The 228388-nt window shown below is 45.2% G+C and overlaps 2 protein-coding genes across 6 annotated transcripts; one reads left to right on the forward strand and one right to left on the reverse strand.

Annotated features, from left to right (window-relative positions):
- Nucleotides 1-3946: 3946 nt before the first annotated feature.
- Nucleotides 3947-6343, reverse strand: LBX1 (ladybird homeobox 1). The gene is made up of 2 exons (XM_065639350.1): nt 5800-6343; nt 3947-5501 (listed from the first exon to the last, which is right to left on the reverse strand). Exons 1-2 carry the CDS (start codon nt 6122-6124, stop codon nt 4999-5001), a joined length of 828 nt encoding a protein of 275 aa, XP_065495422.1. The 5' UTR covers nt 6125-6343; the 3' UTR covers nt 3947-4998.
- Nucleotides 6344-104242: 97899 nt separating this feature from the next.
- On the forward strand, nt 104243-228002 carry BTRC (beta-transducin repeat containing E3 ubiquitin protein ligase). 5 transcript variants are annotated; one of them, XM_065638610.1, is made up of 16 exons: nt 104243-104389; nt 120849-120917; nt 131979-132086; nt 153098-153175; nt 165720-165809; nt 197259-197490; nt 202564-202750; nt 207137-207233; nt 208106-208243; nt 208717-208835; nt 211205-211454; nt 212141-212259; nt 216491-216601; nt 217203-217281; nt 220908-221101; nt 222069-228002. In XM_065638610.1, the coding sequence occupies exons 1-15, from the start codon at nt 104342-104344 to the stop codon at nt 221067-221069; spliced, it is 1887 nt and encodes a 628-aa protein (XP_065494682.1). In that variant the 5' UTR covers nt 104243-104341; the 3' UTR covers nt 221070-221101; nt 222069-228002. The 5 variants fall into 5 exon arrangements, with proteins under 5 accessions (XP_065494682.1, XP_065494684.1, XP_065494683.1 ...); XM_065638612.1 differs by lacking the exon at nt 153098-153175; XM_065638611.1 differs by lacking the exon at nt 120849-120917.
- The last annotated feature ends 386 nt before the right edge of the window (nt 228003-228388 follow it).

Consider the following 228388-nt stretch of genomic DNA (forward strand, 5'->3'; position numbering starts at 1 on the left):
GCCCAAGTCCCCCGCCCCGTCCCCACCGCCAGAGGTGTGGGGGGCAGTGGGAAGCCAGGAGCGGAGTCCCCGCGGCTCGTACCGGGGGGCGCGGCTCTGCTCGACAGCCTTGGCGCATGTCGCGACGTGAGGTGATGGTTACGATGTGGCCGCGAATGTGTCGTGCTCGCTGCGACGGGCGAGCGAGGAGGGCTATGGGGGGTGCGGAGAGACGAGGGGAGCTCCCTGTGTCTCCCCTGGGTCCCTCAGCGTGCCGGTCCCCGGTGTGCCGGTTCCCGGTGTGCCCGGGCCGGGGGCGAGCAGGCAGCGGCCCTGTACCGGGGCCTTCCCGGGGACTGGAGGAGAGAGGCTGTGATTCTGTCCCAACCCCAGAATCGGGAAGAAAAAGCCTTTCCTTTCAGCAGAGACTCATGCATCAAACTTCAATTTTCCGGACGATTGAATTAGTGATTTTTTTTCTCCTGAACTAAAATACACTTAAGTCTTTGGGATTAATTACCACGTTCTGGTCCCTCAGACTGTAGTATTAGTTATCGTTGCCATATTCGACATCAGCCCTGACACCTCATAAAATAAGGAACTGAATTTCACTGACTCAACCTGCTTTAGCCCTGTTGGATAATTCAGGAGGGGGCTTTATTCTCTGTCTGGGACCTCTGTGTGAAGTGAACAAGATCAAATACGGATCTCTTCCACCATTCCTCAGGAAAAAAAAAAAAGGACAAAATTTTTTTAAAAATAAAACAAAACCGCAAAACCCACCGCAAAGCGTAGCATTTCCAAGAAAACTACACCCCCCATGGCCCCCTCCCCTCCCACCTCCACACGAAATCCAAGGTAGTGTCGGGTTTGGGAATGAAAGATGGGGTGGGGTGGGGGGTGCGCCGGGTCCTGCACTTGAGAAATAGCGTTTCTGCCGGGAGGCAATGGCGTGGGCCGGGGTGCGGGCTGGGCTGAGATCCCCCGGGGGTCGCCATGCCCGCGGCAGGAGCGCAGCCACCGCGCTGCGCCTGCCCGCACCTGCCCGCTCCCAGCGCACACGCCCGCCTCCGACGGGGGTACCCGCGGCACCGCAGCCCCCGACGAGGCGAGCAGCGGGGAATCTCCGGGTGTCTGGCCCGCTTCCTCAAAGCCCCCCCAAGCTCCCGCACACCCTTTTGCCAAACTGCGGGTTTTCACCTCCGGGGGCCAGTAAGCTGGGGTGATTTCGCAGCCCTCCTCGCCCGGGTTTACGCCTTTATTTTTCCCGTCGGGAATTCCTCCTTCCCCACTTGAATCCGGAGCCTTTTCCATCCGATCCATTTGGGAAAGGCCGGTCTCTCTCCTTGCCCCGCGTCCGTCCCCGAGGCACTGAGCACCGGGCCGGGGGCGTGGAGCTCCGAAACGTTCTAGGTTTGCCCGGGGGTGGGAAAACGGAACCGGCTCTGCCCCCGCTGTGAATCCGCTCAGGAAGCACCGGGGGCATGGAGAAGGCCAGGCAAGGGGTCCGCTACCCCGGGTGCCCCAGACAAGCCACTCCCGGGGGGCCCTCGGCCCAGTTTCCCCCTTCTCCGGGGCAGCGCTGCCCCCGGAGCCGAGCAGTCGGCAGCGGCGGGGGCGGCGGGCCAGATCCCCCGCCCGCAGGGCCAGCTGGTTTAGGGAGACAGGATAGGTAATTTGAGGGTCTAGGACGGGCAGGAGTTGTTCCGTACGGGCCTTGCCCGTCGCCAGGAGCGCGGCGCCGGCAGCAGAGCTCCGAGCCGGCTGGGAAGGGGTCAGCCCCAAAGGGCACGATTCACCGCTGTCACAGTGTCCCTACTTCTGCTGCGGGGGAAAAAAAAAAAAAAAAAAAAAAAAAGCGGAGAGAGGAAAGAGATTAAAAATAAGGGTGCAAAGAAAAGGACAATTGCCGATCGTTTCGAAAATTCAAAGGAGAGCAAACCCCGAGCAATAAATCTATCCAGGTAAGTAATCCCAGGAAACGACGCGTTTCAAAATGCCTGAGAAACGAGGGGCAGAAGCCGGCGTTTCATTTCTAAGCTAAAAAATTTAAAAGCTTTTGTTTTTCAGTATGCAAATTTAATAACCAAAATCCCAGCTATTTGGAAACAGGGGGCGAGCCAAAACAACATGCTACAAATCTTCGAGAGGAGGCTTTATTTACTAACCCGCCCCAGCCACGTGTGGTAAACTTCTGCGGGTGCAAGGCAACCCGGCATCTCTTCTCTTCGCACACAGAAGTCAATAGATCAGAAATCCAAATTAACTCCCAGCTTATTTTCCATACACTCAGTCACCTTTTTTTTTTTTATTATTTCTTGGTTATATTGAATTGTAGTGTTTGCAGCCTCATTAAATCCATTCCAAGACAAAAGAATAAAAGACTAGGGGGAGGGAGGGGACAGAAGAGGAGGGGGAAGTGGATAGGGAATGGGGGAAAAAAAAGAAAAAGAACAGATAAAGAAAACAAATAAAGCCCTTTAACTAGATCTTCACATAAATGTCACAGTTTTTCAGCATTTACGATTTGCCTGTTTAGCATAAAAACACTTAAGGACAAGATTGAAGGCTTTCCGAGAGATCTGGACAGAAGTCAAAGCTATCACTCGGAGGTAGAAAAAAAAACAACAAAAAACCAACAAAACCCAAAAACCGCCCCCCCCCCCAAAAAAAACCCCTACCAAACAAACAAAAAAAGAGGGAATGGCGGCCTGGGGGCAGGAGGTGGCGGAAAACAAGCGCTCTTCCAAATAATACTAAAGAAAAGTGGATTTCATTGTAATTCATAGGCTTGTTCCAAATACCAAGAGAGAAAGAGAGAAGAATAGAAACGCACAGATGCCCCGACGAAGGGAGAACAGCTCTGCTCCTATTGTTGTGGAGTTAAACAGTGGAAGGGAGGGTTAACCTAATCCATCAAATTGTCTGGAAATTGTGAAGAAAATTCAAAAACCATATGGTCTCCAAGCGCTCGCCTTCTCTCTGCTGCGGAGGGGCACGCTTGTTTCAGCATGGCGAACCGCAGGAGGCTGTATATGCTCCATTGTCGCTTGTCACTTCAGAGAAGAGGGCTCATTTGTCCCCAGTTTTCATGCTTTACGCTAAAAATTACAACCCCATCCATTCTCAAAGAGGAGAAAGATTTATTTAGCCTCGGAGAAACTGGACCAAAAAAAAAAATCCAACCCACAAACCAACCCTGTCTTATTTGGACACTTCTCTGCCGAGCTCTGCCACTGTACACCAGATTTGTCTTTCTCACATAAATTTTACGAAGAATAGGGAGGAACACACGTTGCCCGACTGCAAAGGCAGGTCATGCTGCCAAGAGAAAACACATTCACCAGAGCTTTAATTTTGGCGAACAAAAAAAAAAAAAAAGACGAAAAAGAAAGGAAAAAAAAAAAAGGAAGGGGAGAAAAGAAACCTTTTCCCTTCTCGTGTCCCTCTAGGTGCCGGCGAGGCAAGACTTTTGCCCAGAAGCGGGAGTTTTGACGGAGGGCAGCTCCTCCCGCTCACACGCACCACTCCTTTAGTCCAAATCGGTGATAACTCCTTTCCCTCCGCTCGGACTACATTTTTATTTCCTTTATTTGCCCCTCGTCTCCCTTGCTCTCTGATTTCGTGCTGGAAATGCCCCGCTGGAAGCGGGAGCGGTGTGAGGGGTGGCGGTGGTCCCGCTCGCCCCGCCGCGCATCCCCCCGCTCCCCGCACCTCCTGCCTCCTTGAGCCGCCGGTTCTCCCTCTGCTAAACCCCTACCTGGCATTAACCTTTAAAAAAGAATTTTTTTAAAAAAATAATAAAGTTCTTGCTCGTGTGCTCCTTCCGCATCGTTTTCTCACAGGTATTGCAGCTAAAGTAACTTTAAATGCAACTGGGATGAGAGATTCCTGTGGGGAAAAAAGTGTCGTAACCTCGAACCAGCGGAGCGGTTTCTCGTTCACAAAGAAGGACGTTAAAAGTCTATTAAAATGGTAAAGATTTTATTGTATCGGAAAAAAGAGCTATCTGTACAATTCTAAGAGACAGTAAATAAAGCGACATTGTCCCTATCGGAACTTAAATACCAGGCCTTTTAAAATTTGTACAATTCAAACAAAACCAGGTTTTAAATCTGTACATTTTTTAAATTTATAGTGTAATATTTAAATGTATTGTTCTTGGGATTTGTCCTTTTTTATTTTCGTAGCATGCAAAAATTCTAAAAAGAGTAAAAAATAATTCTAAGATTTTTTTCATTTTCATTTTTTTGTTACCACCTTCATATAAAAAATACGAAAGGCAGCTTTTTAATAAAAGCACAACAATAGCAGAAAATGGTAAAAATAGCTTTTAATCGGTAAAATGAGGCAGAAATTGCATTGGAGACAAATCTCTATGCTCTAGGAAAAAAAGAAAGTATATATTTTTCAACTTGCATTATAACCCATCCCCAAGTTCCCAAGATTGCGAAAAAAAATATTTTTAAAAGGAAAAATTACTTCGTGCACATCTGAAACATGCAAGGAAAGAAAAGTGGCTGATTTTTGCTGTTGCCGCTTAAGTCTAACTTAAATCTTCTCTAAAGTGTTTCGTTTCGGGAGTCTTTGAAAACAACTGCCTACCCAAACATCTGTTGGAAACCGAGTTTATTCCAAGATTATGCGTCTCCCTTATAGACAAAATAATCGCCATTGATACCTATTAAAAAAATCAAAACCTCAAAAAGAAGGGGGAAGGAAAATAATCCAATATATACGTTTAAATATTTATACAGAACCCGTCCGTAATTGCACCATTCCAAGATGTGACAGGCGGAGGGACACCGACTCTACGCTAAATTAATTTGAGTGTGTGTGTGGTGGGTTTCTATTGCTTATTGCTCCGACCGAGGGGAGCAGCCGCCTTGCCGCGCTGCCGGGGCCGGGGTGGGGGGCCGGGGGTGCCAATTTGGAGCTGTCGGGGTAGTGGGGGGGGCGAACGGGACAGGGAGAGGGGGGGTGGGGTGGTGGTGGTGTGGGAGGCCCGTCGGCCGCCCCTCAGTCATCCACGTCGATCTCCACGTCCTCCTCCTCCTCCTCCTCCTCCTCCTCGCTGTCCCGGCGGCTGCGGGGCCGCTCCGTGGGGGGCGAGGCGGGGCGGGGCGGCGGCGGGGCGCCGGGCTCCCGGGCGGCGGAGGGGGGCCGCGGCGGGGAACCGGAGCGCGCTTTGCCCCTTCCCTCGGCGCTGGGCTCCAGCTCGGCCAAGGCCACGATGTCCACGGCGGGGTTGGGGCCCAGCTTTTTGGCCGATTCCACGTCGGCCTTCATCTCCTCCAGGTCTCGCTTGAGCTTGGCGCGGCGGTTCTGGAACCAGGTAATGACCTGGGCGTTGGTGAGACCCAGCTGCTGTGCGATCTGGTCCCGGTCTGCCGGTGACAGGTATTTTTGGTAGAGGAACCGCTTCTCCAGCTCGTAGATCTGGTGGTTGGTGAAGGCCGTCCGCGACTTTCGACGCTTCTTCGGCGTTTGCCGCTGCCCGAAGATCGTCATCCCGTCCCTGCCTGCCGACGAGCCGCCAGATTGTCGCCGCTTTCCCCATGTCCCCCCCACCCGAGGCCCCAGACCCCACGCCCCTGCCCCGTCGGTGTCGGGGTGGAAAGGAGCAGAGCCGTCGGTCCCACACTCCAAGGGCCGCGGAGGGAGGATGCCGCCGGGTACCGGCCGCCCCGGGACCCCTTATCCCACCCCGTGAGACACCCCGGGAGGTGGAGGGGGAGGCAGGAGAAAGGAAAAACAGTCCGTGGGAAGGAGCGGGGCACCCACCCGCGGGAGGATCCCCCAGCTCTGCGAGGGGCTTACCTTCGGCCGCCTGCAGCACGCTGACTTCCAGCCCCTTGAAGGTCTTGCTGGCCAGCTCTTCCAGGGCACAGAGGGGCGAGGTTTGGGAGAGCAGCGCCCGGCCGGAGAGGGGCAACCCGGCCGGGGGGTGCTTCTCGGCGGCGGAGAGAAGGTGGGCCGTTCCGCAGAGGGTGTAACTCCTTCGCACCGAGGGCTTGTTGAGGATGTCCTCGATGCTGAAGGGAGTGAGGGGCTTGTTGGAGTTTGCCGGCGGTGGGAGGTGATCCAAGGGGCTCCGCCGCCGTTCTTCCCCCGAAGAGGGCTTGGGTTCTTCTTTGGAAGTCATGGTGGGGCCGGGCCGCTCGGGGCTGCCTTCCCCACCCGCGACGGGGATGCGCTGCCGCGGGGAGAAGCCCCCGGCGGGACCGCGGGGTGACGGCGGCGGAGACAGCGAGCAAAAGTTGAAGCCCACCTCCAACTCCGGCGAAGGAGCCCCGGGTCCTCCCGGGGAGAGCCACGTCGGGCGGCGGGCAGGGCGGCGGGCTGCGGCCGGAGCGGTGCTGCCGTCGGTCCCTCGCCGAGAGGTGGTCCTGCTGCACCTCTTGTCCCAGGGTTTTGGGTCGGGGATTTTTCACCCCCCCCCTCTCTCTTTTCTCACTCTCTGCTCGCTCGCTCTCTCCTCTCTCTTCCTCTTCCCAGCTGCTATTTTAAGAAACACCCCAAATCGCAGCACTTTCCCTGCCCTCCCCCCCCCCCAAAAAGCGAATACTTCCCCCCCCCAATAATTTTAAAAAATAAGAGAAAAAGGAAAAAAAATTAAAAAGACGACTTCGGAGAGGGGGAGAGCAGCCCTTGCACCGAGACCTCGGACCAGGGGGAAGAGGCGAGAAGAGACGGGGTAATTGACTATTGCTAACAAGTTATTGTTGATTGGGAGGTAATCAATTATCTTCAATGACACTTTTCGCCCTCTCTCTCTCTCTCTCTCGCTCTCTCTCTCTCTCTCTCTCTCTGTCCAATGCAGGCTTTTGCAAGTTCGGAGACCCATTAATTAGGAGGCGGTATGGAGGTGGAGCCCAGTTGAATTATAATGCTGAATGCACTTGTCATATTCTGGCCCTGCTATTTGTTTGGACATATATATTTTTAAATTACATTACAAACCAGCCTTTATTGCATCAGGATAATACAGTATAGTGAAAAATAATAATAAGAGAAAACAAAACAAAACGAAAAATATCCGGCGGTATATATTTTTTTTCTTTCCCCCACCCCCGAGATTTTTTTTCCTTCTATTTCTCCCTCCTGTTAATTTCGACTACTAGTTTATTTAAAATGTCTTTCTTCGGCTCTACCCAGAGCCGTTTGATTTTTTAATGAGGGGAAGAAGGGGAGAGCCTGGTTCCAGGTAAGGCAAACCTTTCTTTTCCAATAAAATTCGAAGGTTTCCGTCGAATTTGTCGTGCTCCTTTTTCCCAGTGCCCTGTGTCGGAGCGGGCTGCGGGGGCCGGGGCGGGGGTAGCTCGGTGGCGGGGCATGGCCCTCCCCGGAAGAGTGTCGGTGCCGAGGGTACTCGCGGACGGGCTGCGCGGCGGGGCGCGGGCCGGGATCACTGCCGGGATGTCGGCGGCTTCTTCGTCTTGGTTGGGGCCGGGGGTGGCGGGTGATCACGACCGAGAGCAGCGCGGGGAGAAGGAGCAGGCAGCGGCCGGGTTCCACCGCCCAGCAAAGCTCTGTGTCGGGGACGGAATGGGCCGGTTTCCAGCCCGAGGCCTTTTGCTGCGAGCCCACGGGTGGCTTTGGAGAGGGGCAGCGGCGGCGGAGCTTGCTGCGCCCTCCACGCTCGGGGCAAACGGAGCCCGGCCCAGCGCTGCCGTCCGCGGGGGCCAGAACCTCTCATTATTATTTTTACCCGGGCCACCAGCCCGCTTCGGTCTCGCCGCTCCGCAGGGCCGAAGACAAAGCCCGGAGCAGGGGGGTGAACTGCCTGGCCCCCACTCTGCGAGGGGGCACTCCCGAGCTCCCCGCGGGGTGGCCGGGACGCAGCCCCTGGGCCGGGCCGGGGCTGGACGGGGCGGCCGCCGGGCGCATGGCAGGGCGGCGGGGCAAGAGGAAAGCCCGGGGCCGGCCCTAACTTTCTGTTCTCACCTTGACGGGCAGAAGGAGGGCGGCTGGCAGCTCCCAGGCCGCTAGGTACCAAACAAGCACAAAAGAAGCAAATGGCTCCTCTCCTTAAAGCGCCCTCTTCCCATTTTTTATAGCTCTCTGGGAGTCTCTTTATGCAGTGACCTATTTTTAAAGGCCTATATTGGGTTATTCATCATATCAAATACTGCGAGGACCTGGGGGGGAGCCGGTCGGGGGGAGCGAATTACACTGATTCTAAATCGCCCGGCTTCTTTGCTTTGCTAGGTGGATTATTTGCTTCGCTTTGCTTGGGTTTTATGAAGTGATTTAAACATATTTTAACCAATTAGAGACTTTCCTCCTCTCCCTTGTGTCCCCTCGCATTATTTTCCAGCGTGGCGTTTTATGTCAGGATCCGGGTTTTATTGAGAACTCAGCTGGGGATGCTGGTGGCTGGTGTTATAATTACAGAAATAAGATAAAAAACAACAACAACAACAAGAAAACAACCAAAAACCACAAACCAAACCACCACCCACCCCCCCCAAAAAAAACCAAAACCAAAAAAACCACAACAAACCCGACAAACACATACACAAAAACCCCACCCCACAACACACAAAAAACCCAAAGTAATCTCGTTCCTCGTTCGGGCGGGCTGGCGGGCATTTGGGATGCGCCGAGACTCCGCCGGCTCCAGGCTGCATCCTGACCGTTGTACCCGCGGCACAGGGCAAGGAACCGGGGCACAACTTGTGCCCCCACCCCGAGCTCAGCCCGCTCCGCTCAGGGCAGGGGCAAAACTGTGCTAGCCACAGCCAAGTCCTGCAAACCATTCAGGATCCCTTGCTGTCCCCCAGCCCGCACTTCCCTTCCTTGCCTGTGCGGGAAACAGGGCTTTAGATGCATCCCACTTCTTTTTTGCCTCCCTAGTAGGGGTAGAGCCCGGGGGGGCGGGCAGCAGCCTCAGGACAGGTTCTTCGGCACAGGGAGACTCTTTTGCGTTTGCCTGGAGCGCTGCTGTCAGAGGATAGCCGGGTTCATGGTTTGCAGGACAAGCTCACTGCCCTGGCTTCAGGCCTGCCGCCTGCCTTTGTCCCTAGGATCTCCCCAAATAGTACCTCATTGAGAAAGGTGATGGCTGAGAGGGAAGGGGGCAAGTCCCATCCCCCCCCGAGCAGCCCCGGCGCTCTGTGGCTGTCCCGGCGGGGTCCAATCGACCCCTCTCCGCTGTGCTCTCGTCTGCTCGGTGGCGCCTTTGGTGGATTTGGTTTTGCTTTCCCTGCATTCACTTCATCTTTGCAAACGCTGCAACTCTCTCCCTGCAAACGACTCCCTCTCTACCTTCCGGGGGTGGCCAAAATTCAGAGGAAGGGCAGGCTGGGTTGCCCTCGCCTTGGCTTAGGGGCTTAGCTCAGCATTCCCTCTCCGCACCCTTCGAAATTTATTTACTTATTCAGCATCCAGCCAGGCATCCAGTCCCGAATTAGGGACCCTCAGGGTCCCGCGGCAAGGTTCCATCGCATCTCCCCGTCCTCAGAGGGCTCTGGGGAGCAAGAAGGCACCAGAGGCAGCCGGGACCTGCTCCAGCCGCCACTACGGAACCTTTCATCCCGCCGGGCTCTTCTGCTGTCCGTCCCGCCGGGAGGCAGTTGCGGGTCGTGTCTCCCAGCTTTGGGATCGTTTAGGGAAAAACACCCCCATCCGAAGCGCTTCAAAACCACTCCTCGCCCCCGCTTCTGCCAGATCTAGCCCCTCTGAAGGGAACGCGGCACTGATCCTCTGCTGGTGCAGGAAGGAAAAGTTTGGGTCGGGACCCCGGCCGAGAGGGAGGGAGGAGAGCAGGGCTTGAGGGAAGGGCGGCCCCTCGCTGTACCCGGGGATGGATGAGGGGATCCCCCGGAGCCGTCGAGCTGTCGCTCCGGGTCCCTGCCTTTCACCTGCGAGGAAAAACAAATAAAACAGCGGCCTTTCCTTCTCCGCGGAGCAGAAAAACACTGCTGAACCTGAAAATACTCATGGGGCAACGAAAATTCCCCCTGGCTACGACTGGCATCTTTGGATGCGTCTTCCCTCGCCGCCCCGAGAGCCTTATTTTGGGGCGTCGGTGTGGCTGACCTCCCTCGGGAGCCGTCCCGCGCACGGCAGGTGCTGCCGGGGCTGCCCGCCTTTGGCTGTGCTCGGCCCACGTTTGTCCAGGAAAATGTCACAGGAATATAATTAAAGCAGGTGGCATAAATCATTCAAGTGTTGATCACCAAAGTAACTGCGTACAAATGACACCTCCTTTCCCGGCATAGCTGAGCCGTGCATGGCTCCCAGTTATGTCTGCCTAGTTTAAGTGGTGTAAACACGTTGCAGCTCCCTGTTAGCAGCGCGGAGAGGAGCAATCTCCGTGCCCTCTAGCTGACAGCGAGAGCAGGGTCCTGGCACAGCATCCCGCACGGGGTCGGGGTGGCGAGCCGGGAACCTAGGAAATAACTGTTATTTTTGTCTTTAAGCACTCCTCAAGTTCGAGGCTGCGAGTGCCGAGAGGCGGAGAGAGCCCCGTGGGACACGCCGTGGAGCCCAGAGAAGCGAGAGCCGTGGCGGACTCCGAGGTCCCTGTCCCAGCCCTCTCTTGCAAAGCTGCTGGTAAAACGTACCCACAGGTGTCCCCTGTCCCTGATGCAGCCGGGCACTGTTCGTCGTTGCTCCCCTTGGAAAACAACCGCCCAGACCTGGGCGCTCGCCGGCTCCTGGCTCTGCTGGGGAGGGGGTGTTGAGGGGTCGGGGGACACTGCAGGACTGGGGAGAAATTCCCCGGCTGAGCACGTCTCTGGAGGTCGTTTCACAGCTAGCGCCCGCTCCTTCCTCCCCTCGCAACCAGCTCCCTGCGGGGGAAAAAACTTAGCTGCACCAAAAATAAATCTGACCCAAGTGCCCGCATCCGCCCGGGGAGCCGGGGCCAGGGGCAGCACTCCCGGTCCGACTGGAGCGCAGAGTCCCCGCGAAGTCCCGTCCTTTCCCCGGCAGGGAAAAGCGGAGAAGCCGCCGTACCCTCGGGGGGCTTCGGCAGCGGGGATGGGACTTGTGCGGCGCCGGGCAGGGACAAAACCCACCTCCTTAGAGCCCCGGCCAAAAGCGGTGAGCGAGGACCAGCCTTACCCGGGCGGGCAGGCAGCGCAGCGCCCGTCTTCGCGCCTTTCCGTGGGACTTTTTCGTTTGCAAACGAACTCCCGGAGTGACCCAGGGGCTCCGGGACCGGCAAAGCTGCAGGGTCCAGGCAGCCCCTGCCCACCCCCGGGGCCGACGTGTTTTCTCCCAAAAGCCCCCTCGGAGTGGAGCCAGACACGGCGGTGCCTGGACCCTGTCCCACCACCCTGCCGCAGGGCCAGGAGAGAGAGATGAACTTAAATTTGAGCGAGCCCCTCGGCCGGTATAAGCGGGTATACTCCCAGGCGGGGTGCAAGGAAAATCGGGGAGCCTGGCCCCCTGCAAGCTAGTGCAAAGCACACATTAAAAGTAACTCTCGAGGACAAGGACTCCACTTCTCTGGCCCTCTTATAGCCTTGCATCGGGCTGTGGGGAGCGTTTCCCACGGCGGAGGAGAACAGCGGGGATGTCCTCATCGCAAATGTCGGGGGCCACGACGTCCCCTCTCAAGCCACCACATCTGGCGGTTTTTCGGGTGCTCCCGGGGAGGCTGGAGAGCTGGTCTGTGCTGCTGGCTCCCCCCCGGGGACAGGGTCCTCCTGCAACCGCCGCAGGGGTTCCTGCGAGGGAAAAGCAAATATGAGCATCTGAATATATTTTTATTCTTTTAAACTGCAGTATTTTAATTTCTAGTCCAAGAAACCAAACTAGACGCTGTCTAATCGGGAACAACAGCCGGAACGTGCCTGTCCCAGATTCAGGCAAGGCGAAAACTTGTTTTTTATTACTTTAATTTAAAACGAAAAAACAAACAACAACAACAACTAAACAAACAAAGAAACCCGACTTCGATAAATGCAATCTGCAGGACCCCCCCGGAGGGCAGGGATGTGGGACGGAGACGGCGGGGGGCATTTGAGGCCTCCCGGCCGTGCCAGGCTCTGTGGGCGGCAGGAATTTAGCAACCCTCGGGCCCTCCCTGCCCTGTCCCAATCCCGTGGGTCACTCTCGTTTTGGGACGGAGGGCAGCCACAGCCTCCTCTCCAGCCCTCCCCGGCTACAGGGAAGAGCCTAGAGGGGGAGGACCGGGGCTCTGCGGATCTTTCCCAGAGACCGCGGGGATGGGCGCGGGGGAGGCGGGGGTCAGGCAGCACCCAGCCCGCGCAGCTGCGCCCGGAGGCGACTGGAAATAACGCGCAGTAGTGAGGTTTACTGTCACTTCTGTACCCCCTGGGGCTGGACTAGGGGTGTCGAGCCCCGGGGTGATTCTCACCTCGGCCTGGGCCCGGCCTCCCTCGCTTCAGTTGAGACAGGAGCGGCGGAGGGGCTGAATGCAGGATGCCTCCCCGCCTCAAAACTTTGCTCTGGACTTGGGGCCCGACAAAACTTTATTGGGGAGGGGTGATGACACAGCCACCCGGGACTGTGACAGCCGAGCCGTGCTGCCTCCTCCGAGACCTGTAATATCTCTACTGCTCCCGGCACGCGTGAATAATTCACCAGGCTGCCAAATGCAAGTAACGTTTGTGGCAGCTATGAAGGAGCGGAGAGGCGAAGGCTCATTTTTGGGGGGCAGGAGGAGGTGTGGGGAATCAATTGAAACTTAATAAAAGGAGTGTGGGGGGGAGAATGGCGGAAATAAGCCAGGCAACTTCTAATAACAACTTGGTGTTAATAATTCAGGAGCAGTCATTGGATTATAGCGCAATATCCCAAGTACGCGTTCCCGGCACAATGCGGGTGGATAATGTAATCGGAGCTCATTTTGCCTTTCAATAAATTACAGCAGCAAAAGTTTCCTGTTAAAGCAGTTATTTGTATTTCTTTTTTGAAGGTGATCCCCCTTCCCCCTTCCCTTCCAACAACTGCAGTACGAAAACAATTAAAAACTAATATTTCCACCTTTTGCAAAAGCAGCACCGAGATGCGAAGCCAGAGTTTGGCTGTGATCTTTTCAAACTTTGAGTGCTCTGAGGCTGCTCCTCCCTACCTCTCCTTCCTTTCTTTCTTTCTTTCTTTCTTTCTTCCTTTCTTCCTTTCTTTCCTTCTTTCCTTCTTTCTTTCTCTCTCTCTCTCTTTCTGTTTCTCTCTCTCTTTCCCTCTCTCTTTCCCTCTTTCTTTCCCTCTTTCTCTCTCCCTCTCTCTTTCTCTCTCCCTCTCGCTCTTTCTCTCTCTCTTTCTCTTTCCCCCTCTCTTTCTCTTTCCCTCTCTCTTTCCCTCTCTCTCTTTCCCTCTCTCTTTCTCTTTCCCTCTCTCTCTTTCTCTTTCCCTCTCTCTTTCTCTTTCCCTCTCTCTCTTTCCCTCTCTCGCTTTCCCTCTCTCTCTTTCCCTCTCTCTTTCTCTTTCCCTCCCTCTCTCTTTCTCTTTCCCTCTCTCTCTCTTTCTCTTTCCCTCTCTCTCTCTTTCTCTCTCTCTCTTTCTCTCTCTCTCTTTCTCTCTCTCTCTTTCTCTCTCTCTCTCTCTCTTTCTCTTTCTCTCTCTCTCTCTTTCTCTCTCTTTCTCTTTCTCTCTCTCTCTCTCTCTTTCTCTTTCTCTCTCTCTCTTTCTCTTTCTCTCTCTCTCTCTCTTTCTCTTTCTCTCTCTCTCTTTCTCTCTCTCTCTCTTTCTCTCTCTCTCTCTTTCTCTCTCTCTCACTTTCTCTCTCTCTCACTTTCTCTCTCTCTCTTTCCCTCTCTTTCTCTCTCTCTTTCTTTCCTCCTGTTTTCCCATCCCTCGTTTTCTGCATCCTACCCTATCTGACCTTGTGGGACCTCTCCAAGCTCAGACAAGTAATGCTTGAAAGGAAAATGTCCCTAAAATCCATCCCTTCATGTTAGGCTTGCTGTGTTTGTTCCCCTTGTCCCTCTCAGGTCTTGTTATGAAGGGGTAGCAGCTGGAAGCAGGGTCAAACAACAGTTCACTTGTCTTTGAACTCACACGTGAGGTGAATTTGCAAGGCCTCAGATGCGTCTTGTTCTTTCCCTTCCAAAAAGCAGCACCATTTAGTAGCAGACACATCCCCTCAGACACAGCCAGGGTATTCCAGCTTTCCTCATCTCTATTCTCCCGTGTCTGTCACCAAAGGCCAGGCTACACTCTTTCACTCTTGTGGCCTCCATCCATGGCAGGGGTTCAAAGCTGATTGTCAAACCTTTCCCAAGCTGCTCTCCTTGTCCTGCTTGAGGCTTGTCTCAGACCTGCCTTGAAAAGTGGCCTTTCACCAACAGCTTGGCCACAGCCAGCAGACATGTCTGATGGGACTCTTTATGCCTCTGTTTATTTTATTCTGCTTTCTGCCCCAGGAATCTGAGGCATATTCCTCAGACAGGCTTGAATCAGGCATGGTTCTTCCTATGGGTACTTTTAGCATCCTGTAATGGTGGCTGGCATTTCCCATCCTGCATAATAGCTGCTGTCAGCTTACAGCATTTCTTACCGATTACTGTTGGACCAGGCTGTCTCCCTGTCTCCAGTGCTGCAAGCGAGTATGATGAAGAGAGAGAGAAGAGCTTCTTGCAGAAGGCTGAGGTTAAAAAAAAAAAAAATAATTAAAAAAAAATATATACACACATATATATCCTGTTAGGCATTTCCCTAATTCCTGCTCTTCAGAAAATGATTCAAACTCTGAACTCTGAGGTTTAATATTGCTACAAAAATGCCGCATCTTTAGTGATTCCATCTCTAAGCATCCTGTGGTCCAGTTCATCTCCTTTCTCTGTTTTATTCAGTTCATGACATCTTGCGGCACTGAATTCCCATGTCCTCCTGATTGGCACCCAGGGCTCTTTTCCAGCTGATACATGATCACTTGCAACGGTGGAACTGCATAGGCTTTTTTCTGGGCACTGAGTAAAGCATGTGCAGTGAACAGCCTCAAGATTTCTCCCATTTTTCTGCTTGAAATCTCCTTGGGGTCTATTTAGTTCTGCTGCTTTTTACAGGTGTAGAAAGCAGATCTTCACTAATGCCAAATATGCAGCAACATGTGGGTCTGGATTCTGCTTGCATATGGCAAAACCAGTCAGGTTCCCTGCATCTGCCATCGTTAGTGTTACAACTTAAAGAGGACCCACCAGTGTTCCTCAGTAAGAGCTAGCAGGGGGTGAGCAAGCCCTGGAAAGGGAGGTATTAAACGCACAGACAGCAGAAATAGCACACGGGCTGGAGGTGTGGACATCAGGAAAGGCTGTGGCTGGTTCGAAAGGCCTGTGGTGAACGTGGATGTAAATTTTGCAAGGCGAGGTATGTCAAAAATCAGCCTCGATGCGCAGGACCCGGAGGGGCCCCTGCCGGGGAGCGGAGCAGCCGCCGCTAGAGGGAGGGCGCGGGGTGTGCGGCCCCCAGCGAGGGAGCCGCGGCGGGGGTCCCTGGGGCTCTCTGCTGCTTCGGAGATGGGAAAGCAGCCACGGAAGGGGTAGTTTGGTCTATCCCGAACCACAGGGTGACTTTCCAGGAGCAGCCTCTCTCCTGCACTTTAAATCTTGTGATCTTCTGCTTAGAAAGCTGTGTACCTGCTCCTGCTGCTTCTTTCAGTCTCGGCAAAGAAAACAGTGCTAAAAGTCCCCTGTGCCTTGCAAACCGATTGCCAAACTCCAGATGGTCCCTTATTATAGCTAGAAGAGTGTCTGTGAGCCTTGGAGTACATGGTCTCCAGGACAGGATAGAAAAGCAATTTTAATTTCCCAAGGTTAAACACTTGTTGACTGGCAATGCAAGGTACAAATTATGGAAGATATTATTTTTTTGAGAAGTATACAGATCCTTAAATGGTGACCTCACTGCGTACAGGGGATGTAGGCAGAGGGTAAGGAGGAGCAAAGTCCAGCAGCAGGAGAAGGAGCGCCCATGCATCCCACAGCTATGGATCAGTTGAACGCTGTGGGTGCACTGGGGCCACCCCTCTTGGTTTTTGCCCTTTTGCCCCATGCATGTGTGTCATCTGCAGACTCACTGGCTCAGTGTTGTGGAGCTGGGCACACAGTGCTGCAAGAACATGACCTTTTGCTCTGAAGATGGTAAGAGCTTTGTGCTGGCAGCAGAACAACATACCCAGTACGAATAGAATCATTCTGATAATAAATCACCATCCATAATAAGAAGACATCGTTAATAATAAGTCATCCAGGGGCCTCTAGAGATCAGCCTACAACTTACTGTAAATATAGATAGGAAACATGGTGTGATCATTACAAGCAAGATAACAAATAAAAGAAAAAATGACTTTTATAGGCATTTAGCTCTTCTTTCCTTTCCCCAGCTTCCAGACAGTTCTGTTATCAGTGTGGTACCAGGATGACTATGATTTAAGTTTGCTCACAAACCCAGACTGGGTTTTGCAGATGTGAAGCCCTGGGTTAATAGCACCTGTGAGCTGGCCAGGTTGCTACCTGCAAAGGAGCTGTCTGCAAAAAATTCTCCCTCCTTTTTTTCCCTTCTGCTCACAGTGTGATCCCTTAGTTATCTTGATTTCTCCAGAGGTTCTGGATGTGGGCAAATGCTCCCCATCCCATTTATGATATACAGGAGCCAGATGAGGCCTTGCCCATAGATGTCGGCTCTTTCTGTACCTCTTCAGTTGGCAGAATTTGTTGCCCAGGTCCCATGGTTTTGTTTCAGCTCAGTTAATGGTGTGACTGGACTTCAGAAACTGGAGAATAGCAAGAGGCAAACACATGGCAAAATCTGAGCTTTTAAATGAATGAATGTTTGCATCGAGAACTCTCCAGACCCAGGAATATTTTCACACATAAACTGGCTGGCATCAAAAGACTTGTGAAAATTGCTCCATGCACAGAATCCAAGGGAATTTGACACATTTATTTAAGGACAAATTTGCCAGTCATGACTTGCATTGTTCGTCAGCTCTGAAACAGATCTGCTTGGGATATCAGTGCTGCTTTCTTTCAGCAGAGGGCAAAGAGGTTAGGGCTGTTCAAATCTTTCTTGGTTTCTCTCCTTGTTTGCGTTTGCCAGGCAAACAATAGCAGATGTTATATAGTCAGTTCAGTTCGCTACTAGTCCCATTATGTTCTATTTATGTTTCACTTTATTGGCTTTTTTTTTTTTTTATTTTCCTATTATTGTTTCACTCTGGGGGAGGCAGAGGATATAATATATTCATCTTTATTATACAAAATCTGTGTGAAGCATTTAATAAAATGCTGTTTCCACACAGCTAGGAATATTACTGTTAGCTATTCTTAAGTTAATGCTCCTATTAAAAAATGTTTGATGGCTGCAGTGACTGGAACTTGTGTGGACAAAAAGCACACACACCACTAAATAAGGCACTCATGGCAATTTAGAGATTTCCTGATGCCTTGTGGAAAACTTCTGTTTTGCCAGATTTCTGCTTACTTAGCGTATTTCCAGCATAGTTCTTCCCTGGTTTTATTATTACTGATATTTGGAGGGAAAATAAATTTTGCTTTTGCTCTCCAAAACCTTATCCTGGAGGGGCCAAATCTGCCCCCCCATCCCCAGGTCTCTTTTCCTGGCAGGAGTTTTGTCTCCTGCCCCAAAGCTGCTGGTTCAGTCCCAAAAACGCCTGCATGAGGTAAGCCAAGCTCATTCTGCTTTACAAGCCTGTGGAGAGGGGCAGAGGGACTGTACTTGCTCATGGAGATGGAGCAGGGTACCCTCTGACACCTACATGTCGTGGCACCTGGCTGTGCCAGGAATTGAAGTCATTCCCCATGGAGCAGGAGCACAGGAGATGGTGCTGCATCTGAGGGTGCTGGGGGAGATCATGCGAAACAGCAGTGAAAAGTCAACGTTATTGCATCAGGTGAGAGGAGATGAGTGATGGAAAAGGACCTGTTCCTGAGAAACAAAAAACTATTTTCAGATGAAAGTCTTTCCCTAATTGATACCTTTCCAGCAAAGATGCAGACATCCATACCCGAAACAACACCGACTCAGAGATTGACAGGTTTGGTTTTAGACCCAGAACTCAGTCAAATATGCAGCTTAACACCACACTTCCCTGACACAGGCAGGGGTTTGACAGGCAGGTTTAGGTTCATGAACCCTCTCAGAATCAGAGGCTTTATCCCCATCTGTCTCCTTTGAAGACCAACGAGGCAGTTCAGTAATGTGAGCAGTAGGCGTTTGCAGGCAAGCTAGTGGCGGTCAGCCTGGCACAGATCTATACTGTCACCATATATGAGAGGCTGAGGAAGGCCTATAGGATCTAATGAAGGTCTGTCTAACCCTGTATCCTGGCTCCACTGCTGGCTGGTGATGGATGTCCCAAGAGAGCAAAAGACCCAACTACAGATTATATTATTATCGCTATGACTTTACATGATATTATTATAATACAAACATTAGCAAGTATATGGCCTGCTTCCCCTGGATACTTTCCCAGCCTCCAACAGTTTGTGCTTCAGAGAGTCCTGAGCCAGAAGTGGTACCTTTGTGTTTTATAGCCTCAGATAGATTGTTTGTCCATGAACATATCTAACCACTTGTTCAACCCATATAATCTTTTGGCATCCACAATATGCTAGGGCAATGAGTTTCACGGCTGATCTACAAGTTATGCAGATGAGATCTTCCTTTCATCTGTTATGAATCTGCCACCTGATAACTCCATGTCCGCTCACACTTGTTCAGGAAGAGGCGACACCCAGTTAATCCCCGTTCACCCACTCTGTGGCCTGTCTGACAGCATAGACGTCCGTAGTCCTTGGTAAAGCCTGTCAGCCTGGAAACATGAAGCTGACGGTGGGAGAGGTGAATCTCCTGTTGTTCAGGATTGAGTACCTGATGAAGAAGACCCAGGAAAACCAAGACACACCTCATAGAGAGAATGACATTCACGGTTTGGTGGGTAGTGGAGAGGTCTGTGGTGTCCCCCGCTTGGGCAAACACTGGGGAAGATGTCGGGCCACCAGGATGAATGGGAGGAAGATGCCTGGCTAATGCATGGAGTTGGCTTATATATAAGAGAAAGCAACTGTGAACATGAAGGGTTGACTACTGGGCCTGCGGGACTGACACAAAACCAGCAGGGCCAGGATGAGAGATGGTTCTCAGCCTGGCTCCATCATGTGCTGCAACACTCCGGGTTTGTTGCTTTGCTCACCCAGGTTTTGGTACCCTTGTGTACCCCACATTCTCAGGGATGGGAGAGCTTTGCATGTGTAAAATGAAACATCCAAGGAATTTGGATGCAAATGAAACATTCAAGGGACCTTTGGACCCTACTATGAAAATTATCAAGCCTTGGGAATGATGATGGTCATGGCAGAAGCATAAGGACAAGTGTCCTCAGCCTCCTCAAGGTTTTTCTTGGTCTCCCTGGATGTGGCACCCTGTCTGCCAGACAGGGAGGGGAGCCGGGGGAGGAGGTGTCTGCTCTCAGAACAGTCATTTCGTGACACTGCATTCCTCAGACAAGAGCACCTGTAGGATGAAGTAAGCTCCAGAAAGTGGAAATATTTTACAAAAACATTGTAAACATCTGGTGGACATGTGGCTACAAGAGAGAATGAGGAGGTGCAGGGAGGAGGGAGAATGGGTCTTTGAAACAGGTTAAATGCCCCAGCGCTGCGGGGCTGATGTGAAAGGCTCAGTGGCACCATGGGAGGCACTAACCCTGCCAAGCTGGTGAGGAAGCCTCTGGAGAGACTTCCTGAGGATTTTACTATGTGATAGGAGTGAGGAAAGGGCCAGATTTGCTTGAAATACTTCATTGTAATTGCAGCAGGCTGCCTGCCGTCTCCCTGCCAGCTCGCTGGGATGCGTTTATGTCTCAGTCATACGCATGCAACTTTGGGGCTGGTAAATGGTGCCAGTGGTGGGCAGGGACCAAAATGTCCTTGATGCAGATGTCTGTCTCTAAACAGTCCTTTAGGACTTAAGCTCTAGGGCTGTCCATTGATCTGCTGGGGAGACTCCTCTGGTCACCCAGTCTCATTACTTCACTGGATTTTTGCAAGTTTTTCATGTTTCACTCAAATCTTGGAGGCAGTTTGGCTTGCACGTGTGGGTTTTCTAACCTGACTTTTGTGGTGACAGAGGTATCCTTGAAGATGAGCAGATGTTACAGACAAACAACCCACAATGAGGGACAAGGATATACCACACTTTTTTTTTTTTTTAATTGGTTTAAGCATTCTCTCATTATTTTTAACCTGCTTCCCAGGTTGATTTTTTTTTTTTGGCTGCTTGGTGTTGACAGCACTGAAATGAATCATGGGTTTCCTGCCAGGATCCACAATTCTAGTGATTTTCCAAAATCCCTCAGTCTCCAGAAGCCATTAAACAAAATCACTTTTTCCCCTGCAACCTCCTGCTGCAGTTCCCGATCTGATGTTCTGCACCGCTGTAGCACATGTCCCTCCCAAGGCTGCACCCCAAGTGGCACCTCCCAAACCCTGGCTGCCTGCTGAGTGAAACGAACCACGGGCTTGGCTGCCGGCTGCATCTGTCTGTACCTTCTCCCATGGTGCCTCAGCCTTGCAGGATCACTGGCAGGAGATGAGTGGCACACGGAAATTTTACCTCTGTTGGTCTGTCTGTGCCCTCTCAATATAAACAAAGATGTATTTCAAGTGTTCCTTGTTGCTGAAGGGTGAACTATGTAGGGAGAAAATCTGGGTGCCCCGAAGACAGAAATGCCCATGTGGTTTGTGGAGATGCTCAAGGAAGCTGTGATGAAGACATTTCACCCTACAATGTAGGCCTGGAAGGGCTAGCAGAACCTGTGTGCTTATCCAGCACTTCGCACCATAGGGATAAATTTGTCCTCTTGGGATCTGTAGGAAATACAGCACCTTACCCAGCAAATGTGCAACAAGCCGCCATAGCTTTAGGTGGCGAGGAGCCTGAGAAACAGAGAGGTGATGAAGATTGTTTCCCTCTGCTCTTCGTTATCTTGAAAGCTGTTATGTTAAAAACTCATCCTGGCTGTAATCTCGCAACTCAGTTTCCCATAACCACCACTGGGTGATCTTTCTCCATCACCCACCTCCTTATACCCCAGAACTTAAACTGCACCCCAGAATTAGCCCAACTCAGACACCTTTACATTTCCTTATTCCCTTCCATTAGCTCAAAAGTTCCCTGGAAACCAATGGCAAATCTCCCTTCTGGGCCCTGGTGTTGCCTCTGGAGCTGTCCCACCCATACTGGTCTCCCAGTGTGGGCTGTGCTGGGGGAGGCCAATCTCATGGAGTGCTCTTCCTTCCCCTGGACCCCCCGTTGTGGTGCTCTGGCCCCCGTCATGGAGCAGAGCTGGCTGGGGTTTGCGGACCCGCATGCCAAATCCCCACTGGTCCCTGAGGTTAGACGAGGAATGTTGCCTGTGGCTGTGGGGCTGGGAAGAGCAGGAGCTGTGGCAGTGTGGGACAGTCCCCATTCCACACAGGAACAGCACTGTGGGGTGTGGAGACAGGCGAGGGGATTGGGCAGAGCATCATGAGCAGGCAGAGCATTGCAGGCAGCCCCTTCCCCGGCACCACTGCGTGTCAGCAGCCCTTTCCCCATCCCCACAAAACTTCTCTCCCCAGTGAAACCCTTTCCTTTCGCCACCCTGTGCCAGTGCGCAGGAGCAGCCGGGTGATGGGAGGCTGAGCCTTGGCTGCTCGTCGTCTCTCCCACCATTTGCTCCGGGGAAGACCCGTGACACCGTGCTCTGATGTCTGCTTCGATGTCTTTTTAATCCTGTTTCCCTGGTTTCTCATGGCAGCGGCCCACGTTTGCCTGTGCAAAGCCTTCCTCTGGATTGCTGGCAGCCGCGCTTCCAAACCCAGCTTGCTGTTCTCCCCAGAGCGGTGGGATTGATTGGCTCCAGCCGGAATGGGCATGGCTCTCTGCTGCTTGGACCGAAATACAACCATCTGTTACACCTCTAGTTAAAAGTACATAAAGTTGAGCATTTGCGTGTAGACAATACCACCCCTGATACGCTTTCCACCACGCATCTCTCTCATGCTTTGGCAGGATCTTGCACCACAATGGGCCCAGTACAGGCAAAACCGGCACTTTAGCTCTGTTGGAACCAAGCAGCATGGAGACAGTGGGGGCATAAATCAGCCCTTCCTTTTTCCCTGCAGCCAGCCGCCATTAATTTTGCTTTGTGCTGTGCCCCAGGCTTACCTCTGGCTGGGGCTGGTCCTTCTGCCCTCTCCCCACCAGGCTGAAGCCTTCCCCATGCTGGTGGCTGGACTGCCTCATGCCTGCTGTGCCACCGATGCCAGTGGAAATGGCAGCGCATTGCTGCGTCTCACTTGAATGTTCCCATCGAACTAAGGCACTGAGAATAAAAAGGCAGCAGAGACTGGGGAAGACGGGACCAGCATACAAGAGAGCCTGAAGGGTGGGAGCGTGGAGGCGAGCGTGGCAGATGCATCACTCACATAGCCCTGCACCTGCAAAGGCTTGGACCACACACCTGCCCCGCTCACCGCCTGGCGCTGCCAGCCTGGCCTTATGCTGCCCATTCGCTATCTAAATGTCTCTGCAAAGCAAAGCTGTAAGGGAAGGGCAGGGGAGCTGGGTGGGCACACGGCTGAGCCACTGCCTCCTCCCTGAAAGCACTGAGCGCTGCATGACCCTGCCATGGTTGTAAGGAGATTTCCATGGGCAGACAAATTCTGGCTTCTCCAGTATTGTTTCCCAGTTCCCTCCCATCTCCCACTTTGTGACTTCACTTCCCTGGAAGCTTCAGACAGACAATGCTGGGGGAGACGGCTGTTTGCCATGCTGCATCCCAGCAGCCGCTGCTTTTAATCTGCCCATCCTTTCTCACTTCCTTGCCATCACTTTTCATGTCCACCACCAAGTCCATGCTCAGAGATCCTCAAAAATGTCTAGCAGCCTCCTGTTGATGCCTTGAATGAACACGGCATCCAGCCTATGTTGGGTGGATGGGGGTGGGCAGGGAGAGCTTCAGTGCCTGCAGGCTGGGGGAAGCCCAAATGTGCAGCAATGGCCACACTTATTGCTCTTCCTGAGGCACCAGATATCCCAGCCCAAATCAGCCTCTGTTATTCTTGCTTCTTTCCAAGGAGGCTGCAGGCTGCATGCACAAGGCAGAGAAGCAGAGGAAAATCAGGGTCACGGCAGTGGGAAGTGACCTTATCAAGGCCAGCGAGCAGATCAGAGGCAAGGAAAGGAACTAATTTCCTCCAGCTAGTTTATACCACTGTATAAATATACCATTTTCTTGGCTGTTTACCTTCACCAAATCACTTGGCTGAAGTGTTTAAATGAGGCAGCTCCTTTTGGAGAGACTTAGGACAGAGATAACCCCAATTTCCCAGCCTGCCAAAGCTCACAAATGGAGGGCAGCCTATGACAAGGACCCTCAAAGTGAAGCAGCATCCCCCCATCACTGTCAGTAACTCTCACTGGAAATGCTGATCTCTCAGTGCTTTCACTGGAGCCACAGCTCAGATGAAGTGAGAAAAAGATCAGGTTTGTGACATTAACATGAGTGATGTCCCCAGGAGCTGATGGATATTGGGTAGCTAAGCCTTATCCCAGATTACAGAGGGACTTGTGGTGACATATCACCCGTCTTTGACCTCGTTTATCTTTCTGGAGCAGTGGAGGTGGTGGGAGAAGGGAAAGCCTAAATGCACATCCTGGGATCCAGGGTGGCTCTGAAAGCTGAGAGGAAAGCTGGGGGCTGGGAGAGAAGGAGAGACATCCGAGCTCGACACAGGGACAGCAGATGGATTGGAAGGAGTATAACCTCATGGCAATGCATGCTCTGGTCCCTGCGGCTGGCATTAAGGGTCAATTATTCTCAGTGAAACAACTAATTTCTAACTGGAAAGAAAGTGACCTGCTGACACTGGACAGGGCCTGCTGATGTCCATCTCCCAGTTGTGGGAGAAGATAACAGCAGAAGCCTCGAGCTTTGTTTGTCCTTGACATGTGACCATAGATCACTGTGCCTGGGTTCCCGTCCAGACTCCCTGGTGTGCTGGATCTGGCACACCCAGACCTGGCCAGGAGCTGCTCGTGCACGATGAGCTTTGAGGGGTCAGCAGTGCGGTGCAGATGGGTGGGCACTTTTTTTGGCGTCCACCCCCATCAAGAACTCTAGGAAGATGCATGTTTCTCTTTCAAACCATACATGCTGGGCAGGCTCAGGTGTTGAGTTTGAGGTGGTGGTCAGAGCCCGGGACAGGTCAGAGCCAACCTGGCTAGAGAGGGCTGAGGCAGGACCCTGCCACGGTGGGGACTGGATCTCCAGCCCTGGGTCTCTCTACTGTGTAAGAGCATATATGCCAAGGCTCTGCCTTTTTTTGGAAAAGAAACTCCTAAAGGCCAGAGGGCTTCCCCACCGTGAGGTGCAGTCTGGCAAGGCAGGAAGGTTTGGGTGCTGTCCTTGCTGCAAGGCACAGGTCATCCACCAGCTGAAGGCCACTGCTGTGTGTAATACCCTGGTGTGAGCCACCCTTGTGTGCCAGCAGCCTTGATTCAAATCCAACAGGCATCTCTGCAGGGACGAAGTCTTGATTTTACAGATGCAAGAAGCATCAAAGTAACTGTCTCAGGAAAGGCATCTCCCTCCTTCAAACTTAACACTTCCCTGGCGGTTGGACCATCCTCTAATGTCTGTGACAGAAGACAACCCTGGCACCCTGGCTCTGCCTGTGCCGCAGCCCAAGGCATCAGGCATCAGGGCACAGCCAGCACTGGGGCCAGTTATTGCCTTGCTGTGTTTCCCCACCCCTGCTCCCAGCAACCAGCTGAGCTCAGGAGCTCTGTGCTCCTCAGGAAGGGTTCCAGCCTGCTGAGATGAGTTAAACCCCTCCAGCTTGTGCCGTCCATGTCTGGGTGTAAGTGACACCCCCCCCACCCCCCATGCCAGGTTCTTGACCTGGGAGGAATTGCTTGTGCTGGCAAAGTACTCTGGGCTGCACTGGCCACCCGACCATGGGGGCAACCTGCTGGGGAGGGAGCCCACGGCACAGCCCAGTGCCAGGCCAGAGGGTCTCCTTTGATCATTTCTGGTGAGGCCACATGATACTTACGAGGTCCACATGATACCTGTGAGGTCCACATGACAGCTGTGAAGTCCACACAATACTGGTGCAGTCCACAGATCTGTTTGCCCCACAGCACAAGGAGACAGGCACTTCTGCTGGAGAAGACTCTCCTGGGCTGGCTGCTTTCAGGGCAAAATATGGTCCCAGATGGATCACCTGCACTGACACCCATGCTCACCAGTATGCCACACCACACCAGAGCCTGCTCCTCCTTGCAAGAGCACAGTGATGGTTTGGATGAGCACCCTAAGTCACAGCAGGGCTATTTTGGGAGTCTACTGGCCACCCACGATGATAGAGAGAGGATCATTGGAGGAGGAAAGGGTACAATAGGGAAGGGAGAAAAAGATCCAAAAAGGACGCAAGAGGGAATAACCAGAGCAGGTGGCAAAGAGACAGAAGGAGAGGGAAAAGGATGAAAGGAAAGATCAAGGTCCTGCTGTCAGTCAGCCCTTCAAAGGCTGGCTGTAAAAAGATCTCAAAAGGAATGGAGGCAACAGGTCATGCCAGCCTGCAGCCTGGACAAAGGAGATGATGACAAGCAGCTATTTTAGCTGATGGCCTGCAGCCATCTTGCCTGGGGCAGTGCACTCATGAGGTCTCCTAAGCTAAGCGAAATTCAGCCTTGGATAGAGAGTTGGGTGGGAAAGCCAAGGCAGCAGGATGAAGGGCTGGTCCCGAGCAGCACTGTGAATTAGTAGCATGCCCAGACATGAGGCTATGGGGCACTGCCCCCTGAGAGGGGCTCACTGTTTGACGCAGCTTTGTTGCAGGATCCTCTTCTGGCTGTTTCTGCAAGGACGGGAGTGTGATCTGCAATGTCCTGTTCCAGCACGGGATCCCAGCAGGCACTTGGGGAGATGCTCCAGGAGCGGGGGTGCCTGGGGACCCTCCACTCGCCCACCAATGAACACCATTACATGGGACTGCTAGTTGCTGAAGGGCTCCCTTTCCCCTTTGATAAAACAGAAAATGAATCAGGTTCATGGTTTTGCTGAGATGCAGAACTCATACCTGCTCCAAGGTGCCTTGGGAACCACTAAGGAGAAAATATGCTTCTCAACATATTATGATTTTCTTTCTTTATGTATTTTTTTTTGTGTAGTAAGGGCTGTGTGGGAGCCAGGCACATCGGGAGCTGCTGGAGTGCCCGGCTATGCTACACAGCAGGGAGCTATTGGGAAAAAACAACCAGCAAATACCCAAGTATCTCTTCTAAAATCTCTCACTGTCTTTGAGGGATCATGCAAAGATGGTGCATCTGTTACAAGGATGCAGGACTCAATCCACAAAGCACCTGCTTTACTTTAAGCATAAGCATAAACTCCTTGAAAGCCAAAGAGATTTAAACACGTGCTTAGAGTGAAGCCTAGCTCTCAGCGTGCTTGTTGAACTGGGATGAAGTCTGTTATGTAAACATCAAAACTGGTTTGTAAACATGGCTGCTTTAAATTCAACACTGAAATTCACATGTAGGCACCTTTCTGGATATCTCAGTAGCCAGTTCAGCACTGCTGGGTCATGGGAAGCTGCCATTTATAGAAACCAGACCCTAAGCTGTGCCAGGTGGGTGTGGAGCAAACCCAAGTATCTCACACATTACTTGAATTGAGACATCATTGACAGGGAGGAAAAAAAAAAAATCCCACCCAAAGCTCCTAAATCCACCAGGCTTTAAAATGCCAGGAGGAAACAGCCAAGGGAATTACACCCAGGATGCACGTGGCCTTGATGCTCCTTCAGCACTGATCCCTGAGGCGATGAGTCTAGCATCTCCTCTGGAGTTTTTATCCTATTTCATTCATCCTATTTATTCCTGATCCTGTTAACTTTATCCTATTGATTCAAATGCATTTTCATACTCCCTCATGGTCCCCTTTTGCATCACTTTCAGCTTTTAGGCAAACAGAATGGGCTCTTTCTGCCCTAGGAAGAGCAACGTTTAGCCCAGGAACATGCCTCTCCCCAGTCCCCCTCCAAGGTCCAGGAGGCTGGGGTTTATGTATTTATCTTAGATGGATAGCTTCATTTTCACACAAAACAGGAAGTGCTTCTGAATGCATACAGAAAAGGTCAAAGGGTTTTTAACCATGCAAAGGGCAAAATCTCAGCTTGTTGAAGTGATGCTGGTAGAGTTCAGAGCATCTCTGGGATTGGAGCCATCCCTAAGGGCTGCAAAAATACCGGTAGGTGGAGATTTATGTACATGCCAGCCAGTGTATGTTCAAACCTTCCACCACAGAGGAGTCATAGCGTTATTGCTGCCTTCTGCTTTGCTTTGGCTGCCGGTACATATCCGGAGGTCAAATCTCTTGGAGATGTTTGATTGTGCTTTGACCTGCTTATAAAGACAACTTTGGTATTTTGATATGGGTCCGCAGCTGAATGCTGAGCACCTCCACAGTTCAGAGAGATGATCTGATACAGGTTTGGGCATATGAAAGCTTTTTTTTTGCTGATGGCCAAAGAGGAAGGGTGATGGAGGGGCATGGGTGTCTGAAACAGAGGTTTTATACATCCAGATTCCTCACTAGTAGTTTCTACCCCGGCACAGTCAAAGACCTATCTCTGGTGGAACTGTAGATGCACGGTACTATGGGACTGGGAGAACTGGGCGAGCAGGGAATTGGGCATCTGCAAGAGTCGTTATTTTCAACAGTGCTTTCTCCAGGCAAGCCACCCCTACTCTGAGTGACCTGTGGGTATTTAACACGGAGATTCCAGTGGATCTAGGCCTGGGAGCAAAGGGTGTCTGTGGCTTGGACTGCTCAGCTCCCATCACTCCCAAATTTTCCTTTTAAGTAAAGTTTGCAGGAGTCCATACTCCCATGCCTTCCAGATTGTTCCTCTGGTAAAGTCATGTCTTGTGGCACGTACATCATGGCTGGAATGAGGAATAAAAGACCTCACTGTAAATAGATATGAAACCCCAAATGGCATGCACAGTGCCTCGTTCAAAGCACTCGGCCTGTTTGAAATCAGCAGCCTCATAAAATCCAAATGGGTTTAGAAACACTTGGAGTCATGGGGTCTCTCTACATGAAGGGCCTGGCTCAGCAGCTGCCCCTCATCGGGGTATCAGGGCTCGTTCCCTGAGCTAGGGAGGCTCCACCATTCCCCACCTCGTAGATTTGGGCCGTATCACGGGACACGTAAATCAGAGACTTTGCCCTTTGCTGTGGCTCTTGGTGGTGGGGTCGGGGGGGTCATGAGCTCACCTCTCAAAATAATTCTGGACAATCAGGAAGTGTTTCTTGTTTGATGAATTAGGTGTATAAAATCCGTGAAGGGCTCACGAACGGACAGACCTTTTCCTTTCTTCATGGGGATAATATTTCATGATTTGGGGAGGAAAGAGTGCAAAGGGAGGGGGGAAATAATTAGTAATTTGTGATTAACTCTTTTCACGGGTATTTTGTTTCTTTGTTCTCTGATGCTGCCTGGAGCCATTTAAAAAATGACTTAACGACAACAACCAAACTAATCGCTCTTTGTAACTAATGGCTGTGTCAGAACTTGGAAATCAAACCGAAGGGTCTTGGAAGAAGTTGCAAGGGAGAAGCTGAGTGCAGGAGAGGGGGTGGAGAGGAATTCTGTCCCTGATATCAGATGCATGCTCAGAAAGGGCCCCAAAATCTGTAGTCATAAAGGGAAAGACAGAAAACCTACCTAGAAAGCTGACAGCCATTCTTGCTGACCCAAGCCTATCAGGCTGCCTGTGATGTACCCCGCTTCCTCTCCCCATAGGCAAAAGGTTTCGTTCAGTCACGCTTGGGACCGAAGTCCTCCAACGTCTCCACTTCAGCTCTTTGCCCAATGCATTGCTTAAGATCATAGAATCGTAGAATTAGTTGGGTTGGAAAAGACCGTTAAGATCATCAAGTCCAACCATAAACCTAGCACTACCAAAGACACCACTAAACCATGTCCCTAAGTGCCACATCTACATGTCTTTTAAACACCTCCAGGGATGGTGACTCAACCACTTCCCTGGCCGGCCTGTTCCAGTGCTTGACATCCCATTTGGTGAAGAAATTTTTCCTAATATCTGATCTGAACCTACCCTGACACTCATGGCGAGGCACTGGAACAGGCTGCCCAGAGAAGCTGTAGATGCCCCATCCGTGGCAGTGTTAAAGGCCAGGTCGGACAGGGCTTTGAGCAACCTGGTCTATGGAAGGTGTCCCTGCTTATGGCAGGGGGGTTGGAACTAGATGGTCTTTAAGGTCCCTTCCAACCCAAACAATTCTATGATTTTATAGCCAGATCCTTTGGGTTTTGGCTTGGCAGAGAGATTCCCAGCAGGACTGGGAGGGTTTCAATGGAGCTCCAGTGCTGTTTCCCAAGATGAGTTAATCTTCATAAATGGCTTGGAGTCTTCTTCCTGTGTAGATCTGGTGCATGAATCAAAGACAGAGCAACACTGCCTGCCTCTGGCTTTCTTGAGTTTGGCTTTCACTGCAAGGTGAGGGATTCTTTGGCTGTCAGACGGTGAGAACCAAGGAGTGCACGTGGTGGGACACGTGGAGGGACTGTGTCTGGAGTGAGGTCTCCTTTCAGTCATGAAGGCCACCAACCAGGAGCATGTGTAAAACAGGCTATCAGCAAGTGACTGAGGCCCAAAGCCTTGTGGTCTCTAATTGAGTCGCACAAAAAACAGAGCTTCAGATTGAAAGCCTTTTGGAGCTATGATTTAGAAAGGCAAATCCATTCTGGTATCTGATTATGACACTGACATTAAAAGCACTGGGAACCTCTAATCGATGGAGGTTAATTTATTTAGACCATAAAACAGGAATTAATTTGAAAGGGGCTGGGGTGGAGCAGCAGCTGAGATTCCAAGCATCCCTTGTGTGGTGCTGGCAGGGTGACAGGGTTGTGTTGGTCAACCTAAAGGTGGAGGCCACAGCTCTCCCAACCAGGAATCTGTCTGTCTGCCTATCCCTTCTCTCAGCCCTGTGCTGACTGCAGGCTGGAGAGATCTTATTACAGAAAGGTGAGAAGTTGAGTCTCAGACGAGGGTTATCTTTGGTTTGCCCTGTGGTGGAGACTGTCCCTACTCAGGCAGATAAGGTCCCTGAAGTGTGGTGAGAACAGAGTCCAGTTTTGTGAAATGTTGCCATCCTTTCTGTGAATCCTCCTTGCTCAGAGCACACAGCCAGCATGGCTCGTCCTCCAGCAGGTACTGGTGTGCATTGTGCTCCCTCCAGAGACCCCTTGGGTGGCCAAAGACTCTCAGGTCTGGAGGGATCTGGACACAAAGGGTCATAGCAGGTAGCTCTGGTCCAAAGCAGTGAATTTCAGCTCCTGGCTCCTGCCTAGGGAAGTGCTGAAGTGGAAGAGATTTTCTTAGCCCGTCACTTCTGTTTTCCTTGGCTATTGTTTAAAATGCAGAGATTATGAGGTCAAACTTTCCCAGCCAATATTTTTCCTAATGAAAAATGTAGAAGGGTACGAGTCAGTGATCGAATCTATACGTTGAGTGTTCCACACTACAGTGATTTCCACAGACAGAACTTCAATAAATCTTGTTTTCAGAGAAATTATATGAGGCTGATGCTCTATTTTTGCCAGTTTAAGATCACTTTTCCCCTCTGCTGTGCTCTGTCCAAGCGGAACTTTTCTCCAGCTGAGCTGAGTCTTTGCTACAGCAATGAGATAGATCCTGATGGCTGCAGCATGAGCCAGGCAGGGGTATCAAGGTGGGCCCCAAAGTCCCTTTGGAGTCACCCCACGTGGTTGTGTGGTTGCGAGGTCCCTTTTCCAAAGATGCCACAGACCCTCCTTAGACTCGACAGCAGCATCGTCCCTCAATTTTCCAACCCAAGGCATTTTGCCTGAGCGCTGGCAACCCTGGGTACATCACCTTTCCCATGGAGAGAGAGAATTGCAGGCATAGGATGCACATGGGCAGCACTACTTCTGCTACAGACTATGTGGGAGGCCCATCACCGAGCTGTACTTGGTGAGGAACACATACCTTTGTCCTTCTACCATGCACAGTCCTTGTCAATATTATTTAATGCTGGAACTGCCATGGCCTCAGTCAGTGTCTCACTGTGCTGCGTGCAATGCAATGGCATCCCTGCCACCCCACATGGGTGTGCCTGCAAGCACACTTGAAATATGAATGATACTGTTAGGTGGACAGGAAAGTCCTTCAACATCATCTGTCCTTTGCAGCTTAGGAGCTTTCTCCTGATTCCCAGCCTGGTTTGGTGATGCTCATTGGGTGGGCAGACGTGCAGGGGGCAGCATGCTCCCCCTATCAACTGCCCCACTGTTGAATGCCTCCACTCGCTTGGTGGGTTCAGCAACAGCCTGAATACAACAGTATTTCACAGCCTGTCCATAGGATCAATATGACATTTCCATTCATCATTAAATATGTCTTCTTTACTTTGTGCTGCATAAATCAAGCTTTCAAACACAGCTCCTGGAGTGAAGAGTTGCTCTCAAAGACCACTGACCGAAACGGGGGCTTTTCATGGAAGCTTCAGCATTCTTATGCTCTGCTGGCATAAATGGTGTAAACTTTGGGAAGAAGCACAGAAATTATGTGCCTCTTGCAGGTGTTGGAAGAGATTTAACCTTTGTGTTGCCCCTGCTTGCTCTGCTGCACTGCTCGATGCAGAAGGTAACATGCTAGAATAGCTCGTGCTTGCCCCAGGGGTTGGGAAGGTACCAAGATCACTGGTCCTGGGCTGTGCTGGATTTTGTAGCCTTAGACTGATGCCAAACCAGTTTGGTGTGAGCAAGGTCAGGGGCAGAAGGCTGAGGTCAGCCCCCAAAGCACTGTCAGTCCAGACAGGGCAGGGGCTCCCGATGTGGCAGGGAGAGGGCAATGGCTGTGCTGGGATGTTAGCCTGTCCCCTGGAGAGGGACCAGGAGCTGTGGAGGTGGTTACCTCCCCAGATAGGCACAATTCTTGTTCCAACCCGCCCTCAGATAGGGCTAGAGCAGGCTAGAAACACAGCCCCTTTCTCACTTCCCCTGCTAGGAGTGAACCTGGAGAAGTTGCTCTTTGCTCATGTGCATCTCCAAAGATCAATGTCCAGTCCCCATGCCTGCCCATGCAGCTATGTCTCCCATAGCAATGGGAGAGTGTGGAACTGGGCTAGCTCTCCTGAGATGGTGGGGTTGGGCAAAAAGCATCACATCCTTCCCACGGTGACACACAGGCCTCTCTCAGCAGATGCAAGGGTGGTGGATGCATCAGATCCATAGGATGCTTGGGCAGAAAGGCACATTCAGATCTTTCTGCAGCCAGTCACAGCCCTTGGTGGCAGAGGAGACAAAGGGAAGGACTCAATGGGTGTGCATGAAGCTGCCTCTGCAACACGCTTCAATCTCCCCTGCGAAGAGCAAGCACTGACCTGCGCCCTCCCCATGCACTGGCTTTTTGTCAGTCGTCTCCCTTGTCCCTGCCATACACACACACACATTTTAGCACTGTCTGCAAAGCAGTTCAGGAATCGATATTGCAATTGTGTTGTAAGTGAATTAGTTATAGATCAGCTTGGGGTAGGATTAGCTTATAGATCAGCAGGCTGGCAGGTTGCAGCGAAGGAGCACAGGCAGACATGCACGCACGCACATTCCCCAGCACGCCGCTCTGCTGATGCACAGCAAGAAGACAAGGCTGAGCTGGGGCTCTGCAAGCACGGGACTGCTGCCCTGCGAAGCACTGCTGTACACAGGCACTGTGGACAGGCAAATGCTTACTCCTAGATTTGGAGGAGTAAGGGGGACAAGGCTTCAGGAAAAGCAGAGGTAACACCATATCCCAGATCTTGAGTCTGCAGGTGTGGAAGGAAATCCCATCGGGTGGCTCTGTACAGCCCTGACGCCGTGGCTTGCATCCCTCCTGTGAACGCTCACACCTCTGCCAGGGAGCTGTTGTGTACTTTTATCATGACAGCTTTACTAAAAACTGTGTAAAAAATCCCCAAACACAAGCCTGTCCTCACAGATTCCCTTTTACCTTTTCTCAGAGACTGAAACAAACTTTTCTAATTGCCAGCTACACACCCTGGGATGTGACCCTTTTAGTGATCTCAGGAGAAAGGAGTATCCACACATAGGGATGGGGAAATTGAGGCACAGAGCAACAAGCTTCCTGCTGCAGCCAAAGCGGCTGATTCAGTGCATCCACCTGGGCTCTCACCACCAGCCCATACACGGCCAGCCCTGGACTCTGTTTTCTTGTGGTGTGCTGCTCACTTCTTAAAGTCCCGTTGAGTCCCTTGTCATGATTGCAGGATACTCTGGCTTCTAAAATTAGACCAGTAGTTGGGTCCATGATAAGGGGGTTTCCAATTAAATAATCCCCCTGCCTCCCCTCCCACTTTTGCTTTGACTAAGCATGCTGCAAAAACAACTTGCTTCTAAAATAAGCATCTCCTCTAACTCCCAGTTTAAACCTGAGTAGCTGTGCATGACATAGCGGGGTCGGGATGGCAGCTGTGCCATCTCTCCGGCCGTCTTTCGCTACAACGGCACCTGGAGCAGCTGGTGCAAGTCCGTGTGTGGGTTAGGGCTGCGTGGGCTTCTAAGGGGATCGGGGCTCTGCTGTGAGAGGAGAAGGGCGGTGGGGCACGGGGGCAGGCGTCCCCCTTGGTGGTACCCACCACTGAACAGCCAGTCTTCTCTGAAGAGCACATTTGACATCAGGACATGGTCATTTGATGAGATGAAATACGGGCAGACCTCTGAGGAATGCCAGCCCTCTGGGCATGGGGTAGCAAAGTGACTTTCCCTGGCACTTTGCACTGACTTTCCTAAGTAACCCTGTCTCCAGCTCGCTTCTCCTTATGTCGAACCATTTTTCAGCCATGGGGCCAGGTTGCTGGAGCTCAGTTTACACCCATTGGATTTGAGCTGGGGCCAAATCCTAAGCTCAGTTTCACAGCCATAAATCTGGAGTAGTTCCACCAAAGTCAGGGGACTTAATTCCAGATTTACACCCAGTGGCACTGAGGTGGGACCCGGAGCCTCTGGCTTTGGAAGCAAAGAGGGTAAAGGCAGGTTGTAGGAGATTTACCCTGGCAGGTTGCAGTACTCGAACTCCAGCAGTGCATCTGTGCCTGAGTATCCCATGGTCGGAATTATTAGAGCAAGCCCTCTCTCTATTATTCAATATAATTTACTGCTGTCCCATTGGGTTGCCCTCACTCTCACTCCGTGAAACCGAGTGGAACTAACCCGAATAGGAGGATTACGGGCTCCAAATGGAAACGGTCGCACCAAGCTGCCAAGCGGAGAGCCTTGTGCTGAGCAAAGAGGGCGACTGACAGCGTCAGTGACATGCCAGCACTTAAAATGCTGATGATGGATGAATGTCATCCTGCTGAGAGAGGAAGAGGGGTAGGGAAGAGGGGGGCAAGGAGGGGAGGGAATCCAGCCCAGAGGAGCCAGGGAAGAAGAGCTGGCACCAGAGTTGACGTCTGCACTGATCCTCATCCATGGGCGGTGATTCATGGGGAGAAGAGGAGGCTGAGCTCCTCTCCACGAGCCCTGCCGCTCTCCGTACACCGGAGTGAAATTTCATTGCCCTTGGCAGTTCTCTTGCCCACAGCATAGGCACATGCACAGATGTATATATTTATACATGCACACATAGAACACATAGGAAGAATGTTTAACAGATGTGTGTGTAAATGTGTGTATATGTATTTTTATATATATAAACACCTCCCCTTGACACACATGCATGTACAAGATTTCCTTCAAGACACTTAATTAAAGGCCATTGTTGTTCCCACCTTTCACTGTATATTATATTTCATCCACAAATCACATCTACTAAATTAAAGGCTTTCCGTTCTTTTTTTTTTTTTTTTGGATTCCCCAGATGTCAGTGGATGTCAGTGAGATGGCTGCATTACTCAGAATATTGCGAGTATGTCTCCAGAGTGCCTGGGCAGGGGATTTCTCTCTCTCTGTCTCCTGTTGTATTCCTGACAGCAAAGTAATTTGCTTGTATAGATTCTGGCAACAAGAACAACGCAAAATCTGGCTGCTTGACAGTGTTGCATTTTTAACTCATGGTGGAACAACTTCAGTCTGGAGACCTCTGAGGTTCATTGTTCCAAGGTTGTTTGCTCCTGGGATTTGCTCCGGCATTGGGTGACTCTATAGATGGGACTGTGCTGTCACTTTCCCCAGCACAAGGGCTTGTGAAAGGGGCCCTACTGGGGGCTGTGCCCCAGGCTTTTGGCAGAGTAGGGCCCTTCCTCCGGGCAGGGTCCCACACTGCCCCATTGCCCCTTCCTGCTCAGGACCCCATACTGCAAATGTACAATCCCACCTGGGGCTCCCCCAGCTGCTCCCAGAGGGACAAGTTGCACAATGGCCAGAAGTCCATAGTTATTCTGTAAAGATGTGAGGGCTAGCCAGGAGGGAGGGAGATCCCATGCCCAACTGTGCCTGTGAGGAGAGCACGTGCTCTCCAGGTGCATGAGCAAATCGATGCTCTGGCAGCTGGTGTCCAGCCAGCCAGCTGATGCACCAGAAAACAAAGCAAAATCCATCTCAGTGTGTACTAGTTGTGGTTCTGCAATGCAAAGGGGGTAAAAGAGGGGGCTAAGCTTGGGAAAAGAAGGGCAGCTCTGGGAGAGGAGCCTGGTTTGGGGCTGAGTGCAGCCCCGGGAAGAGGCCGCTGTGCCAGGGTTTCGGCAGGCGGCGCTCCCTGCCCTTGCTCGGCTTTGACCCCAGCACCCTGAGATTAATCCTGTCACCCACCTCCGACAGCAGCTGCTTAACCGCGCACAGCAACCCTGCACAGCAGTTTCAGCAAGAAAGCGAAGAAGCCTGTATCCAATTGAAACCACAGGGGGGATTTAGGGAGGCAGAAGGTAATTTCCCGAGTTGGAATATGGCCAGGATACAAGGACTAATATCCTGGCTCTTGGGGAAGCAGTCATGGGATCTTTACTCGCTGGGAGTCATCCTGATCTCCATTTTAAGTTAGATCTGGAAAAAAAAGGAAAACGAGACAAAGGGAATAACCCTTCCAAGAAGCCAGGGCTTCGGGGCACTGCTTAAAGCTGCCCTCACTGCGGGGAAGAGCTTCCCTGATGCAAAGGCACTGGGCAGCCCAGACATGAAGGCCTGGCAGCCGCTCTGTCCCCTGCATGGGCGCTCAGTGCCTGGGGGCTCCCCTGTGCACCCAGATGGGGCTGAGGAGTGCCCTGGCTCCTAGGAGGGAGGTGGGGTGCTAATGTCCATCAGTAGCATCACACGAAGTATTGCTGTAACCTGGTCATGTCCTTGTGCCAGTCCTTCCCTCTGCTGGGAGATACCAGGGAGACTCAGACAGGTCCCACGACAAGGGGGGATTTGGGGATGGAGGGCTGTGTGCTGGCACCAAGCACCTACACTGCAGCCATTTTCCCCCTGGAAAGACATGCTGATTGTGCCAAAAAATGATCCCAGCAAGAAGATAACCTACTGCAGAAACACCACAAAGGGTAGGACCGCAGCCGTACCATCCAACCTGCCTTTTCTGGTGTCTTTGCAAACTGAGAGCAGTTGTAAAACTGTAGTTGTGAGGAGATGGGTTGTGTTTGCTCCTTTGCTCCCTCAGGGCTGCTGAGCACAGGGCTGACCCTTGGAGGCACCATGATCCAATGGAAGGAGGTGGCTCAGCTCTCGGGATAATCTGTTCTGAGATGCAAATACCCCAGATTAGTTGTCTAGGAAGGTCTAAGCTGGTGATCCGGGCAAGGAGCTGGAGGAGGCAAGGGGAAGCGGCACTGCCTCACAGAGCTGCCCTGGTCCTCCTGTCAGCACAGACCCCCGGCCTGTGAGGAGAGAGCTGGAGACATTCCCATCTGGTTTGTCACCATGTCCCTGCCAAGGACACAGGGAAAAATGGACATAGGGCCCTTGCCTGTTGGTGCTGCCACCCAGCACTTAGGCAAGCAAAGGCATCATGGGGAGGGTGTAAAGTGGCCATGGGTGCTGTCACCCACCTGCTTCTGATCGTCCCGCTCCTGGGCCCCAGGGAGGTGCGAGGACTGCCACAATCCTGAAGTGCCACCATTTAGGAAGCAGAGAAGTTCGAGGTCTTCCTCCACATGTCCACAGAGCATCACATTTTTCCACTATCGATCCCTCCAAATACCCAGCCATGGTGTGTGACCCCAGGAAAGTCACCTGGGAGTTGCTTTAAAGTCCCTCTTAGAGACCTCTGAGATGTCTTTATGGCCTTAGCTTGGAAACCACTGCAGAGAGGATAGAGTGGGAGGGGGTGCAGCCAGTGGCAGGAGCAGTGGTGGTGTGAGCACTGGAAAATGCGGCTCCCCATGCAGGGAGCTCCCCTGCTGCTGGTGTCTGCCATTGGGAAGGGATCCCCTCCCCTGCTCAGTACCATGGAGCTTGCAGGAAGAAGCAGCATCCCCGAGATGTCGGGGCAGGTGAGGGCAGGCTGCCTTGCGAGCTGGCTCAGCTGGCGTCCCTGGCTGTTATGCCGCTGGTTGGGTTAAGTGCTTTGCTCAGGCACGGCAAGGCAACCCCAGCCTGTGCTCATGCCAAGTCATCTCAGTGAGCGGTGCTGAAGCATTGGGCTAGTGGAAGTGAGGGCTGTGTTAGCACTGCTGGGGCAGTCCGACTGCTTCTCTTGTGTGGGAAGGAGAGAAAAGGTTTGTTTTAAAATTTAAAACACTTGGAAATGGCACTAGAAGCCCCCAGGTTAGGAATTATTGCTATTCTTAGTATAGCAAGAAAACCTTGAATGTAATCTATAGGATAGTGTCTGCAGCAAGTTAATAGCTAGTGCTCTCCTCACCTTTACAAGTGATCCTTTCAGGCCATTTTTTCCCTTATGGTTGGGCTCCCCACGATCTGCCTGCTGGCTGGCAGTGACTCTGTGCATCATCCCCTTGTCCGCCGCTGAGGCAGAGCAGGGGATAACAAGCAGCAGCCCATCTCGCTGCCCCATACATCACAACTGAGATCTGTATTCTGACAGTTGCATTTCATCTCCTACTTTCTGAGTAATGTGCCCTCAGAAAGTCAGGAGACGAAAGTATCCTCGGGTTTGATTGAAGACCCAGGGCAGGCAGATGCATCCTCCAGACCACCTCGGGAGATCCGGCTGCTGGGAGCTCTTGAACTCCTATAAAAAGAGAGCAGGAAAGCTGCCAGAGCTTCTCTATGCTATGCGGTTTAACTCCCTTGCCCGTTCGTCCATCCTGGCTCCTGCCTGCTGGCAGCCAGAAATGAAACCAGCCAAGCCCTAATATTAACAAGCCCTGACCATTGCACTGTGCTTAATTAGGTTTGCATGTATAACAAGAAGTTCAGAGTGGGAAAGAGGGTTTGGAGAAAGCGGGGAAATTGTCAAGATGAGAAGGAAACCAAAGATCCTGCCAGGACCTACGTGTCACTGATATGGTGACGTGTCTCTGTGCAGTGATTCCCCGAGAGTCACAGCCTGCCCTTGGTGCACACAGAAAGACCATTTTGGCCATTATTAATAAAGCTCTTTGTGGCAGCCTCGTGTCCAGCCATGCCTCCCCAATGGACCAGCTCTGTGCTGCCCTGCCTGACAGAAAATCTGGCTCCCAGTATTCCCACCATCCCCGCTGATGAAACTGTGTTTCGGAACAGGGGAAGATGTGGCTCCAGCATGCTCGGTGGGAGACAGTGTGTGTACATGTGCAAGAGTGGGGCTGGATCAGCCGCTTGCAATTCTCCAAGGGTCCTGGGTGTTTGCAAAGGCATCTCTGTCAATCAATAGAAAGCAATCACAATAATGAAGTATCAAGCAGGAAGAAAAGATTTCAAGCTCTACATTGTTGGGGGATTGGGAGTTTTCTTTAAATGAGGCGAGAGAGTCTGGGAACACAGAGCCCACAGCAGGGATGACAAATCTGTTTCTTTTGCATGGGGGAAGTGGCAGGACTGCAGCCCCTCCGATCAGATCCAATGACAAGGGAAAGGCTGAGAGAGGACCCTGTTTCTGCAGACACAAAGGACAAGCCCGTGGCGGCGACTTTCTCTCTGAAAAGTCACGTTTGCCAGGAGAGGCTGTGAAATCCAAGCCTTTCCCAAGAGCTCGTTCCCTTCCCGCCTCCCCAGTCTGGGGAAGGGAGTTGTTCTAATTTTGTTTTTATTATCGTTATTCCCTCCTGGGTGAGTGCTGGGAAAGTGGTGAATTTTGCAGCTGCCCAAGAGTCAATGGGAAGGGGGATGTGAGCGATGCATGCCAGAGTGGGTTCCTTCCCACCTTCTCCCTGGGTTCCCACGGGACCAGGCATGACTGAGGCCAAAGGATCTCCTGTTGCTTCTACCCTCCATCTCAGCCATCCCCACCCACTCAATTTTCCCCTCAGTAGGACCCATGGGGTGGCCTGTGGCATGCAAAGGCAGTGATGCCACCAAGTGTGTGGGGCTGTGCTGGCTGCATTGGTGAAGGTATGGGGAAAGCTGTGTATCACAGTAGGCTTTTAAAAACTGAGTCATGAGCCTTCTTACACTGGAGAAGAAGTTGCTGTGGACTTTGGTTAGCAAGGCTGGTTATAGACAGGGAGCTCCCTCCCAACAGCACTTGCCAAACTGCCTCATCTTCCTGAGGCAAGGCTGGTCCTAATAGGGCTTTTTTAGTGCCAAGGCAGGTCACTCAAATCATCTGCTCTAATTAAGCCTCCCACAAACTGTAGCAGTCTTTACCTGCAGCCATGTGGTCTCTGATAGGGTAAAACTCTTTCCTGCCATAGAAACATCAATTTAAAAAAAAAATCAATGAGATGTCTACCTGGAAACCAAAATCTCCACTGATCCATGGCAGTAAGGGTTGGATGTGATTGTACATTGTCTGGGAAGGCCTGAGACAGGGTCTGGGATTGCTGTGAAAGGCACGTAGGTCAGTCACGTTTGTTCTATGTCTGTGATGCCAGCTTGTGAGGATTTTTAAGCAGTGCTTTACAGGTATGAATTAATTATGGTCACAACCCAGGCAGGTCAACGAGCTAGAGAAAGGGACATATCCATCGCCAGTTTTGCAGAGGGGAGATGCTCAATGTGCCTATGCCTGGCCATTCCTGCAGGGCACCTGTGGTCCCAGCACCAGCTTCACCTCTTGCCTCCCTTACCCTTCTCCACTTTGTTCTCCCTCCCTTTGTTTTGGTTGTACCAGTTGCTGGAGAAATGTCTGGGATGCAAAAAAACTGCGTCTGTGGGTACCTCACTGGTGCCTCCTGCATGGATGACTCTGTCTTGCAGTACAGCTTACACTAGGGCACAGAGAACAATGTGGAGAGAACAAAACGCCCTAATTTATTGGATGCCCTTATAGAGCTGCTCCTTCAACCAGGTGGCAGCACCTTGGGTTTCAGTGTTGCAGGCACTGGGTCCAAGGAAAGCTGTTCCAGCTGGGGACTGGTTGCAGCTCTTCCTCTGGCCAGGGCCTTGCAGCTCAGCCCAAGGAGCCTTCATACCCTTCTGCCTCAAGTCTTGTCTTTCTATCAGCAAAGACCCTGGCCCAGAGACAGGGCCAGCAGCTCTTCCCATCCTTGGTGGGCTTTGTCCTTGCTCGGGAGATGCGGATGTGGTGGGAGAGGTATCTCCTGTAGGCAGGAAGGGCACAGCTGTACAGGTGCTGTCTGGAAAGTATCTGTTTGCCTTTCGAGGGGAGGGAAGAAGATAGCAAACACCATCAATTTCCTGTTTTCTTGGCATGGAAGGAGCATTTGACATTGCTGGTCAGCTTTGTCAAATCAAAGGGACAGTGCTGGTGCCAGAGCCAGCTGAGCTTCCAGAAGGGGAACTGAGCAAAGAACAGCCTTGGGTTTGTGTTGGGTCCTCCCTTCCAGCCCAGCAAAACAGCCTCCAGCTCAGGCCATGGGAGATGGGAGGAAGAAAAGAGGATAGATTTATTCCATGAAATTAATAGAGTGACACTGGGTGTTAATAGCCTATTTACCAACATCTCCTCCTCTGTCTTTCACTTAGCTGGGGAAACTGCTTCCTAACCTCAGCTGTGCCCATTGTGCTTTCCCCCCATTTGTTTCAGACTCCCAAGGAAGGGCCCTACTCTAAGGAGAACCCCAGAGCCAGACCCTCTGACAAACCTGACTCAGCTTACCTGAAGGTCTCAAGCCCATGTGCGCACACTCCCACTTCATCTGTACACATTGGCAGGAAAGATGAAATTGAACAAACCATTTACACGCCAAGTGGATTAGCCAAATTGTGTTAAGCCCCCGCAGGGACGTCCTTGTTCACAGCCTTCATTTGATTTCTCTTTCAAAAGCCCACCAAGTTGAATGTGATTATGGCCTCTTAATCCTGCCCGCACGTGTCCACGTGGGGTTAATGCAGCGTAATAGATGCCCTTTACAATTGCATGCTGGTGACCATTCCTGCGTGGCTACACTCTGAAGCCCAGATGTTCAGCAGATGTAAACCCAAAGCACAGACTGAGTGCTACTGCCTGGTCAAAGAGCTGCTCTCACAGCCAAAGTCTGAAGGGGAAACTCCATCTTCCCAAGGCTGAGCAGCAAATCTGTGTCAGAAGCAAGAACCACTTTTGGTACTCAGCTCCAGATCGGTTCAACCCTTGCAGCGCTGAACATCCTTAGCAAGTCCAGCCTGTGATCAGAAGGATTTTTTCCTGGAGGTTAGGAAGTGGTACCCATGTCCCAGCTGCATCAGGAGTGCTGCCCTCCTGGTCTGATCCCCACCCAGCAGCATCTGCAAGCCCCTGCGCACGCGTGCCTCTGCTGATGGGCAGGTTTGCTTTTAAAAGACTATTGCTTTCCTAAGGAAGAAGCTACAACCAAAGTGTCGCTGCAGCCAGATAGCAACACTGGAAAAACAGTTAGTTACTGCAAAACTGTCTGGTTCTGCCCAGCCAGGCATGAGAGATTGTAAAACACAGGCAAAGAGATTTACATCAGTTGCCTTTTATAAATAAGAAACCAAACTGATGCTGCCTTCAGGAAGGGAGGACTGCAAAACCAGGTCCCCACATCCACCCTTTGCATCAGCCAGGATGCATCAGCCCAGAAACAAACCCTGGGCACAGCAGGCTTTGCACACACTGCCCTGGCCAGGGCACTGCTCCCTGTTTTCACAGAAGAAACCACCCAAAGCCATTCACACCTACACAGAATCAGTTTGCCACAGCAAGATGTGCAAGGTGCTCCACTTAGGAAGAGAAACCAGCCATGGTTCAGTCCTATTATCAGCAAGAAAAAAAATCAAAGACCTTCTTGTCTGGTGACAAGAGGGATGAAACCACAGGGGAGTAACTTCCATAACTCTTTCAGCCAGCACTCAACATACAAACTCTCTTTTCTCAAAGTCAGACCACCTGCCATGGGAGCAAATCCATTCCCCTGGAATCTCAGGACTGTATCACATAATCCCCTTAATAAAACAATCAAGTTCCAGACTAAAAACAGTTAGATTTCTACCCTGCTGGAAGTTTTTTATTTTCCAGAACATCACTACTAGGAAACCTCGTTAAAATGTGCTGCTTTTTGCTGGACTGACCCAAAATAAAAAAAACCCACAACAAGTAAACAGTAAAACTGTTATTTCCCCATGGAAACTGTTTGGTTTGCCAGAATGATATTTCCCATTAAAAATGTTTTGCTGGAGAATTCCCAACAAGTCACGCTGCTGCATCACTGATTTTAATCAAATACAGAAATTCTTGTTTCCCTTTGTTCTTAAACTTATATTCAGGAGAAGGGATGGTTACAGATCTGCCTCTTTCACCAGCAATGTAACGTCACCCACCAGGTGACATGTACAAAGAAAGACAGCAATGAAAACCTGACGTGGCTCTTGCTACAGCCAGTGTTCCCCAGGCAGTGGCATAATCTCTCACAAGGCTGTCTCGGCTCTCAGAGCCCCTTCGATCTCCAGCTGTTTTTTTGGAGATGTTCATTTTCCTAAGCATAGCTCTAACAGTGAGGCTGTGCTGAATTCACAGATAATCAGTATCTAATCGGATTAGAAGCTGATAATATCTTTGACCTTTTCTAATGGCTTGTCTGGCCTGCCTTTCTGCAAGGCTGAGGCTTAATTTTAGGCAAGAGTTTTTTCCACAAGTGAAGCATGATCCTGTTAACCTCTGAATCAGAGAGATGACCTATCTCCCCGCAGCTGCTGTGGAGCTGTTGGAGATGGCAATGCACACGCAGGTTTTACACATCTGTGTACAAACAGACTGAACCTACCTACAGAAGACAGATTCAGGATCTGATTTTCAGCTCGACTGATGCAGAACTAAATCCTCATGCAGAAATGGTGAGTCAAAGGAGTATGAAGCTCTTGCAAAGTCAGTGGCTCTGCTGGTACAAGCTGTGCGAGTCACATCCCCTCTTCACCAGTTCCTCCACATGCAACGTGGGGAAAGTGAGTCACCAGTGTGTCAGAGGTGACAGAAATCAGGATGGTGGGCGTTTGTGAGACAAAGGCATAGGGATGCTCGTATGCTTTCGTGATTATGCCTTGGACAAGCTCACCTAGTCCCATCACTGCAGGTAAACGTGCTCCGGCACATGTGAGAAGGTTCATACACTGACCAAACACAGCTGAGAGCAGACACAGTGTGTTAGTGTTACACCTGGCTCATGCCTGCCCCAAACATACTGTGTGTGAACACAGAAATAAGATGGCCATGCCACAATTGGACAAATATCTACACATAGAGCCACACTCATGAGCACACACCATGGACACAGAGGGATGCCTTGCTCCTGCTTGTCACAAGTGCATGTGTACATCCACCTGTGCCCTCCACCTGCCCTGCCTGACATACCTGCCATCCTTGCTGGGGCTTAACCAGGCACTTGGGATCTCCCGCTGCTCTTCATCACATTGCCCTTCTTCACCCACTGCCTATCTCACACACACACACATTGACACTCTCCCAGCCATAGGCCACCACAAAGTCTCTTGGTTTTTCCTCTCTTGAACACACACTTTCTTTCTCATATCCTCTCTCTGCTTGCACACCCACAACTGTCCCCCTGCTGTCACTCACGGAAACCACTCCATGCACCCTATAAAAAAAATCCCCTGGCCACAGCAAGGCTTTCAGACCAGCATTCACAACTGCTTCTGTAGGAACCTGACAGGCTGAATTTTGGGGCATTGGGATTTAAGGAGATGCAGGGAGCAGGAGGGGAGGGGAGGATGCCTGATGAACAGCAGATGTTGGTGATCATTGGATGGAGCTGTTAATTTAACTGGAGTTTATTGAATGGCAATTAGGTGGGGCTTTATTACTGTAGCCAAGTGGCACAAAGATGTGCTGTAAAAAACTTGGAACAGGAATGTGCACTGGCAGAGTAACAGTACTGATGTGGTATTCAAGATCTGGAGCAGTAAATCCTCTCACTTGCTCCAAGGTCCTTTTCCTGGGTGGTGGGAGCTGCTGCTTGAGGACCTGAACCCAGCTGCTGGATTTGTCTCAAGGTTGGAGGCTACAGATTCAGCAAGGGGTGCTGAAGGTGTGTACTCAGGAGAGCAGAGATTGGGAATGAAATATAGGTCTGAACACAGTGGATGTAATGAGGTGTGGGTAATAGCCTCAGTAAGGCAGGTTGGTCTCCAGCTCAGCCAGGGACAGAGATGGAGGCAGGGCAAAGGGGTGGAGGAAGAGTATGGAGCTCTGTAAGATACATCCAGATGTCTCCACCTGCCAAGGTGTCTTGGCACTTCAGGTATAACATTACCCCAAAACAAGCAGTGCAGGATCCCAGCAGGGCACATTTCCATTTCATGAGATAGCCAGAGACCATGCATTTAACTGCTGCTTCTCCAGCAAGCTGAGGGTTGTGTTTCACACCTCTGCTGTGTGGGGTGGCCCTGACAGGGATGGGGAGGAAAGTCAGTGCTCTTCTTCTGCTGAATGTGGGCATCAGCCTCACCAAGAGTATTTCCCAAGAAAGACCCTAAGGTACCCTCATCAGCACAGCCTGAGCATTTGGGGCGGCTTGACCACTGCAGAGACAGGGCAAGGGAACTTTACCACCCCTGCACAGCCCAACTTTAGCCTTGCAATGTCCGGTACAAAGGAGAATCCAAAAGAAGTTAGAGAGAGCACAGAAAAGTCCTGAGCAGAGCTTACTCCTAATGTAGGAGATAGTGGTACACACACACAGAGAGACACAAAGACACACTCTTCTAATGAAATGATTATATTTCACTTCTGTCTTGGGGGAAAAATCAAATGATCCAAGTTCAAGTACCAACAAAAAACTTAGGCTAATGAACAAATTGCCAAACTAGAGCGCAGCAGGGATTTGGAGGGTTAAAATGTTTGGGATTAATTAACTTATTAATTAAGCCCTCACATCGGCCTCCATCCCCACAGCCCTGCTATTGCAGGAGGGATGTACTGGGAGTGTGTGATCCTGTCCGCACGGTGCAGGAATACTGGGGGGAAGATGCTCAGCAAGGGAATTTTACACACACATTTGGATTGTGGGGTTAAAATCGGCTGTGCCCTGCAGACCTGGTGTGAGACACCTGTGTACCTCTGCTCTGATCGGAGTGGCTGTGCATTGGGGCTGATGGCTGCTTTGAGATCTTCAAGAAAAAACATAGTTATCAAAAGCCAAAGGGATTTATATCCCACGTGGGCATGGGGCTTTCCTTTGCTGTGCCCTGCTGTGAATGTAACAGCAACCTGCTCTGCTCAGCAGTCCATCATTCCCTCCGCCTGCTTATCCTGGAGCAGTGGGTGTTGGACTGTGGTCTCAGAGGACCGTAGCTGTGGGGGAATTTTGCATGGGCCTCTAGCCGCATCTGAGGTTTTAGTGTTTGAAATTGGGTGGAACCCTTCATTTCCATGAATGGCTGATCATGCTGTATGTGGAAAACAATAATAATAAAAAAGCATGGTGCTTTTACCTTCTTCTCCCATCATTCCTGACCAACAAAACCACCAAAGGAAACTTCCCCACGGCATGAGACCACCTGCCCTATTCCCACATCCTGGCTTGGTAGAAGTCTAGCTACTAAATGAGTGGATCTGGTGGATCATCTGCTTGCTGTGTACTAGTAAAGCCTTCAAGACTTGAAACACTGCTGTACTCAGTGCTCCTAATGCTGAAACTGTCAGCATCCCACACTCCTGACACAGTCAACAGATTCAGTGTTTGGAAGAGTGCAAGCAGCCTTCGTTCATTAACAAGAGCTGGCCTGGGCACTTCAAGTGCAATTCTGCAGAGCTCTCTTGGCAGGTCTCTTCTACATCAAGAGCAGTGTTGCAACCCTTTGCATCAGAATACAAGAGAAAATAAATAAAAAAAGCTCATATGGACCTGCACATACAGCAGGTCATTAAGTGCTTGAGACCATGAATCTGCAATGGGCACCTGTATGTAGAGCACAAGTGGAAAGGAAGGCGGGTGGTTACAGCAGCGGATGGAGTACGTCCAGGCAGATTAAAATAGACTGCCCTGGAGGTGTCCTTCTGAAAGTGGATGACACCAGCTTAGGCTGTCTCACATATCTTTATTTCGCTGGGTGCAAGCACAGCAAGGGAAATGGCAACCGGAGCTCAGCCCACTGCTGCTCCACGGCTTCATGCTATAAATAAGGCATCGAGCTATTGCACCCACTCAATTCTTCCTTGTCTTCCGGTCTACAGCAGTGCAGTGTCTGAGCTGTGTGTAACATCGGCCCCTTTGTGGTATTTGCTGTTCTCATTAAAGCCCTGACTCCTGGATTCTGTGATTACATGGGCGACTCCTATTTTTCCTGAGGAAAACAAACCTGTTAATAGCTCAAATGGCAGAATGAAAAAAAATAATATTAGTGTCTGACTGTATCTAGATAGAAGGAGTTGATCTATTTTGCTTAAGAATTTCTTATGGAGAAAAATGTGGGTATTCCAACACCAAGATTCTTCTAAAGAAAATACTTTGCTGCAGGTTTTTTATTTGCTGACCAGGACAATCGAAGCAACAATACAAGTCATTCCACCTTGAAATTCCCAGGCCAAGCAGCAGTCTCCATTTTAAAACGTGTAAAGAACACTTCCCTTCCCAAGTTACACTTCCACTGGCAAAGCAGAGATTTTTCTTGCTGATGTTTTCACTGTCCACATTCACTGTTCAGCTGTAATCTGCAGTTTGGAGACTGTTTTCTTTTGCTTTCTAATGTTTCAACTTCCCCTTCTGATTCCCCACAGACACTGATTTGGAAACACCAAGATTTCTGGCAAGAGGAAATTTCTGTTCCTGTTCCTGCCCAGCCAGGCTGAAGAGTCAGAGGGTAAAGAGAAGGAGCTCCAAGCTCCAGGCCAAATGTCCTGGTTAGGGGACTGTGTATGAATGTTGAATTCTTGGTGTGGGCTTCCAGGAGGGCCCTGAGTTTGTCCCAAGTGAGCTCTGTGAGTGCGTGGAGGTACCACAACATCTGTCGTTTGGAGCTCTGCCTGCAGAATGGCTCATTGAAATGGCACAGTGCTGTCCTGTAGAAGGTAAACAGCTTCCAGATTGCAAACCCCACAAGTGTCACCATTTATACCAATCCACATCTGTGATTGAGATGAAACCATGGATAGAAGAAATCTACTGTTCATCAAGGGGTAAAAGAGGTAGCACAGGCTGTAAAGTCTTCGATGTCCACACTTGAGTTCAGGTGGGCTTACCCAGGAGGATGCGTGATTTCTGCTGTTCTCAGGATGGGATCCTCCAGCAGCTGAGCTCACCCAGGGGCACAAGGAAGCTCCCTCACAGGGCATGGGCTCCCTTTTCAGACCTAAGCTCACTTGGGAAGAAAAGGGATTTCTTTTCACCACACTTCGAGCAGCAGCACCAACTATTTGCTCCTTCCATTCACTCCAGCCGTATCTCTGAAGGTCCTCGTAGTCCACATAGGATCACGCCTAATTCTCATTCTTCCTGAGTTTACTGTGATTGCAGCAGTGCCTGGAGACCCCCAGGGAGATGCTGGCCCTAGTGCTGGAGCCCTTGTGTATCTCCAGGGCACCAGACAGGTCAGGATCTAAGCAGACGAGATGGATGCACAGTGCAGCAAAAAAAAATTACAGTAACTCCCATTTCAGAGGCAGGAGAAATGGAGCAGAAAAAAAAGATGAAGGCCTGGTCTCCTCCAGAAAGTTTTGCTGATGAAATTTTGAGTGTATCCATGAACTGGCAAATTCCCTGGGTGTGAGTGAACCAGGCAGCAAGGTCAGGCCTCCCCTTTTGCAATGTCTGGCTTTATCACCTTGGGGAAACCTCTGGGTTCAGTACACCCTGAGAGGGCACTGAAATGTGCAAACTACTTTTGGTTCCTGCTGCTCAAACTGTAACTCCAACTGCCCCACTGCTCTGGGGACGGCAGAGCTGGGGGTTTGCTGGTGCTGGGTGAAGGGTGCCCAGCCCTTTGCGGGCAGCATTGATGCCAGTCACACTGAGGGTGGGGTGCTGGGGACAGGGCAGCTCTTCTCCTTCAGAGAGTATGGGGACACCAGCCAGGGCAGCCTGGAGTGCTTGTTGGGGTGCCAGCCCCATGATGTCTTGGCACTGGGAGAAGGTGTGAAACGAGGCAGCAGGCTGTAGCCAGTCATGGGCTGGAGATGTGAATTCAGTGAGTGACCTTTCTGATCTGTTTTTGGGTATGGCAGGACTTCACATGAGCTGTGAGATGCACCAGTCTGGCAGGAGATCAGAGCAGCCTCCTCAGGATGCTCCAGAAGAAGGAAGCCGCACAACCACCATCCATCCAAAGTCACCATCTGAGCCTTTAGAAAGCAGGGATGCGTGACAGCAGACAGCCTGGGGTCAGGGCGCACTGTGCCGTGCAATTTGGGGAGAGAAGAAGGTGAGGAGAGCTCAGGAGCTGACACAAGAGGATGCTGCTGTCAGAGGCAGGATGCTCTGAGCACAGGGCTGAAGGCAGGAGGGAGCTGCCAGCGCAGCCCCCTGCACAAAGCACTGACACTCTCTTTTGTTCAGCCTGACAGCGAGCACCTGGTGCCCCCACGCGCGGGGCTGCCGGCCGCCCCCCGCCCGCAGCAAGCGCGCAGGCACACACACGCACTCACACACAGCCCCGCAGGTTGGAATCAATGCAAACATATGCTGCTGTGAATGTGAAAATCACTTCTGCAAACATGAGGGTCTCTCAATTCATGGCCTTCCCTTCTCCCTGCAGGGAGGAGGGGGGTCAAGTGCAGACCTTTTATTTGAAATCCCTGAAAGGGACAAGGGGGAGAAAGGGGGAGATGGATGAGGCTGATTGTGGCAGGGTAAGTGGGACATGAGCCCAGACTAATCTATGGGAGTTGCTCTCCTGCCACGAACCGTGCTCAATCTGCAGTGCTGCCTTCCCTTCTCCCTGTCCAAACACCTCCCTGGTGCTTCCAGTTTTGCCCTTGCCTATTGCTGATAAATGCAGAAGGAGCATGCGGGACTCGGAAGAACAATGTGACCGGATGCTACAATGATGGGGTCTCATATAAGAGCCAAGGGGGCAAATTTCTGAGAGAGTAGCTAGCTCCTCTTTCACAGTCAAAACAGTGCTGATGAAGGGTGCTATCTAGAGCAGTTTTGGCAAGCAGTGTGAGAGAACGTAGTCTCCAAAACCACAGAATAAATTCTGGCCAGCCTCGATGCATGTGGGCTCTGTACACTGAGCTGCACAGGGCTCAGGTCACATGAAGTCCACAGAGGCTGGTTAGCTGGATGCTGCTCTTCTGCTACACTGCAGCACTTCAATGAAGAGCGGGCCTTGCTGCAGACATCTACAGCAGAGCTCCCTCCACTTTGGGCAAAGTGGTTTCTCTGATGTCCTCCTCTATTCCACCAGCAGCAGCATGGACATGGTGGGTGGGCAGGTTTGTTTCACAAAGCATCAGGGGTCTGCAAAACAATTGGAAGGGCCCCATGTGCATCTGAATGTGAAAGGGGACACAGCTGATGTTAGAAGAACCAAATGGAGTTTCTGGAGCTAGCAGTCCTTTGTCCAAGGCTTTAGAGCAACACTGAGATGTCACTAAGGTGCCTTGCCCCACTCTGCCTCCAGGTCCCCCATGAGTTTGTTGTGTCTCTCCCCTGTCCTGTACAGAAACAGCTTTATGTCAGCAAGTCTCTTCTATACACCTGAAAAATCTCACTCTCTTTTGGGCTGTCCCCGGCTGCTGCTCTCATACAAAGAAGAACTTCTACAAAGCCCTAGTTTCACTGTATGGAAGAATGCCTTCTTTCTCTGCATCTTGTTTCTCATCCCTGAGCTTTGCTTTAAGGAGAAAATTTTCCTGGCTCAGCTTAATGCCCATCTCAGACTCATCTCAAAGCACCTGGTACTTTATAGCATCTCCATTGTGTTTCCTTGTGACGTCCTAGCCCAAGCACGTGTGCTGAATTCCCCAGCATCTGGCCTTCACTCATATCTATCTGTTGGAAGCTGAATGCATCTCTGATTTGGGAAATCAATCACACTTAATTGAAGGGTGATTGTTTTCACATACGAGCCTGCCACATCACTTTCATCTTTATCACACTCCCTTTCTCTCTGGGTTTTGTGTGACAAGATACTGCAGTGCAGGAGGGAAGAGGTCACCGACCTTGGACCTGGATATAATTGAAAAAAGGAGGGCAGTGTCTCCTGTCTTTCCTTGTGTGGATCCGTTTGCATTTCCTTCAGCTGTCGGATGAAGCACGTGTGCTTCAGAGCCATATTTAATGCAGTCTCGCACACAGCTGTGCTGCGATGCCATGCAGCAGAGCGACCTGGCGCCCAGCATGGCTGGTGGCTCTTGCAGGGACCACGCAGAAGTTGCATCACATCAGAGAAGGGGGAATGATACAGCTCTGACACGTGGCAGAGCTTTTTGGGTGCCCAAAGCTTCTGGCTGCCTCCACGCATCCTGAAGAACAGCCTCAGGAAGATTGCCCTGGCTTTGCAATGAGATTTTGGGCAAGTCCCTTTTCTGTTCCCTCTTGCTCTTTACCTGGTCACACTGGAGACTGTCTTGCACCAGGATTCAGTATTTTTTTTAATTGGAACATTACGATGCACAGGAAAGCTCTTATTTCCTTCAAGAAGTCCCATAATACAGATAGTGCATGAACAATCCCTCTTGATGGGCCTCTGCAAAGACTTGTGCCCAAGTCCAGTCCCATGTGGCCGCCTGTATTGTCACCTCACTGGGATGTACCAGTCCAAAGTGTTCATAAGCTCTCAGCACACAGAGATATCTTTCCATCTGTACCAGCAAGCTGAATTGTAAGCTGTTCCCCAGACTCCGGTTTGAAGGTCTCTATAGTATTGACTTTCTCGCACTTGAAGTGCCTCATTTATCTTATGCTCTGCATTTATCTTTCTTGCCAGTGCAGTAGTAAGCGACTGAAGCTCGCTGCCAGCTTTTCTCTCTTAATGATATCCCATGTATGCAGACAAGGATCTGAATCAGAGCTCTGGAGTTGGTCCCCACTCCCTCACTTTGGAGAAATGTATCTTAACACAGTATCCTTCCTTTACAATTTGTCTCACAGCTTGGCAATGGAACAGACCCGGTCCCCTTGACTCTAGGAAGGCTGTGATCCAGGGCACATTTCCAAACGCATAGAAAGGCTGATGGTTTTCAACAGGAAGAATCCCTCTGGCTCTGACGGGTCTTGGACAGGGCTGCCCCAACTATGTTTGATTTCAGTTCTTTTCCATTGCGGTCAGATTTGTGCCTTCCAGATGTGAAGAGAGCCTTTCCCAGCAAAGACCCAATACAAATGTTCTCCAAGACAAAATGTCTTTTCTAGATAGCATGGAAGGAATTTAAGGTTCCTCCAGGTGCAAGACTGCGTGGTGCCTGTTTTTTCCTAGGTACCTCTGGTGTGGGCTTCTCTTTCTGACAGGTGCTGATGACTTGCAGCCCAGGCAGACAGACCTGAAAAGGGTAGGAGGGCTGGAGTTTGTATGATGGAGCTGTGGGTTTCATTGATTTCTAAATAAAGCTTTCATCAAGACACAGAGCCTCACTTCCGTCCCAATTTTGTAAAGCTCTTGTCAATCTCTGACACAGCTGCCAGGGCAAAAAAAAACCTGCCAGCCTCATTGTAGAGGCATGTGCAGAAGCAGAGCAGTGGGTGGGGAGTTGGATGTCTTCCCTCTGTAGAGAGGAACCACAGAGCCCAAGCCCAGGATAATACTGCAACTGCCTGGCTTTCCCTCCGTGTTAAATCACCTCACAGTGCTGAGGATGCTCTACATCCTCTGGATCTGCTCTTGCCCAGGAGAGATTTGTGTTTGAAATGAATTTTTCAGTGTTGGCGTGGGTCACAAATGACCTCTTGGAGCTGGGCAAGGAAGTACATGACGTTCACCAAGGCTGGGGGTATGTGGGCAGAGCTCAGGGCCAGGGACTGAAGGAGGTCTCTGGAGTCCTCTTAGTATGATAGCAGGTCACCATCCTCTCCCAGATCTTCTTTCTGAAAGCTGCCAGGACTGATCGTATGGAGCCAGCAGGACAACATTTTACTGCAAACTGTGCATCTTTGGTGTCTCATAGGTGGAGCCTTCCCTTTCACTTTGTGGGAGGCAGTGGACTTGCTCCTCCCGGGGCTAGTGGAGGACACACCAGCTCCCTGTCCAGAAACTGCTATGTTCTGGAGCAGGAGGGTGGAGCAATCAAGCCCAAAGCAATGATCCAAGCATTATTTGCCTCTCGCACAAAATTCTGGTGAAAACCTGAAAACAGATGGAACATTCACATTTTTTTACTAAAAAAAAAAAAAATCAAAAAACCAAAACCAACAAAAAACCAAAACATCAACCAACCAACAAAAAAACCAAACCCCAAAACCCAAAGCCCAGAAATTTGAAGGCAGTTTCATATTTGCTATTAGTCTTTTCAGGCTTTTTTTCCCCCTCTTGGCAAAAAATGGTTGATGACATTTTCCATCACCAAAACATTCCCCCACTGAGGGTTAGATATAAAGTCTCCTATGTTGGGCAGACCTGAGAGGAAGGAGAAACCCTTCCCAATCCCTTGGCTCAGGCCAAAAGGGATTGGAGGTCACTTGCTGAGAGTCTGTCTCTCTCTAGCTGGCACCCAGAGGGAGCAGAGCCTCTCCAGAGCACTCTGAGTTGCCATTGTGTCTCAGTGAGATGGCAAAGCCCTGCCTTTGAGAGCATGAGCAGCATCTGCCATTTTTGGCTGTGCATTGGGAACTCAGGATGGCCTGAGGAGCCCACACTGGCTGGCAGAGGGAGCCACTGGAGCTTTCAGGGAGGCTGAGTCCCCTCCAAGCTGGGGGAAGGCAGAAATCACGGCAGGGGTGTGTGGGGCAGTGGACCACAGGGTGTCCTGGGGACATCCCCAGGGAGAACGAGCATCCCTGTGGCGGCCAGAGCATCTTGTCCTTGGCAAGCTCTTTGCCTGAAGGAGTAAAGAGAGTGGAGCCAAACACATACACCCTTGTCCACCAGCAGGGATGGAGGAGCCCATGGCCTCCCTCCTCCTTCTTTTACTGGCATTCGATTCAGACATACACCAAAAAAGGAGCTGTCGGTTAAAATAAGAACTGCTTTTCCAGCTCCCAGAGGACCCCCGTGATGTGACCTGCAAGGTGTTGCAATCCCTCTCTGCCACTGGCCTGCCTGGTTTTCACCACACATGCACACACCTTCCTCCCCCTTCCACAGTGCTTATCGCAAGCGTTTTGGTAGGACTGCCCTTGTCGTATAAATCTAAACATAATTCTCTCTCTCCTGTTAAGCTAAAGAAAATAAACGTGTAGGGCTGTTACTGGAAGCCAAGCTGTAGGACTGCCCTAAATTCTCTTCTTATTGAGTCTGGGCTGAAAATCACTCAATTCTGCTGAGGACACACATCTATGCTTGCACACACAGGGAGGGAAGGCAGGAGGGGGGAGAGCGAAAGAAAGAGAGAGAAGGAGAGAGAGAGAGAGAGGACGCGGTGTGTATAAATATCTCCAGCTCTCTAGATAGTCGGCAGATTTATTCCGCTGCCAAGCCTGCAGAAAATTGACTTGTTTCATGGAGGCAGGCTATTGACACATTACCGCAAGGAGGGTTAGGAGAGAAAGCGGTGCGGCTGGCGCCCCTCTATTATACGATAATGTAATCAGCATTGTGGGAAATGACTGTGGGTAAAATGGCATCGCTGACATTTATATTAGAGGATATTGATGGCAGGAACTGTGACCACATCTATCGTACCTCCCGTTTGCCAGGATTGACACAGACGGCTCTTGTTGGCTGGATTTCCTCTCTCTCCCCCTCTCTCTCTCTCCTTCCTCTTAGCTCTGTTGCTCGCTGCTGTCACTGCAGATAGATAATTGAAAAATGGATCTCACCTTTCCAGCAAACAGGAGTGGTTCAGGCAATTACTGCAGAGGTTATCTACTCAATCTTGAGGCCTCGTCTCTGAGAGAGATTCAGAGGAAATTGGATTTTACATGGATGTTTTATTCTGCAAGGGCTTTAGTATAAATAGAGGCAAGGAGACACCAGCAGACTGTATAGCTGAGAATCACATGCAGAGGGGTAGAGTGGGGTTTTGACAGGGTGGCTTGGCTGTAGACATGATGGTGATATCATGCCATGGCCCTCTGCAGAATTTCTGATCTCAATTTGTTTTGAGGTTGCTGTTGGTTTTTTGCATGTTTTGAGGTTTTTTTAAGGTGGAGGCCAGTAGAGGTTACCCCCAGTCACATCCACCTGGCTATGTTTTGCCCCTGGAATCTAAAAATAAATGGGAGTTTTTCCCAAAGGAAATAAAGTCAAACAGATGGCAAAATGCTCTGAAGATGAGATGGCAGAGGAGAGCAAGACATATTAAAAGAGCTCCGGAACCTGCCCAGCTCTTAAAGGAGGAGAGTTGCTCCTGGAGAGGGGATATTACCCAAAGGATTATTCCCCATGAGCATCCTTGAAGGGGATTAGGCTTTGAAGTGCCTGGCTATATGAGAGGCAAAAATATACCCACAGTCCTTCAGGACACGCTGTAATGCCAGGCTTTGGGCTGTGCTTGGTGGAAATCCAGCCCTTGAAAGCAATTTGCAGCTGGTATCCTTGCCCTCAGAAACAGCTGAGCTGAGGAGGCCAGAGAAGGACCTTGAAGGTCTTGGTGGACCTTGACAGTTTGGTTTGACAGGAGACATCACCAGTGGCTTGGAGCACATGTGTAGGTATGCATGGAGCATATCACACCTGGCCTCTGCTTGGAAACCTGAATGGAAATTCACTTGCTGGAATCTGGTCTTGCAAAAAACAAGACATTACTGTTGTTGTTGTGGGACTCTTAAAACTCTGTTTCACGAATAAATAAGATACGTCACTGTTTATGCTGTTGGTACAGCACCTTTCACCAATGCAGAATTCACTTTTAAACAAAATTAAAAAAAAAAAAATTTGGAAAGGGTTTCTGTCAGTGGCTTGGCAAACCTGGTGGCTGAGACAGTTTTGTCTGGAGGAGTCTGGGTCATGCTGCCCATTCCCGTTGCTCCTCAGTGAGCACAGAGGGAGGCTGTGGGGTGGCCCACAGAAGGGCTCAGCCAACATACCTGTTCATGGACCACTTTTCAAACAAAGGTGGTCTAAATAAGGTCTGCCAGAAAGGGTTTGGACAAAGCTGATTCCCCACTTGGGGATTTCTCTCATCTTTTCCTAGGTGATATATAATGTGTGGGGTGTTTGCACATATGGCTAAATACTTGTGCATATGGGTAAGAGCAAAATGCCCTTGGGCCATCCAATTGGTTTTACTCCCAGCCAGCGCAGGATGCATAGGGATGAAGATTTGCACTAAAAGCTCTTAAACTGTTATCCCAGATGGAAGCAGTGGGGCTGGTTTTGCCGGAGAAGTAATTCAGCACAGCATCAGTCAGTCTCATCAGCCTCTCCCCTGTCCCCAGCAGAGACCCATGCCCAGTCTGCGGGTGCTCCTCCCTGGCCCTGGCTCTCTGCACCCCACCATGTACTGCAGTCCTGATGTCCATCACTAGCTTTTTCGCACTCTCCTCTGCCTGTCCCCTGATGTCAGTGCTAGAGGTGCTCATCTCTCTTGCTGACTAAATCATTCCTGACATGCACAGCAGCAGCCTCTTCCGTGCTGAAAGTCTGTCTCCAGGGTCCTAGGTGAGGTCCTGCTCTCTCCCCAGGCGAGAAGGCCATGGGGGAGGGTGGTGAGGAGGGCTAGGACAGGCTCCCCCACCCCTCACACCTCTTCCCCCTGTGATACTGAAAGCCAGAGGGTCCCCACAGCCTATTGCCTAGTCTGATGGTGAATGTGGGGCTGGAGACGAAGCTTCGAATGAACAACAAAGCCCACGTTTTCAAGCGAAAGAGGAGATGAGCTGCTGGAGCTCAAACATATGGCAGGGGTGGCTGTTACATTCCTAGGGTCCCTGAATCTGGGAGGGATGTTTTCTGGGAAGCCAAACACAGGTGATGTGGCTGAGCTTTAGCCGAAATCTCACAGAATTAGGCTGGCAGACTAGGCAGAGGAGACTGAGCCAGGACAAGTATGGCTCTGTGCTTGGCCTCCTTCTGCATCAGCACTGGGCTTCCACTGGTGGCCACGAGAAAAGGCCCAGCCTTCTGCATCAGGACCCCAAATCACAGTCATCCAGGTTCAGCAGAAAGAGGTGGCCAAGCTCTCTGAAAATGGCTCAATTTAAAAAAAAAAAAAAAAGCATACACAGGATCAAGCTTGTGGAGTTAAAATTTTCATCTTGCTTTTGCACACCTTTTTCAAGTAAAGGAAATACAGAGTTTCTGTGATGTGACCAAAAACTGCATTCCCTGAAAAATGACAAAAATCTGCTTTTTGACCTGCAAATGATAGACTGAAAGAGGGCGAAGAGTCCAGGCATGAGGAAGAACTGTTTTGAAAAAACAGCAGCAAAAAATTTGAAATCTCAGTGAAATAACACACTGGCTTCATTTCCTTCTGAAATTTTTCATTTAAAGAAAAAGGCAATGAAATGCTGCTGAAATGACATTTTTGACAAAGTGCCATTTTTCAGCATGACCTCTCGGACCCACTCACACCAGTGCTGCTAACTAGTTCTGCGTTCATCAAAGCCTGCAGGAGCACACCGTGTGCTGATGACCAGAAATGCTTTGGCTTTTTCTCAGCACCTCGTGGGTCAAAGTCCCAGAGCAGCTTCCACTGGAGATGTCCAAGCCGGGCTAGTGGTGCCTGTGATTTCCACAAAGTCACAGAAGAGAAGATGGTGGCTTGAAAAGGCTTTTGTGGATGTGATTTACTCCTGGGGACTGCTTGCTCCTGGCAGGCTTGTACCAACACAGCTCTGGAGGGGAACACAGTTTTTAAAAGCCAGGGAGTTTGCCATCTCCAGGCTGCTGGTCTCAGTGGACAACCCCAAGTCAGCACATGAAGAAATGCCTCACACACAATGCCAGGGCAGGAGTTAGGATGTGCTGAGGAACAGAGGAGACGGCAAGGCTCCTGCCTTCCCTGCTTTCCAAATCAGGAGTGGACAGGTGCCCAGGGTGGGGTGAGAGACCATGCTGCTGCCACTGCCAAAGGTCTTTGTGATGGACCACAGTAGATTCTGAACACCACAAAAAGTCCCCTAGTACATCTAAAAAGCCTAGTAGTTGAGCTGAGTGTCCTGGTACATTGTCTTCTCTATAACCCCTGTAATTGCCCTGAATACAGTATTTGCTTTCATTGCTTGGCCTAGATTGCCGTGGACTGTTATTGCATACTCATAAATAGCTGCTGTGTTCCACCTTGGAGGAGACTGCACTCTACAAATGTGGCGAAGAGACTTTGCCACTGTCCAAATAAGCTTTCCTGAAGTGGGATGGATGCCATGAGACTTAATCTCCTTTAAAAGCTTCGAGCTCCTTGGATGGAGGAGTGCAATATTATTTTATTATCATTACCGCAATTGTTAGCGGTATTACTAATATCAATCTTATTATAGTAGTAATATCTAGTCAGGACCAAAAGTGATGAAGCTTGACCAGCTGGCTGAAGTGCTGGGTCTCAGGCCACATGCCAAAGGTTTCCCCAGTAGACAGGTAGCGATAGTCCACTAATGATTCCAGCCCCACTGTAAGAGAGGAGGTAAGCCCTGGAGATCCTTTACAATGCAAGACATAAGTATGTTGTTCCTTTAGTTTTCCCCAGTATTACCCTACTGTGGTGAGACCTACACCCCTGATCAGGGTCCCTCTTGTCTCTCCAGCCCCAGAGCATAAATAACTGCTTCCGAATTGCTCCCAGCTAACCATGCTCACAGACACAGCCCCGGTGAGCGTGGATACATGTGTCCAGCAGACAAGGAATGGCTGAGCACTCCCATCAGCAACCATCCCCAGCACTGATCACTGGGGCTTGTATGAGCCGTGGTGCTGCTGCAGCCCAGGCACCCAAGGGGATGTGAGGGAGAGATCATGGCCTTGGAATGTCCTCTGAGCAAACGGATGGAGAAATTCTAACCGCCCCCATCTCCCTCCTATATTTGCAATGCATTTGCTTAGCCTCAAACTGAAACACCTCCACCTGCAGTCCTGATTTAGAGACATTTAAAAGGTCCTGTGCTCTGCTCAGTTCATGTTTAACCTCTCCTCATGTCCTTGCCCTGGCCATGCCACCCTCCACTACCGACCAGAGCATCTTTTGAGCTTTGCTTTTCTTCCCACCTCTCCTGGTATCCGTTACATCCACCCCGGGGGTGGGAGGAAGGTGGGAAGAATTCGTGGCATTGATCAATAACTCTTTCCTGCCCAGCCAGGAACCCAACCCGCCCAACTTTATTGCTGCAACCAGATCCTGGCTCGAGGGATGTTACGACAACCCGCCTCAGACACGGGGGCTAGAAGAACAAATACCTCCCTAACAGGCGTGACTTCAGCCCGCACATGCTCGGCTCCCCGGATGGCTCCTCTGATGGAGGAAGCCCCCGCGAGGATTTACAAGTCCCAATCACTTCCTGAAATCATTACTTCTGCTCGTTATCTCGCCTTCCCATCACCTGCACCAGCCCGGATACCCATTTGAAAGGAAAGGAGAGCCCTGAGAAGGAAGAGGAGGAGGTGTGCGAATCCTGGCGATCTGGCTGTGGGGCTGGGGGATGGCCACAGACCCTGATGATTAAATATCTGAGCACTCTGGCCGAGTCTTTTTACTACCTGCGATGGAAAATGAGTGCCAGCTGCAAATCAGGGATTTCAACGGCCTCTCTGAAGGCACGTCAAGCATTTTATGGCTGGAAATACATTTAAGGTTTATTATGGGCTGCCCACTGATCTCTCCTGCATGCACGCAGTGAACAGACCCTGTTCCCACCCTGCCTGTGGATGTGGAGGGGTCTCCACAAATTGATCGGTTTTTGGATGGCAAATCGATTGGTTCCATCTGCTGCTTCTCTGTTTTCCTGATCCTGAGCAAGGATTTAGCCTCATGCCAAGACAGGCTGGAAGCTGATTCAGAAGGCAGCCTGGGCCTGCAGTGGGATGCAGCACGTTGCAGACCTGTCAAATGTCACACGCTCACCCCACGGCTCCCTCCACAGCAGGACTGGGCTCCCCGCTTTGCTGCACTATGCCCCGATCTCCCCATCCTCCAGCACATGAAATGTGTGAACCCACACCTTCATTAGAGGAGCACCCCCATCTTCTAGTCCCATGCTAGGGTCTCAGGAAAGCAAGCAGGGTAACGGGAGCTGGACCTCCTGGAGGCGGGAAGCTGCGGCAACCATGGCTTTGCAAAACAGCACACAAGATCTCCAGGAGCCTGGGCACACCAGCTGTCAGAGCAAATGTCTCTCAGCTTCCCTGCTAGGTGTGCTACAGCCATATCTTCATTGCATTGCGTCCTCTCCCACATTAACTGGGGCTTAACTTTGCAGCAAACAGCCAAACCCTCTGCTCCAGAGACAACCAGCTACACTGAGCAGTGCAAAGAAAGAAGGCAAGGGGCTATCGGTCTTTTTTGTGGCTTAAGCTCTTTCTTTCAGTGAAGGTGTTAATTTGGGTCTCTTATCTTCCCAAGCACTTATCTTCCTAAAGCCTGCCATAACTTTCACATCTTTGAGGCCACCTCTTTTCTGTCAAAATTACTTGAAACTGTCCAACAGTTTCGAAAGTTTTTGAGAAGGAGACAGGCAGGCATAGATGCAAACAGGGAGCCTAAATCTTGCTTCTATAGGAAACCCCAAACTAAACCCCAAAACTGCAGCCCCCTGGGCAGCAACCATAAATCACAGACACCACGGCTGCGGGCAAAGGAGCTGAGCTCAGAGGAATGAGATGTATTGCTAGCCAGTGGGATAGACCTGCTACCAAACCTTCTGGCAGATGGCTACACCTCTCAGTATGTACTGTATATAGAAGACCATATACCTGGCTATTCCCAGGAAGGCTTCTTGAAGCAGCCCTCTCTATGTGCTTGTCAAAATGGTAATGTAGCCCTCTGACCATGCAGCAAAATAAAAGATTCCCTTAGAAAAGCAGATGCAGCTGATGTTCTTGATGTTTATTTACCATGCTTGCTGCACCTCATTCCTGCTTGCCCCACCATGATGTGGTGGGGTTGTGGCCATGATGGCATGCTAGACTGGGTGTTAAGAGGCTTGCTGGGTAATCACACCCAATCCAACCCTGCTTATTAACACACCCAGCCAGTCTTCACTCTTTGCTCGGCTGCCAACCATGTCATTAATATTGGTAGCTCCCTGCCCATTCTCCTGTCCACCCCCCTGGTGGATCTCCCCACTTTGCTCTTATCTCAGGTTGCTTAAAGGATCTTTTCTGTTCCCACTTGAGAAACAGATCCATGATCCATGTACCATGGACACATCAACTGTCCAGACCCTGCTGTTCAGCTGCTTGTTTAATGGCTCCTTTCGATTTCCATTGATCAGTCTCCCATCTTCCTGTTGCACTCATATAAGGCTTTCAAGCTTTCTCTGCCAAAAGAAAACAACATGAAAATTTCCATGACATGTCCTGGTGCTAAGAATTTGGAAGGTGGAGGTAGAAGAATCACATTCCAAATGCAACCTGTGGACAACAGCGCAATAAATCTGTTCCTGTCCAGTGCAGTGGCAGCTGTCTTGGCCTGTGCCATGGCTACACTCCTGACCCATGCCATGGCAATGGCCTTGGCGTATGCCATGGCCAACATGTTGACCTGCGCCATGGCAGCCATCTTGACTGACACACCCCAACTGGCTGCTGAGCCTATGAGCGAGCACACCCCTCTTTCTTTTCATATCTGAATTTGCTGTGGGAGTAGTGAGTCCTTCATTAAACTCATGCTGTCCATAGCCTGGGGCCAGGGAAGGGCTGTAGCACCCCAGGGCACCGTGGCTCCAGGCAATGCTTGCTCAGCAGCCGTTCTCCACGGATGTTGGCCTTGCTGTGAGGCAGTGGAGGAGCATCGCGTTGTCCAGCCGGGGGTCTTGGTGTGGATGCCCATCCCCTTGTATACTCCTGCTTCCCTCTGCTGGAAGGAATCAGCCTGCGCGCTTGCCTGCCGCACAAAAACCCTGTTGGGAGCCATAATGGGGACGGCACAGGGACGAGGGCAGCGCTGGGATGAACCCGCCCGCTCTCTGCCTTCCCACCCTGTGCCCAGGGTGACGGGGATGCCCAGGTCTCTCCTAGCGTGCAGCCTCCTGCATGTTAGTAAAGACTGTGATTCCTGAGGGCTTCCTTGGCTCCGGCACCACCTCCTCCATCGTCTTGCATAAGTCATTGATTTTGCCTGTGCCTCAGTTTGCCTGCTGCTACTTAAAACACCAGCCCCTCATGTTGCTCAGTCCCCTCCATTTGATTCACTGTGACTGTAAACATTGTCCCTTCCTAGAGAGGTGCCATTAGCTTTACCATGCTCTCATCCACTTTCCTTCTCACCGGTCTCAAAATGAATCACATCAAGCAGCACTCCCCTACCACAGAAAGACAACCATGCCTTGAGTATGGCATGGGGGCTGCTCATCTCTGACTGTCTGGGGGAAAAAATCAATGGTGAAAGCCAAAATTCCAGCTCAACATGCTCTCCTGTGCAAGCTGGGCCAGAGACCAAAGACAGTCGGTACGATACTGGAAGCTTGTGTATTTTTGTTATGGGTTGTTGAACAAACCACACAGTTTCACCCTACAGGGTATCATAAATAAGCAATGAAAAAGCAGAGAAGTGAAAAGGAAAAGTATTTGCCTGCAAAAATATGCCACAAAGCAAATGACTCAGAAGGACGTGGACTGTGCTGTGCTGGGCCTGCTCTGTCTAAAAGCAATGCTTTTATAAGGTAGGGAGAGTGATTTAAGAGGCTGCAAGCAAATATGCGCTCCCATGTACTGTTCTGGGGAAAAGTGGCAGAATAAATATGCAAATCCTTCTTATGTGACAGCCAGGATGGTGGAAATGATTATGAAATAGACCTGAAGAAGGCTGATTAATAATTTATCCTCTAATGGAAGTTAATTCTTGGCTGAGCAGTGAGGATAATAAGGCTGAGAAATCAATAAGAGCATTTACAACTCTGTAAAATGTGTTTACAAGTGCAAAAAGATGGGTTGCTTTGTGACCATGCCTTGCATGAGCTAGGAGAGACGGAAGGGAGAACACCTGACAGTGACTGTGCAGCATTGGCTACGCAGACAAGCCTGGAGAGGGATCTGGGCAACAGCAGATGCCAGTGGAGCCAAATATCATCTCTGGATTGGTGATGCAACCTGAATGATCCTCTGCTAACACGTGTCCTGCCAGCCCATGGAAGACACACTAATTAAGCCCAGTCACTTATGAAGGTTCCCATGATGAATGCAGTGTTGACAGAGCAGCTCAGCAGTGTCTTCAGCCAGAATGTCTGTCCTCAGGGACAGAGAGTGGAAGTGATCGCCTGGATAATCTCTCTCTTTACCACCCCTGCACTACAGCACACAAGGGCAGGGAACTCACCTTGCTCTCACAGAGAAAGAAGCAACAACCAGCAGCCGCTTTTGGTGTAAACTCTTAAAAATATGTGCCTCAGATTTAAAACAATGTCCTCCATGAGATCCATCAGGCAGCGGGAGGTTCATTGCTTATCCACACCGTCTTCCCTGAGCAGCTCAGGAATGGCTGCTTGAACAGCAGCACTGCTCCGGGAAGTGGCAAAACACCTTCATGTGGCCTGGCTCAGAGCTGGGAGCAGGTACATCTGCCTCGATGAAGCTGAGAAGGATGGGGTCCCTCAGCCTGGTCCCAGATGCTGTGACCCTGGAAGGGACGCGAGCCCATGACATGTAAGACACATGGCTTTGAGCCTGTGGTCCATGTGTTCCCAAAAAGTCCCTGAAAAGTGAGAAAGAAAAGCCAGTGGGGCCACAAATGACTAAAATCCACATTTCCCCTGGCAAGTTTTCCTTCATGATTTCCTCTGTAATTAGAGCAGTGACATTTTGTGGGAGCAGAGAGAGGTGAGAAGGCAGTTCCCACTAGGGACGTACCTGATACTGACAGCCTCCCTGCCTTCAGCAGAGACTACAGATAATAGGTTCGCACAGATTTCCTCTTAGTGCTGCTCATCCCCTCAGGGCCTTTGGCAGAGTGTCTCCAGCCCCCGGATGGCACAGTCTGTCCTAGCCGAATGGTTTGACAGAGGGAACATGGAAGGAGAAATCTAAGGCTGGAGGGACCCTGATAGATAGTCTTGCAAGACAGCTCTCTCCAAACCCTCCCAACAGATGGATGTCCAACCTGCTTGTAAATACTGCCAGTTAAAGAGGCTTCATCCCTTCCCAACAGCTCATTCCAGAGCTTGTGTGTGCTCAGAGTTGAAGGAGTTTCCTAACATCTGACCTAAATCATCTCTGCTGCAAATGAAGCCTCTGTCTCCTTGTCCCCATGCTGAATATGGAGAGCAATCCATTCACATCCTCAATAAAAACCTTATACATGGAACTACGTTTACTTGCTGCCTTCTGTTCCTTTCTTTTTTGGACGAACTAAATCAGTTCCTTCAATTTGCCTTCCAAGGCTGATTTTCCAAAGCCTTTACTTACCTTTGTTGCAGTGTGATGCCAAGAACAGTGTGCAGCCTCCTGGATGTCCCGCCTGCTGCGAGTAAAGAGGAATAGTCAGCTCCAGAGTGTGCTTCTGGTCTCCCTCCTCAGAGGGCATCTAGCAGGACTTCGTGAGAAACAGAGAAGTGCTACAGGGATGGTCAGAGGATTGACACCACCAAAGCAGGAGCTGAGGTCCTTCAGCTGGTGAAATACAGGAGGCAGGCTAGGTGATGGAGGTGAATGTTATTGAACAGGTAAATAAAGAATGACTGTTCACTGTTTCTTTCAATACAAGAATCAGGGCTGCCAAGTGAAAGCAGCAGGAGAACAAATGGAAAGATAAATTATTTGTGCTGTGTACAGCTAACCTGAGAGACTCCTCGCCTCAGGATATGCGGATGCTAGCAGTTTAAAGGGGTTCAAAAAGGAACTCAGAAAGATGCATGAGAAAAAAATCCACAAGAACTGCTGTTAAATACAGAGCCACGATGTTTGGCTGAGGAGGTCATCCATCGAAGACTGCTGAGGACTGGAAACTGTTCTGAAGAAACATCATAGCACATCAACCCTCTTCTTACATATTAAGCACCCTCTCAGACATGGTGCAGGGCTGTGTGAAACTTAGATGTGACCCAATCAGGCCTTGTCCTATTCTAGCCCACACTGTGCCTCTATTGAGCATCCCAGAATGCTGTTTGCTTTAGTGAACAGCAGGCCTGCTAAGCAATGGGCTCAGCATTAGCTTTCGGAAAGGACTTAGACTGACTCAGTCATCTAAGCTCTCTCAATAGCTAATAGAGAGGAGACTTGAGGAACATGAAGAAAGAGAGAGAAAGAAGGCATTGGTGCATCTTGTAGAAACTCACATGAGGACGGACCAAACTTGGTCCCATTTAGCGGTCTGTTCCCTAGTATAATGAACTGTGATCTTAAAAACATTGCTCTGTTGAAAGCATTTGCTGGGCTCATATGGGACACTGGGGCTCAGGGAAGGTGACCTGCCTTGCAGTCTTGTGTGGCCACAGTTTGTTCATGTCCTTGCCCCTGGACTTAAGGTAATTTACAGTAAGATTTCACACATCCCATTTCAGCCAGGCATGAGATCAACTTACTGTCTGGGGCGAAGGTCAAGCGTCCTGGAAGGGTGAGGTCCAAAGCAAAGCAGTGTCTTGGCCCATCTGAATAGGGCTGAAACTGCCAGCAACCATGGCTTTTGTGTCTGTAATTTAAGCCTGAGCAGACAGAAAGAGCCTGACTTTGCAAGGGAACTCTCATCCTTTCTCACTGCTACTAAGTCTGGGGCTGGACTACTCAAGAGCAGGAGAACACTCCTGGTATTACAGTCCTCCTGGCACGTACTGGAAGATGCCTGCTGCAGGTGGAGGACACTCAAAGCTTTAAAGGGCCTTGGCTTGTAAACAGTTTACTTCTGCAGCAGCTCCTTCCAGGGAACAGAGCAGAGTGACTCATCACACAGCTCAGCTGGTGTGAGCAGAGCAGGGCGACTGGGAAGAAGTTATTTGCGCTGCTCTCCAGCACCACATCTGGTGGTATCTCTGGTTCTTTCCCTGATAGAAATCATGGATGACTTTCTTCAGTGCTGAGCCAGGGCACAGGCTGTCTTCAGGTCATCCAGCTACCGAAATCGCCACTTCTGAGGTGCTCCAAAAACACTGAGGGTGATGTTTCCTGTGGGAGAAAGTGTGCAGCTGCTCTTACAGAGGAGGCTGGTGGGATGGGTGGAGTGAAGGTGGCCATTCCTGAGATTGAACAAAGCCCCAACATTTAGACTGAGAGGAAGGGTGGGCACAGACGTGGGTTTTCAACACTTCATTTATCTTTACAATCCTCTCTTTTCCCACCTCCCTCTCCAAGACATCTTGGAAGCCAAGACTGACACCTGCCAGGATGTGAGATGTCCAGACAAAATCAGAATGATCCTCTCCAAAGCTGAAGCGGAGGGGAACTGGCTTCAGCCCCTGCAGAGATCAAAGGGCCAGCTGGGTCTGGGGTTGCGGGGCTGGGCAATCCCCAGGTGCAGGGGTCTGGTGAGGTGTCACTCACATCCCCCTGCACATGCTCCTGCAGACACTCACCATATGACTTTGGGGCAGCTGGTGGCAGCTAAAGCTTGGCCACACACCCCCTCCATTGAGAAGCATGACGGAAGGGATTAAGTGGCTTGTAAGGTGACACGAGGTTGATCGGCTCTCAGTGGCATGGTGGGAGGGAAGATGCTGAAGTGGCTTTCCATCTCTGCCCTTGGTCTCCTGTCCAGTTGCTACTCGAGCTAGAAGCCTCTCCTCACTGAAGCTGGAGGAACAGCAGCTTCTATACAAGACACCCCCCTTTCAGGCCTTACTTCTGTGTCTTTTTCCCTCATGGAGGACAGGATTTGTTCCTCCAGCCTCTTCTCTGTGTCCCAAGCAGTGATGCTCCCAGTGGAGTACCTCTAGGAGCTGAAGGTGCAGAGGATGTACCATGGCAAGTAGATGCCATTCAAGCACAGACGGGTCCATTTCTTGTCCATTTTCTTACCTTGGGTCAGTTCTACCATTGTTACTTTTCCCCCAGGTGGCACACAGAAACATGGTGGGATCCTATGACCATCTGGGGACAGCAAAGAGCTGTGCCACGTGGAGAGCTTTTGCTGCAAGTACAGGTGGTTCCAGCATCTCCCAGCAATCCCTTTTCTGGCTGCACTGCCCCGTCCTTCTTCCTGCTCCCGCTCAGTCCCTCAGCAGGCATTTCTGGATCGCTCCTGTGCTCCACACTGGTCCAACACTTGTACCCATCACTGCTGCTGGCAGATGTGATGGCAGCACATGGGTCTTGCTGGCAGCACCCTAACAGCCATAAGGAGCAGGATTAGCAGCTCCTGTATTTCCACATGCTCTGCCAGCCCTGTTATTCCTCTGCAGCCTTCTCACTCTCCAGTGACACCCAGACTTTCCATAACGCAGACTCCTCTCATAGGGAGATGCCAGAGGCCAGGGAATAAACTCACGGGATTAGTTCATGTGACTGGTCAGGGCTGAGGATGTCCACATTTTTTCCATTTAGTTAGTTCACATCCCTGCAGCATCTGTGGACCACACCAAGGTTAGGTACTCTCCATCTAACAAATGAATCTTCTCTAGACCTGCAAAGTTTTACACGTGGAAGAAACACAGTGTGCAGTCCTTCTGATTGTCCAGTATCCTCTGCTGGCTCAGGGGCAGCTGCTGAGCTTTTCCCTTCCCAGGGTGGAAGATGACTCACATGAAGATGCCGGTGATGTTAGATCAGGTGATGGAGCGAGAAACAAAGCACGAGGCTGCTGCTGGCATGGGCACCATCTCTTGTGGTCCCCATGAGCTTTGTTTGCTGCTGTGTATCCCCTAAGTCTCTGATCCAGGATGCTGTGCACCAGACATGGTTGCATCAGTAGTCAGGGTCAAGAAGCAAAGGAGACACTTGGTGCTGTGAACAAGTGATATACAGACTGGCTGCAGGGCAGGAGACAAGGCTGTATACTTAATCCTTGAGGTGTGACAGGTTGGTGCTGTCCTGGGACAGAGGTTTCCCCTCATTGTGAGAGCCTCTGGTGAAGGCTTAAACTGAAAATTTGAAAAGACTCATGACTGGCATCGGTAGCGGGAAAAAAGCATCTTTAAGTGGCATCTCTAGTGGAAAAAATCGAGGCCAGTTCATCTGGTGGACAAAGCTCAGAGAGTGCTGCTCTGTCTAAATATATATACATATATCTCCATGAAGGTCCCACAGCGGTCCCATTGCTGTCCTGCCAGAGGTGATGTAGGAGCAGTAGGGAATGGGTGCAATTCAGACCTGGCAACATTAGAGGGAGCTTTGGGAAGGGGTCTGGGAATAGTCGGAAACAATAACTAGATGTAAATTACATTTTCTGAAATTGTTTAAATAAGGGATCCAGTTTAATCCCATCGACTGATTGCTTAGTGTACAGCTGAAAATTAGCATCAACAATTTTATGCACACTAATAAATTTAAGTCATTACTCTCTCCATCTGCAGCTTCATTCATACAGTTTAAGAATCAAAGCGATTTCCCTGTATATTTCTAAGGCTCAGTAATTTACTTCAAAGAATGTAAATAGAAAGTGCCTGAAGGCTCAGGGAAACAGCCTTATAAGCCCTCCCTCCCTTTCCTCCTCTTCTCACTCATCTTGGGCAATGCAAGATGCCTGGCCTGGGGAGCAAAGGCGGACACCAGGCAGTGGCCTCTGACTTCCCGTTGGTATTATCCTGTGTCGGGATGTGGCACATATCAGCGAAGGGAAGGGAGCCCTGTGCACCAGGATGCTTGGCAGGGGTACAGCGCCCTGCTCCGGGGCAGCTGCGAAGAAATCAATCATCTTTTATTGTTCTTTGCTCCTCCAGTCAGGGTGGAACATTCCTCCTAAAGAGAAACTTGTTATCCTCCCCAGCAGCGTCCCTGCCGAATTCCTGGCATCAGCAGCTATAAATACCCCTGTACATGAGAACAGCGAGTGGGCAAAGCTCCCGGGGACTGCAGGCAGCAGCGTCCAGCCTGCACACACACCAGGCTCTGACTTTAAACCGCCCGGAGAGCTCTCCAGCCGGCTGGGGAAGTTGTTTCCCCATTCTTATCTTAAAAACCAAAGCAAAAGAGGCAAAATATTGCAAACCAGCTGGCCATGGGTTCTCACTACGGAGGTTTAGGTTTGGCCTGTCCAGCCGGGGCAGGGACAGAGTTTGGGTAAAGATCTATATCTCAACAAGTTTTACAGCCTGAAGCCTTGAAACGTGGTTGGAATTAAAACTAGCAAGTTTTTTTTTCTGGGGGGGGGGAGGGTTGTTTGTTTGGTTTGGTTTGGTTTGGTTTGGTTGGGTTTTTTTGCGGGTTTTTTTGGTTTTTTTGAGAATTACAGAAGTGTCTCATCCCAAGTCAGGATAAAAACCACCAAAAGTCACAGCAGCCCCCTTCCCAGCACCAGAACTGTGTGGTTAGAAACCTGGATTAATCTTTTTGTATGTGGCACTTTGAAGCACTGGGTTACAGTTTTCAACCTTTCATCAAACTGTTTTACAATTTGGAAGAAAAAGCTAATTTTAAGGAGAAAACAACTCCTTTTTCATTGTAGAGCATGTAAACTGTTTCAAAATGTTTATACTTTTTTATAAAATAGGAAATATGTCTAAACCAACCCATTGAATAGTTTAATTTCAGGAAATCAAGAGATAAAATTAATAAAACACTGTTCTGCTTAGGCAAGGGGTCTCTATTTTACAGTCAAGGAACTGGTGGATTATCTAAGTGGTCTGTGGAAGAGCAAGGGGATGTTTAGAGGAAACTAGGGCATGGTGGGCTAAAGTACAATGGATACTGCATAAAAATATAGCAAGAAACAGCTTTCTAGGAGAAAATCAATGTTTACAAATGAAAAATATTTGGCTATGTTAGAACTGAAGCTCTGGGATTTGGACTGGCATTGGGACGACCATTTTTAAATGCTTATATAGAATCAAGCACAATAAAGAGCTGGCCAGAGCTCTGCAAAGTGCAGAAGTTTGCAAAATCCAGAAGGGAGTAGGAAGGCTGAGAGTTCCAGATGTGCAACACTTAATTAGAAATGTCCATCTTGTTCCCACTCTCCTTTCACTGATTTCAAAACTATCTGCTAAGAAAAGTCCTCAAGGAACACTCATTTCAGATCATATTAATTAATTTAATTTTAATTTCAAGGTTTAGAAACATCCATACTTTTAAAACGTTTAAACAACGAGTTGTGTCTAAACACCAAACATAACAACTTTTTTAAAACACAGAAGTGAAGACTTTAAACATTGACTAAACTTTTCCTCTGGATTTTCTTTGGAGCTGAAATCCTGGTAAAATCAGACAAATCTTTTCAATGCTGGAAGAATGGTCCATTCTGAATGAGCTCTTGTCCAGTGGAATATCTTTAGCCATCTTGCTCTAAAGCTGATTTTTTTGGCCCTTCAGAGCTATGGTCACAGGGGAAGATGGAAGCTGATGGTTTGTTTTGCATGAACAGATCTCAGTGGAGACACTCTGGCACACAGATCTCTCATAAGCAAAACCATCAAGTTGTTGCATTGCCACTGAAGTCAAGAGAAGCTGCATTGCTCCCAGAGGTGATGGCCACCACAAGTCAGGTGAATATGGGTGAAAATGAGGTCCTGCAAGTAGGACAGAGTGGAAACGGTTTTTTATAGGGTTCAAAATAGGTAATAAACACTGTGCTCTCTACTGGGTAGAAAAAGAGGACATGGGCAGGGATGAGAGGAAATGAGAAATCCGAATGGGAAATGAGAAGCAAACACTGCATGAAAGCCAGCTGGAGAAAAGCAATATTGGTCAGCGTATGTGAGAATATGGAAGTGTCCATGTGAAAAAGAAAAGGTGACAAATGTCTCTATGGGATGTTGATGCAGAGGGCTGCATGATTTCTAAATCTGACAGACTACCACTGTCTGAAGACAGGAGGCCAGAAGTGAACATAAAGAACAGGAGAGAGAACGGTGATCAAAACAACATCCCGGCCCAAGAGAGCCAATACCCAAGCCCAAAAGCACCTCGCGGGTATAGTGCTGTGACTGGGGGGTCTGGTAAGTGTGGCAAGGGGCTGAGGTCTTTCCATATCATGGTGCAGACTTATGAATCCAAAGCATGCATGGTAGAGAAGGAGAGCCACCATCAGCCAATGGATTTCTTTGGAGCCAGATTAAGCAGCTGTTTTGGGATCTGGATGTGATTTACCAGCTGACCCTGCAGAGCTGGACCTAACCCCCATTCACACTGTCTTTATTATGCACACCAAGTTTGGCTTCAGTGGGCCAGACCCTGACCTCACAGCATCTGAACTCAAGGTTACTCCTCTGAAGACGACAGCCCGGGCCAGTAGTGCAGCCAGCAGGCTTTTGCGTAGGTTACACTAGCTGTGGATTCAACCAGCCAGAGTTGGGGCACCTCTGCAGACCACCAAGGATCGATCCATGCTAGGGATTAGACTTCAGTGGTTGGATCACTGTACCACCTTCCTCACCGCCACCTTCACACGCAGCCCATGGTAATCCTACAAACATACTTTCTCCACATAATAAATTGCAGGAGCTAGGGAACAAAGTGAACCCCTCCATCAAAGTCTAAGTTTGATGCATCCTCTGTTTTTCCAGCACCTCATTTTCCCTTCCTGTGTACCAGTTAATAGAGTTGTTACCCTGTTAGTCTAAAGGGCCACTCAAATCCTATTAGAATACTAAATTATCTGGTATTGTGCTGCTGGCAAGAGCTGCGTAAGAACTGAGGGGTGTATGTTACCTTGACAGATAAGCTGTCATTCTCTTAAGTTAGCTACATTTAAAAGCCAACATCCTTGTTAGATCAGAGGGGAACAGTGGGTGAAGCAACCGGAGAGGGGACGTTCCTCCTCCCCTGCCGATGTTGCTGTGCTCCATCAGGTGTCATGGACCAGCCACTCCAGTCTTCCCGCAGATACATTTGAGAATACATCCTCCTTCAGCCTCATCTTCAGATGGTGCTTTCCTTGATTGCTCTCATGGGGGAGATGGGTGCCCCACCGCTCTGCCCTTTTTCTAGATCAGGATGTTGCCTGGATCTCTTTGAAAAGCCAAGGTGAGGAGCAGGGAAGGTATGAAAGGGAAGCACAGAGCCACTCACAAGAAGCCCCTCCATAAAACCAGAGAAGGGACCCTCCTCACAACAGCATTCAAGTGACACTTGTTGAGTGGACTTACACTAGCTTGTCCAGATATTCCTTAATTCCCTAATAAGCTTCTCCAGGAGCAAACAAGGCTTTAGGTTGTCCCTGGAGAAGACCCTAGAAGTACCCCTCTTGCTTAGGGTGACTCCTGTACATACAGCTGAAGCATGGCATGCTAGCAAAGCTGTGGCAGCAAGTGAGTCGTGGGGGCCAGGGTGGTATGAATCCAACCCAGACGTGCTCCCACCTGGCTGCAGAAGCAAAGCAGCTGCACTGCCTCAGTGCGGGATGTCCTTATTACTTCTGGAGAGAGGAGGCTGAATGAGCTCGGCTTGTTTAACCCAGCACGACACCCGCTGAGAGGGGATCTGATTGCTGTCCATAAATACGTCAACAGGGCTAACAGCAGGGAAGAGCTGCTGAAGCTAAAAGAGGACACTGGCACTGGAGCAAACAGGGCTAAAGCAGAAGGAAAGAAATGTAGGCTGGAAATTAGCAGCAGATTTGTAACCAGCAGAGCAAAGAGAGGCTGGAAAAGGCATCCCACAGGGCCAGAGTGGGCCAAAGTCAATGCTTGTAAAAGACAGCCAGTTCAGTCCATGGAGAGACTGCCGTGCTGGATGCATTCAGAGCAGCAATCCCCTACCCCCGCTATGTTTTCCATGCAAGTCAGGCATTGGTGGTGAGAAGTACCTTTCCTTGGTTAGTGTCTCTCTCAGTGGAGGTGCTGGCACTAGGAGCCCCACTTTCTGAATCATATAGACCAGCTTCTCTGATGGGATGTGCTCCAGCTCCCAGGCCCCAAGGAATAGCTGGATGTTCAGCCTTCCGCACCAACTCCATCCCATCCAAGATATGACTTTAAGCTATGCCCATGCTCTGTGCTAGCAGTAGCATGCTGAGGTATCATTTGATACAGTTAAGCTTGGGTGAATCTAGCTGCAGCAACATTATCCCCACCACCCACCCAGCTTCTTCTGGAGGGACCAGCTCTGGAGCAGTCAGCAGAAGGCACTAACAGCACAACCCACTGCTGAAGATGAATTTGCAGACTTCCAATTGGGTGGCAGCAGTGCAGGCCACATTCTCCTCTGCCCTTTCTGCTCCAAAAGCAGCCATGTCCAGAAAAAGGGCAGGAGAGTCAGCAAGGGAGAGCAGGGGACAACCCAAATGCTGTAGGACAAGGTCAGATGGCAGATGTGCTGTACCCCCAGCCGTCTGACTGTCCCCAGCTCCAAAGCTGGCCCTTTGCACTGCAGCATCTGGATGGCTGCATATTTGCTCCCAAAGTGTCACAGCTTAAAACCCTTCATCAACACTGCCTGCTGATTTCCCTCTGTGCTGATGCAGTGGTGGCTAAAAAAGCTTGTGGTGGATCAAGGTGGCTCTGGGCTGGATGTGAGATGTGTTCAGCTGTTCTGGCTGGGGAGGCCAGCAGCATCTGGGAGAGCATGAAGGAATGGCTGTGAATTGATGCATCACACATGCCTCCCATTTGCGTCGGGAGCTCTGGTGCACCATGCTGACAGAGTCTGACGGGTTCGGGCTGCAGCCAGCCAGCTGGAGCCCAGGGAGAGCACGCTGACAGGTTTCAGCCATCAGCTGGGCACAAGGAACCTGGATCTGGTCCAGTTTCTGTTCAGCCCTGGAGCTGGGCTAACCAACAGCCCTGCCCGAGGCTCTGCGATGTGAGCGGCTTGGGCGGTGTTTGGATCTCCTGGGGATTTGGAGTGGGCAGTGCAAGCTCAGCATGTTTGCGCTGGGTGACCTGCTTTGCCCCATACTAGATGTGAGCTGTGTGACTGGCCACATAGCTCCACCAGTTCCTGCTATTGGCTTGAGCCAGCCATCCCTTTTCTGCTCTATACCCAGTGTGGCTCATGTTTTATGAGGAATTGAATTTAGTTACGTGGTTCATTGACTCTATGCCCTGGAATTCCCTTGCCCCAAGCACCTCCTCCCTTCAACACATGCTGGGAATCTGCTCTGAAGCAAATCCCCTCTGATATCCCCTAATCCTTTCTGTCTCACTCCTCCCCACTGTGCCCTGAGCTGATACCACTCTCCCGTCAGGGGAACAGAACCTTCCCCAGCAACCTGCTTAACAGGAGCTGCTGTGGCCTTCTGCAGTCAAACACGCACTCAGCAATGTGACGTCACCTCCTAACTGGCCACTGATACTGGTTTTGGCTGATGGCAACCTGAACTGAAACTGGCAGCTGTAACACTCCTCTCCAAAAAACAGGTTCCCAGGCAGCAGCAAACCTTGAAAGCTGACAGCTGCGCTTCCCCTGAGCTCGGTGCCTGCCATGAAGTTTAGATCCTTCTGCAAACATCTCTTGAAGTGAAAGCCACCCCTACACCTGCAGCAGCATCATCACCTTCCCGGCCACCTTGTCTGATAACAAATCGCTGTTTCATGCAGGCTCGTGACGAAGAGACTGGTGCCTGGCAGTGGTGCTTTCCCAGCAAACACCGTGACGGTGGCTCTGGGGCAGGCAGGGGAGGGACACAGCCCTGGCCCCTCTCCTGGTCTGCTCTCCCAAAGATGATGTTGTGTAAATGTTGAAATATGGCTCTTTTTTACTTCCAGTTATGAGAGGTGGGTATCCTGCTTCGATCTGTCTCTCTCATACACATTCATAACATTCAAATTTATAATGTAATCTTACTTGCCGTTCCATATTTATGAGAAGTTTTGATGGGTGTTTCTTTATGTGATAATATCAAGCAGAATGCTAACCCATTGCCTCAAACCACTGTAAAGTCGTTTTCTTACATAATTGACACCAGCATATTCTTTCATTATACAAGATTTAGCATGCATCTGCTCCACCATTGCACGGCAATAGATGACTTTTTCCAGAGTCTCCTATTATCAATTCAAATTAGCCCCATTTCCCGAAGCTACTGTATGGATTTTACAGTTGACAGTAAGGGAAAAACACAGGAGCATAATGACTCTATTAAATTATTCAGGCCTAGTTAAACCCGGTTCGGTCTGAACTGGAGAGCAAGGAAACAGCAAAGAGAGGGGACGAAGCGAAAAAAAACCCAAAGCCCTAAATTCCATGCAACTCATTGGTTATAAAATGCAGCCATCTTTACAATGAGTTATAGAGTGCATCACCTGCAAGAGGCCTGGAAGTCCTTAATCAAAGAGAAAAGTCTGTCATATTACAGCACATTCATTTTAGTTAGGGTAATTGGGTTCAGCAAGAGGCTAAAAGGAAAAGTTTGGTGAAGAGACAGGCATTTATCACCTTTTATCTTCCCCAAATTTTGGTCCTGCTTGGTTTTCTTTCCAAACTGCCTCACGGGGCTTCCTGCCTCCTTTTAGTCCTATGTCATTGCTTTTCCTTCTGTGAGCATGGGCAGCTAGACAGGGTGCCCTTGGGTTTTGCGAGCTGATGCCATCCTAACAAAGCACACTGTGCTTCATCCCCTCAGCAGATAGACAGACAGGTAGATAAGGATGGACATGAGGCTATGGAGAGAGAGATACTGTGTGGGGATAGACAGGTAAAGGGGTGACACTTGGCTGCTCATGGATGAATGACTGGAAAGAGAGAGAAATGGAACTGTACAGGACCACATCTGAGAAAAGAGAGATGTATCAGGTTACCTGAGACATGGAAAAATCAGAGTCTACCCAAAAGTTTTCTAGGATCTCACAATGAAATTAATATGTTGGGCATGAAGAGCTGTAAATGTCATACAAACGAGCACTTTAACACACAGTGTGGCCAGTCAGCCACCTTCCCTCCTCTTGGCAGTCTATCACCTGGTCTCCTTGGCCCAGTTGCACCTCCAGGCTTGGCTTTGGGCTGCATAAACTTTACACTCAGTGCAGACAAATAGAAAACACTGGCCTCAGGTATCAGATGTGCTCCTGCCACTTTGCCTGGATTATCAACAAGCCCTGATGCTTGTCTGTGTCCTGTAGAGTCATGCAGAGTGAGATGATAATTTGTAGCTTGCCCAGCTGTGCCCTTTAACAAACAGCACCAAACCTACAGCACTCTGTTCCCAACCAGACTCTGCCATAGCCTCAAGACTTTCATCTCTGTGAGCAAAGTCTTGCACTAACTCATGGTTATGAAAAAACAGGTGAGTGGTGGAGCAAAATCCCCCTGCTGTACTCTTCTTGCAGCTGCTGGAGGAGCAGGAGTTATTCAGAGATTGTGGGGTTGTTTGTGTGTGTGGTTTTTGTTTGTTTGTTTGTTTGTTTTTGGGAGGATGGAGGTAGAAAAGCAGCAGGAAAGAAGACAAAGGTCAGAAGGAGCTTTCTGCACCTCTGGCTTGAGATCACAAGAGGCAGAAATGAGCTTCTCACAGCTGCCCTCTCCTGCTTGGATAGGTTTGCCCAGGTCGAAAACAGAGAGTCCAGTACAGTGTAAACCTGTTGCCTGACAGGTTGATATAATGCAGCATGTTCTCTCACTGCTGGTGGATTTATCTCACACATTGTCTGCTGTGTCTTTTACAGATTGTCCTTCAAACCTGAGGGCCCTGGGTTGAGTGTCCCTGAGGGGCTACGCAGGGAAGAGATACTTCTCATCCTGGAGCAAAACTCCCTTTCCCTGTTACTGCTGCAAACAAGTATTTTGGCAGTGCTGCAGCAGTAGCTGGCTTTGGAAAACCTAGCAGAGATTTTCTGTGAAACTTAGCACGCCAGCACCAACCTCTATGGGACGTGCTTGGTTCAGCAGCTGTGCTCTGTCAGGCCCACCCCAGTGCCTTGGTGACAGCTGAGCCCCAACGTATGGATTCCAGGCTTGCAATGGCTTGAAAAGTCTGGTGTGTGTAGAAGCAAGAGGGGAGCTGGTGTCACCTTGGGGATCCCAGCCAGTGTGAATCACTCTCCATTAGCAGAAATGAGCCTCTGGGATCAGGAGCAATGCTGACAGAGAGCAACATTAGACCTTCTCCCCATGGTGGGCTCCAAGGAGCTTATAGACTTGCCTCATTTGAGGCTTTCTCTCAAATGGGGTTTTTGTGCTCTTCTCCTCCTTGTGTTTGGGCTGTACTCAGAGTTTCCTTGCCCTTCCTTCTTCATCCCTCGCTACCTGCCCCAGCAGCTGTTTCTCACTGTCTCTCCACCAGCCTGTCCCCAGGATCTCACTGGCTGCTGGGGGTTTCTTTCTCTTTTTGTTATAGCAGCAGGTGATAAATCCCAAAGAGAACATAGCCTGAGGAACTGTGCCCAGTAAATTGCTGGTTGAATTGAAGAGGATTAAAACAGAGAAGTGAGTGTCTCGAACCACAGGGATGTTGAGAAGAAGCTGATAGAGCCTGACTGAGGACCCACGCCCCAGGTTCCTGCTGTCTCTCCTTGCTCAGCAAATCGCAAAATGTTTAAGAGCCAAGCCTGGTGATGTTGCTTGGTTTAACAGAGCCGGACAGACCAGAGGAGACCTGATAGCAGTGCCTGGGGGTATAACCTCCCCAGCTACACACATATTTTAGCTGTTGTATGGCTTGGTTCTCTTAGAGCAATGGCTGGACTGGGCTTCTCATGCTGCCAGTGGCATGGTGCTCAGTCCAGCAGGCTGGGTGCAGGGGTCTGCAGGTCCTGTTCACCAGCTGCACCTCAAGTCTGTGCTTCTGCATTTGGGGGTGGGCTGCCTTGACCATTCCTTGTCCAGCATCGGGGTGTGCAGGAGCCCAGCTTCAAATTCCTCCAGCCCAGATCATGGCTGATCTTTTCAGAAAATTTGCGTCGAAGGGCAAAGTCTCTGCATAGTTTAGCAGCAGCTGTTTTGCCTGATTTATTGGCTGTTGCGAAGGCCTGTGCAAATGTAGCAAAGTGGTCTATTATCGCAAGATATATCCAGTGCCCCCTGCCTTGCAGATGACTGATGCCCTGATCCGGCAGCTTATTTAACACCTGTTCAGTTTTAAGCACGTGGGCCTGACTCTTTGAAGTCCTCTGGGAGCAGTGGTAGAGCTCATGTGCTCACGGTTTGAGTGTGTGCTTCAACATGCTCATGAATTGGGGTCCCAGTGGGGCTTAGCTTTGAAAACAGCAAGGGGCAAGACAGAACCCAATCTCTGTGAAGACTTTTACCCACTGACAGGGTGCAGAGAATTCAGTAGGGCTAGAGTAGAGTTGAACAGAGGCTCATCTCTTCATGCCAGTGTGGGGCAGGCTCATTGGCGATGCTCACAGACAGCAAAATCACAGAGAAATGGGGTGTGAAAACCTGAAGAAGGGGGGCTAGCACAGTACAGGGAAAGTACAGCAACCAGGTAAAACCCAAAACATCTTGCACAGCACCCTACCAACAACTTTTGTTCCTAATGAGTGAAAATGAAGCAAAACCAAGAGTAACCATTTGTTATGCTCATCTCCCTTCTGTGCAGGGAGTTTTCTGGATGTAGGGTTGGTGTGAGATGGGGCTTTTGGTACCCAAATAGCCTAGGATGCAAGAAGAAGGCATGCTTTGAGTCCTTTCTCTACAAAACATATGGAGCTTTCTGGCCTGGCTGTGCCTGCCATTGCTGGCTGCCTGCCATCTAATTCTAAGGAAATTTTTTTGTGGATATTGGGAAACTACTTCATCCCTTCCCCAAACCCTCTAACTGGATTATTGCTTTAAAGCCCCAAAATGTCTCACCATGGTAAATTCTCCAGAGGAGATGAGGATGCGACAGAAACAACCTGAAACAATTTGTTTCACCAGTCATGCATTCTTCATTTCAAAGTGGCATTTTCCTTTTAAAAAAAAATGGCCAGAATTTTAAGAAGGGCAAAAAAAGGTTGCAGGAGGGGCAAGCTGCTAAAAAAAAGAGTTGGAGCTGCTGTGAGTCCTAGAGTCAGCGTTAAAGAAAGCATGTTCTTGACAGGGAAATAATAACAGCCTGACCCTGTCACCCAGCTGCAATGTGGTCTACCATTTTCCAGCAATCATGCCTAGCTCTTAATTAAGCTCCCTGATAATGATCTGGGAAGAGGCTGCTTCATTCCTGAAGCCTGTAGGTGGTAGTAAAGGCAGGAACGGATAGTGAAATGACACCAAAATATTTAGCACCCGGTTTCATTCCCAGTGGGAGCTGGACGGAGCCCATGGGAACGCTGACCTGGGGTTTGAAATAGCAGATGAAGGTCAGCTTGGGAAAACACAGCTGATCTGCAAAGGGGAAAGTAACAGATGGGCCCCATCAGCTTCATTCCAGCTTCCAACCCAGTGGCAGCTTGGATTGTCATGGGGGAAAGAATCCTGATCCATTTTCACCTGCTTCACTTTTCATGTGAGTCACCACCTCTTCCCTTGTGAGCTTAAGGGAAAAGAGTCTGGCTTTTTTCAAAAGCAGTAAATAGAATGAAATTGTATCATGTTTTTTTCAGTTCACGTTGGTTCAACCGGTGTTGCAGTTGGGGAATATCACCCTTGGGCACAGCCATGAGTAGCCAGTAGAGAGGAGACTGCCATGGGAAAGATGCTGATATAATTTGGGACTGAAGACAGACGCGCAGAGGGAAGGAGGGGCCTGGAAACACCCTGAGCAGTTCTGCCTATGGTCCAAGTAGATTTACAAGGGTCATTTCCAGGCCTGTGACCCACAAGCCACTGGCATGATTGCAAGACATTCAGGAAAAGCAATGAAAACAAGAAGAGGTGTAAAGGGAAAGATTTACAAGGAAAGATTAAAGGAGCTAACTGCAAGAGCTTAGCCTAATGATGACTCACTGAGGACATGATGATACCTTGCAAATATCTGAGGGGTATTAGCACTACAAGCCAGTCCTGGGGGGATGAAAGTATATAATTTCGAGGGAGAGGCAGCAGGGAAGGGAGGCAAAATAGGGAAGGAGCTTCAAGAAAGCTTTCAGAGAACCATGAGCATTAGGAAACAGGATGCATTCGTCCAGGCAATGGTGGGATGTAGCCCAAGACCCACAAACAAGGAGCTGAGATGGGTGCTGGGGAGCATACCTCGCCTGAGGGGCAAGACTGCAGTGAGCTTGTGGGCTTTTCACATTGCTGGTCCATGTGATTCCTGGTGTGATGGGCTGGCATACTGCTAGGGAGCAGTAAGTTCTGGGGACCTGCGCCAGCCAGGCATAGCTGGAAGCCAGATAAATCTGTGTATTAGCTGCATTTGTATGCCAGTTTGGGTGCATAGTCCAGGTCTTTGATATCCAACCCTATCCCCTTTGCTGGTGCCCTCCATATCTTCTGCATCTCCGCCAGATCTCCCCAGTGCCAGCTCTGCCATTGCTGCTCAGGCACCAGGCTCAAGCAGCCTCTGCTCTCTCTGTACCCCTGGGTTCTCCCTGCACTCCATCGTTCCTCCCTGCCCCTGCTAGAGGAGCTCTGCACATCCTCCATACCATGGTGGGGCTGACCTTTCCTACCTCTGCTATTCCAGCCCTCCGTCTTTCCAAGACAAAGATACCCAAACATCCTAAGTAGTACACACAGACATCTTTCCATTTTTTGTGATACTGAATATCCACTGGCAGCAGGCTCTGGGGAGAGTGAGCACCCTCTGGCCACCTCCCCACATGTCCCCCTATATCCTAGCAGTGCCAGATACAAGGTCACCTCCGGAGACGGGGTGCCACGTGGCACAGAGATGTGCCAGCCATGTCAGCTGATGCAAACACCGCTCCTGCTTCCAGGGAGCCCAGCCAGACAAGGATGCAGCTGACTGCAGAGAAGGGAGGGGATGGGAGAGCAGAGGAATGCTGATTGCAGGGCTTGACCTTACATTTGCCCCCCTAGAAGCTTTGCCAAGGTTGCCCACCATATGGTTTCCCGAGGAGAGAGGCTGGCTCACCCCTCTGCATCCCTCCTGGGCAGGGATGAGGCCCTGGACACAGGAGCCCCTCAACACATCTTGCTCCCATCCACATACAGCTGGGTGGGCAGGTCCTCCTCGCAAAAGGCTCCCAAGTATGTCTCTGTTGGAAGACACCCTTCCAGCCTTGCCAGCTCGGTAACACCTCGGAGGTGGGGATGGGTGGGCACAGCCCAAGGAAGCAGGACTGCGAGGGGTGTCACAGAAGTGGCAGGGGAAGCGTGATGAATCGCCCGGTGTGTCTACTGCTGGACAGTCAAAGAATTCCTCCAACTGGTTGGATTTATCCAAAAGTGACCTGCATCTGGGGTGGGGGTGGGGAGAGGGGGCTGGCAAGGGGCTCTCCTTGTAGTAACAGCTGGGACCAGCCCTAAACATGATTAATTAACATTGAAAAAAAAAAAAAAAGAGAGAGACAGAAACTGAGCAAGAGAGAGAGGAAAAGAAAACCCAAGTCACAGACACAATTAAGATTTATGGGCCCAGAAGGATGAAGAAACTGAGGCTGGAAAGGAGAAGGAGGGAAGGAGAAAGAGTGCCAAGGAGGTGGATTACAATTTAATGTTTCTTCATGCTCAAAAATTACAAGAAGGGGCTGAGTGTTGGTCCCCGGGGTGGGGACTGCTGGAGCTTGGCTGGGCAGGAATGGGGAGGTGGTGAGGGAGTGCAGGCTTGCTATACTTTTTGGGGGGGAATGTGTCCCAAGCAAGATGCCACTGGAGGAATGTGCAGGCATGATTTACAGCCCGCAGGACAGGCTGCCCGGCCACACCATGCCAGTGCTTGTTTGGCTCATGAGGCTTCAGCACCGTGGGACCCTGAGTGGTGCAGGGCGAAGAGGGCAGCTGGCTCCATCCCTCTGGCTCTGCCCACCCCACGAATGGCTCCTGGGAAGGAAGGGCTCAGAAAGGCAAGAGCTGGAGACCAAAACTAGCTTTGAGCAGAACCAAAGCACCGTGGCAAGGTGCCCACCACCGCCCAAAGACTTTTGCTAGAGGAAGCCAAAGTTGAAAGTGAGAAGGAACAGGAGCTGGGACAGGTGATCTACTTTGGATGAAATAGGAACCGGCTGGGACCTCCTCCCAAAACTGCCGACCAGCCCAACTTTGCTCTACTCCCCCCTCAACTCACCCGTAATTTATGGAACAGAGGGTACATGATCCCAAACAGCCCTTTCACATCTCTGTCTAAGAGCTGTCTTGTACCAGCTAGAGCTGTGACATGGCATTGACATTTTCCTTCTGCTTCTCCGAGTTTGTGCGCAACTGCCAATGGTTTCACTTTTTCTCCTTCTTTTTTTCCTATGGATGAGCGGCTGGAAGCAACCGGTCCTCCCTCTCTCACAAAATCAGCTTTCAAAGACAGATTTTGTTAAATGTATTGGGCTTTCCAAAAATCAGAACAAACTGCTGGTTGTCATTTTTTGTTTATTATGCTTTTCTGAGACCCAAATTGTACACGAGGGCTTTGCAGAATTATAAATAAATAACAAGGGGGTTTCTGCTGAAGTGAAAAGTTTCCTCAAAGGGCTTGGTTTCCTTTAAGAAATGTTTTGTCCAAAATGTCACCCAGTTCCTTCAGCATTTGCTGCAGAGGTGCAGGGTTAACCTTTGCCTTTCCCTGCTAAGTCATCAGCATTGCCAGCTCTGTTGTCTCTCATCTCCTGAGGACAACAAGGCTATGACTCCATCCAAATAATACCTTGCTGCTTGCTGCAAAACCACTAGTAGCATGCAAAGCATTGCCCTTCCAGGATCTCTGCGTGTCCTCTGACCAGCTTGGCTCCCACAGCAGGCAGCAGATGCAAGACATGGAGAGCTAAGGAGTTGAAATCTAGTAAAGTGCGGGATTGCTGCTGCCTTGTGCCCATGATCTGTGTCCCTGGGTAACTCCATCCATGCTGCAGACCAGCAAAGGAAAATCAGCTTCACACCCCAGAGCTCTACAGACTTTTTTGACAGTGCACAAATCACACAGTGTTTGAGGGAGACAGGGACTACTGACCTGCTCTGTTTCCTCAAGTCCTTCTATATTCATGCTTGTTTCAGGGTGCAGAAGATCAGCGCAAAGGTCTTAGTGACTGATCAGCCTACACAGTTTCACAGATGGGACAGGGGCAAATACAGACTCAGGAGCATTCTGTATCTGGCCCTGATGGGACAATGCACTTGTGGGAAGGATGTTAATCATGGCTGTTTTGCTACAGCACTTCATGCCATGCAGAAAGGGATCAGCAAGCAAGGCACCAAGAGGATGGCATCAAACTGTTGTCAGAAAGTGGGAAAACTGTGGAATAAGGAAAAGTTTGGGGTGTTTGGTTTCACTACAGCAGATGGGAAAGTAAATTAATATGACGAATTTGGGAACTTACACCGGAACCTTGACTGGACCCACCATCCATCTGGGCTGCCCTTCATCCATCCTTCCATCCATGGATCTTCCATGAACCACTCATTCATCCGTTTATCTTCCTCTTCCTGCCTGCCGTAATTGTTGGCACAAGGCATTGCACAGAGGAAACCAGCTGCAGAGCACAATGTCAATTTGTATGGGTACTAATTCCCGGGGAATGATGCTTCGTGGTCTTACAGGCTTTCTAGTTGCCCTTTACGCATTAACCATTTTCATGTAGCAGAACAGCTACCTCAGCATTTCCACGGCATGGGGCCTGCTCAGAGGGGAGTATCGCACCCAGTCTGCCCCCACTAAATCAGGACACCAGGAATCAAGGATGGTGGTGGTGAGGTCAGCAAGACCTGGAGCAAACAGAGCAGAGAGGGAAGCAGAGAGGCAGGGATTGGATGCAGGCTGATAGGAGATACCTGGTGGGGAGAGGTGAGGACAGGAGAAATAGGGGTGTTTGCAGGGAAATGTGTAAAAGGGAGAGGAGCAAAGAGTTGGCAGCTGCAGTGCTGGGAGCAGATGGGCTCATGCTCTGCATAGGTGTCTTCAAGGGGTTCCTCAGGGAAAGGAGGAGCTGAGGAAGGTAACAAGAGAGGCAGCAGGACCTGGACTCCATGTCCCTTTGAGGTGAGAGGTGCTGCTGGCTCCCCAGCCTGGGAGGCTGCTCTGTCCCATGCTGCTCCTCAGCCCTGTCAGCATTTTTCCAGCTGTCTCCCCTCTCCAGGGCAAACCCTGGGGTTTCAGCAGGAAAATGGCAAGAGAGCATGCTCCAAAGTGGTGTGTTTGCAGTAATCCCCCGTCGTGCCCCTGGAACCGCTGCTGGCATGCTGAACGCAAGTCACGCATCACTCTTATCAGGAATGAGGTGGACAGCATCCTGGTCCAGGTGGCTGTCCTGTCCCTGCAGCACTGGGAGGCTGCTCTGATGTCACGTCTGGTTTGGGAGGGCAGTGGAGAAGCTGAGTAGGGTCTGGTGGCAGGGACTGGCAAGGAGACAGCAGATCAGTTCTGTACTGCAAGAGGAGATTTTTATAGCACTACCCAAGTGTGTCCCTGTGCTTTTGCTCCTTGGACCAGCCTTGCAAGAAAACTGAGAGTTTGAGGAAAACGTGAAACATCTCTGCCCCTTTGCTGGGATCTACCCTCAGAAGCCTCTTGATGCCTCTTAAATCTGACCAAAAATGTTTCACACTGATAGGCTTTGGAAAGGGACTCAGGTGCCCTGCTCTGAGCTCATGATTTGCTCTGTTTGGGCAAGTCACTCACAGATTTTTTTAAAATGTTTTGGATCAAGGCACCTTTCCCTCTTTCCCCTGCAGCATAGGTCACACTATATCCAGCCTGGCTGCCCCTGAGCAATAGGCTGCGTAAGCCAGGGGAGGCCTCTGGATCCCAAAGCCCCCAGGATCCAGGTAACACATGCTGACAGGAGCTAGAGGGTGGTCTACATGCTGGAGACTGCGAGGTTTTCATCCCCTTTGGAAGCGTACAGGCTGGTATGTTCTTATCTGGTATCGGCATCACCACATGGCAGTGAGATGCAGAGTCAAGCTCCTCGTGTCACTCCCATGTGCTCTGCTGTTTGGTTCCCCTGGAAGCTCCTTGAATCCTGTGTTGCAAGGCTGGGAGAAGACATGACAGCTCCCTCTGCTATTTTGTTCAGTTTTCTGCTCTCCCTTCGCATTTGCCACTTCTCTGTCCTCTCCTGTTCTCCTACAAGGAAAATTTTTTCCAGTCTCCCTGTCAGAGGCTCAGCCAGATATACCCAGGCAGGAAAAGCTGTAGTTTCAGGATCCTTGTAGGGAAAAGAAATGGTTTAATGCTTAAATACCCTCCCCACCATGTCAACACCTTCCTCCTCCCGACCTGGCGCATGTTGAGCGAGCAGCAGGGTACCCCAGGGAGCTCTGCTCCAGCTGCACGCTCATCAGCCAGACGGGGAGCACACAGCAGTGCTTCGCCACTAACGCTCACCATGTTTAATCACACATCTGTGGGTTCAAACAGATTTAGCCAGTGAGGGAAGGGACACGCCAGGTAGCAGCAGGTGACAGAAGTTGCTGATTCTGGTTAAAGTGTGAAAAACAGATAAGGCAGGGAGATAGGAAGAGGGGAGCCATGGGTATTCTGGCCCCAGCATCCATGGCAAAAAAGTGTCTGTGTGTGTGCGTGTGCATAGACCCATGTGCATATGGGAATGCCCAGACCTTTACACCTCCTTGATTATTGTAGGGTGCGTAGCCTTGGTTTGCCATGCTCCCACTACCCGTTTCACACCTGGGTTGGCAGCACCTGGGTGCGTGGGCGATGCCTCTACACAGAGCAAACCCTGTGTAGGTTTGGGCTGAGATGTTTGCGTGGTAATCGGTGCAGGCTGCGATGATCTTGCATGGGCGTGTTGGGACAACAGTGTGTTCCTGCGTGTGGCAGAGCCCTGCGTGGGTGTTTGTCAGGAGGAAACCTTGAGTTTCATGTAGGCGTTCGCTGAGGTCTATGTCTGCAGGATGTTGTTTTCTTTATTTGTTTGCATGCACCAGCAACAGAGATGAGCAGGGATGCCTCACCTTAAGCGCTGGGGGAAGCCAGGGCCGGGGAATGAGGTTTTTGGATCTTGGGATCCTTCCTCTTGCATACATATGTGCATGCCTGTTCACCCCACTGACAGGTGCATGTGTTCAGGGAGTGTGTGTGTCCCACATCCATACATGCACTTGGCCAAATGCCTGCATGCAGGTTCCTGGGGAAGAAGGCGTTGGGCTGTGCTCTCTGGCTGTTTGCCATGGCAGAGCCTGCATGGCACAAAGGCAGCTCGGAGCAGCCCCTCTCCCCTTGTGCCTCTGGCCCAGCCTCCCCTGTGTCTGGGGAGGGGAGAGCGGGCTCTCATGGCCAGCAGCACTGTCATGCCCAGGGCTGGAGGGCCAGGGCAGGGGGCCCTGATGCTGCAGCTCATGAGCAGCTATTTAGCAGTTCCACTAGCTGTCAGCGTGGGCACAAGGTCCCCTGGGCTGTGTTTCCCCCTGGGGATGCTCCCCAGCCGGTTGTGACCACAGCCTGACCTTCAGTCAGCCTCTGCTGTTCCTGTCCCCAGCTCCACAGTGCCCCGCTGCCACCTCTTCTGCCTTCAAGCCCAGCCAGCAGCTTTCACTCTCCCATTTCTGAGTGTATCCAGGCAGTCCCTTGCTGCCTCCTGCCCATCCCAGCTCCTTGTCCTTCTGTCCCAGCCTACTCTGTGTCCAATACATGGGGCGTCCTGGCTGGCACCGTGCTGTGCTGGCTGGTGGAGGGGACAGGTGGGATTTGAGGCAGTCTCTGCTCTGCAGCATGGCACAGTTTGCAGCCACATTTGACTCCCTCAGTGGGAGGGAGGCAGGCAAGGTAACAGTTGCTCTTTTGGGAACAGGAGCATCCATCTGGTGTGCTGAGGGCACAGGGGGTTTGGCACCCAGGAGCTGGTTCTGCCACCACGTGTCCTTGGAAGGGCCAAGGCTGAGCTCTGCCTGGAAAGAGAAACTTGTCCTTCCCTCTGACCTTGAGGCTGAGCAGAGTCCCTGTGGAGCACACTGCATCCCTCAGTCCCTCTGCTCTGCTGCAGCTCTCCACACAGGCTGGGCACAGTCCGGCTTCTACCTGTCTCTTCCCAGGCCGTGTCTTGCCTCTGACTGTGGGAGTAGATCTGGGGGATGCTGCTGTGGGTGCTGCAGCTTACGCCATTACTTGCATCAGTGTAAAACATGGGTGTGGCAGCATCACCTCGGAGGAGCACTTCATGCACCCCAGGTGTGTTTGCAAATAACTGTACATCACACCAAAGGGCGAAGAGCCTGGGGATGCACAAGAAATTCCCACCACCGCACTGCAGAGCCTCGTGGGGTGTTGAAAGGGAAATGCAACAGAAAGAAAGAAGGCATGTAGTTGAGCTGACTACAGAGAAGGCTCTCCAGTGGGAGTGGAGCATGTTTAGTGATATAAACCCTCTTGAAACTTAGTGAAGAAAGGACAGGATTTAGCCTATTCCTCTGTTCTTTCCCACTTCTCCAATGACCTGCCTCACTTTCCTTCTGCAACACTGGCTATTTTTATTTCCCTCTTCTGTGATTTAATAAATGGACCTCTGCTTCCCCCCAACTTGGATTTTGTTATTCTCCCAAATAGACACCAGAAACAGGAGATAAACGCACCCCTTAGACACCAACGCATCTCTGAAGACGCAGGAGCCTGCTGGAAGGTATGTCTTTGGGAGGAGGTGGCAGGGATGCTGGTACAACCTCAGCGTTACTGCTGACAGATCCACAGTTAATGGTCTGGGTTTTAAATGTGGGATCACTTTGGGATCTGAAAACCCAAACTGGTGAATGAAAGTCCCCTTGTGCTGCAGTATCAAGACACTTGCTTGAGTCCCAAGCAGAGCAGTGGCTTTAGATCCCTGGATCTCTTCTGTGTGAGGGTCTGGGGGAGCTGGTGGCCACAGCATGTCTTCATCCTGTGTTTCCCAAGTGCTGCTGTGTAAGAAATAGCAGCTCCTGGACTGGAGTGTGCTTTTGAGCTTACAGACTCTCCAGGGTACCTGCGGCAGGGTTGAGAACAAGGCCTGCAGGAGCCAGACATGGGTGCCAGTGCTGGCAGAGGAGGAGTGAGCTTGGAGGTTTAAGAGCTCCTTGAGCATCATCCTTTTCTGTGGGTGAATTTATGCCATAAGAAATAAACGTCCTGCATCCCCACTACCTGCTGCTTCGCAGAAACCCAGCACCACGCCAGGTGCAGTGGCAGAGGCTGGAGTTTGGAGCAGGAAGGTCCAAGGCTGCTCCTCCCCTCAAGAAGTCTTTGGAGGCTGAGAGGGAAAGTTGGTTGATGGACAGAACACGCAGGGTTGCCAGGTTGTCACACTGACTCTCCATCTCACAGAGGATACCAGCAGGCATCATTAACTCAAATCTTCAAAGCCCTGTGCAGCCCACTGCAGCCTGCAAACAGCACTGTGACACTCTCTTTGCTCCCTTCCTCTCACTGCTCCACACCCAGCATCACGCTGTACCCCCAAAACTGGAACTGTGCCTCAGTTTCCCCTGGCTTCACCAACAACCAGGGCCGTGAGACTGAATCACACGCAAATGCACCTGGGTGCTCATACTCACTGCCCCTCGCCCCACGCACACCCACTGCCCCCCACCCCGCTCACAGCACGCAGGCAGCCCTGTGCCTGCAGCACGCACCCTCCCCGCCCGCAGCCCCACGCTCCGGGAGCCCCCCACACCTGCTCAGCCACCACGGGTGCTCTTAGTTTCTCCCTGCTGAAGAATTATGTAGCATGAAGAAGCAGGGAAGAAGCAGGCTCCACCATCTTGAACTGGCAGTGAACTTTGCTTTCTACATATAAATACAGATAGCAATCACACCCCAATCAGCACACAAGCTTCAGGGCATCATCACGGCAACTCTAACTTTCCCATTACGATAATGTGATTTTCACTCAGTCTATAATATCACCAGCCATGAATAAAACAACTGGCTTTTTCTCTCTCTCTCCCTTTCCTCTCTACCCCCTCCTTCCCTCCCTGTTTCTTTCTCTCCCCCCTCCCCTCGAATCACAGTCTTTGCATACTAATGATGGCTGAATATGGCTTCCAGGGTGCGATCTCTGGTGGAGGGGGGGATCAGCCTCTGAGTGGATCCCCAGTGCTCTCCGGTCCTCGCACGCATGCCTTCGTCTCTCTGTTACTCTCCTGGATATGTGGAACCTGGCTGGACAGACAGGCAGTTGCTGGCTTCTTGCCCCATCTGTGTCACGCCCCTGGAGTGAGGGAGGGACACGCTGTGGCTTGTGTGGCTGGGTGAAGAGGGTGTCTTGGTGCCCAAAGCCCACCAGCCCCTGCCCGGCTTCCTGGAGCATCTCCATCTCTGCTGGGAGGTTCTGGTGTGTGGGAAATGTGTCAAGCTGGGATTAATCCTGCCCCGGGGCACCCTCGGCAGCTCACCCCTGCTGCTCAGCCAAGCTGTTTGTCTAACCCCGTTCAGGTCTGCTGTCCCTGAGGACACATGGAGGCCAGATCAGGGAAGCAATCCAGCTAAAAACAACCCTATCATTAAAGAAAAAAAAAAGAAAAAAAAAAAAAGAAGAAAAAAAAGAAAAAAAAGAAAAAAAAAAGAAGAAAAAAGAAAAAAAAAAGAGTAATTCCCAGGGGCTCAGGTCCCTGATCAAACCCACTACATGGCACAGGGCTGTCCCAGGGAATTGCCTGGATTTTCCCTCTGCAAAGCAACTTGCTGTATCAGACCCATCCTCTTCTGGGTCCCAGAGCTGCCAGTGTCATTAAGAGCTACTCCAGAGGAGAAACCCCTTCTGTAGCATTTTAGGGAATAACCCTGACTGGGGCTTCCTGCTCATTTCAGCACCTCCAGACCTGCAGCCTGATTAGCTTAAACCAGCCAGAAAGGGGTCCTGAGTGATTTTGGTGATTTCCATCACTGTGTATGCTCTGGTGTAACCAGGGCAGCGCTGTCCCCAGTACTACATGCCTTGCAGTGCATCCAGCCCCAGCAAATGTCCCGTGCCTGTTCTGCACATCACTGGCTGGAGCTGGCACCCAGCTGGCATGGGGATGGCATGGAGGGGAGCACTCCCATACACAGGAACTCAAACAAGATGTGTCAGTTTGATTTTGTTGCCCATTCTCCCTCCAGAAACCGCCATGCCAAGGCACAGAAAACCAGGAGCAGTTTTGTTCCTTTCCAGGCCATGCTGATCCAATGTGCAAAGCCAAAGCTCAACTCACTTGCATCCTCCCCCCATTTGTTCTCTACCACCAAAGTTTTCAGCAGAAGTCTCTTGTTTGGGGACAGTGGTGGCTTGGAGCACTATGAGGCTCTCTAATCCCAGGCTCCACACCAGAACCAAGCACTGTTCCTTTAATTCCTCCCCACCCAGTGCTTTGGTTAGGGTTATTATCTCGAGGTAGGTAATTAATGCTCTTGAACATCAGCAGCTGGCCCTGGGTGGGAGCTATGCTAGGGAGAGTGGCAGAGCACAGGATTGGATTATAAAATGCAAGAACACCTGTTTGTGCCTCTTGTTTTCTCCCTAAAATCTATAAAGTGGGAGAGGGAAGGAGGCAGTATCACTGTCTGCTCCACTCCAGAAAGGTGCTTGTGGGTGAGTTGTGGCATGGAGGGGATGGTTCTCCTTTTTGCAAGGTAAAGGGATGCATCAAGCACTAATTGCTCAAGTGGCTGTTGAAACAATCATGTTTTGGACTGTGTTCCTGATTAATGTTACTTACTTGTTAGGAGAACTGTGGGGTGAGTGTTGAGTTACTGGGGTCCTTCAAAGGGTGTCTGAAGCAGCAATAAAAGGAACTAGGACCAGAAATAGGGCAGGATGGTGCTTAGACTTTGCAGAGGGTGGATGTGGATGTTGTGGCTAAAATTGTGGAAATCAAGTGAGTTTTGTTGCTCACTTGCAAGTTTTGAGTGCCTAAAGGGGAAAAACACTCAGGAAAACAGAAAGGAGTGGTGACACCCTAATTTGTGCTACAGGTCTCTTGCTGTGCATGAGAGGTGACAGATCGCGTGGGGCAGGCTCTGCTGCTGTTAACCTGTGGTGATGTTTTACTGCTGTGGGCTGGGCAACAGCTCACCTGGCAGGATGGATGCATGCAAAGCCAGCTCTGACCTGAGCACCCTCAGCCTGAAAGCATATAGCCAGTGGTTGCCGTGTTCAAGGAGCTGCTGTGCAGCATCGTCACTGCTCCTGACTGCTTTGCTGAAAAGTCACACAGGGAGATGGGAGACTCTGTCCCTGCAGCCTGTCTCTGGAACAGGATGAGTAGGGAAGCTGCGTATCATGAAGATGCAGCAGAAGCTGGCACTGAACCCTCCTGGTTAGTGTGTACCGTGTGGTGGCAGACAGGGCATCGCTCAAAATGAAAGACTGGGAGGACAGGCTGCCTGCTCACTGCTGCCTGTGAGTGCTTGCGACTTGTAAGTGTCCTCATATAAATCAAGCTTCTTCCCCAGATGGTGGCTGTCTCTGTAGTCTGGGTGGCTTTAGGGGTGGCTCTGTCTTTGCTGTCTCTCAGGTATGAGATGGGCTGATCCAAAGACTGCAATGGACCCTGCTGCAAGCAGCCCGGAAAATGCTCTTATGCAGATGAGAACAGTGTGCTGGCCTGATGTACCCCAGAAACACATGCTGAGGTCCATCACTTATCCTTTCCCCACCCCCTAGCAGTGCTCCAGTCCTGGGATGTGGGATGCTTTTGTGTTTCAGAGCCAGGCAGGGCTGAGTCCTCAGCATCACAGCTGCCTCTGCCTCCTCTTGAGCTGCCTTCCCTGCTGTAAAGAGCAGAGGTGCTCCAAAAACTGTCAGGCACCTCTGCCCCTGATCCTCCCGCCCAGTTCACCCCACACAGCAGGGGACATGTCCCCTGGTGGGTGACAGAGCTGGCTGAAATGGATGGGGCTGTAATGGAGACACCTGCCGTGGGGCTACCTGGGAGACGCTCTTATCTGTCATCTGATTTATCCAGGTTAAAAGGCTGCAATCAGTCACCAAGGTAGATTCATTCCCCAGTAAATAGTGCCCGAGGGCTTCCAGGACCTATTTTACTGCTAAACACTCTCTTTCCAATGCTTGAATACCTTTGTTCCCGATGGAGCCATTGCTGGCTGATATATATATGATATGGGGAGTCCTGGTGACTTTTTTATTTTTGCTCTGCACAGCTCCTGGCCTTGTCTCAGCTGTGCTGGGCTGCACGATGAATGGTCTGTCCAAGGCTTCCTCGCATCTGGGGGCAAATCCAGCTGAGACTGCTCTCAGCTGCCGGGAGACCTGCCTCTGTGAAACAGGCTCTACCAGGGAGGGACTGGGCTGGTCGAAGGAACCAGCACAGTGGAAGAGGTAAGGTTTGGAGAGGAGCAATGCTTGGAATGCTTGTGGGACTGGCCCAGATCTTGGGCTGGGTGTAACCCACCTCTGCTGCCCTCGCTGCTGTCGCTGGGGTACTTTGGGAGAGGGGTGACGGAGCTGGGCTGAGGGAGGGTCATGAGCTGTGGGTGTCCAAACGGTTGCTTTCTCGAGTGGCTCATTCCTGCTGGATCTGCCTAGACCCTGTCTTCTATCACAGGTGAGTCCCTTCCAAGTTTGGGGAAGACTCTCAAGCTGGGAAAAACAGTGACTGACATCACTTTGACAGCGATGCCTGGACCCCAGTGATCCTCAGAAAAAGGCCCACTTCTGCCCTCTGGGTTTCAAGCGTCACCTCTCATGACATGCTATGAAGCCATTCTGGTTTCCTCTGGACATCAGGCTCCCCTGCTCTTTCTGGGCATGTTTATATCTGACTCTGTAGCAGAGGAGAGGAGATGTCTGGCAAGAAGGCTATGGATACAATATCAGTTTCTAGCCTCATTTCAACTTACTTTGCTTTGTTTTCATCACAGTTTAAACCAACAATGCAGACCCCCTGAACTGCTGCCAATGGGCGCCCACCCCCATCCAAGCCTCGGGTGCTGCCTGCCTCCCTGCCCCAAAGGCCAGGGGAAAGGCTGCATCCTGCCCCCTCCTTGAGGGAGAGAGATCAGGAGCCCTTTTCTCCTACACCTTGTTCCTATGTAACTTTCAGGCACTTATCCTGCAAACATTTGAGATTTGACTGCTTTTATTCGTTTTCTTGTCTTTGACACACCTCTCATGTAGTTCATCATCCCAAATTGGCTTGCTAACCTCCTCCCCCTCTTCCTCATCCCCTCCCACTCCTCCTCCCCTTAATTAGATTTAGAGTGAAAGACTAATGGAGTATTACTTTGAGGGACTAGGCAAGCCTCCCAAAGTGCTTACCTAAGGGGAGAACACTTTGACTAATAGAGGCACATTAAGGCTGTGCATCCTCATGGTCCTGAGATGGGGTGGAGGGGACTAAGAGCCCAGAGCAGAGCTCCAGATATTAGTATCACCATCTCTATCTGGGTTTCCAGACTGTGCTGTGTAGTTGGACCATTACTGCTCTCAGATGCACCCTGAGGGGTGGGTTTAAAATCTAATTTGCCTTTTGGTAACACCTCAGCCAGGTGGATTTGTCTCCCAGTAGGTACAATGTGGTCCTTGGCCAGCTATAGATAGGACCTTTCCTGCCTGGGGGAAGGAGAGCTTTTTTCCCATTCTGTATTTGTATAGCACATAATACAGGGGGCTCCTTCAGTCCCCTGAGGGATGTTCTAAAATGAAGACCTTGCATTGCTGCTTTGAGCATTGAATACCCCAAAGCTGCCCTGGGCCAAGGCACTGGGACAGCCAGAAGGAGGGCAGAGGGGTCTATCTGGTGGTACAGAGCACTTCAGGAGCTGTAATATACCTAAATCTTCCACCCAGAAATGTCATGAGAGTTGTTTTTTCCTGCTGGTGCTTTGGTTTTAAAGCCTCCTGTGCATTTTCCAGGGGCTGCACCCAGCACTGGGGAGTTGGAAGCTGGAGCCATGCAGAACCACACAGCCTGAACTTTGGGGACATGCTGGGATGACAGGCAGTGATGATCAATTTGTCTCTCTATTCCTGCACCTTCAATTTTGTTTCTGAACCTGTGCTAGGGTGCAGCGCCGATTGGATCAACCTGGCAGCCATCACCAACGTCATCTGCAACCTTCAAGTGTTTTGCAGTTCAATCCTCTGGACCCCTGGAGGGCACCACACTGACATTTTAAATGCTGTAAATGGCAACAGTGCTGGGAGGCACCAGGAGAAAAGTCAAGTGCTTCAGTAAGACATGGGCAGGCATGGGTTTGCATGTGTGTGTTTGCTGGTTAAGTGGATGGGGACACCTAAACTTAGGAGTGAGGTAGCAAAGGGAGCTCAGTGTTGGCACAAACTGGGGTTGAGCAGGGGGGGATGGGAGAGAAAATAAAAACAGAGAGGAGTGAACTGGAGCTTTCATGGCTGCAGCACACAACCTAAAGGGAAAGGCTTTGTAGAAGCTAGGTTTGGATAAGTGAAGTCATGGAGTCTATGAAACGTGGTGGCCAGGTTCAGGGGGCTCGTGATGGCTGGATCTGGACGTGGCATTAGGGGACAGCTTATGGCATGTTTCTGAGACTTCTGGTTTTACAAGGGATGGAGCAACTTGCTAAGTGGACTCAGCATGTGCATGTAGCCAGCCCCACACTTGCGTTTCACCTGAACTCTCCAGGTGTTCCCAGATTTCCCTCTGCCACTTCTTGCTTAGAAGCCACCCTTTTGGTGTCTGGCCTCTCAGCAACCTCACCTTAGGTAAGTGCTGGCTGTTTGGGAAGTTTGGGTGTGTTCCTGGCTTTGCTCCCTTGTTAGCAGTAGCTCTACAGCAGGAGAGGTGTAGGGATAGGTACAGGATGGGTTCAACTCCTCCAGCTTCACTCACTGAAGTCAACACCTACTCTGAGTCACTTATGAGGAAGCTTCAAGAGACAGCTCAGCTGTACTGACCCTGAGCATCAGTGCATAAGGAGCCTTTAGGCAGTGATGGAAACATGGTTCAGTGCATCTCCTTCATCTCCTCTTACATTGGCCAAGAGCATGAAGTCACGAAGTGCAGAGACTGACATGAAGGGTGAATTTGGCCCAGCTGCAGCATGGATCACAGCCTGCCTGCCTGGCTCCCAGGCTCCAGGTTTTCGAATGCTGGTGCCTGGTGTGGTGTGTGCTGGAAGAAAGGAAGAATCCACTGTAGCAAGAAGAGCACCCCCAGAGTAGCTGTCTAAGTGCATGTAAAGGTGAGAGGGGTGACACAACACCCCTCTGTTATGGGAAGGGGAGTTACCACCATTCTGGCCACCCCCCCACACCATGCAAGGGATTCCTTCAATCTTATTTGTCCCAGCACTGGGGAGAAGTAATATCAGAGCTCCCCACGAGCTAGACACTGCTCCCTCCCCGCCTCAGCAAAGGCGTGATGTGCGGCCGCAGAGCGGGGTCACTCCATGGTGCTCCCATCAGGGATGGAGCCTTCCCGCACACCAGCAAACCCCTAGTGAAAGGCAATCAGGCTCGCTGTCACTGAGCTAATTCCGATGGCATAAAAGCAGTAATGAAATTCACGGCAGGATTAGCCTCTCCATCCAATGGGCCGGCGCCTCAGTGACATATCGTGCTTCTTGCCCGAATGTAACACACCATCTAATTTACGTCGTGTAGTGAGCGGGAATGAAATGTTCATAAAGAATTGCTGAATCTTGTCACCTTAACTGCGGCCCCAGGCTCTGAGGCATCTGTCAGGGAGAGGAAAGCAGAGAAGGAGGCTCCTGCCTTGCAAAGCTGCGACCAGGGCTTTGGGAAAGGAGAGATGGCTGCATTAATCTTCTGGGTCTGTGTGATGGAGATGCAGTGTGTGGGGATGAGGACTCCAGGCTGGAGGAGGGGAGCTGTACAGCTCCCTTGCATGGTGTGCATGCTGTACTGAGTGCTGCCAGTGATGGGGAAGAGGCTGTTAGCTCTTCCCCACCTCTAGAACTGGGTGCCTGGGGTGCATGAGAAGGGACCTGTGGTGATGTGGAGATAAGGGGCAGCATCCTTGGAGAATCATGTGCTTGCAGCAGAACGCAAGTTCCCAATTACCATGTTGGGTCCCATGTGCAGGCACATACTGGTCAGCAACCATGGGTGTTGAGGGTCAGCAACCATGCCTGTCTTGGGAAGTGTGTGCATGTGTGCGCATCCCTTCTGCTGCGGCTCAGCAGCCCCATTTCCACCCTCTCCCCTCCCCAAATGTTTATTTGCAGTTAATTTTCATGGATTCTAATGGCTCAGATCCTGCTAGGGGGGATTGTGCTTGCCTCTTCAGTCAGAAAGTTCGCAGAAAAAAATAGCCCTTTCCTGTTGTGTTTGGAGTAATAGCGTCTTGGTGTCCGGAGGGGAGTTGGCAAGGAAACAGGGAAGTTTATTAAGAGTAAGAGATTTAATTCCACTGGGTTTAATTGGAAGTGCTTGAGCAAGCAGAGGAGGGAGGCGTCCGGTCCAGCCCCCTGGAAGCAGCAGTGCTGTCCCCAGGCTCTGTGGCCATGGGGCTGGCTGGTCCCAAGGCCAGCCCATCCCCTTGTCTGCTGGGGATGCTGCAGGCTGTGTCTGGTTTGCTTCCCTGGGGTCCTCCCTGCACCCCAGCCTTGGCTTCCTGCTCCATGATTAGGTAGCATCCCATGTGAGCTCTGGAAATGCTGCATCAGGAGGGATGCAGCTCCAAAGTGGCTGGGTAAAGGCAGTATTTGGGTCTGCATTTTACTTTGGAAGCTGATTGAGAGCACAGTGTGCAAGCGAGACATAGGTCCTTTCCCTCCTGTGCCGGCCCAGTCCCCTCTCATGAAAACCTTCTGGGTGTCTCCTTGGGCAGGGAAAGCACAACTCTGGGCTGGGGCTCAACAGCGGCTGGATGGGGTGCAGGTATCAGGTATGCAATTTGCAACTGGGATATGTTTCGGGAGAGTAACCTAAACTTGAGAGGCCTGCTCTGCTTTCCCATTTTGAAGTCAACAGGGAGTGAATCCACTTTTGGATCTCAATTCCCACACTGTCCTTCAGGGCACAAAAATTCTCTGTCAGACTCCCATGGATGAAACCATCCACTCACCCTGGGCCGGACGCTGCCCATAGAATGAGCTGCAACACCTTTGTGCCTCCACAGCACTGGTACTTGCAGGAATGCAAAGCAATATGGAAATGTGAATTTGTGGCTGCAAAATGAGCAGAGTGCCAAAAGCCTGATCTCTTCCTAAAAAAGTCTCTCCTGCAAGACCTTCTTGTGTCCCACACTGAGTTGAAAGTGGAATCAAATCTTTGCTGATGAAGGTAAATTGGGTCTCAGACATTTGTTTCACCTTGAATTCAGCTGGTTGCTTTGCTGAAAAATTCCAAATTAAAGAACAATAAATAATTAATTACTTTATTTACTTTAATTCAAAAAATTGCTTGCCCCCAAATTAAGATATATTGCTTCAAATTAAATGTTTCATTAAATCTGAGATTAAACTTTTGGGGGCTGGGGAAAGGAAGACACTTTAATTTGGCTGAAAACCTGAAAACTGCCTTTTCCCATTGCTTTAATTGCAAACTCTGGAACAGAAGTGACAAAAATTTTACAAAGCGCAGTTGTGCCTATTTGGTCTCCGCTCCCACACTTCTGAGAGACCAGTGGGTTTCTCTTTCAGAATGTCTCAGGGTGGCACATAGCTGCAGACTTTCAGCTGCAAATCCAAAGGGAACATGTCTCTAATCCAAACCAAACCTCACAGGAACATGCTTTAATTGATGCACTTTGTGGCCCTTAGGCATTGTAAAGTCTTGTTTCTCTACAACTTCACTTCATGGGTGAAGTTGCCGTAGTGGCTGGCTGTGCTCCAGCTTTCACCTCTGAGATGAAAACTGGGAGTTTCCATGGCACAACTCTTTCCAGCCTTGTTGTACTTCGTGTATAACACACCATGTGCTCTTTGGGGCTTATGTATATTTTTAAACTTTTTGATTGATGCTCCGTGCTAGGACTCTGGAAGGTGGGATTTCAGCCATAGGCTGATGTGACCTTCAAATAAGATGAGTATGAGATGTAACCTCATGTATCTGTTTTCTTGTGGTCTTATCTATGTAGAGCTTTTCTACAGGTTCTCATTAGCTTGATGGCCAAGCCACAGGGTTCAGTGGGACAGCCAGCCTTGCATAGATGGAAATCTGTTGACAGAAATGAATGAGTTTGCCAGTTCTCTGGGCAGTGATCTTCTTTGTTTGTACTATACCTAGCATAACTGAATCTGCTACAGGGTGGGATCTTGGGGCCTGTCTGGCTGCTGCGTGTTATACCAGATTTTGTAATTTATCAGGGACTGCTGGAGTGTCTTCCAGTTCAACATATGCCTCCTTAGGTAAATATGCACCTACATACCAATATAGCCACTGCAGAGCACCTTAGTGCCCTGTGTCCTTCAGAAGTGGAAGCATCTTTTTGCTTTCAGGAGAGGTTTCCCTCTAGGGAACCTTTTAAAGGGCTGAAGAAATTCCCTTTTCTTAATTGTCCTTCAGGCACTGAATGGTAGGGACATGCCCCAGGAGGAAGGCAGCATGCGGGGTACATGGGTTTGCTTTGCAGGCAGGATCCCAACTTCCTACCTGAGCAGGTGGATGGTGCTGGAGAATTGAACTCTGAACTGCACGTGTGTCAGCACCTGAAACTCGGATCACTCCTGGACTCGTTGGGTCCATGGCAGAGGGCAATTGCTTTTGCACCTATGAATTGTGATGTCCCTCCGAGGCACAGGGAAAGCTATAGTTGCTGCAGTAAGTGGGCTTTTGCCAGGCAAACTCTCTTATGTACTTACATAGTAAGTCAAGAGTATTTACAGGAGATCTTGCTGCCTGTAACTTAAAGCTTTAGCGAAACAAATTGGAATTGCCTTCTGGAGGCCATTGTTATAAATTACAGCCCCAACATCTGTCCACATCTGCAACGTCTAGACAACCCGTCTCGGCTAGGAGCATGAATGCGGGGGAGGCTGTGATCGCAGCGGGGAGGGGAAGTGAAGGGCTTATGCTAGGGATGTGCCGAGCACCCCGGCTTGTGCTGCTCCTCACCCTGAGCCCCTCTGCCTCCAAGTATGATGCTCAAAGCACAGCCTGGTCAGGAAGGGCTTCCAGGGGCATCAGAGTCAGGAGGAGCCACATCTGCTTTTCCCCCATTGCAGCCTGCAGATTGACACCAGCAACAAATTTGGCCCTTGGAAGCCTTGACTGCTGTTGCCTTATTTATTGCATGTTGGAGGATGTGAGGGAAGGCAGCGCCTTCAGGCAGGCTTGTTCCTGTCTTTCTCTGGCCCCTGTGCAGTGCTTGCGATAAAGAGGCCGGGCGCGTCAGCTGAACGATTGTATTTTTTTTTACAGTTCCTAGCGCAAACCTTCTCATTTATATGTAAAGTAGCCATTAGTCATAGCTCTGTTCCCTCACACTGCCTGATGTACAATCACATTTTGCAGTGGATGAATCTTTCCACACAGCTGCTCTGCTATGAATAATCCGTTGCTGGGCCCATAAATCAGAAAAAAATCATGCACCTCCTTTGCCTGATCCTTACACAAAGTCATATATTTTACATGAGGACAAGCTAAATATTCATGAGGCTTTAAAAGGCTTTTCTGACTACGAGGTACTTGTTGGGGTGGTTTTTGTTCTGTCGGGTCAGATTTGCTGGTTTGGGTTTGTTTTTCATCCTCATAAGAGATCTTTCTTCCCCCTTCACCACCCTCCAGGCAGCGATGCTGAGCCCCCAGTGATGCTCCTCCGGGGCTCTTGCATTTGCCAAAGGACCGATGAGTTTGTCATTGCAGCTGTCTCAAGGACGGGCTGATGGCAGGTGCTGCGAATACCAGAGGACACATCACATCCCAGAAGTGTGTGGGGTGTGAGGAGGTGGCCAGGCCTCTGTGGGTGAAGGAGCTGTTTTGGGGGGTGAAGAAGTGCTTTCAGATCGGTGCTGGCAGGACCTGGCTGGCTGTGCATTGGGGTGTGTGTGTCTGTCTGTGCACAGTGCTCAAGACTGGGAACACTGGCAAGGTTGTGGGGGAAACTGGGAAGGCTGCTGACCATGGCTGTAGCCATGGTCAAGAACATCACTGTCACCCTGATTTTTAAAAATTTGTATTTTAAACAAAATACCCACAGAGTCTATGGTGAGGACTGGGACCCAGGGCTTCAGCATCTCCTACTTCCCAGTGGCCAGGCAAATGCAGGGGGGCACCAGCTCCAATCCATGTAGCCCCAGTGGTAAGATGAGAAATTGAACGCAGGATTCCCTACTCAAAATCCCTGTGAGGATCCTGCACTCCCAGGATCTGGCCTTCCTGAGACATCCCCCTGCTCTCTAGGCCATCCAGAGCCTCCGATGGCAGCAATGATTCTGTGCAAGCTGGGAGGGCTCTCAACACCCAGTAGGGTCAAGAGCCCTCAACAGTGTAAAGACAAAAGGTTTTTCACCTGGTATCTGCTGAATTAGCAGCTCCACATCACTGAGGGGGACTGGTCTCATCCTACCCTCCCCTGCCCTGGAGTGTAATTCCCGCCCGCCCTCACAGTAGCTCTGTCATTTGCCTGATCACAAGAAAAGCCAGTTTGACTTGCCAACAAAGAAGTGTTTAGTTTGTATTTCCTGATTATAACTTTTCTGCTGCTACAGTGAATTAAAATGGTTCACTGTGCTAGCAAACAAGAGTCAGAGCTGGACAAGGTGAGAGGAGGAAGCATGTGGCTGGCAAAGGCAGGAGAGGGGATGCAGCTCCCCTTTCCAGCAGTACAAGGGATAAATTCAGCTCAATCTATAATGTCAATCCATAGCCTGACTGTTCTGGTTTCTCTGCATACAAGCCTCTCCCTCTGGTCATCCCCTGACATATATCCTTAGTACCAGGTACTGTGTACCATCCTGCTCCAGTGATACAGTGAACATAATGCATACCATGTGGTTTTGGCCTCTCTTCTTTTGCTCTTGCATGAGCCATTGTCCTAAAAAAGCTCTTTTGCCCACAGGCTGCAGGGAGCCATCCGCCCTCAGATGCCCCAGGCCACTGCACACCAAGCCCCTTTATCTGAGATGCCAGTGTCCTGTGTGAAACACGCTGTCATCATGGATGAGCTGGGATGCAGAGGCTAAGCTGAACCACAGGGACACTTCTGGGTGCAGGGGTCCCTGTCTCTCTCTCAGGAGCTCTTATCCTATCAAATGGTGTCTGTGTGCTCAGCACTGGGAAACACACCTGCAATAAAGGCTGCTGCTGCTGCCAAGATCTTGCAGGACAAAGGGAATAACAAAAGGTTCCTCCACTGATGCTCTCCGTTCTTTTCTCTCCCCTTCCTTTTTGCTGCAACTTGGAAAGAATGAAGTCAAGGGACTGCCAAAGCAGAGGAAAACAAGGCCAAACACACACAGATGGTAAGCCCACAAATTTAATTTAAAATCATCCTTTATTATTCAAAATATTAAAATTCAGGCAATAATGCCCAAAGGAACTACACTGATTAAAGCTCCCTAATGTTTCATCGCCAAATCTTGCTGCTTCCTCCAAGGGTCACTGGGACAAGAAGCGAAACCCCTCTGGAGTGCAGAAAGAGGTAGGGCTGTACCTGCTGTAGCTCGTTTAACCAAACAGTTACTTACTGACCCAATCAGCTTCACTTAAAGCAAAGCACCAGCTGTTCCTTACCCAATTAATGATTGCCACAGCAAATTAACATGGCGTTACACCAGGCGTGGATGTGGTCCGCAGAGTCCAGAATGCACAGAGCAATATGCTATTGCAAAAATAATCACAGTAATATCTTTACTGTTAGGTAGCATCCTTCATCTGGAAGGATGGTGAGCTCCCTGAGCGCTATATGGTTTGCTTCATGCAACATGCTCTGCAGTGAGGGCGTAGAGGGCAGGAAGGGAGGGTATATGATTGCTGTTTCAAGGGGGAAGTAAGAGTAGCTGGTCAGGGCAGCTCCACTGTGGCAGAGGCAGGACTGACCACACACGTCCAGCTCTTGGTTCCTGTAATCCAAACAAATGATTATTTAATTGGTTGTAAATCTGCTGAACTCAAAGTGTGCCTTCACTCTGCCTTATACACCACAGACCTCTCCAGCTCCTCCTGCTGTGTGAGGTGACACCCCAGTGGCATAGGGCTGTAGAGGGGATCTGGTGGGTGTCACAGCTCAGTGTGGTGGCCATTGTCCTGCTCTGGGCTGCAGCAGACATGGCAAGCTGGTGGGTGCAGAGCTGGCCATCCAGCTGCAGTGGGAAGAGGCCACGAGGCTGGGCTGCAGACACAGGAATCAAGGCAAGGTTTGTGTTACCTCCATGCTCAGTGCCGCAGGGCCAAGTACCAGCTCTCTAAGTCCTTTCTCAGTCTCTCTGTGCTGTGATGGAGACTCTTGCCCTGTCCTTCTGCAGTCACTCTGCATTGTGGGGTCCCGATGGCAGTATAGCAGAATAACTGAGCCACTTTCTTCTTCCACCAAGGTTAAGTCCAGCACCTAAGCACATATTAGTTTTGGCTCCACTTTGTTCACGCTTTTTATGACCCAGAGATGTTAATCCCCTATAAGTTACAGTCCAGACAGATCAATGAGCCTAGAGGGCTTTGGGACAGTGGTGTCTAGTGCTGAAGCATTGCACTTTTCAATTTTCCTTCAATTAGGCCAGCATCAGATATTATTGACAAATAAAGTGTGCAATCAAAGCTTTGAGCCCGTCACACTATTATGAACAGGATCCATTTACATCCTGGCCAACTGCAGGATGCCTGGAGGGAGGAGACGCAGGAGACCCGTGCCCCAGGCGTTGGCGGCCCCTTGTTGCCTGAAGTACTGTTACAGGAGCCATCCCTTTGTAATTATAGGACTCTTTCATTGTGGTAAGTGTTTTCAGTGCTGTCAGCAGTCTGGAAAATGCCCAGCCCCATTACAGCCAAGCATTGCAGGTGTTTCACAGCTAAGAGCCTAGGCTTAAAGTATGATGACCAAGAGCGTGTCAGGGCCAGTCCAAGAATAGCATCCCATATCCTGGTGACCTGAAAGCTTTCTTTGGAAGATTTCTATGCCATGGGATTGTAGAGGGAGGACATAAGGTTATCCCTGCCTCCTTCTCTCAAGCCACTGCTCTGGGAGAATAGCTCAACCCAGCATGGGCTGACATTCCCCCTCACCTCTGCTGGGTCATTTGCTGGAGGACACGCTCCTGGCATTGGGTGATGAGGCACCACCCAGGTCATACCTCCCTGCAGGGAATCCAGTAATGCACATATTCTCTGCATAGTTTTCTCTCTGATTATCTTATTTAAAAATCCAGAGGAGATGGGCTGTTTAGAGAAAATGTGGGAGGTGCTGCTGCACAGGAGACACTGGTTTCGTACCTGCAAGTTGAAGTTTCACTTTATAGGTCAAACACGAACAAAAAGAATGGGTTCAAGCTGCATGTCAGCAAGCGAGTGCTGATGTTTGTGGCTGGCTCCTTTGCATCTAAATAGGAAGAAATCCAGGGTAACTCAAGATGCAGAGTCAAGTATATAAAGGCAGCAATGAAAAGAATCTGAAGGTTTTACTGGATGACAAACTGTGTAGGAATCAGTGTCATGTTTGCTATGGAGGAAGGAAAAACTTATCAGACTCTTACAATTACTACTAAAGACACAGGAGGTAATTCCTTGCTGCTGCTCTATGCAAAGTAGCTTCGGCTGTTGGGTATACTGTAAAAAACGTAGGAAAATTGGAAAGAGATTAGACAAAATTAACAAAACAGAGAGGATTAGAAGTGGTGGCTGCAAAAAAGTGAACTGGTCTTGTTTGGTGTGCAACAGAGAAGATTGAAGAGTGGAATATGGTAAATACTCTCCAGTGTGTGTGTAGCTGCTACTAAAGGGATGCTGATCAATTCTTTTTTTGTTTGCCGCTTGGTACAGCAAGGAGAATTTGGGCCAGTTTTCAGGGTAAATTCATTTAGCATCATTATTAGAAGAAAATGTTAAGCATAAGGGCACCAAAACGCCACAGGAAGCTGTTTGTGCGGGGAGTTTTCTTTAAGGGACTGCTTTGAACAAACATTCCTTGGGAATGGTGTAAGTCTACTTGACCCATTCCAGTGATGCAAGTTTCCCCATTTCGTATCTCCTGCCAAGGAGCAGCAATGGCCCCTTCAGACTGACTTTCTGGAAGAAAGTCGCCAAGTGTATCTTCATACTTGTTCTGCGCACGCAGGGGTACGCCAGCGCGCGGGATTTTGTTAGACGGTGTTTAGGGCTGCATTTAAACCAGCAACAATTGTATTGAAAATGGACGGTGCACAAGTGTGGAAGTGCAACCGGCGCAAAGCACGGGAGCAGCAGAGCTCTTGCAGGCGCCCTGGGAGAGGAGTCCAGCGCGGGAAACCTGCTGCCCGGCGCCCTGGGGGCCCTGCCATCAGCCGCATGCGAGCTGCTAATGGGAAAAAGCGCTGGCTGTGACTTGGGAGCCAGCCTTGTGTCTCGCCAGGCAAGGCCTGGGGCTGGAAACGGCCCCCTTGGCCCCTGCGGCGCGGGGCTTCCCGCCCGAGCAGGAATAACCCCCCTGCCCTCAGCTTACACCGGCACAGCTCCACGCTACTACAACTCCCATCGGCCCCCTCGCCCACGGATAGCGCATGCGCCCGCCGGCTCCCGGCGTGCCCCGGGCCCCGAGGCCTTTTGGGCTTTGTAGTTCTGACCCGCAGGCCGGGCCCTTGCCGGTGGCGCGGCCGGGGACTCCATTTCCCGTGGGCCTGCGGGCGGCGCATGCGCTGTGCGGGCAGCGGGGCGAGGTGGAGGGGGGCCGCGGGGCAGCGCAGGTTCCTGTGTGCGCTGGCTGCGGCCTGGCACTGAGAGGAGGAGCGGCCTCGGCGCCGGCGCAGCGCTATGGACCCGGCCGAGGCCGTGCTGCAGGAGAAGGCCCTCAAGTTCATGGTGAGGGGCCGCAGCGGTTTGTGGTGGCGGGCGTGGGCACCTGTGTGTGTGGAGGGCAGGCGGGGGGAGGGGCGAGGGATGAGGAGGGGCTGGGGGCGGTGGGGAGGGGGACCCCGGGCGGGAGGCCAGGCCGCTCGGGCGTGGTGGGCTGGTGGGGGGCAGTTCGTCCTGCGGGCGGGGGAGAGGGCGGTGAGCGGGGCCCCAGGGGCGCCGTGGGGTGCGGGGCGGGGGCTGGGAAGGGGGGCCCCCAGATCTATGGAAAAGTCTCGTTCTGATGGTGGGGGTGTAGAGTGCTGCAGATGCCACCTGGGAACGGGAGAAGTTAAACTCGAGTGAGGCAGGAACTGGCAGAGGGGCCTACAGGCACCGGGAGGGCTTGCACATGTAATTCTTGTGTATTTCTCTTGATGTGTACACCTTAGACTATCCTTCTCTAACTGCACACCTTCTCTCTACAATTTTATTTTGTTTTTCCTTCTATTCGTCCATGAGAGCTGTAAATACTGACACTTAAATCTTTCACCTGCTGCTGCAGCAGCATCTCATTGATAGTGCATATGCAGAGCACTTACATTGTTTAGGTTTGTGAGTTGGCCTTTGACATGGAAAGCAGCCTTGTGGGGGTACTTGCATCCAAGATACTCTCCAAATGTGGCTAGTTTACTTAGATTTGGGGCACGGTGCACTTAAACTGTAGTTTACTCTTGCTTCATTTGTTGATATTTCTAAGTGTTTTGGCCAGAAGCATAAGATTTAGAAATGAAAGCAAACTGGTGCCAACTGCATTGAATGTAGATTTTGGGTGTCCAAAACTGTTCTTTCTCTAAGGATATCATTGAAATGACTGGCAACATTGGCTAAAACTTTGTTTTGGATTAGTGCTTCCAGTGGTACAGAATTAAGTCTAAGCTCATCAAGAAGCAATTCTATTAAACCTTCAGAACATAGGCCCAAAATGAAATTGAGGAAATGCTAGTTGCAAATTTTAATTTTTAACTGAGGTTCAAAACACTTGTTTGGCTTCTGTTTTTCAGTCTTGTAGAACTTGTTTCTCTTGAGACTTTTTGACCCTTTTGCTAGTAGTCTCCAAGTTTGTCAGATTTATAGAGTCTCAGCTCAGTGAAGTGGGAAAATGCTATGGATACCTAAATAGCCAAGGTAGCAATTAGTCATAATAAACTACCCTTTTTGCTATGTGATTGTCCAAAGGAGTGTCCCAGATCCTGTTGCACTTGTGTTTGCCCAAACTTGGTAATTACAACCTGGTTCTAGATAGTGGGTTTAATGTCCTGAAAAGTTTCTACTGAAATGTCTTTGTCTTCTGCCAAACAACACTGTGAACATGCTACACTGGCTTCTCATTTGCTGCTTTTTTTCACCCCTTTTACTAAGATTCCCATCCAAGGGCTTAGTCCAGGTGTTTGAGGTCTTGAATAGGATTGGGCCTGGGACTGGAGGGGATCTCTGTCCATCTCACAGCTGGCTGTGTTCCACTCGAACAGTAAAGTTCCCTGGCAGTAGGGAGAGACCTCAGCATGAGAGCGCACTGCTCTTACAGGAGATGCATCTGAGATGCACCAGATAAAGGGAGGAATTATTAAGATCAGGCTGCGCTGAGAACTAAAAGCTAAACCAAGTTCCTCAATGTTTTATTAAAATGCCTCTTGCATGCAAAATGCTTGTAAAAAGTGCAGTGAAAGATGTGGCTTCCCTTTGTCCCATCTGAACTTTTCAGGGTATGTTTGCTTACAGGTTGAGCGGAGAGTGGAGAGAGCTTTTGTTTAACACATCTCAGGCTTTTGCTTTAGTGCACATCTATCTAGAACATAACTCTTGCTCTAATTATGCTGATGAAGTAAAGTTTTCATTGGGCATGGTGGGGTCTTTTGGTGTTCGTGGAGGTGTAGCACAGCTCGGTTGCTTTGGTACATGAGGTAGCAGTTGCAAATAGCAGCTTGGCCCTCCTAGGAAGCATCTTGTTTCTGCCTTTTAGCACTCAGAAAGTGCCTGGGAACTGCAGCAATGGCATTGGTACAATTATCTACACAGAGGTAGCAGATCAGCTCATGTATCCTCTCGACTAATGCTAAATCATTCACAGTGTATTATCTTGTTCATCCAAGTGTGTGATACGCTTCATGTACATCTTCCTTACTAGATGGCTCACAATTTGGGTCGAGGTGGGCTTTGCCATTAGTTATTGATTTTCCCTAAGAGTTTCCCTTAGTTTCCCTAAGAGTAGGTAAATACTGAAATCCGTGAGATGTGTTACCTCTTCGTCTTTTGGTAGTTTGTTTTTTGGTATGGATTTGTGGTAGGTTTCATTTAATGTTGAAAAGCAGCCCTGTAGGTGTTAGAATTTTTGTGCTTCTCTAGAAAATAATACTTTTTCCACTTAAAAATATTGGTACTTAATTTTTGGCATTGACTTTGAGCAGCTCTCTTGAGTCACAAGGTACCAGGCTATTTTGATGCCTAACTTTAATAGAAAAGTGTCATATGGAGACTTCATCCAATGCTAATATTATGAATGAAATGGTCTTGCTTTAAAGTATCTCTATTTGATGCTTCGAAAGACAAACTAGACTGTTTTTCATTTTTTGTTGTTGTTGGTTGTGGTTTTGTGTGGGTGTGGTGTTGTGTTTTTTTTTTCCTTCCCCTGCATGCTCATATCTATGCAACTTTTTGATGGGAGTAGAAGGTGGCTGCCTTTTTACTGGCTGGTGTTGGCTTGATTACTTGCCAATGAAACAATATTACATTTAGCTGATATCTGCTGCAGGTTTCCTAGTTGTCCATGGTCAGTTACAATATGTATAATCTAATACTTTAAGGTTTAAGTAATTTATTTAACTTGATTTGCCTACTCAATTTACCTCTACATTTTAAGAAGGCCTAATTTCTGGTATTAAATTGCTGTGTATTAACATTATGCAATACAAAGCAACTGCTCACCAGGGAAGACTGTTTTTGCTGGTGAATGAGTGTTTTCTACTGTGTATTCTACATGTCATCTTTCAAAGCTTTTTTTTTTTTTTTTTTGATGAAAGCCAGTTCACAGATTTAAAATATGATCTTGTAAATTATATAGTCCAGTGTTCTGCAGCTACACCAAGGATTTACTAGAGTGGAACTTGTCTCGGTTCACCTCAGCCCTTTTCCATGTTTCTACAATACCGCAGATAAAACAACACTCTTCATAAAGTAAGATGTGTAAGTGACTGATGCACAAGCTAAAATGAGAGGCAAATGTGCCCATTAGTTTAAAAAAAAACCTCACACAAAAACCCCTTCCAAAATCCCTTGATTTACACAGCTGTTTTTTTCGCCTTCAAGAATATGTGATTTCTGTTGTCATAACCATTTCGAAAAGTACTAGAAATAAGGTGCTCAATAAGTAACTTTCATATTTGAATAAAGTGTTTAAAACTGTAGATACAGTATTTAAAGTATGAGTGCAATAGGCTCATCTGAGACTTTGATTAAATGTCATATAAAGTAAACTACATATGCCTGCATAGAATAGGAGATATTTTTTCAAAGTAGCTTCAAATGGTTCTGTTAAGTGTACGAATGTTCTGATGATTATCTTTTTAATTAAAATGAGAAATCTTTGTTTAAAGTGGCATTCTTTTTTACGGCCTGTTACAGTCTCTGTAACAATCATTTCTTAAGTCTGAACGTTTTTAATTCCAGGAATCCATTTATATAAGACTATGTTTAGACTTAATTAAGGAACGATTCTTACAAAGCTTGTAAATAGCCAGGAAAAAAGGGACAGAAAATAAAACTGACATTCACACTTAACAGAATGATTGTTACAAGGTATGTAATATGCTATAAAAATACAATAAAGCCCTTTTTATAAGAGTTCATATTTTTTGTTCCTCATTTTGAAAGGTATTTAAGAAAAATATCAAAGCTCTATGAAGCAACATCTGTTTTCTTGAATGGACTAGTGACAACTTCAGTTGTGTTTAATTAGCAGTGCTTGAAGCTGTACCTGACCAGTTTGGGATCCTGTCTAGGATGGTTTGGGAGACAATAGCTTGAAATTTAATGAAGTTTCATTTTTTCAGTTTTTCTGAATGAATCAATTTGCAGTGCTTCATTTAATTTCCTGGCTTGTGAATAGGGAGATGTCGATACTAGCATTCTTCATGAGTGTCTTTTTTCCATTTTACTGTCAAATTACTGTTTTCTGTTTCTTTTTGGATGACGTGATTCTAGGAGATCCTGATAGCCTTCCAGTTTCACAGGAGAACAACAAAAACCTTTCGGTTGTATTTTAAGATGCATCTGTGTGTGATGGGTTTTGTTTGTTTTTTTCCTAATGAGATCAAACCTTGTAGTTCCTTAATTTTTCTGTTCTCCTGTTTGTGGGACCTTTAACATAACTGGAAGGTAATATAGTCAGTATAAATAGAGGCTGAAGAGTAATAGACTTGGAATATTTTTTTTTTTTCTCCTTCGTGTGTGTGTGTATATGGAACAGATGGACAAAAGCTGATACTTTAGAAGAGGTTTGGTTTGCACTGAACCTGTATAATTTATAGTGTCAGTAGGACTGGGATTTTTAAGACCTAGGACTTGTTGGCTATTGTTATAAAACTCTGCACTGAGAACTTTATAAGTCTTCCTGGTAACATATTTGTGTGGTGGTAGCAGAGAATCCTGGGTATCCAAAGCAAGGATGACATGAAAGCAGTGAAAATATATTCGTAAAACAGCTGGGATAGCAGAGAGTTGCCTCCTAAATGCAGAGTTGCAAATCCTGCTTGAATATTAAACATATGCTTAGTAATTTTTTCCAATAGAACTGAATAAGATCCTCTTAGTTTGAGGATTTTTTGTTGGGACTGCTGTATTGTAAATAAAATGCTGATTTATTCTCTTCTACTCTAAACTTTGTGCTGTAGGTTTTTCTGCACTTGGTGCAGGCCTTTGGTACTTCAGAAACTTCACCCTCGCTTCTCTGGTCATGTTTCATTTCAGCCACTTTGCTCCATTAAACGTATGCAATTAGAAAAGCAAATGGCAAATTTGCTATTGTATCAATGAAGTATTTGTTTTCATAGACTTAAAAAGCAGAATTTGTTGCATCTTGCTCTCCACACTGTAATATATACTATAAACATCAGAGAGAATAGGCTGACCTTAATATTTGCTTCCCAGACTAAATCGCCACCTTGCAGCAGTTATTTCCCACTGAATAAAAAGTTTAATTTCACGCCCTGATTAGTGCTAGTATGTGCAGGTGGATATTTATTTTATGCAGCTAAACTAATCTGCCTTGGCAAATTATTTGCCAGTCAGCAGAGCTATAATTCCTCACAGGTATTTGGTACTAAATTATCATTCTCATTAGTAAGATAAAGCAGACTGGTCTAACCACAAAGTTTGGTTAGGCAAAGGGTTTCCTAAATAATCCTTGAAAGACGCAAGGTGTGCAATGGCCTCAACATTCTGTGGTGGTGTGTGATCTAGAAATAGACAATGAAGATTTCAGAGGAATAAGGTAAAATTGTTCTGTAGCTGTGTATTATCTCTAGATGTAAGGTAGGAATGTACTGTGTTCAGAGATCACCTCTTAAGAGGTGCCTAGTGAATAAAAAATGAAATGGGGATCCTTGGAGCATTTCCAGTGGCCAACCAAGCTTTGATATCTGGGCCATAAATGAGATGAAGATGTAAATTTACGTTGTTTTGTTGTTTATTTTCAGTGTTAGGAGCTACTGAGGTAGGAGAAAGAATAGCTTGAGACTAGAAGTCAAACGGCAGAAGAAACTTCATGGTCTGGTCTCATTTAAAATTCACTTCACGCTCTAAAAACATTTAAAGTGAGGATCAGAAAGTATTTCCTGATGTACAAATGTTGACTGGATACGCTTGTGAAGTAAATATGTTCATCCACTGTTTTGTTTTCTTTGAATTTTACTGTACTGGTTGTTTGTGTCATAAAACTTGGTAATGAAAAGTACTTATTTTCTATTACAAGGAGAGTAATTTATACCTGGAAATTATGAACTTTCATTAAGAATTGAGTGAAGGGATTCTGCTGACTCTTTTAATCTGTAGAGATACGTTTTGTGTCATTTTCTCAGTGACTGCTGCAACAGTATTTAGGGTTATAAATGGCCGGATCATGTTAAGAGAAGCAAAACCAGCAAACTGAGGAACTTGATTTTGCTCTATAAAAATTTTCATGCTAAATTCATCAATGCAGTTGGAATAAACTTTCCTTACTTCCTTGTCTGCTTATATTGTGTCATCTCTAACCTCCATGTGTGCTGATGAGATTTGTGTATTATTTAACCATTCTCAGTGGCAAACTTAACTAGTGTTTATAATTCTCAATATTTTTTCAATCTTCCTCATTTCCTCCTTCTTACAATTCAGGAGATGCTGAACAAGATGTAGTATTAATATATTTTAAGTGATTTTGCACAAAGGGCTGAATGCAATCTGTGTGTAGCTGTGGAAGCTGAAAATGAGTTGTAGCAGAGCAGAGTCCAGTGGCTGCAGCTAAATAGTAAGTGCTCAAATTAGTTAATAAGCAATCAAACATTAAGCTATTTTTTTGACAGGATGCTGATTAGTGCTGAGGAAAACTTCTTGATCCACAGAAACTGTTGAAAATAAATATCCTAGGAGTTGCGTGAAGTATGTCCCTGCTTATTAAACAACAATACTTCCTAATGTCTCTTTATCTGAGGTCTTGAGGAACTGGTGTTGGACAAATGCTACCCCTGCTTTGCAGAAGGAGAAAGGTGAAGCTCAGAAATTTGCCTGAGGTTGTGGGCCAGAGGAGTTTGTGAAGGGTCATATGGTATACTGATAATAGAAAACAGAACAAAAAGAAACCAGTTCTTCTAATAGCTAACCTTGTGCTTCTGACTATGTTTTGGTTAATTTTACAATTGGCTAGCCACCTGTTAAGATAGCACATTTTATCATTAAACAAAATTAATTTAAAAAAATGGCTTGAAACTGTCTGTTTTTAATGGGATCTGAACAGTCTTAGTTTTAATCTGCCTCATGAGGCTTGTCTTTCTTCTGGGAAGTACATGGGACATCATTAAAATATCATCCCCTACTGAGAGAGAAATCGGTCCTATTTACTAAATAGCAATGCTGAAACAATGACAAGTATTGCTAAAAACTGCATTAAAATTCTTTTTTTCTCTTTCATCTGCAAGTTCTGTGCTTCCATTAACCAATGGGTGCTCAGCCTGCTTGCAGGTGTATGTGCACAGCCAAATTTGTTAGCAGTGGTGGCACAAGGTTTGGCAAGTGGCAATGAAGACTTCCAGTTTAAAATTATTTCACTCTTCCACAGTGATTTTGCTTGGAAACAAAAGATTGATCATAATTCTGCTTTCTCTAGCTGCTTCTAGTCCCCTTCTGTACAAAGAATTGAGAAACATCTGATTTAATTTTCCTTCCCCCTACTGCTGGAACAGGGTATGTGCATTCATCTTGATGAGAGCAGCAGGAAGGAGAGAATGAGGAACAATGGGAAAGCTCAGCAAGGGGTCTTTCCAGTCTTCTTGAAGGAAGGATAGAAGTGTTTACAGTCTGTGAGCAGGAGCCATGGAACCTCTTGGCAGAATCCACTGGCGTATCCAGTTTGGATTAGCAGAAGCAAAGAGCCTGGGTGCTGGCTTAACTTCCTTCGTCCCATGTTAAGAAGGGAAAAGGTGCAGGGACATAACTATGAAGGAATTAAGAAGTTGTTCTTAAGTGCATTTGTGTGTCATCAGAACAGTAATAAGTGTACTTACACCTCTAGTCTAGATAGCCCACCTTCTTTGGAAGCACCTGGAGCAAAACAGATCGAAAGAAAGGGAGTTGGGGAGATACCAGCTCGGGCAAAACTCCAATGTGGTTTTTCCATCAACTGGCTTTGTGCCTACATGTGAATTCTTTCAGTTTGTAGGAGTCCTCTTACTTGATGTTTCCAGCTAAGGACATAATTATTCTTACAGGTTATGGTTTTTTTTTTTTCAAATAGGGGAGGATGGATTAAATACACGGGAGAAAGGTGATGGTTGTCTTTGCTTAGATATAAAGCAGGGCTAGACTGCATTCTGACTAGAAAAGAAAATGTTTCCAGGCTTGCTCATACAGTAACCAAAACAGTATAATTGTTTCAGAGAAAAATTGTCTAGCATGGAAGTCTGTCATATAATATAGTCACTCTCCTTCTCTATGCACATCATTTGTAGTTTATTGTCAGAGAGATGGAGAATGGGGCAGTTTATGTGGGAGCTGCTTTTAGTTTAGGGATACTTGGCCTTGAATTCTGTCTGTTAGGAAGATGCTGCGGTTCTCCAGGGGTGGGTTCATTGGGTCTGCTCAGTGCCCTTCCTGCTTAAATGCCAAAGCTCTCAACTGGATTGAGAAATGCAGCCAGCTATCATTCATCTCCTGCAAATTAGAGCAATGAGAAGTGGGTGTAGTCTCAAGAAACGATGGATCGATCTTGTTTTAGGAGATGGGTCTTGGAAGCATCTCAAGTTTTCTGAAGAAATCCAGACAATGTTAACACTATCTTCAGATGTGACAGAAGGTGTTTGCTATTGCTAATAGGTTTGAAAATCTTCATTCCCTCTTCACTTTAATTTTGTAACTTTTTCCCTTTTTTTTTTCCCCTCCTTTTGACTGGGATGACTCCAGTGAAGTGTGTGCTCTTGTACTTTGTCACAACTGTTGTTTATAAACAAGCATAAGTGTCCTGAAAGTTTTTTACTGACAAGATATTCCTATAAATCCTTGTCTCACTGATCTTAAACTAATACTTTATGTAGAGTCGAAACAGTACAGAACCCATCAGTGAGAGGAAACATTTCCACATGGGATTGGAACAGGTCCTGTGGAGCGTGGGCTCAAGTCTGATATTGGCAGACAGTGTGCTCTCTAGTCCCTTTTGCGAGCTACTCAAAGCAGTTCTTAAGTGAGTGGAATTTTCTTTACTACACCATTGTAGAGCCATTCCAAATTTAACTACATTGAAAGCTAGAATGCTCATTCTTATTTTCCAGCTTGACTTCATTCATGGCTAATTCATTCTCATTTGTTCTTGTGCCAATGTTGTCCTTAAGCTTAAACAGCTCTTCTTACTCTCCTGTGTTCATCTCCATGTATTCGTGGAGAGCAATTGTATTTTCCTCTGAGCTCAATCTGGTCAGGCTAAAACAAGCTTTTTTTTTTTTTTCCCCCCTCTTCTTTTCTTTCCATCATATGAAGTTTCCTATAACTCGTGATCATCTTAGCAGACCTTTTTAAACAGCTGTGGAGTTTGATTAACCTCACTGGAACATGGGTGACCAGAGCTATACAGAATATTTCAGGAAAAGTTTTATTTGTTCCTTGTACAAAAGCAATAATCCTAATTTCTCTCTTCTGGGAATTTTTCAATTTATACAATATCCTATAGTAGCATTTGCCATCTTCATGGCTGCATCTTATTGGTGAACCATCATTATCTAATGAGTAATATATCCCAGGATGTCTTTCGCTCTTCTCAGTTACTGGGTCCCTAGTTTATATCGAAATATTGTTACTTTTTAATTTATGTACATTCTGTTACCCAGGTCTTCAAGACGCTGTACCCTATGTATTTATGATGTCTCTTAACTTTGTCTTTAGCCAATTTCATTAGTATATTGATAATTCTTGTGGTTCTTTAGCCATTAATGAGAATATTTTATCATTAATTTCAATATTAATGATGGATTTCAATAAAGATCAATCTCTGTATAGCTTGAGGGTTCCCTTTTCAAAATAACCCTTGGTCATCTACTCTTTTTAGTTTCTTATCCTCCTTACAACTCTGGTATTAGTCCTAATCCTCTCCATTTTAACTAGTAACTTCCTACATGTCGTCTATCAAATGCTTAACTACTTCTAATTTGTCTGGACTTCAGTGATCTTCTTAAAGAAGAAGATTGGGTTAGTCTAGCACTAATTCTAATTTGTTCTAAATTGGGAGTAGATTTACTTAGGCCTCCCATGGTGACTGCTTCATTTTGGCGATAGTTATCAGTACTCAGGCCTCAGTAGATTTCCTTTCGTGGCAGACAGGACATACTGTCTGTGTGGTGTGGCTGTGGTTTGTTGTTTTGTAGTTGTTCATTGTGTGTTGGTTTTTTTTGTTTTGTTTTGGTTTTGTTTTTATTTTTTAAATTTAATTTTATTTATTTTTTTAAAGGTTGGCCAGTCAATTCTGCAGTGTTTTAGACTTGTTGTGGCTAGTTGTCTTACAGCTACTTGTTCTGCATGAGGGTGCTGCCAGAGGCTGCCTGTTAGGTATCTTCAGCTGCTTCTGTTGCCCCTGCTTGATTCTTGCATCGTAGTCCTCCAAGACAGCAGACTTCTTTGGTACTTCTTGCTCTAAAGAGGAGTTTCCTCTAGTCAAACCAAGCAAAGGAGCATTTACATCTGTGCCGGTCTCAAGATGTTGAGAACTGTTGTAGAGCTGAACTCAGTACAGGGCATTTCGATCAGGAAAGGAAATTTAATATGTCTTGGTAAGTACTCAGGGCAATTAGTTATGGATTCCAAGTTACTTATGATGAGTGAATAGGTTCCACATTGCAATTGTAGCACAGTGCTTTGTAAGCTAAATGGATGGGGGTAGAATGGCCATTCCTCCAAAAAATAAGTTTTTTGGTTATTTTATTGCACAGGAAAATGTTTGGCTTGAGTGCTCGAGTCTGCTCTTGAAAGCATTTGCATTTCTTTAGAAAAAAAACAGTGTTCCTCTCACAAATTTGTCTACTTAATTTGTGAACCACAGATTTCCTTCTGGGATAGTTGGCACAGACCTCTAATCCATCTCTTCTGCATGCTTTTTTGTCTACTACCTAAAATTCGGCAGATCAGGAAGGTGAAAATTATCACTATAGGTTCTTTTGCTCATTATGGAGGTTGTAGTTTTCCAGACTTATTAATTTTGTTCACCTTGGCAATATTTTTTTCTCAAGTACAGAATTTTTTATTCCTGATGCTCTGAGTCTCAGTGAAAAATTGGAATCCAGATGAGCTTTCTGACTTTTCTATGGACTGAAGAAAAAGAGACAAGATACTTAAAAGGCATCAGCTTTGTTTTATTATCTCTAGACAAAAGCTTCCAGCTTCTGTTTTATATATAATGTGTTCACTGTGAATGCTACTGTTCTTGTTGGATATTTACCTGGCACTAGTTCAGACAGTAACATGAGAAATGTAGCTTCTCTTTTCTTCACCACAGATCTTGCAGTCCCGAAGGAGGCTGAATATAGGATTTGAATTTCAGACTGAAAACGTCAAATGGTTGTGAAATCAAGCATGTTTTTGCTTATGGGCATGAAGAGAATCTCTTTACACTGCTATAGCAAGCACGTTTGCAGAGCTTGCTATTACTTTGTCCAAAGATTAATGGAGTGCTATCACAGATCACCATTTGGTTTCGAGTACTGTAGCTTAGTATTCTTGTGAGCCCTTAAGAAGGTATCCCAGTGTTTCATGTTACCAAAGTAGTTCTCCAGGTAGCTGCTGCTCTTACAGGATATAAAAACTTGTCTTTTTATCTGTCAAGGAATATAAATAGACATTCTCCAGTGGGAATTGTTTTTGAGCAGATCCTGGTCAATGTACTCTAAACAAATTAGCTAAAGAACTAGAGCAGCCGTGTTCACCACTTGTGGTGTATTTGTTCCATTTGCAGAGTCAGAGCCCGCTGTTCGGGAGTGCCCCATCCTTCTGAAGGAGCTGGTATCAAACTGTGAGATCTGATAGTCAACCAGCTCAGTCTTTACTCATTCCTTCTACAAAATCTCACAAAGAGCATGCTTAAATATTGTCAGCTTATGGTTTTCTCTCCTAATAATAATTAAAAATTTAGAAATCCTATCTTTGGTTTTGTTGAATTAGACTCCGCAGATCTAACTGCTTTATTTTTAGTACTGCTTTATGCAGTGGAGTAAGGTATCTGCTTGGGCCATGTAGTAGGAATTCAGTTAATTGCTGTAATGCATACAAACTCATTAACAAGTTCTAGGCCACAAGAGATATTTTCCTTTGCTGTGGAAGTCATTTCAACTGGGCAATCTTCAGTGCAGCTGGCCATGCCCTCCCATGTCAGTGACTGACAGATCTCATTCTGCCAGTCGAGAGCCTGTTAGTTAATGGAGTCATGAATATTGTTACTCAGAGGCAACCTTAAGAGTATTAAAATGCGTTATTCTTGTTCTCGATATTTATCAAACAAGGTGTTAGATCTAATGATGCAATGTTATTGTCAAATACTGTGTGTAAATCACAACTTAAAAGGAATGAAAATCTGAGTAGCTTCACTGTTCCTTTGCAGTGACAGAGAGAGATGGGTTTAGCTTGCCTGTTTAAATCGTATGTGATGGAAACACAGAGTGAAATTTCCTCTCTGAGGAAAAAAGAAGCATAGGTTATATGATCAGATTCATAAGGTCTTTAGTACATATATATTTAATACAGATCTCAACTATATTTTCCCCCCCATTTCATCTTACATGGAAGCAGATGAAATGGAGAAGCAGCAGTACTGCCTTGCAAGTACCATAGTAGGTTTCCTTTTAGAATTATCACTCTTGACATATTTATTCTTTCTTATGGAAGTGAAGATGCAGATATTTAAGAACCCTTCTCGCACAAAAAAAGCTCAGTTTCTGCTCAGTACTTAATTAGCGCTTGTTTATGACATGGCATCTGATTTGATTTTCAAAACAAATTGCACAGTAAAGAGGCTGATATTTAAACTGTATAGTAACCACAGCTCCAGCTGTGACTCAAATATTGTAAGCCTTCAGGGGTTGTATTTAGGCTTAGAAAATAGGAACTCAGGCCTGTAATTAAATGTCCTCTAAAAATCAGCCTTTGTAGGGAAGTGAAGAGGGTACCACTGAATTTTAAATTACTGACTTGTTCTCAAAAATCATTCTGTTGTTTTTGGCCTTGCTAGGAACTGCAGAAATCAAATGGATTAAAAATGGAAAAGTAGATTACTGAAGGAAGAAAGTCGGGCTGCAGGAAAAAAGATGAGCAAAATAAGCTATTCTGGCTCATGGGTTTGTAGACAATTGCAATATTTATAATAATATAATTTAATACATGGGTAATATATAGATGATTAGTCTTTTTGGTGGCCACAGAACTTAAGAGAAGGTAGGCATTTCACACAGGGTAAAATTGCATTTCAGAACTGTGAATAAGTCACTGATGGTTACGGAATAGGCCATTTGTGGTGACGGAAGGCTCATTTTTAAAGCAAGTCCTCAATAATAAATGTGAATGTCTTGGAAGTTGTCAAGGTTGTACTGCAAATTAGTTACTCACCTAGATAAAAATGTGAAATATTCACAAAATAGCATGATAGAAGTTAGTGGTTATAGTGCTTTTACTTTTTGAGGTGGCTATTGAAAGAGGAAAATGACCCTAGCAGTCTGACTCCTAGCCATGGAAAGTGCTGGAACAGATGCTAAGAGAAAATATTATGCTTGTGAATGATATTGAGCCATGAGCATAAATGGTGTGTACTCTTGAAAATACAAAACTGAGTAGATCTTGCTGGGCAATTAATTGTATTGCTGATAGAATTGCCTTGAGTGGATCATAATCATGGAAGATTTTAGTGATGATTGATAACATAGTACAGCTTTCAAACAAGGCGTTTGCCTATGTCCCAGATCTTTTAAAGGCTGAGGGACGAGGGGCAATTTTTTTTTAATTTTTTTTTTTTTTTTTTTTTTTTAAGTTATCAAGCATGTATGAGTTCCTCTTCTGTAATTTTGTAGTTGCATGTCTGCTGTGATTCGGATACTGAAATTTGGGAAGTTTTAACCGGATGTACTTATTTAATTACGTGTTGTTGCTGAAGGAGACATTCCTAGGGTTGTTCACAATGTGCCTAGGAGAACCACCACAATTTAAAATTTAGGAGATTAGTTGTAGATGTTTAGCCAGTGGTGAGTCCGTGTGCATTAATGCTTGTAAGTGAGAGCTCCAGAAATTTTAAGTAAATTACGCTTTTCTGTCAGTGCTTGTATTTGAAATGAATCAGTGCTCACTTGTGCAAATATCCCACTTTAATGGTATAAGCAGCAGTATGAAGGTAATGACATACCTTGTACTGGTGAAGTTAGTTTCTCTTCTGTATAGTTTGTTTTCCTCTTAGATGAGGGTGGGTGTGTCAAATGCAGAGAAGACATATTTCACTGAGGGGATTTTGCAAGTATGGTGCTGAGGGATGGGTCTTAGTTTCTCCTATTTATATATGTAACTTGTCAGCATTGAAAAATAAATGTTTACAGTACCTGCTAATCTGCTGAAAGTCCTGATTACTTTTATCGCTAATACTCAAGGAACTTTATTTTGAAGTCAAAGAGCTTGCATTGGTAAGAGTTGTCTAAATAGAAATACATTGTTATCTTTGATATTGGAGACACTTCTGCATGAGAGTAATCCTGTTGATGGCAAATAGATCTATTAATACACTTGCATATTTGCAGGACCAAGGTCTTAAAATTAAATGGTTAAATCAATGTTTTAAATCAATTACTCTAACTACTCTGGACTGGTGGGCTTTATAAATGTTAAGCAGCCTGCTGGTTCTAAGAGCTTCACTATCCTTTAATGTGTAGGTTAGGTGTCAGAAACAAAAAGAAATGAAGTAATTTTTCACAATTTGTTGAGTGAACCTGGGCAGATCCAAGACTGATATTCAGGTCTCTTCACTCCTGACACTATGATTTCAAAAGGTCGTTATTTCTGCTTGTTTATGAAGGCTTTTTTTTTTCTTTGATAGGTATACTGAGCTGTGCTACTTTGAAAAAGCAACTGAAAGACTTGAGCCAGAAGTAAAATGTGGGTTTCTGTAGTGTTCTTGCTAGATATGTAGCACCTCATGGTTTCTTCCATTTTCAAAGCACGTAGAAATGTCAGCAGTTCCTTTCAGCAAACCTGTGAGGTGGGTTAAATGAGTGTTGTCCTCATTTTACAGTAGTAGAGAGAGTAACCACCCATGAAGTTAGTGCTGAAGTAAGGATTAGGTCTTGGAGCGTGATGCTTCTGGCTGTGTGAGAAGTCCCCTAAAACATAGTTTGTTAATGTGTTAAGCATTGCAAGTCCAAGCTCAGCAGGTGAATGCAGTAACCAGATATACTTGACTTTAATTTAACAGCACAATGGTGGTTATTAAAATTCATGTTTGACTGAGATTACTGAGTAGGACACCAGGGCATAATCTTACTACTGCTTTGGAAGATTTAGGAGGATTTCGATTCAAACAGGAGAGGAGCAAAAATAACTAATGTTCAAAGCATATTGTAAAATCCTGTATGTGTACTTTTCTTTAGAGGCAAGATTTTAGCCTGTTCTGGTTCTTGCTTTAATTTCAAATTCCAGGGCTGGACTACCTCCCCACCATAGCTGTGAAGGTTGGTCGTTCAGCGATGACACATTTTTCCTCTCCAACCAATTGTATTTTTTGGTGTTACAAGTACCAAGGTGGACACAGTTCCTATGAACTAAATATTGTGCTGACACAAGCAAAAATGGGGATAAACCACCTTGAACAGAACTATTCTGAAAATGAGAAAGATGTTTCCAGCCTTCCAGAAGGTCTGGTGGGGGGCACACATCTACTGGTTTGGAGGGGATCTACAATGAACAAAAGAAGGAGTTGCGAAGTAGTTTCCAGGAGTGAGAAAGGTCTCTGGACTTGATATTGTCAGATGTCCTGTCTGGTTCTGTTGCTTAGATGTGATTTTAATTTCTAAGCATCTCCTTTTTTCTTTTTTTTTTTTTCCTTTTTTGGAGCGTGGGGGGCGTGGAAGAATGTTGAATCCACTTGATTGTGAGAATATCTTCAAACTGCAAATGAATGTCATGCCAGGTAGCATTTCTCTGGCAGTTTGAGGCATAATTTATGGCTGTGTATGGATATAGATTCCTATTACCCTAGTATTAAGGTTGCACCTCTTCAGGGATTTTCCTTAATCTTTTTGTGTTGTCCAATGTCTGGTCTGACTGTGTTGAGGATGGTGACTGTAAAAACACTCTCATAGCTTGGCTGCTGCTGTTTTGACACCCTTTAGCTTTATATGGTAGCAAAATCATTCATGACCATTAATCTGTGCTACTACACCCACCACAGAGGCTGTGCTTATCCAAGTGCATTTGTGTGGAAATTTTAAAGAAATAAAGGAAATGTACTGAGTCGACGTGTAAAACGGCGGAAATTGTAAAAATTGTGTTGGCTGTATTAGAAAAGTGTTCTCAAAGCACCTGATATCAGAGGAGTAAACAAGAATTAATCTGGGGACTAAACCTTCATATGTGGCTTAAAAAAATCTGCATTGTTTAAAATACTCCAGAATTTAGATTTAGGTTAGCTAGGTCCCAGTGTAAAAGGAGGTCTCTCTTTATGTCTATTCTCTCCTAGCCCCGAATACACATGCCAAAAGATGGATTCCAACTTATATCTTCTGGATACCAAGCATGGCTAAAGCAGGTTGGACTGTATTATTGTTATTCATCTCATGTGAGGGACCGTGTTGGACACCCGTGCTTGTCTCATTAGTGAAGTACATAACTGAGGGTGTAATGAAGTTATGGTGCCATGTTAGCTGATACCCCTCATAGCCATCACTATTTTGTGTTTTTGCATGCTGTGTTTGTATAACATTTTCTCACCAGTCTTATGAATGTGCACTTCCTGTAAATGAAAGTTCAAAATGCAATCACCAGAAAGTGAAAAGGGTCAGAGTCTGAAAACTAATCTGCAACAACAGCTGGAATTACAGAATTAAAATGGGCCTTCAAACACAAAGCTGCATGGTGGTGGTGCTGGTAATAACGGGAAGGCCACTGGGTTAAAGCTCAAGAGAATTGCATCTAGCGTCTAATTCAGATCTGCCTGGGTGAAACAAGTATGGACACTTACATCACATAACAATTGTGCGGTTTGACACGATCTGACACTGTGGGGACTCCCCACTTGGAAGTGGCCTAGTGCTATATTACTCTGGCTATTATTAAAGGCCAGGCTTTAGATGTCTCAGCAGTCTGCCTCTAGCAATTGCTGTCAGCTTTTCACTTGTGAGTGAAAAATCCCTCTTCAGAAAAAATAGCTTAATTTACAAATTGCCTGTACAAATCTCTTATCTCATGAAGATACATGTATGATGAATCCTGTGTCCTTGAGAATATGTGGCTTAAAGTTGCTTGTTTCGTAGAAAGCAAGAATGATTGTGTTGTTATGGCAACAAAAACTGGAAATATGAAAACAGCAGATAAGCTGCATCCTGTTGTCGTGGCAACTGGAGTTGTGAAATGATGAAACATGGTGGTGAAGGGATCTATAGTACCGTGAGCCCAGCAGAAACAAAGAGCCAAGTCACTTGAGTGGAGTGGGACAGAGTTAAAAACTACAGCAGCAAAACCCTTTAAAAACACAAGTTTCATTGCAAGTGCTCTCCAGTCTTTTCTCCATATCTTACAAGTAGTCAGTAGTAACTTGTTTGTGCAAGTTGCTTACTACTGTCAACTTACATTGTCTTCCGTGAAACTGAGAAAAGCTTAAACACCTGTAAGAGGATGGGCATTGAGTCCTGTATTATATTTGCAAACCATTTCTTTGGGTAAGTGATGTGTTGCAAAGGTGAAGTGTGCTTTGGAGCTTCTCTTCGGGAGACCATCTCTCTCTTTCCCCAAGTCCACACTAATGAAGGTCAGTGGCAACACTCAAGCTGATGTTTTCTTGATTTAAGCTTTGCTGAGGTGGTGGCAAGGTGTCTCAGAGGAATCTCAACTCTGCAATTATCGTCTCATGGAGCTCGTTTGTTGACCTGCAGGGCATGGCATCAGTTTCTGTTTCTTATGTGGTAGGTTGGGAGAACAATAGGAAGAGGATTGTGTGGCTGTTCTGTTTTACTTCTGAGGCAAACAGACCTGCATCTGTTCTTGCTGTGTTGTATTACCAATGCTCTGATGCAGGTGGGATATATGCTTTTTGACTCTGAAAAATACTGAGGGGAAAAAATTAAAAAATGCTCAGTTAGTGAATTTTCCAAGGAGACTTTCACATTAGGCAACCTCAAATAGTAGAACTTAAACTTTTAAAAAAATAATTTTCCATGTGGCTACTTTCCTTTTGATTTTTAGTTTACTGTTATTAGTTCAAAAGTCTTTATCTTAAATCTTCCTACTCCTCCTTGATCTAAGGAAAAGTTGTAAACCTGAGCTTGTGTCATCAGCAGATGCTGTCACAGAAATAGCTTTGCTGTTCCAATTTCAGTGCTGTGATTTCACCACAGGAAGTATATGGGTAAGGGAGTTGATACAAAGGGTGGAAACTTTTGATCAAAAGAAAGAGCTCTTATGAGAAGCAGAGAGGTTAAATTTTTTTGAGGCAAGACTGATATGGTATAGGATATATACCAAAGGTCCTACCTGTAGGATACTTTAAAACCATATATTGGAAAGAAACCCACTTTCAATGTATTTAAAAGCAGTAATCTACATATGCATACAGACAGAATGGTGTCTATGCATCAGGTTTATCCTCCTAGTGTCTGTGTTTTTTAATAGGATCCTAATGTAATGATTTTTTTTCCTTGACATAGTTGAGTATTGATCTGCCTGGCTTATACAGATTGTGAGAAGTATCTCAGTAACACATTGTATTAATGTGGACTAAAAGCAGTTTATATTACAGATGAGGTGGAGGAAGATGGAGTTCTGCAAGGCTGGACACATACTATAAATATCCATAAAACTGACAATTTTATCTAAAAATGGTGCTGGCTGGATTTGTGTATTTTCAGCCTACTTAAACTGGAGATAATAGTTGAACACTACCTGAGCACGGGTCGCCCACACTGATGCCATTACCCTCTGCCCTTTAACGGCAGGTTTTTATATTTAATGTTGCTGTGCTGCAGTGGAGAGCTGTGTTGTGTTCCTAGGTGGGCTAGAAGAAATACAATACCAATGGCCAAAATACATGTTGCTTTAAGAACAGCATTTTAAGTAACCTGCAAAGCTCTCTTTACTGTAGCTGTTTCCTGTGAGTTTATCTTTTACAACAAGGCAAACATCTACAGTTAATTTATTCAGCCTTGATCTTCATTTAAGCCTTACTTTGAAGAGCAGCCTTGTGCTGTGTGCAGGCTGCAATGGCCAATCACCTGGATGCTGACCCTTTGAGGACAAGCTGCAATTGGCTTCTGAGGGGAGGAAGGGAGGGAGAGTGTTTAAATATGATCAATAGAAATGACATTCCAATTCCTGTATTATATTGACACTTTCTACGATTTAAGCCAAACTCTGAAATTGGGCAAATTAAGCTTTTAATTAGCTGAAACACTTATAAAACATTATTTTGATTAGGTAAACAGGGAGGTTAAAAGCAATCATTTTACGTAGCTTGTGAAACATGGTAATTCAGGGTTAAAGCTAATCCCTCCCCTTCGTATACCATTATAAGCAAGTATGCATCACATAGGATATGTAATATAATGCGCTCATCTGAGCCTTTCTGCCTCCCACTGTCTTTTTGGAGTAGAATTTTTAGAGCCAAGTTATAAACCTGTAAATGTGTTTTATGCTGGAAATTCTTGGTGCTACCTTAACTAGATTGGTACCAGCAAAGGCCAGTGTAATCAAAACAAGGTACTTTAGATATTAATGGTCTGCACTTCAGTCAAGTCAGCTGGAAAAGAGAGCGTAAAAACCAGAACTGTGGTGAAAACAGGATTCTTCCACTAGAATTGTACTTTCCTAGGAGAAAAATGCAATGATTATGGAAACATTTTGATTTTTGTCATTTAGCATCTCCTCCTTAACTTCTAAAATGTGTATTCTATTTTCAGTGGGTCCACATGCTTTTTAAAATTCACATACTAATTCCTTGGGTGGAAAGTAGAATTAAGCTTTCTTCTGCAATTCATTATTAATATTTCACACTCATATAGTACTTTGAGAATGCAAAGTGCTATGCAGATATATCAGTTATTCTTGAAACACCTTTGTGTGGTTGGTGTGTAACATAACAATAATCCTGAGAGATTTTATGGAATTAAATACAGATAGAGATGAGGGAAAATCTAATGAAACCTCCATTTCATCTCTCCAGCAGTATAGGTTTGTTCGCTGCAGTTTGTGATGGAAATTTAGACCGAAGTTGTAGAAGTGTCTTAAGCTGAAGGGGTTTCATCCCATTTCTTAGAGTAGGATTTGGTATTTTTTTAGAGCCTCATAGTTGTTCAGGTCCAATTATGGTTAGGCAGTTGGTATATTGCTCTTTCTGCTTTTTATTATAAAGATGATGATTCATTGTTCTCTTCTTCTTGGCTTTCTGTTGTTTCAGTTTTTGGCGTTATCTGTCAGAGCTTCATAACGGAGGATACACTCAGTCTCTGGCACCTCTCTCAGGCAGGGTAGTTCTGTTGTCCCTGCTGTGTGGATGTGGAACTGAGATGCCATGTTACTCTGCCCAAACTCATGGAGAATGTCTGTGTCAAAGAATTAGATTTATCTCTTATGACATAATAAGATTTTTTTTAATTGTTTGGAGTTGCTGCAAAATCAGACTTTGGACATGATGGATCTTAATAGCAACTATGTTGTCTTGCTTACGAAAGAGCCTAATGCTCTTGGTCTTGTAAGATCTCCATTTTAATCCTTCAGGTAGTTTCATGCTTTAGATCTTGTTATGATTGCTTTTATTAAGTTTGGGTAGGGCTTATTGTTAACAACACCGTCTGTGGTGTTGCTTAAAGAAGCACAAGTCTCTGCGTGTTCTACTCCTTAAAGAAGGGTATGGCATCTGAACCTTACAGCTCTGCAGGTGCACTGGTTTAGATTTATCAGCTTCATGGATTAAAGTTCTGTAATTATTAAAACATTAGTATTGTCTAGTTCAGATATGATCTACACAAGTTCCCCCAAGCACTTGGCAACTGATGATCTCGTACACCTTAAAGACAAAAAGTTGGCCCCTTTCTGGGGCGTGTAATTTCTGTTGATCTGGAATCCTGCAGATTGACCTTCAGTAATCACTCTTTGGGGGAAACATTTCTTCACAAACATTTACCTAAAAGCTGTGATTTGGTTCTCCTGGATCCCACTCAGGTAAGAAATTATTTGGATAATGCGAGTATGTAGACTCTTTTGTATGTCCCTTATCTTTGCTATTTAAGAGTAGTTAGTGAACTGGAATCTCTTGTAAAGAGTTACTGTAAGCTAGAGAGGCAGCAAAGTTTAGAGTTTGCATAACATGTATGTTAAGGAAAATTTACCGAGCAATTACATGAAAAGTGGGAGGCTGAAGGAAAAAGAATCGTTTGCAGTGGTTGGAGCTGTGTGTGCACAGGAAAGCTTGCAGAATGTAGGAACCCCTGAGCCACAGGATGAGGGGGAGAACCACTGCACCGAAGTCCATGATCTGTAAAAAGTCCAGTATTTCCTATGTTTGGAATCTAGGAAGAGTGTTATAATTGAACCCTGGTAGTGTGTTTCAGCCTGCTATTTGTGAGACCTAGTTGTTTTGAAGACAGATTCTATGGTTGTCCTAGGAACATATTCTCAGTTTCCCCTAGGTGAGGTATTGAGTTGCTCAATTTGCAGTTTGTGAAAGTGCTTCAAGGGTCTTTAATAATATAGCTCAATTACATTTACTATAGCAAAACAGGAGCATAAACCACTTTTAATTGTCCCCATACATGCCCTGGGAAGTGTCACCAAAATGTCTGAACACAGTGGAAGCTGAGAAATTGTGAAGTGCTCTGGTTTTACCAGCAACTGCCTGTTGCCCATCATGATTCTGGTGCAATACATGCCAGCTAGAAGAACTGACACTTTGTGGGCTGGATGAGCCCTGGGAGATCCTTCTCATGGTCAGACTCCGAGGAGTACTGTAGTTGCCTCTTTATTTTATAAATTCATCTTCTTACTATGGAAAGACTTTCAAGAAAAACTGCCATTGACAAAGAAAGTCAGAATTATCTTAAGTGCAGGGAACAGTGGTCTGGGGTATAAGGAGGTGTAAATTCTAACTGTATGGGTTTTGGCCATTGTTTTTGGCTTAATTAAGACTTGCAGCTTTTAACATTTTTCTTATTTTCAAATGAAAAAAGACAAAAAACTTTCAGAGAAAGTTATAGAAGTATTAATTTGCTCTGAGCCATGCTAGTCTCTTTGGTAAGTTCATAATTAGGCAGGATTTTTTTTTTAAATGGTTATTCTTGTCTCTCAGGTATATAACTGCTCCATAACTGGTAAATCTGTATTCATATGTTAGGGTCTTTAAAGGCATATTATTTACACAATTCACTGGAATGGCTCCTTTGAAAGCTGGGTGGCTCTCTCATGTAATTACGTATTTAGTATGCCTTGTATCCACTGTTGGGATAGGGGGAAAAGAAAAAACAAAGCCCCACAAAAAACTACTAAAATAATAATGAAAAAAGAATTTTCTCCTAATTTTGCAAGTTTTTTAAAAGTTGTGTTGTATACTTTTTTCTCAGATGAGAAGCCTGTATGATCAAGTGCTATCCAAGCTAAAAAATGAAATATGTATGGCAGGTTTTTTAATTGTGAAAGTACACAAGATGCACTGGGAATTGATACTCTTTTTATACCTATATCATATGTATTTAATCAAAGAGAACACCTCTCTGAACAGTAGAGGGAAAAATGAGAAACCTTTTCATTTTTATGTATATATGAGAGATTGAAAAGATGAAATGTTGACCAAAGAAAGGAACCAAAATCACTTTTTAGCCAGAAGTAAATTTCTGGAATTGTTATTAAGTTTTATGAGACCAACATTTGTAATGTAAATAGCAGCTGTCTTGTCCGATAGGTTTCATACAATGTATTTCATTCTGTGGTGACAGGAATAGTGCACATTGGACGCAACGTGGAAGTGAAGTGTGTTATATTTTTAGCATTGGCTTAGTTAAATATGTGGCCAAAAAAGTATAACAGGAACTGAGTGGGACTGAAAAGTAGTGGAATTTGTTCTCCCATTTGTTGTGCTATATTATGAAAATAATTGTGAATATTAGGAGCCCTAATAACATCTGAGCATGTGTTTGATAAAGTATCGTAAAGGATCAAAATTCCTTAGGCACATTGCCTGAGAAATAGATTTTAGAGACCGTGCAGGAAACTACTGCAGAAGAGACTTTCAGGGACAATTGTACTTGCCAACCATCCCATATTTGCTTTCTAAACTGATGCAAACAAGAAGTGGGGGAGGATCTGTCTCCTCATATCAAGATCAGGTGTGGTGTATGTAGTTTTACTACTCCTCAGAGTATCCCTTATGTTTGTCAACATATGTCGTATTCTATTTATGCTCCTTAATGAAAATACTGGGTGAACAGGATCTTAATTCACATCTTCCAAGAGGAGTGGAAATTGTTATTGGTTTATCTTTCGAGTTAAAGGGAAATAATTCTATACTAGGGAAGGATTAGAATCGATGTGGTTAGCAGCTGAAATTAGTATTATGTACAGTTGACCAGAAAGCAGCCCTTGGAAAAAAAAAAATGGGTTTCCTTTTAGATTTTGCCACTAACTTGTGAAGATGTGTAAAAATATGTTAGATTACCTGTAAATCAAAGGCATTTTAGGCATGCAGATTATCATATGATTCAGTGCAGGGTTCAGGCAGGGATAATAGGTTATTACACTTTTATTATGTTAAAATGCACCACAATTAGAGACAGTCATTCTCTACTACTGTCTAATTAATTTCTCCAAAGTGTGAAGAAAATATCCTTAAACTATTGTTTGGGGTTTTTTTGTTGTTCTTGTTTTACAGCAAGTTTGTATTTTCACACCTGTGCACTATAGTTGTAAATTGTAGTAGTCCAAGAACTTTTGTTTTTTTCCCCATGTAGAGCCACTTAGTTTTACAGGACAAGGTGATGTATTTCTGACCTGTAACACAATTTACTAGAACTTTGTTAGTTACCCTGGTATATTGTATTTGCTGAAGGACTGGAAGAGAACAAATTTGATAAAGAAAACAGTCTGAAATGGTAATATATAATCTTGTAATGCAATAGCAAATAGAGTAAATAACCAATTTTTAGCACTCACAAAAATTAGCCATTGAGTGTGTACTGAGATTTGTCTTTAGGACATCAAATAATTGGAAGAGAGAGAGCTGGCTATTAGTGGCAGAACATCTGATGCAGTAAAAAAATGTTCTTGCAGTTTGGTTACAAGAACAGTTGAACAGGTTAAACTACGGCTTCCCTTCAGCTCACGGTTACTGCCCACTCTGTTCAGCCAGTGACTATGAATGCATCCAGCCTATTTTAATTCAAAAAAAGACGAGCCCATTTTAATCACCAGTGCAGCAGGTGGTACCAGCTTCTGTCAGAAGGAGGATGCTGGTCTTATTTGAAACTATTTCCTGTATTTCTTTAGTGAGAAAATGTATTTCATATTTCAGGGAATGGGACTTGAAAATAAGTTGGAAAAAGATATTTGGCATTTTTGTCAAATAATTCCCTATCTTATGCCATTCAATGTGTATTAAAGATGCTTGGCTTTTATAAATTAAAAGTTTTGTGTCCCTGGGTCCGAAACTTGTGCAAACATCGGAAGTATTAATGCAATCAGGAGTCAGGAAGGTAGAGAGGCTGCTGCAGCCTGGCCCAGTACTTAGCAAGCAATATCAGCATTCCCATTTGGCTGCACTCCAGCCGCTGTGCCTCTGTATCTTTGCTTTGAAGAATCAATGTCGGTTGACTTGAGTTCAGGAGAGGATTTTGTCAGTCAGCTTTCAAGTAGTGAATGTTGAGGCCAGTCCCTTGTTTGTGGAGCTGGCAGTACAAAAGTGAGTGTTTGACACGTGGCTTGCTCAGTGCATGGGGATAGAGGCCGTTGAGATTTTTCAGAGATCAGGCTGTAAATGAAGTTGTTCTGTTGGGTCACTCATCTGATTTACACACAAGCTGTTTCTATTGAAGCACCTGGGGCCTTTTGTTCATGCTTGTGAATAAGCCTCTTTCAGTCACCATCAGTAATTTAGCATCGCTGCTTCCTTCAATAGGTAAAAGGCAGGTACAGGAATGACATTTTCTCCCACACTGAGTGCAACTTTACACTTATTTTTTCAAGATAGGTAGCACAACTGTATCAGTAATATCAATTTTGTTAGATACTGGAGCAGATTCAGAAGTCATTGAAGGTGGTGTTAATTTTTTACTGCATACTTCCTAATTCTGGAATAATACTCAACAGCAAGGGTGCATGGGTGAGTAATGATATCCTCTGTAGGTGCAGGGAGTTCTGCAGAATAGACCTCCAATGTTTTACTTTGTTATCGTGGCAATTTTAGAGGAAGGCATTTCATTACCGTGTAAGTGCCCTGGCATGATGGAGTCCTATACGTGCAGCTTCTAATGGCTCTGACTTGAGCCATAATCTCACATAAACTTTAGGTAGTATAAGCTTGCCTTTCCACTGACAGAATGGTTCTCATTTTTCCTGCCTTTCTGTCTTTCTGTGATTTGGTCAGCACAAATATTTAAAGTAACCTCTTTTATCTTGTCAGTCTAATTTTAATGGCAATCAATTCTTCGAGTTCATTATCACAGCATGAAAACCTGAGCCACCACAAGGGATGGGTAAGCCTGAGAAGAGGGAATAAATAGTTGGGGCGAGACTGGTAAGTCTGTATGCAAAAAAACCCCACCAAACCAAAACACCTTATATTTAGTTTATATTACATTATGAATGTTAGGATGGGTAATGGTAAGGAGCTGATGCTTACCTAGTGAATTTGGTCTGCATCATCAGAGGTACCATATTGTAGTTAATCTCCCTTGTTACTGTGATGAGAGTAATAAACAACTTCGATTTAAGTAAATGTATTATTAAATCGGTGAAATGCTTGACCATAGCTGTCCACTTCATATATATGTATACACATATATTTTTAAGGCTGACTGACACAGCAGCTTTTAGTAGCTGAAGTGATACATATTACATTACAAAGAAGAGATCGGTGGCATTTGGAAGGTTTTGGTTTGTGAGAGTGTTTGCTTTCTGGGAGGTTAGGATCGCAGGCAAGGAAGTATGGCTTGGGTTTTTGTTGCTTGTTATAACACTATGGCTGTAATTTTGTTGTCTTCAGGATGAGCATTATCTACAAGTTCGTGTGATGTGTAACATTATGAAGTAGTCAAGTTGTTGAGTTTCAGTATCTTTGTAAAGTGAAGACTTTTTGAGATCAAGGGGAGGAATTTATCTTAGGGTATCATAAACTTCTAATAAGTCCATTTATATAGGTTATATTCCCCAGCAGCCTTTTAATACTATTTCTGGAATAGCAGTGTAAATTGCAACAAAGTACAGCAAAGACTGTGGTGATAGACGGTTAATCTCTCTGTGGCTGTCTGCACAGTACCGGATTATGGATGTTGATGATCACCTTTCTGCTTATTCAAGGATGGGTTATGTTGCTCCTACATACTAATTTAGTGCAAGATTGTGCAAGGTTTTCTAGTCCTCTTAAGAGCAGCAAGAAATGGTGGCTCAAAAGGCAGCTGTCATTTCATACCCATTCCAGCTGCCCTTTCCACTCAGATTTCCTCCCATCCCCCCCTTAAAAAAAAAAAAAAAAAAAAAAAAAAAAGAAGGCCGGGGCGGGGGAGAGGATTGCAAAAAAGAAGAGTATGAGAGTTTGAAACCTCTAGCATCTGATCCATCATGTCCTACAGTTTTCATAGCTATATGCCAATTTAAAATATACTTGTGTTTTCCTGCCTTGCCAGTAATTAGACAAATGCAGCAGTGCTTATGGCGTCAAAAACTCTGTGGCTGGTAAAAGCAATTGCTATCATAATGCATCCCTAAATTTAATAGTAGTGGTGTAAAATGAACAAGCAGCTCTATATTTCAGGGGGTAATGACTTTAACTATCAAAATGACTAGCATTTTCCTTGATTGGCTGCTTTGGCTCCTGTTTTGTATTTGTATTTTGAAGAACAGCATCAATTTATTATAATAATTGTATTTTATTTTAACAAATAACAAGGCAAGCAGAAACATGAAACTCCTGTAAAGTGTCACCAAGTTCCTCTTCACCTTAGATTGCAGGTTTTTCCTTTTGATCCCTTTACGGACAAAAAAATGAACATACAAACCCTTTTCTTTCCCTGCCAGTATTACACTTAAAGTTGTCATTTCCATTTCTGCTTCCCTTGCAAAATTGCTTGCTTTGTGTTGTGCCTGGAGCATGGTTGTGCATGGAGAAGAGGTCTGATTAATTGGAAAGAAACTTTTTATTACTGGAAAAACTCACAATGTTGGCATAGAAAAGTGATCAAAATTTTGCTTTCTTGATCCGTAGTGCCTTTTTCTTCCTACTGTGACATCGGTAAAGCTTCTCCCAGGGAAAAGACTCATCAGCAGTTTGTGTTCTCTTAAAGATTTCTCAGTCTTTAAGGCCAGGTGTTGATGCCATTTGGCTAAGCCTTGAAAGTTCCTGTAATCTGTGCCATCCTGTCTCACACAGTCCCATCTCATAGTTGTCCTTTCTCTGCAGTGCTCTATGCCCAGATCTCTGTGGCTGGGCTGCTCCAGCCTGGCGGACAGCATGCCCTCGCTGCGATGCCTGTATAACCCAGGGACTGGCGCACTCCCAGCTTTCCAGGTACTTTCTGTCTCTCCCCACTCCTTCTTTTCTCTTCACCTGTGTACGTGTGCATCCTTTACTTGCTTGCTTTACCTCCCCTTATTCTGCTTCATACTGTATGCCTCTCCTATGTCATTCAGATCTCTGGTATTTAAACCCATCTTGTGTAGATTCAGGGCAGCTCAGTGCTGGGACATTTCCATTACCTTGATATAATGTAATTATTTTGTCTAAATTGGATTGGTACCATCATCTTTTTTGTTGGCTTTCAACTGTGTCAAAAATATACCCCTTAATTATATTTGGCAAACAGTATCCATCACACAGTCTCCAATCTGGCTATTCATGCAGTGATTCCCCTCCTATCTAAATTTTCTGTATGCCACTTAAAGGACTGAGGGGGTGGGTTCATTGCCATAGTGGTAATTGATGCCAGCATTTGTTTGCTTCAGGTTTGTTAGCAGTAGTCTGGACATTTTGACTACAGAAAATTATTGTACTAGTAAGCTGTCAATCAAAAGGCAAATAAAGGAAATCTGTTCTTTCTTTGGTCTCTGAATTTGTTAGATTCAAGGTTTGGTTGTTTTTTTTTTCCTGTCGTGAGACAGCTTTCTGCCAAACAGGTTTGTTCAGACGCTTTGGGTGACCAGTGAATATTATAAAATGCAGCTAGTCTCCGGTGGGTAGAGAGCGAGGCAGCTGTTGGGCGAGCATCTAGAGACTTAGACAAGGCTCAAGATCATTGTCAGTATTTTACTATGACGTGGTTATGACCAGGAGAACAGCAGAGACTGGAGTGCAGAGATGTTATGTTCATGTTGGATACTCTGTCTCCGAGATGTTCTGTGAACTGCGGTGACTGAGGGACCTTAAGAGTTTCTCTGTAGGCTGCACGTTCATTGGAGCTTGTGGCGTCATGAATGTTTTCTTCAAGGTGTATGCTGCTGGATTATGCTGCTGCTGACCTAACCTGTGGCAGATAGTTTTATTCACCAGAATCTTGCAAAACCAGACATAATGAATAAGCTAGAATTCTTCTGAAATTTTCAGTCATTTGGTGAAGGTTCGTTACCTGCTCTTAAAGGACAGCATGATTATTTGGTATTTGTCTTCATGCTCCCAGGGCTAGGAGAGTACTGTGGAAATAATCCTCACAGTCTCAGGAGAAGCTTAAGTGTCTTGCATCATTTTGCTGCAACTCTTTTTGCTGACCCAGCAGTAGCACTGATGGACTCGGGAAGGTGTCCTGCCAGGCCTCCTTTGCTGAAGCAAGCTTTTAGCAGAGCTTTCCGTGGGGGAAGGGGAAGATGACTTTTTATTAGTCTAAGAGGACTCTGGAGACAACAGGCAGAATTTAGACTCCTACTTTTAATCCTGATTTACATAATTTGATTAAATCAGATAGGCCTCATTTTTGGATTTTCTGCTGTTGAATAAATCTCAGCTCTCTTTAAGATCAAGTTTTAGGGAAACTTAACGGTATATAGAAAGCAATTTATAAACTCAAATTGGGACTTCTTTCTTTCTATTTGAATGATTTTTGATTACTCAGGATAAGCATATATGACAAAGGGGAAGGGAAACTAGCCTCTCTTAGCTCAAGATGTTCTTGCTCATGATGGATATGAACAATAACTTTTCTATTAATACAGCACATACATATGTGGGGTCAAATGAGTCAGCTGCACAACCGTTCACCATGTACAGTTTCTTGGGAGAGTCCTGTGACTTTGACATTTGCATTCCTGCAGAGTTTGAAAGACATTTCCATGTATATTTAGTGACTATGGGAACTTGGGAAGTCTGCCCCACTTGCCATCTAAAATGGTGTACTGGTATTCTTCACAGCACTTTGACTCTTAGGTTGAAGAACGTATTTAGTGCCAATTAAGAGAGAAACTAAATTGCCAGCAGCAGCTTCTGCAGCAATGAGTCAGTTAATTTTTTTTCAATGGGCTTTGATCCCCATTAACTTGCATGGTTTGAAGAAAACTGCCCTCTATGAGGCATGGCTTCTGCATTTTCCAGTGCAGAAGTCTACATGGGAGTCATTTGGAGCCTGCTTGAAGCTGTGACGTTGCAATATTTCCATCATTCTTTAATGCTTTTTTTGGTATCGAATCTTTAGGAAAGCATTAAAGACTTTTGTGTAGCCCAGCGAATTTTTTCATATTAAGTTATTTTCTTTTTTCTGTAGCAAGCTTGAAGTAACTGGAGAAGCATATCAATGTTCTTTGCTTGTGGCAAAAGAGAAGATGCCATCTGGAAGGCTACTTAGTCACTGCTGAATTTGTCTAGTTATTTACATGCTTACCTTCAGATGCTCAGACAGAAATGTGGAAAGAGGGTCTTTTAGAATAGCTCAGTTAAAGCCCAGCTGACTCCTCACGGGAAACATTGGCAGATAGTCGGTTTAGAGATTATTCTGTTAATGTGTCAGATATCTTCATTTTTCTTCTTTATGTGTTTTTATTGTTGGAGACACTTGTGTGAAAACAGGATCTTCTGGTTCCTCAGCTCCATTTGGCAATCTTCCCACAGTGGGAAAGGTTTTAAGGCTAATCCCAGGAATGGCAGAATAAGGAGCTAGAAACAGTTTTTTAACATCTTTTATCTCAAAGGGCTTTGCAACTGGTAGTCTATTGCGTAACTGAATTTCGTAGAGATCATGGTGGAAGATGGTAGCAAATTGGGACATGAACTCCTTATAAGGTTCTGCGGGAAGAGCTCAAAGGATATTTTGACAAGGGAAAAAGACCAGCCATTCCAAGTACGGTACTGTATTGTTCTTCTGTAAAGCAACTGAAAACAAAGTTTAGTGTAGATTCTCTTAATAAAAAAATAAACTTATATAGAGTATATTCTTTTTCATAGAAATCCATGCTTTGGAAGTTTCCAGATGTGCCAACAGGTGTCTCTTTTCATGACATTTTTCATCTGAAGATAATTACTTTTCCCTTTTGAATCTTTTCTGTGCATGCTCACAAGGCTCAGTTTATGTTGCTTTCAATAGTTGCAGTTCTTTGAAAATTGTGACTTAATAGTTACATCTATCAAGTATGCCAAGGAAATGATTGTATTAATCCTTCCAGGTTTGCAGAAGACTGTAATATTTCCTTGAATTCATTTCTGTAAGCTGTTTTATAAATGAGAAGACATAAGGAGCAATTTAGGAGTCTTGCCAAAGGTTACGGATCAGGGTAACCACAGAGAACAGTCCAGCTCTTCCTTTTTACCTAATTGACAACCATCACAAATATCAGCTCCAGTTTAGATTGTAAACTTTTTGAGACAAGAGTGATGCTTTTACTTCTTTGTCTGGAGCCTAGGCACCAATGGAAAAGCGAAGAGTAGTCTGGTCAGCTTTATTTTGCCAGATCTGAAAATCTTATTTCTGTAACAGGCTCTGGTAGTCAAGGAGGAGGATTAACTTCTGTGGCAGAGGTAGCAGCATCTTGTTCAATACAGAAATGTCTCTCTGGAATGCGAGAAATTAACATTTTGCTTACCTGAAGTGAGGGTCTTGACCATAAAGAACTGCACATGAGGGTTTGTCAGTTGAAGGGAAATACTTTCTGCTTGGTTTTGCAGAAGTGAAGTGTGTCTTCCTTGGCACAGGCAGAAAGCTGTGCCCTGGTTGAGGAAAGCATGGATGGACTGTGGTGGGCAAATTGAAGTTGCACACCTGAGGCTGTGCAGCAGGGACGTGATGTACACCTCTCCTTTCTTTGGACTGAGATCGCTTCTGGAGAAAGGCGAGAGTGTGAAAGATGTAAATGATCTGTAGTAATGGAAGCCCGTTGCAGCCATGAGGAAGAGATGAACTAATTTCTCACGTGATTTTTACATGTATTTTTTTCCTAATGTTTACGTTTTCATGTTAGGAAGTGGAATATTTGTTAAAGAAGCATTTTTGGTAAATAGAAACACTCATTTTCTTAAATTTCCTTCAGCATGTTAATGTGTTTTACCCTAAGAGCTGTTATTTTATTGCTGGGAAATACAACGTAAATGTGAGAAGCATTGTTGCATTATTTATGGCCTTACGGGTGCTAAAACTGAAGTCTTGGGGTGGGCAAACTGTGCATGTTCAGAAATGCATTTGTGAAAAATGCATTTGAAGGAAATTGGCTTTGGAGCCAATGTTTGGTGGTGTGCATAGTTCTGTCTCTGACTGGGAGAGAGATGGGGTGTCCAGTCAGACCCGCTCGGTGTGGAGATGTGGCTGCCCCCAGCTCAGCCTGCTCTATATTCCCCCCGCGCTCTCCCAGCGGCTGTGTGGCATCTGCCCGCGGAGGGTTTATGGTGCTCCTCTAAAATGGAATCAGAATTTTGGTAAGTAATAGCCAGAGCTCGTGGTCCCAGCACCTCCTGCTTGGCGCCAGGCTCTCCTGTGGTTATGAATGTAGTTAGGTGGCCCCCAACTGTTTACAAGACAGCAGAGGTGAGATCTTTGATTGACAAGTCAGAAATGCATTAGATCATTCCCTCTGCCAGTCTCTGGTTCATGCTGTTAAAAATGTCAGCCTCTCCAAGTTTGAATGGCAGCCCGAGGGCCTCAGAAGCTTTTTGTTTTCTGAGATGGAAACACAAATTGGATGTGTGCCTGGGCGCTTCATCCTGGGCTGTAATTTCATCTTTTAGCTAAGAACCACAAGGTACATGAGCAAAGCACCCTGTAAACAATAACACTGGGGAAAAAAATAAACAAGGTCGTGTTTCTGGTACGTTGATCCACCAGTGTCCTGACCTCTATCACGTTGAACATCTCCACTCTGATTGCTGTTCCCTTTGGCATTACAATGAGAAGAGAGAGACTGACACGGCAGGCAAAGATTTAAAGTTGCAGTGTTGTTGCACATTCCTTGTATTGGCTATGAAATATTGAACTGCCACAATGTGACACCTGTTTTTTTTAAGCAAAGTTTCTTGTTGGAGGTGTTCAGCAGCAGTTTCTCCTGTTTCGTCTTACCACCTGGCAGGAGCAATTGTACAAGCATGAGGGGGATATGAGAAGAAGCAGAAATTAAGACAAATTAATGGTGTAATTTTTGCACTTGAATCCAGCCCCAGTGGCTCAGACTTTGGGGAGCTTCACTGTGGGAGGACCAAGAGGGTCATCCCAGCCAGGGATTTTTTTTTTTTTTTTTTTTTTATAAATGCCCAACGGCTAGAGAACAGTTTTGGTAAACAAACATATTTAGGGTTTATCCCCCCTTACATCTAGCAGCCTTGTCTGGTGGGTGGCATAAGCCGTGCTGATACGTGGTGATGCTGGGAAGCCCACCAAACTCTGACAGTCCCTGGGTCGTGCTGCAGGATCTCAGCTCTCAGGTAGGAGCAGTGAGAAGAGATGCTTCCTTCCTTTCATGTAGCAAAGAAGTCCTCCTGTGTGGATCAGTGGAGCCGTTTTTTTTGGTAGTGCATTACAATTTAGTAATTAGAAATAGGCATTTATTCTCCATGTGTATTGATTGTCAAAAGTTGCACGTGCTTTTATTCTTCAGTCTGAGTATCAAGCAGTGTGACAGTATCATCATTGAGAAATACCACCCCAGTTTGCCCAGTGTGATGGTTAATTTAAAGTGCGTTGTAGCTAAAAAGCTTCCCCTCCTTCAGCCTCTGCATTAACTATCTTGTCACTATGTAATGCACTCTTTCCTGGTATGGAGAGGGCAAGGTCTTTAGAACACCGGCATTAGTTTGGCTGATTAGTTTAAAAAAATGAAACAAAACTCATCGGAGTTTTCTGTCTTTCCTTGTTAGAAGTCAGGAAAGTGTGTAAAGCCGTAGTGACAAATGGCGTGTGCAGCGCACGCTGAAGGCGTACAGGTATTTTTAAAGCGAGCTCCGGTTCCTCAGGACTGTGAACATCTGCTTGGAGGTATTGTCGAGCTCCACAATGCACTAATTGAATTACTCTTTTCTGGAGTTGCAGGCTGCTCTAATTGAATTAGAATCAGGCGGGGCGGGTGCGCGCGTGCGGCGCCGCGCACGTGTCCGTGCGCGCGGGCATCCCGCGTGCTGTGCTGCGCTCTCACGGCCCCGGCCGGTACTGCAGGGCAGGGGGTCCGGGTCTGTAACGAAACTGCTGCTTCGGGGGCCTTAATCTGTTGGTTTGTGTGTTTATTTGTTTGGGGTTTTTTTTAAATAACATTTTAGTGACTTTTCCATGCTCTTCCAAATAGTCTAACCGTTGTTTAATTTTAATCTTTGTCGCTTTATGTGAAGAAGGCATTAAGCACACCCCCCTGCAGTCCCCTCCCAGCGATTATTGGTGTTTCTGTGTGTTCAGCACCAGCGCAGGCTACTGTAAATCACCTGGTTTGGTTATGGGTTCGAATCTGATGGCTTGAGGGGCAGTGCTGCAGAGGGAGCCAATTGCACGAGATCAAATTTACCTGTTTCTGGAGAACTGGCAAGGAGCTAATAGCACATTAAATAAAAAATTTAATTTAAAAATTAAAATAGAGAAATTTACCACAAATTTGGAGAAGACATGAAGTACTTTATCAGCATTTGAGCCAATGTTGGTCAGAACTCAAGGACTCTTGGGAAATGTAATGTGGAGAGGTATTTCTGTTTAAATGCATGCATGTATAGGGAGAACAAAACGAACTATTTCTTCTTTGAGATCAGGTATTTATGTGACCACAGGCAAATTTCAGGAGGACAAACCCAAACACTCAGAATAGAAATACACTTGCTACATCTTAAAATTCATAGCTTGAAGAGATACTTACATTGCTACACTGTGTCGAGTGGGTTTATTTTTATTTCTTCTGCTTTCTGTTGGCTACTTCCATGGTGCATATAGTCAGATGTTCTCTTTCCTATATTCTTTATTCTATAGACAAACAGCTGACTCAGTTTTCTATAACGTTTCATCCATTTCCACTCAGCTTTCTGTGTGTTTGGTAGATCATTCTCATAAACCATATCAGAGATAAGATGGTATTTATTTTGCTTTAATTGTTGTTCCATAAATTTTGTTCATTTTCAAGTACATTAAAATAATTTACTGGAATGCTCTGCAAACTAAGTAAAATTAAACTATGCTTGTCAAAATACATAACCAATACTCTGTGATGTGCATGATTCTTTCTTTGTTATGTTTGTATACTTGCCCCATGTCTGGTGATGTTAAACAGGGCTTCTAATTACCACTGAGAATTAGCAAACTGCTGCTATACACAGAACTTGGGAATTTTCAGTTTCATTGAAATTTGTTTAACAACCTACTGCCCCCCCAAATGAAAAGCAGATTTAAAAAAATATGTATGAAATAGTTTTGTGTTGCTTTGGAGGAGAATTCCAAAACAAATGTATCCATTGAATTGGTTTTGATTTTATTTACATTTGTAGTTGTTTCTCTTTAGCATTTTTATTTTATATATACATATGAAAATATATACACATACATATATAAGTATAAAAAAATGAAATCAGGTTGTTGACCTTCTCAGCGCCCTTTCCAAGTAGTCAGGCTGACTGCTTCTAGTAGCCATTGCTAATGAAATATCCAAGTAAGTCATTGGTCGTGTCCAAATGTTAATTTGGGGTTCATGTTTAGTTCTTAAATGATTGCTAGTATGATTTGGTACCATTATGAAATTTTCTAAATTGTGTTTGTATATAGTAAGATCAACTGTCCACCTTTTGCCTACCTTCTACAAAAATCCTTGTGATTTATTCTCTCAAAATAGAACCATATATCCAGCAAACAAAGGAAGTAACTCTTCATTCAGCCGATAAAGCTGCATATGTTTTTACTCTTTCAGGAATATGCCTTGCTCTTCTGTCACATCTTCAGAGTAATAAACTGTGCAGCAACCCTTTGATGTAGGTAATAACATTTGACCTTGCGACAGAGTACGTTCCCTTGTTGAAATGAAGACAACTAACGCAATGTTTTGGGTTGTTCTTTATTTAAAAAAAAAAAAATGACATGTAGCATAAGACACGTACATACAGTGCTGCCTTTTGATAGAGTCAGAAGTGAAGGTGGTCATGTTGGGGGGATTGGGGTTGTCACCTTTAAAATAACGTGGGAGTGAGTTTGGTGCTGCCTTAAGAAGCTGTGAGTGGGAAAGAATCCATTCCATCCAGTGTATACAGTGCTTTTAAAAACAATCTATTTCTAGAACCTAAATTGTCCTGGGACCAGCTCTTGAAATAAAAATTCATAGAAACCTGTTTTTCCGAGTGTGGTAACTTCTTGCCATAGTGCTGTAGTGTTAGAATTCGCATTGGCCAGGTTGTTCTGTAAATTAAACAGTGACAGCTTCCCTCAGGGGAACAGCCAATGTATTTATGATGATGTGCTGATTACACAAAATACACTGCAAGCAGAAAACAGCTGCAGAGAACAAACCTCTTAAAAGAATACAATTACAAATAGCACCCTCAGTATTTCTAGTGGTGAGAGTAAAATACAGCATGCTAATACAGGCTTCTAGCTTGCTTCCAAAGAAGAAAAGAGATCTACGAAGAAGAGGCTGAAGTATGGTTAGATGCACATGCAATGCCAATATGGAGTGGCGTATAATCCCCTTCTGAAGGTGAAGGGCAAGAACATACCTCGGCCCTGCTTTTTAGCTGTCCTCCTTTCTTAAAATTTCTGTGACTGCAGCTCCAACAGCACTGGCCAGTGGGGCACTGGAGCGCTCTGGCTTGTTGGTGTTTTGACCACTGGGGTTCAAACCCTCTGTCCTGGTTAAAAATTGGGATGTGATGAGTAATAAATAGTTTGCACTACCAGTCTGACCATTATGAAACAGATTGTAGCAGACATTACGGAAAAAAATGTCCCTGGTTTAAAGTGGATCTTTCTTCTGCTGCTAATTGTTTGCTTTGAGGGAACTTCAAGAAATTTTTTTTTTTCTTAGATTGCAGTGTTTCATTTTTAAAGGGACCCCCGTTTGTATGTATAAGGCAAGGTCTTGTACAGGCCAGTTAAGGATATGACAATAGAACTTGAAACAAAATGTTACTGGGAAGATAGTGGAGGTGGGACAGTGCTCTCTAACTTGAGACACAAACAGACCTTGGAAGAGACAGAGGTCATTTGAACCTTTTTTCACTTGGAAATAAAAAATGAGAAGTAACTGGAATTGCTTTGTGTACTGTGGCTGTATGCAAGAAAAGTTGCATTAAGGACTACTGGATTGTGTGCGAGGGCTTGTTGGAAATTGGGAGAATGTGGCAGTTGCAGCTCCCACAGCTGCTAGTGTCTCATTTTGGAGGGCTGCAAAACAAAACAAAATCTCCAAAACTCCAAAGCACAATCTTGTAATGTCTGAGATGAACTGTCACAGTTTAATCATTAAAATCCAGCATTGTACTTATGGCTGTTTCATGTATGTATGTGGGAGAGTTCAAGCACTGAGAAAGCCCTTTCCATCCACTTTTTGCAAGTCATGGATAGATAAGTATAAGGCCTTGTAAAAGTCTGAAATTTCTTGTGTTTGGTGTCTTTGTTGTGCTCCAAGACCAGTATCAATAAAACATGTTTCAAATCCTGGGCAAGAAATAATCTGCTCAAAATGAAGAAATGTTGCCCTTTCAACATATAGATCTGATTTTAAAGTAGATGAGGTAACAACATTGGCACTCTAATTTGGAAGGACTTTATTTCACTTGCTTAAAAAGAAGAATCAGGCTTTCCATTTATGGATTACTGGCATGTACTAATAGACTGTTATTCATCTGTCTGTGTTTTCTTTAAATCGTTTTTGAGCCTCCCTGTGTTGTCCTGCTCTGCTGACATGTATCCCATGTGGCAAGAGGGAGTTTTGTGTAATCACCCTGCTTTAATCAATAGAATAATTGATAAACCAGATAAGATTTAAACTGATTACCTCCCCGAGCAGAACTCCCTGAGGGCCTTGGACTCTCTTAATTTTGACATGTATGTTGTGTACCCCGTGGATGAAGTGCAGTTTGAATTATCTGTTTTTATTTGCTTAATGACGGGGAGGGTGTTAAAGTCAAATGTTTAATTAACCCAGCAATGGGCTGCGCTGTCACTTACACACACATCCAGCTGATTGAGATATCTCACCGAGAATACTGAATAGGAATGATAATGTGGCACTGAGACGGAAGATTGCTTTTTCAATCCATTTGCTGGGTCACTGCTTTGAATGTCTTATTGGATGAAAGGCATTCAGCCTGGAAAAAAAACTTCAGCATTTAAGTACATTTTGTTTTCCTGGCCCCTCTCCACCAAGAAGTTAACTAAAACAAATATGTTGTAGGTTTAATAAGCCATTCATGTTGTAGTAAAAAGCTGTGAATAGTGGATCTCAATAGACAGTGATCTAGAGCTGTATAATTTCCTATGGGAAAAAAGGTTTGCTAGCCCCAAGGTATCTGAAGGCGAGATACTATATACACCTTTCTTTCCTCCTTTGATTGCTTGACTACCCACCTCAATTGGTGGTCTCCATAGCAGGTCCAACTCTTCTTCCTTACCCAGCAGAGTGAGATTTGCAAGAAAATTTTGTAACTCCTTGCTCTAGTTAAGAAAATGGTGTTTCAGATTTGAGATTATTTTGTAATAGCAGAATTTATTAGTGAGCTTTTAAATTTAAATGTTACAGGAGAGGCTGTTGTGTTACCACATTCAAATTTTGTGTAGCCAAATCAGGATGACCCAGGGGTTTGCTTCTTGGGTGGCAGCTGCTGTTATCAGACCACGATGGTTGCTAGTTGAATGTTATAATGTATGGTGCCTAAACTGTAATTTTCTATTCTTTTATTAGAAGATTATGAATTTTTTTTACTTGATGTGATGGAAGGTCGGGTCATGTTTAGACTCAAACCCTTTCTTTTTGTATGAGCGATCAGGTTTTTCAGCAGCACTGTATAGGAGTAAACATACCATGTATTGGAAGTTAATAAATTTGCTCCATAGTCCAGTGGTGGATGATATTTCCCATAATTAATGTAGCTTTGGAAGCTGGAAAAAGCACCAAGGTCTGACTGCATGGACAAATTACTACTGTGAGACGTGTCGGGAAGGTGGAGTTATGTCACCCGAACTGGTCCATTGTGACTCTGTAGGTACTTTGAGCCTATTCTGAACTGAAAACCAAGTCACTTTGGCTGTGGGGACACCTGGCCCACATTGTCTAGTACAAAGATACGGCTGCCTCTGCATACTGTGGTGTGGACAATAGCTGTGAATTCACGTCAGTCTAACGCTGCAGTGAGATCATTGAGTTAGCCATTTCCTTAAACAAGTGAGCTGCTTTCATTCACTATTCTGGGGAGGAACTAGAGCTAAAAAGTTAACACAGTGTGGGACACAGAATTTGGGGTTTGTTCCCCCATGCTGTCATTTTGACTTTGGGCAGACAGCTTAACATCTGCTTCATACCTTTGTTTTGTATCTCCTTTTCCCCTTTCCTGCAATGAAAAATAGGAAGGAAAAAACAAAAAGAAAAGTATAAAAAAGCCTAAAACAGTACAGCGAGATTAGGGCGATGTGGTCGAATTAGATGTTTGGGAGCAAAAAAGCCATGGAAAGGGGTGTGATGAGAAGTGGAGATCTTTTTGTCTATTTGACAGGAAAGCTCAGAATGAGAGGTTTTGAAAAAAACCCACCAAAATAAGTCTAGGTAATGACCAGGGACAGGAGGGGAAGGGGTTAGTGAAAGCAGTGAGACGGCATGGGTCATTTGATGGAATTAGTTATAAATAGAAAATAATGCTTCAAGAAGGATGTGAAATCTATGGCAAAACTAGCCAATTTTACAACCCAGTTCTCAGAGCACTTGCAGCTCCTATGCAGATGAAGCTGTAATAAATATTGTGCAAAGAAAGTTAATCTGTATCTAGAGAATTTTAATAAATAAAAAGTTTAAAAAAAACTCTCCCTAGATCTGTTGGCTCTTGCTGACTCTTGTTAGTACTAGAAATATGTTTTTGACATATTTTTTGGATGTTGGCTTAGGTTCAGAGTCTGTAAAAGCCAACTTTTGGCTTTTTTCTCACCTTTACATGTAAGGGGAAAAAAATAAAAGAAACCATAATATTCCAGCATACAAAAGCACTGATAAAAGCTATGATTCTGGGTAGGGAAGAATGTTGTCAGCTGAGAATGAGAGTGTATAATTTCTAACTTTAGTACTTTTAACACCCTGGGATGAGCGTTGAAAATGAATTTTTGTGAAAGGAATGTAGCAAAATGAAAGCAACAAAGAAAGGAGAGCCGAGCCCTGATTGATTCTGTTCGTCTTTAAAAAGCTGCTGTTGCATCTGAAATCCCTCTTCCTGAGGTATATGTGGCACAATTCTGCAGTCTGGCAGAGAAATTAACCTCAGCTGAAACTGTCTAAAGAAGAATTTGAGTGAGAATTTAAAAGATTGGAGAAATCTTTAATGTTGTTCTGAAGTATAGAAAGGGAAGAATACTGCTTTGTTCAGTGTGGGGAGCGGATATACAGGATAAGTCGCTAGTAACAGCCAAACCAAAACGCAGTGATAATAAGATTCAGAACAAGTCCTCACACCAGTCTTATATAAGCATCCTGGTTGAATGTTTAGAAATATGTCTATGTTATGTGTATCATAAGGTTAATTGGATGCTTTCATCCACACTTTTTGGGAATATGTGCTTTCTGTTCCTTAAAAAGATGTAGATAGCTTTGAACTACTACAAAATCTTGGAGTACAAGATGTACGCTATAAAATCGGGCATAGAAAGCACTAGTTGTAAAAGCATATGTAGACCTGGGAAGGTGCTGATCGATTTGTGCTATTTAGGAAAAGAAATTCTGAAACAGACCTGCCTGTGAAAAAAATGCAAATAATAAATTTCAACTAGAGGTCCTTGAGGCTTCTTAAGCTCTAACCTTGTTATGAGGAATGGGGAAGTCAAACTGCCTAATGCAGATGTCTGTGAGTTACAAAAATAACCAGATGTCCTGATTAGCAGAAGCAAATGTTCTTCCCTTAATCCACGTGAAATTATATTCAAAGGCTCTCCGGATGTAATGCTTGTGTAAATAACGCGCCAAAAAACATCGGAATAGAAAGGGCCATTGGCCAACTAGCTTGCAAGGCTTGAAAGCTTGAATATTAAAAACAAATTTACCACTGCTGACTCTCTGAAATTCACAGAACAGAAATGTTAAGCAGGGCTGCTTCCTAGGGAACATGGGAAGGCTGTTCTCATTAGCCATATTTTCTCTCTCTATCTTTCTCTGTCTCTCTCACTCTCACTTGAGAAATGTGTATGAAATGAAGCTAGCTTTTTAAAACTGCCCTAAATGGCTTGTTCCCAGCACCTGGATTTCTGTTTAGTTTTTAACTGCAACTGGATTTGTGCTCTTCAAAATGCATCTGCTCATCAGGTCTTTTGTATTTATGCTGGCTTTTAGTATTTTAACATTAAACTGAATTTACTGTTCTGGTAATGCTAAGACTCCCAAACACCCTTAACTTACCCTTTGTAACCAACCAATAATTAATAAGTTAAATAACTTGAAACTCTTCTTGATGTCATGGAGCTCCATTGTCAAGTCTCATTACTTTGAAAATGTGTATTTTTCTAGTGATTGATTTGAATGAAAAATAAGGAGAATATGAAGGGTCCATTCAATACATGTAAAAACTAGAATCTTCTCCTGGTTTTCAACTGCAAAAAGGGTTCTTGAAACTTCTGTTACTGTGAGCGGCATTAACACAGGTGTAGACCAAACTGGGACGTGTGTGAACACACGTGTATGTGTCCTGTTGGAGGGGCAGTGTTGTACTTGTCCATTTTTGCTGCTGTCAGAGCTTCAATTTTAAGAATTTTGTTTATAGTAGCTATTTAGTTTCTAGGAGCTGCTCGGGCATAAATTTGAACTTCATTTCTTTAGGCGTCACACGAATGTTTGGGGTGGGGGTGGAGAAGTCCTTGTCATGGGGAGTTTAAAGATGTATTGGAGGAAAAAAAGCCAGGATTCTGTGCAGCAACCAGGATAATAGATATATAATCGTGGTAACACGTGCATACCAGCCTGCAGAGCAGGCACTGAACTAGAAGGCCAGTTTAGCTTATTTCCTTTCCTTTTCTGATACTGATCACTGCAAGGCAGGCTGCAGTTTCTTTGCCCTCTTCTTCCATCATTCTAGTGCTAAGCCATAAACCCCTTGCAAAAGTACCATTTAACTTCAAACTTGTAAGAGCTGGGAAACTTGTCTGTGCCTTCATTCTGGGCTGAAGTCACCCCCTTGTGCCTACACATTGCAATTTATGGTGTTCTCTGAAAGGAACTAATCTCAGTGAATGTTCGGAGCAGCAAATGCCAAGGAGGAATGGGGTCTGATACTTATCTCTGCATTTTCATTGCTGTGGATCTCCCTGTGTGTTACAGCTGTCATTTTTGTTTTATCTACCAAACAGGCAGAGAATTGCCTTCAAACTTGCAGCTTTCATAGCTGTTTTTTCTCAAAGAACATTACCAATGTTAAGGGTCGCTTTTATGTATTGTAGTGACTAGGCAAATAAGCATGAATTTGAATGTTTCAGGCCTCATGATAGGAGAAAAAAGAGAAGCTATCCTTAAATGTTTTTAGTGGATGTCGAACTCTTTTTTTTTTTTTTTAATGGTAATACTGTTTTCAGGCTGACATTGGCTATGCCAGGATTCATCCTAGCACTGTTTGAAATAGCTGAGATATTTATAAACTGACAGACAGCATTTATAAAATCAGGATGCTGACAGTCCCTTAACGATAACAATGGACTTGGACTCATCTATCACTTACAAAGGTTATTGGAAAGGGAACATAAGGCTTATATGTGCCTCTAGTCTTAGACCGGCACTTATTTCCACACATCTCTCTCATTTTCTCTCCTCCTTCCATCCCTCTCCCTTTTTCAGTCCACTCTGGCTGACACGGACATCAGGCAATCACAGCTAATTTCTCTATACTTTTACCCAATGATTCCTTATCCTGTTTCCTGCAAGCAATTGATGCAGATTAGAAGACAGCTAACTTCGTAGCATCTTGGGGCAACCCCCATCCCCCTGATTTCCCCAACCCCTCCTAAAGAAGAGAAACATCCTGACTGCTGGTTTGAACTGGGAAGGAAGAACAGTGTACATTGACTGACAGACTTAACCTGGGCTGGGCAGGGGTTAGACAGGCCTTCTGCTTCTTTTTCCTTTCATACAGCACCAGTCTGCCAGCAGAATGCTGATGTACATACTTTATTCAGTGGCTCTTCCTTGGCTGACACAGTGCCCCTCTGTCCTTGGTGAGGAGGACGAAGTGCAGCGCGGGGACACTTAAAGAAACATGAAAGAGGATGTTGGTTATTTTCAAGCTCTGATAAAATGCTGCGTTCACTCAGTGTACTTAGGAGCTTGAGGGTCAGGTCATATCAACAGTTTGCACTGGAAAAAGGGAAATGCGTAATTTCCACCGGTGTGTGCTAAAGCATCTCTTTTAGTGTGGCAACAGAAATACTGAGCTACGTGTGGCATCCAGTTTGCCCTTGAAACATCTACTGTAACTGTTTGGACGCTGTGTTCCCACTGTATTATTTGCTTAGAGACCTGAAATACCCAAGTAGATTTCCTACATGTGGTTGGATCTGCTGATACCACTAAAAACACACCCTGCCCCGGCTTCTGTTCAACCTGGTGTATACGCACGCAATGGCTAGAGCGGGATTTGATTGGCTTGAGGGGGTCTATTTATCAGGGAACTCGATTAAAATACAGACTGCACATGACATCAATTTGTAATCATTTTTCCACAGCAAGCAAGCATTTTCTGTATTGGATGCAGGTGTTTAAAGCAATAGTGTGTTTTAAGGGCCAGTGCAGCACAAATTCTGGCCTTTGGGATAATGACAAGTGTTTTGACTACATAAACAACATATATATATATTTTTTTTTCCCCCCCTGAGGTCCGCACTCACCTAGTTTCCCTCAAGCTCATCATCTCTGTCAGGTTAATCAATAGGCACCGTATGGCAGAGGGTCAGTAATCAGTGTCATCGTGCCTTTAAATTGTGTTGAAAATTTGCTTAAAGCCTGGGCCAATTAACATCGAGATGATGAATGGATGGGTAGATGGGAAGAGCCTGGTGCTCAGGGGCTTTGTGAGAAGGAGATGCTCAGCTGTTGAGCAGCAGACACCAGCGAATAAAATCAGCCATTCATGTGAGCTCAGTCCACCCACTCTTAATGATAATGTCAATCTAGCAAAATATATACACATTGGAGTTGTCATGAGTTCATAAATCAAAGGAGTTTGTCAAAGGCATTCAGATTAACGAGGCAGCAGCAATAACAAGTCAAATTTGCATAGAGAATTGCCCGAATCTCAGTAAATTATGATCCTGTTTTTCATTTGATTATTTGCTAATGTCTCAAGAGGGAGAATGATTATATTAGCATGCAAAATCTACTCCAGAAGTAGAAATCTGAGGTATAGCAGACCAGCACACGATGACAATTAATCAGTTTCTGCATACTAGCATAAACGCGCAAGGCCCAGAAATGAACTCCTTTTTTTATTATTATTTCTCCTTGCTACTGATCCAAATGGTTCAGCTTGACAGAGACTTTATATTGCTTTAACAGTGTTCTGAATTGTGCCTGCAGGCAAGACATAGTTATGCAGCTATAACCAACCTATCCATCTGCCAACCAGATTGGAATTCTCCTATCCAAGGCTTCCATTAACCCCCACTGACAGCTCCAAACAGGATTAAGAATTTGAAAGCATAAAAAATAGTTGTGCTCTTCGCATAGACACACACTTCTCCCGCACCCCCACCTCCCCATGCTTGGAAAAAGGCTGCATCTGTACTGTATAATTAGTGCAGGGCAGAACCGCACCGAAGAAATCCTCCCCCAGTTGGCAGGGGCTTGATTTCCAGCACGACGAGCGAGGCGGTACTAAAGGTAGCTCTGCCCAATTGGTAGTCCCTGGGAGTGCATTTCTCCCTGTATTATATCTCGTTCCCAGCAGTGTTTTGCTGGGCTGTGTACACAAAATGCCGCATGTCATCTCCCGTCAAATGCCTCAGTCTAGGGATTTCATATGCATTGTAGCATGTTGTGTTTAGTGGTGGAAGAGGCTTCATGGGGAGAGTTAAATAGTAATAATTTCATAGTAGTCTTTAAGACAACCTGCCATGGAGTTATATTCTGTTAATTACAGGCTGAAGTTTTAAATGCAAATCAGGTTTAAAAGGATCTCATTACAGCCAGTAGCCATTTTAGGAAAAATGAGCTATGGAGGGCAGAGCTCCTTCACGGGAACCTCCTGCTAGAGAGAAATTGTGAAGGTGACAAGAACTGTGAGCTTGGGTTTCCTGGCTTCTCTTCCCAAGGCTCCCACTGTCATTGTGTGACCTTGTGCACGTAGGAAAAAAAAAAAAACAAACCACCACCGCCAAAACATTTTACCTGTCTATGGAAAGGGGAGGTAGTATTTATCTCACCAAGACTGATCAATTTGTGCTTTGGAGACTTCAGCACTTCTCATGTTATCTTGCTTTTAGTTGTTCAAAAGGAGAGACCCCTGTGTGCAAGCACAAGCACTTTTGGCCAGTCTGGCTTTAGTCTATGAAGAAAGACTTGCCTGCGGGATTTAAACATTTTCCCTGATATAAGGGAGTTGTATGGCCATTCAGCTTCCTGTATGCACTGGTTTTCTTCACTTCTTTCATCCTAAGAAATTCTGTCTCTCTTCTACTATGTATCAAGCACAGTCACTGCAGATCTTTAATATTCCCAGTGAGTACACCCAACTTACCCTCTGGATACCAAATGCTTCTTTCCAGGTCTGTGCCCGAGATGTGCGTTTCAGTAACCACGAGAGGGTGCTCAGAGCGGTTTCTCCCTTTGCTCGGCCGCAAGAGAGGCAGACATCGCTGAGGTCCTGCTGAAGCAAACCTTATTCTGACCTCACACGTTTATCCCTCCTCCCACCTTGTTCAGCAAAGAGAAATATATAGATGTACTGTTTCAGTTGATTATGTTGTGCTCTTCCCATGACCATGGCTAAGTGCTGCCCTATCAAGTGAAATTCACTTCCACGCAGCTACAGTTAGTCCTGAAATATGCAGGGTCTTGTACCTGCACCTGGATTGATGGGTTTCCTATTCCTGAGAAATGAGCAGGAGTTATAAACATCTGTGCTTTTTCTTAAGTGTAATGCTTTCCAGTCATTCTGTCTTCACCAAGCGTAACTTACTTGCCGACAAAAGTGCATGAGCAGCGCTCCTCTTTAATAGTCTGCTATCGGAGCTGCTGTGTTGGTGCTGGAGAATGGTGAGACGCCAAGCTGTGAACCACCATATGCACTTGGCAGTCTTTGTCTGGTCTTTGTTCAGCCAACCTCTTAGCCTTGCCACCTATAAAGATAATGAATGCAAAATGGTCCTTGGCTTGCTCTTAAAATTAGATACTCAGCTTAAAGAAAAAGTAGATAACTTGATGCTTTGCGATAACTAGGAATTTCAAAATAAGGGCTGACAGTTCACCAGCACCACTGATTTTCCTGCTTTTTGATGTTTTTTTGAGGGAGGATCCTTAATGACTTCGAAAGGCGAGAAGAATGCAGTATTTCACTGTTGTAGAAAGATTATTTGGAAGGGGAAATAATTTTGGCAATTTTTGTAGGGAAGGGGGTGGATGTTGAAAAAGCATCCAGAAATAGTAAACAGCCCCCTCCTCCGCACCCCCCCAGAGCAAAATGCGTTTCTTGGAAATGTGTCGTGACTGACCTTGGATTCTTATGCTCCTTGCACAGAAGTTAAAATCCTTACTTGAATTAACCACTTACTGAACTGTATTTAATGAGCAGAAAAGAACAACTTTAATGCTTGGCCTTCCCTTTCGGAGATATGCGATCTAGCTTGTATGTTTTTATGATCGCAGTTCTTTCTAAGCTGGATTTAATGAAATAACTTGGTCCAGACTGGTACTTCATATGAAAACTTTTAAAAACTGACCTCTTACAGCAATTAATCAGGCCTGTTTAGGACTGATTTCCATTATAAATCCTGGTTACAGCATCCCAGATGTCATGATGCCTTGCAGGTTCTATATCTTACTTTAAAAAATAAAAACAAAACAAAACCTCAAGAATCAGTAGTTGATCTGCAAGTCTTGATTTATACAGAGTCTTCCTTTCCAATTTTTTACATCTCAGGTAGGGTATATTGTTGTCGTTGTTTGTTGTTTTGGTTAGAGTTTTTTTGTTCGTTTTTGTTGACATTGTTTGTTGGATTTTGTTGGGTTTTTTTTTTGTTTGTTGGTTTGGTTTTGTGTTTTGTTTGGTTTTTGTTTGTTGTTGGGGGGGGGGTGTTGTTTTGTTTTGTTTTGTTTTTCCTTTATTTGCCATTTCTCAGCTAACATCTTCTCCCCTTGCCCTGCCTCCTGGCTGTACCTTTTCTTCCCCGTCACCAGCCCAGCAAACCTGGGCTGCCGGGATGGTGCCCGCTCAGGCAGCGCTGCAGCCGGCACACGAGCACATGGCTCCTCTGACGCTTCCCGCAGCCGCTCTGTCTGCGAACTCGGCTCTGCCACGCTGGCTCTTCCCAGGTCCCAGCTCCCCTTTTGCCAACAGATAACACTTCTGCCTCCTGAGGTGTTGTGCTGGAAGCTGGCTCTGCAAGAAACCCAGCAGAGCTGTGCTCAGCAAAGGACAGGTTATTTGGGGGACGATGGGGGAGAAGTCCAGAATGCAAGCTTCTGCCTTAAAATACACACTCCTGAGCTTGTTTGCAAGTAACTGGAAAACCACCCTTTTCCTGGCAGAGCTCTCCCTAAGCAGTTTTTCTGCATCTCTTTAAAACCTGTTTGGTTGCTCACTACTGAATGCCTGGGAATGTGGCCTAAGGCTATGAATACTGTGGTGATCAAACTGATTTTAGATGTGTGTGGGGGATTCCCCCAGAGCTTGTTGTCATTACTCCGTCAGCACAGTGGCTGAACCTGTGCAAAGCGACACTGGCTCCCAGAGTCGCTGACTTTGGCAGTGAGGACAAGATTCCCCCACACGTGCCCAGCAGTTTTTAACCAAATGTTTGCTACAGACTGTGCATGTCCTGAGATAAACTATAGCTCATCTTTACCCTAAAGTCTCCTTCCCTGGAGACATTCAAGGCCTGCCTGGAGATATTGCTGTGCAATCTACTCTAGGTGAACCTGCTTTAGCAGGTGGGTTGGACTAGATGACCTCCAGAGGTCCCTTCCAACCCTAACTATTCTGTGATTCTGTAAAGCAACTAATAATTGGTTTTAATCATGAGGTTAACAGGATGAAAATCTCCTGGTGGAGACTTCTTACTTATGCTGGAAAAGCCCTCTTATTTCTTCTTGTCCACCTTCTTGTGTCTTACTGATGCTCTTTTTTTTGGAAGCGGCAGCCTAAGGTTTGGAGCATCAGTCTTTCTAGAAATTGTACATATATGTAGAGTCAGAGTGCGGGAGTGAAAAACATACCCGTAATATCATATGGTACCTACACAATTTAAAATTTTTTTTAAGGATCTCCTGACAACCTCTTTTGCCAGAATTTAGCTCTATCATCACTTGTCTATGATTTTTGGCAGCCAAGCAGACTCAGTGCAATTAGTAATTGTTAGGCAGATTAAAAGCATAGGGAGCACAGAGAGCAACATTTGCACCCCTTAACAACCTTTTGTTTTCAACAGGTTCCACTGTTTTAAATAGTTATTCTGGGGCGTTCAGGAGCACTGGTGTTGCCATGCTGATCCAGCCACCATTTCAGCTTTTCAAAGTGGCCGTTATTGCTAGTTTCAGAATAAATCCCCAAATACAGGCTTCTTTAATAGATACCTGCACAGTAGTGCATTGTTGTACTGAGGAGGAGAAATTCTTTCTCTGCCATAACAAGCTGTTTGTCTTAAAAGTACAAGTTAGCCTCCGGTATATGCATGTGTAAAATACTACAGGCTGTGTAGTACAAATATTCTCTGTCTTTTCTCCTCACAGAGTGATATTAGGGATAAGAACTGAATTAAAGCTTACTTTCTTTCACAGAACTCCTCTGAGAGAGAAGACTGTAATAATGATGAGCCCCCTAGGAAGATCATTCCCGAGAAGAATTCACTTAGACAGGTATGTGATCAGTCTCTTTAAAAATGCAATAAAACTTTCTAGCTATTTGAATCCTTAAGTGCTTCTGGAAGCTGAAGTCTTACTTGTGCTCATGGCATTTTCTTTTCTCCTTTGAAGTCTGAACAAGTCACATTGTACCCAGGAAAATCAGACACATAGATTTAACTTTCAGGAGAGTCTGATAACTCTTTCTAAAGAAATCTAGACTTCTGCATAGTGAAGTCAGCTGTGACTCTCTAGTTTTACCTTTCTCCATGTGGATTTCATCAAGACCTCTTCAGCCTTTTTTTCTGTAATCTTTCCTGTCTTGTTTGTGTAGTATATTTTTGCCTTGTGTCAGATCACGTGTTCAAGAACCTCAAAGTGTTCTAGAACAACTAAGCTTTTCATCACGAGTGAAGGTGGTGTTGAGGTTAATAACCTGAATAATGACCTGGTTTTGTTTCTTCTACACTTGTATAAATTACCAATGGGGAGAAAGGAGAAAGGATGGGCTAATAAAACATAATCTCTTTGCCTTTTACATATAGTAGAGCAAACTTCTTACCAATTCAAAAGAATCACTTTTTTAATCTCCATGGTCAACAAAGGGGGCTTAGATTGTGATTTCTGGGGGATTTAAGTTGGAAATAGTCATTCCGGATCCTGCTTTACATAGCACCTTGCTCTTTCTTACCATTGCAACCTTAAAGCAGCAGAAACAAAAATGTGTCTATGCCTCAGCTGCCCAAGTTTACTGCCTGGTGCATCAGAGAAAAAGCACTGATGAAGGTGACTTAACTGAACACCCCAGGCCACACGTTGCAGCTGCTGAGGAATCGGCACATTTCCTGCTGCATCTCAGCTACAGGAGCAGCAGTCTCAGGCAGAGGAATAGGATGGTAATACACTGCCTCACACCTGCTGTTTCCAAGAGGAGTTGTGGGTCAAAACCATGGTAAAGAATGGAATATCTTTTTCATACTGTGTGTTTGTGCTCAAAGTTGTTTTTTTGAGGAGTGGTGGGGTGGGGTTTTTTGCTTGTTTGTTTGGGGTTTGTTTTTTTTGTTTGTTTGATTGGGGTTTTTTAATAATGTATTAAGAGTGCTTGATTTTGTGGGAGTAGATGTCGTATGAAGGACTGCCTGTGGCTAAGGTCCATCTAACAGATGTAGTCCATATAAGTCTTTTAGACAGGAGGCAATACGGTAGGATCATGAATGGGGTCCCAGATATTGCTTATAGAATTCATTAGATATGTTACACCAAACTTTAAATGTTTCCGGCATTCAGCAATAAACAACAAGAGCTAGAAGAAGAGGGCAAAGCTACCCCGCTCCTACTGTGTATCTCAAAGATAGTCAGCAAGGTGCTCAGCACACCAGAAAACTGGGTTTTGTTTTTGTTTTTCTTTTTCATCTTAGAGTTATCTTATTGATGGTAAGCCTTCAGGTTCAACAAGAAAAGGCATATGCCTCTTCTCTGAGAAAAAGTTCATAGTAAGAGATGTTAAGTCAAAAGGAACACGAGTTGCCTGTCTTGCCTGCCTTCTCAGTGCACTGAGTCCTTCCTCATGATTATTGGTTAAGAACACAAATATTGAGAAGCAGTATTATACAGTTCAAGAAGGTACAGTTTCTTGAGTTTCCCTTCTGTTATCTTTCAATCTGCAGAAGTATTCTTAGTGTCCAGGGAAAGCTGTCTTTCCCACAGGCCCACAATTCATTGTAACCGAGGTGCCTAGATATCAAGAATACACCTGAAAAAACACTTGTACTGTCCAGATATTTCATACTAGAAGTAATTCACATGGACATTGTTTATGACAAAGATGGTTATCTCTGTTTCTGGATATTGTTGAGATATTGTATCAGTCTCTCTGTGTTCAGTCTTTACAGTGACAGATGCAGGACAAAATCCTTGGGTCATCTGATTGCTATCTGGAGCCTTTGGTGTTGAAAACAGTGTTTGTAGCCAAGCTCAAGCTGTACTCTTAAAGCAAGTGCCTTCTTGTCTAGATCATAGGAGGTGGCTGACCACGATTTTGTGCCTGTCATAGAAGGAATTTTGGTTCTTTACATAGGCATAAACAGAAGCTGTCAGAGCATTTCAGAAGCTCAGGTTGCTCCTCTTTATATTAGTGATAGATGAGAAGCATTAGGGAGTTTTCCAGCTCCAGGTGCAGAAATGAGACACATGCAGCCATGTGCTCATATACTCAAAATCAATGGGCAGAGTGATACTTACTGGAAAGATCTGCATCTCCACGAGGGAAACATGCAGAGTGGCTAACCCTGTCTTACATCTATCTATACTTTGTGAAACCTAAAAGATCTGACCTGCAAATGCTGGCAAAGCAGTAATACACAAAAAGTGCTGAGTTCAGTAGTAGTACCTTAATAGAAAGATGCTAACTTTGCTAACTTGGTAAATATTGAGTGTACAATTTCGTATTTTCTTTCCCTCCTCTAAGACACTGCTGTTAAAATTTCATTATTGGGGAACATGGACCTACATGCACAGAAGAATTTAATATGTGTATGTGGGGAGAAGGGGAAGTCTATTTGCCTAAATGGTCTTTCCAGTGAAAGTGTCCACATATTTAGTACTTCTTGGTTAGTTTTAGAAAATTAATGAGTTGCATCAGACCACTTCAGGGGAAGTATGATGTCTTGGCATGTTCAGCTGCCGACAAGTTTAAGTAAAGGTGCATTACCTTTTCTTGCCTTGTTTGCTGTGCTGGTATGCAGCCTCAGCCATCTGTGGTTTTCTCAGGTGGGTTTTTGGAACAGACATATCAGAAGGTAGAGGTAATAAGAAGGTGTAATGGATACTTAAGCATCCGAAGTTGTAAGCAGGGGCTGAAGGACCCCCACTGCTCAGTGCTGTGGACCTCTTACTAGGAGAAATAGAATTCTTCTGTTGATCAAAATGGTTCTTGGAAAAGCGTGTCTTCAGAAGTCTCAACAAGTGAAGCTGTGTCCTTGGTGTGCTGGAAGTGGAGCCACAGCCACTCTTAGGTGCTTGAGGGGCAGCAAGGCAGGAGAGACGTGGAGATCAGCACTGGAAAAGGAAACAGAAGAGGCAATGAACTTGACAGTGTTAGCTGGAACAGTGAAAAGATGTAAGCTGTGACAGACTTTGAAGTAAGGATGCAAATGTTCAGTTCTTGACAAGTGCTTGATCTGACAAAATTAAATTTCCAAGGAGTAAACTGAAAATCATAGTATGAAAACAAACTTCAGAAAAAACAATGACAAGTGGCAAAAGTTTTTGGCAACTTTATTTAAGCTAACAAACGAATTTTCACACTGCAAAGTTATAAATTAATTTTAATAGGCTGATCCAGATGGTCCATTTGGAAAATGGATAGCTTGAGCTGTTGAAAATTAAACTAAATTTATCTCTCTCATACTTCAAACTGAAGTAAGCGTGAGAAGAGTGCCCATTAAGTCCAGCTCATACAGATGGACCGGCAGGTCACACATGGGACTAATCTGATTCATTTTAAAAATAAATACATGAGTTATTGAATCAGATTCCTGTTTCAAGCCCTGCGTGTGAGCTTGTGCGTGTGTGTGCTGCCCTTTCAAAGGGACTCACAAATGCTTCAGTGCCTTTTTAACCTGTGTGTTTCCATTTTAATTCAACTTCCTTGCCAAAAAACATAATTAGTTTTCAGTGTCTATCATTTAGCGTTAGACCCAAACACTAGATTGATTAGGTCAGGCATTTGTTATTTTAAGGGCTATGTCTCCATTCTTCATTTATGAAGAACATGAGCTCTATAGTCTTGGGGAGAGAGCTGGCCTTTAGAAACTGGGAAGGGGAAGCTCTCTGGGGGCCCCTCCAGCCTTTTAGCTTCTGGGTGTTTTTAACAGAGCCATGAATGCAGATTTGTAAATTTATTGCAGTGCCATCTGTTTTTTTTGCAGGAACCGTATTATTGTTGGCTCGTATCTGTCTATTGTGGTGGTCACTCCTTGGGAGCTTGCCCTCACAGTCCTAGGGAAAGTGATGAATAGCGGGGGTCAACATGAATAGGTCACAGGGCAGCTGTCCGGAGCTGCCCTGAACTTGATTACCCTGCTGGTTTTTAAAGAAGACAGGCACAATGCAGGTTGTTTAAAACCCTTCCTTCCCTTCTCTTTGGTGGAACAATAATGAAGTGCCTTTTGCCGCTGTGGTTTGTCTGTGGGCGAAGGTGCCTTGTGGGGAAATGCTGGCAGCCGCGAGGCTGCCACACTGCACCTCCTGCAAACCTCGCATTGGACTCTGCTGTCTTTCTGTAAGCTTCCAGATGGAAGTCCGGGGGAAAAAAATCCCTGTCCGCTACCCCATTCAAACAGGCCCCTTAGCATTTTCAAGAATTTTCCCTCTTAACATTTTGGCACAGAATATTACTTCAATTCACTCTTACAGATTTGAGATCATTTTGTAAAATTACATGTAGCACCTAAAACATGCTCTAGGTGCTACTGCAAAGTTAAAATAGGCACAGTCTGATCTTAAGAGTTTACAGCAAATACACAAGCAAACTGTAAGAAACAGAAAGCGGTTAGAGAAGGTAGAGCAAAGGGAAGACAAAAAGTAGCAAGTGTCAACTATTTAATTCCAGCTGGTAGCCTCATCCTGCTGTTTAGGGCTCCTCTCCAGGCATATTTCTTCTCTCCAAAGTATTTCTGCGGTGCAAAGTTGAAACTATCTTTTTGACTGTTGGAGAGGCAGTGAGGGTCCCTCAGCTCCCTCCCTCTCTCCCTCTGTCTGGGGAAGACACCATAGTTCACATTCGCTTTCTGTCGGAGGGCTGGCCAAGGCAGGACATACCTGGTCTGTAAAGTTATCCTGGTTACCTCATCTTTTACGCTCTTAAGGAGCTGCTGGTTGAAAAGTCTCCTGAAATTGCTAGAAGTACATCCTTAGTCATACTTTTGAGATTATTCTTTCTGATTATTTTTTATTCTCAAACAATGAAACAAAAATAATTTCTATGCCTCTGCGACACTTAATGCATGTTAAAAAACTAGTCGAGGTGGGTTGTGCCAGTCTAAATTATAATGGGAATGCTGCCTTGTGGCAGAAAGGCCACTGGGCTCTTACAGCGTTAGTGCTAATAAGAATCTGTCACCCCACCACATTTCTGCATTCCACTGTAATTGAGTAAATTGCAAGTGTTGTCTGCTCCCCCCTGCCCTTTGTGTCCATGTCCACTTACCATCCGAAGAACGTGGGCAGTGATAAATAAAGTGCTGAACAGGGCTCTCAACTCTTTGAAAGCAGCATGTTGCCAGCCCCCTAGTTATATTTCTTTAAGTGTTTATGTTTTTCTGTATTCTTTCTCTTGTGTGGCTGGAACCCTGGGGATCCAAAGCCATGAGAGAGGCCAAGAAGCTAACAAAGTAGCTGTCCCCTTGTTAGCTTGTTCCTTTCTTCTTTAAAAAAAACAAGATGAAAACCATCTGGCTCGGGGCATTACATTTTCCTCCCCCATGCACCTCTATAGATGAAGAGTTTCACCTGCAGTGAGGGTTTACACTGATTAGGGAGGGAGCAGTAATTCAAGCCTCCATCCACTTCAGTGGTACTTTGCAGTCTTTAAAGGTGCTGACCCATTGAGTTAAACTGTCAAGGGAGGATAAAAAAGGAGCTTCATCCCGGGAGGTAACAGCTGCCAGGTTTTCAACACCTTGCACGCTGCTGGAAAAATGTCACAAATTGTCAATGGAAAGAAAAATCACTTGGCTGCCATCTTTCCTTAATGATGGGCCTTAAAAAATGAAAGATTTAAGGGTTTAAAAATCAGCAAGTAGCTGTCAGGAAAAAAAAAAAAAAAGATCCTGAGGGATTTTGAACAATGGACCCAAGAATATGTGTCCCGAAAGACTGCAAATGATGCATCAAAGTTGGAATAACCGGATCTGATTGGAATGACCATGGTTATCTTTGCACAGTGGGACAAGAGGGAAGTGAAAGCAGCAGTAGCACAGAAGTCTAACATTACTGTGCCTGTATTTAAAAAAAAAAAGAAAAAGAAGAAAAAAGTCTGATTCATAAGCCAGTGAACTGAGAGAAGACATACTGTATTTCTGCTCTTTTGAGGACAATTTGTTTTCAGGCAGCTACCAGATGGCTAAATACCACGACATTTCCTTTTTCTTTTTTGTTTTTTTTTTAGCTTCTTTTCCTTAACAAGAGATCTTGCTCTTTGTTTTTGTTTGTTTTAATGCTTTTACTTTTCTGAACAACCCCGCGGTGTTTGGGCATTGTGGCATACTCTTTTTTTGTTCCTTCCCCTGTGCATTGATGGATGAGGAAAAAAGATCCTCAGCTTTAATGTCATTTGAGATAACAGGCAAATTGGAGTAAGGCTTTTTGTTTGCATTGTCTTGAGGTTTTTTTGTTTTAGGAACCTTCCCCTCCCTCCCCTCCGTTTGTTTTAGGTAAGTCATTTTAATCATACGGAGTAATTAGAAGGTACACACAGCCAAGGGAGCTTTGTTATGGTAATTGCTCAAGAAAACCCACTCCCCAACTACCATTGCCATGTGTTGAGACACGTCTTCCCTCTAGTGGCAATATTAAGGACTCTGGATTTCACAGTTGGCAAGGTGTAATTGCAATATGACAAACTGTGCTTTAGGGAAAATCCTGTAAATGATATAGTTTTTTGTTTGGCTAGTCTTTACTTTGTCTTATAACTTTCCGTGGAGACTACCCTTCCCAAGGCTGGTCTAGGAATAACAAAAATTTTGCCTTAAGAATATAATCACAGTGAATCCTGGGTAATGTCTTACAGCTTGACTTAATTCTAGTCTTCTTTTTAATTACCTGTTTATAAAAACATTTTTAAATTTGTTGAGATTACTTAATTCTTTCAGAAGAAGCACCTCATTTGAAATAAATAAATAAATTGCATTTATTTTAAATAGTCCATGTGAAAGACCTTTAAAGGGTAATTAATGCAAGTCTCCTAAGACTCTAAGTGAGATGAAAGCGATCTTTCCAAATCTGCTGGAGTGATTTGTTTATATGACTTCCCACTTCTGCTGAATTCTTCGGAGTCTAATAACTTTATTTCTAACCGCTTGGCAATTTGTGCTTAGCTACAAAAGCCCTTGTTCAAAAAGAACAGTTTAATAATCTTTTCCCTGAAAATGACTTGAAGGGAGTGTATGGTTTTTGTCTTTTTGCTGTGTTTTTATTAGTGTTATCTTTCTCTGATAAATCATCTAATTATTAACTATTGGGGGGGAAATCTTATTGAACTCCTGGGTTGTAGCTTCTATTAAAACGTGGAGTTTTGCTCAGGGACTGGGGATTCTCGGAATAAATGACCAAAAAAGTGGATTTCAGTTGGTGGAAAAGCTGCGCGTACTCACACATGGTTCTGCCTGGGGTTCGAGGCTTCAGGTTGGTATGTGGTATTTGTCCAGAGTTACGCCGACAAGAGTAGAAATGTTTATGTGTTTATGTCAAAGAGCAGGATCATACTTTCTTTAAAAAGAAAAATGTAACCAAAGACACAGAATGATATCAGATACAGCTCTATCTTTAGTGAACCATAGTCTAGTGTCTCTGTGGCATTTTAAGCCTTTGGCTGAGAGTGAATACAGCTTTGTGGTTCCCCTGCTTCTGACATGATTTGGTGCTGCCATATATTTGTAGGGTTTTTTATTTTTTCATTAGAGCTTGTTTTGCTATAGGGCTGCTTAACACTGTTCTCAAACAGCTTTTGCAAGGTTAAAGGAATGCAGCTTGGTAACAAGTTTGTGTCATTTTAAATATATACCTCCTAGTAAATAAGGAGGAGCCTTGCAATCAATCCCTTTTAGTGTGTTATATGTTTCACCTGACAACTAAACCCTCTATTGATTAACCATTACTTTGTTAGATAATCTCGTGTCATTGAAGCCACTGTAAAAATTAAACTCTTTAAAATGTTTTACCCTAGCAGCAGTGTGAAAATTGAAAACTTGCTCAGAATTACAGCCAGCTTCCACAAAGAGGGTAGTTTTCAACAAACTGGTTTATGTTTGCATGCTTTATATGCGATATAAAAACATATTAAAGCACTCCAACGCAAAGCTATCTGCCTGTGGCATTAAACCAGGCTACCATTTAAGAAGGTGGCAAAGAAACCTCTTATCTTGATGAAAGGTGAAGAGAAACTTAAACAGTTTTGGTGCATATTAGATAAGATTCATAAAAAGGTTGAGCTTTAAAGGTGAGCTTGAGAAATTTGCTTCTCTGGGATTTGGTTTTGGTTTTCTCCCAGGTTGGTCCATGTTCCCATAGGCATTGGAATGAACAAAAGGAGGTTCTCTGTTGCAGTGTAGCACAAGACACCATCAAATGTTTCATCTGAAATGTATGGGTCTGCGTTATTTGATGCTATGACATTCATTCTGCTTTCAGTTAGGTCTGTTCACTAGTAACTCAGCCTACAAACACAAATATAACAATACCAGATGAAATAAAATCTCCATGTCCAGCAGTAATCTTGTGTCTCACAATAACCAGTAACTGCTGCCCACAGAGAAACATTAGAAGAGGGCAGCCATATAGTACGGCCTTCATAATACGTTCTCCCAGCTTCTCATGACTTGACTTCATGAGCCAGATGCAGCTTCTCTGCAACATTATCAATACGTTTCCATTGAGAGCTGTTAAGTAGAGTGACATTACCTCTTTTCCCCCTGCCCGCCCCCCCACCCGGGACTTTAAGGGAGAGCTAGGCTTTCTTCTGTGTTTTTGCTTGAAACCTTTTAAAGCATGTTGTAGAACATGCACATGAATCTTCTTTGTCTGATTTATTCCTCCCTCCCACAAGGCTAATTATGCATTCTTCTATGAGAATGTGAAAATAAGAACAGAAGAATGTTGTAACTTTGCAAACATAGTAATGGACACTGAACTGAAGATCACTGTATGTTTTTTTCCTCAAATCTGCATCCTGATGGGTTGAATCCGTTATACCTACTCCTTTTAATTTTCTTTTTTCTCCCACTACTTTTACTGAGAAACAAAGAGCTGCTGAAGGACTAAATGGTCATTTGGTGATTTGGCACTTATGGAGACCTTTACATAATAAAATTACTGTACAAAAATTGATTCTCACAATAAAAGCATGTTCTGGTCTCCTTTCTGTCACTGAAAAGGTTGGGAAGGAAGGATTTAAGTATCCTTGGCATGTTGTCTGAGGGCAGAGAGGTATTGAGAGCGCAGGAATGCTCAGGTCGGTCAGACCCAGAGTCTGCTTCTCCAGTGCCGACATCAGCACTGTCAGTGGAAGATGCTGGTGAATGAGAACAAGCGGGTCTGGCTGCTCTGTGCTCCATCCCCCTTCTGCTGCTGCAGCATCTACCGCTGGTGCACTAGGGATGTCTGGGGGATGTCTCTGCCAAGTACTCTATGGACGTGCTGTCCGTGAGTTTGTTTAATCCCTTTTCCCACTTGCTGATGTCGTTCCTCTCCACGGTGTCCTGGGGCAGCAAGCTCCAGAAGTTCACTGCCTGCTGTGTGAAGAAGTGTTTCATTTTATCTGCTTTAAATTTGTACTATGCTAGTTCCATCAAGTGTCACTAGTCCTGGTATTGTGGGATTTGATGAACAAGTATGCTAGAAGTTTGGTTGGTGCTGTTCACACTGAGATGTAATGTGTGAATGAAAATAATAAAAATTAAGCAGCATATTGGAATAATTATTTGTATCTGCATTCTGCCATGCACACAACTTTTGAACAGTGGTGTGGTGAGCTTGCTTCCTTCTCAGAAAGTTCTAGGGTTTTTAGAGTTATCATTTAGTATTTCAGATTGTGGTTTTGGATTGTCACTCTTTCCCATTTGTAAATGTGAGAAAAAAGCCTGTTGTAAGCCTGGCTTTTAAAAAGCTGGCTTGCTACCAAGGTTTGTTCATACCTGTCTTGGGAGGAAAAAGACTGACAAGATCTGAGTTCAGTTCGTCGTTCAGTTCATGGAGCTACAGGCTACCTTGTTGCTTTCAGTACATGTTTTTGTGGCTGAGCTTTTCATCTGCAAAGTGGAGTTAGCAGTAGCTTTCTTTGAGTCAGGGCTTCTCAAAAAAAATTACAGTATGTAGAGGATAAGGTGTGTAGAAATACTGCTACTGGAATTTCAGGAATTAAACTGCAAAAGAAAGAAAGCACAGATTTATGATAAATGGGTTAAATTACACAAATGTAAATAACGAACAAATAATCTTATCAACTCTTCATGGTTTTTCAGCTTCAGAATCTGGCCGAATTTAACTAACATGGTGCTTTAAAATGAAGTTTGCATGGTATTGTCTGAAAGTCAGTGCAAAGCAGATGGTGTCAATTTTCTGTCCACCAGTTGGGCTCCTGCATCTAAGCCACAATTTATAGTAGTTTATGCCATTCTGCTCTTTCTTCTGAGGAGAAAGTGCTGTGCATACCACAGTGATGGTTTTATGATGTTGGCAAATATTTGCAAGAGGCTAAGTTAAGTCCATCAGACTTCTGTTTGCTTGCGACCTAATCCCAGTTTGAGTCTGAACCTCTCCTGCTGAAAGATGCACTCTGTTCGTCTGCACGGCACTTTGAAAGGATTCGTGTGTTTGAATTTTTCGGTTTGTCCTTCTGGATCCAGAGTCACAAATTGCTAGCTGGCTGCTAGTCGCAGCAGATATCAATGTTCTGATTTGTAAGGAGATCTGCTGGAGCCAGGATATTCTGCATTCCTGACCATCGCTGGTTGTTTTCTGGTTACAGAGCTCACTGACAGATTAAACATGAACTGCTAAAGCAATAGAGAAGATAGAGCTTCTGTGCTGCTTTTTGTTTCTGTTTCAGGATGAAGTTTAAAAAGGGTCTATGAAGAAGTCAGGTGGAAAGGACTGCAATTTCCTGAATTTCCACAAGAGTATCTGTCCTGTACTGGACCGGTACAGATCAGCTGAGCCAGTATACTGATTTCCCGTGGTGGGCAGTAGGGAGTGTTTCATGACGATCATAAGAACATAGGTGAATAATGTTATAAACTGATTGCAAACACTCAGTTCCCATCAGTTGGTGCTTACCGACCTCCAGAGCTGGAAACTGTTAGGAACACTGACTTTGTGGATCTGTCTCCTATCGCTCAGCATAACCCCCTTCTAATCTCTTTGCATTCTTGTGTCTGCCATCCTTTGCGATGTGTTCTCTGCCTGTGGCTTGCTGCTGACTGCATCTTGTGCAGAGGCAGCCCTGTGGCAGAGGGGCAAAAGGGGATGTCATTTGGTGCTTAGCACTGGGGGAACCTGGCCTTGATGAGGTAGCTTTGGAGCAGAGGGAGAGGTTTAGGAGCCGTGGGCATGCCAGCGTTGCCTGCAGGTTTTGTAACCTACGGCAGGTTTGGTTTGAATTCGTTTCAAGTAGAACAAATAGAGTGTGTAGTAAGCCCTAAAAGGAGGATCTTCAGAGATTGCAAGCAAATATTACAGGGAGAGAACTGACAGGCGGTTCACTACAAATCTTTGTGCGTCTTCCCCTTATGGCAATCCTAAAAACATCATGAATGTTAGTATGTTTTACTTAGTGCTCTTGGAAATGTCTTTGTAGCAAGTTTAATTTTGTTCACTTCCAACATGCTTCTTGGGTTTTCCCCACACAACTATTTGAGGTAGCAACATCTTCTCTGTGGTCCACTTACTTCTTTTGAAACAAAGCAAGTTTATGCTTGCTTTTGGGCTGCCACTTTTGCTTGGGAGCAGTTTTCTGTAGCTGGTGACAGACGCTGGGGTTTTAATCCGATACTGGAGCTCGTAGTTGCTACTCCTAATATTCCTCGAAAGTGTGAGCTTAATCAAGCAGTAATTAAAAAGGTATTGAAAGTGAGGGGGCAGAGCCTCCATTAGAAACTTCTGAGTTCTTCAGGCATCTTAGCTTATATAGCTAAACCAACCAAAGTATGATTTTAAGCACACTTCATAAGTACCATTCATATGCTGCCCTTAAAAAAGGGAAAGACTATGAGTAATGTGTTCTGCAAAGACTCCAAAATCTGCAGCCTCAGCCAAGGGTCCTCTGGGCAGGACAGTGTATGAATTAAAGAAAAAACTTTCCAAAATTGGTAAGATTAAATACAAGTAAGATGTGGTCTGCACTTGCTCCCTTCTGGTTATAACCTTTGCACTGTCCCCATGTATTTTTGCCTGACAAAGACAGGGGATGTTTGTTAACATTTGGCATACACTGTGATATCTGGCATGTAGAAATCACTGTGCTTTAGCTGTTCAGTTATGTAGTGTTTTGTGAAAGACCAAACAACTGAGATCAGATAATTTTTTCCTTTTTCAAAGTAAAAGAGGAGAAAAATATTTTTTTTTTCTTTGTATCTCAAAGCTGTAAAATTGTACGTAGCTTCTCAGAGGACATGTGTGCCCTCAACATAGGCTTGTGCTGTAAACTAGTTTATTTTGGTTCTAAACATTTACACCTTAGGAAAAAGAAAATGTAGTAGAGTTGTTGTGGGTTCCTGTGCCAAAAATGCAGTGCCTGAAAGAAAATCGTGCTCTTCTATTCATAACCATTTTAATATTTCTGCAGACCTACAACAGCTGTGCCAGACTGTGCTTAAACCAGGAAACAGTATGTCTAGGAAGCACTGCTATGAAGACTGAAAACTGTGTGGCCAAAGTAAGTAAGAGAACAATTTTGGTTTTGAGGGTTTTTTTAAGAGATTGTTCATTGTTAATTAAGGAAAAGTTCTTGTTAAAAAATACCATTAGAAAAAAAAAATATACAGAAAGCAAGTATTTGGGGTAGGCTTTTCTGTCCTTCAGTGTAGACTTTTCAGATTTGCTGTTTTTCTTTGTTGGAAATGATTTCTTGAGTCCTGAGCTATCCTAGGATTGAAGGGTTCATTTTGCTATACGAGTAATAGGCTTTTCCAGTGGGATGACCTATTCCTGCCATGTAATTAGCTGTGGCAACTTCAAATGATAAATGTCCAGATATATGCTGAAAATACTGCATGAGAGCTCTTTGTATCATGGTTCCTTTTCTTAGCTACCGGAGGGGAGGTGCAAAAAAGAAAGACTTTTCAATTAAGATACAGTGAATGCTGTATTTAAGGGAAAGGGAGTAGGGAGATATGGCAGTAAGAATGGTAAGAAAATGGATATATTAGCCCATCAGAGAAAAGTTATTCCTTGAGAACTGTAGTAGATGTGATTGGAAAAGATGAGGTGCCATTAGCTGCTCTCTTTTCCTAAAATTCAGCATAACTAGCGTATAATAACATACATGTAGGGCTGTTTGTGAATGGAAAACATTTGAACTGTGATGCACGATGTATAGAAAGACTGTGTGAAGGATGCATTTATCCTTGCGTAAGCTTCGTATTTCCACTGAAAGGAAGTTTGGAATGGGCATGCAGGACAGATCAGTGCACGCAGCCATCTGTTCCCGAAACCAGCTGGCATTTTGTTGCTCCTCTGGCACCACAAACCTGACCACTCAAAAGCCTGTTTTCTCTTTCAGTTATTTACTCCTTGATCTTCTTGAAGTCCCTTTTTTTCATACTTTAAATGGTTGTTAAAGGTGCCTTGTCCCTTCAGGGCCCACTTTTTTATTGACCTTTAAGATAATTTCCCAGCTAAATATTTGCTGGGATTTTGCTGGTGAAATTCGGATATCCCATTACTTTTGTCTCCTGTCAGGGAATTGGCCATCATAAAAGTTTGTCATGGTGCTTGCAGGTGGCTTAGTGCTCGTAAACTGTGCTTGATATGTCAGGTTACCTGAAGCGCTTCTGAGAGAAGCTACCAGTCTTGGTACAAAGTGCTAATATTTAATACTGACATCTCCATTCTTAGCTTGAGATGGCTGGTATTGCACACTGCTTCCTAAGGTGCTGTATGATACGAAGTTGGTGAAACTCTTTGAGCAACCAGAGCAGCTCTGCCTGAATTACACTGGTGTACAGCATCATTCTAATGCCACAAAGCAGCTCACAGCAAGCTAGCTAGAGTAAACCCATTCAACCCCATCTGCTCTGTAGCATCTTGTTTGACCTGATCGTCTTACCAAGGAGCAAGGATGTGCAAGAACTACAGCTAATCTACATGATGCCTCTTTTAACTGAAATGACATAACTTTTAACATGCTAATGCCCCAAATCATAAACTTTCCCAAAACTACGTTTCAGTGAGATCATGGTAAGAGGTATGGGGAGGGCGCAAGGCAGAAACAGCCAGACTTGTTTCATGTTATTGAGGATGAATTTGAACCATCGCTCTGGAGATGAAAAAGCATATGTTTTAAAGTATTGTGTCTTTATATGCTGTAGGACAATGTATGTGTATATATGCTATAAGCCAATCACATATATATAGATGAAAAAACATATATATACATCTATACATGCATCTTTATGTACACACATACACATACATGTATTTTATATATATAGATTAAAAAAACCTAAGGACTTTTCTGGGGATATATTTCCCCTAATACTAGATTGCCTGGTTATTGTACTCCTTTCTTTTGCCTTCCCAACTACAAACCAAAATGAAATAGGTTCTAAGAAAGCTTGTCTTTCAAATTCCAGGAGTGTTGAAGCATTTATAAATCCAGTTACCTAAATGCAGATGGCTCAGTGATGGCATAGGCAAATGGCACAACTATTGAACGTTCCCTAGCTGAAGAACTTAAATGGGATTTAGGGAGTTCAGAGGCCTTCTCCTGGCCTTGTGCACATGGTGAGTTTTATCCTCTGTGATTGATGTGTCTTACAGCCTTGGACTTCAAAAAGTTTCATCAAAAGGGTAAACGCTGTAAAGTGTAATTGTGGGTTTCTTTATCTGTAGCACTCTTGGAAAAAGAGGGTTTGTTTGTTTGTTTTAAAGCGGCATTGAAAGACAAAAAGGATTACTTTGGAAATCATTATTTACCTTTTCTGATTCTGTAGAGCAATATCAGCCCTGACTGGGAGCCACAGTCAGCATTATGACATGCTTTTCGAAAGTTTCAGTCTGTCTGCAAGGGACGATGTCTTTTCCAAAAACAGAATTTCTGATTCTGCACCTACTTGTGAAAAAGAAGATCGTGCTCTATTAAGACTATATTAATGCCATGTGCTGATGATGTACTTGATGTTTCTAAAGTTTGTTCAAAGAATGATGTGAAGTTCGCTTAAGGCCATGGACATAGATGTTGGGCTATTTTTTTTCAGACTGAAGCACTGTCCATCTATCAAGGTCTCTTGTGGAGGAATGCGTCTGTACAGGACAGTCAGGGTAACTTACAACTGGTATTCTTTCTAAAATGGAGGGAAAAGGAATTTATAATAAACATGTATGCATTTTTGAGTATGGAGAGTAGTGTAGGGCTACTGCCTTTTTGACCACTCAAAGAAGTCTGTCTGTTAGGAAACCTTGCCTGCCTAGTCTTCTATACAGTGTTATGCTGACTGTGAAGCCAGGTGCTCAGTGGCTTTTGCAAACCTGTGAATTATCTAGTTGTATTCAGGCATTTAAAAATAAAACTAGAATATCACATTCTGATGAAATTTTGTATTTTGTTCTTAGCTGTGCATTTCTGGTATTTATCCTCTGAAACTCCATTGATGGGACTTGGGTGTATTTGGATAAAAGCAAATAAGGATCAGTGGAAATTGTTTCAAGTGTGCTTATGTTTTGACTGAAGAGGTTGGATCTTGAATTAAAAATTATATATTGTGATGCAGAAATGTCACCTTTGTGATATGTAATATCGATTCTCTTCCATCCTCAGGAGTTTTTCCGTTAATCTTTTGGCATCTTTTTGCCCATTGCATTTGAGTGATCAACAGGTCTGATGTATATTTAACTTAATGTCTTTAAAAAGGAAATGCAATCTCCAATTGTGTTTTTATATTTGTGTGCGCACACACACACATAATACTCCTGTTTGTCTCGGTAGATACCAAAAAATGTCTGAGAGGATTTCTTTTTATGATACTACTGGTGTGCAACCACAAGTGGACTGCTTTCTCAGGAATTTGTGTTAGATGCTTAAATAAGGTAGAAATGTAGCATGAACCTGAGCTCCAAGGACAGGGTGTTTGGTTTTAATGAGCCTTATTGAAATCTGGCCAAATGAGCATCTGTTCCTATTGTTTGTTCCATATTTTGTAAGCCAGTATCTTCAGGCCAGATAATGGTGATGGTGTGTGCTTCATCCTCAATTAGAGAGGGGCACCGTTAAAAATCCCCTGGCAGCTGGTATGTCACTAGGATTCTTGTGATGCTCCTGGGTGTGCAAACAAGTTTCTCTTCTGTTCTGCATCCGGGACCACGTACTTTCTGTGGCGACCTTCACACTTTCTATTTGCTGTGCAGTGGGGGATGCTCTGATGTGTCTCCAGCCTTCTTGGCTGAGTTTTTGCTTGGATGGATTATATATATTTCTGTTTTCAAACAGATGTCTTTACCTTTTCAGCCTTTCATAATGTGGGCTGTATTAGGTCTGAGTCTTGCTGTTCGCTTGGAGTCCATTAGATTTTGCACTTCCCTGGATCATGTACGTATCCTTCTGTTTCCAAGTGCTCTTTCCATTCCCAGCAAGAGACTGGTGTCCAGCTGATCTCACAGAGTTCCGCAGTCAATACCCATTTCCTGTATTCATCAGATAGGTCTTTACTGTTTATTAACTCCTGCAGTCAGTTCCAGTTCGTCTGTATCTGCTACATAAAGAAGAGTTCTAAGTTTCATTTTGCACATTGAATTCTTTCACACATGTGCCAGAGATGGGCACCCTATGCTACACCTGCCACAGACAGCACAAAGACACCTTCGAAATGCCGTACAGCATCCCCAGGCTCTGCTTAGTTCTGAACTCAGCAGCAGCTGGGAGAGGTTCTCTGCCTCTAAGTGAAATTGGAGGAAGAAAAATACAGGCAAGCACACCACCCATGAAAAATTAGACTTCTGTTTCAGGCCACTCCTTGCTACCCACTTGTGATAACTGGTCCTGCTTTTTCAGGTCCCGACAAACTTTGTTTTTAGCACTGTGATTTTTATTCTCTGTGGCCAGGATAGTTTTTCTTGTTCCTCTTCAAAAGGGGAACTGAATAGTACTCTCCTTGCAGAAATGTTGTGAAATCTAGCTGTTACGGTTTTTAGACGCGTGGATGAAAATTCTTGCTTAAGCATGTAGTGATGTTTTGCCTGCTCGGCCAGCTGTTTGTGATGTACGGGGGACAGAGCTATGTTCTGCACAATTTTGGAAACACAGAACAGGGCTTGGCACAAGTACGCTATGTGAAATTTTCTTTCAAAGACTTATAGTATTATTTAGCTATAGCCGCACATTTTACGTTCAAGGATGATTCAGCTAAAGCAAGGAGTGGTGGAAGTAGTTGGTAATTGAAATCTGCCTTCCTTTGTCACTTCGTTCTGTATCGCTGCTTCTGAATTTTTAGGATAAAAATAGTCTGCACAATAATAACATTGAGTTCAGGATTTTTATATGAATTCAAAGGAGAAACCATGAGTACTCTTTAATAAGCAAACACTTAGGATTCCAGGCTGAATGTTTCAGTTGGCAGTAGGACAAATGGATCTGAAGAGTGTCCCTCTTGTACTCTCAAGTCCCTTTATGTCACAGATTGATGGCTCCTCTTTCCTGAGTGTCCCTGCATTTGCTTTGCGTGAACAACATAACCAACTCAGATTTCTGCTGCGAGATACCACTACGTCAGTGTATCTTCAGATAATGTGTAGTTTTCCCATGCTTTTGAAGCCCTTCCAGTCCTTGAGATTGAAATTAGAGCAATTTAATCATAAACAAATATTATTTGACTAGTTACATTCAGTTTCCTGATACTCCTTCCACTATTTTAATGAGAAAGTATATTCCTTCCTACCTTAATTTTTAGTATTAAGCTTCTATGTAATGGCGCAGAGGGGCTGTCAGGGGACATGCTTCCAGCTCCAAACCCTTTGCTGGCAGTGTCCCCTTCTGTGGCTTGGATATACCTGTCTCTGGGACAATAGTTTTTAGGGCTGTTGCAAGCTGGATGAATGCTGCCTCAGCCACTCGTTAATAGAGATTTAAGCATGTCGTTTTATCCTTCTGTTGTAGGTATTATTTCTGTAAAAGGAAGGTTGTGTGAAATGGTAGGTATTGCAGGGACATTGCTGGAATTACTTAATGTTCAAAAGATGCTTTGAAACTCTGAATTTTCAGTATTTAGACAGCATAAGCAAAAACATAGCATCAGGCATTTATCTAAAAGGGCTGACCTAATGACGATCTTCATTCCTTAGTAATATCTCTACTTTTATCTTAATTGTGAGTTTCTCATTTTTTATATATATTTTTTTAGGTCAAGACAATCTTTATGCCTTAGCTTCCCTTTGGTCTGATAACCTATTGGCAAATGACTGAGAAAGAAATGTGATATTCCTGCTCCCCCCACCACACCATACACATTCTCCAGATTTTGATAGACTTGTTTTATTTATTTCCAAAATTATATCCGCAGGAAACAAGCTGTTTAAATTCAGATTATGCTGAAGCAAAATGGTCCTGGTATGAGAAGCAACGTGCTGTTTTATGAGCGTAGAGTCCCTTTTCTCATAACTGATTGATAGTAAATATTTTCCTGAAGAATTATTGCCAACCATGAACAGTGCAACTGTTTCACTTTTTTTTTTTTGTGCTACTTGCTGTACCAGCCATTGTCTGTAATTAAGATCTACAATTCACAATGCAGACGTTTGCACTTCCTCTGGGTCTGAGCTATTTATAAGGCATTTCAGCTGTTCAGAGTTTCTTTTGAGTGTTAAACTACATGTAAACAGGCTTCTTTAGTCTTCAGTTATGCAAACACAGTGGAGTAGTTGTCATTTCTGCCTCTCTTACCACCAAAATGACTTTGTGTGTCAATGAAGCCAAGAATTAAAAAAGAATTACGCGGTTTTTTTATACAAAAGAGACTTTGAAGAAATATTAATAGTTAACTCCTGAATTGCCTTATAGCTGAGGATCTCTGAGTGTAATCTGGAGATCAGTTCTCAAAGCTCTGCAGTAAGGATCGTCAGGCAGGTCATATGCAGAGTATACGAAATACAGGCACTGAAGTTGAAAGAGAAATCTTTTAAAATTTAGAACTTGATCTGGCATCCTTAATTAAAATTCCCCTGCACTGTATTGTGTGTAGTGTCACACACTGTAGTTCCACTCTGGGCGTTCGCTGGTTTGGTGATTGATACTCTGCATAAAGAATTACAGTCTTGAGGTCTTCACTTGGGTCCTGTCATGTTAAGCCTGTAAGGAGTGTTCACCAGGATAAGAGTTATCAAACGAACTGAACTTGCACTTAAAAAGGTACTTTGGGATCTTTCGTGCTAGAAATGTGAAACAGTTTGAAATCCAAATCATTGATGGCTTCAGTGGCAAACGGTTGCAGGCACCAAGAGAAGCATTGCTTCTTAACTAGTCATCTGCACTGGCAGCACCCTCCGATGGTGGAGAATACAAACACCATCATTGTGACATTAACTAGGTATGTCTTCAAGATTTTTCAAATGCAAGAACCGAAAAAGTTGTTTGAAAAATATGTCCAATTCTTGTGCTAAAGCTTGTGTGGTGAAATGCTGGGTTAATAGTTTCATAGGTCAGCCCACTGCAGGGAAGCCATCGGCCTGGGCAAGTGTCACATTTGAGAAGGCAGAGCGAGTTCTGAGTTTAGCCTAGCAAGAGAGCTGCTAAAAATGAGCCTGTTTCTGTAGACCGATGGGGGTTAATGCAGGGTGGACCCCAACGCCTTTGCTGTTTGGAGCGGCCAGGGGAGGGGAAATCGCGCGGAGCGGGTTCATCCTGCGGCGTGTGCTGCAGCACTGCCCAGCCATGCGTGCCGGATCACCCGCACGCAGAGATCACATGGCTCCTCCAAAAGTCAAACGATCAATTCGCCTCGTTTTGGCTCTGTACTTAATGCACAAACAGTGCGATCTGCAGGGCTGTAATTGCATTGTTAGGGCCAAGGAACAAGCCTGTGCCTTTTCAGCAGACAGCTGGCAGGGAAAGAGGCATGTTGTTAGGAAAGAGAGAGGCAAGGCAAATAAAATTACTGCTAACGCTCAGAGATCGGCAGGAGTCCTACTTGCCTAATCTTACCGGTGGGAGCAAGCGGCTGTTGTAATCCAATTATAGCAGCATAAGCAATTTGTTAGACACTCCGCATAATGTAACAATTTCCCAATAAACTCTGACTTGTAATAACGTCGGCAAGAGCCCACATAAATCTGCCCGAATGGTGGGGGCTGGAGTGTTCGGCTGGGGGCTTGTAATTTGTGCCATCAGCACGTTTTGTGGAGTGTGGTGTGGTGCAGTCTTTCAGTACAGGAATTTTAAGGAGAAAAGCATGGCACGCCCCTCCGAGAGAAAACCGTTAGCAAGGGTCAAAAGAAATACCAAACAAAGCTGGGAGGTGGCTTTTCTAGGGGGGAGGAAAAATCAACCCCCAAATGCAAGGCTCTAGCTGATGAGGATTTAAAAATTTTAAAAAGCAGTGATGAAAATTGTAGCGTTTTAAATTACAGCGGAGGAGGAGGAGGAGGAACAGGAACTAGAATGACATCTGTTTTGGAGGGGGAGGGAAGAGGGTACCCTTCCTTATATTTAAGCCATTTAAATATTAAAAAAGAAGCTCAAGTACTGAAAGGGATGCTCTGTGCTTCTGAGACAGACAAGCCACAGATCCTGTCCCAAGCAGTTCATAATCTACAGAGGGAAAAATTAAACCTTTTCTGGTATCCTGGTACTCTCCCATTGTCTTTCGTGTAGCTCCTAGCCGGCTTCATGCATATTGGCACAGCATCTTGATGATGTGTCTGAGAGAGAAAATGTAGGTCTAGAACCATTCACTTTGAGTGTTCCCCAGTGAATTTAACTTTTTTGGCACAATGATGAATGTCCCCTCTGGTTCATGCAGATCTACACAAAGAGCTAATCCAATTTAGATATTATTTAAAAGTAAAATCAGTTTGCTGTGCTCTGCCTGTCACTCTTAGAGCACATGGCGAGTTACAGTATCGTAGACACCAGTTTAAAGTTTATGTTTAGCAAGATTTAAGATATCGTATTTCTGTTAATCCCTCTATTTAGCATTTCCCTTTGCTAAGACACGGATAGGCAGCAGGCAAAATAAGGTAGGTCCCTTTACATGCAGCTTAGAGGCTGTCAGAGGTCCAGGATTTTCAATGTAGTTCTTACCGCCACTGCAGTGTAAAAATGCCTGATTTAGTACCGCTAACAATACTTTATTCATTTCTTAACTGTGGGATCCTGTGAGTCTTCAGCACGGAGTGACATTTCTGCTCTGACTCATTCCCAAGTTGTGGCAACACAAAGCTTTTTCATAGGGGAAAAAAATTGTTCCCAGCTGTACAAAACAGTTTCCCTGATCATTTGGAGCTCCTGTTCTCAGTCCCTGTGTTTTGATGCTGGGCTATGCAGGCTCCTTTGCTTAGCAAAAAAACCAAACCAAAACCACCCAAACCCAAAACTAAATTGTTGACCTTGTATGTACAGCTCACACAATTATGCCCGTACTGTGTTTGTCTTTATGGTAGTACTGTATTTCATGCTATTTTGGGGTGTATTTACATATTCACGTGTTGTATTTGTACTGAGATGATTTTTACTTAAACTGTAAAATAGTGGCTGAGATGTGCAGGCAGGCTGCCGTGCGGATAATGCTGCATATTTTGCCCTTCTTCATGTGGAAGTCAAGCTTCCATTGTTCTTAATCTTCGTTGTCTGCCAGTGCATCAAAATAACAGGCTGAGACAGCGAGCATTTCCAAAAATATCCTAATAAATATTTTCTTTCAACATAAATACACCCAAAAAAGTGTGTTTCAAGAGGGCAGATATTATCTTAGTTTACCGAAGCTGCATCAATATACTGCAGTGCTTCTAATAAAGCCACTCAGTGTCTGAGTTTAACTAATGGCTGATTTTCACGGCTTTGACAGTGAGCTGTGTGCGTTATTTTCTCCTGATATTGTAAAAATAATGAGAGCAAATTAGAACAATCAGTTTACCCAGATAGCTGCTGATTGGAGGTGATGGGCAATATGGCAGCGGGTAATCCATCTTCGGGCTCCTGTCACATTAACTTCAGCAGTGTGGAAAAGATCAGGCGGAGCGAGCGGGAATCCTGCCCAATCAGAAAGCCGAAATTAATGAGAAGAGCATTGTTCTGTGATCAACCTTTTAATTAGCAAGAGTGGAGATGGAGGGAGTGATGAAGCTGGCAGCACAGCTGCACAATGCTGGGCATGTTTTCGGTGAGGGGGAGGAAAAACATGGGTTTTAAATTACCCCTTCTGTGCTCCCTGTACACCGGCAGTGTGTCTTCATTCTAAACCCCTTAAAAGATCTTAATAAACAGCGACATCCAGGTTAATATTGCAAACGTGGCTGTTACTAATGAGTAGTTTCGAAGTAGGTCCTTTCGGGGGTCATTTAGGAAAATGTTGATCACTGTTTACAAAAAAAAAAAAGGGAGAGAGAGACAGGGTTTGGTGTTGGATTTAAAGTTTCACTGCATCAAGGAAAGAGGAGGGAGACGGATAAAATTAGAGTAAGGGACTGCCTGTTTTATTACTCCCCTCCTTATTTAGTATATGTTTGAAATAAGATTCCTCGGCATATATTTGAAATGAGACTCCTCAGTTAAAAATACTATGCATGCCATGTGGCTTTCAGCAGCAAAAAAAGAGAGATCAAATACTGTGTTGATTTCCTAATGCTCCTTTTTGTTGTGTTTTGTTGGTTTGGGGGTGTTTTTTGTCTTTTTTGTCAATAGGTTTTTTTCCCCAATATTTGTCAGTTTATTCGCATATCAACAAGAAATTATAATTTGAAATATTTGGCGACTCTAATTGCTAAGAAGATTGACGTGATCTCTTTTTTTTTTCCTAGAGGTTTAATAAAATTGCAATTTTCTCAAGTATATTCTAAAAATAGACGGGAATTAATGACTGTTAGATCTCAATGTCAGTCTTAGGAAAACTGGTATTTTTGTAAAGGAAAAAAATAATGTGCAAAAAAGAGTGATACAAGGGGGTGATTTCTGGGAAGGAAAAGAAATATTGCAAAATATTAATGTTTGCAGTGCAGGGCAATCCAGCTACTTCTGATTAACACAGTTTCTGTTCTCCCTTCCTTGCCCTCGGTACAGTGTTTTTCAGGCATTACTTTTCTCCTTCCCCATAAGTCCCAAAGAAGTTGTAATGATTGAAGAGGAAGGCTCTGTCATTCTGCACACGGTGTCTGTGCTACTTTCCTTTCATTTTTCTAATCAAGACACAGGCTCTCTTCACTTCCCATTTTCTGATACTGTAAGTATCAGAAAGTAAGTAAAATCTTACCAGTTTGCAAGAGGAGCCAAAAACCAGTGCACTGCACCCTCAGATGTCCAGGCTGCTGGTGTGGCCCCGCTGTGAGTTCACACCCCCCTCAGCTTTGCATCGCTTACCTTTAGGTTGGGAGCAGTAAAGAGATGAGCTGGAAAGCAAGGGTTGTGTGGGTGAGGTTTTGTTTGGTTTTAGTTCTAGGCAGATCTCACTATCTTTGCTTACTGTGGTGTTTTGACTTTCCTTACTTTATAACGGTGCATCCTCTTCCCTCCCCCTCCTTTAAAAATGAAGAGTTGTGATATCCACGTAGATTATGGCTTGTAAGACATTACATCTCTGCAAAAAAGTTAACCTGATAAGTCACAGACCTTTTGTACTATCTAAACCAGTTGTATTTCTCCTATAATCATTAGTGGGGCTTGCAGTTCTGCCTGTTAAGGTTGTCTAATATTTTACTCTATGAGAAACAGTTTCAATTTTTTGTAACATTGCTACTATTTAACCCTTTGAAGTCAAATTTTATTTTGGCCTCAGTATGATTCTCCCCACTCCCAGCAGCCTGAGGCAGAAATAAAGTTTAGTGTGTGGGATGAACAGTATTCACTTAACAAACAGCTGTTCAATATTTTATTTTATTCTATTTGTGTTGTTTGCTTTGCACCCAGAGTTGTATTTATTGTGTGCCTTACAAGCTCTGGTCAGAATATGGAAATACAAACTTCCTCCTGGGGGTTTCCCCTGTAGTTTGAGTGTTTCACAAACCGTAATTAATCCTCCCATTGTTTCTTGGGGTGAGTGCTGGAGTCACAGCTTTTTTTTTTTTTTTTTTCTGTTGAAAACTTCAAAAGATACTTTTACAACTGACATCTAGGGAAGAAATAATTTATTTGTAGTAAGCAACGAGGCTTCACAGGAGGAATATTAGATTAGGAATTATGGCTCCGGATTTTTTGACATCTTTTGTCTTCGTCACATTCTGCTTTTCCATCTCAGTTCTTCCATCTGTAAAAGGGGATAATGCTGTTTAACATTTCCTTATTAGACATTTGGGGATCTGGAAACATGGTGTCTGTTGAAGCATGTTTTGTACTTCAGCATCGTTTTTGTTTATATACACCTGATGTTGATTTGGGCTCCATTCCTCTGGCACCTTCTCTCTCCCCAGGTCTGTCTGCTTTTCTAAAAGGCTGTGTTAGACAAGCGTCTTGGGAAAGCTGCACTTGCCAATGGTTGTAGTCAGAATTGCAGTCAAGTATGATCCCTATGGGAGGCAAGGGGAAAGCCTAAGAAAAAGTGGACACTTACAAGCCAAACATTCTTCTTGTTGTTGCATAAACCACCAAAAGCTCTCAAAGCCTTTTGTTCTTTAAAAAAACCCACAAAACCCAGTAAATTATTCCACAGCTGTTTAAATCAGTTTGTCAGTTCCCAAGGAGATTCCCTTGTGGGCTGAAACCAAATGGTAAATTCTTGCCCAAAAGTAATCTTACTGCAAGAGAACAATGGGAAAGAGGTGATGTCTTGCAGAATTCACCTTAAGTATGGAGCCACTACCGTGACTCTGTAATGGGATGGTCCCAGCATGGGGCATAATATCATAAATAGTGTAAATATGCCACATGTGAATTAATAGGCAGCCTAAGGATTGTTAATGTTTACATACATGTTAAAATGAACATACAGCTAATCTTAAGTTTTTTTTAACCTAATGCGATTATTTTCTTCTAGCTTCTGGTTGGTTTTTGCAACTGGATGATATTATCAGTGTTAGAAGTTTTTGGTTGGTTTTTGAATCCTATTTTCTGTCAATTTAATTTAAAACATTTCACATATTTTTCATATTCAGTTGTCCATATTCTGCATTTTCTGTGTGCAGTTTTCCTGCTTCTCTCTTCCCACTCCCACATGCAGGTCTCCCTGTTCTGGCCTCTTGGGAGCTGCTTTGAGACTGGGGACATTCGCTCCCCAGCACGCTGGGGGAAAATTCATTCTCTGGGGTGTTTTGCTTCACCTTTTTTACCTGATCACTCTGAAGTTTTTCTCTACCATTTTTCAGGATCAGAGCTGTATTACTACTTAGTGTCTTCTCCCTGAGGCTCTGTCGGCTTAGGGAGCAATAACATAAATCTGCCAACACCCTGCAAAGTAACAAAGGAGAAAAGGGGCATCCTAGCCAGGCTCAGACCAAAACCTGAGGAGAACCAGAAGTAAAAGTTGTCCTCTAGCTCTACTGACAGTCTAGTCTTCTGCTTTAACTGCAAGTTCATCTTTCTTTTCACAGATGTGTGTGCTCACTTTCTGGACTCCCACCAATTTTCATCACGAGTTCTATAACCATCACCTCTTTATCAAACTCTCTCTAAAATACTCCTCGTATGGATGTAACTTTCTGAACATTAGGACTGACATAAAAGGGAACCCTACAGAGCTACTTCTGTAGCTTTACTTCTGTAAAGCTAGCAGTGGCCTGAGGCCACCACAAAGGCTTCGATGTACAGCCAGGTTCTCAGACAATGTGTGTGCTCTGAGGAGGATACAGCTTGTAGTGGCTTCTGCGACCTAAAGACATCCTCACTCAGCCAGGAGTCCTCTGTAGAGAGGCAGCTTTCATCTTTGAGTAAGATACTTTGAATCCATGTACAAACTGCTGCAAGGCGAGTCGTATGGATAAGCCTGCCTAGTTTGGATCTAATAAAGAAAATCATTAAGTAATTAGAGCCTATACAGAAAGAAATTTCCCCAGAACCCTTCTTTCTCTCTCACCCTGCCCTGTAGCTTTCAAAGAGCTCCTGCAACCAAAATAAACACATTGATAGAACCAAACACTCAGGCAACCAAGCACACACCAGACTGTGTTTAAGTAGCAAAAGTTCCCAAAGCATTTCCCCTGTAATGGCCTCAAGCCGAATGCTGGACTCGGTGGACCCTATACCTGTGCACTTCCTAGAATATATATGCTTTGTCCAGCACGTGAAAAGCCTATTTGTATTATGTGTTAGAATTTTCCTACCTCTAGGTAAACTATATGTTACTCACTCCAATTATCCATTTCTTTCTTTGCCCTGTGAGGGCTATCAAACTGTCTACTAGCTGTTGACAGAACACCGCAACATTTTCTTTAAAATTTCTCTCTCTTCTTAAAAAAACAAACAACTGATCAACAATACAACAAAACAAACCAACTAAACAAAAAACAACCAACAAAACCAAAACAAACAAAAAAGCCCAACCAAACAAAACCAACAGTACAAACAAAAAAGCTCAAATAAACACAAAACCAGGTTAAACTGGGTCACGATTTTCAGACTCAATTTAACTTAGAAGATTTTTGTGTGTTTGAAAAAGTAATAGCAAGTCTCATCTAAAGGTTTTGTATGATTTTCCCAGCTATATAATCAATATTATTATTCCCCAGAAATCCTTCCTCGCTTAAAAATTACAGTAGTATCTTTTTATAGGTGAAACACTTGGAAGTTGGGAAGATTCAAAGTTTTTATTTGATTTTAACTGTCCTCTTTTCTTATACATAGTAAGAGTCAACTTGTGATACATGGTAACTTTGTTTCTCAAGTAATGCAACATGGTATTTGATCTATGAAATGTAAGTACATTAAACTTTTTTGTGAATAATATAAAAACATAAGGAGAACATTTATTTAAAGACATAATTTTGTAAGTTTACCTATTTAGTTTTTAATAGCTAAACAATCATTTATAAACTATTACAGAATATAACTTGTCTTTAGAGAGATTATAAATCCTTAGCTGTACTAATGAAATCAATACATATATTAAAGTTCTAGTCCCTAAAATATATCTTGTAGTTTCCATGAAGGTGGGGTCAGAGAAATGTGAATTTATGGATTGCATAGATAAGTTATCAGCTGAGCAATGGGAGCTGCGCTGTTGGGTCTGCAGTGAGACCGCATCTGGAATATTGTGTCCAGTTCTGGGCCCCTCAGTTCAAGAAGGACAGGGAACTGCTGGAGAGAGTCCAGCGCAGAGCCACGAAGATGATGAAGGGAGTGGAGCATCTCCCTTATGAGGAAAGGCTGAGGGAGCTGGGGCTCTTGAGCTTGGAGAAGAGGAGACTGAGGGGTGACCTCATAAAAGTTTATAAATATGTAAAGGGCGAGTGTCACAAGGATGGAGCCAGGCTCTTCTCGGTGACAACCAATGATAGGACAAGGGGCAGTGGGTACAAACTGGAACACAGGAGGTTCCACTTAAATATGAGAAGAATCTTCTTCTCAGTGAGGGTGACAGACACTGGAACAGGCTGCCCAGGGAGGTTGTGGAGTCTCCTTCTCTGGAGACATTCAAAACCCGCCTGGACGCCTTCCTGTGTAACCTCATCTGGGTGTTCCTGCTCTGGCAGGGGGCATTGGACTCGATGATCTTTCGAGGTCCCTTCCAATCCCTAACGTTCTGTGATTCTGTGAATAGTGTTTAATAGAATAAAACAGTTATCATTGGAGGACTTGATGTCTTGCCCTTGATTTACTTCCAAATACATAACTGTCTTTACCTTCATTTTTGACCATATGTCACCATAGTAACTTCTTTGGATAAAGTGCTGACACTTAGAACCCCTTCTAATGTGAAAGACCAGATCAACAGGCTTTAAATCCTGTCCTCAGGTGGAGGCATGTTTACCTTCAGAGTTTCCTGATACTGAGCTAAAGAACCCTTCATCTTATGTAGGGCTTCAAGTAGCTCAACTTAAATGGTCTGTCTGGAGGACAGACACTTGCCTCCATCATTCTGTCTCTTGAGGTAAATCACCATTGACTGGCAGGACAAGTTTTGATCCTGTTGGTCATAAGAATTGATTTGGAGTCATACTGGGCTCCAGATGGCACCTGTCTGAGCTTTTGTTCTTTATGGTCCCAAGAATGGCAGGTACCCTTTGCAACCTATACCCAGATAACTGGTCAGTTAAAGGCAGAAGCTAGCAGGAGACAGCAACAATGTTGACATCAGCCATGTGTCTTATATTTTAATTATGGACACAATAAGATAATTGCCCCTGGAGACAGCAGAGTTGCTAGTTAAAACAGCTGACTGCCCAGCAGGTCACAGCTTAATCTTCCCAGTCAGTGGTGACTTGAAGGTAACTCCTCCAGCAAAAGTGCCTCCATGTCAGGGACTCTGAGGTCACTTGCATTACTAACATCCAGATCTTCATCTAGCATCCAAACATCATGTGAACGGACAGCTTAAAGGTTTGCCCTAGATCCTGCGAGAGTTTGCCTGGAGGCAGTGAAGGTATGAAAAGATATATTCTCTGTTCCCATGTAATATGTTTGTTTTGAATGCATCGGGGACCATGAAAGGGTATCCTATTGAACCAACTACAGACGCAACGAGCATAGCCTCAGGGCAGCCTGAAGTTACCCATGAATCTCCTGGAGCTGAGACAGCTGGATAAAACCTTATCAGAATAAATAGTGTTCCTGTGTGTCATGTGCAACTCAGCAGTTCAGCACCTAGTGGAAAGGTGTAGGTTGTACTTTTCATAAATCTCAGGTATGCTCAAGCTCATGGCGGTACATGCCAGATTGAGGATTGACAGCTCTTTTTCTGGGAGAAGCAGTCACCCATCATCCATGATCAAGTGGAGCCCACAGTCCCATCAATGTTCTCTACTCATTGAAAGTCAGTTTGCTCAGTTACCAGTCAACAAGTTTACGTCTTTGCCTTCTCAAGTGTGCTCCAAGCTATAAGGTGATGTATGTCCTCTTGCAGAATTGTACATTGCCTTGTTTGTGTCATTCTACCTTCTGGGACCTTGCAGGTCACCTTGAGGTTCCAGCCTCATATCTTGTAGATACTGCTTTGTCCCTTTAGTGAACTTACTGAGTTTCATCTTACAACTAGTTAAATGTTGGTCTGAGGTACTTTTTCCATTTTGTTTCCATCAGAAGATGATTCCAGAGCCCATTTGTTGTAGCGACCAGAAACTCTGTTTCCAAGCTTGCTTATTCATGGAGAGATTGTACCACTGGTCCTTTGGCTTGTTTCTTCCTTTTGTTTTAATAGTTCCTCTTCCTTTTTTGGTGTTTATTCCCATATATTTTTAGAGAGCAGTCATATCCTTTTTCTTTTATTAGGATAAATTGAATAATCCTTGGGGAGTGGCTTACTTTAAGAAGCGAGGGAAGGGAAACAGTGAAGGTGTTGGAGTATTCGTGGTTGAGGAGTTTGTTTTCTAGGAGGAATTTATTTGTGTTTACTTTTCTGATTGCTCTCTCATACACAGAAATTGACAAATTATTGCCCTAAACTGTACTGGAGCTATTAACAGTCTTAGGTACATGTAAAGATCTAATTCTTCTGGCTGATGCAAAGCTTATTGTTTAAGTGTCACATTAAGGCCGTGACACAACCTGCATTTCTTCTGAAAGGAAAAGGAAGCTTGGGCAAAGGACTGCATACTCCTCCTTTTTATTGTCAGGTATCCTGGTCTCTTTGTTCTCTTGGAACTTGTTCTGCCCTTTGCAGTACTCAGCAAATACTCTGCTTGGCTGGATTAGTTCTCACCAGTAATCACTGCCACTAATTAGCAGATTTTAAAATTTAGAATTTTCTTGGAGGCAACCTAGAATGGGAAATAACTCATGTTGTGCATTAAAAGAAACTGTTCCATATTCTCTTTCATGTATATTTAACACAATCTGTGGTTTACAAAAATAGATTTGAGTTAATCTGCCCGTGGAAGCCCATATCCAAGATGACTTCAACAAGGCAGGCAGCCCCTTGTTGCGTGTGTTTGATGGCTTAACTGAGGCTCAGCTTGGAGACAGACAGCAGTACCCACTGTCTGCGCTGCTGAACCTTATTGTTGAGGAAAAGTAAAAATGAGCAATCAAGTAGTTGTTCTCACAGACCTGAAAATAGTATTCAAAGTAGCAGCAATTATGTATTTTACCTTAATAGTAAATCTTGATAGGCAGGTAGTCCTTACCTGCTCAGCTCAGAGAGTGGTTTGAAATTAGGGAATGAAAAGGGCCCTGTATGCAGCCAGGCTGCTTGGGTCCTGTGTCCAACAGGCAAACTTGCCTTCATGATGCTCTGAATTTGTGAAATACAATTGGTCTGTCCTAATTGTGTGCACAGGTTCAGGTTTAACTGTCTTCTCATATCCGTAAGTCTGAGATCCTCCTGTTGCTTCTCAAAGCAAAATGAAACCCTTGTAGCAGTAACCACAAACTGAGAATTTAGTTAAAATACATGATGATTAAAGTATTTCAGTGTTGGTTTTTCTGACCCCACTTCTGTCAATTTAAACAATAGCTCTTATGCTTAGACTAACATTCATTTAGAAGAAAATAAAAGTGAAAAATACTCAATTTAACAACTATACTACAAAAAAAATCAGATTGTTAATCAAGTAAGTAAGACCTGTAATTTCTCAGCAAAAAAGCCCTCTTTCTGACAAGTAGACCTTCCTTATAAGTCTTTGATTGTAGGTAATAAAATTTTTGCTTAATTAATGCCAATTATTTGCATGTGTTGTTTTCTTTCAAGTCACTAGATTTGACAAAACTGTGCAAATTACAGAGTTGAATCAGGTTGTTCTCCTGCTATGTTAATTTAGATCTGTCAGCCCTGTTCTGGATCATGATTTGTAATCCCAGACAGTTCTGAGGTGCATTGTAACAGGAGTATTTTGTGATTTGATTTAGAAGATTGCAGATAATTAGGCATTACAGTTAATAAATTCATTCTTTGAGACCTGAGTTTTGAAACTGGTTCAGGTCATAGGTGAGGATAAGTTTGGAATTTAATAATTTTGGAGAGAATCAGTTGCAGTTCTTAGAGAACACATGCATCATAACAAAATCAACAGTTTTTGAAAAACTTTAAATAGTTGAAGGGATGGAATTGAAAGTCAAGATTGGATGTCCAAACAGGTCCCTTGAATACTGCATGTTCTCAGCTTTTGTGAAGCCAGAGAGCAGACATATCTGCGGTACTCTTTTAAGAACCTGGTGTTTGCTTGCTACAAAGAACAATAAAATAGCAAAGGCTTGTGAAGCCCAGAGCTGGAAAGCCTTTAAAAAAATAATTCTCTATACAGCATCTTTTAAAAAGAATGTCAGATTTTGCTTATGACAAATGAAATACATCAACATCAGACAACTATAATTTGGCTTCAGTCAAAATCTAAATTGCTTTTCTCTCCACAAGCCTGGAAAGTGTGGATGAGCTTTGAGGTTAGAAACACAGTCACTTAGGCTGGAACAGACCTCAGGAGGTCCAACCTGCTCAGAGCAGGGGCAATATTGAATTCGATAGTCCCAGTTAACCTCCTCTGCTATAGCTACCTGCTTCTCCCAAGTTTTAGATATGCAGAATGTCTACTTACAATTCAAAGTCTCTCACTGCACCCAGAAACAAAGCCAACATTTGGAGTAGGCAGCCTGTTTGCATGAAAAGGGCTACATTTGGCACTAGCTGCTCCTGCCCTTTATCTCCCAAGATAGCATCAACGATCTCCTTAAATTACACAGTCTGGAAGTAACAAAGGCACAAAACCGACTTGCAGACTGCTTCCTAAATGAAGATGGGAGATATGTTGCTTCTAACACACCGAAGTGGTCAGAGATCTGGAAAGTTTCAGTATCTGGGCACGCATATGTGCGGGGGTGCTGCTAATACCATTATCTTACTGCAGTTCAGTCAGCACAACCTCACTTACCTGTCTCTGATTTGGTTCCAAGCCACAACTATGTGGAGATACAGGGGAGAACAGGTGGACTGCAGTGTCAGCCCAAGGAGACACGCAGCTGAAGGGTTGCTGGCATCTCTAACAGCGCTGCAGCTGCAGAGGTCTTGCTTTGGCTTCAGATGTCCTTTCACTCCCGCTGGACAGGTCAGATGTCGGACTGTAATCCTCTCCTGCCACATGCAAGAGGTGTGGGGAGAGAGAAGTCATTGCCAGCACTTTTCTCCAAGTCCTCTTAAGGGGATGAAAGGAATGGCCTTGGATGCCATCTGTACTGCGGGAGGGAAGCTCTGTGTGTCAGGGTTTGGGTGCAGCAGCAGGACTGTGTACAGAGTTTGGGCCCAGAATGGCAAGGACAGCTGTCGACTGGGACTATAGGACACCAGCAGGCAATGCTGGGAAGTTTTTGTCAGGTGCTTCTGTCATCTACTCGGGTCTAGTTACTTCTAGTCTTTCTTACTGCACTTGTCAGAGAAGTGGAAACGTAGCCTAACACATCCTATTGTATTTCTTCGTCTCTGTCACATGCTAGTATTGAAATTGCAAACTTCCTCAACCCAAGAAATGTTCAGAAGTCCTCTGGTGGTTACATATTGAAATTGCTGTGATGAGTGAAGGAACTTCACTGAAGCGCACCCTCCCTAGGGTGCTTACCTTCAGGGGTGCGTACTTGTTTCCACGATTGTATTGATTTTTAGGGGTGGTGCCTGGATGCGGTGGCTCAGTTTGAGAAAACTCAAGGTAAATTTTTTTCTTAAAGCACTCAACTTCTGATCCTGCTTTGGAAAGCTGCTGACATGATTAGTACAGCTGCATCTTTTTCTAATTGGTGAAGTCGAGGCCATACGCTTTCTAACATGTGTGTTTTGTTTAGATTTTAAGTGACAAATGGTTTTGCTGGCATTTGAGGGGAAGTTTGCGCTTGTGTAGAGTGTGGTGGGGTGTCACCTGGTGGCATCGCCTTCACCAAGTACCTTTCGTGCAGAGGCCTCTGAAGACATTCCCAGCATTAAGCTGTGCTTTGCCTCTGTGTGAAGTGTGTTAGGATACATCTATTTAACTGATAGACTTGTGAAATGAAGAGGAGTGACTTGCCTGTGGCAGCAGAAGGCGGCAGTGGGAGAGTTAGGAGTAAAACTGAAAAGACTTGGCTCCCATTTTCCTTTCTTTTTTTTACATTGTACTGCCAGCTTTCAGTTTATCAAGAATTAATAAGTAATAACCTATGATTAAAAAGGGCTGACACTCTTTCTGTCATGAGATATTTCTCTGTCTTCAGCATCGTGCAGAACTCAGCAGGGTTACACCTTTTGAGTTTTACTTAAGAGGCATTACTCAATATTTAATGCTGAAATAGACACATAATTCGCAACTGCAGGCGGCCTGTCAGCTGCATTGGGATGTTTGTCAGCTGCAAGGAAGGGTGAGGTAGCAAGACCTTTTTTATGCCGTGAAAATGGAAAAATTTCAACAACTTTTTCATTTCATTTCTTGCTACATTTGACATTGTACACACAGCTGACAGGATAATCCTTCAGCTGGTCCTAAATTACATTTTAAAATAGAGATCAGTTAATTATAGCAATCTGAGTTTTTAATTGTTAGTAGAGGGAATTTCTCCTGACACTTGTTTCTCCTGAATTTCAGGTAAACTAGTGGATGTATTCTTAATTATTCATGTGACAGCAAAAAGTAAATCAAATAAAAGTTATGGACAACCCTACCTAAGACCACTTTGGATGAGACCAGATAGTCACAGTTTAGCATCTACGGCTCTTCTGTTTTGAGAGTGCTAGAGGGAGCTCTAACCCCTCGATCAAAGGAACAGGCTATGAATGGTGCATCTGTAGTTTGGTCTTTGGTAGGGAACATTGAATTCTCTCAGTGTTTAATTTTATTTTGTATCACAAGGTTGCATATACTTTTTCCCAGCATGATCCCAAATTGCTATTCCTAGATGAGACGATGCAAATGTGCATTTTAGAATATACTAATACCAGACTTAATACAGGCTATTGGGAGCTGACTGAAAATACAGGAAACAAGTGAGAGGTATCACAGAGGTATTTAACACATAGCATGCGATGGTAAAGTCTTATATTCCCTTCCGTTCATAAAGGAGGATAATTCTCACAGTAGAAGACCTAATGATATTTAAAAGAGAATATATCTAAAACTGTTGGAAGGAGAATGTACTTTACTCAGCATGTAATTGGTTCTTAGATGTTTAGCCAATTATTATAGTAGAAGTTAAAGAAAGTGTTGGTGGTTTTTAGATAAATTTACAGTGAGATGCGTCAGTGCATGAGAATGGAAGAAATTTCTCACATGTTGTGCTCCGCACTGATTACATTCTTGATATGACAGGAAAGTAACTCTCAGAAGTGGGATGAAAAGAAAAAAACTTAGTCTCTATTAGTAGAAAGGGAAAGGCAGGTAGATTTATACTATTTTCACTGTTTATTAATCTCATTAAAAGGAGCAGTGGAGTCATGCCTTTGAGGGAAAGAATATTATGTGGAAAATACAGTATGTAGAAGAACCAAGTGAGGCTAGCAATCCTGTTCTGCCTCAGTTTACTGGGGTTTTTATATTGCTCAGATGTTATATTCAAACAATTCGACTTTCACTGAGTCTTCTATGGGGAGTGGAATACTGGAAGGCTCCCTCCTCCCTTTAGTTTGAGGGGGTTTTTGGCAAGATTATTGGCAGCTGAGCATAGCCAAGGAGGAATCTCTGGTGTGATAGTCTGTGACTTGGTCTTCTGGGTTGTGCAGTGTGAGTATCAGGTGATGGGGAGAAGGTCTGGTCAGCTGTGACACGGCGTTCACCTTCCTGACACGCTGTTACGGTCAGAGCTGGTTGCTTGTTGTTGCAGAGGGTACTATTTCTTGCCTTTCTTTTGCTATGTATTTTCACTCATCAACGGTATTTGGCCTAACTAAACCGAATGCAATTTCTGAAGATGCAGAATTCATTAGAAAATGTCCTTAGCTTGTATTTTTGGAGTCTGTTCCTCAGGTCTTGAATCTCTTGACAAGTACCAATGAAACAATGGACCAACACAATCTTAAGATATAAATTCATAGAAAACTTTAAGTTGAGATGAACCTCTGGAGGTCTCTAGTCCAACTGCCTGTTCAGAGGAGGGTTGCCTTCACAGCTCATTTTGCTTGGGACCTTGTCCACTCATATTTCGAAAAATCTCTCAATGTCCAGAGTTTTGCTTGCTACAGCTGGTGCCTGTTGTCTTTCTGCCTGTTGTTAGGCACTTCTGAAAAGACTGTTTCACTTTCCTTTGTAACCTCCCTTGAGGTGATGGAAGACTAGTAGATAGCCCACAGGCTTCTCCAGGCCAAACACATCCAACTCCCCTAGCAATCTTGGTGGTCTCTGATGGGAATCACCCCAGTTTGCCACCAAGGTAACATTTGACTGCAAGGTCAGCGGAACAGCTCATCTCAAGAAGACAGTGGGCATTAGTGGGTGAGAATTATGGAGTTCTCTTGTAGTGGTTATGGGAGGCTACAGGGCAAATCTGTCAAGATATTGGCTACAGCCCACTGACCAGCTTTGACCTGACACTGTGCAGGAGTACTTCATGGACTTTTCCTTTTACAGCTGCCTCTGTGGTGGCTGCTAACAGCAGTAGTATTGCTATCAGTCAGTGTGAACTGATGAGATGTCCTCCTATAGATGTAGCTGTGTTGGTGGAAAAGAATACCATCAGCCTTCATCTGGCTGCTGCAGGCTGCTGCCCTCCAGGATCTGTCAGCAAAACTGCAAACCTGCTTTCAGTTATGATGAGGTGTTTTAGTTTAGACAGTTTAAGTAGCAGGTCTTTGCTAACAAGCTTATTTTGACTGAAATAGGTTAGAGAGTGCTCATGTAGCCAACTCTGCCAGCAGATCTAAGGAGTCTATTTGCAGTGGGAGCAAAGCACACACTTGAATCTTGTGATTCTTCAGAACGTTCCTGCATTTTCATCCGTTGCATCTCTCCAGTACGCCTGGAAATATGTAGTACTCCTGTAGCCAGGAAATGGTACATGATATCCAGCATGTATATTCATACTTCCAGTTCTGAATCACTAGCTTTGCCTTGGCCAGGTAGTTTGGTGCGCTTGTGCCCTCTTTGTTGTTGGTAGCAAAATGCATCTCCAAGGAGGAAACTCATGGAAAATAATACTGGATAAACTATCTTGGAGGGCTTGTGTTTCTTGATGATAAAAGCTGTCCATAGACAGAACCACAGTGTTTTGAAAATCAGTAGTGTTACTGAGCTCAGATAACAGGTCTTTTGGGTCATTCTCCCCCTCTACTTGTGTGTTGCTCCTGGTGATATGTTCTTCACTGTTCAGCCATGTTGTGAATCACTGGAGGCCACCTACCTGTTCATGGCTGCTTCTCTCTCCGAGTTAAGGGAGTACTTGGAGCGAAAACAAAATCAACAATAACACCCATAAAGAGTAACTTCACTCAGGCAGTAGATCATGCTTGGGTGTTTTAAAAACAGAAACAACTGTTCCAGAAAACTATGAAACTGCTGCTTAGAGCATAGCTGATGCCTTTCCCTGCCATAAATGAGCCCTTTGCTGCTACTGGCCATTACCTGATGACTTTAGTAGACTGGTTCTCCAAGTTGATAATGTGCATATTCCTTCCCTCCATTAACAGTAATAACATGTAATGGTCCCAGCAGTTCAACTCTGGTTGTGGTAGCCATGCTGAAGAAGAAAGCATTTCCTTTGGTGACTTCCACTGTACGTGATTTGTTGTTGCTGGAGGATCTGCTTTGAAATGTGTATATGATGACTTCACAACTAATAAAAAATGCACTCTGAAATCTAGCTCTTTAAGAGTGATGGTGTCTGCCCTCCCCCTCATATGTCTAGATATGCATTTGGTCAGGGATCGTAGTTTGGGAAAGTAACATATGCCAGTGCTGTGCTGATGCAAGCAGATTCCTCATCAGTGCTTATTTGCAAAGACAACTAGGAGATAAGGGAGGAGGAGGAGAGGGACTCCCAGTTCACAACTGTTGTTGGCATCAGAGAAATTTTATTTTGGAGGTTTTTGCCAACACTTAAAATCTAGATTGGGGACCTATATTAAAGGAAAGTTTACAGGAAGAGCTACAAGATTCCAGACAATTAAACTTTATTAGTCTGTCTGAAACATTAAGTATTAGCTTAAAAGAATAGTTTTTTAATCTCCTCTCCCTGTTGCTGTTTACTATGTAGTAGTGTGGGAGGGGAGCAGCTTCTGCAGCAAGGTATTACTGCTGCTCTTTGTAAAGCTGGTGTGCAGGTGCCTGTGGCTCAGTCCTGCCTCCGCAGTCCCTTGGGAGACTCAGCGTGTTACTTCTCTGGTGTCTGCAGCTTTCTCTGGCCCTAAACCAGAACAGCCTTCTCCCTTTCTTTTGTGTCTGTGGTAATACCCTTAGCCAGGTGACCTCCAGGCTGACACCAGATGATAGCTACTTAGATGGTACCTCTGAAAACTATTGCCACCCCAAGATTTCAGGAAGTGCAGCAGGTTGGGCTGCTGTGTCCAGCATAATTGCAGTGATCTTTCATCTGGGTGTATCCTTTTTTATCAATGTTTTTCTGCAACGTGATTAGAAACCAGATGCGAACAAGCAGCTAGGAGCCCTAGACAGGCAAGATGCTAATTCCTTGGGTATCCAGAGGACTATTAATTTCAGTGTGAGCGTCTATTTTGAATTTTCTCTTGAAAATAAATTATAAAGATGCTGTGGTTTCTTTCATGGTGCTTTCTTTTTGACTTTCAGATGTGATCAATGATCATCTAGTTCTGGGTTATGTTCGTTTTTCAGAATGTTTCAGTGAGCTTTGCAGCATGGAAACTAATTCAGTACTGAGCGAGTAGGTCCATGTATGTGCTAAACCCATGGTTAACCTCACAGAGACTGTTATGTGAGATGGAGGCGGACAGAAATGGCTAGATTCTAAACTGAGCTTTTAAAATAAAAGTAAATGGAGTGAGTTGTTTAATGACCTAGCATTGTAGCTTTGCTGTCAAGTCAAACACTGGAAAAGCAGGTTAATCCTGCAAAGGAGAAAAATGAGGAGCTGGCTACCCTTCTCATGTCTTTCAGGTGCTATGGCTCACGAGATCCTGCTCTTTATGGTGAGACACCCCCTCAACCACCCCATAATTCTCAAATCAAAGGAGCTCTTTAATAGGAAGTTGCTGATAAGAAGCTGCAAAGGACTTCTTCCCTCCTTGCTTAGCCTTGGCAGTCTGGGAATCAGTTCTGCAGCATTTGGTAACTACAAGCCTGAAAAGGAAGAAGCCAACTATAGAGATCGAAGCTGTACCCTCTTAATTATGCTGTTGTTGCCTTTAGGCCCTGCAAACAGCCCTCTTTCAACAGGATTCTCAAATGTGAGCTCTGCCTTTAGTGTGGAGGCCTGGCATACATTCTCAGCTGCGCTTCACCATTTTTGTTACATTGCTACGCTGGAGTGGTATTGAGTGGTACTTCATCATGGGCAGTAGCAAGCAGTTTCATGGCCACACAAGTAGCTTTGGAAAAGCCAGCTGTGCTGTGGTTCTCTGGCTAAGAGCAGCTTTACAGGCATCAAACCAAATCATCTCGCTGCCACGTTGGTACTTCTTATTCCCGCTGCTTTTTCCACACAACTTCTAACGTGCTTCAAAATTCCTGATCTTTGTGCTGCTGCTGTAACCAGTTTCGTGTCTGGATTCACTGTTATGGGTATTTTTAATGTGGTTAATCTTGAAGAATATTCAGGATATAGAGACAAGTGTGGCTTTGCGATCACTGTGAGGTTCCTGTCTGTCCTCCCATCCCTCCTCTGGACACACAGCTCCATGGTTCCTTTCTTTGTCATCCCATTGCTTGTTTTTTTTCCCCAGTGTCTTTTATCTTGTGAGTAAAGTTTGAACAGTACGCAGAAAGTTAACTGCCTGGAGTCTTTTAAATATAAGTAACACGCACCCAGTAATAAGCTGTCGGTTGTTTTTTTGCTGCCTGCAAAGAAACATAAACACAGCGCTCATTTCTGGCAGGTTTTTACTGTCAGAGTTTCTCCTATTATATTTATCTTACAATTTGCCAGGGGGTGAAGTTATTAAGTTTTAGCAGCAGCCATCGATCAAGTTCACAAGTTAACACGATAAAGGCTCTGTGCCGCTCCGATCCGGGAAAATGATGATCCTCACTCGGTAATTAACTAAATGAGAAAGTTAAATCTTACTTGAGAGCTGGGAGAGATGAAAGAGAGGTGTTTGTCAGTTCCTCCGTGGAAATTAGAAGCAGTTTTCTGCAATTCCCTAAGCTGCTGCTCTGTCATATTTTACATAAGCACTGGGAAAACGTCTTGTAATTAGTGCTGTCATGGAGGATTTTTTTTGCTGAAGGATGTTGGAATAATTCATTAGATTATCAAGAAAGGCTTGTGTCCTGAAATGATTAGCACAGTGAAATTTAAACCATTAACGATAACAAGTTTAGAGCTTGCTGCAGTGCAGAGGCACCCGGGGTATGTCTGTGCCTATTTCAATCATTTCTTATAATTAAACATTATGTCCTCTTTTTTCCTCCCCTTCAGTAAGACCTATCCAAAATTCCTGTTAAGGTGGCTCTGTCTAGATCAGTGACTTAAACACAACAGGCGGCGCAAGCAGTTGGAGGTGAAATGCTGCGGTTGCAGATAAGCAGGAGAGGACATCTGTCTGTGTCAGCGCTTGTAGTCCCAGGGAGCCCAGGAAGGAGGGGAGAAGCCTAGTATGACCTGTTGGTACTGGAATGTTGAAGGGAAGTCCTTTCCTTTTGTCCAGAAAGAAACAGATAAATTTGCAGTGGTGTTCTAAGCTCTCAGTCTTTTCAGAGCTCCAGAATGAAGATGTCTTGAAGGTTCAGAAGGTCGCAAACCTTGCTGGCATTATTTAAGCCATTCTCAGTATTCTAGGAGACAACTTCTTTTTCTTTGACTTCAAGAGATGTCTTTTGTATTAAGAAACAAATAATCTGAATTCATCCACCCTGTGGAAAGTGCCTTAACAAAGTCTTCTGCAATGATTAGAGAACATGGTGTTTTTTTAAAAAACATATATAACAGTTGTGACCACTCATATGGGTGGGGAAACACTATACCTTTAATAGAATCAGAGAACTGTGCTTGTGTTTGTTTTTTCAGTGCTTTAGGGGGATCTTTGGTCCCCTGCACTTAACAAAAGAGAAGTAACCTTGGTTGTCATGTGTGGGTTACAGCTGTGATATACCATGGCTGTTCTGTTTTATATGCAGAGCAGTAGATTTATCCAGGCCTTATTTATCTGTGTGGAAATATTGCACCTTCCTATAGTTGCAAGCCATTATTTAGATTAAAGTCCTTTCATATATTAGTCCTCTTCTACTTCACTGGGCATCCGAATGTGCTTTGTGTTAAATGTAGCCATTTGCAGAAATGGTCTTGTAATTATGGGCTGCAATGGAGCATAGTACGTAGATCCCTGAGCTAGTACCAACCTGAGGCGCTCAGTCCCCTGGGTTTCCTGGCACAGCTGACGAGCGCAGACCACTGTTGTAGGAGGACACCTCTGCTGTTCTGCAGTTGAGTTGTTGTGCCTGTGGCCAGCTGGGACACCTCCCAGTCCTCACTTACATGGGTTTGTGAAAGGGGAGTCAGAAAATTGTCATCTGTTCCAAGTTAGTAGTTTGCTCCCTTATACCTAGATTTCTTCCCAGGTGATGGACTACTAGTGCTTGTTCTTCTTTGCCACTTTTGGAAGTGAAGCGTATAAAAAGCTTGACCACATACAGTGCATTTAGATGGTTATTTACCGTAGCAGTGTGGATGAGACAGTTCATTCTTTTTCAGGTGAGGCCTGGTTATTGTACCAAGGAAGGGAAGAAGTTGTAGATGACTGTGTGAGCCAGGAAATAGGTGCTGATATTATTCTGAGGTGGTTTGTCATGGACTTGAGGCAGTTGATCAGAATGGTTGAGTCATCAGGGCTTCTCAGGAAGCAAATCGATTCTCCTACTGGTGCTAAATGCCCTCCTCCTCAATGCTTTAATAATACACATGCTTGATGTTGTTGTTTTGTTGTCGGCTTTTTTTAATAACAGACTTTTTTTTTACTGAACTCCCAGTGGGTTTTCAGGAATCTTCAATTGAAATTCTGGAATTTTGTTCTAAACTGTAGCTACAGATGCTCTGAGGGAGGCATGTGAGCATGTATTGTGATTGAGTGATTTGTGAGTGCTGTGAATTTGTCTGTCTCTACTCTGCAGAACTGGTGTGTTCATGGTCTGCCCTGTCCTCCCAGTCCCCTGCTTGTATAGACCACAGGGCCTGCTGGGCACACATTGGCTACCTCAGGGCTTGTCCTCACTCCTTTTGATGGGAAACCAGAACAGATAATGGTGCAAACCAGGTCTCAAGCTGACATTGTCAGAATGTGGCCAAAGTACGCACACGAACCTAAAAAATATAGTGTTCCCGTCTGCTAATTTGGACATAAATACTGCAACATGTATGGTGCTTTTCTCAGCAGATCCACTATACAACTCTAGAGTTTGACTTCCAGAGCAAGTGTCGGTCAATGGACTCTTTAATTTAGTCATTATTCCTGCCCAAGAGGCCTGTATTCACTTGGGATCCAGGCAAAATGGGTTGTTTCGTCCCATCTGTTTGTACACACATAAGCCATTACTTGTTTTTGCAGATGCTGCAGCTTCTGCTTGATACCCAAAACTGATGTTTTAGAGCTAACTGGGGAGCTGAAGGCTGCTGGGAGAAGGGTGCTCAGGAGGCAAGGAAGGGCCAGAACACAGTGGCAACTGTGAAAGGAGTTGCCCCTTTTGTGGTCTTTGCACATCAGCTTCAGCTCAGCACATTAGTCAGACTTCGCAGTCTCTCAAATTAAAAGGCAGAAGTTTTAAAAATGCTTTGTAGAGACAGCCTGTTGTGAGATTGGCTGCACAGGAAACAAAATGAAAAATGGAATTATATCAAGCTTGTAGAATACAACATCTCTCTGCTGTCTTAATCCAGCATTTTTACAGGGAAGTCTGTTTTGCTGGCAGCTTAACTGCAGCAAAAATGGCCAGAATCCCTTAACATCAATGTTCAGTGCAGTCCATTGGTAACTATTTTTTGCCAGGCTGTTGTCTACTGTGGACTTTGCTAGAACTCCAGCCTTTCACACCTATGATTTCATGCCCACCATCCCCTTAGAGATTCCTCCATATAAAAAGTTGGCTCGAGAGAATATTTCTTTCCTTCTGCCCGGTGACGGGGTCTATGATTCGCCCGCACCCAGTGCTGTCCACGTGATGACCAAATGAAATAGTGAAGCTCAGTCATAGCCCTTGTCTTGTATGATCTTACTGAACAAACACAGAAATTCATGAGGAGGAGTGGGGATAAAAGTAAGGTTGAAAACACTGAGCTCCAGTATCGAGCACTGATGTGATCTCCATGGTCTGTGTCCTCAAAGAAACTTAAGTCAGACCATGATTCAGATGACAGCTAATTACTGTCTTTTGCTACCAGAGGAAAGTTTGTCCAGCTCTGCTGGAAATGCTGACAAGAGTATTTAGATGGATTTTCTCAGAAAATGAAATGTGAATGGTGATTACTTGAGTAGATTTGCAAATTATGAGGTTTTTGGTGCTTCGAAGTCAGGATTGCTCTTGGGGTTGGGGGTGGTATTGAAATACAGGAATTGTTTACTCCTGAGAAATGAGGAATTCCTGCATTCCAAACCCAGCTTCGGTAACTAGATTTTGTGGTCTCAGCAAGTGCCAAAACAGTTGGTTTTTTGTTGTTTTTTCTTTTCCTGTAAAATCGGTTGATCCATGCATTTCTTTTATATCATTAAATATCTTTGCAGAGAGATTTAGGTACTAGTTTTTTTCCTTTAAAGTCAATAAAAGTTTCCTGGTGAGGTTGATGCCTGGAATTATCATCATAGAACATAAATGTGGCCTCCCTACTTCAGCATTTTATATATTCTGATATCTGTAATTTGTTTTTAATTATTTGATAATCAGTAGAGAACCTGTAAATGTATTTTGTAAATAAAAATGATGTAATGATTTGACTGTTATTATAATGCTGTCCAGTGTTAAACCATTGCAATGAAAGAAAGTCACATGTTTTCAGCATTTAATACAAACTATTTGACCAGTAAGGGAAAAAATAATTTCCCAGCAAACAGTTAATCTTACTTGGACAAAGGATATCCTTGCAATGCAAAATGTGCACTTTTCTTCCAGTTAAATTGTTTAGAAAGCAGAAAATGTATCTCGCTATCAAGTAGTAAATTGAAATGTCAGTGTTTTATTTTGTCCCTGAAACTCTTCTTTGAGCTGAGTCCTTCTGACAAGATATTAACAATGCTCAGAAAGTTGAAAATCTTTTATTCAGTGAAAGATGTATGTACCAAATATCAGGGTGTATTTTAGCTGGCTTTGCTCTTAAGGTATAATTTTATACTCTAAAGTAGTACTATCAGGTTGTTTTCTCATCCGTTTTATGCATTCCCTATGAATTCTAGCAGCAGTCCATTCTTTAGAGAGGGGAAAAAATAACCACACACAAACCAAACCAACAAAAACCAGAATACAAATCCAGTTTTCTGTTGGTGCATTGAAGTAACTGGTAACTGTAGATTAGGAATCCAAATGCATTTTCTTGTGTGCAAGATGTAAATAAAGTTGTGTTTATGTTAAGTTGCCCCTCAAGGTTTCCTGCTGAACCAGAGCCCCCGTGTGCAGCTCTGGCTGGAGCTGGTGCCTTGTCCTACTGGGGTTACAGCTCGCGGTGGCTGCGCTCCGGCTGACAGCACCAAATGGAATACATGGCCTTGGCCAACTCTATGTACCAGAGTGCTTTTTTCCTGCTGTTTTCTTCCTCCTATGAAAAGCTCATGAAACCACTTGAGCTTCCTTTCATGTGTGTGATTTGGGCTGTTTCTCTCCTTCCCTTTCACAGACAAAACTTGCCAATGGCACTTCCAGTATGATTGTGCCCAAGCAAAGAAAACTGTCTGCAAGCTATGAGAAGGAGAAGGAGCTCTGCATCAAGTATTTTGAACAGTGGTCTGAGTCTGATCAGGTGGAGTTTGTGGAGCACCTCATCTCCCAGATGTGTCACTACCAACACGGACATATAAACTCATACCTCAAACCCATGTTACAGCGGGACTTCATCACTGCACTGCCAGGTAATTCTGCAGGCAGAGGGAACTTGTTCCTCCGTCTTGTCTTTCAGAAAACTATTTCAGGGTCTGTTTGCAAAATAAATGATAGCTTTTGAATAAAAAGCTCTATACTCATATGAAATGTAGCAATACTTTATTTTGTATTGCCAACATCTCTCAAAGCATGATCTAATACCACCATAGTTTGGCTAGGAGTAAATGATAGTTCATATATGTATTGTAAGGACAGTCATCAAAAGCCACAAGGCAGGTAGTTGTACTCATAATGCCTACAACAATGCACGAATAACAAAAATTTAAAAAATTAACTACTACTCTCTTTGGTTGCTCAGCTGATGTTTTCCTTTTTTCTTCTAAGATTTTTTTTGTCTCTCTTTCCTAGTAAAATACCTTCCCGAAGTCATCACTTCATGTGTTTTTTGTAACACAGAATGGAGGACATACGATCAAAGGGTGCAAATGTTTTAATTTTTGCACCTCTGTAATGCTTTCCAGTGAGAATATTATCCCAGCTGTTCTCAGATGTGGCATGAGGTGTATCTCACAGAAAGCACGCCTAAAGTAGTGTACGTGCAGTTTTGTATTGGACCTGTATTATAGATGGGAAAACTGGGGCAGTGTGAGATAAAATATATAGAGCAATAAAGTTTTAGAACCAGACAGGTGACCAGACTGGGTGACAACCAATGATAAGACAAGGGGCAATGGGTACAAACTGGAACACAGGAGGTTCCACTTAAATATATCTGAGAAGAAACTTCTTCTCAGTGAGGGGGACAGACACTGGAACAGGCTGCCCAGGGAGGTTGTGGAGTCTCCTTTTCTGGAGACATTCAAAACCCGCCTGGACGCCTTCCTGTGTAACCTCATCTGGGTGTTCCTGCTCTGGCAGGGGGCATTGGACTTGATGATCTTTTGAGGTCCCTTCCAATCCCTAACATTCTGTGATTCTGTGATTATCCTATCACTGCTTAGTTAGGGTTTCAAGAATCTGCACTGGAGCATGTGGTACAGTCATACAGGAAACTGAAGTATGAGACTGTGTTGGTTTTTATGTTCTTCTATATCTATGGGGTGTGCAAAACTTAATTCTCTAAAGTTCTGAACGTTCACAACTTGTATTTAAGTCATGCATGTGAGTGTGGGTGATTGGTCTTTTATTTCAGACCATTAGGTCGTACCTCTGTAGACAGATAGATAGATTAGTATTCCCATGGTATAGATCCTTAGTTTGAGGTGGGCCTGAGCAAGAAGTGTTACAGAGGTTCTTGCCAAAAGCTTGTTCTGTGAATACCTTTGGAGAACTGATTAATTTTGACAATTTCTTCAATCCAGTCATTTGATCATTCTTCAGAAGGGATTTCTCAACATGAAATTTCAATTCTAGGGTTAAAAAAATGGAGAAAAGCTTGTTTAACTGTGAATTGTACAAAACATAAAGACACCATGGGAGTTTTGCTATGAAGCTAAATATGTAGATTCACTGAATTTTTAAGCTCATTGTGCCTAGTAATCAAATGGCTTTTGTAGCATTAAAAAAAAAAATCTTAGTTATGCTAAGTACCTGCTTTATGCTACTTTTTAGTAATCCAGTGGCAATAATCTTGTGTACTTAGAGCAGGATTATAAATTGTGGAGCTGTTCTGTTTCAGAAAAACAGTGAGTATTTTGAAAGCGCGTTGGTTTCCCCCACTTCTAAAGTGGAAGTACATGTATAGTTACATACAGAATTTTTCTAGGTCTTTCTCCACAAAACTCCATCAAAGCAAGCCAACACATCTCATTTGCACTTGCTCAATTTCATCCTACAGGCCTTTTCCTGAAAATTTTGGGCAAATGTTACAAATCTTTTCAGAGGCATTCAAAATTTCCTAGCTGTACCATAACTTTTCACTGTTACCCAGGAAGCAGCTAATTTTACTCTCTCAGAATGCAGAACAGATAGGAATCAGGCAACTAATATGTGAGTCTTTGAATAGTTGTGAGATCTATGTGCTTAAATAATGTATGTGCATCAATTTGCATATTTGCAAAGTGCTAATGTCTTAGTGAATGTAGCTCTAAGGGAGAAAATTGATGGCAAGGAATTAGACGGGTGCAGGCTCTGCAGCCTATGCAGGATGTCCTGAGTATAGGCAGGTTTCTAATGATGGGAGTGGGAAAGGAGAAGACAAGAGACTGCCTAGGAAAGAGTGATGAACCTAAAACTTCAGATTAAGTCACATGGTCAAAAACCCCTAAACTCCTGAAGTATTTTTTAGCTTTTTGAAATTCCCCAGTATTCAGTATTCTCGTTTCATTTTTACTCCTTCATTCTCTCTTCTGCTCTCCCCCTCGAGTAAATAAAACAATAAAGCTACTTCAAAATCATGAGGCATCTTATCTTTGTCCTCCTAGCACTGTCCCAAAGAATGACCAGAATTAAAGGCAGTTTTAGATCATGAGTGCACTTTACTGATATGTAGAGTAAAATCGGCTCAGATTATTTTCCCAGTACTTTGGAGAGAATTAAGGTTGTTTGAAAAATACAGCTTAACCATGTACTTAACAAACTTTGTTCTGTTTCTGAAAAATAAAGTCTCTGCTTAGCATTTCCAAGCTGTTTAACATTTTTTATAAGGAAAGTCATTTTTACACGGGTTTCATGTGTGAAATAGCTGAAACATTCTTGCTGATACGGAGAACTGAAGGGCTAATTGTGTTTCACATCGATTTAGCAAAAACTTTTGTGAGCAGAGATTTCTTTTTCTTAAGGAAGCGAGGCTTTGCTAGCTGTAGGTCTCAGTGAGTTGTGCTGTTCCGAAGAAACGTAATAAAATTGAGTTTGCAGCCAGGCCAAATAACTCCGCCCTTCCACTTATAAAATTGAGGGGGAGAGGCCAAAACATTAGTATTCCTTCTCTGTAAAGGGTCTTGGATCAATGGCAAAGGGTGACTTACAGTCATGGAAGCAGTTACACCACCTCATTGCAGCGAGATCTGAAGTGCAACAATTGATGATGCAGGAAGGGCAGGTGGGTCAGGGGCAGGCTTGTGGGTGAAGATTGCTGTGCCCAGTTTAGGCAGTGTAGCCCTGCTTCCATAAGCCACCAACTGTTCACACTATAAAATAATTTATTGCTGTGACGCTGCTGACATAAATTCACTGGTATGGATATTACATAGGCAGATATTCATAAATGTCCTGGTATTCTAGGCAGATATTCATAAATGTCCTGGTGGGTCTGTAAATGTCTTTGGTCATGTCGGAAGCAGCACAGACTGGGAAAGCAAATATACCATTTCCAGCCAGTGGAGAGAGCTCAGGGCTGCAGGCATCAAGGTGGGAAAGCAGGGGGACACGATGCCCCTGGCTGCCCTACCAAATTGTGGAATTCCTGCAAATTCCAGTTCTCCTCACTACACTATCATAGCTCTCTTTCCACAAATTGCTGTAGTGTCAGTCTAAATCTACAAGCGCTCTTTTTTTCGTATTTTTTAAAGAATTTTATATAGTCGCTGTATATATCTTTTCAGATTAAATACATAATAAAGGCTGCTGATGCTTTTATTTTGCAGGTTGACATCTAATTTTGCATCTATAAAGATAAGAAATGTCAGGCCTCTTTCTGCACTCTCTGGTTGTGTATGGTATCATTTAGGTGCTTTTTCTACTGTATGAATGGAGGCATAAAATGCTGGGCAGAATGTCTCACCCAAAGTGTATGATAAATGTAGGATGTTTGAAAGGAGCGAGAGGAGGCGCGCTGAGTTTTCTTGTTCTTGTGCATTGGGAGATAATCTTGAGATCTTTTGGTTAATGAAAACAAAGGTTGAGCTTTTTGTGTCTCATGAACTCTAATCAGAATCAGCTGATTGCTCCCAGTTCAAGTTTGCAGAAGCATGGACATGTGACTGTAAAAGTGCACTTGCTGCTTTTTCTTTCCCTGTCACAAGCAGGGCCTGGTCTTTGAGGCTTTTGTTTTCAAAGCAAGAAAAGATGTATTTAACTCTGTCCCAAATGTGAACCAGAGAGAAGATGCATGTAATACCAATCTACCATGCTTCCATTTTGGTTGGTCTGAACATTATACCCGAGGGTTGGTGGGGTCTCAACTACAACTTTCACAAAGCCTCTGAAATCTGACCAATGAAGTGAGATGATCTCTTGATGGTGTGTCTCACATGTGCATTAAAAACCATGCAAGAGAAGCTGTATTTATGTGACATCTCATTTAAAAGGCATCTTATGTTGCTGAAGTCTTGCTGGTGATTAAATTTGAGTGGGTGAGGGCACATTTTTACTTTATACATCCATCCAGTTAAGAAACATAGCCTAACCTTCCCTGGCTCCCAGCTATGCAGACATCACATCAGGCTGCTTGGTGCTAACCAGGAAATTGCTTCACATTACACTCCAGCCATGTTGAAACAAAGCCAGTCCTCTTATTCACACTGGAAAATATTTGCAAATCATACCATTTTGGTGCATATTTTTCCTCCATGCACTAAACCAAATGAAACTAACAAACCTGCTTCACTTTCTCCTTCCACAGCCTCTCCTTCCCTCTCCACTTCTCTGTGCATCTGCATATCTTTCCCTCCCCCATATCTAAAGGTACCACTACCCTTCAGGGCACACATTGGGAATATATATTTTTTTCTTCATTACGTTTAAAAGCTACTGCTTTAGCAAAAACAGCTTTTGAGCCGTTGGAACATGCGAACAGCTGTAGCAGTGAGATGAGAAATGGTCCTAATATAGAGAGATTTTGGGGGCTGCGTCGCTGAGTTGGAAATGCCATCCATAGAATATCCCCCTAGTGCTAAAACCCATCGAAATAGATTGGAATGACTTCTTGGATTCTTTATTATTTTTAATGACTTGTTGTGTTATATCCAAAGGAAGTTGGAGAACACTGTTCACTCCTGAACTTAGCTGCAAATGCTCTTGTGTGCATTTGGTCCAGCTCTGCATGCAGAAGAGGAGATGGAAAGGGAGGGTATCTTTGTACTAGCAAGGGGAGTTGTTTTAAACTCCAGTGTCACCCCAGCAAATAATCCTTTTTTTTTTTTTTTTTTTTTTGCTTCCCCCAGCTCGGGGATTGGATCACATTGCTGAGAACATTCTGTCATACCTGGATGCCAAATCGTTGTGTGCTGCTGAGCTGGTGTGCAAGGAGTGGTACCGGGTGACATCGGACGGCATGCTGTGGAAGAAGCTCATCGAGAGAATGGTCAGGACAGACTCCCTGTGGAGGGGGTTGTCAGAGAGGAGAGGATGGTGAGGAAACTGCATCTTCACCTCTTTTCCTTCCATTCAGGACGTTTGAAGAGGGTTATTTGGCACCCTGAAACATCACTTTGGTTCCAAAACCAACAGTTGCTTATATCAAAATTCAGGGTTGGGCAGTTAGGGCATCGTTTGGCTATCCAAGCGATGTGGCGCCTTTTTCCTCACCTTCCTCATCTGATTACATTCTTATTCCACTGTGACAAGTGAGATATACAGACTGAGATTTTTACGCCAAGCTGTCATTCGGTTCAAATTAAGAAGCTGTGTCCGCCCCAGGGGAACACTAAACTAGTCAGCAGTTCAGAGCAGAAGAGCTTTTTTAGGGGTGGCAGTGGGGCAGCATGTGCTATGAATTAGTTGTTTCCTGATAGGTCTGTTTGTTTTCCTCAGCAGATTTTCACTATTAGATATCTGTTTAATTTTCAAACTGGAAGCTGAGGGTAGGTACCATGGAGAATAGGGGACTTTAGAAATGCAGATAGATTAGTTAATAATCATCTGGAATAGCCTTACTACAATGTGGGTCTCACTCAAGTTTGAAGCTGCTCTGTTAACATTTCATTAGAACTTTACCTCTCAGGGGTACGTCCTTTAATACATAATTTTCTTTTCCAAGGGTGTCCCTAGGATGTTGGCAGAAGGGAAGCTGGGTATGAATATTTCATAAACAAGATAAAAGTGACAGCTCAGGCATTTTGGTTGCTATTAAAAAGAAAAAGATACAGAGTTGCAAACAAAGACTCCTTTTTTACAGTTAATTTTGTTATACTGTTTGTCTCGGGAAGTAAAGGCTAATAAATCAGGATTATGAAATGTCCTTTAAAAATAAATACTATGTTGAGCTGCTTCCAGTAGTGTGATGTTTGTAAAAAATGTAAAATAAACGCAAGCATGACAATGGTAACTTTTACATCCTTTTTAGTGCCTTGTTCTCTCCAGGACTTCTGGTTTTGCTCTGTTTTCTTGAGGTCATAATAAGTCTGAAGAGGACACTGAGAGTTATGTTGTCTCTCTTGTTTCCCGAAGTCAGAAACAGTTTTCTCTTAATTCATCTTAGATGTTTGTCTAACTTGTTCTTAAAAACTTTCACTGATGGAGAGGAATTCCACTGTTTCACTACCTTTAATGTTAGAAAGAGACTCCTAAATTCTAGGCTGTCTCCCTAGCTACAGTTCAGCAGATTAGATTTAGCGTACACAGATGCACAGGACAGTTTCTCATTCTCTTTTTTGTGGTAATCTTTTGCATGTTGGAAGGTGATGATGTTGCATGCACTGACCAACTGTAATCCTGTGTTTTCCTCTTGACATTCTTGGTTTTCCGTGTTCAGACCCTCCCCAATTACTCTACTTCATTCTTGGAGGATGATGTGATCGGCTGGGTGTCTGACTTCTGCTGAGGCATCACCAGAGTTTGGTGGGAAGCATTGCCTTGCATGCCTTATGGAGGACACTCCATTTTATGGTTTCCAGTGAACATGTGCTTTTTTTTTAGCAGTGGTGTAATACCGTTCTAAAACTTTTAATTGCCCTTTCTATGAAAGTTCTACTTAGCTGTTATTTCTCATATTGCATACCTAGGTTGTTACTAAGTCATGAACTTGGCACTTGTCCTTATTGAATTAGATTCTATTTCTTGCTTGGTATTTCTCCATTTTGTTACGAGCATTATGAGTTTAATCTTGTCCTCCAAAGTGCTTGTAGCTTCTCCCAGCTTTGGTATCATTGGCCAGGTAATAAATGCATTGCCTGTTCCATTCTTTGTCATTAAGGAAAATGCTCAGTAATGACACATCTAGGACAGACTCCATGCAAGATCCCAGTTGCCATTGTGTTTGACAGTGCACCATCAGTAAACTATACTTTCCAGCCATTTGTGTGTCCACCCTTGAGCTCTTCAAAGATAATACTTTTGTAGCTAAGTCATGAGAATAGCTTGTGAAAATAAATTAGGTCAGTTTGACATGGTATATTCTGAATTCATCAGTGTTGCCTGTTGTTTGTCACCTCGCCATCTTCTACATGCTCATCTGACTGTGTGCTCTAGAACCACCAAACTGTCAAAGTTGAGTTGGACAGTCCAACATTTCTTTGGATCTACCTTCTCCCCTTTTTTTTTAAATGCAAGAGCTACATTTGTCTTTTTCCTATTCCGTGGAACTTTACCTGTTCTCTACATCTTGGCAGAGATCATAGCTGACAGTTCTCAAGTTGCTCCCTCCAGTTTTAGAAGTAACATTAGCACTGATTACTAGTCATGCAAACCCATGACATTTCTGAAAAACAGCTGCAAAATCCTGCTTCTCATCTGAAAGGACAGTCACACTGTTACAGCACCTCTTCAGGTTTACACAGTGTCCTTGAGGTTGCTTTAAAACAACAGGAGCAAGTTGTGTCCTGTCTTTCTGATTGCCCTCTGATTAGCTCTGGAAGGTACAACTGCAGGCCTGGCGGGCTGATGGGGAGAGGCAGGCAAGAAATATACCGTGTAATTGCATCTCTGCCATATAGACCTCTATAGGTTGTAATCAAGGCTAATGCTGTGCATGGCAGAAGCAGGTGACTGGCTGGAGTTCGGAATGATAGATGGCTGGTGTTACTTGCTTAAAGCTCCTCACTTTGCACATGGGCTGCCTGATTCCAGCATTTGCAGCTCCTGGTTTACGACAGAAACACCCAGTTCCACAGCACAGTAGCCTTCACTGACAGCTTGTCAGGGAGCAGTAAGGGTTACACAGATTTAGAGAAATATAAACCAGAAGCCTAAAATCTGGGCACAACTGCATCCATCTGAATACTTGATTGAATTGGCCAGTCATCAAAACCTGCAAACAATATTTCCTTTTATCCCATAAGACCCACAGCACAACGACCACTGGGATGTCGTGGAAATTCCAAGCAATTCTTTAGCCGAACTGTAAACAACTAACTCTACATGCAGCGACGCAGGGCTTATAGGTAGCAACAAGACTTTGTATTAGGTCAGCTAGTAAAGTTGCAAACAATAGGCAGCTTTTCAGGCACATAGACTTGTATACAGATTTTGTAGACCTACCCCAAGTCTTCCAGGATGTTTCCTAAGGATTCTGTGGATCCCCAAAGCATTTTTTGTCTGCCCGGGCCAATAATTTTAATTTTCTTGTATGCGCTTCCAGACTGGATCACAGTAAATAGGCAACCATCTAGTTACAGTTTGCTTGCATCCATGTGTCCCTTCTTCACATGTATTTGTCCCATATGAGTGGCTGCTGGTCACTGTATTTGAAGACATAGATGATTGCTCTGTCCAAAATGGAAGCCACCCTTCTCTCAAGTTGTACTTAAAGTACTTTATTTAAAGAATTATCAAAAGTTATTTTCCTGAGCATTTGTTACTTTGTTTATTCAGTCCTATAGTTTGCTACTTCCTTATAATCTAAAATTTTTGGTTCACTGTTGTGATTTCCCGAGTTAAAGTACATTAGGACAGCTAGTGTACAAATCTCTCAAATGAGTTTCAAGGTATACTGTATGGAAAGGACAAGAAAGAAATGCACACTAAGTATTGAACAATTAATTATGCCATAATGGAGCAAGAGAGGGAGAAGTGGAGAGCTGGCCTAGTGTAAACTCTGTGCTCTGATGCCAGGATTACACTCAGAGGCATTTGTGCCTCTCTCTGTTTTGTGAGGCATGTTGCCAGGCAGAACAGCAGTTAGTACGCCCATGGTGGGGTTTACAAGCTTCCACACCGTGTTTGGTGGCTTCTTAACTTCAGGATGAGGAATTAAAGTTTTTTACACAGCAGGTAGTGATTGCCATTTGCGGAAAATTTTTTGGTAGCAAAAATCTAGCTTGGGATATGAATATTCCAAATCAGTGTTGAAATAAAGGAGGCACTGCAGATGAAGTGTTGCTTACCGAAGTGTAGTAGTAGCAGTAAAATGTCCATGTACCAAAACTGATGTTGTTTCTGCCAATGCAGATAAAAGCTAGTCTCGAATGCATAGTGAGTTTGAGGGTACCTTGGCTTTTTTCATTTTCTTTGTATGCTTTATTTTAAAGGTGACCTCCAATATGGGTATGTGTATTGTGGGTGTGAGCCATTCTTACCTCCTATTGAGTTGTGGCTCATGTCCATAACAGATAATATATTTCCCTTCCCTGGGTGACTAGGCATGGATTTTTCCTAAGTATTTCAGTGTCTAAATGCAACACAGACATGTTGCAGGGCAAACAAACAAGGATCCACCCCATCTTACTGAAATTTAAGTTTGAATATGAATCTATCTTTGCTTTTCAACAGTGGTTACCCATTTGTGAAATGCCAGGAGAACCTTTCTCCAAAATGCTGAAACATGATTTGTGTTCAATGGGAGCGTTCTTTGTCTTCCAGGGGACAATACCTATTTAAAAATAAACCTCCTGATGGGACTGCACCACCCAACTCCTTCTACAGAGCACTTTACCCCAAAATTATACAGGACATAGAGGTAAGAAGAAGCTTCCAAATGTGGTGGGTTTTTTATTTGTTTGTTTCTTCATACATCTCCCTGATTTATTCAGGATGCTGTAGTTCTGAGAATATTTTGTTCTCATGAAATACTTCATTAAATGTGTCTGTGTTTGCCTGGATTTTGTAGATCTGGGACAGTTATATGAGGTCCCAGGCTTTGCCGCTCCCTTAGAGGATGAGTTGGATTGTTCAGTGAGCTGTTTGCAGATGGAGTCTCTACACTTTGCACGTCAGATGTCACAGCAGCACTGTGCCATCTTGACTTTCTCTGTTCCACAATACTTTGCTCCACCCACTGCAGATGAGACCTAATAAGATGCGATGGGGAGGAGATATCAGGAACTGAGCCAGGGAGAAAGAACGCTAAAGACTGCAGTTCTAAGACCCAGGGAAACAGGAGGCAACTGAGCATGGTTGCTTTGTATCTGGTGTGAGCAAAATGCTGTGTTCTGGTAGTTTTCTAATGGCGAAAGTGGTGCTCAGGCACTGTTGTGACAAGTTTCTCCAAGCACTTGGCTAGAGCTTAGCTGAGATTTTTCTCTTCAGTTGCTTAGTCATTGAATCGCAGGGGCTTAAAGGTTGGAGATAGAAAAAAGCTTTTAGGTCACTTCTCCACCATTCTAGGTGACACTGACAAGTTTAGCCACGATACATTTTCCAGGCTTTTGTCCATTTAATTGGTTTTATTACATGTGCTGCTGCTTCTAGAAAGCACTTGTGTCATTGTGTGGGCCTGACTGCAGGAAAAAACATGAAGAAAAGTAGCTGCTGTCCTCTCAAACAAACAAAAAAAGGGGAGAGTTCCATGCTTTATTTTTATTTCTCATTTGTCTCCTGTCTCTCCTCAAGACAATAGAGTCAAACTGGCGGTGTGGAAGGCACAGTTTACAGAGGATCCACTGCCGAAGCGAGACAAGCAAAGGGGTTTATTGTTTACAGTATGATGATCAGAAGATAGTAAGTGGCTTACGAGACAATACTATTAAGGTGAGAATGCTCAAAAATGTTATACTAATGGCATGCAGTGGCATGCCATAAATAATAGTGTCGTCATTTCAGTGACAGCTACTCAATCTGTCATGAGTAACCTAGCCTTCTTCCCCCACCTCACACCTGCACAGCATGTATGCCCCTTTCATCTGGCAAAGAGAGACTGTTTTCTTACAAACAAGACTTCACTAGCAGAGTCTTTGTCCATCAGTAATTACAGGCTATGTAATTACTGTGGCCTGTACCCTGATGAGAAGGGTAAAACCAATGTTCATAGTAAAGCCAGTAATATCAAAGATGTTAGTGTATTGCATCAAAGAGCCTGTAGAAGATGCTACAAATGCCACTAAAGATGTTTTAACTGCACTGTGGATGATGTGTTATAGTAGAAAACAGACCAGTCAAACCAGTAAGTGCTTAAAGATGAAAACCTTATTGAGCTGTCTGGTTTTGAATGTTTGCTGTCGTAGATCTGGGACAAGAATACATTGGAATGCAAGCGGATTCTCACTGGACACACGGGTTCTGTCCTGTGCCTCCAGTACGATGAACGGGTGATCATTACTGGATCTTCAGACTCAACAGTCAGGTGTGTGCTTGTGATTTGGAGCTTTCTGTTTACTTCTGAGATCTTAGCCTTGCAAACCACTGAAGTGATCTTTTTTTAAATGTGTGCTGTTCAGTCGGTTCCATGAAGTTGTTCAGCGTATTTGTTCAGGAGTGTATTGTCCTTGTTTGTCGGATGTCCATGCAAATGGCTGTCAAGGAGAAATGAGAACCTAAGCAAAGGCCAGTCAAGGTCAAGATGACTTAGGAAGGCCATCTGGCATTTCACCAAGGTTTTGCATGTTTTGACACTCTCTGAGAATGTTTTAAATTCTCCCTCAGAATAACTTTTTAAGTTGGCTGAAGTTTTCAAAGCAAGTCTGAAGATTTAGTCATCCATTGTGACTTAATTTTAACAAAAGATGTATGACTAGATCTCCTGTGAGTTTCAATTAAATTTCAGCATGATGTTTCTTTTCATTCAATCTTTCTAACCTTGCTTCCCTTCCAGTCTCCAGTAAAAGGCTGGATACCTCAAGTCAGCACATGGTGCATGTTGTGCAGATGTGAAGTCCACAAGACATATTGCAGGATCCCAGAGAGTCTAAGACCTACAGTGTAAATACAGGCACATAGGAGTTAGTGAATTGCAATATGAACTTGGATGTGAAGGAGCAAGTCTGTCTTCTCCATGTTGTTATATATTCTTTTCTTGTTAAAGTACAAACAATGTCCATGCAGTGAAGTTGCAGACAACAAAAAGCTGTGTCAGTGGCCTTTTCTGAAGCTATGAGCACGTGTTCATGTTGCTGCAAGCTGCTCATGGTTATCACCCTCCTTGCATGTAAACTACCACTGTTAAGCTCATTACCATTAAATTTAGTTCATTACATGTGATGCATGCAGTCTTCTGGTGCTGCTAGATTTTGGGGCCCTATCATTAGTAGTAATCCAGAATTTTGACAAAATCACCTGCCTGGAGATGGTGTGGGAGCTGCACTGTGCTAAACAGATCGCAAAAGGAGTGGCTGATTTCTGTAACAAGTGCTATCACCTTCCATACCAGGCCAGGCAGGCCAAATTGCACACTGGCTGCTTGCCCAGAAATACTTTGTTTCCCACTGTATCTATAAATGTTTGTGCAGACCCCAGGGGCATATAGGATGCATCACTTTTATCCTTGGGTCTCCTCAGGAAGAGGGGCTTCATCCAATAGACAGTACAGATGGGTTCTTAATGCTTCTGAGATCTCAGGGATGCACTTGTCCAAAGAAGTCAGTGGTTCTCCAGCTCCTGTTCAGTTTGGCAACCCTGTCTGCAAACTGCTTGTAAGCTAATGGCTTAGGTCTTTAGTCCGTGGGGTTTTTTTCTTTGCATTTTGTGATTGGAATGTACATTTCTTTCTCATTTATAGTCCAGATTTTGATGCACTTCAGTCTCCATAAATTAGAAAATAAGACATTAGAAGCTTTTCTCACATCTCGCCTTTTGTTACTGCTTGCTTTATTGGCAGGTGAAAGTTTTAACTTCTGCTATGGCTCATGTCCCTGATGATGCAGCCATTTTCTGCTCTCACATTATTGTATTTGGGATACAGGTGTGATAGTGCCAAAAGAAATCTCTTTATGGAGGGTAAAATAAGTTTGCCAACAGAATAGGCCAAAAGAAACATTTTTAAGGCTTAAAATCTTCATTTCAAGTCCTAGAAGTTCTATAGGAAGCCTTTGTCTAACTTTCATCTTAAATTATCTTTCAGCTGAAACAGTTGGTTCCAGTAACATTAAATTGACACAAATGCTCTGTCTTAATTTGGGTATTCAGCACATTCCTGGAATGTAGCTGTGTACCAGATGCACTGCAAGGTAAATGCGATTCGTGGTGCAACTTGTGGCAATTACTTATATTTGATTGAAAAGCATTATCTTGTCTTCTGCTTCTGTTTAAATTATCCTTTGAGTTGATAATCCTGTGAGAGAGGTCAAAAATTAAACCTGTTATTGAACTTCCTTCTCCACAGGTCATGATTAAGTACTCATGGACTGGAAATGAAGTGTGTAGTAGGCTGACACAACCAGGCAACATCGGTCTTTAAGGCCATGATCTCATGTGTTTCTTCAGCCCTAAATTCCCTTAATTAAAGAACAGTTTTTGTGGCTGGGTTATTTTGTGGTGTTAACTGCATTGCAGGGTTTTTGGCTGCTGGACTGTCTCAATGTATGCATAATCAACAGGTTTATATAATATATCTTTTAATGAACTCTTTAATGGATGTAGATATAACTTGTGGTGTTTGCTTCTCTAATATTGCTAGAGAGTCAATTACTTTCCCTATCCCTCTCTCACTCTACAGAAAATTCACTGTATGGAGTTTTTTTAACTCTCTTCTCTCTGATTTGAAATTCGAAACTGCAGGGTGTGGGACGTAAACGCAGGCGAGATGCTGAATACCCTGATTCACCACTGTGAAGCAGTACTGCACCTCCGCTTCAATAACGGCATGATGGTGACGTGTTCCAAAGACCGCTCCATCGCTGTGTGGGACATGGCTTCACCAACAGACATCACCCTGAGGAGGGTGCTCGTAGGGCATCGAGCAGCCGTCAATGTGGTGGACTTTGATGACAAGTACATTGTATCGGCATCCGGTGACAGAACTATAAAGGTGAGGTGTTTCAGGATCTTTTTAGTTGCAGCACTGGGGTATTTAATAACCAAGAACAGTGACCAGACAGGATAGATGGTCCCTGGCAGTTATTACACAGGTCTTCCTTTAGAAGCAGTGTTCTCCTGATGCTTATTTCTACTCATCCCTCCTCTGTTGAGCTTGCACAATTTGTTTACAGAGCTGTATGGCAAATCAGATTCAGGTACAGATGCAGTTGAAAAAGGACTTATTTTCTGGGTTTTTTTCAACTTGACCACTTCCATAATCTGTTTCAGCATCAGTCATTTGAACAGTTGTCAGAGGGCAGCATGGGGGCAAAAGTGAAGGTGAGTGGATAGGAGTCACTTACGTGTTACTGCTATGATCTCAATTTGCAGCATTAAAAATGAGGAAAGTCAAGACCCTGTGTAGACTAAATCATAGCCCAAGAGTGCTAAAGCCTGATTTTGGAAGCTAATTCTCATATGGTATGGCAAAAATCTTCTGTGTACAGTGACTCAAGCTGCTAACAGTTGCAGACTATAGTCATAAGTCATCAGAGGGGTAATTTTCCCAGTCTTAATGATAGCATCTTCAATTAAGAGCATTCTGGATGCACTTATATTCATACAAATACCAGTTTTTGTTAGTCTTTTCTTAATAATTTTGTCTCTGTGTGATTCCCTCTCCCCTTCCTGTCACAGGTATGGAACACTAGTACCTGCGAATTTGTGCGCACCTTAAATGGCCACAAACGAGGCATTGCATGTCTGCAGTACAGAGACAGGCTAGTAGTGAGCGGCTCTTCAGATAATACTATCAGGTGAGAGAGACACTCCCCATTGCAGAGTTCTGTGCAAGTACATTGTCTCTGATTCCCTGGGATGTGCAGAGGTTAGGCAACTGAAGTGCTCTGTACTCTTGTCGTCTTTGAAATATGTTTTCTTCTATAGAACATTGGGAACTACTGGAAAGAGATATTAGAAGCCTGGTTTGCTGTGTTATCTTTCATCCTCTATATCTCAAGAGTCCCATGCTAATCAACAAGTTGCATTGCTCTGACAATTCTGGTGTATGAAGAAGCTGGCAAGTACCACTTTATGTGATGTCCTCTTGTGATATTTTAATTGGCCTATGTGTCTAGTTAAAGGGGTCAGATTTGCAGTAAGAGGCATTTAATCCTCTGCAGAAATCCTCCTGGGCTCTTGCCAAACTCTTCTTGTGGTACTTGGCACCTGGTTAAGTTTGGAACAGCTGGCTCAGAGCATGAAGTTCAATTTGCTGCCTTTTGCACTTCTCCAGCTTCCCTGGTTGCAGTCTGAGATTTAACTCCTTCTGGTCTCATGAGCCAGGATTTCTCCCTACCTCCTGTGGCTGCTGGCAGAGGGATGTCCCGCTGCAGAGCAAGCTGGAATAGTAATGTACATGACATAGGGAAATGGCCCTGTCATGCAAACAAGAGTAAGACCAACCTTCCTTTTGTCATTGCTTTAAATTAATTGTCTGCTTTCTGATAAAACTTGAAAGCTGGACAGGGTAAGCAGAAACCCTTCGTTTTGCCTGTCAGTAGTAATTTCTCCTCAGCGAGAATGATTCATGCCACTGTTTGCCTGTGGACTTTGCTTGCAACAGACAGCCTCTACCTGCTTTGCATTCTGTAGGAAAACGGTTGTCCCTTGGTTGACATCGCCAGATCATTGTGCCAGACTTTTGTGTTGGACTGTCTGAGAGCATGACCAAGAGAGCTGAAACTTTTGTGTCTTAATCGGGGGAAAAGTATTACAAGCTTTGTATGAGTAGAACCAAGTGGTGAAAACTTGGGCACTTCGAACAGAAGAAAACAACACCCTCTGCCATTGTACTGTGAAATATGGGCTTAGAATTAGAGCAAGAAATAGTTAAATATTACAGCAGTTAGGGAAGGATCTAAGATATGACTTGCAATGCTAATAAAAATACATGTCAAGATAGTGATAACGCTGAAGAGAAATACGGTTACTTTTATGCTTACATTAGACAAAATCCCTTGTTGACAGATAAATCGTGCTAGAATTTCAGGAATGCTGGCAGTGAATCTTAATGGAAGTCAACTTTGGCAGCTGTGTGGGCAAGGCACAAGACTTACCTGGTCACATCGTTTTCTCCCAGCCATTAGCAGAGGGCGTAAGTCAGTGGAAGGGTGACAAAGAACGGGCAGGTTTCTAAATCATCTTCAGGGGTGGCTTGTTGCTTCATATGTTTGATTTTAATCCACTGTGAAATGCCAGATGTTGCATGTTGGCCTTTTAGTAGAGACTGCCTCCTGACACAGAATTTGAAGTTCGTTGTTTCTTAGTTGCAGGGAAACATTTTTCCAAAAGATGACTCTCTGATTTCTAGTTTTGCAACTGCAAACATAAGGACCTGTGAAGCTGAGAAATCAATATCCTTCTTCTGTAGAGAGTCTCCAGTATAAAAATGATTTAGGTTTTGTTTTAGGCCAGAAATTTCACCTGTGTAAAAGCACACAGCTACATAGGCATCACTATCATTGTGCCGATTTCCATCTGGTAGAAACTGGTCCATCGAGTTAAATCCAATCACTTCAGTATCTTAGCCTCTAGGGCCAAAGTTCATAATTGCCACAGACAAGCATGATATAGAAAGGAAAAAAAAAAAAGAAGATAAATTAGAGCAAGAAAATCGAATCAGACTACATCACCTGGGGTTCATTTTTAAATGAGTGGTTGATTTGCATGTGTGTATCCTACCTCCAGTGTGTGCATATACGGGGATCTAGTACTGGGCTGCTTAGACAGCAGCATTCTCTCTAGGAGATGGGGATTCAGGCTCGCCTGCTTTCTGTGCATCTTCTAGCTGTGCCAGGACTTCAGGTGAATTGAAGGCTGAGATAATTGCAGACCTCCCTCTACTTCCAGAAGTTTTGCCAAAGCTATAGCAAGGAAGAGTGGTATTGGTTTTGACTGTGTACACTTTGGAGTGATTTTTTTTTTTTTTTTTTTTTTAGTTTGTTCTCAGGCCTTAAGAGTAGCGCTCTTACTATTTGGCCCTTTGACTATTTAAAGAAGTAGAAATTTGAGAAGGTTATCAAATCTGGGAGGTATCCTTAGCACCAATTCTGCTAGGAGATTCTGCTCTTACATAGCAGTTATCCCTTTTGTACATGAAGGCTCATTCCCCACATGGCTGGGGACACGATCATCTCTCCTAATCAGATTCAGGTAAAACCTCAAACTGGGACCTGAAAATACAGGCCTGAATTGGTGTGATGCAGCCTCCTGGAGCTACTGACAATCTCAGGATTGATGGCAAGGAATGGAAACACATGGCATGAAAGTTCCTGGCACAAGATTGCTCTTCAAACCTTTCTGCACCAGTTCATTTCTGGCATTGTCCATCCTGTTTACAGTCCTTGGGAGACCTGATGCTCTCTGACCAGCCACAGTGCCTTTGGCTGACCTTTGCCATGGAGTTGCTTGCTCTGACCTTGCCTGGTGTGCTGCTACTCATGTGAAAACTATTCAGATCTTCACAGATTAACTTCACGCATCAAAGAATCACCTTGTGCTCCTCGTTGGCCTCAAACGTGTGCATAGACAAATCCTTACCCAGTTCTGCGGTGATGAAAGAGTTCTGTTCACTCCTCTATTGTCCAAAGTTGAGAGCAGCTTTTCCATGGCAGGACAGCTGCAATCATTATCCACCAACCTTGGGCGCACATCCACTGGGTCTGGATTATTCCCTGGGGGACCTCTGGAGTAAAATATGTAGGGACAATTTATCTCTTTCTGTGTCTGTCTCTCAAAAAAAAGTGACCTGACCCCTCAGCAGCTGTGCTGCTTCGAGATATGTCACCAGAGAAATTCCACAAACCACCCATATTTCTCACTGCTGTGAAGTTCATGTCGGCCTGAATGCTAAATGACTGAGCATTTAAAAACACTTGTGACTGCTGTCTTTCAGCTGTATGTCAGGGAGCCACAGAAGATACTGGTATTAAAAGACTCTTGTATGAGCAGAGCATGTCTTAGCTGGAGGTGGAACACCTCTAGACAATATATGTCAAAGAATTTCAGTTCCTGTAGGTAAACAGTCTTTCTTTATCCATGGTAATAGGGAGTCATGTCAAAGAGCTGACAAAAGTACGGAAAGCAAATAGACTTACTTCATAACTGTTTCAAGCATTTCTTAAATATTTTTCAGGATAGTGTGTAAGTGTAAAATTAATTTATTTTAATTTATTCTCCTTGCTAAAAAACCTTCACAAAGCCCAAAACTCTGGGACACTTATAACTGAGAGAATAACGCATTGCTGAATCCCTTACTGGGATACTGTGTACTGGTTTTGATGCCAGAACTTTTTAAAAATGTTGGATTATTAGACACAGCAGAGAGCCACAGGAATTATTTGAGAGCAAGAAGAAAATGCATTACAGATAACAGAGTGCCAATTTTTGCTTATGCATAAGGTGCCTAGATTGTAGAGTAAGCATACCTTCATGACAAGTAAAAAGGACTTGTTAATTCTTATACCTTTCACCACTGTATCAATGTCTAAATTTGTCTGATAGCAGTCTCCAAATCAGAAATAGGCACGTAGGGGTACAGAAAGGGGCATGTGCCCTGTGAAGGTGATCTTACCCTGGGAACAAGCTGCCAAGGGGACTGGTAAGTCTCCCTCTCTTAATGTCTTAAAATCAAGGCAGGATGCTTTTATGAAAAATCAGCTTCATTAAATGAAGTTACGAGGCTCACTGTGAAGATAACTGGGAGATATCCTGTGTTACTAGAGCAGAGGATACTAGAGACAACTGGTCTTAAAAATTTTGGATCTCTGACTCATTTCCTGTGTGATACTGTAACAGGGTCATGTTGAAAAGCATGCATCTGCTTGACAGCAGGAAAAGGAGTGATGGAGGTAGTTTGTTTCTTCTTTGTTATTTCATCATAATCTTTATTTCCAGGTTTCCATTAACTGCAAGCAAGGACCAAATGTTTTGTTGTAATGACCAAATACTCAAAAATTATTAGTGCTTCTTTGTACTCTCTTCCAGGCTGTGGGACATCGAGTGTGGGGCATGTTTACGAGTACTGGAAGGCCATGAAGAGTTGGTGAGATGCATACGCTTTGATAATAAGAGGATAGTCAGCGGGGCATACGATGGGTGAGGCTGTCAGTGCAGTCGATTCCTTGCATCTTCCTGTCTGTCTCAGTTTTTCACATCCCACTTTGCTGTATCTTCCTTACAAATAGTAAATTATTTTTCTGTCATACCAAGTGGACCTTTTCATGGCCAGAAAATCAGGACCATGCTATAAAGTGTAACTTCTTTTCTTCTTTTGAAGTAAGTCAATGTGATTTGATGTGTGTGGTCCAGTTCTTTAGCTTGTAAGAATATCTGACTGACTCAACCTGAAACCTCGTCTAGGTGAACCACTGGTAAGAACAATCTTTGCCATGTCTTCTGGACCATTTGCCATTACAGACTTAGGTGTCTGCACTCCCACATGTTTCTGTCAGTTATTACCACCTGCTTTTTATGTGTTTTACTTTGTTGGCAGTATATTTTTTTCCTCCCATTAAGCTCTATAAGCTTTACAAAGAGGAAATGCAAGAACAGGTCTCAAGAGCAGAAAGCTTGCTGTAATTTTAGTTGAACTGGTGTATTAGCTAAGCCATACTAACAGTTAGGGTTTTTTTCTGTGAGTAGTCAGTCTTTTCTCTTTGACTAAACTGCGATGTTTGTCTATTTTTTTCACTACTAGGAAAATTAAAGTATGGGATCTTGTGGCTGCTTTGGACCCCCGTGCTCCAGCAGGGACCCTCTGCTTGCGAACCCTTGTGGTAAGAGCTTTTGATAGGGGTGGTGGAGGGGACAGAAAAGTGTGCTTGATCATGGCTATCTTCAGCCGTGAAAACTCAAGTCATGTTAGCCCCAGCCTGTGGGATCTAGAAATAATTTCTAGAGGTCTGGCTTTTTTGAGTGTTCAGCTTTTATCTTAATGTTGCAAACCATAAGGCATTGGAAGTTATAACCTGTGGACTTCAAGGGTGGATGTCAAGAGGATGGGACCAGACTCTTTTCAGCAGTGCCCAGCAATACAATGAGGGGCAACGGGCACAGACTGAAACACAGGAGGTTCCATCTGAATATGAGCAGAAACCTCTTTACTTTGAGGATGACAGAGCACTGGAACAGGCTGTCAAGAGAGGCTGTGGAGTCTCTTTCTCTGGAGACATTCAAACCCACCTGGACACATTCCTGTGAATTCCAGGTCAACCTGCTTTAGCAGGTGGGTAGGACTAGATGATCTCCAGAGATCCCTTCCAATCCCAACTGTTCTGTGATTCTGTGAGTTTTCACTCACTTTTTAACAGTTTTGTTCTGTGATTTGAAGTTAATAACTAAATCCATTTTTGAGACTTGTCCTTCTTGGAACCCATGTCCCTGTGGGTTTACTTTAGCCTGTGTGTACCTAAGGTTGTAGTAGTAACTTTTCTTAAATTTTGACATGAAATTTCTTAAAGCAAAGTAGTACATTCCGAATTTGAGGAACAAGAACAAAAGCACCCTTCGGATTGCTTTTACCTGGCTTTTGGGTGTTTAAGTTAAAAACAGATAGGGACTGGAACAGACAGTGAAATTGCCTCATCCTTAAGCAGCAACTGCTACTTTCATTCCATCCATTGGTATTTAGTGCAGGTCCGATGATGGTGTGGTTAAAATGCTATTGTGTGAGTGTTAATAACACTCACAGTTGTGCTTAACAGTGGCTCTGCACTGGACTTAAAATAATGTGGGAAGGTTGTGAGAAAAATGCCAGTACAGCCAAGGCCATGGGGGTGGTTCGTAGAAGCATTCTTCCATCACATTCACCCTAAAAAACTTTCACTGTTGCTGGGGATAAAGGAAGATTTCAATCCAGTATCAAATTCTCATTGAAAAAAGAAGTACTAAATCTATTTATTTTTTATCTAAGAAGTGTTTGGTTTGGTGTATGTTAGACTTTTTCTTGCTGTGGCATGTGACTGCAGTCTCTGCTCTACACCAAGGTCACACCAAGGCTGATTCTCCAAAAGTGTGGTTACCTTCACCAGCTGAGCTTTGCTAGTTGACCTTCTGCACATGCGTCCACCACCTGAATTGCTACTGTTGCCGTAGCTTTCGCTAAAGTATTTTACTTCACATTTAGTGCAGGCTGTGAGGGTCACGGTGACTCAGCTGACAGGCAGTAGATCATTAAGCCATGCTCTTTTCCAATCATGTATTTGGACCATAAGCTGCAGAGTAAGAGTCTGTGAGAGCCTTGGATGCCTGCAGGTGCTATGTTGAAAAACCTTTTTGTTAGCCAAATAGAGCTGCAAATAGCTTCATGGCTGAAATCCAGAAAAACCCTTTGTCATTGGCCACCCAGCTGCAAACTATGGAACAACTCGGTGCTCATGAGCATGTATCCTGAGAGTCTAAGGCTTCAGCGTGGTATTAGCAGTGTTCCTGCTCCAGCCTGAGACAAATGTGTGCCTAGTAACCTGTAGACTTAATTTAACTGGTGTGATTTCCTCTGCATTTTCCAGCAGTGGACAGCCAAAGTGCCCCAGCTAATTATATTATAAATCAGAAGCGATGGGAAGGAAACACTGTAGGAATCTCAACACATGGATACTCATAAATCCCCGTTTGATAGTGATGGAGGGGGCCAAAAGGGGGGGACAACAGAGGAGGCTGCTGTGGTGGTGCTTTTAGGACTTTTCATGTTTATGACAACAGGGCGTCCTTATACATGCTTACCCATGGTTTGTTGGGGTTTTTTTTCTCTTCCCTCGGACTCCAAAATTAAACCTGGCTGCACAATGAACAGCGTGAGTCTCCTGCTGCTCATGTTCAATTTTCAAACAGTAGGAGGAAAGTGCACAGATAACAAATGTTCGCTGCATGCCAGGTCCCTTCCAGTTTTGTCTTTCGTTAGCTGGAATGGCAGCCACATGAATTTGACAGAAGCTTTCCAGGCACAGAATAAGCACACAGTTCGGTTTTCCGTGTGAGCTTAAGAGTCCAGGTCCTTGTGGCCTCAGCTGAGGGTGCACATTCTGCTTATTGCCGCTGCAACAGCAAAGGGCAGGTGCTGTGTGGAACTTCTAGGGCAGCCTTACTTAGCCTGTAGTGACTGGGAGAAAAAAGGGGGTTTTGGAAACTGTTTTTGGAAGTACCTCTCTCTTGGTGTCTCTATGAGCAGTTCCTCAGTGGATCTGACTGCTGTAGTGATATTTTTAGCAAGAACTTCTTCACTGCTACATCACAGACTCTGGAAGAACATTTCTCTTCGGGATAGGTGGGAAGACAGAAACCCGTAAGGTATTTTCAAGACAAATTTGACTTACGGTTAGAAGGTCAGAAAGGTTCCAAAGACTGAAACTTTTTAAAAATTTATCTTAAAAATAGAATCTTACTTGTGTGTGTGTATTTTCAGTTAATTTTAATTTTAAAATGCAGAGTTTCAGTTTAAAGCAGCTGTTGTGCTTTTCTAACCAAGCTATATTTTTATAGTCCTGTGCCCAAAGACAGAGGCTTCCTATTTAGTAGCTAACAATTCTCTTTTGTCTAAATATTTGAGAAACCTGTATTTTCAGTACTAAAATATTTTAAAGCGTGCTCTTTTTTCCCTGACCTTAAGCCTCTTACAACATATGAGCACTAAAGAGGAATATGTATTAATAGAACAGATAGGGCCCGCTCTACTCGGATGGTTTCTGTTCCCTTCTGACCAAGGAGGAGGCCGCTGCTCACTCTTGCTGCAGTGTAAGCATCAAGACAAAATAGGCACACAAAAGGAAAGCATGTGGATTTGCTTTGTGCTATCCAGGATCTTGCGATTACCTCCTCTTAATTACAGTCTGAACTCTTGCCAAATTGTCATGCCATTTCCACTCAACCTCAGAGCAGAATGCAAAGTGACTGTAAAGAATGTGCTTTCTACTTCATATTTTTAGAGCTTCTTAAGAGGAATTATTACTGTGTCACTGGACTTTACGACAGGCTTCTTGGTGTTCTCCAGTATTAAGCTCTTTCCTCTTCAGCAATGGCAATGGTGCCAGGTCTTGAATGCAAACTTCTCATCTCTCCCCCTGTAACCTACTGCATCTGGGAATGTTGTGATTTTGGGAAATGCTGTGCTCCTGTCAGGCCGAATTGTGTTGTGGAGGGAGCTTGGATTGTTCTGCATAGTTGGTGTGTGGGGAATGGAGAAGTAAAGGGATGGCTGTAATAGAAACTTCCTGTGAACCAAGAACTCAGATACGGCAAACTCCTTTCACTGAAAGAGGGCTTAGTTTACATTACGTGATGTGTCATGTGGGGTTTACTGAGAAATTAATGTAAAGCTAGAATCCAAGCCCAAGTTCATATTCCGTGCTCCATCCCAGATGCTAGCAGGTTTCTGAAGTAATGTGCTGTGTCTCCCACTTGCATTTAGGAGCATTCGGGAAGAGTCTTTCGACTTCAGTTTGACGAGTTCCAGATTGTCAGCAGCTCACATGATGACACCATCCTCATCTGGGATTTTCTGAATGACCCAGCTGCCCAAGCAGAATCCACTCGTTCCCCGTCCAGAACATACACCTACATCTCAAGATAAATAACACTACACTGTACCTCACACTCGCACAGGTAAAAAAAAAAAAATGAGGCTCAGAGGCAAGCATGCTGCTTGGTTAACAAGCTGGGTCTATCAGTATTTCTCATCTTGGTTGGACAGTAATTACAGTGTCCTGTAAAAGGACAGGAATGGGTTTGATAACTGAGAATAGGGACTTTATTTTAGGCTTTGTGGCATGTCACGCCTGTAAGTTCCCCTGAAGAACTCCTCCTCCTCTGTCCATCTCCATCAATAATTAAATCAGCTATCACTGCTGTCCAGAAGGAAGAAGGGTTTCTGCAGAGCGAGCAGAGCAGCTGCTGCCTAACAAGGGGATGCAGATGGCCTGACCCTGGGCAGTTGTCACCAGGCAGGAGGGCTTTGCCAAGAAGCGTCAGCTTTATTCCCTCCCTCTGAAGTGGTGACCATTCTTCTCACTCTGCAGCAAGCTGATTCAAGAGGACAGTTTGGCTAGGGGAGGAGACACTGAGGCATAAGCCCAGGCAAATTAAATCGAGATGCATCAATGTGCAAAATCACTTGCTGATAGGGCCCTTGTTCTCTCTAGCACAGCATGGGTGTTACATTTTTCATGTCAAAGCCAGACTGGTTTGCTCATCACCTTGCCCTTTTGTTTTGGCCAGCACAATGTGGGGAAGACGTAGTGTTTTGTATATTTGGGTCAGGTTGTAAAGTGGAATATCATGATTGCCCACTTTGGTGGGTACATGCACCATTACTGTTAGCAGCTTGAGAAAAATGGCAGAAGAGCTGGCACACTTGTGCAGGGGAGCATCCACAGTGACATTTTGCCCATGAAAATGCTCTGTCATAGTGCACATCTTGTGTCCTGTTTGACTGGTAAATATACAGTGATGCTCCAGAGCTGTCAGATCAGCCATTTCCTCAAACATTCTGGTCAATCAGATGTTCTTTTAAACCATTAAAAGGTGTGGTATGAATGGGGTTTGTTTGGTTTGTTCTGTTTTTTGTTCCCAGGATTCATTTAAGCTGCAGTATTTAAATTATCTGCCAATGCCAGGACAAAAGAACTATCCACATAACCAATACTTGCTGAAGAGAGAGGCTCTCAGACTTTTTCTGGAACAAAGTTGGCATGCGGTTGATCTCGGACAGGGTCTACTCAGCGTGGCTGACTGCTAAAGTGCTGCTATATCAGAAGATGACTTTTATCTTTCAAGAACAGTTAACATTTTTAAACCTTCCTATCCCTTTCCTCCCTCATCTCCCTCTTCCTGTTCACTTCTCTTCCCTTTACCCTCTTTGGTTCCCTTCCAAACCCAGTCACAGATGTTCTATGAATATATTTAAGATGTTGCCAGAATGTATTGCTTTGCTGTTAAGCAGAAGACTTATAGCCACAGTGCATCCTGCTGAGAGAAGTCACTCCAGGGTGGGTGGGAGGGTGGGTGGGAAGGAGGCTGCTACTCTCAGACTGAAATCAATATCCATTGCTAGGCCTTTGAAAAAGCATTCAGCTCTGAAGAGCAACGGAAACACTTACAACAGCCAGACCAGCCCCCCTGCCAACTTCCCTGCGGCTTTTGGCTGTTCCAACGGCAGACCTATTTTTTGTGAAGAGAAGACCCTTGAAATTTAACTGTTATGAGCCAAATCCATCTCTTTCCTCTCCTGCCTGCTCTGCTAACCCTTTGGAAGCTGGATGTGTATTGTAGTATCCCTTAACATCTGCTTGGCTGGAGAACGCTAGTCAATGAAAAGTTAAACTCTCTTCTGCCAAAGTCCTGAGCATGATGGACTGGGGCTGAGATCCTGTCCACCCCCATCCCAGGTGAAACGTTGGCCCAGGGCAGTATTTCACTAGCAAAGGGTTTGTCTGTACCATCGTCCTCCTGCTGTTCTCCCTGAAGACAGTGTGTTGCTGATGGCTTACGAATCATTCTGTAAATTGAAGGAATTTTGAGGCTGGAGTAAGGAAAAAAGCTGGACGTTGCTCTTTTCTTTCCATTCCTTCTCCCCTCAGACACGCTGTAGCTGGGTGCTGGAAGGAGGGAGCTGCCAAAAACCTTGTGGAGCTCTCAAGATTGAGTCACCCTTGGGTGGAGACACTAATGATGGTAAGATTTTGCTCACATGAAGAGCAGCAGGGCACAGTCCCCTGGTGATGGCAGATGAATAAAGTGAGTATGGCCATGAGTACAGGCGGCACAGTCAGCAGTGGCCCCAGGCTGGTTCTGCAGCATTTCTGGGGCTGGCCTTGCAAGAGAGCCTTTGGAGGGGAAGCCTTTAGTGTGCTGCTCTAACCTATGTGCATGCTGCATTGCAGTTTAGGGACACAAGCTGATTAGTCCCTTCACTGATAGCTGAGCTGGTGCTTTGCTTTCTAGCTGAGGCTTTTGCAAATTGACATTGTTGAGGAGATAAAAGTAGCCCTAAGGAGAAGAGACATGAGAAGCAATTCTGCTTGTCTCTGAACTAGACAGGCCTAGGAGAAAACAGCTCTTTTTACAGAGCTGGAAGGAATTGCAGCAGACCTGCATTTAGATCAGGAAAGATTATGCAAATCAGTCCTTCGCCATTCCAGCTTTGGGCCCAAGTCTTCCACTGTAGCTCTTGAATAACCCCCATTGCCTTAGCGGGGAGTTCACCAGTCCCACAGTAGGAAATTGAGGCCCTTTGTCTCTGGGCTGGAGGAGTTTTAAACGGGCTTTGTTACACCCTCTAAACTGGAACCTGGCAGATGGGAAATTTTTTTAAGCTGTTCTCATCAACTTCACTTTGCTGAGGAAGTAGTTGAATTGATTCTAATTGCTTGGGATGCTCTTTTTCCACCAATGACGTTTTGCAAGGAGCTGGGCCAAGAGTCTCCAAAGAGCAGTCCAGAGGGCTTAAATCATGTTGGTGACAGCTAAGACATACAAGAAGGCGATGGAGTTACGGAGGAAGGGAAAGCTGGTGCTTGGGGAGTACCTGGTACAGTTCTTGAAGCATGTGGGCAGCAGTGTTGGGCACTCAGCTCCCTGTATTTCCATTGAGCCTAGAGACTACATCATTTCTGAAGAGCATCTCGGAGCGTGTGGTGACACTCCTGTTTTCTGTTTGAACTATTACTGTGAGAGAGTTAAACAAGTTAACAGCTTGGCTCTGTTCAGGTAGTACTGACAGTGTGGCTTATCTCTGCAGAGTCATGAAAGTTCTGAGTTACAATGATAAGTTCATCCACAACTAATTTTGGCACTAATTCTAGGTCTAAGAAGGCTGTTCTGGATTTCAGATTTCAGGCAGCTCTACATATCAGACATACTGCAGTCCCCAAGCCAAGGTGGCAAGGGAGCAGAGAGAATCAAAGTTTACATCACAGACTTTGCTGAGTTGAAGTTCTAAGTCTTATTCTTGATGTTATTTGAACACCGTTCCTCTAAGTTCAGTTATTACAAGGTCTGCAGCATGACTGCACATCAGCAGGGCTTTGTATAACCTTGGCTGCAGATTTAATAGTTATTTTCCTCAGTTTGGTCATCTCCTGTCTTTTACATTTAGGTTATTGTCAAAAACTATGATCTGTTACTCCAGCCTCTGAAGGCTGCAGAACTTCCTGATATTTTAATAGCATCTTTGTGGCCAACATCTACAAAGATGCATTTTATTTTGCTAGTTGAGAAAATCTGGGAGAACCAGAAGACTGGCTGGCCGAACACAGAGACAAGACCATTGCAGATTGTCCTTGGTTGTCATAGCCTTGCTGCTCTGTGCTGCTGATCTGTAACTTCGAAGCACTGTTGGGTCTTCAAGTGGTACCATAGTTTGAACTGTGCTGTATAGAGCTGTTTAAGGTACAGTTTGTGAGCAACAGCTGAAATCAGTTTTCAGCACACGGTAAGAAGAGTGTCTTACCCTCAAGAAGGGACTGTGGCTGGGTACTTCATACAGAACCGTAGAAGGGTGAGGATTCCTATCCCACTCCCTGAGTTGTACAAATTTCCTGATAACTAAGATGGAAACTGAAGTTAACTGATCTAACTTGAACTTGAAACTGCCACAGCCTGACATTTGGTGGTGTTTATTGCACACCCAGGGAGGAGTAATCTGGTAAGTAGGTCTCCCAATGTCAGAAAAGGTGGCTTTTTCAAACTTCCCCGCCCCTTTAGGATGTATGTGTGTGTGAGTGTGCAAGAGTGCATGTGAGAGAGAGGTTTCAGCATGAACTGGATGGATAATCCCTCAGCCAGGTTGGAGTAACTGCAGAGTTTATAATGCAAAGAATTAGAATGTGCCTGCTGAAAGGAGATAAAAAGGGGCTGGAAGTGTCTGTGGGCTTTAAGTGTTGCACATCACTTTGAAATGAAATTAAATACCTCTGCTGCGCAGGGATCAGCACTCCTCCCACGAGTAGGAAGCTCACACTGGCCTTCCTCCTTGGACTACTGGAGGGGAAGGTACTGGAGGTGTGGGACATTCAGAGCAGGACAATCCATTACGGCCACACCATCTCCTGCTTGTGACTCCTTTGCAATAGGGCACAGTTTCGCTGCAAATATTTCTCATCCTCAGAGGAATACAGCTTGCTTTAAAATACGCAATAGAAAATGGCATGAAGGAATTTGCAGCGAGAAAACTTCTGCGGCTGTGTCCTCTGGAGCAGCTCCCTCTGCTCCCTGTTATGTTCAGGGACAGACACATCTGCTGTTGGAACGGAAGGATTCAGATGACAAGTTGAGAAGTCTGCGATCATCGGAAACATTGAAATGCTTTACACTTGTTTCTAAACTGGAAGCTGACTTGGACCACCATACTCTACCTACCCGCCACCTGCTCCTGCTCCAAAGGATCCTTTTTCTTTTTATTTTGGTTTTTTTTGAACACTGAAAAAGCTGGAGAATATCATGTGCATTTCTTCACTCCCAGGTATGTGTTTTCTGCCACATGTTCCTTTCTCAGTCTGAGCAGAGCTCCAGGCTTGGTTCTGAGTTTTTTGGCATCCCGACTCTGATGGGAAGCACATCTCCAAGTTGGGCTCTTTGCCTAACATTGTTACCTTACTGTAACACCATTTTAGATCTGCCTTTTTTGTGGGTGCTTGGCGGCGGGGGAACATTTGTGATTGATAAATCACAAACACTAGCAGCTCTTCCTAGCTAGAGAAGCAGACAAGAAGGAGCAGCCAGCCTTCCTACTGCAGGCTTGCTCTTAACTGTGGGAGGAACAGGAGGAGACAACCCAAGCGGTTGAAAACTAGGAGGAGGTACAGGGGTGGAAATGGATCTCTACAGAAGTGGGGACAATGCTGAAAATAGATCTCTTGGCTTGTGTAGTTGACTCAGAAAAACAGGGGTTTTCTATGAGAACATCACAAGTCATCAGGAGGTAATTAAGGCCTCCTAGTGTTGAACTTGTCAGCTGATGCCCATTTTAGGTTGCACTGAGGGCATAAGGAGAAAGGGATGGTCTAAACTATGCTTGCCAAGAGAATGAACTTTGCCAGGGTCTCCAAGTGGCATGCATGATGCATCTGACATGCTGAGCCTTGCCTACTGTTCCCCCCAAAGCAATAAGCAGCTTCCCAGAAGGAGAGGGGAACAGCAAGTGACCCAGCTGTCCCCAAAGGAGGTCTCCATATGAAATCCCTCCATCCTCTTGCTAGAAAATCCCTCATGGATTGATTAGCATAAGGGGTCCGCAGTCTTTCTGTCCCCACTTTTAATTCAGACATGTACGGAAGCAACAGGTCCCTCAGGTGCGTTCCTTCTCTAGAACTCCAGCAGTGGGTTGAGAGGAGCTGCTGCCTGCTGAGGCTGTGCATTTGGCTTCCCCTCCTTTCCCCCTCACCCCCTTGTTTTGTTGGGTTTTTTGTTTTGTTTTTAAATGAGGTGTAGCCTTCGACTGGTAAATTCCCAAAACATCTCTCCCAGGGTGAGCCTTGGCACACTGCCAGAATAAATTGTCCTTTGTCATGTCAGAATAGTCTTCCCATGACTCTGTGCTTGTTCCCAAAGACAGCTGGGCTCCCATGTTTGTCGTCCAGTGGATATCTCATGGGAGTTGGCAGCACTGGTTAATCCTTAGTGACGTTAAGCTGATACTCTCAAAATCAGAGGAGCGCTGATGTACATGGATGTACAACAAGCCCTTTAGATATTGTAGCCAGCTCCTAAATAGGTCCCTTTTTTAATAGCCTGTCACCCTTAAAGATATCCTGATTTCTGCTCAAGCAGGAACCAAGTGCACCTGTGGCCAGAAAATAGTCATGAAATACCAATCTTCAGCACAGAGCGGCTCTGCTCGTACCTGTATGATGAATAACGATTTGTTGCATTTACAGGGAAAGTGTTTTAATCTGCAAGCACTCGAGTGCTGGTTTATGTCTGAGCAAAGCTCCACGTGCAGGAGGAAGGCAGGCCAGCCTGTCCAGGCTGTTTGAGTGGCTTTTACAAGGAGAACTAGCTGTGAGAATTTTTGGGCAATTCAGTGTGAAAATCTGGAGCTGCTTTTGAGCGTAAAACTTTGCTGTCAGCTACTTTATCATGCGAGGCGTTGCAGGGCTCAGCCTCGCCACAGTTTTAGCATGGCAGAAAAACAATGTGGACCTCAGCAAAGTGTAACAGATCCAGTTTCTCCCAGTCATTTTACATCACTCCATTTAGGAGAGGTGCATGCCAGCCAGGCCAGCCCGTGCTGCATTGTTCCTGCCTGCTCAGGCTGAGGTGGATGTGGAAGTGGGAAAGTTGAGAAAGAACATGGTTTCTCCAGAGTTTTCTGTTTGTTACTCTGCTATATTTGTTATCTGGATTCTTAAGTAATGAGTGATTTGAATTTTGTGATTACGTTACGGTGGTGTGTAGTTAATGTACTAATGTTCACTTGAGCTAGGATCATGGTAACAGTGTGTTTTGTTTTGGTTTTTTATCTGTTCAGAAAATAACTTAAATACAAACATAAAGATTAAGCTGTGAAGCTCTCCTGTTTTCCTTTTGGGGTGAAGGACACTGTCAAAATATCAATCCTATATCTTCCTCGAGCGCCACGCACGTGAGTCACACTTCTGCTACACATGTACTGTACAGGACATGTGCAGCACGGGCACCTGGAAGCGCTGCGGCTGTAAGGTGTTCGGCTCTGCCCCAAGGCCGGGGTAGATGCTGCTTCACGTCACACGGAGTCTGCGGTAGTCAGACCCACCTTAGAGCTGCTGCTCGTTGATGAGTGCAGCATAAAAGGACCACTCTGGCAGTCGGAAAAAACCACTTATTTCTAAAACCACAGCATACTTTTTAATTAACAAATTCTCCCGTCATAGCTGATGGCCTCTGGCTGGGGCAAATGAGTCTGCCCTGTAAGCC

The sequence above is a fragment of the Caloenas nicobarica genome, chromosome 7 (genome assembly GCF_036013445.1).
Source record: "Caloenas nicobarica isolate bCalNic1 chromosome 7, bCalNic1.hap1, whole genome shotgun sequence".
In the NCBI taxonomy this organism is placed as follows: Eukaryota; Metazoa; Chordata; class Aves; order Columbiformes; family Columbidae; genus Caloenas; species Caloenas nicobarica.

Bases quoted from the DNA above. Each gene is read 5' to 3' on its own strand.
- LBX1 (XM_065639350.1), bottom strand. From the start codon at position 6,124: ATGACTTCCAAAGAAGAACCCAAGCCCTCTTCGGGGGAAGAACGGCGG. The intron at 5,502-5,799 runs GTAAGCCCCTCG...GCTCGTCGGCAG, and splicing joins CGTGCTGCAGGCGGCCGAAG to GCAGGGACGGGATGACGATC.
- BTRC (XM_065638610.1), top strand. From the start codon at position 104,342: ATGGACCCGGCCGAGGCCGTGCTGCAGGAGAAGGCCCTCAAGTTCATG. The intron at 132,087-153,097 runs GTACTTTCTGTC...TTTCTTTCACAG, and splicing joins GCGCACTCCCAGCTTTCCAG to AACTCCTCTGAGAGAGAAGA. The intron at 211,455-212,140 runs GTGAGGTGTTTC...TTCCTGTCACAG, and splicing joins CCGGTGACAGAACTATAAAG to GTATGGAACACTAGTACCTG.